General features: G+C 42.4%; 1 protein-coding gene across 1 annotated transcript; it reads right to left on the reverse strand.

Annotated features, from left to right (window-relative positions):
* Positions 1-8,749: 8,749 nt before the first annotated feature.
* Positions 8,750-159,154, reverse strand: GRIP2 (glutamate receptor interacting protein 2). The gene is made up of 26 exons (XM_054976398.1): positions 159,062-159,154; positions 158,108-158,221; positions 144,299-144,353; positions 123,226-123,306; positions 116,959-117,094; positions 115,510-115,655; positions 110,594-110,680; positions 110,223-110,298; positions 107,234-107,379; positions 91,390-91,537; positions 87,260-87,429; positions 85,487-85,612; positions 83,990-84,142; positions 81,926-82,112; positions 60,615-60,760; positions 55,998-56,078; positions 34,091-34,154; positions 32,939-33,084; positions 32,424-32,568; positions 28,251-28,390; positions 24,695-24,871; positions 23,102-23,255; positions 19,573-19,693; positions 18,131-18,370; positions 14,704-14,850; positions 8,750-11,013 (listed from the first exon to the last, which is right to left on the reverse strand). Exons 1-26 carry the CDS (start codon positions 159,152-159,154, stop codon positions 10,816-10,818), a joined length of 3,477 nt encoding a protein of 1,158 aa, XP_054832373.1. The 3' UTR covers positions 8,750-10,815.
* Positions 159,155-288,358: the final 129,204 nt, after the last annotated feature.

Below are 288,358 nucleotides of genomic sequence, written 5' to 3' on the forward strand. Positions count from 1 at the left end.
TATTAATAGTCCTGATTAAGTCAAGTGCTACATCTCCAATTTTGCTACAACTCTCATAATTAATTCTTTCCAAAGCCAATGAAGTGAGAGAAAAATACCCAATGTTATTCCCTGAACATCTATACAGACGCTAAGAGCTTCAGAAATCTTTTGTTTGAGAAGGAATTCTACAAAGGTCTAAAACAAACCTGTCACAGAAAGAGATGTGGACAGAAAACATTATCCCCCAGCTTGCCTTCTGCCCTCCTGGAACGTCTCTTCCTTACTCCCTCCTTTTCTATGTTTGCTTAGCAGAAGTAGTTGAAAAACACCTGGCAGCAGAGGAATCTTTGGCTCTCCCTTCTATTCACCTTAAGAATGCACCAATGTGCATAATTTATGGTGAACAGTACCCAGCAAAAACAAAGAAGGTGTGGCAGTCTTTTAGTTCCAGAGGGTGTGTGTGGATTTATTGAGGAAAGCAAAAAGATGTAAAAGGTTGTTTCAAAAAATTTAAAGGAAACTGAAAATCTGCAACTTCAAAAGTGAGCATTTGAAATGAAATGGGTGTGTCTGACCTGCTCCAGCACACCAGCCACTCAGAGGATAATATTCTTTCATCATGCAGTTTGTAGTGGATGCTAAAGTTCTCAAAGCAAAAATGCAAATGCAGGTCTGTTTAATTTCTTCAGACTGATAATCGCTGAAGCACAAGAAGTTGTTTTTGTATTCCCAGCTCAGTACGGATAGCATTTTTATGGATGCCAGGAAATCATCATTTGTTAGGCGGAAGCCTTGCTAATCATTTGGGAAGGCTGGTTGTTGTTAGGTCAATGAAAGCCAATTATGACAGGAGGTGTGCTCCTGATGGTCTGGGACATTTCCTCCAGCATTGGGATGCAGAGCAGTATACATTAGAGCTTTAAGGTGACATGTGGAGAAAGGGGAGCAGAGCAACTGACGCAATTTTACATTTTGAGTTCTGAGTGAAAGAGGCAGAAGAGACAGCATGGTTGAGTTTGCTGAAACACTTTAGGATGCAGCTAGACTGAAATCACTTGTGTACAGGAAGCGTGACATCCATTTATAAGAATCAAACCAGAAACCTACTTCAAGCACATTTCAAATTGTCTTTTTCCATTCATCAGAAACTAGACATTGGTGCATTTTAAACGGGCCCATTCTCACGTTATCTGTTATCTGCTTAAAGGAATAATTTGCCTCCACTGTGCTGTTTTGATACTTTTGATGCATCTTCAGTCTCTATTACTCCAATGTGGAAACCCCATGTTGAAGCTTTTTAGAAAATCCCCCTGCTCAAAATGCATTTGGTAGTCATCTTATTCTATCATGGGGAATATGGAATTCTCTCTCTCTCTCTTTCTCACACACACACAAGCAGGTGACATGCAAGGCCTTCTGGAGACCACTTTATTTCCCCCCCCCCCCACACACACACACTAATACTTCTTTCTCTCTTTCTGACAGCCCTCATAGCCTGCTTCCTTCTCTCCTTTCCACCTTTCAGCCATGCTGTCTTCAGGTTTCCCTCCTTCCCTCCCCCAGGCATCCTCCACCCTGGGAAAACTATGGCCCAGTTGTGCAGCGCCAGCAGCTGGGCTCACTTACGCAGTAGGGAACGTGCCTCTAAGGTTGCTAGCTCTGAACTGGGAGATTCCTGAAGATTTGGGAGGTGGAGCCTGGAGAGGACAGGGTTTGGGGAAGGGATGTGTCATGGGATCCCCAAGTCCTCCAGGAGCCTGGGAGGGGGTCACAGAGCAAAAGACACTTCTGGTCTCCAGCCTTCCTGGGTGTTAAGCATGAAGTCAGTGTGGCAAGGTAGGACACCTCTGACCGAGTTCTACAAAAACAGTTATTTGGTAGCTGAGGCCAATTACTGGGTTCAGATCGAAGCCCCAAAACCTAATAACACCACAGAAATGTAATTAACAAAATTTATTAAGAAATTGTGCATAAAATTACAAATATAGAAATTGAGCAAGACTGGAATGAAAATAAAGTCTACAGAGCTAACCTAAAATACTTAACAGGCTTTGGTTACCTAACCCAGATGTTACCTCTTGTAACTGAAAATTCAAAATGTCCAAGAATAATATGTCTTAGAAGTTGACACATAATCTGGTTCAGTCCAATAGCAAAGATGACTTGGAAGCTGACACCTACACCAGTTGTCAGTTCAAGAGCAAAGAACAAACTAAAGACTCTTTCTTTATGCCATGTCACCTGCAACATGAACTGATCCTGCAACATCACCAATCAGGGCGTTGCTAAGACATGTGACCACTTCTGTCTGCAGCTGAGATGTGCTCACAGTCACAGCAACTGGCCCCCACCAGTGTCCTAAGCGCTAATGAGATGGAATGCAAGGGATGAGCCTCTTCCTGGCCTTAAAGGTCTCTAATCTAAATGATCTCATCCTCACCTGGTGCTATAAGTCCCATTCCAAGCCTCTCTCTCTGGGAACAGCTAGCTCAAAGCTTGAGTTAAGTTTCCAGGAATTTCTTTTGTGGCCTAATCTAAACCAAAGTTCTGAAGCCCAAGAAATGGCTAGAAATCACCAATTTCTTGACAGGAGGGACCTCAGCAGGTTATAATGCCAGAGTCCACCCTCCAAAGCTGCCATTTTCTCTGTTATCTGAATATAGGGTTGCCAACCACCAAGTGGGGCCTGGAGATTTTCCAGAATTACAATTTTTCTCCAGGTAGGGTTGCCAGGTCCCCCTATCTATTAGTTGTCTGTGTGTGGTGTGTGTGTGTGAAAGGGTGGTGGCACTCACTCCTTTCCTGCTTGCATGTGCCCACATCACTGATTGATGACAGCACTTTCACCACTATCCACAGATTTGGCCATGTTGAACATCCGACATATTGATTATTCATTTTTACTGCCATTACAGGATTTGAAACAATGAAAGACAATTTTGTCTAGTCATACAGACCTCGATTATTTTTTGCCTTGTAAAAGATATCTTCTTCGAATTAAGAAGTAGACTCCTCCTCCAGATCACCAGGCTGTAATGGAAGCCCTCAACATCTCATTTCTTAGGATAATTCAGCTCCAGGAAGGCATCTCCCTCTTTTCTCTTTCAACCTTTGCATTTGTGGACAAAGTTTTTAAATTTAAGGTTGCCGAAGCGATAAATTGTTTATTAGCAATACTGCAAGAAGTTATTCTACACTATAAAATTTAGAAATCTGGACACACACACAAACAATTTGTGGACAAAGTTAGGCTTTTAAAGGGGTGCTCCATGCATCATTTATAGAAAATGGGAAAAACATACTTGTGTTTGCAATCATTAATTGCAAAAAAGAAGACAGAGCAAAAATTGTCTGACAATTACTTGCCAAAAGGAAAATAAAATCAGCCATAATGGCAACCCTCTCTCCCTATGTCTGAAACCAGGGTTGCCAGTCTCCAGGTAGAGCCTGAAGATCTCCCAGAATTAAAACTGATCTCCAGACTACAAAGATAATTTCCACTGGAGAAAATAGAGAATTTGAAGCTCAAATTTTATGGCATTATACCCTTCTGAGGTTCCTCCTCTCCCCAAAAGTACTTTCCTTAGGCTCCACCCTCAAATCTCCAGGAACTTCCCAACCTGTAGTTTGAAATCCTATCTGAAATATATCCTCTTGTGAGGGAAAATTACAATGTAGGCAGAATAATCTTAGTTAACAGCTATCTGTTATAGGTCACGTTGAGGCCTCTCTCGTTATTAGCAGTTCCAGACCTTTCACTGGAATCTTCTCCCTGTATCAGCTCCGAGTTCCCTTCTCATTATCCCACAGAAAAAATGGAAAGCCTACTCAAAATCTCTCAAAACAAAAATTAAAATAAAAAAATGTTCTTTCACCCTTCCCACTTCACTACAAAATATGAAGTTTCTAGTAGGAACTTCACTGATTTCTTATTGTTTATGGGCAGTTCAAGGTGACACAAGAAAAGTGATTCTGTTCTCTTGGCTACAACATTTCATTTGAATTGGCATCCTGCTTGCCTGGCAGATAAAGGCTAGTTAGAAAAACTTGATTTACAAACTTTTGCCTACCTGGAATGTTAGCGTAGATGCAAGTGGTCAGAGAGTGTAAATTCAGCACACAACATCATAATGTTTTTACATGCATCCCTGAATTTTACCATATACCCCAAAACCACGTGTTCACAAAATTTTAATCTATGGTAACAGACGGCTTTGGTTCTTGTGCATCTGAACAGATGAGCAGAATATTCAGCAGTTTAATCAGTTGCTTGCGAGGCAAGAGGTACATGGTATAAGAGCTGCTGCAGCATGGATGGCAAGTAGCTGGATGGCAAATCAGCACTCTGCTAGTTTGACTCCCACTACTGCCATGAATTTTGCAGGAGGCTTTGGGTAAACCCCTCCTCTCAGCCCCAGCTCCCCAGCTGTATTGTGGGGATAATAATAACACTGCGTGTAGAACTAATCTGTCCAGAAGAGCAGTATATAAGCATACTGTTGTTGTTATTAAATATGATCTCCTGGCTTCCCTGGATAGAAATGTATTGCACTGAGATAGTCATTGAAGGAACAAAGATTCATACAATTGAGAGTGGAAATGACAAATTAAATTAACTACACGTGTTTAATTGCATGAAAACTGCCAAAGCAAGCAATTCAAAGAATTTTATATATAAACTGAAGTCGTCTCTTCAGTTTCAAAACTGCCTTTATGCTAGAATGCATTATGGTGATTCCCAAAGGAGATCAGAAAGAGAGGAAGGAAGCTGATGTTTTTTGCTCACATTCTCACACTACCAGAGGAGTTAGCCGTGTTAGTCTGTAGTAGCAAAATCAAAAAGAGTCCAGTAGCACCTTTAAGACTAACCAATTTTATTGTAGCATAAGCTTTCGAGAATCAAGTTCTCTTCGTCAGATGCATGATCCGAACTGGTCAAATACAGAAAAGGAGGGGAGAGAGGGGAGAAAGAAGGGGACATATATCACAAGGGGACAGAATGCAATTAGCGTGGAGGCAATCAGCGTGGAATGTTTTGATTGCCTCCACGCTAATTGCATTCTGTCCCCTTGTGATATATGTCCCCTTCTTTCTCCCCTCTCTCCCCTCCTCTTCTGTATTTGACCAGTTCGGATCATGCATCTGACGAAGAGAACTTGATTCTCGAAAGCTTATGCTACAATAAAATTGGTTAGTCTTAAAGGTGCTACTGGACTCTTTTTGATTTTGATTCTCACACTACGTGGCTAATTGTACTTGTATGTATTATGATGTTTTTAAATTCTGTAATCTATCTAGAGTTTTAGTGTAAAAGGCAGAATATAAATGAGGTAAATAAACAAAATTTGTGTATCCAGGCAGCTGAAATGGATCAGTTTCATATCCAAATGGTATAACAATCAATGACATAGCCACTGGAGGATTTATGCTCAGGATGCAGGATTTAAACAACAGGAAAACTGGACACCCACAATCAAGATATGGGCCATTTCCACATCTTCTAATTTTGGGGGGGTTTCTATGTCCCAAAGCTGTGTCTTCCCGATACGGTTCGAGAACTCACCTTTTACATTCATCACCCTCATGCGTGTTTTGTGGGTGTTTGTCGCGAAAAAAAGGTCCCCAAACAGAAACGTGTTCTTTATCTGTGCCTCATCACAAATGACATTGGCGCATGCCCACCCAGTTTTCTTTCTTTCTTTTTTTTTTGAGCACATGTGGGATTGCACTATGCCATTGTCCTGTCTTTCAGCTTCGGTAGAAACTGGGCATGCATAGTACTCCATTCTCTACCGTTGATTTCCTGCTCAAAGTTTTAAATGCAAAAGTGTTTTATAAATATGCAAACAGTAGAGTAGCATAATCATGCGATTCCATATCCTACTATATGAAAGGCAAACCATGTTCCCGACCACTTATTCTTTATCCCCATGCATGTGCAAGTATGCACGGATAAGAAGCAAGTCAGGGGAAAAACAGTTTGCCTCCCCGCTGCCTCCTCCGGGCTTCCAGAGGCCTGGAAAGGCTTAGCACAGTGGCCCTCCCAAGGTATTGCAGCGGCTGGTGGGAGTGGGGCTCCCCACTGCCTCCACAGGGCCTTGGGAGGGCTGTGCACAAGCTGAGTGGTGGCTGAGGGGCTGGAGGAGGAGGCAGCCCCTGATCTCTTCCCCAATCCCCACTCAACTGATGCCATGGGGGGAGGTGCGGTGGGGGGGGAGTGCTGCTAGGGCCCATTGTATTTTCCCAAACAATTGGCCTTATGGCTAGTTTAAAATAAAATCAGAAATGGAATTCTATTCTCAATGTTGTTCCTAGACTGATAGTCTGATTGCTGAGTGATCCACTATAGCAAGTACTATAGTATGATTCCCTTTGTATACGTAGATATTGTAATAGCGCAGGGACTGTTAAAAAAGTTTAAAGGAGGGGATTATATGATGGTGCATGTGAGCCATACGCATGTGTGATATTTAAAGGAGAGGTATAGGCAAGGAGTTTGAGATTTGTGGGAGGGCTCTTCTGAAGAACAAAAAAGCCTTCACATGCATTGATACAGTAGGATAATCACATGGAAAACCTGCATCAAAAATAAATGCAGACCGAAACAGGAAAACCTGCATCAAAAATAAACATGGACCAAAACAGGTCTCACAAAAAACGCTTAAAGAACGGGATCTTCATGACCCGCTCACGCATGGGAAACGATGACGTGTGTAATAAGTGAGATAACCCGCCAGTGTTCCGTTGGCAGGCCATCCCATTAAGGACATGTGGAAGCAGCCATGGTCTCTTAATAGGATCCACTACTGTCTCACACCTGAAAATTCCAGATCATGAATCTTTTTCTAGTGGCATGAAAAACTGGAAAAAACAATTTCTATATTATCTTTCATATAGTGGTTGCCCCTGTCTGGGCACAAAGTATTCCCAGAGGGAACAAAACACCTCCTCTAGTTGATGCAAGGATTGATTATAGAAACATAATAGATAGTGCTGGGGAGGAGTCTGGGGTCATAGTGCGCATTGGCACCAATGACATTGGACAATGTAGCTGTGCAGTCCTGGAGGAAAAAAATGGTTACTAGCAGAAAGTTAAAAGCCAGGACTTAAAAGGCTGCATTCTCAGAATTGCTCATGATTCCATGTGCAAGGCCAGCTAGACAGGCATAGATTAGGGGTCTCAATAAGTGGATGAATAAATGAGGCTGGGAGGGTTTAGATTTGTTAGGCAATGGGAAACTTTTTTGGACATGCCAAAGTTGTATGACATGTTGAAGGAGGTATTGCATTGTATATCTAAAAGAGCACGGAATCAAACAAGAGAACAGAAGAGACCACAGGTTCTGGCAAAATAAGTTAACCATTAAGCATATGAAAGAGAAATTGGGAAGGAGATGGCTAAAGGCATCAAGACAAACAATAAACATTTATTTAAACATATCCAGAGCAGAGAACCAGCCAGAGAAGTAGTTGGGCCTCTGGGTGACCAAGGAATAAAAGGACTGTTAAAAGAAGATGAGGAGATAGCAGAGAAACTCAAATGAATTATTTTTACCTGTGTTCATTGTGGAAAGTATGGCACGTGTACCCGCGCAACACAGCCACTATTTTCAGGAAGGGTGTCTGAAGAACAAAATCAAATTGAGATTATGAGAGATGAAATTCTAGACCTACTGGGGAAATTAAAAACCAGAAGATATGAAGGTCCTGATGAGAGGGAAAGAGACTTTTGGGTCACAGTGGATGGCTCAATGAAAGTATCAGCCCAGTGTGCCACAACAGTTTTTAAAAAAAGGAAAATTCTGTGCAGGGGATTATTAGAAAAGGGATTGAAAATAAAACAAGCAATATTATAATGCCCCTGTATAGATCTATGATGTAGCTTCATTTGGAATATTGTGTGCAGTTGTGTTCACCTTATCTCAAAAAGGACATTGCAGAGCTGGAAAAAGTACAGAAGAGGACAACCAAAATGATCAATGGATTGGAACACCTTTCCTCTGAGGAAGGGCTGAAGAGTCTGAAACTTCTCTGTTTAGAAAAGTTACGACTAAGAGGAGACATAGTAGAGGTTTTTAAAATTATGTACGGGGTAGACAGAGTGTACAGAGAGAACCTTTTCTCCATCTTCCAGAATACTAGAACTTGAGGACATTGAATGAAGCTCATGGGCAGTAGATTAAGGACAGACAAAAGGAAATACTTCTTTACAGCAAGTGATTAAATGTGGAATTTGCTGCTAGAAGATGTAGTGATACCACAGGCATAGAAGGCAAAGTGGGTTTGTATAGCTCTGAGCCACAGTCAAAAGAATGATTAATTATTTCCATGTAATGGTGCAATCTGGTCCAAGTCGAATATTTTCAATGGAATTCCCAGTGGCAGAATTAAGAATGTACATAATGCTGGAATATGAAACACTAATGAACCCCATTACATTCAGATGGACTGGCTTCCCAGGCCCATTAAAATCAACGGTACTTAAGCATGCTTTCTTTGGCTAGATTATTAATCAGTAACCATTTTCATCCTGTGGTGTCAAAGCTAGATCCTAGTATATTTTACAGGCAGAGAAGAATTTGGCCTTAGCCAGCAGAGATCTGAAAGCAAGCAGAGGTATACCATGCAGACACATAATTTAGATTCTAGCTTTTTGCAGAACACAAGACACTTGTTTCATTTATTTTTATTTAATTAAAAAAATCAAAGGAATTGCAATACCATTTAAATACATAGATTTACAAATAGGTCCAAAACTGGACTAAAATATTCTTTGAATATTGTGCTTTCATAGATACATAAGAAAATTAGCATATAAAAATACTTTACAAGGAATACACTCTAATATATAGATAAAAATACACATTTAAGTAATGCATTTCATTTTCATATCATTCAAAATGCATAGGAAGGGATACAAGGACCAATTGTTTTTTTTTAAAGCCTTATTAAAAGTCTTCATTAAAAACCTATTTGAAGCCACATTTGAGCTTCTGCCATTTTGAGAATATTGCATATAAAACCCCCTTTTCTGCTCAACTGTTGATGCTCTGCAGTTTTCTTTTTATGGCACGTTATCTAGGTTATGGCAGCAATGGTATGGACTATTGCATACTTTGCAAAGAGAGAATGGCTACATCTAGAAACAGCCCGTTGGGACTCCATGCACATCTTAAGGGATCACAGATACTTTATAATGGCCCAGGAAGTGGAAGAGCAAAAAAAGTAGACACAGTCATAGCCTGGCTTGGGAACTACTCCTGGCCTAGCCATGATCTAACAGAGAAGGCTTCCAACTTGTATCAAAACAGGGCTCCTTAATATGCATCAGATGGTACAAAAAAAGAAGAAGAAAACATCATAGAGGATACAAAGGAACAGAGGCCAGTTCCTCAGATCAAGGACTTACTCAAATTCCCAAGCAGGGTCCATCAGAAATCACCACAATAAAGTGCTATTCCAGAAACTCTGGCACAGGCAACTGTACTGGCCAGAGAGAGATTTGCAAGACCCAGCAATTTGTTTGCCATGAAGCAAGACATACAAGGAAGAGATCATGGCCTTGGTTGCATTTCAACTGTTTTGCTGCAAGCAGGTCACCTAAACAATATGAGTATCACACCTATTTATCACTACATGGCAGGTATTTGGTTGGAGGAGGAAGATGCCGGGTACAGGGCAGAGGATCACAAATGCATCATGTTTACAAGCCATGGAGAAGGTAACTATTGAAAACTTAGGGCTGCTGCTAGGAATGGCTACAACAGAGTGTCAGACCTCATCATCATGTGATACAAACGTACACACTTGTACTTGCACTAAGACGACCCACAGAGGGTGCACTGGGAGACACAATATCAATCTAGCAGAGGATGTCTCATGCCAACGGTGACAAGGGGATACAAGGCTTACCACCACCACCAACACCCCCGGGACACACACAAACAAAATCAAGGGCAAAGAACAGTAGCTGTTCTATTCATAAAGAACAGGACAGGGATTCAGTGAGAAAAGAACTCACTGGTACCCTGTGCGTGCAACAAGAAGATTGGTGGTCTAGGACAGCTATTCACCTGCATGTTGTGTTTTATATTAAGTGCCATCTAAAAATGCAATAAATAAACTCTGTCTTAAGTCCAGTAGCGGGCAAAGTGCTTCAGCTGTGTCCCTAAGATCAAGTGTGAGTGGTTGAGGAAGAGATTTTAACTCTGACAATGGGCTCATGTTTAGAAAAACTTGCAAGTGAAATCTGCTCTTGGTTTTAAGGAAAATTCAGTGGGGTACAGTGAGAAAGTGAGAGTGAATTGGGGAAGGGATTCAAGGTTCTTGCCATTGTTTGAGAAAAGGCCATGGGGATAGTGCGGGGGGGGGGGCGTCTTTCACAGAAACAAGGGGGTTATTTTAAAACTTTACATAATTTAACAAAGCGACCAACAAAAAATAGCACCATGTGTCCAAGCCCTTCAGATTGGGGCAAAGAGATGGCCCATTTCCTATTAGCTCATGCAATGGAGAAGCTCAGGCATACCATGGGTGATGGACTGGAGAAAGATGTTCTCCCACAGATGAGATACACTGGATGCTGCTTTCTGTGGCCAGCAGAGCATTCCATCATTTGCATTAGCCCAAGGCAAAAGTTCTTCATTGGCACATCAAGGCCAAGCCTGATAGGCTTCAAGACATGGCTAACTGGAGACCCACTAGCAAGTTATGCTACAAAGAGTAACCACAAAAACCAGTGCAAAAGAAAAACAGAAAACTGGAAAAAAAGGCGAGAGATACCCAGCAGGTCCTTTGCAGAATCTCAAGGACAGCTGATAACAAGGCTACTATTCAGAGCGTCTGCATGTTGGCCTTGACTTCCACACCAACAGATGACTGGCCAGATAAATTTCCATGGTCATCTAACTGGGCATTGGCAGCAAAGGCAAGGGGGTTTCGGCTGATAACTAGGTCCAGTTTGTCTCCTGCCTCGGATATCAGGGGAACAGCTAAACAGCAATCAAAGTCTCTTGTTCGGATGCGATTGACCTGAAGGGATGGGAAAAAGAGTTCTGTAGAGAGTGTCAGCTGGAACCAACTAAACAATGGTGCCATTTTCCTTTACTGTCTTGGAAAGCAAGACAAAATATACCCTGTGTTATAGCCAGCAATACTGGATCCTATTAAATGGCACCATACAAATAAATACAATCATAGAAATATAGAAACATAGAGCTGGAAGGAATCCCAAGGGTCATCTAGTCCAAACCTCTGTACAATGTAGAGGATTAACAGCTACCTCCCCCCCTCACCCCCCACTGACCCCTGCTCTTTCTCTAGAATAAAGCAAAAAATTTCCAGGATCCTTGGCCAATCTGGCCGTGAGGAAAATTCCTTCCTGACCCTGAAGTGGCAATAAGCATTACCCTGGGCTTGTAAGAAAGGGCCTTGAGCACTGGCTCATCCCTTCCCACCCTCCCTCTCCAGATCTGCATACATTCCTATTGAGTCACAGAATCATCACTGCTGTCAGGTGCTCATCTAGCCTCTTCTTAAATACCCCCAAGGAAGGAGAGCCCCCCAGTCACCTCCCAAGGAAACCTGTTCCACTGATGAACCATTTTGTCAGGAAGTTCTTCCTAATGTTTAGCTAAAAACTCTTTTGCTTTAACTTTAACTCATTGTGTCTGCTATGACCCTCTGGGGCAACAGGAAACAACTCCGCTCCATCCTCTGTGCGACAGCCCTTCAAACACTTGAAGAGGTCATTCATATCACCTCTCAGTTGCCTCCTCTCCAGCTAAACATACCCAGCTCCTTCATCATTTCCTCACAAGATCCGGCCTCCGGACCCTCAGCATCTCTGTTGTGGTCCTTTGGACATGTTCCAGCTTGTATGGTGCCCCAAACTGAACACAGTATTGCAAGTGAGGTCTAACTAGAGCAGAGTAAAGCAACACCATCACTTCGACTAATTTGGATGCTATATTTTTGTTTGAAGAGAGTTGCAGACTAGGATAGGCATGGGATGGTACGTAAACTCCTGATTTCTTAAAATGAAATCAAGTCTTCAGAGCCAGATGAATTGCATCCTAGCGCACTAAAGGAATTTGCTGATGTAATTTCAGAGCATCTGTCAGGTCTGTTACCCACAGCGCTGCCATCTTGCTTTCTCACTACTGTTCTGCTGTAATTTTCCAGTGTTGTTTTGTGTGCAGGTTCCCAGGAACAGATGTGGTTCCCAGGACAGCCTTATCTGAAGAAGCTCGCAGAGACCTTGGAGCAATAACTTTCACATTCCCCAGCTTGTCTATACTAACTGGGCATACAAGGGGGGGGGGGGGGGATGGAAAGGAGGGTTTGATATACTGTTGCAAGAAACTAACACGTCATTCTCAACAAAGGCCTTGTGTTCAGCCAGAAGCTCATACAGCCTTTGGAATATCTATGGACACTTGTACCTTGAATATATACTCTTCCAATAAAAACTTTTGACTCAAGAGATTTGGATTTCTTGCTGCAAGGGGTGGGAGATGAAATCAAAGTAACTTGAACTCCATAGACTGACAGCATCTATCATCTGTGAGAATTCTTGGAGAACAGGTTTGGTGCCAGAAGACTGGTGGGCAAATGTTGTTCCTCGCTTGAAGAAGGGGAAAAAGGAGGATCCAGATAATTACCAACCCATCAGCGTGACATTGAGCCAAGCTACAAGTGACGCCTGACACAGGTTGGACATTTGTCAGCTTCCCTCAAGTTTTAATGGGAAATGTAGGCATCCTGGTCTTGCAGCTGTAATGGAGAGCCAAGCTGTAAAACCAGGATGCCTACATTTCCCATCAAAACTTGAGGGAAGCTGACAAGTGTCCAACCTGTGTAAGGCGTCACTTGTAGCTTGGCTCATTGATGCTTGGAAAGGTTTTAGAAAAGATGGCTTTGATTACTAACAGCCAGCACGGGTTCCTCAAGAACAAGTCATTTCAGACTAACTTTACCTCCTTTTTTGAGATTTGCTACTTTGGTTAGATCAGGGGAATGTTCTGAACAGAGTTTATCTTGATTTCAGTTAAGGCTTTTTATAAGGTTCCACATGATATTCTGGTTGACAAGTTGGAAAAATGTTGCTTGGATCCTACTACTGTTAGGTGGATTTGTAACTGGTTGACAGATCACACCCAAAGAGTGCTTGTAAATGGTTCCTCATCCTCTTGGAGAGAAGTGACAAATGGAGTGCCTCAAGGATCTGCCCTGGGCCCTTTATTGTTCAACATATTTATAAATGACTTGGATGAAGGAACAGAGCGGGTGCTCATTAAATTTGTAGATAATACTAGGAGAGGTTGCAAATACAGTAGAAGATAGAATCAAGATTCAAGATGATCTTGACAGGCTGGAAAACTGAACTAAAACTAACAAAATGAATTTCAACAGAGAGAAATGTAAAGTTCTGCATTTAGGTGGGAAAGATCAAAGACAATTATAGGATTGGGAGACTTGTTTTGGCAGTAGTATGTGCAAAAAGGATCTGGGAGTCCTGGTAGATCATACACTGAACATGAGTTATCTGTGTGATGCAGTAGCTAAAAAGGCAAATGCAATTGTGGACTGCATTAACAAATATATAGCATCCAAATTAGTTATGATATTCCCTTCCTTCATCATGTGTTCTCTTTTTGCTAGGATGAGCACAGTTCCCCTTGCAAGACAAGACTGAGGCAAAGTAGGAACTGAGCAGTCCTGCCCTTTCTTTATCACCTGTTAAAATTCCACTTTCTTCTGCTCACAATGGGCCTACCACTTCCTTGTTTTTTTTACCTGCTCCAAACATAAGCAAAGAATCCTTTTTTGTTGTGTTTAGTATCTTTTGCTAGCCTAAGCTCATACTGCGCTTTAGCTTTTCTAACACTGTTCTTACAAGTATCCCAGATACTCTTCAATCTTGGTTTCTCCTAGGATTTTGTATTTATTCAAGAGGAACATTTTGATACTTGCACAGGTTGTGACATTGCTGGCATTCAGCAGAAATGTGGCTGAGAGCCTAAATTTTTTTGTTTCGTTTCTTTTTCGCTGGTCTTTCATTTGAGGCTGAGAAAGAACAAGTGCACAGCAGGTCAGTTGGCTATAAACCATAACAAGGACAAACAAGGTTCCCAGCATTGTTGCCAGATATTCAGTTGCAGACCCTACATGTGTTAGAGTTTATTGTGACACAGCCAATAAAGTTCTGTAAATGCCAAAAGAAGCCAAGGAGGAATCAAAAGGGGATGTCAAGATTTCTAACTAATATAATGAAAATATTGCTATAGAAGAGCAGGAGGATTGGATTTTCTGCCTGTGGATTTTTAATGGCTGCCTTGAGAATGGGTGCCAAATTGTGCTTATATACCACCCTTCTGGACAGATTACTGCCACACTCAGAGCAGTGAATGAAGTCAGTGTTGTTATTATCTGCACAATACAAGTTGAACCAGCAGAGTGCTGGCTCAGAGCCCAGTGACTTAACCACTATGCTTTAGCAGCTCCTGTTGAAGTTATCAGCCATACAGAGACCAAAGTGTGTGTATGTATGTGTCAGTGTAGGGTCTTACACTTTCTCCCATACCCTTAAACCCTGTCAGTGGGATAATCAAAGAAGGCTTATCCTGAAATTGTTGATAAGTAATGCACAATACTATACCTTGTCAAAAAAGAAATCCATTTCAGTTACTGTAAACTCTTCCCATCCCTTGTACTGATTACCTGAAGGACTCTGTCATAGGGCTTGAGGCCACACTGGTCTGCTGGCCCTTCTGGACGGATCATGTTAACATAGACACCTTTTTCTAGCAAGCCATCTGAGACACTGAATCCGAAGTCTTCAGTCTCTGGATCCTTGTAGAGAGTCATCTACAAGAAAAAGGCAAGTACAGCTTGTTGAAGCCAACAGAAATAAAGGGGCAAATATGTGGAAGGTTGAAGATGAACAATGAGATTCTGCTAAGGGGCTCGTTATGAATTTCATTAACTTGGGGCAAAATAGTAATTTCATGAAAAACTTGTGTGGCATTGTGTATAAAGTGTCAGATTTGGACTGGGGGAAACCTATACAGTTCTTTTAAGAATGCCATGCTCAGCTTCCCTATGCCCTATTAACACAGTAAAAGTGATCCCAAGACTGTTTTCCTTTCCTTTTTGGGGAATCACGTGGCAGTTGTTCTGTATTAATGTGTTCTCACAGCTGTTCTTTCTGGCAAAAAGTTTGAACTTGAATAGGTCCCCTAAAGGTTAACAACAAATATCACTAACTGGGGAGACATTCATATGTACTAGGCAATGATAATGAGATAAAAATTTAAAGTTAATATGGTAACCAGACATTAAGGCATGTATTCAATAATGAACATGGATAATTCATAGCAAAGCTTATGTCCATGAGCATGGATCCCTAGTTACTTGTGCACATACCAAAAAAAAAATCCAATTCTTCAAAATTGTGAAAAATTAAGTTTACAATTGATTTTAACTTTTTTTTAAAAAAAGTTGTGAAAGTAGATCTCTAATCTTAAACAGACTATCACAGATCATTCCAGAGCAAATCCTCTGTTGCACACATAATGGAGGGGTTGTTTTGAACTAGACTCCCATAATACTAGAACTTGGGGGCACTCAATTAAGTTGATGGGCAATTGATAGAGGCCAGACAAAAGGAAATACTTCTTTAATCTATGAATCATTAAATTATGGAATTCACTGTCTATGGACGTAATGATGGCCACAAGCATAGATAGCTTTAAAAGGGGTTTAAACAGATCCATGGAAGATAAGTCCATCAATAGCTACTAGCTATGGTGAGTAAAGCAAACCACCATATATAGAGGCAACTGGTTGGCTGCTGTGTGAATGTTGGGCTAGATGGACCACTGGTCTGATCCAGCACTTCTCATGTTCTTATGAAGTTCTTTCAACCTTGAAAAGTTTTGTCGGAGAGGCTACGGCCATAGTAAACATTCCTATGTATGTGGGTTAAAGGATTACATACCTCTACTCTTAGTAGTGATTTAGGTATTCCTGAACTGTGTCACCTTTATATTTGTATTTAATCAATTTTCTGATGTAACTTAACAGATAACATACCTACATAACATACCAGGAAGGCACCTGTGCCTGTGATTCTGTGCTTTCCTTCTCAATCCACTCCAGCAAATAAACTGAAATTGGTTAACAACAAAAGGTATTGTGTGGAGTCACATATCATCTGCGGAATTCTTATTTCTAGATTATTAGATGTGCCATCCATCTTATATGGACTATGGACAGTATTGCTGAGAAAGGGGTACAAAGAGGTACAAAGTTCTTTGGGCTTGGTGTTGTTCTGGAGGTCTGAGGAGCCGGGCACTTCAACTGCCTCATTTTGTTCTCATGTGAGAGCAGGGAAGCAGGTGGAATGATGCTGTTAATCTTGGCCAATAGCTGAAACTTTGGAGCTTCAGGAAGAAGTAGAAGCCCCTGTAGGAGAATTGCTCACTGTAACCTTTTTGCTTGACTTGATTCCATAGCAAGTGCTCTTCTACCGCAAGAGAGCGCTTGCTATGTTTTTTTCTGTTTAGTGAAGGGTTAAAGCAACAAAATCTGGATTCCTAGATGGGTTTCTAGCTCCTCTGTTGCATTAGGCATTTTTGAGTTCCTTTCCTCTATTCCTCAAAATGTAAATGGGGCGTTTCTCTCATTTGCCATCCTGAAGGGAACTAATGAAGATGAACATTTCACTGAGCTCACTGGGGCTTAGCTCACTTTTATTATCTGTCACACAATCCTTTCTCTCTCTTCCTTTCCTGCTTAATGTTGTGTTTTTAATATATGTGAAAGGAAGCCCTAAGTAGAACATTATGTTCAGGAGCCAGGGATGGCTCGTGGAAACTCTATTTGTGTGCAAGCAGATCCTTGCTTGCTAGGGTGTGTGTGTGTGTGTGTGTGTGTGTGTTGTGTACTGTAAACAACTGGTGGGAAGTAGCACAGTCCCCCACTGGAGGACAGCAGCTGCTCCTGATGTATGTGGAATTCTTCATGCCCTAACATCCTGTATCTATCCCAAGTATCTCAGCAAGCAGTTGTCGATAGCCATCTGAGAATAAATTAAATTTTATATAAACACTAGGGATGTGCACCCCCCCAAAAATCCAGAATTATTCTGGTACTTAGCTCGTTTCGGTATGCTCCATAAAGATTTGGAGCAGACTGAAGTGAGGGGGAGCAAACCCCCCCACCCCCTCTGGGGCAAACCCCCCCACACACACACACACTTACCTGACAGCCAGGGAGAGGGAAGGCCAATCCACTGGGTGGTGGGGAAGCACGGAGCCGGCTCCTGTGGGGCCCATGCTTCCTCCTCCGCCGCCACCACAGCAGCCAGCTGGGTGGCGAGGAAGCACGGAGCCGGCTCCTGCGGGGCCCATGCCGCCTACTCCACCCCCTTAGCGGCCAGCTGGGTGGCAGGAAGGGCCTTCTCTGCCTCCTCTGCTGGATCCCACAGTGGCCCACAGGGTGGCCGGGAAGGCCTGATCCAGTGGCATGTGGCCCTGCAGGGCCGTGGGGAAGGTTGAAGCTGCTGCTGCCGCCCCGCCACCTCTGCAGCTGCAGCGGCAGGGCCAAGGTAAGTGGGGATGGGTGGGGGGCTGGGGGTTGGGACGTTTAAAGGGCCCTGCCTCTTGCAAGCAGCAGGAAAGGGGCTCTTTAAACTTCAGCTGTCAGGCGGGGGATCCCCCCCACCTGACAGCAAAGTTTAAAGCAACTTGCTGCTTGCAAGAGGCAGGGCCCTTTAAACGTCCCAACCCCCAGCAAGCAGCAGGAAAGGGGCTCTTTAAACTTCAGCTGTCAGGCGGGGGATCCCCCCCACCTGACAGCAAAGTTTAAAGCGACTTGCCGCTTGCAAGAGGCTGGGAAAGGGTCCTTTAAACTCGGGCCCCAAAGCTTCCCAAAGCAAACCGAATGCTTTGGGAAGCTTTGATTCAGGATTTCTGAATCGGAGCCAGTATGCTGGCTCCAATTCAGGAATCCTGAATCTTTACAGATCAGGTCTGATTCAGGTATTTTACCCAAATTGGAAATCCAAAGCGCACACCCCTAATAAACACCGCTCTCCCATGAGAAATTACTACAGCCTGTAATAGAATCATTTCTTGACCCAGACCTTGTGCAGTTCAAGAGGAGTGGGAGACATGATTTCCTGAATCTCTTCCTTCATCATCTTGAGTTCCAAATTCCTCTCATTTTTCTTGGTGGGAGTGACATTGCTGTGGCCCTGTCCTTCACCTGAGCTCTTAGAGTTCCCTTTCCTTGATGGGCTCAGTCCTGACTGGTTAACAGAGTTCATGAGCAACTTGCCCCCATCAAGACCCAGATTATGGACACTCCCAGTCATGATGGATGCCTGCAGGAGAAACAAAAGAAAGTCAGAACAACAAAATGACCCTTGTGAAGACAGCTTTAGAAGGAGGCTTCAACAGGCTTCTCCTCCCACTTAATACTCAGTGTGCTTAAAGGCTGATGAATATTGCATCCCTCCCAAGCCATTGGAAAGACCAAGAGAGAAGGTCAGAAACAACACTACTGCCAATACACCAATTGACTACAAATTGTGCCTTGCAATTGCTGACGCAAACTTGGACCCGGGTAGATAAGCAGCCTGCATGTGGCTTGACTGCATCTTTCTTTTTAAAAAATGACACATACTTTCTTGCAGCCTGTGGGATCATTTGTTCCAGGAGAAGGAGCTGAGAGGAGAGGGAGACCCTCTCCTTTTCCTCCCCTCTTGCCTTTTTACTGGAAAAAAGTCACATCCAAGCTGCTTTCACTCTTGTGCGGAAAACTTAATGGTACCTGCATCGTTTCCCCAGCGGGAATAAAAACAGCTCCTGGATGTTTGGGGGGGGGGGCAGGAATGGCACTTGAAGTGCACTTGTAAGAGCTGAGCCAACAGACAGCAAGCATATGGCACCATGCCCATCAGCGTGGCTCAAGCACCTGGCTGGCAAGAATTATCCTTTCGCCTGCAAGAGGCTCAAACTGGTTTGTGTCTAAAATCATGGGCATGCAAGGAATGCCAACTCCTGGAAGTTTAGGTTTAGTGGATAGAGGCTGACTTGAGAGCAGTGTGTCTGATTTGCCAGTGGGCTTGTTTTTGCACCCCTGGTACTGTCTGCTCAGCTTGTATGTAGGTCTTCCCTCCAAAGGAAAATGATATGTTGGCTTGGAGGTAATGGACCTCAAGCTGTTATGCGACAGGTCTTTGCCACCTTCCCCTTCCTGCTGCAGGTCCCTGTGTCCCCTGAGTATCAGAGGCCTCCTGGCAACAGCATGGGGCAAAGGCTGTGATCAAGGGGAAACTGTGGAACTGCTCTCTACCCCTGAGTAAGTCTGCTTACCCAAGAGCTAGCTGGGATCCAATAGGCAGGAAGGGCAGCCTCAACACTCATAACTGTTCAAAGGAAGGACAAAATGTGAAAGCCCTTTCACCCTGACATTGGTTCCTGTCCCATTCCCAACTTGAGAGATTCAGCTCAAAACATACTAGGAGGGAAGTAACTTACTAGAAGTGGCCAGTGCATTTGAGCTTTCAAATGTTAAATTTACCTCAATCTCCCTCAAAAGTTCAGACTGGCCACATGTTTCCAAGTCTTCCAAAGCTTCTCCAAAAACACGCCAAAAATTATCCTCATGTGCGGTCTCAAGGCCGTTTTGGCGGTTGGGGTATCTGTTGTAACGTAGGAACCAAAGATTGTCAGCACTCTTCTGCAGCAGGATGGAATCCGCAAGGCTACAGCAAGTGGCTCGCCAGTAAAAGCAGAGACTGGGCAGAGTCTTCATATATAAAAGCAAACAATATGAACTTTTTCAGGCAAGAGAGTCCAAATACAAAACCTCCATGCACTTTTACTAAGAGAGCAAAAGTCCTTCAAAAGGAAGAATTAAACTGGTGTAGTATATGTCAAGTTCAAAAGGGTAAATAAAAAAGTGCCTGTAGGAAGATTGTAGGTTTAGGAAGACGTTTTGGTGAAATAGAGAAAAGAAAAAAAAGGATGCATTATGGGTAAACCAGGAGCCTCAGAGACTGTTAGTACAAAGGCGGATGGGACAGAGTTCAGATCTGAGACACAGAACACCTGAGAAAAGAGAGAAAAACACAGAGGGTAACAGACGTGGTGAGAAAATGATAAATACATCAGGTCTCTGTGGGAGTAAATGTAAAAAGATGTATATAAAATGATTTTCCCTAGACTGAACCAGCAATTGAACACCATACATGATAATACACACAAGACTTATTTTTCCTTCAATTTATAATCTCTGGTTTTTCATGGGTTGAGAACTATGCTTTCGATACACATCTCCTTTAAACTTGTTCAATCGCCCTTTCCTCTGACATGATGTAGGAAAACATCTCTCTTGGCACAGAGAGATTTATGCTTGGCTGTCAGCCATTCACCACGTTCCCCCTTGTTGGAAACCAGCATTCTGAAAGCTAGTCCAATGTTTCATCAATCTATTGTCACCAAGCAACTGAACCTATGACGGGGCTGAAGATAGAATGAGGCTTGATTCTCACTCAGGACCGGGATCAAGTTTTGCCCCTGTCTGAGTTCTGTTCATATTTACTTAACTTCCATATAAGTGAATGGATGCACTTCATTCCTATGGGGAAAAGTCAACACTGCATTTGAGGGCTTCGTAGAAGGGAGGATAAAGCCTTCCCTTTGCCCCCAACATTGGCTGAACTGGTCCTCACAAAGAGTGAAACCAGAGCTGTCAACTATGTTTGTGGAAATATACCCACAATTGATATTTTGCATGTTCATTTTAATTTATTAGCGCTTAAAGTACACTAGGCACATAGCAGCGACACTGGCTTCCCAGGCACATGGAAAAGTCACTGCACTGGATGATTCGGCATCACTCCTTCACACATTAAAAGGAAAATGGGGATTAAGGGTGAACCAAAGTCATATGAAATGGTTTTGGAAATTCATGCCAAGGAGATGATTATTGCTTTAATGGGTCAACACTACAAAGAACTGTGACACAAACACGGGGAATGTTGAGTTGAGGGTGTGTGTGTGTGTGTGAGTCAGTGCATTTTGTTGGTCTGCCTTCCTTTTTATTCTCCCATCTTATTTTCCCTGAGCATCTTTCTCCGGTTGGTTGCAGTGCCGAGAAAGAAGCAAACTACCATATTAAGGAAGCCACATTAAGAGTGTATTAGTTCCTGGTATGCAAAATGGGGGACTGGTAAGGTCAGTCTTGGTAGTAAATCCCAGGCAAAAGATTGTTGTACAAAACCAAATGTAGTTGCTACTGCTTTGTGCTTTAGCACGTAGCTGGGCAGGAATCCATCATTTGCATACAGGCATGACAGGTGGTGTGCAGTTCTAATGCTGGCAACAAATTGCAGGTAACCATGGTTGGTCCATTAGGGTAGCAGTTAACAGAATACCTTTATTCAGTATAACTCTAGTAATAAAGAACTGAGAAAACTATTCTGAAGAGTTCTGGTGAACTCAAAAGACTTGCTTCCTTTCAGTTGGTCCTAATAGAAGAAATTGTGCTATTGTTATTTTTGGATTAAGTCTAATGCACTTCACTTTAAGTCTAATGCACTACTTTTTAGTAGTACCAGTTTTCAGACACTGCAGGTTTTAGATACTGGTTGCCTGCTCAATCCCCACTGAAAGACATTTGCTGAAAGACAAGCAAATGGCCACAGGACGTGCCCATGGATGTGGCTTTTGTATGCTTCATGCCAAACCACACAAGTTCACTACACAAACAAATGAATGTGGCTTAGTGCACATCCCAAGTAACATCCACATCTGGCCAGCAAAAACAGATTACCTTTTAATCAACACTGCTCAAAGATCAAATGTAAGCCACAAATTAAAAAGGTTATTTCCCTCCAATTAGTTGAGCTCTATTTTAAGAGGATATCCCCAAGCTAATTAAACCAGTGCCTGCAAAATCAAAAGGCCAAACACTGGATTCAAAATGTTAATAGCATTTTATTAAAAACAGAAAGCTAATTCAACTAACCACAATACATTAGAAAACAAACCACGGCCTGCTATTAAAATGCCAGTCATGGAAATCTCTTTTCTTCACTTTGCAGGTCCAATTCTTTCCTCAAAACACTTGTGATTCCGCTTGGTAAGTCTAGATAGATCTGAATGTTTTCAGGACAAATTCCTTTACCACTTGTTAAACTGGTTATCTATCCACATCATTATATGGGGATAGAAACATTCAGGCAGTGTTTTAACTTATTACAGATAGAAAGACATAATAAAACCACTTTGCCATACAGTGGCGAAGAGATTATTTGTCAAGCACTGAAGCTTGCAGTAGTGGCAGACCAGCTCCACTCATGAGGTTCATCACACATCACTCTTGGGGAGACAAATTCTTCTGTTAGGTATTCATAAGGACAAGATAATCACACACTCCCCACCACTTTCAGTCCTAACTTCTAGCCAAGAAAACTGAAGGAAGAGATACAGAAACTTCCTGAGAATCTGAAAGCATGCACTTGAAGGGAAAGAAGTCTAGTTGGGAGTTCCATGGATGCAGCAATTTGGAACGAGAATAGAGCAGTGAATGCAATATCCAGCAATTCCTATGCAATCATAAAAACCTGATCTTTCCATATTAAAAATCAGATTTTTGTTTAATAATTCAAAGAGAATTCCTAGTTTCTTCATTAATTGTCAATTTCACTTTCAATTAATTACTGTATCCCTAAAGATCGTACATAACCTTCTCCTAAACATCTGCTTTTAAATATACAGTTTTGACATTTTATATAACCTATAATAGTCATATATGCAAGATGGTATTTCATTCACACCTCACGTAAATATCATACATCAGTAAGTCTTAACAGTTATTTGTGTTAAATGAAGCTGATTTTTCCTAGTGGATGCAGCTGCTCTCTAAAAGCTACTTCAAACAAAATAGTCTTTTCCCCTCCCAGCCAAGACCCTGCAGCATACGGTACTCTTGCTGAATACAATTATGCCCACTTTCCTATCATAAAAATACTCAGAGTATCTTCTGACCAACATAAAGGCACAGTTGCTCCTGCCCTTCTCCCATGTTTAATGGCCCAACATACCTGCTGGGCTTCTCCCAGTCTTCCTCACTGAAAGTGCCATCCATAAATGGGTAACTCTTCCTAGGATCCCCAGGAGGGGTGCTGCTTTTCTGTCTGCTGGATCTCCACTCATGTGGATGAAGAGCAATACCAACAGCCTGAGGTATGTAAGTACCTACTGGGATATGATGAAGAGGAGACAGACAGACAGACAGATAGGAAGGATTTCTGTTTTTAAGAAAGTCTGGTTGATACTGTTGCAGGTAAAGACCATCTTATGATTACCTCAATTGAACTGGAAACCCAAGCTTCCTGTGTCAACATTTATTGTTGATGTTATGAAGCATTTTGACTGTCAGTCACATGGAAGTTGTCCAATGATTAAAAAGTGAGGAGGACAGAAAAGGAAGCTTAATGTCAAGATTTCTCAATCTATTAAGAACTTTTTAAAAGGAGCTATTATTTATTTGTTTGTTTGTTTAATTAATTTTTAACCCACCCTCCCCACAACCAGGCTCAGGGCAAGGTGCTACATTGATTAAAATACAACTTTAAATCAATTAAAAAACAGATAAAATACTGTGCCCCTTTTGGGGCAACCAGCGGGACTGGACTCTCCATACCCCTTGTAGAGGGAGACCAGTGGAAGGCTCAGCAATGATGGGCTAAAATTAGCCTCCACCATATGCCTGGCAGAACATCTGTCTTACAGGCCCGCCTAAATGATACAAGATCCTGGCGGGCCCAAGTGTCCTCAGACAGAGAGTTCCACCAGGTTGGGGCCAGGACTGAAAAGGCCCTGGCCCTGATAGAGGCCAGCCGAGCCTCCCTAGGGGCAGGGACCACCAGTAGATGTTTTCTGGTTGAACAAAGTGCTCTCTGGGGCACATACAGGGCACAAACATTTCTATTTCAAATTTTCATTTGGTTTGATTAATAAGACTAAGATCTTTAAACATTCACCAGCCATTGAGAGGCTCCCTGAGAGGTTGGAAAGAGCTTAGTAGGGCTCTTGCCACAAAAACGGAGCCATGGTCAACTTGCTCTTGAAGGCTAGAGCCCAGTGAATACAGCAGCATAAAAACATTTAGCCAAGTGCCAGTAAAGGCTTGGGCAAACAAAACACACTTCCACCTGGCGCCTAAACGATAGCAAAACATTTGGCCAAGGAATTGTATTTGGGGAAGGAGTCCCAGAGATAAGATACCACCACAGAAAAGCCTCAAAGAAGTTACAGAAATGAACTGAAAGTAGGAACTCTGTTTAAACCAACAGAGGCACACATAGCTAGACTTTATAGGTAGGGCTTCATTCCCCCCTGTGCTGATAATCATGCATTGATCATACAACATACTGCCATTTCCTGCAACACAACATGTCCTATTGCCTACTCGCTAGTGGCTAATAATTATGATTATCTCCCAATTTAATACTTTATTGCCTTGCTACATGGCAATGTGCTTTGCCTCCTCAGAAATAAGTTAGCCCCCAGAGATTCATCATGGAATAAGTTGGGGCTGACGTATTCTCTCCAAAAGGCTCAGTCCAGGGACAAGCTGGGGGTCTCCTCCTACAGACCCAGAAATTGGCACTGTAAAAGGAAGAGGAACTCACCCTGGCTTCCATAACCTGCATCAATGCCAGAACCATCCCAGGATTCCATTGCGCTGTCCACACTGGGGATTGTGGCAGAATAAATCTCAGAAAGTTTACTAGTTTTCTGAGAGTCAGTCAGATCATCTTCTGGGTCACTTACTTCATTCATACTCGTGGACTTTTTTGGATAAATTCCTGGAACCCAAAGAAAAGCACATCGTAAGTACAAAATGCTACATAGGCTTTCTGGCACTTTGCAAGGTATGCCCAAAGAATGCTTGGCAGATGTTTTTCAGGGTTCAGGACTAAACTTTGTGCCTCCAAAGCACATGAAGGTGTTCTCTCAGACAAGGGCCAGGTCTTCTCCTTAATTTAAGGGTAGGGAAAGCAATTCCACATGCATAAAATCATGCAATCACTATTTCTCTTACAGCACCTTATGGATAGTATTGAGATGATCCTAACTGTAGTTGGCTTGGGCTAGTAAGTTTCACTGAAACCAGGCTTATTTTCAGGTAAACGGTTTTCAGATTTCAGGCTAGAGGGGAGTTATTCTTTACTGAACACTTAAGCAAGTATTCCCTAGAAATGTACTCTTTTACCTCAATATTATCTGAGAAAAACAATTCAATAAAAAAAATCAAATTGTTCATGATGATTAACTCGAAATAGCTGTGGAATTCTAAATTTAGACCATTCAGATTTTGAATTATCAAAATATTTATAGTGCAGTCCTAAGAAGAGTTACTCCAGTCTAGAGTAAATCTTAGGATTGCACTGTTAATTATTTAAAACATTTATTAGCTGCCATTCTGCTTTGCAGGATTTCAAGGCAGCTTGCAATATAACTAAAATGCAAAAAACACAGTTAAAAACAGTTTAAATTAAGACTGCTAAATAAAGCATAGAGCCAAAGTTAATTAAAAGCAGTCCTAAATAAAAATGTCTTCAGCTGCCTCCTGAAGATTAGCAGTGAGAGAGCCAAGTGCACCTCCCTGGGGATGCTGTTCCATAACTGTGGGACTGCCACTGAAAAGGCCCTCTTCTCATGTATCCACCAACTGGGCTTCTTTAGCTGATGGGACAGTCGGGAGGGCCTCTCCCTGTGATCTTCATCCCTGGGCAGGAAAATATGGGAGAAGATCCTATGGATACCCCAGTCCCAAGCAATGTAGGGTTTTAAAGGCCAGAAACAACACCTTCAATTGTACTGAGGAGTGCATTAGTATCTGGCCTCAACCAGCAGTCTAGCCACAGCATTCTACACTAGCAGCAGCTTCTGAACACTTTTCAAAGGCAGCCCCAAGTAGAGCACATTGAAGTACTGGGCAAAAGCACTCCAAACCACTGCAGGTGACTGCTGTGTCAAGCAGCACTCCCAAACTGTGAACCTGACTTTTCAAGGGATGCATAATCCCATCCAAGATAGTAGAGATCTCGAGTTCCTGGTCTGCCTTTCTATTAACCCGAGAACCTGTCTTGTCAGGATTCAGTTTTAAATTGTTCGCCCTCATCCGACCCATTACTGGCTCAAAGTATTGGTTCAGACCATCAATAACATCCTTGGAATTAGGCGGAAAAGAAATCTAAATAGCATGAGGGATAAGATTGAACTTTGCAGAACCCCAAAGGCCAAGGGGCACAGCAGGAATCTCTCAGCACTACCTTCAGAGACTGACCTCCCAGATAGGACTCAAACCACTGTAACACAGTGCTCCTTAGTCTCAAAGCCTAGAGGCGGCTCAGCAAGATACTGTCGCCGAGTGTCACATTTTTCCTGTCTAGTTCTTGGTGGAGGTCATCAACCAAGGTGACCAAAACAATCGTCATTCCAAATCCTGGCTTGAAGCCAGACTGAAACGGGTCCAAGTCTCTTCCAGAGGTCCCTGGAGCTCAGAAACAACCACCCACTCCAGCACCTTGCCCAAGAATGGAAGATTAGTGACTGGCTGGATGTTCCTCCCATCTTAGCAGGGCTCAAAGAGGGCATTTTCAAAACAGGTCCAATCACTGCCTCCTTGAGCATGGGCAGCACAACACCCACATTCAGGGAATCATTTACCACTTCTCTTATCCACTTGGCCAGTCCCCTTTTGGCAGCTTTTATCTGCCAGGGAGGGCAAAGGTCAAGAACTCACGTGGTAGGCCTCATCTCTCCAAGGATTTTATCCACATCCTTAGGCTCCACAAGCTAGGCTTGCTACCCCCCCCCCCCGCCCCGCTTACCTGGCCAGCAGGGAGGGGAGGAAGGCATGGGAGGAGAAATACATCAGTGTGTTCCCCCCACTTCCTGCTGAACTGGATTCAGTGCTCCAATGTTTTCTCCCTTGTGCTGGAAAACAACATTTTCCAGCACAAGGGAGGAAACACAGACGCACTGAAGACAGTTTAGTAGAACGGGGGAGTGTGGGAGGGCACACATGTAAAACATGCACACAGGAGGTAAGTACTCTGCTGGCCTCTGCCTCATGCACCCTTATTTTGGCCCCTGGCAACCCTAAGAAAAGCTGAAAGGTATCCACATAAACTTGACAAGCAGATGCAAATCTACGTCATCTGAACATGCTTCTATGCCAACATCTAACTCAGTAAACTCATCAGAACTGCTTCCAAATTTTGGGCCTTGAAATACCAGATTCATGCTTTCTATATATGATCATTGTAGTGGTGGTGGCTTCTGCTTTTAGTAGCAACTGGAAACTGTCTTCATCCACTTCCTTTTCCACTAGACCAGAAATTTTTAACACTAAAAAGATGGGAGATGGGAAGAAGGTGCAATACTGCCTAAATTGTCTTCATTAAATCAAAGTCTGGAAGGAGAGAGATACATTCCTCAAATTTACACTAGAACAGAAGTCGGTACTTGAAAGGGAACCTTATTCCTTTCAAGGTATCATGATTAAGGCTGAGATCCTTGGTATGGCAAGAAAGGCTGTTGTCTTAGAATTTTAAAATGAAGGGAATTTCATAGCTTCAGATCTTGAGGCACAGTGTTTGACTGACAAGAAAGTTAGATTTTCAGCAATTTTTTTACAAATGTAACGTTGCATTCAAATTAGAAGTCCTTGAACAGTACTGAAGGAGAAAAATACTATGCGAGGAAGAGAATTTGTCTAGATTGACAGTTCTGAATATAGGGTTGAAAAAATTCCTTCTTTCTTTTTTAGCAGACAGCTCAAAAATGAAGTCAGCACTTCAAAACTGCATTTCAAATGTGTACTTGGGAATACACTTGCAGATCTATACAGAGAACCCACAATGAAACAATCACAATTTTCAATTTTCTACCTAGTGGTCCTGTATAGCATTGGTGTTAAAAAGAATAAATCTGGTACTATAGAAAGGAGACACAATCATTATTCATTAGCGTATTTTGTTCTTGACTTTAAAAGTATAAAGTCTTTTATTGATCTGACTGGATCACCTCAATAGGCATACATGTAAACATTTTCCGCCATACCCCAGCACAGAAATAATGTCTCTCCTGCTCCAATGATCTATCCTCATTTCAGCTCCAGTTTGCTAACTGCCATATGATAATGTTAGAAAGAAAAGAAAAAGACTGAGAACTTACTTTCAGTTTGTTTCTTGATCTTTAGCGTTACAGTCTCTCCAGCCATTTGGAGAAGATGAATGGCTTCGCTCAGTGGCTTCCCCTTAAGGCTTACATTATTAATAGCTAATATCCGGTCTCCTACATGTATGGCTCCAGTTCTGAAGACAAGGAAAAAAATTGCAGCTACTGGGCATGACCAGCAATTTTACTGAAAAGTGCCAATCAAAATAAGGCTGTTCCAATGATCCTGAGAACTATCCATGTTTGCTTAATTTATATACAATGCTATGATTATTGTAGTCAGTAGGAAAAATGATATTAAAACAAGTCTACTTATTCAAGGAGTACAAGTGCTTCAATTAAAATTTATAGAGGCATTGTCAGTAAAATGTAATAAATGCATACAACCTTAGGCTGCTATTCTATGGTACTCATGTATGTTTAATTCTTTTGATTTTAAATGGAGCAAATGATCAGTTGGATTCAGAATCATATTTTTTCACCCCAGTTCAGTGACTTTCTATATGAATGGTATATCAAAGAAGTTTTTTCCCAACTGAATGTTGAAATGAATGAATCCCTAGCTATAATTTCAGCCTGTTTAATCCCAAACCCACAATGATGTTACAAAAATGATATTGCCAAAACATCATATAGCATAATGGAGGCTGTGCAAGCAATGTTCCTCAGCACAGTGGCCTATTCTAGTAAATTAATTCCATTTGATCAGTCTTAGTACACTGACTCAGAATTTAGCAGGTTACTTCAACAGATTGAGGAACTGGTTCCTAGAGAGCTGTATGATGTGTTTTATTGGTTTTTATTTTACAAAATTTATATCTCACCTTTCTGCCCTTACAAGGGATACCAAGGAGGCTAACAAATTAAAACATACACAACAAAATCACATTTTAAAATAATTAAAACCCATCCAAAACCCATTGGTGAAACAATTAAAACCAGGGCTAAAGTACACAAAAAACAAAAACTACAATTGAAAGCATTGGGCAAGAAGGAGGGACCACTGAAAGACTGGCAAGCAAAACAAAGAAGTCTTCACCCAGTGGCAGAAGATGGCAACGGAATGGGACAGATGAATCTCCCTGGGGAGAGACTGCCAGAGTTTTGGTGCCACAAGAAGGCCGTCTCCCAAGTTGCTGCCTGCTAAGGCAGGGGATCTTGAAGCAGGGCCCTCGAAGACGACTGTAGTGGCTAGGTAGTTTCATAAGGAAGCAGGTGGTTGTTAAGGTCTGTTGATCCATATAGGGCACTGAAAGTTACAACAGTACCTCGGCATTACCTTGCACAGTACCTTGCAAACTGGGAGTCAGTGCACACAGGTCAAGACTGGAGTGATATGAGCACTATGACCCACTCTAGTCAACATCCTGGCTGCAGCATTCTGCACCAATTGAAGTATCTGAACACTTTTCAAGGGCAGTCCCATGAAGAGAATATTGCAATGCAGTAATCTAATCCAGATATAACTAGGGCATGCACCACAGTGGATAGATCTTTACTGCCAGGATAACCAGTTGAAGCCAGTAAAAGGCATTCCTGGCCACAGCTGCTAGTTGCTTATCCAGTAGTAGGCATGGGTCCAAGAGCATCCCAGACTACAAAACTCTTTCTTCAATGCAGCTCCACTTGCAAATGGCGGCACCTTGAATCCCATTCCCAGGTCAGACCTTCTGATCACCAGTAGCACTTCTGTCTTGTCAGGATTAATCTTCAGTTTATTAGCCCTCATCCACTCCATGACTGCCTCCAATTACCAGTTCAGGGTTTTTACAGCCTCTCTGGAATCAGTTGGAAGCATGATATAGAGTGGAGTGTCATTCACATATTCATAGCAACCCAATTCAAATCTCCAGATGAACTCTCCCAGCAGCTTCATGTAGATGTTAAGGAGAAAAGGGGGACAGGATAGAAACTTGTGGGACCCCACAGGCCAGAGATCAAGGGGCTGAGCAGCAGTCCTCCAGCACTACTTTCTAAACCTACACTCCAGGTAGGTCCAAAACCACTGCAAAACCCTGCCTCTTGACCCCAACTCCAAAAGGTGGTCCAGTACCATAACTGATGGTAGCAAAAGCCATTGAGAGGTCCAGGAGAATCAAATGAGTCTCATTCCCTCTGTCTATGTCCCAGACCATCTTCTATATCCAGAGAAGCAGATGTGTCTTTTGCAGAAAAAGCAAGCAAAAAGGAAGGAGTCTTAAAGACTACCCAAAAAAACAAAACGTTTTCTAAACTAGAGGCTATTTCTTCAAATGAATGAGGAGGAATTTGACTGTGTTGTAAATGGTCTCTGTACTTAATTATATTTGCATTTTGCATCATGTCATCACACACTGTACTGCTTGCATTCCATGGTCTTTTCCCTTATTTCCATAACATTGTCCATGTGTGCTCTCACATACCGCCCCCCCTCCAACTGGAAACCCATGCATCTGCAGAGGCAGCTGAAATTAAACCCCTCGAAGACTGAGATTCTGTACGTGGGTCGTGGGGGCGTGGATTTGGGACCCCGGCTTTCTACACTCAATGGGGCCATGCTTACACCAGCTCTGAGAGTTAGGAGCCTGGGGGTGATCCTGGATATCTCCTTAAAAATGGAGGCCCAGGTTGCAGCAGTTGCCACGTCCTCTTTTCTCCATCTCCGACGGATCAGCCAGCTCGCTCTCTATCTCCTGGCCCATGACTTAACTACAGTGGTCCAGGCAATGGTCACCTCTAGGTTAGACTACTGTAACATGCTCTATACAGGGCAACCCTTGAACCTGATCCAGCGGTTGCAACTGGTCCAAAGTGCAGAGGCGCATCATCACCAGAATGCCTTCTAATGCACACATAACACCGGTACTGCACCAGCTGCATTGGTTACCAGTGGAGTACTGAATCAGATTCAAGGTTTTGGTATTAACCTATAAAGCCCTATGAGGACTGAGACCAACGTATCTGCAGGACTGCCCCTCCCTATATGAGCCCCAGAGGACACTTTGATCCAGCGATAAACAGCTGTTCATGATCCCTGGCCCCAGGGAGGCCCGCCTAGCACCGACCAGAGCCAGGGCCTTTTCAGTCCTGGCTCCAACCTGGTGGAACACTCTGTCTAAAGAGACCAGGGCCCAGCCGGATTTGTTATCTTTCCGCTGGGCCTGCAAGACGGAGCTGTTCAGCCAGGCATACGGTTGACGCTGGCTAAGCTCTCCCCACCGGCCGAATAGAGGAAAATGTGCCCTCCCTACCAGATGTATCTACCACCCAGCCTTCTGTTAAACATCTGTGGAGATGATTGGGTGGTGGATTTTCTTGAGAAGTGCTGCTATACTGTTTTAAATATTTATGTGGTTTTATCTGTATTTTAAAGAATATATATTTTAATGTATTATATTGTATGTAATCTGCCCTGAGCCTGCTGTTGCGGGAAGGGTGGAATATAAATTGAATTAAACAACAACAACAACAACAAACTGGCATGTCTAGAGAATTTAGTCTCAGGAGGATGCAAATCTATCTAAGATTTCCTTTGGAATAAATGGCTTCTCTGCTAGCTACTTGGGGTGTAGACCCAATGGCTATGTGGTCAGACACTTCAAACATTACTATCCTCATAGGCTCCCCATTGGTAATAAACACACAAAGAATCCAATTAATGCTTGTAAATTTGTACCACCATTTTGTATATGCATCCACAATAGCAGTTAGTGTACTAGAATGTATTATAATAGAGTCTGCAGCCCAGTTGCATGCAGAAGATCCCAAGTGCAATCCCTTGCCACTCCAGTTGGGGGATATCAGATAGCAAGCACCTCTCTCTGAAGCTCTCGGGTCTAGATAGGCCAACAGTCTGAGTCGGTATGAGGCAGCTTCATATGTGACATCAGGGGAAAGCACATCCTTCCCCCCACGCCCACCAAAGAATGCAATATTGCACTTCAAGACTTAGCAAAATGTGATTTGCCTTCAACAACTAACAGTCTTCACATCTTCACAAGATTATGTGCAACAAACAAGAAACAAATATGCACGTGTACCTGTATAATAAAGCAGTTATGCAGAAAAACCATTAGGAAGCTACTTTGCAGTCTCTTACACAGCTCTGACTAACTTCATTCTGACCCAGAAAACCTGATCAACGGCTTATGCTCATATTGCTATCACCACAGGGTGCAGCTGTAATCTCACCTTTCTGCCAGTCCTCGTTTTGTCAGGCCTGAGATGACGATTGGATCGAAAGGTTCCTCTGTCCCTGAAATGGTTATTCCCAAGGGCCCACCATATCTCTTCAGTTCCACTGTGTAGATGATGGCACCAGTTGTTTCTTGTTCATCTGTTTGGGGAGGTGGGGGGAGAGGAATGACATTAAAAAGATTACAGAAATGTTCCATCCCTAAGTGCCAACTCAGAGTATTGGCCAGCAAAAAAGTTCCTGCCTTTGAACAAAAATATAAGAGCATCCTTGCTGAATCAAACCAAATGACCCATATTTTCCAGTATTCTCATAATGGTCAGACAAATTCTCTGTGAATCAGCGCCTTTGTATACATTTCTGCACACCAAAGAGTGCACATGTGCACACATACAGGTACATATATAGTAATTACATAAATAATGGTTCTTAGCTTGTCCCGCAACTTTACCATTACTATTAAGATATGTTCTTAAATGGTCTACTGACAGTTGGATTTATAGATTTATACCAGAGTTGTCCTCATCCTTTCTGATCTTCAGTTTGACCAGCTCTTCACACTGCTTTAAAATCTGTACCGCATCTTCCATTGAGCAGTTGTCAAGTCGGATATTGTCAATGGCTAACAGCTTGTCCCCAGGCTCTAAGGTGCCAGTTCTGTACCAAGGTATAAAAAGAGTACACTTCTGTTTAGCATATTCCAGAGAGAGAAAGGTTTTCTTCTTTCCCAAGATGGCTGGAGAAATGTTGGTAGTATCTCTTTTCTTACATACAAGAGAATCTTCCCAGTCTAATGCATGAAAATGCAGTGTGGGGAAATAAATGTTTTTATATAAACTCTGCACTGATTCAAATAACTAATGTTCAATGTAAGAATGTTCTTCGTTTTTGAATGGTATTCCCCAACTGGTGAAAAACTAAATACTTTTTCAGTGTTTTGGATTGAGTACCCCCAAAAGTTCAGAAAATCTTGCAATTACACACTATCTTATAGGCAAGTAAAGGTGAAGGATGACATTTTCAGTACCAGTTATCTCTGTACAAGAGCTAGGCCAAATCACAACGGGTCACCAGAGCCTACTGTTCTTAGTGGCAGGCTGCCCTACTCAGCCTTACTATATTTATAAGGGGATAGCATGCAACTATTGGCTAGCAGAGACCCAACAAATTTTTTTAAAACTTGTATGTTCTATTGCTACGTAACAGAGTATGAATGAAACAAGCACTCATAGTGGAATCAGGTGGGCTTGTTGGGGTAGGGCAAATCCCAGAAGTCAACATCCTTTTCATTATAAGAGGGAAGGGGAAAAGCCAGCCTGCTGAAGCCCCTGAGAATTTATAGAGACATGGGGACCACCCCCCAAGCAATGTGCCCGCTGCTTGTTTAACTCTATTAAATCTAACACTGCAGATAAAAAGTCACAACCAACTATGTGGACTGTATGCATGAAACCACTTCTGCTACACGTTACTACGTTCAGAAGAAAAAGATGCAAACAGCTATAAATGTCAAGAGAATTGGAAAACATTGTCTCACAGTACTGGTTTCTGAGAGTTAACCATACATCTGAATTGAGCATCCCTGCAAACCTTGTGGTAAGCAGAATTTAAACTTTTCTATTAAGGAAGATTTACTAGTGGAGAACTGGCTAACTTTACTCACCTGTGTGCCACGCTCCCCTTCTTGATGTCGGAGATAATTAAAGCCTCCCCAGGTTTTCTACTTGCTATTTCAAAAGAGAGACACGATATCAAAGCTCAGCTCAGGATGCTGAAAGTCCACAGAACAATCTTCAGCAGAGGTAATGCCCTTGCATTTAAAATGTCATGAAAGACTGACATTGAGAACTATCAGTAGTTAGTTCACCGAACTGAAGTACAAGCACTACTCTTTCAGAATGGCATCCAAGAACAAAGTTTTGCATCCTGTACACAAAAACTGATATAGAAAAAGATTTTTTTAAAGTTTACTCTTTGGACTTCCATTGTACTATACTTGATAAGAAATACAATGTCTTGAAGAAAAATGATGTCTTTCTTCATGTATCTCATTCCATGATCTAAATGAGTTTAACACACAACAAATAACTTGCTTTTTGATGTGGAGCAAATGAAAACTGGGGCTGGTGCAACAATACTGTATTTCTCCATATGATTTAGCTTTGTTTTGGGGGAAAGAAACATACTGCACAGCCTCTGATCCTCTTTCCCCTAATTGTTCACATTTTCTATAGTGCTGAGATCTGATTCCAGTTGCAGCCAACAGATGGACAAAGTGCTTCAATTGCTGCTAATGAACATGCTCCATTTACCCAAGCATGCTGAGTAACATTTCATAAGAAAATATGAAGACTATACTGCTGAGCAATCCTACAGCCAAGCTACATGTTTCAATTTTTAACTCTGGGTTCCCTGGACATGACTGTTTCCCCCACACAGCATATGTAGGAGATTGCTGTTAAAGAGATCAAAGGGGCCCAATTTGGCCTAAGATTGTAGCATGGGGGAAAGGCTACTGCTGCAGTTCAACCAGTTAGTGGGGGGAATTTGGGAGGGGGGGATGATTAGGCATTGTACCAGTACCATGATGTCGGTTCTGGCAGGAACTTGACACGATGTCATTACATTGGCAAACAGCATTAAAATGCACTCAAAATGCACTTGGGCAAATCCTAAGGCATCACACCGATGCAATGGTATCACTTCTGGATCACACTGAAAATGATGTCATTGTATCAAGCAGACCAAGTAGGTCCCTGCCCCCTGCAACTGTCTGCCAGATGCCAGTGCTCAGCTGGCAACTCTAACACATGTAGCTCAAAATGGGGCAAGTAAGTCCCATCCTCATTCATCACTAAGCTTAGAGCACAAGTAGATGAGATGCTACAGACTGGATCTTCCATCTTTTAGAGCCCCTGGGGATGGGTGGTATATAAATTGAATAAATAAATAAATTGAATAAATAAAACCTTTTTAGAGAGCAGCTGGGAAAGGGAGCAAATAGGATCAGAACCAAGGCACAAGCGAGTGGCGGTGAAGCCTTTTTCCCCTCTGCACTATTGCCTGATGTAAATTCCCCAGGGTGCTATTGACCTAACATACAACTGTTTTTATTAGTCATTTAAAAGAGGGCTATCTGAGCCCTGATTTCTAATGGCTTGTTTAATTTTGTCCTTAGAAATCTGGTATAGCTTTTTGGGAGCGCTGACAAAACATTCAACCACTGAGCAGCGCAGAGCACTAAATATGACAGATGCGGCTTTTAACTCAATTGAATGTTTAATTAAGACGCATTTCCTTTTCAAACACATGGAAATGTTGGGTATGAAAGAATGTGACTCTCACTTCCATATTTTAAAGCAGTGGTAACCACTTTGCGGCTCAGAAAGAGCCATATTTTCATTTACCATCAGCCAAAAGAACCACATGGCTACCGTGTGCCACTCTCAAACACACACAAATAATATCAGATATAAGTATTTAATATTAAATCTACAACTATAATCTTTTCAAATTACCAGATTATTTCTGAGCATGTAGGGTTGTCTCTCCCCACCACTCCTGAACATTAGTCAGCCTTTGAGCTTCTGGAATGAGGGGAAGGCTCCCAAGTCAATGAATATCACTTACAATCACAGAGAAGCACCTACTCTATTTTGACAACTTTTCTATGACTCCCCAAATACGTATTTTATTCCTGCCAAGATACTGGTGGTTAAGGTTAGACAAGCAACTCAGTAATATATTACTGGTACTTTGTTATGCAGATGCTTTATCTAACAGGTCACTAGCATATAATGAGAGCTTACATGTTTAGCTACGATTAACACAATATTTCAACTATCCCAGTGGTGCATGCCCTGGTTACATCTAGATTAGATTGCTCCTATGTGCAGTATGGATCTGCTCTTGAAAAGTGTTTGGAAACTTCAGTTTCTTCAGAATGCTGCAACCTGGATGTTGATTGGAGTGGGTTGCGGGAACCATGTCACTTCAGTCATGGCCCATCTATACTTCCTCCCCATTTGTTTCTGGGCACAATTCAAGGTGTTGGTGTTGATCTTTAAATTGCCATATGGATTGGGACCAACCTAATTGAATGACCACCTACTCCCTTACAAACCTACCCAACCATGACAGTCATCTTCAGAGGCACTGCTTTGGGTACCCCCAATTTCTGAGATTAGACAGGTGGCAAGCTGGGAGTAGGCCTTCTCATTGGTGGCACCAGAACTCTAGAACTATCTTCACAAGGTGATTTGCCTGTTCTAACGTTTTGTTTTAAATGTTTTGTTATTTCATGTCTTTGTATATTTTTATGCTCCAGTTTTAACTGTTTTCATGGTGCGTTTTGATTGATTTTAATGGGTTAATAATGTGATTTTAGTATGTATGTTCTGATTTGTTAGCTGCTGTCATGGGCCAGCCCAGCCCAGCCCAGCAGAGCAGAGGGACACAGAGGACTCTTCTGAGGAAGAGGCAGCTGGCAAACCTGACTCAGATGCATGGCACTGCAGTCTCTGGAGGCTCAGACATAGATCCACAGCCAGGTCCTAGCCCATCGGTCCCTCAATTTCCCAGCCCTGGGCTGGCAACAGAGAGTCAGGCATTGGCAAGCCCTCCCCCTTCATCACCAGAGCCTCGGGAGCATCATCAGAGGAGGGCAAGGAGAGCCCTCCAAGCCAGAAGCTGCAGTGCCAGGCTAGCAGCACCGCACTGGCCCAGCATCAACAGTGATGATGAGTGCTTGCAGGAGCAGGACTGAGACATTTGGCAGGTGCATGATGCAGCACAAGCGGCTGAGCAGCATGAGGCTTACAAACAACAGAGAAGGGAGTGGCTGTGTGGAAGCAACACGTCTGCTTACTACTGACCTTACTGCTTGTGTTTGGAACTGATTTGCTTGTATCTGACCTTGGTCTGTTATTGTGGACTTGATTCTGGAATATCCCCTTTGTACTCAAAGCTGTGACTGTTGTCTAATCTGTGACTGAATCTTGGAACCGTGATTTGTCCTGCTCTGACAACTTGGGAACTTCCCCCTGCCTGTTGGCTGTGTGAGTCTGTAACCAGGACAGCTGCCTTGGTGGCCCTTATGGGGGCAGAAAGGCAGGATATAAATTTTGTTAATCTAACAAATACATACAATATTTTGTTAAACTAACAAATACATACAATATTTTGATTACACGAATAATAGGATACATGTAACTAAATATGCAGAAGCTCCTGCAGGTTCACCAAGCCTGTCTAAATTCACTGGGTGGATGCATGCCTAGCACAACAGCATGCATGTACAATTAGTCTTCACACATGAGTGCTATGTCACACATGCACAGTTTAGTAAATGAGCATGGGAGTTGTTTCCCCGTGACTGCTTTCACACTAAGATTTTTTTTCACAATTGGAAGTTCAGTTCCTGCAATGGAAAGATCTCCACCCAAGTGTCTAGTTTATATCTTTTCTGTTAATTTTGGGCTTCCGTTCAACATATGACAGCTGACCCTCCCCATTGCTGTGCATCACTTAACAGTACAAATTTTTCTCTTTGTACAACTCCATTTTTATACTGTGAACAGCCCCCACCCTCCATGAATTGTTTCCCATTTGGGGGCTTGGTTTCTGTGGTGGAAAGTATGTATTTCTTCCCATTCTTCAGAAGAAAGATCCCTCTTTCCAATGAATGTTTACTGAATACCGAGGGCTCCATTTCTGCACTGGACCCCCCCCCCCCAAATTAATTCCTTCCAATTATGGCTCCATTTCAGGACTGGAACCTCCTCCCCCAACTGTCTTCTACTTTGAGTCTCTCTCTGTTCATGCACAGGGGGATTCCATCTCCTCCCACTGCATGGTTAATGACATTTTAAGTGTGGACAATTCTCTTCATTTATGCTAATTAAAAAAATTCAACACTGATCAAGACACTGTTCCTCCTCCCACACTATATCTCCCTTTTCCAGGAAAACAAACACTGGCTCCCTTTTCCATGACACTAGATGAACCAGGTTGTGGTATTGTGTTAGGAAGCAAACAAAACACATGCCACTCAAGGAAATACCACCCTCCTCCTAAACAATGGAAACAACACCCTGGACTAAACAGTGGTGTTAATGTCCAAATGGGCAGAGATTTGCAGTACAACTCCAGGATGGTTGTGATCACTTCATCTTCTCAGTGATACATAACTGGGAACAAGTAGCATAGAACCAGCTCACACAGCAGTGTTGCAGTGGACGCAGCTTCTGGATCAGTGTACACCCTCACCTAATTAGCATATCCATGATGCTACAGGATACCCACTAGCACTCTTCCCTAGGGTTGCCAGGTGTCTGGCTTTCCCTCTAGACAGTTTGGTTTTGTTGAACTGTCTGGGGGAAACAGAGTTAAAATACTGGACACCTGCGTGCCGGGCTGGCCAGCCTGATTTTCTATCTGCTGGGATAGCGGGCTCCTGCACACAGGAGGGAGTGGCTGGCCTGCTCGCCCAGCCTCCTGTGCTCCATGGGGAGTAGCCAGCTGGTCAGCCAGCCCACCTGGCCTCTTGTGCACCAGCAATGACATCACTTCTGGAAATGACGTCAACATGCTAGGGCTGAAAGCGCATGTGTGAAGGCATAAAAAAGGTAAGTGCCAGGGCCTCTGTCTTGTTTTGTGGGGGAAGTCATCTGGCAACCCTACTCTTCCCTCCACATCCAGAACAACGTGGTATACCACGATGATGGGTCTGCCTGTTAAATTATGCCCAGAGATCAATCAAAATAGCATGGCTAGTAGCAAAAAAGCTACTGTGGAGCTGCCAACCTATTCACAAGGACTATGAGATATTTGCCCTACCAGCCAAGTAATTCTGTGATCAGCTCAACACAAATGCTCCCCACTGAATATGGTACGTTTATCCACAGTGAAGTTCATGGCATTCCTACATGTAACATAACTGCAATATGAGGATGATCATGGGAGCTGCGATGCCAAAAAAGGAAGGGAATCAGAATATCCTGGTGCAGATTACCTCCAGAACATCCCTGCATTATTTGTAATGGAAGTGACACTTTACTCACTAGAAGCCAGAAAGATGGAGGCAGCACAAACAGTGGAGTATATCCCTTCCTTTACAAAATAAATCTTCAGACAAGTTTGCCAATTAAGAGGTCTTCTTGAGGATGACGCTATGGGAATAATACTGTAGAGAAAGCAGCGATTGCACAGTCACCTAAAATGTTACAACATCTGTTCACTACAAGTGTTTTTCTATTTCAAATCCTTATCATCCATGGGATAGATATAAGACACATCTCTCAAGACATTTTGAATCAATGGTTGTTGGGGGTTTTCCGGGCTGTATTGCCGTGGTCTTGGCATTGTAGTTCCTGACGTTTCGCCAGCAGCTGTGGCTGGCATCTTCAGAGGTGTAGCACCAAAAGACAGAGATCTCTGTCTTTTGGTGCTACACCTCTGAAGATGCCAGCCACAGCTGCTGGCGAAACGTCAGGAACTACAATGCCAAGACCACGGCAATACAGCCCGGAAAACCCCCAACAACCATCGTTCTCCGGCCGTGAAAGCCTTCGACAATACATTTTGAATCAAGTTAGAATAAAAAATCCAGATGCAAAAATGACTTCTGAGCAGTACTTTCTGCAGATGCCACTCTGCAAACAGGCCCATACGCATGCATTCTCTGTCGTGGCACCCACCTCATAGAATAGCATGCCTGAAAAGGACAGGAGGATTCCCACTCTCCCTACTACCTAATTTCTACTTTGTTTAACAGTTGTGTTTTAAATGCTTATGCTTTGTTTCAGGTTTGTTTCACATTTGATTCCTTCAATCCAAAACCTATTGCTCTGTTTACTGGATGTCCCATCCTATTGAATGTATTTGACTTACACTACATAATCCATCTTGAATCTCAGTGAGAAAGGTGGACTATAAATGATATAAATCAGGGTTCCCCCCCCCCGATGGTACCCCTTTCCACAGTACCGGCACCTCTTTCAGCCAGTAGATTTGGGATCCTAAAGCAGCAAACATCACGAGTCTAGCATCTCTTTTTTAGAAGAAACACACTGCCATAAACCAACAAACAAAATGCATTTGCCCTTCACAACTGATGGGCACTAGGGTATCATGCTCTTGGTTTTCAAAGTGTCCCACATGTTGATGGACCTGCAGGGGGCAGGAATGAGGCAGAAACTGGGTAATTTAACAGGCTGGAACAATTTCCCACAGTAAATCCTTGGGTATACTAGACAATTGCAGAATTTTTACAAAAATCACACTTTCCAAACCCCATGAGGACCTAAGTTTGCATGACTGTGCTGTCAGCAAAAGCAATGCACACAGATACAAGCCTACAAAATGGCATAAGACAGCAGTTAGGTTAAAGGAAACAAATGTAATTTGGATGCAATTCTGAAAAGTTTGTAGAGCTCCATTTTTCTCTAGTGCAAAGCACCAAGTAAGATGCCACCATCAGTATAGCCATTTAGCAAAATACACTGTGGTCAACTCAGGACCCTCTACAGTTTCATCAAAAATAAGGCCAAGAAATCATGTTACTGCCAAGATAGTTAGGGAAAAATACAGGTCGCTTCTTAGAGTTGGTGATCCATGACAGTTCACTCAAAAGTGCCAGACTCATGAGGCTAAGAAGTCTAGGGTAATTGGATCTGGAAGCAGAGAATATCACCCCATTGTGCTCCACAGTTCCCCTCACCTGTTCATCTGGAAGGCAAAAGGACACTTTTAGGGCCAAGCTACACATGACGAATGACACTTGAACAGCAAGTGTATTTCTCCCTGTTCACTTGCCCTCCACTCAATCCACTTGCCGTTCAAGTGTCATTCGTCATGTGTAGCTTGGCCCTTAGAACATGTAAGCATCAATTCAAATGCTCTTCTCCATTATACTGCCCCCCCCCCATCTCCAAATCTTGCTGTAAACCAAGTGGCATGTTGGGATTATATTTATCCTGAAAATATAGACGTGTATGTTGCATGGACCAACTCACTATACTACCCCAAGGGGTACTACCCCACAGGGAGGAAGGATCACAGAGGAAGATACCATCTTAGTAGAAACTAAGACATTTTAGAAGAGTTTATTTATTGGAACAGTTTAAATTATTCATTCTAAGTAGACTTAATGATATTTAATTTAGATATAGCTGTATACGCCCAAAAGGCTATATTGCATGCTGATAACTGAACAATTTCCAAATCAAGCTTTGACAGAACTAGCAAGAACCTAATTTGCTTGAAGCAGGCATGAATAATTAACACACTTTCCAAAACAAAGCTTATTAGTTTTAAACAAGGTATACAATTTGTAGAAAACGTTTGTTAAAATCTAATTCAATAGGGCACTCTTACAGACTGTTCTGTGACATTCCTCCTCAAATACAAATTAAATCAGAGGGAGTGAAGGACGGCTCAGTAGTCAATTAGTATTCATTTAACCCTATTAGTTCTTATTAGCCAAATTAAGTTCTCATTGGCAAGCTACTGTCCTTTCTCTTCACTCAGGGGCTTCCAGTTGGATTTTATTTGCCTCAAGTCCTGAAACAGAATGGTTTGCTTTCCTTTTAGCACCCTAAGCTATTTTAAGAACTTAAGCCCAATTATCTGGCCCTAGGAAAACAACTCTGATTTTTATTTGAGAGCTTATAGTTTAAAACAAAATGGAATCGTCTTGAGCACCACACCCATTACGAAGTAATCTGATTTTTAATTTAAAGGTTTAATTTACTTGAAGTTAATCACTTATGTTATATATGGCTGATAGATTGGAAGGAATCAATCTTTTCCATCTGTACCATCTTGCTGAGCATGTTTTCCCTTCCTTTCCACATACTTTAAAGCTTGAGAGTGACCAGAGACATGAGCCCTTGGGTATGAATAGAAGGACTCTTTGATTGTAGCTTGCAACCTGTGCCTTTGTATGAGTCAGCCACTGAATCCTGGACCAGCTTAATATTGTATTTAATAGTTATAAGCCACTATGGATCCTTTCAGGGAGAAAAGTGGGGTACAACAGTATTTAAATCAAATAAACACACAAGTCAAAATCAAGGTACCTGAAGTAGGCTTACTGCTGGACACACCTACCCATCAATTAAAAGCTTTGTAGGATACCCTACATAGGGCTAATACTGAGACACAAGACTAAGATGCATCTACCTCCTTTAGGAATCAACAGTCACATCAGCAAAAGAGAATTCAATAGTTCCAGTGGTGATGGGGGACACAGGAATCCTTGAAGGGTAGCTACTGGGCAGCAAATCACCTCAAGTAGCTGTGATATCAACAGAACTATTTCAAGCTACAGAAACTGGGTCCATCAAAATGTTAACAAGTATATGTCAACAAATATGGGGGGAAATAGCCCATAGACAGGAAACAGTCTACATTCCAATACTGAAAATGGTGATGCTATCAGACCATTGCATTCATTTCCCACTCAAGCAAAGTGATGCTCAAGATTCTACAACAAGGGCTCTCATCATTTACTGAATGAGAAATTCTAGATGTTCAAGCACTAAAGATCATATTGCAAATCTACGATTGGTTAATTGACCACACCAGAGAATTTCAGAAAATAATCAGTCTGTGTTTTATAGATTACAGCAAAGCTTTTGACTATGTGGATCATGAAAAGCTATGGATGGTGTTAAAATAAATAAGTGTGCCACAATGTCTGATTGTTTTGATGTGCAACCTGTACTAGTCTGGACAAGAAACTACTGTTAGGACAGAATATGGGGAAACAGAATGGTTTCCAATTGGCAAAGGTGTCAGACAAAGATGTATATTATCTCCCTACCTGTTCAACCTCTATGCAGAGCATATCATAAGGAAAGCTGGATTAGATCTAGAAGAAGGTGGAGTAAAATAGGTGGAAGGAACATTAAAAATCTGAGATATGCAGATGACACTAATAAAAGTTAAAGGAGAAAGTGCGAAAGCAGGATTACAGCTGAACATTAAGAAGACATAAGTAACAACTACTGAGGAATTACACAATTTTAAGGTTGACAATGAAAAAATTTAAATTGTTAAAGATTTTCTATTCTTTTTTTCAATCATCAACCAAAAGGGAGACTGCAACGAAGAAATCAGAAGAAGATTGAGACTTGGAAGAGCAGCCATGAAAGAAACAGAGAGCAGCCATGAAGGAAACAGAAAAATTCCTTAAAGTAAGGATGTATTGCTGGGGACCAAAATGAAGATAATCCATACTATGGTATTCCCTATTACCATGTATGGATGTGAATGCTGGACAATGAAAGCTGTCTGGAAAAAAGTTAATTCATGTTGCTGGAAGAGTTTTACAGATGCTACGGACAATGAAAAAGACACATAAGTGGATTTTAGATCAAATCAAGCCTGAATTCTCTCTAGAAGCTAAATTAACAAAACTGAGGCTATCATTCTTTGGTTACATCATGAGAAGACAAGACTCACTGGAAATGACAATAAAGGTAGAAGGCTGTAGGAAAAAAAGAAGACCCAAAATGAGATGGCTTGATTCAGTATAGGAAGCCACAGCTTCAAGCTTGCAAGATCTGAGCAAGGATGTTAATGATAGGATTTTAGGGAGGTCATTAATTTATAAGGTTGCCATAAACTGGAAGCAATTTGATGGCACATAACATGCACACAGGAGACCCTGCTCTGATCCCCTCCCTTAGAACTGTGATGAACTGCTAGAGAAAGAACCTTTTCAGTTGAGGTTCCTGGTGATAGTAAAATGTCTTCCCCTCACCTGTTCATCTGGAAGGCAAAAATTTATTAACTTGAACAGCAAGTGTATTTCTCCCTGTTCACTTGCCCTCCACTCAATCCACTTGCCGTTCAAGTGTCATTCGTCATGTGTAGCTTGGCCCTCAGACATTCTGAATTTGTATTTCTGTTTTTGATTGACTGAAGATATTTGTGGTGTTATGGTAAGCCTCTTGGACTAGCTATTGTAGAGACCTGGGTTCAGATCTTCACTCTGCATGTAATATTGGGCACAGTCACTACTATCTCCCAGCCTAACTTACTTTATAGGGTTTTTCAGAAGATAAAATGAGGAAAGGGGAGACAAAGCAAGCTGCCTGAACAACTTGGAAGAAGGGTATAATACAAACTATATGTTTTAAAATCCATACATTCAATAGTTGGTGTAGTGGTTAAGAATGCAGGACTCTAATCTGGAGAACTGGGTTTGAGTCCTCACGCTTCCACTTCAAGCCAGCTGGGTGACCTTGGGTCAGTCACAGCTTCTAGGAGTTCTCTCAGCCCTACCCACCTCACAGGGTGTTTTGTTGTGGGAATAATAATAGCATACTTTATAAACTGCTCAGAGTGGGCGTTAAGCTGTCCTGAAGGGTGGTATATAAATTGAATATTATTGTTATTATATTTGTATTTGATAGTATACAATGGGTTGATCCCAACAGAATGATTTCTGTGCACCGTGTGACTTTCTCACTCTCCCTCCCACTACAGTTCAAAATTCCTTACAGAATGCTGGAGCAGCATTTTGGACTACAGCAGGAGGTGAGAAAGTTGAATGCTGCAAGTGGAAATCTTTCCATTGCAAAATGCTTCGATGGATCCAAGCCAATATCTTGTGTTTAGAGAGCTTGCAATTGTTGATAAGTGCAGGATATAACATTTTCCAAGTAAATAATGATGATGATGATGATGATGATGATAATCCCAAGATATTTTTAAAAAAACTTTATAACAGCCCATGTGTGATCCTTGATCAAAGTGTAAACAAATGTGAGACTGAGAGGCTCCATATCTGCTAAAGACTTCACTGAAACCAAACATCTCTTATCTTGCCCCCAATTAAGATTTCTCTTTATTTACATATTTTTACATTCATTTTAGAAAATGTTCTGAAATTAGAACATTATTACAAATAAGTACTAAGTATCTTAGCAACAGAAATGTAAATGTCCCTTGAATCACTGTAATAAACCGTAAATTGCACTACCCCTCCCTTTGTGTTGTTATTGGTTGCCTGGGCAACTCATCTCATCTTTTCCAATAATTGCATTAATGAACCTCACAACACCTCTGTTTAGAGCAATAAATTGGCCTGCTAGCCATCTTTGTACTGATCACTGTATCAAACCACAGTTTAAGAATTTTTCTAAGCACCGGTGGTCAAACACTTCAGACAAACGATGCTCTCACAATTTTTTAAAGTGCAAACAGGAGCTGCAATGTTGCCCAATTCGAATAAGGGCCACGGTTTTGAGGAATGGGGGGGGGGGTTCACCCTTCCCCTGCACCATTTTTTGAACCTCATCCAGTCCCTGAATCTGCTATTAAAGCCATGAGGACAATTTGCAGGCTCCACACCAGTAAATGGAGCTCCAGGGAGGGAGGGTATGTGCAACGAAGGTCAAGGAAATGGCACAGTGAAAGGGTCAGCCCCTCCTCCTCTCATACCATGGCCATAATCTGACACACACACACTCTCTTCCTAGCAGCAGCAGAAATTAGTTGGATCTCCTGACATCACATCTCAAATGAGTTCCTGAGAACTAGCACAGGAGAGTTATAGGAGGAGAGACTTCAGCAATAGAGCACTGTCTAGTCCTTGCTGCCATACAATAGCAAGATGGTCAAGTGCGCTCTTATTTACTTCTTTCTCTTAACTCAACAGGCTCCCGTAAACTCTGCTACTTCTGCTTTATAGTATGATGGATGAACTGCCTCAAAACACATGTCCATTTTGTGTTTTTAATAGGATGCATAATGACTTAGATTGGGCAATTATTCCCCTCAGAGGAATTTGAGCATATAACTCACACGCACCAGTGACTTCGCCAGATATAAAAATCCTTCCTCTATTGATTGAGACAAAGTAGTATTTGGGAAATGTGTAATTAAAGAAAGTCTAATAATGCTATAAAACCAAATTTCAGAAAAGAAGTGCTTAGAGGTGAAAAGAATTGAAGAAGTTACCAAAGGGGGTGGTGGTGGGGAGAATCTTGGGATAGTTGAATAAAGGGATGGCAGACAGACATGCACAAACACACAGAGAGAGACATACAGAGGAGAAAACTCATTTAAGATCTGAATTACAAGAAAACATCAGTCAGCAAAAATACCTGTACTATTAAAATACTTCTGAAGAATCCATTAACTTTAAAGAGAGAGATCATAAATTAAATATGCTTGTAGTTGGATATGCACATCAAGCTGTATCTTTTTTAAATCTTAGACTAAGATATAAAACTTGCCAATGCCATAGCCAGTTTGCAGTCACTTTAAAAGAAGAAAGTTACCAACAGTTAAACTCCTTCTCATCATCCATCAGTTTTCATGTGTTGAACTGGTTTTGTGATGTTAAGTTCTTTATTTTATGTATATTGATTTTGATACCCCATTTTTCTCCACAACTAGAGGCTCAAAACAGCTTACATCAGTCTCCTGTCCTCCATTTTATCCATACAACCATCCTGTGAGGTAGATTGGCCCAACATCACTCAGCAAGTGAAGATTCAAACATGGGTGGCTCTGATACTAGCCTGACACTCTAAACACCATGCCACGCAGGCTCTTTAGCACAACCCAAAACACACCACTTTAACAGCATATTCCAATGCATGGAGGAATTAAAAAAACAGAATTGTCTGAAACTGCAAATATATTGGAAAATGATTAGCTAAAATATATGGGCATTAAATGCCAGTTGTCTGACAACAGGACTGATAACAGGACTGACAAGAATGTGAGCTTGTGACCCTTGAGGTTAGCTTATCCACTCTTAGTCCCATTCAAAGAAACTGGGCATGAACAGGCAAGAATCATCAGTCTGCCAGAATATGCTAGAGGAACATTAATCATTTTGCAATCACTCATAATTATGTTGTTGTGTAATTTATTTATAGAATCAGAGAGTTGAAAGGGACCTCCAGGGTCATCTAGTCCAACCCCCTGTACAATGCAGGAAATTCAAAACTACCCCCACCCACACACAGGGATGTTTTCATACCAATCAACAGAGCATCAAACGGGTCCACCCAGAAACAAGATGAATTAAGAAAGAAGAAAACCCCAAACATAACTGAGCCCAATAAGTACTGAACACATTCTGCCTATCAGAAGACACAGATGCTGGAAGAAGTAGAATACCAGTTAAAGGAATGAACAATGAAAGGGTAGTGGGAGATATTGGCAGGAAATACACCTGAAAATTGCTGTTTCATTTAATTAAAATGGCTTCTTGAATGCTGAACCAAATCCAGAAAACTCAGCTACAACAAACAGTCTTCTACTGAAAAAATGTGAGTTTCTTTGTTTTGGTTTTTACTGCACAGCAGCAGGCAGGCAGACACTGGGCCAGCAGCATTCTTGTTTCCTCAACAGCATGGCCTCCTACCAACTTATATCACCTAATTAATTCCATTGGAGGGATGGGGGAATGTGCACATGACTGCTTTTTTTTTTAGTGCTATACGGATAATGGTATGGTCTCCCGGTAATCAATCCTTGCAATGGGAGGAGCGCTGACTCCACTCTGCCTAAGGGGGAATGTGTTGGGGGAATGTGAAGAGGAAAGCTGTTGACTGAAAAAAATATAAGGAAAGGTACTGGACTGGTCTGGAATGGAAGTCTCTTGGAGGGAAGACACAGGTTGGCTGGTGCGAAGCACTTCAGCACTGTGGCACTGGTTTGTCTCCACCACCCCCATCAGCGCACTTGAACAATTGTTTATAGTCATCACTATGGGGGAAAATACCATGGGGCAGGCTGCAAGTGGTTTGTTTGATCAATTGAACTTGATAAAAGCCTGGAAGATTTCAGTCACAGCCTTTTGGGGCTCTTTCTCTGAGTCAAATAACAAATGTGTATCCCTATGAAACATCAGCTACTTCACAGATGCCACCAACATAACAAACAATCTAGTTCTCTCTTCAGGTTTCTGCATCCTACTGAAATGTGCCCCCCAATCTAACCTCTGCTGAAACATTTTTTTTTTAAATTCTCCACATCAAGCTTAAGTCAAGCCCCCTTCAAGGCACTGGCCTACTCCACCCTTTCTAAGGCAATCCTACTTGCCCCCACAGCAAAAGAAAAACTTATAGAGAAAACATAGGTCTACGGGGGGAAGGAGGAATTCCAATAATCATGTTGCCTGCCTGCACTAGGGTGACGGTGATTGGCAGAGATTAACACAAGAATACATACACCCCGTTTTGCACTGGAATGCTAAGAGTTAAAATGAAGAATATGCCTCATTGTGGAAACAAAATTGCAAAGCACAGGGTAATATGGCAGCAACAGACTACAGCAGGATGCAAAGGTAATAAATTATTGACACTATCATCATTTAGAAAAAGAAAAAAGTGAATACGACACAAGATTTTTTAACATGTCACTGTGCTGGTTGGTTGCTTGGGCACCAGCCCACTGCCACCACCCTGCTACCGCTTTGCCAGTTTCCTGCCACAGTGTATGCCTGCTGATACTCACCTTCTTCAGGGTCTGTTTTTGAGTGTGCGTAGTGTACCTCAAGAAAAACTCAGTAGATTGATGATAGAGGGAGGGAGTCTAATGGTTGATTAAGTTTTTGCAAAGCGTGAAAAAAGCTGGCCCAAAGCCTCATTTCCTCACCCCACCCCACCCCCTTGAAAAGAACACCGTGTGGATGTGCAGCCAACACTTGCCTTCCCTAACTATTCTTCAGGGTCCACAAACCCTGCTGTTGTGGGTGCTTCAAACTCAGTGGGTCGATGGTTTAGAGGGAGGACTATGGGCTGTTCGATTTTGATGCCATTAAGTATGAAAACAGCTGTCCCAAAGAGCCTCAAAGGCATTGCAAAGAACAAGTCCCAAAGCCAAATGGGTTAGAGCCATTTGGGTTAGAGCCATTAAACTGGCAACACCCCACCAACAAAAATCCAATAAAGGTTAAGTAGTTTAGCCCCAAATCCTGGATTTGAAACTAAAACAAAATGTTTCTCAGTACACATCTCTAATTAGAATAGAAAGGAATGCGCTTCTTAATAAACTGCATATACAGGCCCCAAAACTCTTAAAACTACAAAGGGGGCAGACCCTTCTTATTGTACCCAGGGTGGGGTGGGGAAGATAAGATTGGACTATGCATGTTTTTGGACACCTTTAAAAAATCTGAAATAGCGTAAAGGACAAAGATTTAATATAAGTCATAAAAAGAAGAATGAAGGCTTCTTACGATGCTCTTGTTATTGATCTTTTGATGGTTCCCACTACATTTTTAAGTTTGTCACCAGAAACATAAGAACTAGAAACATAAAAGATGGTGGGATAATCTGTAAGAAATTACAGATCATTCTCCAAAGGACCCCTGGGCTATCTGAAGCCTATGAGTACACATGTTGCTAGCCTCAGTTTGCTACATATATTTTACTACCCTTCTGCCTCAAAATAGGATCTCTTGATTGATGGGTAATTCAGACATTACTTTTTGATGTGGTGAAGTCAGCACAAGGTGACTTTTTACTTCATCAGTTTCCCACTTTTGAATGCACCTTCCAGATGGTGACAGCTGCATTTAATATGTCAGAGAGCTTTTTTACCTCTCAAGCTTTTCCACAGAGGTCATCAATAACTGTCATAGAGTAGGAGGAAGGGCATATAAGTGAGGCTCACTCCATGTGCCAGAAAAATTGAATTCTGTAATCCACATATATTTAAATAATTAATCACATTTTACATAATTTCTTTTAGTTTGCATAATTGACCCTGCAATTTATGCTCATTTGCATAATTGATTCTTGCTTTGTTCCTTCTGGGGACAGGCAAGGATCTACACAGGTCACCAAAGCCCTGCCCTTGACAACTAGAAATCAAACATACACACACACACACACTTAAAATATTTGTACTCTGCCTTACCACTCTACATAGTGGCTAATGTAAGGATGAAAATACAAACTAGGAAAACAGCAATGCACACTAAACACACATAATAATATAACCGGATCCAGATAAACAGCTAGCAAATACATAGCAGAAGCTACCTGACATAAAAAACCTCTTTGAATTTGGCACTGAAATTTGGTACATTTTTAATTTGGTACTGAAATTAATGAAGAGTGAGAGACAAGGAAACCTCTAGGGAACCTGGGCACCAGTACCAAAACAATCCTGTGCCTGGTAACTACCTGCCTGACCTCCAAAAGTGGGGACATGCAAAGGCTGGTCTCAGCAAATGCATAGACTCACACGAGAATAGCTGTTCTTTAGAACCTCTCTGGCTTTTGAGGTTTAAGTAGGAAGTGCCCACAAGTGATCAAAGATGTATTTGATGCCATAAGGGCTAGAAACTTGATTTTTTACAAACAAAAAAATCCAATACATTCGATTCTTGGGAATGTAAAATGCATTCCCAGAACCATAATCTGGATTTTTAGCTTGCTCCTATGTAATCACAGGCTACTTTCAGTCCCAATCTTATCAAGTGTTTTACCCTATGAAAATGATGTAGCAAAATCAAATGATGGCCGTTTCCACATGCCTGTTAATGCATCTGGAAAATCATGCAAAACTCGCAGCACAACAGCGTCTTCATAAAGCGATTTCCCGTTTAATGGAGTGATGACATCAGAAATCGCACCATTAAATGGGAAATCACAGTATAAAGACGCCGTCGTGCAGTGAGTTATGCACAATTTTCTGGAGGGTTTAGCCATGTAAAAATGGCCAATGGCTTGTAAATTTACCCATGTTGAAAAACAAACCTTGACAGCTCATAATGCTTGCCTTCAATCCAAAAGTGATCATCATTATGATTGCGAGTTTTTCTCTGTCCTGGATATTAAACTCCATAGATCCATTCCATGGTTACCAACACCATTTTAAAAGCAGTTGTAGTTCTTTAAAAACTGCCATGGGGACTGATCTGGATTACATGTGTTGCAAGAAACCCAAGAGTTCTTCTTCCCCCTGCCCCCGCATCTTTTCGAGTGCCAAAACAGCAATGGGGACTCTTTTGACACCTAAAAAGGCACCTGAAAAGGTGGGTGGTGGGTGGGAGGAACAAGAGCTCCTGGGGATGCAATGTATGCAATCAAGATCAGGGCCTCATAGCAATTTTTAAAGAACGACAACTATTTTTTTTTTTTTTTTATAATATTTTTATTAGTATTAAGCAAATTAACATTTAACAATAGCATTATAGCCATAACAACGAGAGAAAATGTTTCACATTACATCTGAAGATAGATTTAACAAATAGATAAACGGAATATTAAAAGAAAATATTCCTTATTATACAGATCATTGTATATTTTTCCAAAAGCAAATTTCTATAATTTCTTTTGACTGTTAACATGCTATAAACATACATAATGCCAACAATGATTTATATTTAGCCAGTCTTTTAACCTTTTTACTCTGTTAAATCTACTTTAACCATTTAACTTGTAAATATTTTATTCAGATGTTTATTGATTGAGTTATAATACTAATTATATACTTCCTAAACCACTTACCCACCTCCTCCCTAACCCTCCCCTCTCCTCCCTAACCCATCCAACCCCTTTGCATAAAAGTAAACTTTGCATCTTGGTTGATAATTGAATTATATGATCTTAATATATATTGATATCTATTAGCTTTAAGTATAGCTCTACTGAATTAGTGTGACATTACACACACCAATTCTGGGTACCCTACTTAACCCCCCCCCCCAAACAGGTAGAGCTATAAAACTAGGAGAGCTATGCTGAGAGGACTGTAACCTCCCTTCCCCCAAACCTTCGTTTGTTTTAAGGCATTCAATGGGTAATACAACGAACTGCATATATATATATATATATATAAAAGTATGCTTAAGTTCCTTCCTAAAGTTCTTGCAAACATAGAGAGAAACATCAGATAAGTCTGATAGGAATCTTGCTTCCTTTCTGTGGTGAAAGCAGGTCTACTGGTTTCTTTTTCTGATTGGATTTATTCATTTCTCTTTCCATAGGAATTTCCAGCTTAATAGAATTCAAAAGGTTCATTCCAGTGTCTATGTCTGTAGCAACATAATGTTTTCCATGATATATCACCAGAAGCTTAGTGTAATTTAGCCATCGGTAGCGAATACTGGACTTTCGTAGCGCTTCAGTTATAGGCTTTAGTTCTTTTCTTTTAATAAGAGCTTCTTTTGGGAGATCCACGTATACATAGATTGGCACGCCTTCATATGGAATTGATCCTTTTAATCTTGCTTCTTCCAATATCTTCCTTCTTATGCTTTGATTTGGAATTTCAATAATGACGTCTTTTGGAGTCATTTTATTTTTAGTTTGTGATACTCTGCCGACTTGGTAAGCGTTAGTTATGAATGGGGCTGTTTCATTTTCCAACTTAAAATATTTTACAAGCCACTTTGAAAGAAGCATTATGAGATCCTCATTATGGGTACTTGATATATTAAGTCCTTTTAGCTTGAGGCAGTTTTTCTTGGCTGCAACCTCCAGCCGAAGAATCCTGTCCTTTTGAATTTCAATTACTTTTTGCATAACAGTTACCTCCTTCTGAGACTGCAAACTAGAGTCTAAAGCTTTCTCTGCTTTTTGGTTGACAGTTTGCAAGTCAAGCTTTATTTCAGCAAGCTGTTTTGACAGCGGGTTGATTAAATTAGTCATATGCAAAATAATGTCCTGACTCAATTTTGCTAGCTGCGGGTTTAAAGTTATTCTGTCTTGATTTACCTTTTCTGTGGCGTCATTAAAAAGATCGTCCGCCATTTTGGGTGTTTCTCCCCCGCTGCTGTCTGCTAGCATCGGCTCTTTAACTGTAGAAAAGAACGTCTGTAGGTTCCTTGCCACTTTGAAGTTACTTTTCCTCTTCTTTTGTGATGGCTTATGCATAGTTTTTGTAGATTTTGTTTCGCTGTATGCTGTTAATGAAGGTTTAGGAGTCGGGAGGAACGGAGCTCTCCCAGCACGCGTCTCAACGACAACTATTTTTAAAATGGTGTCGGAGACTATGGGATGGACTCATGGCTAGAGATCGGCACGATCTGCATTACGATTGAAAAAACTCCATGATAATGGCGATCGCGCGATCGGGACCCGGCGGATCGTGCTCGGGCACGGCCAACGATCCAACGGTCGGGAGGGGGGCTGGATCGGGGCTTGATCGGGGTGATCGTGCTCGGATCAGGAAGCCAGACACTCAGGCGCCAGCAATCTATTTTCCTGGCAACGGAGCCAGGGGAATGGCTGAGCTGTGTTTGCCCTCCTTCTGTCGCCCTCGAAACCCGAATGGAAGCCCAGCTTGCCTTGATCAGCAGGGCTTCCTTCCAACCACGGAGCAGCAAAGCAGTCACCAGCTGGGAGAAGACACCCAAGGGAGGGAGGGGGAAGGGGGTGTTCTGTAGCCATGGGCATTCCAATCTCATCCCTGCAAACCCTGATAGGCAGCTCTGACGGCCAAACACAGACAGCCAAACACAAACACAGATGCCATCAGCATCAGCCACCGTTCCTGTATCACTGGGAACAGTGGGGCATCCCTCTGCTTTTGCCTCCACGATCCACGATCCACGGATTGGAAACAGGAGATGATCAGTGTGGATCATTAATTCAGGATTGTCGCTGGCGCCGATCCATGATCAGCTTAATCGGTATTTTTTTTGGATCGTGCCCACCACTACTCATGGCTGCTGTCACTTGTAATGTGGCTGTAGTTTTCCCAAGGGGCTTGACTGTATCTAGTAGCTGGAATGCAAACACGGCAGTGTTTGAGACACCAAGGAGTAGAGCAAGAGATGGGAGAGAAAGAAGCAGACAGAGTGTTGGATCCAGACTAAATTTTCCACTTGTACAAGGCACTTCTGTCAAGGAACAGAACATCCCTGCCCTCTTCCTACTGCAGGCCACTGATCTTCCTGAAATGCTGCGTCCAGGGTAGAAGGGACCCTCTGGAACAGCATAAGAGGCAAATTGGGGGTCTGTAGCAAGAAAAGGGGATTGGTGGCAATTATCTCTACCCCTTCTGCTACTGGAAAATTCAGTCTGGATCCAACTTCTGGAAGAGATTGCTTTCTCATTCACCCACCACCACAGTCACTGAGTCTTAGCAGAAGCTACTAGGAGGATATGCATTGGGGCTGGCAACTACAAGTGATTCTAGAACTCAGAAAAAGAGCCTTTTTTGTTGTCATCTTTTGCTCATAATTGCCATTCCCAATCTGAATCAGTATGGTGGCAGCTTGCCCATCACTACCTTTATCACAACAAAAGTAAATGTACAGATTGGCGAGCTGCTTTAAAATTCAAATACTTTACAAATTTACACCTTACAGAGTGACCTTGATTGTCTATTAAAAAACAAAATTATGTCTCGATATATAGCCCCTCTCAAGCAGCCCTGGGAGAAGCAATTTTAACAAATGCTTAATTAAGAAAGATCAGCACATAAATTTAACCAGCTATCATCCTCCTGAGGCTAGAAGAGACATATGCACATATAACTTATTTTAAATGTCAGTTATTGACTCCACTCAAAGTGAAACCCACCATACTATCCTGCACAAATATCTGACTCATACACTAAAGGGAAATCTTTATTTTTTTAAAAGACTAGAACTTTGAAAAAAGGCAGATCTGCACCAGACAAATTGCAATCAGTTATTTTCCTCTGTACCATGTGCTTTACAATTGTTATCTTAATCATATTCACACAAGCCCTATGAGGTCAGTCTCTGTTGGCTCCATTTTATAGGTAGTAAATGAGACAGTGATGTGGTTTCATTATGGCTGTTGAATGAAAAAGTGTTCTCCAGGATTTTTATGAATACTCCTCTAGAATCTGAAGGTTGGAGGGCAACATCCACTCAATATGACCATGAGATGCCTGATATGGTTCTAAATCTAACCAGACATTGCTTTGATTGGTTGAAGAATAGGAACACTGGCTGAAAATCCAAGCAAACAACTGGAATTTACAGAAGTTGCATCTTATGGGAGATCTGGGTCAATTTTTTTTTTTAGCAGCCACTCTATATAGAGGACTCACTCAGTGCACCTGCTCTTCAGTTGTTAGCAGGATATCAAGGATACCAACATGATAGTGACAGTCCATACCTAGATGGAAGTATGGGAAGCACCTGTTGCTGAAAAATAACTAACCTGATGAAGATTTAGAAGAGTCTTATTTTTAATTAGTACCAGATTTTAATTTTCCAGAGCACTATATTGATGGTCAGTCTGGCTAGTGTCTCTGATTACAGACCTCCTTGAAAAGGTGAAAAAATGACCTTCGGTTTTCAAAAATTTCCTTATAGGAAAGTAGATTCATTTTGAGATGCAACTGAGTTCTTATCTACAGCCAAGGCTACCAATTTGCCCCAGGAGGTAAATCCAGGGAAAAATTCCGTCTACTTAGTTCTCCCCTTGAATGGATCAAGCCTGGAAAAAATGAAACAGCAATTCTGATCTCTTCCGTTTAACCTGTGTGCATGTGCTTTATCCACTGACTATAACATGCAAAAAGCATCTGTAATCCATCCTACCCTTGTGACGAAAATTGTAAAACACATCTTCTAACTTAGTAACTATAATCTGAACAATACTTACAGCTGATGGTAATTCCCAGCTCTACTCCTCGTTTCTTGGGTAGCTTCACATGAAAGGTACCACTGCTAGGAATGACCGATTCTACAGAACAAAATAAGCCAAATGAGTAAGCACTGCCACAGGAAAGGATTCGGATGGATTTGCTGTTCTATTCTGAGGAGTTCCCTACTTGTGCAGTCATATCAATTAGGGGTACACAGAGCAAAGGGGCTGCTTTATCTAATACAACAGGAGGTCCCCGGTTCAGTCCCCAGTGAAAAGGACTGGGCAGTAGGTTATTCGAATCCAAAGAGCTGCTGCTGGTCAAAGTAGACAATGCTGACCTTGATAGACCAATGGTCTGAATTAGTATAAGACAACTTCATTTAATTTTTTTTTGGTTTATAATGTATTTTATTTGAAAAACAAAAAAATAAGAAAAACATAAAGAAACAATATTAAAAAAGAAAAGAATTTTATAACATAGTTATATACATCAAAGATAATAAATAACAGAATATACAAACACCAAATTATTTCTCCCCTCCATCGCCTTCCTTATGTATTTTGGAATACATTATATTTAATTAGGCTGCAGTTGCCACTGTGCCGTCGCCTCTGGGGCCTGCAGCAGCCCACAGCAGCCAGGTGGGAGGCGGGGAAGGCCAGAACCGCCGCCTCCGCCGCAGAGGCCAGTGGGGAGGTGGGAGAGCCCGTAGATGCCCTCTCCACCACTGGAGTGGCCCTGCTGGCTCAGGTAAGTGGGGTTGGGGGGTTGCAGGCTCGGGTGGGGGGAATTGGGCAAAGTTTAAAGGGCCCTGACGCTTGCAAGCGGCAGAGAGAGGGCTTTAAACTTCAGCTGGGAGGCAGAAGGGATCCCCACTGCCTGCCAACTGAAGCCAGCCCCAGGCCCAAAGCTTCCCGAGAAGCTTTGATTCAGGATTTCTGAATCGGGGCCAGCATGCTGGCTCCTATTCGTAAATCCCGAATCTTTTCACATCAGATCCAATTTGGGTATTTTTCCCGAAGTGTCAAATAGTGTCAACCCATGTCAACTCAAAGTGCACACCCCTACTGATCATTGTTCTTAATTTTCACCTACATAATCAAAGAAAACTTTCAATTTTTTCTGAAATTCTAGGATTGGTCTATTGTGTATATAAAATGTTAATTCTGCCACTGATGTATATTCATATAGTTTATTTGTCCATTCTGTCAAATCTGGACAGGATTCTGCCTTCCATTTTGTTCCATATATTACTCTTGCCACTGTCACCATATATTTAAAAAGTTCACTATGCATTTTTGTAATATTACTTTGTAAAATATTTGGTCCAACTCAAAGCAACTCACTTTAATATCTTTTGCATCTCTTCATATATTTTTATCTATTATTTCCTCATTGTCTTGCATGTTCACCACATATGATAGAATGTTGCATCTGCGTACTGACATTTCCAACACTTTCCACTATAATCCTTATTAGCTTTTGCAATGTCCTTAGGAGTAATATACCATCTAAAAACATTTTATATCAATTCTCCCTTAATATTTGACAATCTGTAAATTTGATTTCTTTTGTCTATAAATTTTCCCACTGATTCATAGATATATTTTCTCCAAAGTTTTGCATCCATTTTACTTGTTCTGATTCTGTATCATATTGCAGTAAGATTTTATATACTTTTCGTAATAGGTGTTTTGAGTCTCCAATGATTAATTGTTCAAACATTGTTTTTTCTCTTAACTATCCACCTTCTTTAGACACCATTTGATAATACACCAGCCATGAAATGCTTTTTCCTTGAGCTTGATTTTTTTTGCCATGTTTTTATTTTTTTTATTTTTTATCCATCATATATTCATAATTTACATAATCAGTTTTGTTTCTTATTACAATATCATAGTAGACACATATTGGTGATGTCAATAGTGAAGTTGGCGAACTTAATCTATTTCTACATTGAAACCATATTTTTAATAGTTCATCCCTCAAATTATGGGTGCCAACTTGTCTTTGAATAGCTTTTAATGATTTCTTGATCCATATATAATGATGGATTCCTTCTTTGGTGTTAATTATCTCCAGTTCTGTACTTCTCTTTGGACTAATGATCCATTCGGATATCCAAACTTGTAACTTTAAAATATTATTCTTGTCTTCCCTTTCCATGCAAAGTCATTTAAATTTTTTTGCCATTTTTAAAGTCTTCTTATATATATGGATTGGCAACATTTGGAACAAAAAATTCAATTTTGGCAATATATTCATTTTAACAGCAGATCTTCTGCCCCATCTTTGCAGATCTTCTGTAAATGCTTGTCCAAACTTTTTGATAATGATCTTTATATAAGGTATTGTTTAGTCCCGTTACATTTATTCCCAAACATTTAATTGGTTTTCTGGGGATGACACAATCTCTTATTTTTTCTATCTCTTCTTATTCCATTCTGGTTGTCGCTAATAATATTATCTTAATCTTCTTTTTGGTCAATCTATATCCTGAATACCATCAAAATCTAAGTATTTGTTCCATTATATATTTCAGAGAAATATTTGGTTTTATAACTGATATAACAATATCATCTGCATAACTTTCATTTTATATTCTTCTTTGCCTTCTTTTATTCTGACAATTCTAGTGTCTTGCCTAATTTTCACAGCCAATATTTCCAATGCCATAATAAACTATAGTGGTGATATTGGACATGCCTATTGAGTTCTTTTTGCTATTTCAATTTTCTCCATTGTGGAACCATTTACTAGAATCCTACCATGCTGATAAGTATAAATGCTTTAATTTTTTTGAAATGTTTGATTAGGGAGTTAAAATAACAGCCTCTTACTATATGCATTGGCTTGATGTGTGTAAAAGCTTCCATATTAACACTACACACTGCTGGTGGCTGCTGACACTAGCATCAAAACTCTCCACACACCTGGACCAGTGCATGTTTCCAAAAGTATTGCCAACAGTAGCAATTCTTAGCAGCCCCCATATGGAGACTGTAATGTGTGAAACTGCCTCTAGTTCTCATTTACACATGATGAAGATAGACATTCTAAATGCAATGGAAACGTTTGGCACAATTTGTGCCCTAAAACAAAACACAAAACCCCCCTCAGATTGCAGCAGATGTGAGTTTATACCATTTTCACCATTCTTCACTTAAAATATTATGTCTGTCTTCACTCTAAAACAGAGTTACACAAAAGGATATCATGGTTCACCTTCCAAGCGTAATAAATGAATTAACAAACCATCCTCATTATTACGGGACTGTAAGTATATTCTTCTAATACAGTGACTGCCAGTATTAGTGAATGTAATTCCTGTTTAAAATTATAGTTGACATCTTTCTCCATTTACTTCTGAACAGCATGTGCAACATTTATTATAGCATTAGCAACAAAAATAGCACAGCCCACTGCATGCCCAGAAAGAAACCAGCGCACATAAACAATGATTTCCCTTGCAAGTAACCCCAATTCTTAAAAAAGACAGTTTAACATTATCACTAAAGGCAGCAACTTAGCTACATGTGAATTTCCTCCCTAAGCCCAAACATATCCATGTTTACAACGATAAGAAATCAGAGATCAGAAAATAATTATTTGGTCATAAGACCATGAGGTTAGAGGCAGCCGACAACTGTAAGGAGATGGGCAAGGGAGGAGATCATGACAAGCTACGATGGCAGGCGAGGCAGATTGATAGATTACAGTTTAATAGTAAAATGGAAGCATGCCATAATTTTGTGCAGATGGGACTTTCTGATAAGCATCCACGGGCTTTGCAGCCTAAACACAATGCATTCTCAAGCCTTTACTTGCTGCAGGGCTAGGATGAGGAAAGCCCCCCCCCACACACACAATTCTCATGCCTTATTCTGCAGATGGTTTGAGTCAGAAGTATACGGCTCTAGATGGCAATCACAAGCCTTCCATAAAAAGTATACAAGTAGTTTCCTCAGACTATTGATCTACCTAGCTGAACATTGTTTACTCTTGATCAACAACAGCTCTACAAGTTCTCAGATAAGGAGTTTCTCAAAGTTGCTGTCTGAAATAACAGGAACTCTGGCATTTGATATATGCCCCCATCATCAAACTACTAACAATATACAACTGAATTACAGTCCTTCTCCTGGCAGACCTGCATTATTACTGCTGGTATTTTTGAAGCTTTCAACTAGGTTGCTCTATACGTGTGCATTACACGTTACACTAGGTAACAGAAAACCTGTTGATTCTATTTTCAGTATGTAGTTGCCAAGAATCAACTAACTACCTCATTTTACCAGCTACCTTATTCTCTTTCTAGATTACTGAAAATAACCTGTCCTCTACTTTTCTGTGCTGTCTTAACTTTATAGATGTAAGCTAACAAAGAATATAGAGGGGACCAGTGGTTCAGTAGAAGTATCTGTTTGGCATACAGAAGGGCCCTGCTTCCATTCCTGACCCTTCCAGTTAAAAGGACCAAGCAGTAGGTGATGTGAAGGACCTCTGCTTGAGACCCTGGAACATCGCTTCTGGTCTGAATACTGACCTTGATGAACCAATGGTCTGATTCTGTATAAGGCAGCCTCAATTAAAAGAAAATGTGGAACCACAGCAAAAATTTATTTCCTTACCTGCCACATCAAATTCAACCTCCAGCACAACCTTGTTAGTAAGTGCTGCATCCCGCAAGAGCTGGTTGGCTTCTTCCATTGTCCCATCTTCTGTTGCAATAGTGTTGATGGAAAGTACTCTGTCTCCAACTTGTAGGAGGCCACATCTACAGTCCAGAGTGGGGGGAAGAAAAAAGTGGAGGTCAAGAAAGGGAGATGCCTACAGAAACCACAGCATTCAAAAGAAGCCAGCCACACTGATATCAGATGAGTAACCCAGATATTCAGTGTATATTGCTAAGATACCCAACACAGAGAGATTACCCAATGTGGGAGATGTGTTGATGCTAGATCCTGACACGTTGTCCACAACTTTGAGAGGGGTTCTGAAAGTCAGTACTGATTCTTAATGATATAATCTCCTATTGTAGATAAAAGATCTTTCTACCATCTATCAAAAGTTATATTAATTGTAACAAAGATCAAAACTTCATGAAAGTAGGGAAACTGACCGTTGCCCTTGCTTTGAAACCATGCCGAGTACTACAAAAGTCACATTAAGCGAACCTAAATCTGCTGGCAGCCGGACTAATGACACTGAAAATTACAAACTCCTCTGATTAATATATGGGTAATATAGAAGCTACAACTCAATGGGTTCAGTTCAGTGTCTCAGCAAATTGGGTAATCATTTATCCCTTGTAATTTCCCTTCTTGAAGCCAAATATACATGTATGCTGCTTAACAGTGCTGAAAAGCCAATAATTCAGGACATGCTTCCAATGTAGCCTTCACCAGCATTTGTTGAAAAAGGACTTGTGTCTTGTACTGTGACAACAGATGGAAAGGAGGAAAGAAAAATAGAGAATTTAAAAGAAAGTGAGCGTGAATCAGAAAAATCCCATCAACAGAAAAAAAAGTGGGTGAGAAGACCCACTAGATTTGGGTGTGAGGGACCAAAGTAAGCTCCAATACGCAGCTAGGAAAAAAGAACTGAGAACTGAGTGAAGGCATAAGTTGGACTCCAGCAGAGGATAGGTGATTGCTGCAGTTGTAGGAACAAGGAGCATGGTGGCAGAGGAGGGATACAAAACAAGTTCAGGGACGGGAAGTTAAAACAGCCTTAGAACAAGCCAAGTTGAGTAGCCCCTTTGATGCTACAAGCCATCTGGTCATGTTTGAAGGCACTGCTTCAGGTGCCCCCACCATCTGAGGCTATATGGGTGGCAACTCTGGAAAGGGCTTTCTTGGTCATGGTGCCAAAACTCTGGAATGCCAGGAAGATTCATCTGTCTCCATCATTGTCTTCTGCCAGTGGATAAAGGCTTGTGTCCATAGCTGCTACTGCCAGCCTTGGATTTGGGGTGCTTACTACCCCCCCTGCCTAGAAGAGAGTCCTTGGTCACCTGCCTTGGCCATGGTTAGCCCACCAACCTGGGGGGATCTGCTGCTTCCCTGGGTCCACTTACCCTGCTCAGAAACATCTCAGGTGGCAGTGAGCCAGGAGAATGAGGGGCTAATAGGGGAGGAATCCTTGTGCTGAGATGTGGGGCTGGCTGACGGTTTGGGGGGAGAAAACAATGCCAGATGGCAAGGCTGGGCACAAAAGCAGCAGGGATCAGAGCGACAGCCCTATGGGAAGTAGCCGGAGAAGCCAGGGGCCCAACAGCCAGCAGAACATTGCTTCCGGCTGCACGGACCTCTGCCCAACAGCTTCAGTGACCACATCACCCTTTTTGCCTGCACTGCAGCAGCTAGAACATAGCCACACCCATCTCCACTGGGATGAACATGTCCAGAGGGTGGCTCCACAGGACTGGAGAGAGGGCAGAGCCCAGCACCTCTTGATGAGGCCCAAGTGAGTGCAGTAGTGGTAGGAGGGACCAGTGAAGCCTGAATAACAGGCATCCAGCCTATTGCTTCCCCTATCCCCCAGGTGGCAGAACAGGAGCGTGCCAGGATCCATGGAGGATTGGCGGCCCCCAGGGAGGGGAGGGAACATGGTGCGTTAGAAGGGAGACCTCCCAGTCAAGCCAGGGGGGAAGAAGCTGGGGTGACTTGGCAGGTGGTGTGTCACTGCCCAGCAGGTAGGAGGAACCATGTAGAGCAACCCCCTCCCCTCCCCAGTTCTGAGGTCTTGGGAAGTCCTCCCTGAGCACCCAGCAAGATGGCGAAGGGATAGTAAGGAGGGGTGACTGGGGCAGCAGCCCACAGCTTGTTTCATTTGGAGAACCCCCATAAACCTGGCCATCAGTGGCCATGTAGAGCAGCAGCCCATTGGGAAATTTCCTTAAGTTAAATGACCAGACTGTCCCTGGGCCAGTTACTATGCTGAGCAGGATGAATGTTCTTGGATCTCCATTTTTATATTTTGCCCAAGGCATCAAAATATCTATAGAAGCTTTGCTATGGAAGATTTTTCCAAACAATCAGTCTTATTTGTTCCACAGGAACCAGATTACATTCCCCAAGAAGAGTGTCTATTGCAAGAATGCTGCATTTTTACAAGATATTCAGATCTGCAATGTGTGTTCCTCTTTCTGCTCCATGCAAACACTGGACTCTTCATGCAGTCCTTTATATAAATATGAAGCATAACACTTCCCTTTCTATTCAGAAATGCCCTTTCATTTTATGAATCTTGCAATTATTTCATTTTCTCTCGAGAGAGAGAATGTGTTCCCTCACACTCAAATGATAAAGCGTACATTTCCTCTGATCTTTTAAAAGAGCTAAACAGAATCTTTACAGCTTCAACACACCTGCAAATTTACATCAGCTATGGGCACAAGGATGCCATTGTGAAAAATTATAGTTATATAGGAAGAGCCAGGATGGCACCTAGAGCAGATGAGATGGTGGTACAGCAGAGGGAAGTGGCTAAGAAGAATCACAACAGCTGCTGACATCTTACTTTGCTGGCTCAAGAGAGCCTGCCCCCCATCCCACCCCAGAAGCGGCTACGGTGGAACCACACACAAGTATGGCTGTTTTTACAAGCAATAGTGTGGTATACTGGTCAGACTAGGTTAGAGAGACTCAGATTCAAATTACTGCTGAACCATGAAGCTTGCTGAGTGACCTCGGGTCAGTTTCTCTCATCTTAACCCACTTCAGAAGGTTGTAATGAAGATAAAATTGAGAAGTCTAGGCGCATATACATCACATATAGAGGTGCTTTACAGGCTTGAGTAGATTGGACGGGGCAGACATTCTTTCTGTGCTCATCTGTCCCATCTATGGGTAAAATGGTGTCAATTTCTTTCTTTAACACAAAAAGTAATGGACACACTCCTCACACATCGCTACAGGCATTTCCACCCCTGCCTAGCTCTAATATTAGAAGTAACCTAGGCTAAGAAGAGAAATTCTTACAGCAATGGAGCCTGGGAGGTAAGGCAGAAGAGGGGAAGCTTCAGCTACCTTTATTCACACACTCCCTGTGTTGTAGTGCCTATGTCAGGCAAAACAAGTTTGGCCCCAACTGGCAACGAGGCTGCTGACTTTCAATCAAAATATTCCACCTTCACTCAAAAAGCTTGGCAATCACCCTAGAGTTAAAGCACAAACAAATATGGGCAGCCATTTCCCCTCCCCTCAGTTGAATGGCACTAGACATAGATTAGATATACACAGGCTTTCTCTGCGGTGGCCCCTTCCCTGTGGAATAGCCTGCCTGAGGAGGTCAGGAGTAGAGATGGGCACGAACCGCATACGAACTTCAAAAACCCATGAAATTGGCGATTGCACGATCGCGAACCAACGGTTCGTGACTGCCCAGGGCCAATGAACCAGCGTTCAGGAGAGGCCTGGTTCGGTGCGTTCGGCCGCAGTTCGGGAAGCCAGACACTCAGGTGCCTGCAAACAACAAGTCCGGGAATACACAATAAACCAACAGTTCTTTTTTCTTTTTTCTTATAAACAGTATATTAGTGCAAAAGTGCAAATGAATAAATACAATATGCAATAAATACAATAAGATCTCCTGTTTCTTCTGTCCAAGTCGTTATGAAATGATAGCAATGTCCATAGGGAATGCCGTGAAAACCCACAATGGGGACTCAGCAATATACAAATGGAGAGTCACAATATTAGAAGGGGGGGTGACCCCAGTCCAAGATATAGATCATATAGTGCATAACGAACATAAATCACAACTATAATACAACGTGATTTATGTTCGTTATGCACTGAAGTTGGGAGGAAAACTTATGAGTAGTCACATCGGAGAAATTAGTAAATTGGTGACCATCCAGGATTAATTGTGCCCAGGAAGAAGTATGATCTATACGAAACGGGAATTGTATAACATGCACGCATAATCCCGTCGGCACATTTGGATTTCTCTTCAGCTTGGAGTGGGGTCACCCCCCCTTCTAATATTGTGACTCTCCGTTTGTATATTGCTGAGTCCCCATTGTGGGTTTTCACGGCATTCCCTATGGACATTGCTATCATTTCATAACGACTTGGACAGAAGAAACAGGAGATCTTATTGTATTTATTGCATATTGTATTTATTCATTTGCACTTTGCACTTTTGCACTAATATACTGTTTATAAAAAAAGAAAAAAGAACTGTTGGTTTATTGTGTATTCCCGGACTTGATGTTTTCACTATCCGGGGTTTTTCCCTTGTTGTGCTCAGACACTCAGGTGCCAGCAATCAATTCCCCTGGCAACAGAGCCGGGGGAATGCCTGAACTCTGTCTGCGCTCCTTCTGTCACCCTGGAAACCCAAATGGAAGCCCAGCTTACCTTGATCAGCAGGTCTTCCTTCCAACCACGGAGTTGCAAAGTGGTTACAAGTTGGGAGAAGACACCCAGGGGAGGGAGGGGGAAGGGAGCGTTCTGTAGCCATGGGCACTCCAATCTCATCCCTGCAAACCCTGATAGGCAGCTCTGATGGACAAACACAGACCTCCTGCGTTGCTCAATGGGACCTGTGCTTATAAATAGCCGTGGGCTCCCAAGGCTGGGTTTCACTTTCAGCGAGCAGTGGAGTGGGACAAAGCTCTTGCTTGCCACTTGCTAGCCTTTGGGGAGAGAGACAGAGAGTATAATTCAGCTTGGATTTTTGTGGGAGTTTCCTGGGGGCCTTGGATTGGATAGGGTATAACTCCAAGATCCCTTTTGCAATCTTGTCCAAACTTGGGTGATGGCTGTAGGAGAGCTTGCAAAATACTCCCCGGGAATATGGGCTCTCTAAGTGCCACGGGGGCTGTTCCATGCCCCACGAACTGCGAACTGCAAACCAGTTCAGCAACGGAAAATGTTCGTTGTGGTTCGCGATCTAGGGATCGTCGTTGGCACTGAACCGCAAACCGCTGGTTCGTTAAATTTTTTTGGTTCGTGCCCATGTCTAGTCAGGAGAGCCCTGTCGGGGTAAGTAAACCCTCTAGCCACTGTTCTGGGCACTGCTAACAGCCACACAGAGACCCAGCAGCCTTCTTAGAGGGATGTACCCCACCTATTTCATATGAGACTCCCTGGTTTCTGGGTTCTTAGTCTGGAGGACCTTGCACACAGTCAGACACTCGAGAGACAGGCATGAAACAAAGATAGTTATTTATTGTTAAGAGAGTGCTAGGAAGATAGCAGTAGCCACTCTCAAAGCAGAAGCAATGGCAAACAAAACAAAAGAACAACTTCATTCTAATCTGGCTAAAAGCTAACTAACTAGACAAATGACTAACTTGCATACTCCGGTGGTTAGAGTGCTCATACTCACAGGCCGGCCTATCCCTGGGCTGGGCTGTGTCAGGAGGAGGCAAAAAACACACACACATGAAGAGCTAGCTTTTTTTTTTAATTTTAAACTTTATTAACTGTAAGGCATAACAACATCAACTGTAGGAATATATATCATAAAACAATACACAAAACGATTTCCATATTACAACTGGAACATAAGAAGAGGTTTCCAATACATATACCTTTGGCGAGGTATAGTGGAATCAGTCCAGATATCCAGAAAGATTAACTCAGGGCTAGGAGGAATAACGTGGGAAGTGATGATTTTGATCTCGTTGAGAACCAAGCACCAAAATCCTTGTATGGATTGGCATCCCCACCATACGTGAATAAACGTTCCCTGCTCACCGCACCCTTTCCAGCAAAGAGGGGACCTTTTGGGGTCTATTCTAGCCAACTGATGTGGGGTAAGGTACCACCTGTGGAGGATTTTATAATTTTGTAGTTTGGAGTTGATGACCGGGGTGTTTAATAATTTGGAGGACCAAACCCGCTCCCAGTCAGACTGTGAGATATCGACCTCGCAATCTTGTTGCCATTTGTCTTTTAATGTCATATTCTGTTCAGTATGGGAGTTTATCAGCATGTTGTAGATTTTAGACAAGAGTCCTTTGCGAGAGAGTCGGATTCGAGAATCCGCTCAAATTCCGTCATAGATTTTGATAAGACTCGCCTCATGTCCAGGCTTCTTACAAAGTAGGTTAACTGAAAGTAGAGGTACCACGGAACCTCTCTACCTATTTTGCGGGCTAGTTCTGTTTTATCCAAGATGCCAGTTTTAGAGGTTATATCTGTCAGCCTTTTGTTCCTAAGGCACTCCCAGGCTGCTGCGCCAGTACCAGTGAGTTGAGGTGGTACCCCGTCATGTGCGGTCATTAGTGAGAGTCGAGAGATTTTAGGTAGCAGTTTGGACCTATGTTTATCCCAGAGCTTCAAAAGGGCCTTGAGGAAGATGTTCCCATTTGGTGTAGGGGGGCGGTGGACAATATTGGTCCAGAATAATTCACCAATCGTTTGAGTTTGGTGATGTGGGCACAGCACTTCCATCCAGTCAAGGTGCGTGTTATGGTGCAGGATTTGAGCTATGTCCATCAGCCTAGCTGCTGTATAGTACATACCAATATCAGGGAAGTTAAATCCCCCCCTGGAGCGTTTGGCCCTTAAGATCTTAAAAGCTATTCTGGGACGCTTATGATCCCAAAGAAACCTAGTAAGGGATGTTTGCCACTGGGCCAGTAAGTGAGGAGGAATATCTATTGGGACCATTCGGAAAAGAAATATTAGCTGTGGAAGGATGAAGGATTTAACCAAGTTGTATCTTTCGAACCAAGATAATGTTTGCTTGTTCCATTTGAATAAAGTGTCCTTAATTCCTTTCATTATCAACAGGTGATTAAGTCGGAGCAGGTGGTCCGGGTTTTGGGGGATATTTATGCCCAGGTAATGCAAGTGGGACTGAGCCCATTGATATGGGAAGAGCCGTCTGATCTTATCGCTCAAGGGGTCAGGCAAATTAACGGGGAGAAGACTTGACTTATTTTGGTTAACCTTTAGCCCTGAGATCAGTTCAAACTGAGCTAGTTCTTCGTGAAGGTGTTTTAGAGAGTCCAGAGGGTGGGAGATAAACAGCAAAATGTCATCTGCGAAGAGACATAGTTTAAAAGTGGTATTATTAATAAGTATACCTTGGATTTGCTCGTTGGACCTTATGGCTTCAGCAAGGGGCTCAATTGCTAAAGCGAAGAGGATGGCAGACAGCGGGCAGCCTTGTCGCGTGCCCCTACAAAGGGTCAGCGTGTGTGAGGAGACACCATTGGTTTTAATAGTTGCCCGGGGACGGTCGTATATGGCCTCAATCACGTGTCGGAAGTGAGGACCAAAATCCATGTGGGACAGAAGCTCTTGCAGGTAAGTGATTTCAAGAGAGTCAAATGCCTTTTCTAAATCTAGAGAAAGGAACAGTAGGTGTTGATCGTAATGTTTGCTATAAGTCAATATATTTAAGGCTTTGTAGATATTCTCTGAGATATCTCTGTTGGGGATAAAGCCAATTTGGTCGCTACAAATATATTCCCCTATAAAGGAGTTCAGCCTTTTCGCCAGAATCGAGGTAAAGTTTTTGTAATCCGCGTTTAGAAGCGATATCGGCCGATATGAGCCAGGGTTTGAGAGGTCCTTGCCCTCCTTGGGTATTAATGTAATGTTGGCTTCCGACCACGTCCCGGGTAGGGCACCTAGCGCAAAAATGTCGTTGCAAGCTGAAAGCAAAGGTTGGTGCAATGTTGCCGCAAATTTCTGATAGAATTCTGCCGGGAAGCCATCCGGCCCCGAGGCTTTATTACGTTTCAGGCCTTTGATGGAGTCAAGAAGCTCGACAGTGGTGATAGGGCTATCCATTATTACTTTGTGGGCCTCCGCCAGTTTTTTAATATTTTTGTGTTTGGACAGATATAGTTTGATTTTCTCCTTGTTTGGCTTGGTCGAAGAGTACAACTTGGCATAAAAATCTCTAAATGCATTTACTATTTTCACAGGTCTAGTGAGCACTTGATTATTGGAGTCTTTGAGTAGTCTGATATGTCTATTAATCTTTTTGTCTTTTACCTTCCATGATAGGTATCTCAAGGATTTGGGCAAGTGGTGCCAATATTTTTGCTTTAAGTATAAAAGGTTTTTCTGGATCTGTTGAGTTTCAAGAGCCTCTAGTGCTTTGCGCTTGTGCAGCAGCTGCCTATATACTTTTTTACTGCCATTTCTTTTATGTAGACACTCCAGGTTGTTAATTTTGTCAAGCAAGAGCTGTTTCTGCTGTGTTTTAGTCTTATACAGGGATGCCGAGAGCGCTATCAACCTCCCCCGTAGCACTGCTTTAAGTGCATCCCACACCGTTTGGGCTGAAGTTTGTCCTGTTGGGTTTTCATCCAAGTATTGTTTAATGTATTGTTCTATTGTTTTGGTGGTGCTATCATTAAGTAAGAGGTTTTTATTAAAGGTCCAGTATTTTTCTTTAGGATATTCAGAAGCTAGGGATACCCTACAGTCCACCCAGGCGTGATCTGAATATTCTATGTTACCAATCTCAGAGTGGCTCACCCTTTCAGAGAGGTCTGTGGATACAAGAATGTAATCGATTCTCATGTATACGTTGTGTCGGGAGGAGTAGTAGGTGTAATCCCTAATCAGTCTATTTTTCTCCCGCCAGATGTCAGTTAGGTGAAATTGGTTGAGTATCGACAGCAGCTTTGAGTTAGAAGATGTCGAGCTGAGTTTCCTTTTGGGCTTAGTGGCATTGTGATTAAATGAGGATTTATCTAATTCACAGCTCACTATATAATTAAGATCCCCACCTACTATCACTGGTCCCTCCTGAAAATCTTGCAGTTTCTGTAGAGTTTCAGTCAAGAAATCTAGTTGGCTTGCGTTAGGGGCGTAAATTGAGGCCATTGTGACCATCTGACCATTCAGCTGACCTTTGATGAACAAGTATCTCCCTCTGGGGTCTTTTAGACTAGCTTTGTGTACAAATTGAGTATTTTTAGATAGTAATATCGCCACCCCTCGGGCCTTCGAGGATCCCTTCGCATGAAATTGCATTTTAATCCAGGGGGCCTTGAGTTCTTCATCGTGCAACGCATGCAGATGAGTCTCTTGAATTATAGCAACATCAGCCTTGAGTTTTGCCAATTTTGATAAGACCCTTTTTCTTTTTATGAGATGTTAAGCCCCCTTAAATTTTGGGTGACAATATGTAAACTTGTTTGCGAAGTCATTGCCAATTAAGTAGTTACCCAGTTGGCGAAGTGTGGAGTCGTGCTGGTCAAAGTGGTACTAGTGGAGTGTCAAAAGCAAGCAGGTCGTGCCTACTGCAGTAACGCGATACAGTGATAAGGTAGGTCAGTGTAGCAAAAGAAGAAAAAACAGTTAGAACAATGCGTTGCCAGCAACCAGTGCAGGTTACCGTTTTAACAATCAAGTTCCATTAACACGTCAAATATAAAGAGAAACTATTATACATTAAGTTCTATTGTGTAATATCATATCCCTGTAGAGAAGCACCCTTCCAATCCTTTAAAGAGAGAAGAATCACAAGATAATTGATGTCCAGCGGGGTAGAAAGTGTAATCTTCCAATATGAGACAATCCCCCTCCCCCTCCCCTAATTCAATCAGGACAAGTAAAGTTGATTCAAGATAAATAGTGGGTTAATTGATGAGACTTCAACTCCCTTTTCCTGTAGTTATATGCAAAGCTTTGTACCTCCTAATGAATAATCAATTTGATAGGTTATAAACAATTAATTGGAAGTTTGTCAGTGGTTTTTTAAGCAATTAAGTTAATACAGATATATATATATACATATATACAGTGCCTACAATGATAATCAATGAGAAGTGATCACTCAGGTATTAATTATTAGTAGTGCTTCCTATGTTCCCTAACAAGTCAAAAAGTATAAACTGTGAATCAAATTCCTTCAATCAATGGAAGGCAACCCCCCTCCCCCCTCCCTTATTTAATCAGGATAGTTTAAGTTGATTAGAAGTAAGTAAAAGAGTAATTGATGAAACCCTAAATTCCTGTCCCTATAGTTATAGGGGAAGCCGTGTAGATTCCTTGTGTGTAATCAACCAACTGGTGTAAAATTAATCAATGAGAGAAATGCTGGCTTCAACTTATAGGATCTATGCAGTATTGTAATATAAGCAAGTAGGGTCCATTATGATCATCAAGAAGAGGCAATCATACTGAAATTAATTATTAGTAAGGCTTCCTATTCCCTCCCCCCCTTCTGTTTTGATATGTAATTAACTTAGCATATATAATCAATGAATTTCGTGGTATGGCTAATCAATATTGGGCATCTGAGGTCAATCAATCAAGGGCAAGCCACCTAGCTTTGTCCTGTATAGTCTTGCCACGCAGGAGTAGTGCCAAGCACTATCTACAAAAAGGTATAATAGCAAATCAGTGTGCTACACCTTTAAATCGTTACAGCAAGTGAGATACTTAGCATACCAGAAAACCGCTGTAAGTGCCCCCTCGTCTGGTCGATCCCAATACTACCGAAGGGGCTATTTATTTGACGAGGTAGTTAAAGGAAAAGCAAACAAAACTTCACTAATGGAAGTATTAGTTATCCCGTTGCTAGGCAGTCCTCAGAAGCTCAGAGTAAAAAGGACTCTTCTGAGCTTCGGCTTCAAGCCAAAAGAAAGGACTGCCTGTAAAAAGGAGCTAAATAGAGCAAAAAGCACCTCATTCAATCCCACCCCATTACCCTTTAAATGCAAGTGAGTATTATCTGATTCAAACATTCTACTTCAGATACAAGAGAGAACGACATTCAGAGAAAACTTCCCTCTAAGCTAGGTGTCACGGACGGAGACTTTGTTGTTTTTCTGTGGCGATAGAGGCAAGCTGCGTTTCCTTCGTAGTGAGCTCGCCTCGGTTTCCATGACGCTTTCAATGCCTAGTTCCTGTAGGAAACGAAGACCATCGTCGGGTGTCGAGATGAAGTGAACCTTGCTGTTGACATTAACTCGGAGTGTGGAGTATCGGGTTCAGCTGTAATCAATTTGGGCTGATCTGAAACCTTCCGTTATAGCTTTAAATTGCCGCCTTTTTTCCAGTACTTCAGATGGGAGGTCCGTGAATACATTGATCTTTGCTCCTTTACATGTTAAAAATCATTTCATTCTGGCCGTTGCAAGGATTTTCTTTCTAATTTTCCAGTCAGCAAATACCGCTACCACATCTCTCGGCCCATTCCTCCTCTCATTGTTTATGGCGCCAATTCTGTATGCCTTAGTAATGATTATGGGTGATCCTTCATGCAGCTGAAGCTCATTCGCCAGCCATTCCAAGAGAAAATTAGTAAGGTTTATATCTGCCGTAAAAGCCTCCTCCAGCCCCCGGAATTTCAAATTGGAGCTCCGCAGCTGCAATTCAATGTCCAGGATTTTATTTTGGACTTTGCTGTTCTCAGATTGGAGGATTCTAACGTCGTCTTTTAAAGCCGCAGTTTGAGTCAGGGCTTGGTCCGTCCTCTGAGCTACAGCGTCCATTACCAATTTAAGGTCGTTAATTTGTTTAGAAATTGGCTCTATCATAAGTGATAGCCGATCTACAAAGCTAGTTTCAACTTCTTTCAGCAAGGCTTTCAGGGCAGGATCACAGGATATGGCCGGTAGCTTTCGCGCCTCAGCCGAGCTTCCCGCGGCCGCCATATTGGCCCTCACACCCTCCGTTTCTCCCTCAGCACTCTCTGCCTGAGAACTTGGGAAGTATGTTTGTAAGCTTTTAACTGCTTCGGTATTTTGTTTCTTGAATGTCTGATCTTGCTTACCCTTCATTTCAAGCACAGCAAAACGAAGTAGAACGTGGTTTACCAGGGGTCCGGGGTGGGATCGAGACGGAGCTTTAGCACAGTGCGTCCATCCCGTTCAGAGCCGACGCCACGCCCCCCGAAGAGCTAGCTTTTAAAACATAATCAACCAATCAAAACTCAGTGTGATATCAGATAGCTGGCCAGAGAACTAAGACAGAGGACGTGCAGAAAGCAAAGCTTTCTGTCTCTCAAGGCTACCTAGTCTGAGCACAAGCACCAGGTGCACTTAATCAGCTAAGCTGTTCTAGACAAGCCCCCGCTCTCCAAGCTTTCTGCAAACAATGCAAAACTGAATTATTCAAAATGGTTTTTGTATTGTCGGGAGGGGTTTCAGTTGCTCCGCTAATAAGTTAGGGACCATAGACTTCACCCATAGATTTCACCACTGTGTTGCCTTATATACCGCTATGTTGCCTTACGTATTATCTGTTGCTTTAAATATGTGCTCTTATGTCAGCCCTAGAATTGCTTAAGTAGTGATTCAGCATTTCTTTAATTCTTTATTGCTAGAAGTGCTTATGTTCTGTTTCAGCATTTCTGCAACTCTGTACTGGATTCTTGCTAATGTTATGTCTTTGTAAACTTGTGTTTATTTACCCTACGGCATTGCTTATGAAATTGTCCTTGATACTGACTGTACTCATCTCACACTGTGTAATCCACCTTGAGTCTCAGAGAGAAAGGCCGACTATAAATGACATAAATAAAATAAAATAGATAGATAGTATGGCTTTGTTCCAAGGCAACACTAGCAGAACTATGCTAAAGGAAGGCAACATCTCTGCCTCCTCCTCTCACTGCAGATGAAATTGTGATCCCGTGGGTCAGTAAATGCCCAGGAACCATATGGGAAAAGACTAACAAAAATTGTGTTCCTCTCCTCTGCACGTGTCAATGCTTGTTCCATTGGCAAAACTGCTGTTAATACCAAAAGCACCGTGCCTTAAGAACTGGCATACTCCATCTACACAAGCTACAGGCAAGCACAGTCCTTAGGGTTCCGGTGAATATTCTTAAAAGGATAATATTCCCCTATTCCCAACTCCTTCCTCTTCAGTTGTTATTATGAATGGCTGGGAATGTGCATGAGGAACTGCAGAAGCTACTTTTCCAATTGTTTTTAAAGTACCATTATGGGACCATGGCAGAGCTATTATTTTAAGCACTCATTTCATAGAAATGTAAGAAAAGGTCTTGGCAACAATTTTATGCTTTCTCCTGAAGTTTTATACTTTCATCTACTAGATAGTTTTATTACCTTGAGTCACAAGCATTTCATCTATCTCTTATTAGTACAGTGAACAAAATTAACAGAATGTTTTACCACCTAAGCTTATAAAATCTTGTGAAGTAAACTACAATTGGCTAATCCCCCTGACGACAGATGCCATGGTCAACTTCAAAAATAAGTTCAACATACTGAAGCACGGTGCAGAAGGCCAATGCAAATTTTTCTTTCTACTGTACTGGAAAACAGTACATTGGAAAACATGGGGTCAAGATAGGAACTTTTTCTCTGTACAGAAAATGTGGAACATTTTTTCACTGTAAAGAAGAATTATATGTCTATGTGACTCTTCTTCGCAAATCCCATTGGAATGAATGTGCAAGGGCATTTGCTATGTTTAGGGGCACAATCTTAAAATGTAATGCAACCCCGCCTCCCAAATATGAAATTGTCAGGAAATGGTTGGCCTATAAAAAGCGATGTTCAAACCTTTGCTTGCTTTTATTTCAATAATTTAGCTTTCATTTTTCTCATTTTCCATCTTCTAGTAAGAAAATCATAAAATCTAAGGAATTTACTTTTTTTTAGAAAGGATAGGGTATGACTCCTTTCATCACTGAAACACAGCTGCCTTGGTCTAGTGAACAACAACAACATCTAGACAGAAGATGTATGTGAAATGTGGGAACAATAGCCATGTTGCACTGTAACTGTTCATTTGTTTTTCTTTAGAGATCATTAAAAATCCTGCTGCAGTGTGGGGCTGGTAGCTGTTACTTTTTGTCTTCTTCCACAGCGCCAGGATGAGCTGCTTCCTACTTTGTTTGCTACTTATGCCCAGTGCTTGAACAAAGAACAGTAAGTTGTATATAGTTCTGTGATCTTTTGTTCAGAGTGCAGCCTTTGGGGTTACAGTGTCACAGGGGAGAGGGGCTATTTAAGTCTTTCCCCTCCCCTCACTTTCCTCCAAAAAATCACAAATCTAACCCACTTTTATCTCATCTGGGGAAAAACTGAAGGGCACCTGTAAACTCTCTGCAATGCAACTAATACTAGCTTGGGCTTCCCAATTTTCAGCAGGAAAATGGGGTTAGGGAAAAGGGTTAAATAGCCCTTCTCTCCCTGCACTACCCTTCGCTTCTAGGCTCAATGACATCTTACAGTTTATCTTGTTTGTTTTGAACAACTTATTCTCTTTTGCAAACTTACCCACTAGGGTTGCTTTATGAATTCAGTGGAAGGGTCAGAGAAACTTTAATCCTTTCTTCCCCTGCTGTTGCATCACTGGAGAAAGGTACCCTGAGCTGCTTGCACTGCTGAAAAGTTACATGTACCCATAGTTTATTTTCCCACATTGGGTGTAAAAGCAGCTTGAGGGTGGCTTTTGTCCACTGATAAAATGACAGGTGAAGAAAGTTTCCCTCTCTTCCCATTCCAGACAAATATTTGCCTAAGAATATACAACACAGAAAGCTCCATTCTTTGATTTTATATTATGTTTACATGTGCAGCAGAAGACTCTTGAGAAGAAGGATTCCCATCACTGCACAAGAAAACAGGGAAAAAACGCTTATAAAAAGGTATGCCATTTGCAGTTGGCAGAAGTTCTAATACTAGCATAGTTGGCTTTAAAAAAGTGATGCGCAGGTCATTTTCATGCACAATTTTAATTGATTACAAGATTTATAATCTATTCATGAATAAAACGAAATATTAAGCACTGAAATGTTCATGAAAAACAAAAAATATGTGATGGGCTACATTTAAAAGCAGATTTCCTAAGTGCAGCACAATCAGAGAGCTGGGAGGGAAAGAGTTAATTATTGCCTGGAACAGACAGCTTGAGTGGCAAGCTGATGCCTCCTCTCTGATTGGTCCATTTTGAAATAGTCTGAAGTAAGTCAGTTGGTTTCTAACAGGTTGTGCAGAGTGCATGAGTGAGTCTGACAGGGAAGGTCAGACATGTTCCCTTTGGTGTGAGGGAAGAGGCCTGTGTTGCCTTACCTGTATCCTGAGGAAGAATTCTATTTAAGAATTGAAAGTATAAGTGTTAGCATAAGCTGAAGCCTGCCTTACACACACACACAATAGAACTGGGAGTGTGTTTTGGCAAGAGTGATTGGGTAGTGGGTTGATAATCTCTTTCAAGCCAAAAGAAGAAGGGTTGTATCTTCTGAGGAGAAGAAGATTAATTCTGGCCCAGTTTCTAAAGGGAGTTTGGCTCTGAGGAGGACTCTGGGTCTGTTGTGAAGGGGAAACAGTTTTAAACTAACTCAGGGAACCTGAACGGTCACAGGAGACTTTGAGAAGAAAAATACAGAGGAAAAATGCATGGCTGTGTATTACATAGAGTTCGGCCCTCATTTGGAAGTTGGCATGGAGACAGATACCTTTAAGCTGCTTCCAGCTGGAACAGACTCCTCGACGTACCTTTTGCTTCAATAGGCTAGCCAGAACTGGACACCAGATGGGATACAAATTAATTTCTACAGATAGTGGAAAGAAGATATTATGTACCTTCTCTGTACTAACTGAAAGGCACACTAAATTAGCTCTCCAAACACAGCCTGATACGAAGCATTGACCTGAATCAAAATATCCTTCAGGGGATAGAAATCAAATGGCCCCTCCTCTGGTTGGACTCTCACTGGTCATACTGCAGCAGCATTAGCTCTGGTAATCTCTGGATTGCTTACCCTCACTCAATTTACACTGTGCCCCAGCATATTCAGTCTGGGGAAACAAACTGTTGTTAGAAGTAAACAGTGATGATGATGATGTGATTGGATTAGTATGGAAACCTTATCCTGAGCTGAGGTAAACTACTTTAAGGGAACACTTTGCTCTATTGCTGAACCAAGAGCAGCTCTTTAAGCTAATTTCATACATTCTAAACACAGTATGGAGAACCAAAAAAACAAGATGTCATAAAAACATTAAAAGGTAGCTCTTCAAATGATCTGAAATTCTATCAAGCTTTGAAGAGAGGTCTTAGCTCAGCGATAGAACATGTACTTTCTATTTACATCCACTGCCCATAAAGTAGATGAAGTCTTATGTGAATAGGGGTAGATGGAGCCGGGGGGTGGGGCACAAGATCACTCATCAAAGCAAGCATCCCTCCTATCGCTGGTAAGAACCAACTGTTCTCCTGCGCTTGGAATTTTCATTTGAAGCTTGATTGTGAGGGAAACCTCTACCTGCCTCTGCACCTCAAAGCCCTGAGGGCTCATTGGCATCACACTGTACTTTGGAGACACTAAGAGCTCATCACAATATAGGTGAGTTTCAGTTCCCTGTTTGACCTTTGACCTGGAGAGGACGAGAGGACAAAGGATCATGCCATAACTCAATATGAAATCAGACAAGACCTTATCCTAGCAAGGGTAAGTTGTATCTACCTATCAAAGTTAGACAAAATTTGGAGGATCCCGCAAGCAACAATAATCGGGCACATTATAAAGGTAGATTTCTACATTCCTGTCAAAATCAGGGCAGAGGAAAGGTTCCTGGCCCTGAGTGAGAGAAGGGAGAACAGGCATTCTGCTACCAAGACACATTTCAACCAATGCATACAGAGTCAGTCCCAATCATGTGATCAGAACATTCTTCAGGTTATTTGACAGAAGTCCCTTAGAACCTCGGCACAGGATTATTGCAGAACTGTTTTTCTTCTATGCTTCAAACATACTTATGTACCTTTTCATAGCAAAACAGTATTTTTGAACTGACTTTCCCTTATAGTGAAAGGGTTTACTGTGTGATCTAACAGACAGCGACTGTTTGACTGGCCCTAATAATTCACTCCATAAAAATCAGGGCGGTAACTGTCCCAGGGGAACCTGAATAGATGCATTATATTGATCATTCACCAAATGCGTTTAGACATCATGAATTCAGCTCAGGGCTGCTCTCTCACTGGATGGGGGGAAGTAGTTAATGTATGCTAAGGTAGGTTTTTTGTATGATAGTTTTATGACACAAGCGTACAAAAGGAAGAAGCACTGGCAAAGAAAAAGGTTAATTAAATTATACTGATGACCTTTGCCTGATGCTTTTGTCTATTTTAGTTCATTAAGAACAATTAAATATAACATTCATATTCTAACTAGCTGAGAAGAATTTTGAGTATCCTGAGGGAGGGGGGTGAAACACACAGACACACTTTCTTCTATTAGCCTACACGACTAATAAAGGGGACTTCTTTATTCAAAATGGCTGCCTTGAGTTTCATACATACTTCACCAGCCTCATGCTGACCACTCACCATGCATGAATAAGTGACTGCCAGAATAGCCTCTCGCACATGTGCGCAAAACTGGGTCAACAGATTTGTTTCCACAGGCACAAATGTGTGCAATGATTGTATGCCCAATGACATCAGTGCTGAACAGGAGACAACAGCTAAGTTTATAAGAGAAGAAAGGAATATAATATGGAAGGTGAAGACAGTAAATAGGCGTCCAGAATTTTGCCTCTTGGAAATGGAACACCACAGCAGCAAACCTGGTGTTAGCGGTCAGACCCACCCCCACAATATCAGAGGGTTTATGATTATGGATATGCTGTAAGTTCCTTCTTTGAATGTGCTTCAAGCACTAAAACTACTCCCCAAGCAGGCAGCAAGTATGGAAACTGCTGCCTAAGCAGGGAAAAACATGGAAGCTGCTGCTCAAGCAGGCAGACACTTGGAAGCTAGATCCCAGTCAGGAGATGGAATGTGCAAACATGGGGAATGACAGGTGAGGCCAGTTCACCTCCTCCTACACCCAAGAGGCATGTTAAGGATCCTGATACAACAGGGCCGTCCCAGAGTTCCTGAATTAATCAACGCAATACACCCTATCGATCTCCCCTTAACCACTTTCCTATTCTTAGGCAATTCAGAGAACTTATAACCTCACCTTGCGGGTCATCAATCATAACTGATAATTTTAGTTCCGCCTGGGAAGACTTAATCAAACCTTCCTAGTTCATTGCACACACCGGAGACAGTTTACCAGCTTGTTTCACTTCGGAGACAGTTCACCAGCAATTTGTCTCGCCCTGGAGACAACTTCTCAATCCTTTGTTCTACCCTGGGAACCACCACCCGAGTCTTTCTTTTGGGGGCAGAAGATGTAATCTCACCCCTAGGTAGGATCCATGGCATAAATCAAGCTGCTCCTCTGTCCTAAACTGTGTGCATGCTTTGGATCCAGCATCCACCCTTGAAGCTCCGTTTGAGTCCTTCTGCCTTGAAGTGCTGGCCGCTCAACGCTCCTCCTCTCTCCCAGACGTTGGGATGGTAAATATCACCAGACTTTTACTCACTTTTGTAGTTAGCCCTGAACGCGTATTGTGTGTGTGCGCACGTGTCTTGTGTGCTGTTGATCCTTGTTACTCTCAATAAAAATTCCCTTTTTGTGGAAATATGTCTGGTTATTGAAAAGAGTTCTCCAGCTGAGACAATCCTCCTACACACTGATGGAGATCCCTCAGTTACCCCCTCTCACTGCCTTCTCCTTGCTGCTAATTTCCCCCAACTCACAAGGAGACCTTCCCTTTGGGTAACACTGGAGGCACCAAAACGTGGTTAAATACATGTTTCCTTTCCCTGCTTATTCACCAGACAGAGAAATGAGACTGAGGTATACTATAACAAGGACAATAAAGTAGAAATGCTTTGGGAAATCCCAAAATATGGCTCTCACTGTTTGTACTTTTGAACTACAGATCTACAGTGCAAAATCATTCCTGGTGAATATTCAATATCAAAATTTGTAAAAGGAAAATATAAGAATGTTGTGGGGTAAATTCAGTGCTTGTATTGGCTTACTTTTACACCTATGTTAACCGGTGTTTATTAATGCAAGCTAGAGGCTCCATTTTGCTCTGTCATTAAAAAGTTATTTGCATGATAGAAACATTTATACCTGTAGAATGCATAAAGTCAACTAATTAAAAAGAGCAAGGAAACTCCCACCACCATCATAAAAAACCCTCTACTTTCCAAGGTTAGGAAAAAAATCTATAAAGGTTTATATGGGAAAAATATCAAGAGCGAACAGATTAAGATTATCTTGCTGAAGAGAGGTGTGCACATAAAATCTCAGTGATGGAAAGACATCTACGTAATCCCTCATTCACCCCTTTTACAAGGCAGGATCTTACACTTATGTAATCTATACACATGCCATATACTATCCCCCTGAGAAACCAAATAAATACAAATTATGAAAGGACAAAGGCAAGAGTGAGAATGAAAAAATGAAACACAAAAAGCTTCATGCAGCCCACCAGCCATGTACTTGGCAAGTCCTCTATTTTTGGAGCTACAAGCAAACAGCAAAACTAGATTTACTGAGCCTTTGGTGAGCGGCCATACACAGCCAGTGGTGGGTCACAAACAGTGCAGCTCCAACAGGAACTAGCAACATTCTATTATGCAACATACACAAAATTAATACAGTGAAGCACGGAACAGGCTGCGCAGGGTAAATGCAAGTTACTCTTTGCCGTTTTATGTCCCAAGTACAGCCTAGCCCAACAAAACAGTGCAGACTGTTCCCTCCAATCATGAGTGGAAAGAATAAATAGACAGCAAAGTGAGAGTCCTGCTGGGTAGGTATTTTAGAGGAAAAGTGACATGTATGACTCACTAGAATCAGGCAAGCCCGTGCAATGCAGCAGAAAGTTTTGCTCTTGCTTATGGCTTGGCAAAAGCATGAGAGAAATTGGGCCAGTTCCAAGCCCCCTGGGACTGCGAGCTTTGTTAATGTCCAATAGAGTTATATATAATTTTTTTTAAAAAAAAAAACTGTTGACTTCACAGTACATGTAGCTCACGTCTGCCAAATAAAGCAATACTTGGATGAACTCAACCTTAAATAAAAGAGGGAAAAAGGGCAAATCCTGAATAGGGATTATGAAGTAAGGTATAAGGAAGGACTAGATACTCTGAAAAGAAAGGCAATGGAGTGGGACAGCATCTAGGAAGAGGGAGAATATAGGATTTCCATTCAGATCAATTACATTGGCATTTGTAACTGTTTAATAGACAACAGTTATGGACTAATCAGTTTTTCTGCCTAACTTACTTCAGAGTATCTGTTGTGAGGTTAAAAACATGGGGGAGCCACAGTAGACACCTGTACACTGCCCTGAGTTCCTTAGAGGAAAGATGGAATAAAAATTAAATAAATAAGGTCCACTCCACATTCACACACAAAAACTAGCTTACTCTCCATACCAAAATGCTGCACTTTATTCCCTGCTAGTGAAACAAGAACAACCACCATCAGCACTACAATTAATGTGTGTATCACATTTTCCAAGGGACAAGATAAGAAAATCTTTAAAGCAATATCCCCTACATCACGCAATGCAATGGTGCTGTCATTCATTATTCATAATCAAAATGCACTGCTATGCCTCTTACAAAATGCTACTGCTGTTCTGCAGAAGTTGCAAGGCCTTTGTTCTCACACAGACTACGGATGTAATGTCACAAAGAACATAGTTCTTCTGGTGCAACAGCAGGGTCGTAAAAATTTGGGCCCCAAAAAAGTGTCCTTTGGGTTAATCCTGCTGCAGATCAGCCAAAAAGATTATAGCACAATTTAAAGGGATGCTGACCATTTCATGGTATGATACTTTTGAATCGTAAAGTCTGAAACAGCAAGGAATACTGCAAGCACACAGGGGAAAAAATCAAGCCCCCAAATTACACAATCCAACCTAACAAGGCAATGTAGCAAGTGGTGTTAAATGCAACACCAAGAGGTAGCTCCTCTGATGAATATTCTGCAGCAGGTACAGGTTTCCTATTAGTACTCCCTTGATGAATGTAGGAGCTCAAAGTCATAAACAATTAGAATTCAGAGAAAGGTAATAAAAAAGTGACCTTTGTGTGTGGGAGACACCTCTATTAACTACAGGAAATGCTATCATCATCATTTGAAACTCAAGGTCAAGGTCTCTAACCTTTCTGCTGGGCTGTCAGGCTCAATAAATCGGATGAGGGGGGGTGAAGAGAGGGTTTCAGTAGCAAAGATCCCCCCTTGAAGCTGCAGTCCAAAGCCATTCAAGGGGTCTCCTCTTAGAACCACCTCTGTTGTTTCCGTATGAACAATCTGCCCACCAGGGCCCACCGTGCTAGAAGCCAGTGACACTGAAACAAGAAACATGCTCAGGTTAGCAATACAGTTCCTTTGGAGCATAGGTAGCAGCACTCCCTTCTTAGCATGAGGCTATCTGCAAGTCTAAATATGATATTCTTTAAGCAAGATCTTTCTCCCTTACTGCATTAATCAGGGGGCAGACTCAGGGTCACTGATGGGACCCAGTGACAGGCACCAGAACTGCTTCTCATTGGGCAAGCCAGAATAGGCACCACTCATTGCCCACAAAACCCATTCTGCAAAACAGGATGAACAGAGTCATTCTTTTTGCCCTAGTCTGAGATGCACCTTCTTCTACAGAAAATGTCTTTATTAATGTGCTGTGCAACATGCATTCAGTGGATGGGGGCAATGAGGACAACCTGCAGGCTCAAAAGTAGATAGATACATGTTGGGAGGGGAAAAAACCTATTGTTGAGGGGGAAATCAGATCAAGCAGAAGAGAGACACTTGAAGGAAGAAGAACTAAGCCCTGGAAGGAAGGCATAGGACCTGACACATAATGGGGACCCGACACAAAATCAGTACCACTCCAGACTAATTCATAATTACTAAAAAAAAAAGTTTTCTTGTGAATAATTAAGGAGAGTAGAGCACATGAATACAGCCTGCTAGACTGGCACACCACCATCTCAAAAGTGGCATCCCTTGGTTACTATCTCAGCCCACTCCTCAACTGATCGAAAGGGGCAGAGACCTGGTTTTCTCCCAATCATAATTTTTATTTTTACTCAACTCCTCTCCCCATGCTGGAGACATGAAGTCTCTGTTCTTCCCTAGCATAGTTCAATTGCTTGTCAAACTGGAGGGAATAGTCCCTTTCTGCCTGCCCAGACAAAAGGCCCTCCACTATAATGCTATGATCTTATTTACTAGAAGGTCTCTTAGGAAGAGTACAGCCATACCTCAAAACAGGAGCTAGCATGGCTTTTGTTTTGTAGGATGGATTCAGTTCTTTCCCTTCCCCCTCTCAAATTTGCACTCTGAACAACATATCTGCTTACCTCCACATCAAACACTGATTTTGTCTTCAGATTCTGCCTCCTACCCAACTGCTTCTGGCACTGTATCCAGTTTTAAAAGCTGCTTCTGCATTTATACACTTAAAAGATCATTCAATACCTTATTTTATTATCTAAGGAAACCCATTCAGTATATTTAAAATTGAAAGATTGCTCTGTGAAGAAGGTGGGCTTATACTGAAGGCTGGCGGAACCAGTTTTCTTGCAGGTTGATTCTGAAGAATAGATTGTATGGCTGCATTTGTAACTCACTGGATATTGTGCAATCATCACTCTACAACAATTGTTTGCATCTGGACTGTCTAGTCCACACAGGAAGATCCATTTGCAGTTGACATCTGACAACAAAGTAGTTAGTGCACATTCAGAATGCACTGGTGCTTGTTTGTCATGAGGGAAATGTCAGACTGGGTGTGGGAGAAAGGCTATTTTCCCCACGTCTTAAAAACAGCGCCCCATTCATGGAACGCTGGCGGCTCTTTCGCGCAATTTCTGATGGCCACAAAAACGGAATCATAACTGCCTGCCTCTGTTTTGGAAACGGTGACATCAGAAATCGCGAAAGCGCTGCCAGCATTCCGTGAGTGAGACGCTGTCTTTAAGACATGGGGAAACGGCCAAAGAGTGCCTAGCTTACTAGTATTTCTTAGGGGTTGGATTTCCAGGCACGGAATCACAAAGAGAGCAGTGGGAAAAGATGTACAGATTTTCACTTTCTTTTTGTGAAAAAAAAAATAACAGAAACCGTGAACTGGGAAAGAAATTTAAAGACCCATAATTAAATAGTCTTAAGGAGCTGTAACTTAAGTCCAGCAGCCCTTCCCACTCTCCCCTGTGCCCCTTACGTGAACTTTTGTGCTCCTTCTTCCTTTGTCTTCTCCTCAGCATCGTGGCCCGTGGGCTCATGGTATGGTTGCTCCGAGGTAGAGTATTGGAATTCTGGCAGGCAAACCCTGATGTGTTCATTGTGGGAGATGAAAAATTGGCAGCTACAAGAGCTGGACAACACAAAAAAGCCAGAGGCAGAGTCAAAAGGTCAGAATGTACCCATCTGGCCACTACTATTACCACTAACTTTTAACTCAATTTAATATGCTCAAATGCTCCTGCCGCCTAATCAACTCTTGCATACTGCAGAGTTGTCTGAGACAATACAGAGATGAGTAACTTGCTGGAAGTTATTTCCTCCTCCCCAAAGCATGTTAAGAATTGTTATTGTAAACCTCTCCTTCATGCAGAATATTAGCATCACAGTTGATCTATGAAACAGTAAGCCTGCCATACTTCATATCACCAAAGGATGTTCCCAAATCTATCATTCCCTGGACACCTCCTATTCTTCAGATTATAAATCAGTGAAATTCTTTCAGGGAAAAATAGGAGAGATTTGAATTACAGCTACAGATATCAATGGTTCCTTTGTTATTGTATAGAATATAGTAGTGACACAGCCTGTGTCCAAAGGGAGCATAATCTACATTCTGTAAATGAAGCTAGAAAGAAAAGAGAAGAGACAAATTTCCACTGGGAATGAGTTAGGGTACTACAGAACTGCCGCAGAGGGGCAAGTACAGAAGGACTGGGACAACTAAGAAAAAAGGTTACAGGTTTTATTGGTTGATCTTGGGGCAGAACCTTTAAACTTGAGGGCTGAGTAGAAGGGGGGGCATGGCTTCTGCTGATTCCCACTCCCACAGATCCCCCCACACTGTCCCTATATTGTTTCTGAGTGTCTGCAGATCCCACCCCCAGAAGCAAAACCGGAAAGGGGAGGTCAGTGAACTGTAATGGAAGGGGGGAAATGAGGAAAGGCCAGCTCCACAATGGCCATGGATGGTTGTAAATACCCATCTAAAATTTATTAAAAGCACAGGTCTTCAGGATGGACAGAGTGAGAGGGGGAAATGGCTCATCGTGCAGACATACATTTTGTTTATTAATTTATAAACTTCTCTAAAGAAGTAACTTGAGGTAAAGTACAGTAAAATTTATAAAATCCATAAAAACTAGACAGGCACTACTGGTTTGGGATCAAGCATTATTTCTCTGACCCCAGTATAAATATGTAGGCCGCATAAATCGCATCTCTTACACAGAATCTAGTTAAGTCATGAAAGAAAAGTTTCTATTTCATTGTTGAAATGACATAAATGGATCACTTAATTATGGGAATAGGCTTGCATCCCAGGCTAGACCTCCCCCTAACCCCACTAAAGTGTAATCATTTCCCCCCTTCTCTTATACTTGGATCGGAGACGGGTTAAAAGTCTGACAGTGTGCCCTTTGCCAGCTCCAATTATGAAGTGCAGTCCAAAAAACAGATAAAAAATAAGGTGCCTTACATTTGCAATAATCTTGGCTGGAAGTCTGGTTCCAGGTGGGCGTCTTGCAATGCCCTGGATGGTGAGTGTGGCAATAGCTGACACAAGGATCCCAGCAATGGTGGTGGTCACTCTTTTGCACTTTGACTGTGTCCAGCATTATGCAGGCAATAATAATAAAAGCAGAAAACAGAGAGGATCATAAGCATGCAGGATACATAAAGCAAGTTCTCTAGTAGCCCTCTATTGAAAGGTCATTACAAAACCACTCTTGTCACTTGCACAGTTCACATCAAATCTGCTTTCCTTTCAGCTGCACAGTATTGAAAACCTGGGAGCTATGCAGCAGCCAGCACAGATTATGTAAGCGCAGGTCTTCCCATAGTGAATGTGGGGTGTCCTGGGCTGGGGAGAGGGAGGAATTAACTGTTCTCCACAACAAACTCTCCTGTTTCAAAGTTGAATCGACCGCTGTTTCCTGGTAAGCACATGAACCCATCATCTGGTCCTGTCTGCACATATAAAGGGATTTTTGGAACAAAGATTGTGGAATAATTATTTATAAACGAGAGAAGTTTATGTTATTTATAAACAAGAGTTAACAAAGTGGCTGCTGTAACCTCATGTTAATCAGTTAAACATAACAGCAGTCACAAAAAGTCATATTAACAGGCAAAGTTCAGGCTTCTGACATAGAAGGTGCTGAATTGAGTTCCCTACCCTTCCTCTATGGCCTCAAAAAGGTGTTATTGTGTGTTGGTCAACTGCTGAAGCATCTCCTGTGCCTTAATGTAAAAGATCACAAATGGTCTTTCAAGTGGTAAACTTCTACAAAGGACCACTGAAGTCTCTTCAAGACTTACTTATGGAGATGGACAGATGATTAATCTATTTTCCTTATTATGTTTTAACCACCAAGAAAAGCATACAAATGCTCTTTATACATGGAAACAATTATTATTGTGTCATTGAAATGCATTAAACCTTTGAAGCTTTTCTCCTTTTTTCTGCAGATTAGATAGCGAGTACAGCTCCAAAATGTTCCTGATAAAGCCAGAGATGAGAATCCAGAGACATAGCTGCAAACAACTGAATCATAAATTGTCCATAGAAGATTAGGGTTCACTGGGCAGCAGAAAAAGGGAATGTGTTGCTGATGTTTAAGTCATCCATGGGAATATTTTTAGGTCATGAGTGTCCAGTGCAGTCACTTGTTGTGGGGGTGCCCCCAATTGACAGAGAGCTATCCTTCCATATTACTTGGTTCTCTATGCACAGCTAGCATTTAAAATGTCTTAGAAAGTTCAATTTGTGGAGTGTATCTCATCCGTGAAGGATGACTGTTGGCCTGTGCAACGTTAAAAGAATTTAAGTTTAATTCATGGTGAAAAGAAGCTGCGTATTAAACTATCAGAAAAAAAGAAGGGCCTGGGGAAATTCAGCCTTGTCTGAGAATTGTGCTAAAGGAATTTCAGGTGTTTTTAACTAGCCATACTGAGTATCTATATATTATGGAAAGCTCACATGCAGATCAAAAATACACACAATGGGGTTACTCAGGGCTAGGTTATAAACAAATAAGAGGGCCATGTTTCAGTCATCTACCATGTGCTCTTAGGTTTCCTGAATGAACCTTACCTAATCTGTTTCAGTCTTATCACAATGAAAGTATTTCCTCAGATACTAGCAAGAACTATAGCATGGTTTTACAAAGGCCATAGTATGGTTATTATATACCAGCATTCCAGAGGAAACAGCAGCACTTTGTACTTTAGAACTAATCTTGGTCCATACCCGTGTCTGGAGGCTTGAGAGGGAGTCTGCTCTGATGAGCAGGTAGTATCTCCAATTTTACATTTTCTGATGTTGCAGCTAAAAGCTGGGTAGCCTCTAATAACGAACAGTGTTCTGTGCTGGTGCCATCAATGGAAAGGATGTGATCACCAACATGCAATGCTCCACATCTGCAGGAGAAATCCAGAAACAGGGACAATTACTATAGCAATTCAAGATCCAGTAAATTCTCTGTCACACACAAATTACCCAAGGTACTGTCAAAAAGAGTCCAGTAGCACCTTTTAAGACTAACCAATTTTATTGTAGCATAAGCTTTCGAGAATCATTCTCGAAAGCTTATGCTACAATAAAATTGGTTAGTCTTAAAGGTGCTACTGGACTCTTTTTGATTTTGCTACTACAGACTAACACGGCTAACTCCTCTGGATCTATGACCAAGGTACCGTGACACTGCATTATATCTGATGACTGCTGCGTCATGCCTTCCAATTGTACCTTCAGCCAGGCTTTTCTGAATCTTGTCCTGGGTACTTACTTTCCCAGGGGATGTCCTGGATTCTCATGTTCAGTTTATTGACCCACCCTCCTAAACTTTATCAGAATCACCAGAAACTGATGCAAGGACCATGATCTTTCCTGTAGCCTGAGCACTCTCATGCCAATGTACCGAGATCTGCAGGGCAAAGACATACCAACTGATCTGTGGTGCCTACGTGGAACAGCAGAGTGCAAGAGCATCTTGTTTATATTGCTGGACTTTACTACATACCAACTTTTCCTATGCCTTCATATCTCAGTTGCTGCTGTCTGATGGTCATGGAGCTGTTCTGCTGGGCAAAATATCTGACAGTCCAGCTCTCCTAAAATCTGAAACCAACCCACTCCTTCTTGGTTTGGGAGCATGACCTTCATGATTCTTGAGGTAAGCAACCAGGCTACTTCACTTCGTCAAAAGTAAATAAGATGATCTCCCTCCCCTTTAAATATGATTTTTAGATTTCATTCAATGAATTATATAGTTAACTAACACGTATATAATCCAAATGTGTATGAGGAAGGAAGGAAGGAAGGAAGGAAGGAAGGTCTCCCTTGTAAAGAGGTGTGTGTGTGTCAGATAATCTTAAGAACAGCCGTGTGTGTGTCAGTGTGGGTCAGATAATCTTAAAAACAGCAGTAACTTGTGGTAGATGGTTGAGAGTTCCAAAATGAGACCACAAACACTACATCTCAATAATGTGAGTTCACGATGAGAGGTTAGTTGAGGAGGGACAATTCTACACTCATGCCAAGGCTTGTGTCTGCTTTATATACCCTCTTTTTCTCCTTGATGTGTTCCATGCACAACCTTCTCTTGGGAATGTCCAAGTGATGTTACTGATCAGAGATGTCTTGAACAGTAATTTCTTTCTCAGTGAACAAGGTAGGGGTACGCGGGTGACTGGCTTCTGCATCTGGTGTACATAAGCAAGCAGAAGTTAGCCTTTTCTTGGACAACTCCCTCTTTCCCCATTTTTCAGCTGGGTTTGTTCTCTTTTCAGGTAAAGGGATTTCTTCAGTAACTGCACAGCAAGCCTAGATTTAGCAAAGGAAGCTTTTTCCAGGATAGTGGCGCAACAAAAGCAAAAGCTTTGCCTGCTTAATTTCTTATCTAGCTATCAAGGCACAGCAACCCTGTCATGAAGTTTCAACACTAATTATACTTTTTAAAAATCCATAGTAGTTTGTTTTGATTTAGCTTTAGAAAAAAAGCATACTGTCCTTTTTTAAAAAAAAAAATCATGAAGACACCCACATCGCATTCTTTGTCCCAGGTCTGGGTGAGTGGCTAAGAGGGTTATGTTTTGGTTTTTCTTTGTAGCATATCTATAGTCTGCATTGTGTGGGCCCCAGCTCAGCCTTCATGTCCTATTTTCATCTCTGAAAGGTTTGGGGGAGGTCTGCTACATTCTTTTTGGCTCTCGTTTGATGCCAAAATGAAAACAGCATGAGTTCCAGCCTTGGACAGATCTGGCTAGAAAGACATGAAAGCAGAAAGATTTTATCCAAAGGCACATAAAGATGGCTTGGCTGAAAATTTAAGATGCTTTTCTCTGTGAAATGAAGTAAAAACATTAACATGTCAGATAGCACACTATCTTTATTGCAAGAATCAAAGGTCTTTGCTGACAACTAACCACAAATTTTATTTGTATTCACTTTTATTCTTAGCCATTTGTCACTAAAAAAAAAATCAGGGCAGATGTATCTCCACCACTAGAAAGTAGAATGTTTAAGGAGAGCTAAAGAAACAGGATTATTTCTGACAAGTCAAATAACAAACAAAAAAGGTTTGTGAAACAGCATATGTTGCAAGAGAAGGGAGTATCGTTGTTAGTGTTTAACACTTCTCTTGTAAGACACTAAAGGAAGATTATAAAGTTTGGATGGTTTATATTCATGCAACCATAGTTGCCTTGGTGGCCCTGACTGGGTAGCAAGCCAGCTATAAGTTTGTAAATAAATACACAAGCACACACAAGAACAATAACTATGGCACATTTTCAAAGCTCCAAAAATATCCTACTACATCCTGTTGACATCCTACAAAATGAACAACTGTGCATTTATAACAATGAAAAGAACACACACCTGTAGTCTATAAAGGCTCCATTGTGGTAAATTATTTGAGAAGGGAGTATGACAGAAGAAAGACCAAATAGCAACTTACCCTTCACACAACAAGTTATCCTTCCGCATAAGCCAAGATCTCAAAAAAGGACATCTGTGATCTCCAAATTAAAGTCTAAATTTATGTTCATATTGCATACTCCGCTGGGGCTAATTAATCTCTGCCAAACCAAATCCAGTTATCTTGAACCACGTGGTGACTTAAATTCACTTGCAGTAGTGCTGTCAGATGTTCCTGATTGTAAAACTACTGATGCTGTGAAAATCTTAGGCCAAAACGTTACAGTTTTCTACCCTGAGAAAAAACTTTCCACATTGATCTGTCTGTAAAACAACCTGGCAATGGCAAGGGCTCCTTTGCTTTGCAGGAGATTCTGAGCCATGTGCTGGGGTACACACTCCGTTTGCGCACGTCTGTGAGGCCTTAGTATTGCTCTGTGTGCACTCAAGAGTGTTCTTTAACATGCCTCACTTGTTGCGCATTGCATGAGAGCATTGGTTATAAAGGGTTGTTATATACTTCAATAAGCATTCAAGGAACTGCAGAGCGCTCCAGAACACAGGATGAAAGCTACTACCTTATATTCTAATTTTATTTATTATTTAAAAGATTTCTATTCTGCAAACACTCCCCCCCCCCAAATCTGTCTGAGGTCACTAACAGCATAAAACAATGAATTTACATTAAAAAAAATCAAAATAATTCAAAACTCAAATTCCTCCTCAATATTTATCACCACAAAGTCAGCAACATAAAGACAGAGTATAAAAGTAACCAGTATAATTGTGGGGAGGAAACAGGAAAAGGAGAGCCTAGGTCAGAGAAAATGTTTTGGCCAGGCATCTAAAAGCAAATTTTTAGGGGAGGGTATTCCACAGGAACCCTGTGGCGCAGAGTGGTAAGCTGCAATACTGCAGCCCGAGCTCTGCTCATGATCTGAGTTCGATCCTGGTGGAAGCTCAAAATTGACTCAGCCTTCCATCCTTCCGTGGTCGGTAAAATGAGTACCCAGTTTCCTGGGGGTAAAGTGTAAATGACTGGGGAAGGCAATGGCAAACCACCCCGTAACAAGTCTGCCAAGAAAACATCGTGATGCAACGTCCCCCCACAGGTCAGTAATGACTCGGTGCTTGCACCTTTACCTTTATTCCACAGGTGCAGTAGCATAATTAAGAAGGCCTCATCTCTGGTCCCTGCCAGCCCTCTTCTGTTGGCAGAGGCACCAGGAGTAGTGCTTAATATGAAGACTTTTAAGACAGTGGACAGTGAAACGTCCTGAAGAAGGAACATCCGTAATACTCCTTGCACAATATCCCTTAAACCTGGAAAAATGTCACACAGCAGCAAGCTTCCCTGCATATTTTTTTTACAGTTTACAAGACTGAAATATATATTCTAAATATGGGAAACAAGGAACCGGTATAAAATTGGGAGAAGGCAAGGCAGTTCAGCTTCATACCTGTCCACCACACTGGCTGGCTTGATCTTGTCAATTACTATGACCTGCTTATTCCGATGGGTACTAGTTGCCAGAGAGATTCCGAGGGCAGAACCTGGAGTCTTTGCTATTTCCACCAACAAAGGGCCTGAAGCATTGGCTACCGTATCTATAAAACAAAACAAACAATGTAAGATATTTTGTTTCATCCTTCCCATCTATGACACTGAGCTAGAAACAGCTAGCAGTGACCACAAAACAGCTTCAACTTGACACACATGGCGTCGTACATCTTTGCAAAAACTCTTTCTTGCACATATATATGCTGACCTTGGAAAATTCTAAAGAAAGGAACATTCAAGGTTCAGGCCTAAGGATGTAGGCAGCACAAACCAGAAGCCACAACCTCACCCATAAAATAATAGAATTCAAGAAGCTAATTTTTGCATTTGTATTCATTCATATTACTAAGCAAGAGCAAAAACATAAAAATGGTCTATATAGTTAGCTTTGATTGTGCTATTTCTATCTCTTCATAAATTACCTAGATTATAGATTATAAAGAAGTACCCTACTCTGTAGTTTTTTTCCTCCAGAGGCCCTGATTAAGTATTTCTTAAATCCACTAAATCTGAACAGCCACAGATAGCACCGAAGCAAATGTCATTTGCCTAATCTGCTTGCAAGACCTTCGCTCTAAGCTATCCAGCTGTTAAAATTTAGCAAAGTTATCCTATGTTTGTCTGCAAATCAAGTGCAAAGCTTGCAGAATGGTTGTTTGGTGTTTGTCAAGAATGTGGAGAGGTGCTAGCAGGACCAAGTAACAATTCACCCTAGGAAAGATCGCTTTCCCTAGAAAAACTATAGTTGGCCTGGAGAATTCTCAAAATACGAGAGAGATTAGCCTTTAGACTACTCACAGCTGGGAGAGGTTGCCTTACACAGGAACAAAACATTACACCTTTTAACGGTGATTCGAGAATAGACAGACAATACTTAAAAGAACACCTTTGTATGAAGGTTTAATGCTTCTAATACCCACAATCGACACGGAGGCCAGGCTGGGCAGCTCCCTTCCTGTCCAGGACGAAGCAGAACCGACAGATCTCTCTGCTGTCTACGCATAGCTAAAGGCAAGTGTGGAGCTCTTCCTCACTACATGATAGTTCTTTACACAGGAGGTAAAATGAAACTGGCCTTGTACTTAGGAACATTCAAAGTCTTCATTTTGAAAAGAATAACATAACTGGCTGAGAAAGGTCATGAAGAGAGAAAGATAATGCTGTAGATGGATGAAGAGAACTTTTGTCATGCATCTGACAAAGAGAGCTGTGGTTCTCGAAAGTTTATGCTATAATAAAGTTGGTTAGTCTTAAAGACGCTACTGGAGTCGTTACTATTTTGTAACTACAGACTAACACGGCTAACTCCTCTGGCAGATGAATGAGTTATAGTTGGGCAGGCAACCACTTTAGCTTGGGTGCTGAATGAAACACACTGTCTACCTGTGAAGATGTTGGGGCTGCAGTTTTAACTAGCAGTGCACATGCCTCTCTGATTGCACATATGCAGAATTACCACCTGATCACTGTTAAACTACCTGGACGAGGCACCCCACTCTCTCTCACCTTGTAAGCATTTGCCATAAAGCTGTCATAATCGCCTGGCCAAAGTATAGCCCTCTTTCCTCCCAAAGACCCCTGAGGCTTGATCAGAGCCCCGACAAAGCCAGTTTTACGTTGTCCACACGTGCTATATATCCTCTCATTTCAGAAATTATACCAGTTCAGTTTCTTTGCTTAAAACTATGGTGCCTCAAGCCATTGCTCAGGTGAGAATATATCTGAGAACTGCACTTTTGGAAATGAATTTGCACACATTTGCATCAAAGTATTCTTCACTAATACAGGAGATACTTTTGACTGCTATGAAGGAGATGCAAGGAGGAAAACACTGTGGCCAGCAACCCCCCCTAAAGCAGAAGGTCATCACAATGCAGTAGGGTTGATGAAGCAGATAAAGACTGTACAGTCTGCCATTGGGATGGCTCCATACATGAAAGATACACACCAGCCATCAATTCCCATAGTAATTTAATCACTGAGGGAATCATTTCAAGGAACTCCGGCATTCCTTACTTACAAGCCTCTTAATGAGTCTGAGCAGCAATTTTCCTCCCATACCACATGACCATTTTGCTGTTTTCAAAAGCACTGCAAAAATGTCACCTAACTGCACTGTTAGATTTGAAGGTTGTAGGTTACCACACCTCAGCCTATACCACTTGAAGGGTGAGGTAAACTGACTTAGGGGCAAATGTAACTTGACTTTTGAGGTTTCTGACTCTCATTCCCTTCAGTCAGAGGGCAGCGGCTGGGAATGAATTTCCCCAGCACCATAGAGACCTGATTAGATCTGGACCATGGCATGAGGGGAGAAGGGGATTCCGTCTGTGTCATTTTCCTGATGGAGACAGCCCTGGGAACCCTGTTTGCCATACTGGGCGACTGAACATGCCCCTGTGGTGCTTAGGAAATTAGTTCTCAGCAGCTGCCATCTCACTGAGGGGAACGAGGGGCAAAAACATCATATATAGTTTGCCTCTCAGTGTACTTAGCACCCACCAGCTACACACTGGATGTGCTAGTCTTTAGTGGGCCAACTGGTAGGCTGGTGGAGTCAGCCTAAATAAAATCAGATTACTGGTTGAGGGTTTTGCAAGGAAGATCTCCACGCAACTCCTCACCTCTGTTTTTGCAGCACTGACTTCTACACTAACTCACTCATCAGAAGGAAGCCGCTTTCCAAGAAGAGCATCAGGTCCCTTCCCTGAAACTAGTGTCATTGGCAGAGGGAATCATCTGTCCCTCTCCTCATTGCCATTGCCTGCCTCTGCAACCCTGGTCTTCGGTGGAGGTCTCCCATCCAATTACTAACCAAGGCCAACCCTGCTTAGCTTCTGAGATCTGATGAGATCAGGCTTACCTGAGATATCCAGGTCAGGGCTATAAACATATTAAGCACACCATAAATGCCAAGACAGACAGGAAAAAATTTGACTCAAACTAGACTCCGCTAGGGTAGCATGCCCATATCTGTACAACACTGTCTCTATGTTAAAGATCCAAAACCCTTTTGACTAAGATGACTTTACAGGGCCTCAGGAACTGTGTTGATAGGAGAATTTGTCTGACCTCCTCTGGGAGACTGTTCAGGTGAATAGATGCCACAGTCTACAAGTTCAGCAACAAAGACCAAGGCTAGCCAGAATGTTCTTGCTGTAAAACTGCAACTATCCAGCTGCTTGGCCTGCCTTTTTTTTTTTTTTTTTTACTTTTAAGACACTTTACAGCAATATTAAATGCTAGATACTTGGTTTAATTTTTACAAAAATCCAGATTTTCTGCAGTGTTTCAGAGTCAATGTTTAGCTCTCAGATTTTTTCAGGTGCTTGTGTGTGTGTGTGTGTCTGTCTATATCTATATAAAATACATACGACCCTGAACATGGTAACTACCACTTTGAACATAATTCTTCTGTGCAGTTCTTCATTACATTTTACAATAATAGATACAAAGCCAACTGATGTGTCTACTGCTTCTGGACTGTCATTTCCATACCATTAATTCAGAGTTTATTAGAGAAATTCAAGAGCAAGTGATTATGGTGTTACTTATGACCCCCCCCCCCAAAAGCAAACATTTTTTAAATTACATGATGAAAAAGTGCTCATCAAAATATTGGAAGAGCATTATGTGCATAGATACTAGCATTTAATAGTTATAGTTCTACCTCCCTTCCAAAGGCCTTTCCATTCTACCGTTTACTGGACCAATAAACCTGCAGTAGTTACCAAGTTTTTTTCCCCCTTGGGGATCTAAGTGCCACTCCCCCCACCCCCAGTACTGCTGCTGTAGATAAAATGTGATACTTTCCCTCCAGCACACAGATGTAAAGGTGGTTGCATTCAAGAGCTACAACAAACTGAGAGTGAGAGTGTCCACAGCTTCCTGCCAGGTTCATATATGCACTTCTTGTGTGCGGTGTGATTATGGAAGCTTGTTTGGAAACAAAACCAAATTCTCTACGACACATGAGTGCAGGCTTCTGGATGAACTGGAATCTGGTTCCTCCGCAGAAAGGTTTAAATCATGGTTTAAGATCCTGGCTTGTGAGGAGAAAACAAAGTCCAATTTACCCAGTACCTGCCTTCAAGTGTCACAGGGAATTGGAGTTTGTTTCAAACCAGGAAGCCTCAACCATGCTCTGTGCAAGAAGAGGAATGAGAAGAGAGGCAAACATGAATCCGGCATCAAGCTGTGTTTGAACCTTGGCTTAACTGGAGCTTTCTGTGATGTCTGAATGCAGACTAAGTGATTCCATTGTCACCGGCGACAAGAAATACAGTTACTTCCCTCCTGCCTGCACTTCTTTTCAGTAAATGGAAGAGATTCTTTAGAAGTTGAGTGACGTACCACTAAAACACAGGAATGCAGGTGTAGCCTTTAAAAAAATAGGTAACTCTACCTTTAGCAATAGTTCATCATCTCATGACATTTCTTCTTTAGTTCTCCCTCTCTCCCTCTGATGCTGTAATGCATACCACTCCTCTTCAGTTTAGATCCCTGTTCTCTTGCAACACAACCACAGTTCCTTCTGACCTTCCATCCACAGCATAGAGATGGATCTTCCCTCACTAGCAGTGGCCCAGAGTTAGCACTAGTTTGACTCTAAGATGTTACATTTGGAGTCTTTCTGGGCATCCCGGAGCCTCTGAGCTTGCTTAAAGGATAATTTTGCTATAAAATGACAATTAAAAAAGCTCACCATTAAAAATTTAAGCTTCTTTTTGAAAGCTACAGAGAAAAAAAACTGGCTGTAGAAAGTAATAAAAAGAAAGATATACAACAAACCTAAAAGGCATCAGATGCTTTCACTTCTGCCAGCTAGGATATCCAGACTGCTTGGCAACGTTCACTTCAGCAACACTGTCGAGAGCCAAGCATCTCAGACACCACATGCTGCTGACATCAGGTAACATGAACAGGGCTCCTGCTTTGTCTGGCTCCAGCTCCTACAGGCAATGCTGAAGAGACAGCACCCATTCAAGTTTACACTCAAATGGTGTAGTGGTTAGGGGGGGCATGCAGGTGCCATCTCCTGCTCAGCCAGGATGCTTCCTGGGCATCCTCAGCCTAATCTACCTCAAAGAGTTACTGTGAGGAGAATCTGAGGAAGAGGAGAATAACATATGCTGCTCTACTCTCATTGGAGGCAGGGAAGGGTTTTTTTTTAAAGTAGAAACTAGACATTCCAACAGACATGAAGCTGCTGTCACTCCAGGCCTCCTTCTCCTGGCAAAATGTAATATAGCCGCACGTGCAGCGATGTCATCATGTTGTGTGTGCTCTGGCCTCTGTCTCATACCACTGGCAATCAAAGCCAGGGTTGGGAAAATGCACAGTGACATATCACACAACATGTTGTGTTACATGAGCTATTCCCAGGAAGAGAGGAGAAAGACTCTGATTGGAGCAGCTATGTCTCTTGTGTGACTTCTAGATCTGCCCCTAAATAAGACACAGCCCCGATTGATCTCAAATATGGATCTACTCATTCTTGGTTAACAGAAGTTAAAAGGGCTATTCAGTCAAAATCAATTGGAAAGAATAATTTAGAATGGACAAGTTGAACAGAACTCGTTTTTGGATTAGAAAAAGTCTATGAAGGTCCACTGGTACTGAAGGGATTTCTCAGCAGCAAGCAGTGCTGACTAATGGTTTTGGTAAGCTCTTGAGCACAGGACATACATGGACCCGCTTCACTGTAGCTCCATCCTCTCCTTCAGTTGTCACCTTCTTCCTGCTCCCCTGAATCAGGATTCACTTCTCCCATCTCCTCAACTGCACCTACACCTCGGGGGGGGGGGGTCACACAACTTTCTCTCTCCTGTCAATCTGTGGGTCTTGGCAGGTGTCCAGCCACGCTGACCACAGGCACCTACCCTGATGGCAACAAGGTAGCTGAAAATAAAGCCTATAAGGCTCCTATAAACTGTTTCGGGGTGGGTTCTTGGAAGGACATACAGAACAGGAAGAAAGTCAAAAGTTCTGGCAAAGCCAAGTTGTGCTAAAACCATATGGATCAGAACAGAGCTTTTCATAAGGTATTAATCCACACAGGCACTTAAGAGAAATTCAATCTCAGGAATGTAAAACATGTTCAGGTTATATTGCAGCTACCAAGGTCTTGACATGTTACTGCTGAGCTAACAGAGCAAAAAAGGACAAAGATGTACAACTACTTCCCCCAAAAAACCACATAGCAGCAGCTTTTATAATTCATGTAGCATTGATCAATAAAGGAAGCTAGTCCCTGAAAGGCTAATAATATCTTGTACAACTGTATTGACCACACCAAAAGAATTGCAAAATGCTTTACAAGCCATGCATTTGGCCTCTCAGCACTATTAGAAGGCAGAATTGCCTGCAATTCACAGAGAAGAAAACAAGCAAAGTGAATAGTTTCAATGTGCATATATCATGAGCAGAAAAGAAAGGCCTGAAAGTGAAAGAAGGCTTCATGGAAATATGTCCTTCCCCAAAAGACTATCCAACTTCAACAGGAATGGAACTGACAATTTTGAGAGTTGGGGAACTAAGTCAAATGCTGCTGATTCTAATACAGAATGAAGTTACACTTTTGAAAAACATATAAATGAAATCACACTGGATGTTTTTGACCCAAGATGAGAAATCTGCTTTGAATGTTGTGCCTCTCCAGGAAAGCCTGGTATCTCAAGCAACAGTCACGGAAGGAGCTTGCGAATAAAAAGGAAGGAAGCTCCAATTTGACCCCAGTGGGCTTGAATAAATCCACATATTCCTTAGACATAAACAGTCTGTCAGTGAACAAACTTTACAAAAAATTCCCTGAGTGTATCTATATTGTTGCTAATATTGATTATAAAATAAATAAATAAATAAATAAATAAATAAATGTAAATGTAAATGTAAATGTGCGATGTGGCTGCTATAAGAACTGATCCATTCACAAAATCTCTACTGTATATACACACAGGGTCATTAGCATTAAATAGACAGGTAAGTAGAAACTTCAACTGAAATGTTGATGGAATGTTCCCCAGGTCAAATTTATAGTGCATGGATCAGTTATGGGAATGATAAGCACTTAACACATTTTTGCAGTGATTTACCTTCTTTGCAGTGGTCTACCTTCTTGCAAAAGTTGCAACTGGCATTAAGTTATACTATCACAAACATGACATCTAAGCTGAAAAGCTGAACCCATTTCTTTGCACGTGAAGGTCTGAATATTTTTATCTAATCATCATTTACTTCCAAAACTTTGGGATAATCTCCTAGATTCCTCCAGTACCATAAGATCCTAGGTCTTTCCCAAACCAACCTTAAATCTTCCCATTTAAAGCAGACCACAGCAGCTTATCCAGACACTATTTATCTCCATACCGTTAGAACGTCCTCTGTATTTTGGTTCATACTACATATGGAGTGTCTACAGTTTGTCCATTTAACAAGAAGTGTTCCTCCACATTAAGTGTCTCAGGAAAAATATAGTGGGGAGGGGGGAAAGTGTCCTCAAGTCATTCCTGACTTATGGCAATCCCTGCTGGGGTTTTTAAGGCAAGAGACAAACAGAGTGGTTTGCCATGGCCTGTCCCTACAACCCTAGTCTTTTTTGGAGGTCTCCCGTCCAATTACTAACCAAGGCTGGCCCTGCTTAGTTTCTGAACTCTGACGAGACTGGGCTTGCCTGGACTATCCAGGTAAGGGACAAGAAAAACACCAGCAGCTTTATTTCATGATGTACCTTCTATACATCAGACACTCTATACAAACAGAACACATCTCTAAATAAAGTGTCTGCCTTGGGAATGACAGTTGCAGAGAAAAACAACAGTGGTCTTATAGTAATTAAATCTGCCTGTACTCCAAGCCAGAGGGGGGGACGGGGACGTTCTGTAAGAACAAAATTTGTTGTTTGCAATTCTTTCCGGGTTTACAATTTCTATATTTCAGTTGGTCTTTATGTGGCTTAAATTAGAAAGTTAGATGTTTTTAATACAGACAAAGTACATCTTTATCACTTCCAATGAAAACACAGTTTTTATACAGGGCATCCTGACAGGACATGATGAGAATTTGCAGCAAATATGTTTGTAGGGCAAACATATGATGTTCAAAATCCTCCCTCAATACAGGAGGCGAGTTTCAGATTGGATTGCTTCAATGTCTCCTACTAAGGTTTGCTTTCACCAAAGTCCCCTGCCGATCAGATTTGCGCCTGTGCAGTAGCCACCTGAGCACTGCACCTCATCTCTCCTTTCACTCAAGGACTGAATAGTCTCACTTACCGATTAGTTGGGTTCGTGAGCTGACAGAGAGACACTAAGTAGTAAGTCTCAACTATAAACAAAAAAACCTTCAGACTTACTTTCCCCCCTATTTTGTCAGTATGCCCTTAAAAAAAATAAAGATGACAACAGCAGTAGTTAGGTGGTAAGAGTGTGCCAGACAGAAGAACATGTAGCCACATAAGAAAACAGTGAAATCATGCCAGACACATCTGAATTCATACAGTCTCAGACAAACAGCTTGCAATAGAAAGCTTGCAACAGCTTCATGCTCACAGCACGTAGGACAACAGCTGAACTGGTGGGTGTCCAACCACACCTAATCTCAACAGAATGGCCCAACTCAGAATGTAACTCAACTCTGAGATTCTACACCACCGTCCATAGAGCAGAATATCCTACTTTTCTTAAGACAAGACACACTCCAGTCCCTTGACTACCCTAGCTGGAAGAATGGCAGGTGTGGTTTCAGTCTAAAATGTGTAAGCTGGAGTGAAAAGAGACGTGAAGAACACAGCAAACCTCTTTGCTTCTATCTATTTCCCACACAAACAAAGCCCTCAGAATATCAGAGTAATATTCTGCACTGTGATAATATTCTGCATTGTGATAACCCTTGCTTACAAAAAACTTTGTGATTTTGTGACCTTTAGAGGGGCCTCCAGAAAAAAAAGAGCTGATGCAACAATGTGCACATACCCATGGTACTGCTATCACAAGATAAAAGTTGCAGTTCGAAGACAAGAAACAGGGTTTATTTTCAAAGAGATAAGCATTCTCTTAAAGTATGCCTGACTATATATGCATCTAATGGGCTCCTGAGGGACACTCCTTCAGCTGATTATAAAAGAAAACGCGGGCCAGATAACAGAAGGCAGCCCTTGGCTGCCCCAAACAACTTAGCAGCCAAGATTAATTTCAAGCCAAGCAGTTTCTATTCATTCAGTCACCGTCTACTTTGGTTCGCTATGAATTCCTTTCCTCAGATACATTATCTAAGTAAGTCACTCAGCAGCAAATAATAATATCAATATTATTATTATTAATATTGCTGCACTGTGCACATGCATTCAAAATGTATTCCTTGCTATTCGAATCTTTCTCCAGCCTCATGGATCTGACACCAAAGTTCCCTTCTGAAGGATACCGCAGGGCTGTGCATCCTTCCTCTTTGATTGAATCGCTCCCCCAAATGGCTTCAGACAGCCAGCTGCCATGTCTCACTCACTTCTCAAGGGCCAAACTAGAAGTGATGGCTGCAGATCTGAGCATTTAAACCCAGATCTGATGCAATCAAGTACAAAGTAAAGGACTGATGCCTGACTGAATGAGCAAATCAAGGGGGACGGATGAGAGGTGATGAGACCTCCTTGCTCCTGCAGTCCCTCTCCCCAAAGGGCTTTCCTATCAACTAGGGACACTTCTGGTATGCGAGTTCTAGTGGTGGGGGAAACTGAGGGATTATTCAAGTCCCCTTATCCTTTCACTCCTTAAATCAGACCATCCCACACATGGCTTTCTATGCAATTGCAGTAGACCCAAGGGACTTAATAAAAAATCCAGATAATGCTTCTTCACTGCAAGGTGGATTATCCCACCACTGTCAAGTGGTCTTTGCAAATCTTTGATGAGCTGCAGGGGTCCTCATCTGCAAAATGTTGATATGTCCCTTTCTCACTGGAGTATATAGGAAAGATTAAACATTTATATGTTTTTAAATCAAAGCCACACTTGGCTTATCTGTTACCTTAAGTCTCAGCCTAGTCCCTAGAAAAGCTTTTTTTACTCTAACAGTTGAGAGAGAGAGAGAGAGAGAGAGAGAGAGAGAGAGAGAGAGAGAATTGAGTGCATCCAAACTGGGGAAAAAAGTTTAAAATCAGATTAAAAGAAAATTGGAAGACAGGGAGAAAAGTCTCACTTTGAATCTGAAGACCATGAACCCACTTAAGCCCTTCTCCAGAGAGAATGCCAGTATCGGTAACTATTTCTATAATACCAGGCCTACAGCATTCCCCAAGATCCCTGTTAAATTGATCAAGATGAGTTGTTTAGGAAGGGTAGAAGCTTTCCTTCAGAAAGAATAGCCTCCTAGCAGTTTTTTCCTGCCTTTTCAGAAGACCAGGAACTTTGAGCTATAGATGAAAGCTTAGGAACGAGACACATCTGGCCCCACTGTCACTTCATAGAGAAAACTTATGACAGGGGGGAAAAGTGTCATAGTACATGTGACTGATATAGAGAAGCAAACAGAAATGAAGACATCTGTGCCTACGAGGCAGAAAAGCACAAAAATATTCACTCAGATATGTTTTACTTCAATAAGCCAAGCTACATCAGCATCAACCAACTGTATGCTGCAAACATGAATCAGACCTGCATCTGAAAAAGTTTACGCCTCCATCTGTTATTTACAATCTTTCAGCTTCTTTTGATCATTTCTGTCAATTCACATCAAGTATTCTCTGCACTGCTCCTTACTTTTCCAACTTCAGGTGTCATTTGCAAATCATGCTCAAATTTCAGTTGCAAAGGTAGTATGCAGAGTCAGGACACCTCTAGCCAAAGGATAAGATACTGAACATATTCTGAACTCTGGGAACAGACAACCTGGATTCTGTAAGCAGAAACCCAAGGTTTATACAAGGCTGGGTATTAATTTTTTTAGAATATTTCTCTCTCATCTCTCCAAAGAGCTGCCTTAAGGTGGCTAACAATAAATACTACAAGTGGTTTTAGAAGAATTAAAATAACTGATAAAATCCCAGAAACAAGAACCTCAGGAAAAAATACAACGGTAATCAGTCAAGTGAGCTGCATAAAAGATCTACACAGGCAGCCTATAGAGAGAAAGCAATCCTACACACCCCTATCTGGCTGTACACCCCATCAAAGGAAATAGGACAGAAACATGCACTGGACTGTGTCAGGTCTGACATAAGTTCCTTGTGTATTCTGACCAGAGAGACTCCATTTTAATCCTGTCAGTGTTTTAAGCTCTTCTTTTTCAGGTGACAAGCAGTCCAGTAACAGTTATCTCAAAGAAGAGGAATGTTTTGACTACAGTCTTTCCAACGCTGGGAAAGTTTCACTCTCTCAGCTTCAAGCCGTTTGTTTTGAGGACTGTGGGGGGAGGATGGGATTTGCTGGGCTATGCTATTCTGTACCTTAACCTTTACCTCCATTCATAACAATACCCGTGTACCAGCCAAGATATTGCATCTTGGCCAGTGGACTATAATGGTTGTTTATATTCAGTAAAATCTTTTGAAACCAATGGACTCATGTCTAATTGCAAGAGATAGTCTGGACTGCAACTTTTAATAAGCCACAGTCTGACAGACTGTGCAGCAAGAGGCAAAGATGGTAGTACACAAACTCCAACTGAAAATGCCTGCGCTGTTCTTCCAAGCCTCAGATGCTTAAAAGCTTAGATAGAGGTGACTTCTGGCTCTTATGCTTGGTCTAGACAAACAGCTCTTCACATGATAACTGAATGTGCCATCTTCAGGCTGCTAATGGGTGATGGTTGGATTGAATACTTCCTCATATGACAAAAAACCTCCCTGCATACAGAAGACTATACCTTAAGGTTCAATCAGCTTAAGTCTTTCCCCTGAAATGCTAGTTTTCTATTTGTAGAAATTTTCTTTTGTGGGGAACCATCAAGATACACAATCCCCCACTTGCAGTCTAATATACAATATGATGATGACCTAATATTCTAAACAGGACTTACTGCCAGCCTAAACGTGTTACATTTCATTAGCTTTAAGTTTTCTATGGGATAATGTAATTATTCTATGAAACATTTGAAACTGTTGAATTCTCCTTCAGTCACATCATTTGTGGTTGGACATCTCTGATGGTAGTCTTGCATGACAACTACCAAAAAGATCCCCCAGTCCTTCTGCACATATATATTCATTTAGCAAAACACTACTTAACAACTTTCAGTTTACAAAACAGTTCGACAGACCTTCAACCTGCTCTAAAACATCCTGAAACGTAGCCCCCATTTGATTTCCTGACCTTGCAGTAAACTAGAAAGTAATTGAATAACATGGGTCCCGCCCCTTCTCCCCAGAGCTCAAATATGTTGGTCTAGTAGACAGATTTAAAGGTGGGAAGGGGTGAAGGAGATTTAAAAATAGCCAATCCGGTCTGTTGCCCTCCCAGAGGCATTAAACTCAGCAACAGTTCACTGAGCTTCTGAAGTTAAATGGCTTTGGACTCGATGGCAGCCTTAAGCTCATCTTTCATATACTCAGCTCAGTATTTGCCACTATGAACCATTCCAAATTGCTGCACAATAACATCACATCTCCCACATGAGGCCTGTGAAATGCAAGGGCTTGAATAGCTTTTGTGCCTGAAAACATTTTATGCCGTTAGCCTTTGATCTTCTACAGCAGCAGCCTAGAAACAGGTACAACCCAAATCGGGGTTTTCCTTCCCTTCCCTTCCCTTCTGAATACCACTGCCTTCCCTGCAGTCTCCCACCCCGGTGTAGCCAGTTCTAATTCCATTCTTGAGTATGTCTGTGATCTATGTTCTTCTAAGTGCCCTAGCTCTGGCTGTTAAATGCACAGTGAATGAACTAGGTGCTCTTTTTGGTTTTCAGACTTCTAGAGCACTGAGGAGCATTGAAAATTGTCCTCCCAAAGTATACAAGCAGAAGAACCAGAAAAGATTTGTTGGAAAGGGAAGGTGCAGGCTTCACTGTGTGGGAAGAGAGAAAACAAGTGTTAGAAACCTTAGTAAAAACATTCACTTCAGGCTGCCATCACCTTCCATTGTTTTCTATGGCCATGGCTGTTAAAGAGCAGAAACAAATCTTCTCCAAAGCACATGCAGCTGTAAAGGGCATCATAAAGCCCCACCTGGTCCTACCCATCCAATTTCTGCCTGTTCTCTGTCAAAATCCGCCTTGGTATTTTCTGCATGTCCTACCCATCCTATTCAAACAAAAGTATGTGTGTTCTCTGATCCATCAGCATTTTTTGTTGGACCTTGCAGGAGTGCATTCATTTTAATACTGGTCTCTGTCCCTCCCATATCAAAAGCAGTCCTTGGAAAAGCCTTTTGGTTTGAATTATACAGTAGTTCAAGTTTAGTGAACTTCCCAGCTCCTAATAAACTACTTTGCCAATAAGCTAAGCAGAAAGATATGACCAGATCCAAGAGTTCATTCACAAACATAAAGAGGCCTGCTGGATCCATCGAGTCTAGCACTGTTTCCCGCTGTGGTTAACCAGATGCCCTGGAAAGTTCATAGGCAGGGACAAAGAAGGCCCAGTCACCCACCTGTTACTACTCTTCAGGAATTTTTATTCAGAGGTATAGTACCTCTGAACATGGATGTTCTATTTAGCAATCACAGCTAACAGCTTACTCATAAACCTATTCCTTCATGAGTTCATCTAATCCCCTTTTCCAGTTACATATGCTAGTGGTCTTCTCCATACACTGCAGCAGTGAGTTTTACAAATTACTTTTGCACTGTGTGATGGAATATTTTCTGCTCAGGATATACAAAAGAATGATGTTTCAGTCTACTAAATAGATTCTAAATAATTTTACATACATTTAGGACTATGATCTGAATGAAGGCAAATATATTTACATAAATGGATGCAACAATTTTCTTTATTGCATACAAAACAAGACACCAAAGAGTGTGTGGAATTTGGCAATGGAGCCAGGTTGTGCTCTTCCCTTACCACAAACTGACTGTACTGTGGGGGAAAATGACTCCTATTTTTTTAGTACAATATTGCTTCCATTCAGGCCTCTCTTTCCGTATCAGTTACACACAATATGCCCATGTAGCTTCATAATATGTTCAATTAAGCCATTTGACACTATTGTACATGAAGGAAATTTAAGAATCTCTGCTGTTTGATCTCCATTTACCAAGGCAAGCTTTATTTTACTAGCGATGGAATCAGCTGCCTAGGGATGCAGTGGTTCCCCCTCACTGGCAGTCTTCAGGGAGCAGCTGGACAAATACTTGCCATGGATGCTTTAGGCTGTTCCTGCATTGGGCAGGCAGTTGGACTAGATGGTCTGTAAGGCCCCTTCCAAGGCTGTGATTCCAAGAAATTCAAATCTGCCATCTACAGCCAGCTCCAGGTCTACAAACTTTCCTCAAATGTTTCACAGCTTGCCTAGACAACATGGTTCATTGTCTCACTTTTCTCACAGGAACAGCTCTACCCTGAACAGCCGCAGTAGGTGATCTGCCTACTTCACCATCAGCTTTTACCAAATTATGATGCTGCACTGGTACAATCAGATGAGTTCTCCCGTCTTATGTATATATTGATACTGCAGCAAGGTTCAACTGAATTGTATCCAGCCTGAGCAGTTGTCTAAATTACAGGTATTTACTGCACACCACCAAAAGAACACATCACACACTACTACTTTCTTTATTAACCATTCTGTGGCTAATCTAAACTGGGGGTGATCTTGGATGCCTCCCTGAAAATGGAGGCACAGGTCACAGCGGTTGTCAGGTCCTCCTTTTTCCATCTGCGGCAGACCAGGCAACTTGTCCTTTACTTGTCAACCCGTGATTTAACTACAGTGATCCAAGCAATGGTCATCTTTAGGCTAGATTACCATAACTCGCTCTACGCGGGGCTGCCCTTGAGCCTGACCCGGAGATTACAGCTGGTACAAAATGCAGTGGCGCGTGTTATTATAAGAGTGCCAAATAAGGTGCATATAACACTGTTCTTACGAGAGCTGCATTGGTTGCCAGTGGAGTACCAGATCAGATTCAAGGTTCTGGTATTGACCTATAAGGCCCTGTGTGGAGTGGGACCAGTGTATCTATGGGACCGTCTCTCCCCATATATTCCCCGGAGGACACTCTGATCAGGGGACAAACAGCTGTTGGTGGTCCTGGCCCCAAGGAGGCCCACCTAGCCTCAACTAGAGCCAGGGCCTTTTCGGTCCTGGCTCCCACCTGGTGGAATACTCTGTCTGGTGAAATCAGGGCCTGGCAGGACCTACTATCCTAGGCCTGCAATACAGAGTTGTTCCGCCAGGCATATGGCTGAGGCTGGGCCTCCGCTGGCCTGAAAAAAGGAGTGTATGAAAACTTAACCCTCCCTGTGAAGGCTGTCCACCATCCTGTTTTAAATGTATATTAATATACTGTTGTTTTACTGTAGATGAATTTTTATTGTATTTTAATATGTTGTTATCTGCCCTGAGCCCACTTGCAGGGAGGGCAGAATACAAATTTTAAATAAATAAATAAATGAATGAATAAATAAATAGCCTGTTGGGAAGAGAGTTCTGGCAGATTTGGGAAATAACCTGTCCTGAATTCTGCTACATACAGGTCATGTCGTATCACAAATACATTTTTGATTTTACGTTTAAGTTAGTATGATACAGATCTACTGTTCCTTCCTGTGACCCAAGTTTCTAAGGAAAGACCATACCAAGATCTCTTACCCATTATGGTGACATCATATTCGATCTGGAAGAGGGCCTCCTGGTTGCACTGACGTAGGATGTTCAGGGCATCGGCATGACTCACACTGTGGAGGGGGATCCCATCAACGCTTAACAGCCTGTCCCCAATTTTCAGAGACCCTTCCCTGCAGGAAACAAGGCATGGATAAAACCCAAACATATTCAAACAATACACTATCCTAGCAAACTATGTTCAATATTTGCTCCTCTAACAGGCATAGCTGTTACTACCTTTGTGGTTGCTTATATGCATAACCTTAGTCTGAAAATGGCTCACATGATTCAACTCCCTAGCACATTGACAAACTGTTCAGGGAATGCTCGTCGCACCGAGAGGTATGTCACTCACATGTTATATAAGACACACTGTGAAGCCAAACCATGTGGGGTGCAGATTGATCTCTTTGCCTTTCCTGGGCATGATGACAGAGAGCAGTTGCAGAACTCCCAGGCCTTTCTGGATGACCCATCTACTCTAGACTCTTTTCTGATTTCAGGCTGGGCTATGGGATGGAGAGTGTGAGTGGCTTTAGTCAATGATCTCTGAATATAGACAAGGGCTGTGCATTTTTTTGTTCTTACTGCATTTACTAGCTGGCTTTGATACTATGGATCATACCATATTATTGAGATGATGGATAGTAGAAGTAGAGATTAAGGCATGTGCTTTGGATTGGTTTAAATTGTTCCATACAGGCATGAATCAGAGGATTGCTGTGGGAAGCCAGATGTGATCAGTGTGTGAGGAATCACAGCTCCGTGGTAGAGCATCTGCTTGGCATGCAGAAGGTCCCAGGTTCAATCTCTGGCATTTCCAGGATGCCAGGTAGTAAGTGATACAAAAGACCTCTACCTAAGACCCTGAAGAGCTGCTACCAATCTGAGTAGATAATATTGACTCTGACAGACCAATTCAGTATAAGGCAGCTTCATGTGTGGTTGTCTTGTGGGGTCCCATAGGCTCAGCCTTATGCCCCATGCTATTCAATCTCTATATAAAGCCCTTAGGATAAGTCATTCATAAAAACGTAAGAACCCCCCTGTTGGATCAGACCAGTGGTCCGTTTAGTCCAGCATCCCATCTCACACAGTGTCCAACCAGTTACTACGGAGGGCCAACAACAGGGAATAGAGGCCAAGGCCTCCCTCTGATGTTGTCTACTGGTACTGGTATTCATAGGTTTACTGCCTTCGAATGTGGCAGTTCCTTTTAGTTACCATGGCAAACAGCACTGATAGATCCACCCTCCATGAATTTGTCTAATCCCTTTTTAAAGGTATGTCTGTGGCCATCACTACATCCTCTGGCAGTGAATTCCACATCTTAATCACCAGTGTAAAGAAGTACTTTCCTTTGCCTATACTAAATCTTCTGCCCATCATTTCCATTGGATGCTTTCAAGTTCTAATATTTTGGGGACAGGGAGAAAAGTTCTCTCTGTTCACCATCTCTGCCCCATGAATAATTTTATAAAACCCTATCTTGTCTCCCCATAGTCATCTCTTTTCCAAATTGAAGAATCTCAGACTCTTCAGCTTTTCCTCTCTGGAAAGATGCTCCAACCCCCTGATCATCTTGGTTGCCACCTTCTGTACTTCTTTCAGCTCTACAATGTCCTTTTTGAGAAACAGTGACCAGAACTGCACAAACTATTCCAAAAGGAGCCACACCATAGATCTATACAGGGGTATTATGATATTGAGTTTGTATTGTTCATTGAATGTTTTATGGATCTGAATGCATTGTTTTATGCTGTTTAATCTACCTTGAGCTTCAGCAACAAAGTTGGACTGTAACATAAATAAATAAATTGTATGTACCAGGACAGGCATGGAAGCAGCCACAGATGCAACAGCAATTACACCTGTAACCATCGAAAAGAGTCCAGTAGCACCTTTAAGACTAACCAACTTTACTGTAGCATAAGCTTTTGAGAATCACAGTTCTCTTCGTCAGATGCGCATCTGACGAAGAGAACTGTGATTCTTGAAAGCTTACGCTACAGTAAAGTTGGTTAGTCTTAAATGTGCTACTGGACTCTTTTCGATTTTGCTACTACAGACTAACATGGCTAACTCCTCTGGATCTATGATCTGTAACCATATGTGTAAAGATGGAGGAAGAGCACATACCGGCATACAGCTGTGCAATATGGTATAGCTCTCCACAGCAGAACCCTTTCCACATCCAGGCAAGATTTTGATATGGGTGAATTTAAAAAAAATTACACCCCTCCAGGCATTTTCAATACTGGGGTACTACTGCGCAAAGGACTGCATCATAGAAACAGCTATATATTTGAGCTGGTTGTTAGTAGGAATATGAAGAAGGGATCTTATAATCAATTAGTGGGAGCTCAGTCAGCGGATACATTCAGCTAACTGAGTACTTCAACAGCTGATTTTTAAATTACTAATGGATTTGAAATGTCAATATTTTGACTTGGCTTGAAAACTCTATCTTTAAGGAGAACTGCATTCAAGTGATCACTTAGAAACTTTCTACAGAGACCCAAGAGATGTGTTGAGTTAAAAGATACATCCAAATGTCAGCTTTAGTAACATACTTGGAATGTAAACCTACAAAGAATTTCATAATTGTACATTGTTCCTTCAACCATCCACAGGCTAGAGACCTGCAAGGAACAGGGGAGGGAACAATCTGAAAATCCCATTCTATCCCCCACATCTCCTCCTAAAGGGTCCTACAAGGTCTCAGGGGCAAAGACAGGCTACTGACTCTTCCCTTCCCCCTCTTTAATGGATGCTGAGCTGTTGTCAACTTTCTGTGCCTCTTCTTGTTTGGTTAATATACAAAGTAATTTTGTTTTGCATATCTGGGGAGTCCCCTAACCTTTTTCTGGGTGGCCTACTTTTGATGCTTTCATTGTCATCATGGAGACCAGCCATTTTACTCTTAGATTTTTTTTAAGCTCCATTTTTAAGTGTGGTTAGAGACAAATGCTACCTGTCTGCCGGGCCACCTGGCCTAACATACGTCAATACTAATGGCCTGGATTTGTGCCAGTCTTCGTGGGCTCCTCCTGTAATAAAATGGCAAAAAATACATTAAGTGAAATGCATAAATATAAGAAACCTATTTTACTACAATGGAAGGTGTGAAGCAGTTTGGGGCAAATATTCAAAGGTTTTAGGCAAACACATATGAAACTCTACTACAGATAACGAACAAGCTATTCTTGGGGATTGCTTTTCATGAGTATTAACCTTGAGGATGATTTCCATGTAATGCCCATCATTACTTCCTTTCCTTACTTTCAAAAGCTTACCTATCAACATGGTTACCATCACCATGAGTAACCATGAAAGAACACTGACCTCGTAGCACAAATCCAAAACTGTTGCCTTCTTTGTACAGAGTCACTTCAATGGTCTTTGGAATAATGCCAGCACTGGTCTCTGGAGCTGTAGATGAGAGGGGAAAGGGGGTGAATTAACTCTCTGAACTGTCATTTTTCTTCCTTTCTAATTGTGGACTTCATATAAAAGTTGCCTTAATTATTCATGCAGATTTGCAATGTGAAAGGATTTTGAATTAGATGTACACAGTTGTCTTAAACCTATAAATTTATTAGATAACTGCTTTAAAATAGAGCAGAATTAATATTCTAGACTGTATTAAGACAGATTGAGGACACTCATACTAAGAACCACCATTTCCGCTTCACTACAAACTTCAAAGCAGACTCCAGCTTTCAGAAACAGTTGTCTAACAAATTCTCAAATCTTTGGTCTTTTCTGACCTCAGAAGGATACATTCATATCCTCACTGCTGGAACAGTTTTGCATACATTTCAATTAAGATCGTTTTTAAGTATTTTAACACAATCCTAAAGGAAATGAAAGTCATTTCATTCTTAATTTGGTACTTCAAGGAAGCAAAGTAAGATGTATGAAGATCAAGGCTACATTCAAGTGTCATGATAAAACACAGTTTAATCGAATGCCAGTTATTTATGACCTCTGAATGTAGACAGTCCAACAAACCAGAGTTTGCCAGGTGGTACTAAACAGGGGTTTTAAACTAGGGTCTATAGCTGGTTTGCTAACTACAGACAGTACTCATTGTGATACGCTGTAACAACTGAATTCATGAACAACAGTTTGTTAAAAATCACTACTCCATAGGACTTAGCCATAGATCGTAGAGGGAAAATGTCTTTTCTCCTGGTAGAGGGAAAGGAGGCAAGAAAAAAGGCATGAAGCAGACAAACCATTGTTTAGGGGAAGGGCTGAGGCTCAGGGCAGATAATTTCTTTTGCATGCAGAAGATCCCACAACCGAACTACAAGTGACAGCAGCTACAGATCCATCCTGCGGCCACTGATGCCATTTTAGAAGCATTGTAGTTCTTTTAAAATAGCAGTGAGCCCCTGATGTGTGGAGCATACATGGCAGCACCAGGAACACTTATTCTCTCTCCTACACCTTTTCAGGTGCTGAAACACCAGTGAAGGGGGGCTGTTTTGGCACCTGAAAAGGTGTGTGAAGAAAAGCTCCTGGGGTCACTCGCCACACTGTACACAGACTGTGGATCGGGGCCTTGTGGCAATTTTAAAAGAACTACCAATGCTTTTAAAATGGCACCAGCAACCACATGACAGACTGTGGCAACTTTCACTTGTAGATTGGGCTCCCAGATTCCATCTCCAGCATCTCCAGTTGAAAGGATTAGGTAGTAGACGATGTGGAAGGCCTCTGTCTGAGATCCTGAAAAGCTGCTGCTGGTCAGAGTAGACTGTATTGACCTTGGCAGATGAATGGTCTGAGCTGATGTAAGGCAGTTTCAAGTGTTCATGTACACACCCGAGTTTGTTACTTATCTGCAACTATATTACACTGTCTCAAGTTTTCATCTGCTGCCCTTCTGTAAGACTGCCTTCTTCACGTAACAGAAGAACATGAACACTTTGCATTCATTTATAGTACAGTGCGCCACACAAACACTCTATTTTCTTTAGCAGCTCTTTACAATCTTTCATCATACAAATTAAATTCACTCTTTTGGATATTTTAAGAAGTGACGAAAACATACTTCACAGCTTTGGTTAGAAAAACAAAACTCCATCTGAACGTGAGAAGTTCAGGCAGGTTGTCAGCTTCTAGCACAATACTTGAAAAGCATGAATTCATGCTTCAGCCTGTGGATTAAGAAGAGTGTTCACAATTTCCAAACAACTGAGAATCTTATCAGTCCTTCTGCTGAAATATCCATAGACAATAACATCCTTTATATCACAAGGTGCAAATAGTAACAATTTACTTGCTCCACTTGCCAGCGCTTACAGAATCTCAAGAACTGTCAAACATTTATAACAAACAAGATTCAGTAGGGGTGAAAGCAAAAGAATTTCACATAACACAAAAGCATTCATTCCCAGATCCTCAAACTACGGTAGCATCTAGAAGGCTGAGATGGCACAAAACATACATTACATTACCACACACAGAAAAGCTAGAGCAGGTGTCCCCAGCCCTTTTAAGCCTGCAGGCACCTTTGGAATTCTGACACAGCATGGTGGGATGCAGCCATACGATGGCTACCGCAGCTTACCTTCCGTTACACAGTTAAGATTCTTCTGCTCTGGTGACAGCTGCTACGGAGGCAACATTTTTAAAAAAATCTGCTTGGTCAAACAATTATCCAGTGGCCAATCAGAAGCACAGCTGGGCAAAAGTTCCACCTGGCCCCACCCACTTTCTAAAAACACTTGGTGGATACCAGGAAAGGTATCAGTGGGCACCTTGACACCGATGGACATCATGACATTGGGTGCTAATCTAGAGGTTGAATAATGGTTACTGAACCCTATTTAAGATGGTGCATAATTAAAGCAAGATGCAAAGGGACTGAAAGAGTGCATTTGAGATTATAAGCTATGTTTTCTCACAACAGGACACACTGCCAAAAAGAGGAGGGCAATTGATGAGGCACTGGATGGCCAATCAGAGATTTGCTGCTGAATTATTGTAAGGCAAGAGAGATCCAATCAACCTCTTGCAAGGCAGCACATAAGAGAAGGTACCCAGCATGTTGGGAAAAGTAGCTCCCTCAAAGAGTTATCCTGTAACAAAGTGTCATACAATCGTACATCGAATTAGGGGTGTGCACAGGAAAAGAATTTGGTTGATTCACTTTGGTAATACAAATTGGGGGGCGGATTCAGAATTCAGGGAGTACCAAATTCATTCTCCAGTTCGGTTTGGGAAAAGAGAGCAAATTCAGTAAAAGGCCATTGTTTCCTATGGGAAACTCAATTCGTGACTATCTGGTGGCCGGGGTGTGTGTGTCATTTTTGGACCAAATTTCACCAAATTTTCAGAAGACCTACTCCTAACTGTCCCCTAATTACTCCCCAAGTTTCATAAAGATTGGACCTTGGGGGTTCATTGGATGCCCCCCCAAAGAAGACGCCCCAGCCTCCTCCAATCTCCATTATTCTTTATGCGGAATACTATGGGGACTATCCAGGGCGCTGGGGTGGTATTTTGTAAACAAAAAAAAGGGGGGGTGTATAAAACCCTCCCTGTGAAGGCTTTCCACCATCTTGTTTTAAATGTGTTGTTTTTAATTAATATGAATTTTTTATTGTATTTTTAATATGTTGGTGTCCACCCTGAGCCTGCTTGCGGGGAAGGCGGAATACAAATTTGAAATAAATAAAATAAAATCCACCAAATTTGCAGCACACCTACTCCTATCAGTCCTCTAACGACCCCCAAGTTTCATTTTATGCCCCCCCCAAAAGGTGCCCCCAGACACCTCCAATCTCCATTGTTCACTATGGAGAAAACCTACAACTAGCCTATCTTAAAAAAAACTTTTTAAAAGTTCACACTTCAGGACTCTCTAGGGATACCCAAAAAAGTACACCTAAACACCACTAGGTTAGGTTAACAAACTGAATCAAGCACCCCAACAAACGCACCCCCCACCCGAAGAAGAACAACCAACAACTGAACACCTAACAAAACCAAACTTCTATGCCAACAGAAAACAGAACCCAGCAAAAAAACACCAACCAAACTTTTGTAGAGAAATCTCAATAACCGGGGAAAACATCACCCCCAGAAGAACAAGTGAATTTAATAAAATCAACAGGAATTATAAAACCCCAAACAAAAAACCAACAACAGGGTAAAACAACCCCACCAGAAGAACAAGCAGTAAAACGAAGAGTAAATATAACTAACGTCAAAAGCCAGAAATCAAAGCCCACCCCCCTACAGAAAATCCCAATCAAAGCCCCCCCCGGACAAAGTAAAAAAGCAATTTTAAAATGCAAACTAAAAAAACAAAAACTTTCCCCCTTATCCTTACCCCATCCCTCCCAGACACCAGGCCAACCCCTCCCCCCAAAGAAAGGGAAAAAAGTGAGTCTATTATGATTCTCAAACCAGGCAGCAGCCAGGAATCCATTCCACTCACTGGGCAGCAGGATCCAGTTGCAGTCCAAAGCAGGCCAGAAGAGAAAGCCAACAGCCAGCAACAGCAAGCAAGCATTGTCTCTTAATCTCCAGTCCAGAGCAAAATGGAGGCTGACCTCCATTTGAGCCTCCTAATTTTACTCCTTGCAGCAGTTTTAAAAAGGGATGCTCCTTCTTGAGAATCCCATTGGCCAGAGAAGGAGAGCTGCTGCAAGGATTGGCCGCTCACACTCCCCCCTCCCTTCACCCTTCCACCTCCGATTCACTCCCCCTCCTTTCTCTGCCCTCCCATCTGGTAAAAAAGACGGGAAGCAGTGTTTCTTTGCTACCACACTTACTGAAGTTTACCAAATAAATTTGGTAAACTTAAATTCAGTATTACCGCATTCATTCAGTAATATAGATTTAAGTTCAGCAATACCAAATTTTACTGAATCAGATAAAATTCGGTAATTTTTACTAAATACCGAACCCGAATTGCACATCCCCACACAGAATACCATGCTTTCCCTCTGGAAAAGTGAAAAAGATCAAGCAAACAGGTGAGAGATAGTGGCTACAGCTCAGCAGCAGAGTTCATGTTTAGCATGCAAATATCCCAGATTCAACTGCAGACATCTTTAATTAATAGAAAAATATGGTTGGAAAAACCTCGTGCCTGAGTCGTTGGAAAGCCACTGCCAGTTAAGACCTGAGAATAATCAATAAAAGTCAGTTTCACATATTCAGGGGAATGGGAATCCATCTACTTCTTGAAGCATTACTGAATTGTGACAAAAAGAAGTATTAAAAATGGAAGAACTAACCAGCTGGGGGCAGCTCATATTCTACCTCCAGTACCACCCTTTCTCCCACGTTCTTCAACAGGCTTATGATTTCATCATGCCGCAGTTTGGTCAGATTAATCCCATTCACTGACTTGATGTAATCGCCTACATTTAGCTGATCGCTCCTGTAACATACAAACCAAAAATCTCTGTTAATTTTTCTCCAGAGCCCATTTCATATTCGTGCGTAGATCCTTTCTGGCTAACTACATATCTGTAATAGTAAAAAAGTACCATTATTTAATGTGGCTCTACCCTGTGGATGTAGATCACATTCTACCTTCAGTATCACCTTTCATTCCACATGCTTCAGCCTACCCACTGAATAGTATGAACTTCATATGCAAGTAAAAAAGATAGGAAAGTGAGGTGGGAATAGGAAAGGAAGAAAACAGGGTTTTTAAATGTATACTTGTTAGATCACAGCATGTAAATCTGTCTTAGCTCACAAGGCTGATAGAAGTGTTCAAAAACCATCCTAGGAATAATGTTCCAAAAAATGTAGTTTCGCAGCCATTGCTTTGATCATGGGAGAACAAAATGGCTATTCCCTTGCGAAACAGCAAATAAAAGAGGAAAAAATCCACAGGGAATACAATACTAATTTACAAAATTACAAAACTGTATTCAGAGTGCAAAGGCTACAAAATTTCATCATTGTATTCAAATAAGTAAATAACAACCTCTTGATGCAATTTTCAGGCACACACATCAACAATACAATAATCTTTTACATAATCATACAGGGCAAGTTGCAGTAGACACACACAATTCCCAACAATCTTCTTGGAATAGTTATAACAATTCTTTCCAGGACTTCCCTCAGCAAGTGAACGGTGAAGCCCAGCCGCGAAGCAAAGCTCCAACCCACGCTCAATCTGAGGCCGGCTATCTGTGGCAGATATCGGAATCCTTCATCAGGAGCGTGTGGAACGCTTTACAGCAGAAAAGGAAATTTCCAATGTGTTAAAGTCTTACATGCCCAAAGCATAGCCTTGAAAATCTCTTATGCGTGCTTCAGCCTACCCACTGAATAGTATGAACTTCATATGCAAGTAAAAAAAATAGGAAAGTGAGGTGGGAATAGGAAAAGAAGAAAACAGGGTTTTTAAATGTATACTTGTTAGATCACAGCATGTAAATCTGTCTTAGCTCACAAGGCTGATAGAAGTGTTCAAAAACCATCCTAGGAATAATGTTCCAAAAAATGTAATTTCGCAGCCACTGCTTTGATCATGGCAGTTAGACCAGAATGGAATGTCAAGGCCATGCGTCTTCAGCAATTCTTTTACAACTTGGCAAGCTCTATATCAACTATCTGACACAACTTAAGGACTAAAAAAATTACGGGGAAACCCTGCCAGCCCCTGCTTATCCTTTGCTACTCCCTTTTCTGGAATATTATGCTTTCCACTGAGGTTGTCTCACCTTGCTGCCAGCCCTCCTGGTCTCAGATTGGAGACTCTCGGCTTCCCATCTTTATCTGTACCACCAGATATCGTTAATCCAAGGGTGCTTCCTTCTTTTTTGATCAGCTCCACAATTGTGACTCCTCTGAATTCCTCTGAGAAACAAAACATTGGGGAAAGGTCAGGTAACCAGGCAAAGTTAAACTCTCCAGAAGGCCTGTGAAGTCAAATCAACAGTCAGCCTGGCTGAAAAATAACAGGCATTAATGCTTATGATGAAAAGGAGGTAGCATGAAAGGAAACTACCTTTGGTAAATCCCCTCCCACCAAAGTCAGAGAGTATGATGAACGGGAAAAACAGGAAAACTAGGAAAACGAATGAATCTTAAAAACAATTCTCATAAGAACAAATTAAAACAACTCTGAATAACTATTACCTGTGATGTGATTGAGGAAAAAATGTTCTTTATCATTCAGCTGAAAATGTTTGACAATGCTCCAAGTTGAAAAGATACGGAGTTAATACATTTCAATAGCTCTTCACTATTATTGTTCCTTCATTTTTGATTGATGAATCACATACATTGTAACTAGGGTTGCCAGCTTCTGGTTGGGAAAATCCTGAAGATTTTGGGGGTGGAGCCTGTAGACGGCAGGGTTTGGGGAGGGGAGGGACTTCAGCAGGGTATAATGCAGTAGAGTCCCCCTTCCAAGTAGGGTTGCCAGGCCCCCTCAACCTCCCATCGGGGGATAGAGGCCTGGCACTTACCTTGGGGGAGAGGGGTGTGTGCATGCATGCAAAGCGTGCGTGCCCCCACAAGCACGATGACATCACTTTGGGAGGGACATCATTGTGCAGCCCCTGGGAGCATGCCCAGGTTCCGCAGCGGCTCAAAATGGGCCCGATCCGCACCAAAACGGGCCCATTTTGAGGCTCTGTGGAGCACAGGGGTGCTCCTGTGCTCCACAGCGCCCAAAAATGGGCCCGTTTTGCTGCGGATTGGGCCCATTTTGAGGCGCTGCGGAGCGCAGGAGCTCCTCAAAATCTGACTGATCCAGCACCAGACACAGCTAACTGAAGCTGGGGAAAAGCTGGGCAAAAGCACTATGAACCACCACAGCCACCTTGCTTTCTAAGGCGACTGCTGTGTACAGCAGCACTCCCAAGCTGCAAACCTGCCTTTTCAAGGGAGGTATAATCCCATCCAAGACAGGACAGATCTCAGTTCCTAGTCTGCCTTTCTACTAAACCACAGACCCTCTGTCTTGTCAGTATTCAGTGTGAGCTTGTTCGCCCTCAATCAGACCATTACTTACTGCAAGTGCCAATTCAAAGTATCAGCAGCATCCCTGGAATTAGGTGGAAGAGAAAGGCAGAGTTGGGTATCATGTACAAGTTACTATCACATTCTCCCTGTCTAGTTCTCAGTGGAAGTCATTAGCCAAGGCGACCAAAGTAATTCCAAACCCTGGCCTGAAGCCAGACTGAAATGGCTCCAGAAAATCACCAACAGTTTCCTTAGAATTAAGTGGAAAAGCAAAGTAAAGGAATGCCTAATCTGACCTGGGAAATTCCTGGAGAGTTTAGGGGCAGAGCTTGGAAAGGGCCAAGTCTGGGGAAGGATCTCAGCAGAGATGTGATGCCACAGACTCTACTCTCTACTCCAAAGTTGCCATTTTCTCCAGGGAAACTGATCTCTAGTCTGGAGATCAGTTGTCATTCAGGAGGTTAGCAATTCTAGTTCTGATGCACTCTGGCCCTCCTTCTTCTCCTTCTGGCTGTTCTCCCTGAAGCCTGGGAGCCTTAGCCCTCCTCCTTGGTGTGATATGAGGCCCTGGCTGCTGAAGTATCACCCCCCCTGGTTCCCTTGCCCATCACATAGTTGTGCTCCTATGCGGGCTGCTACATGCAAGAGGTTCCACTCTCCCCACTGCCAGACCTTTCTAGCCAGCCTGAGTTTCCTCTAGGAGGAAAGCTCTTCCTTCCGCAGTCTCAGAGCAGAACCACAAGTGACAAAAGGCACAGATTGGACACTTGTCAGCTTCCCTCAAGTTTTGATGGGAAATGTAGGCATCCTGGTCTCGCAGCTTCGCTCTCTGACTGCTGTCCAATGGACTTTTCAACTGTCACTTGTCCAACATTCCGCCAAGTTGCCTACATTTCCCATCAAAACTTGAGGGAAGCTGACAAGTGTCCAATCTGTGCCTTTTGTCACTTGTGGTTCTGCTCTATGCCCAGCCTTCAGGTTCCAGTGTCCTGGAACAGCATTCAGCTTCCAGCGTCCAGTGCTGGAACAAAGAAGAGCCGCAGGAGCCAGCAGCAGGGGAGAGGAACTGCCAACCTTGTGCTTGCTCCAGTCAGGCATACTGTGGCCCTCGGCCATCACTGTGATTTGGGGGTGTTATATCCCCTCCTTCTATCCATCACAAAACTCAAGGTAGCACTGATAGGATTCCAAGGAGATCTCTCATCCAGCCATCAACCAGACCCTAACTTGCTAAGCTTCCACAAGGATGCTGTTTATTTACTTCACACATTTTATCCAAGTTGCTCAGGGCAGCATATGTTGTTCTTCTTTCTTCCATTTTATTTTGTTAGATAGGTTAGGCTAAATGAGACAGCGACTGGCCCAAGGTCACTCAGTGAGCTTCATGACAGAGAAGGGATATGAGCCTGGGTATCCCAGATTCTAACTCAACACTCTAACCACTATACAAACTATGGCCCTTTCCACACTACTTACCTTCATCTGGAACGCTGCGGAATGTCGAGAAAAGAACGCGGAAGATAGCGTCTTCTCACATGAGTTTTGTGCGATGTCACACAAAACTTGTGCAAGACGACGCTATCTTCCACGTTTTTTTCACGACATTCCACAGCGTTCCGGATGAAGGTAAGTAGTGTGGAAATGGCCTATATCATGTGCCCTCCAGTTACACCCTGAAAACAAATTACTGTGGCCTTCCACAGGTAATTCTCACTTTCCTCATGGCTAGAACCACACACACACACACACACACACAGAAGGTTACAAGTAACTGCACTTTAACATAATTTTTAATTCTAAGTCCCATGATAATTTTCAATGCTTCTCGTTTTGCCTAAAGAAATCTGTGTTAACACCACACAGCATTAAAACCAGCAGTCAGAATGTTGGGCCTAGAATGCTTTGATTTATCAAAACATTCTAAGTCAGAATGTTCTGACTGCTGGTTTTAATGCTGTGTGGTGTTAACACAGATGCCATGATAGCAAAGGATACGTGTATTGGTTGCATTCTTTAGACTCTAATTGACAAAGCAGATCTTGTAAAACAGTCTATGCACTTGAATAGGAGTGGGGAATAACGTGTTGATCAAAAAGCTGGTTTGGAAGGCATTCATTCTTTACTTTATGCCTGTTTAACACAGCTACAACATCTTCTAGTTTCCTAATGCTCTCATTAAAATATCAAACTACTTTAATTAATGGCCCAGAACAGTAACTTATGCTTTCAGTTTATTGGTCTAGAATCTCTGTGAGCGCTAGCAATCTTCTCACCATCCCCTGCTGCTTTAAAATGGAATGCCATCTGGCATGATCTTTGAATTTTTCAAGAGGAAATCTGTAAGAAGTGACAAATCAACATTGATAGTGTCACAGTAAAAAGGTTATTCGCTTTTTCAGTGGGAGTTAACAATTGGTTTCTAAAAATTGCTTCACAAAATTACCCAAGCACAAATCCATCGTGGGAGAGGCTCAAAAAGAAAATCTGTTTAGAATCCTCTCAGAATGTTTGAATCAACATTTACATTTATTTTATTTAAATTATTTATGTGCCGTTTTTTCAAGCTAGCTTTCAGCAATTGAGTTAACCCCAAAACTTTTACAAAGAATCGCTTTAAAAACATAAACACACACACACACACACACACACACACACACACAAATCAGAGTAACACACTCAGGAACCTAAACTACGCAAATGCTTGATGGAAAACAAAGGTCTCCAACAACACAATCATTGGCCCTAACAACACCAGCTATACCATCTCAGGCTCATTCACTTGTTCATCTTCCAACATTATATATGCTATCAAGTATCAGCAATGGCCTTCAACTGTCTATATTGGACAAACAGGTCAGCCCCTTCATAAAAGAATGGACATAAAAAGTGGGAGAACATTTCAATCTGCCATTCCATCGCTGGAACACGAGTAGCAGTTCTCAAGCAAAGAGACTTCAAAGAAAAGTTATAACACGAGATTGCTGATATTGAGTTTATGTGCAAATTTGAAACAATGAACTTCAGACGTTCAATTTTTCTTGCACTACAGATGCTAATTTTCTGTACTTCGCACCCCTGTCCTATCAAGCTAACTACAACATGTATTATAGCTAGTTTCCTGAAACTCTAATTTACCTTCCACCCCTCTGCCTGGATTGTAAAGACTCCTGCCTTTTCACACTCCTTTTATCTGATGAAGGGAGCTTTGACTCTCAAAAGCTTATTCCTTGGAAATCTAGCTGGTCTTTAGGTGGTATTGGACTCAATACCATGGCACTTGTAAGAACAAAAACCATGTAGGACAGGAGCTGAAATAAGGAAGAGAACTGGACAACATTGAATGAAAAAGCTGGCTGGATCCCACCCAGTATAAGGCAAATTGTTCATGTGATCTGACCGGTACTTTTGGAGAGAGAGGCTGGATCTAGATTGAGTATATCTGTGGCCTGATCCAAATGATACTGTCCTTACAGACTCAATACAAGGGAACTGACTAGTGGTTTAGAATGCCATGATAACCAGAGATGGGCACGAACAGCAATACGAACAAAAAAAAAGCCACGAACAGCCCAATCCGCTGTCCGCAAGCAAGCTGTTCGTGAGGCTCCGTTCCTGGCGAACATGTGTTCATTCCAAGCCCTCTTTGTGGCATTCATCAGCCATTTGTAAAACCAGAGAGTCTGTTGCCTTTCAATCAATTCCCCTGGCAACATAGGCATGGACTGTCTGAACTCCTTCTGGCTTTCCTTCTGGCTTGTAACCCCTCAAAGTAGCTTCCAGCAGACAGTCCAGTTTTTTCCACTGTGAAAATAAAATGACAGGAAAGGGAGGGACCCATGGATCATGACTTTCCCATGGTCCAATCTCTCTGAAACTTGGTCTTCAGAGGACAGTGAGGACTATGTCCCCTGCAAATTTGGTGGGTATTGGACATTGAGAAGGTCAGTTTGTAACCCCTCAAAGTAGCTTCCAGCAGACAGTCCAGTTTTTGCCTCTGTGAAGAGAGAATGACATGAAAGGGGGAGACCCATGGACTCTCCTTTCCCTGGCTCAAGTTCAGCTAAGCCCAAGGGGGCCATTCTGGCTCCCACATACCTCCAACTATGAACATGTTCGTGAACATATCATGTCCATCAATGTTCGTGAATCCCTGTTCGTGGATGGCAATGAACAACAAACATGGTGTTCGTTTTTTCCCCTGTTCGTGCCCATCTCTAATGATAACCCACCAAGGATGCTTACATGCCACTTTGGTTTGTCCTGCTCCTAGATGATCAGAGGAAGTGATGACTATAGTTTCTACGCACTGTCACTTCCTGGAACCATACCTGTCACCTGGATCTGCGGTGGGCTCTAGAGTACTTCCGGAGCTCTCCTGAACCTAGCCAGTGGCACAGAAAATGAAGGTTCAGCCAGTGTCCATAGCCTCCCAGATAGGTGCCACTGCCACCTGAGTCCAAGTTGTAGTCTACTGGAGTTGCTGGACTCTCTGAAGCTTGCCTGGACTTTCCTAGCAGAGGCACAGGAAGTGGCAGCAAAATACCTTGAGAGGATCTTGGTGACAATGTGTTTCCCAAAACTGCTTCTAGCAGGGCCCACAGTCACTGCTCCCCCACCATCCCTCACCCATGTTCCCAGATGCACATGCTGCAAAGTGGCATCAGGAAGGGTGCTTGTTGCAGAGCGGCAGTGCTTCTGACAGTCACAAGAGCAGCACTCACACCTGCACACACCACTCAACATCATTGGAGAAAGGGCATGTGTACGATGCAGGCAGCTGTGAGCACTGTTGTTGGGAGGGCTTTTGAGCAGGTAGGGGAAGGGTTAGGGGGATTGGTAATTGGGGGACTGGTGGTAGGCAGAGGGGAGAGAGAAGCCCTTTGCCCAGGTTGCCCCAAATCCAGCCCTGCTGGTGTCCATAATAGTATGGTAAAAGAAGAAATTATTCAAACCGGTGATGTGCTCAGAACAACTGAAATATTAAATACATGTGAAAAAGAACGTATTCTTGCAATTACCTGGAATACTCTGCCTTCTTGAAACTAATGCTGTGTCCAGCCCTCCCGAGTCTTTGCTCCCTTTTGAATAAGGGCCATCATCTACAAGAAAAATAGATAGAGAACATTAACACAGAAATATTCGTCATTTGTCCTAACTTTTCCTGAATTCCTGCTCATACAATCTCTTATTTCTTTACATTTAGTGCACAAAATACTGCTGTCACAGAGTTGGTGGTGAAAACTAGGTCCCTGTGATGACCACATCTACAACAATGTTGACAGCAGGGCTTAACAAATGCCATTTACCAGGATGTCATGACATCCAGAAATTTAATTAGGGCTGCTACTAATTTCAGCAAAGGGTTTTATTGCAGTGCCTTTGTAGCTTATTCATCATTTCCCATCAGAATTTGTTTTGTAGTATGACATAAAAATATATGTACATGAAGTTCTTATTGCTTGTTTATATGTTAACTTTACACTGTTCAGTGGTGGTGGATGCATTCATTTCTTAGCCAGCTACTTTCTGTATAGGTTCCAATATTCAATTAAAAGAAGCTTTTTAAAGCAATTATTAACAGAGCCCTGTGGTGCAGAGTGGTAAGCTGCAGTACTGCAGTCCAAACTCTGCTCATGACCTGAGTTCGATCCTGGAGGAAGCCAGGTTCAGATAACCGGCTCAAGGTTGACTCAGCCTGCCATCCTTCCGAGGTCGGTAAAATGAGTACTCAGTTTCCTGGGGGGAAAGTGTAGATGACTGGGGAAGGCAATGGCAAACCACCCCGTCGTGATGCATTGTCCCCCAGGGGTCAGTAATAACTCGGTGCTTGCACAGGGGACTACCTTTACCTTCTACCTTTTTTTTAAAAAGCAATAATGAAATGATGAGAAACAGGGGAAGAAGTTAGGTTAGGGTTACAGCATAGTTCTTTATGAGGGTGATTGCAACCAGGATTATCCCATCTGTATCTATAAAACTGTTATAGCTTAAATAAAATTAGAAGAAACTGTACAGCTTAGAATTAGGTTTTGTGGCAGCAATAATTATAAAATATAGTCATTAAAAAACAAAAAAATGAGCCTGGCTTCTACAGCCAAAGAAGATTTGTCAGGGCCTGATTGGTGCCATCATGTAGCAAGCAAGTAGCCATAGCCGTTCTGTGTTCTGGCAGAATCAAAGCTATCTGCAATGCAACATAAGCCGCTACAGATTATAGCAGGGTGATGGCGGGAAAGTGCCATTTTCAGCAGCATTCTTCTGGAAAGGGCAATGTGTGCAGCAGCTTATGACAAGCGACTTGCAGATTTATCCCTAAATGTGAGAGAATCAGAAGCTGCAGTGAGTCCCTTCCTTGCCTCAGATGCATGCAATAGTAGAGACATGGGAAAGAGTAGGAAACCCATTATTAAGGGACTTTTTCCACCACTCTCCCTTTAGACTGGAGTTTCTGAGACTTCATCAGCCGGAGAGCTCAAACAACAATTCAAAATTATATAAAACAAGCAGCTAGAAGTGCAGCTTGTGACTGATGATGATAATGCGGCAGACAGTGGTGCTGTACTAAGCCTCATGTCTAACACTGGATATGGAAGTTTTCTGTAAGAGTAAAACCAATACCAGCTCTCCAGATCTGTCATCCCTTTCCAGGAGAAGACTACACCATTTGATTTATTTTTCAAGAGATAACCCCTTAAGGGTGAAAGAACACCAACCCCATAAGTTTTAAGCATGTCATAGTACTTGTGATGAAACTCTTGGACTCTGGAAATGGAATAATACATCAGGATACCCAATGGTGCACTAAATCATCATCCCTGAATTTAGTTTCCTATTCTTAGGTGCCTTTATTGTCAAAGTCACCTCTTCTTACTGCAGTTTCAGTTAGTGTGGAGCAAAAAAAAAGAGGAGACAGAAAAAGACTGGAGTACCAGCCTTTGAAAAAACATCAGTTTAAAAACCAAATTGACACAATTAAATTTAGGATTCATTTCTTACATGAATTCTCTCCCTCCCCCCATACCAAACACACACAAAGCAGGATAGTTATTTATAAGTAAGTACATACCCCCACATCTCTTTTTCCACGCTTGCTAGTTGCATTTAGTGTTTGGAGCCAATTTTTACTGAATCAGCCCCCATTCAACCCAACGTTTCCATGTCACTCCAGGAATGATGTCATTCCCAGCGTGATGTGGGAGTGTTCCAGAGTGTGCTGCACGTTCCAGAGTTTCCAGCCCCATTTCTGTGCCTCTCTCCATCCCACCAGTAAGGTGAGAGGTGGGGAGGGCAGAGACTGGGAGTGGGGGATCCCCCTAGGGTTGCCAGCTCTAAGTTGGGAAATTCCTGGAGATCTGGGGGGTGAAACCTGGAGAAAGTGAGGTTTGGGGAGGGAAAAGGCCTTGGCATGGCATAATTCCATAGAGTTCACCCTTCAGAGCAGCCATTTTCTCCAGGTGAATTGATCTCTGTGGCCTGGAGACCAGTTGTAATTCCAGGAGATCTCCAGCCACTACCTGGAGGCTGGTAACCCTAGATCCCCCACACCATCGAGGGGGCTGGTAACCATAGTCCAGTCTTTAACTATAGCTTTGCTCTGGAAAGTGTGGTTCAGTGTCTTAAGCCATTCTTGCTTAGGATGAACTACACAGGATGAGGGTTTAAATCCTACAGGCTGCTGTGCTAAGAGGAATCCATACATTCAGCAGTTTGGAGGGAGAATCATAATTCAATGACAAAACATAGGCTTTGTATGTGTAACATCTTAAGAAGCGCAGCTGGCAAGTATTTCTTCTAAATCGCTAGAGAGCTACTGCTAATCCAAGTTGAAAATATAGTGCTCTATGGACTAATACGTGTATAAATCACCATCATACATTCATATAGGTCCTTAAGCCTTTCCGTGCACAACCCTGTACTACTGAAGTACATTCATCTTCCAAAGATCCTTTCAAGGCCAGCTGAGATGACCAGCATAAACAGTGTTATGTTCACATGATGCTATTGTGACGGCTGCAAGTTCCTCAGGAGAAAAAGCATCACAATGAGAATGGAAGCCATTGAAACAATGGCCTTGCACTTTGCATAATTTAACATACTATCTGACCTCAGGTATAACTCAGATATACTTTGACTTTCACTAACAGAGGGAACCTTAAGAGGGGGGAGATGTATGCTTACATTTCAAATTCTATCATTATTTTTACTCAACACTGTGTTTGAGAATGCAAAGATAATGTACAAGGCACATTTTAAGTGCAAAATAATGTACAAGCCACATTTTAAGCACTAGAATTTATCAAGAAAATAAGCTGGTATTCCTAATGGCTTGTAGTCAACCCTTGCCGGGGGGTATTGGTATATTCAACATCCATGGTGGCCAAAATAGTGTAATTTTTCCAATAACAAGACCTCTGACCTTGCTACCAAGCTTGTCCTCGTCTGCAACTACTTCAGATTTGGTAATGATTTATTCCTTCAGATCAATGGCACAGCCATAGTCACCTGTATGGTACCATAAGTCAGAGAGTCACGGCTCTCTGGAGTTCTCTCAGCCCCACCCACCTCACAGTGTTTATTGTAGGGATGTAAACCACTCTGAGTGGGCATTAAGTTGTCCTGAAGGGTGGTATATAAATCGAATGTTGTTGTTATATGCCAACATTTTCATGGCTGACTTGGAGCAGCGCTTCCTCAGCTCCCTACCATTAACACCTCTCTTGTTCTTGAGGTTCTTTGATGACACTTTTATCATTTGGCCGCATACGAAAGAGGAACTTGAGAAATTTCATCAGGCCTTCAGCAACTTCCACCTCACCATGAATCAATCCACACAGAAAATACGTTTTCTAGACACCACTGTACAAATACAAGATGGAAGCATAAAAACCACCTTATACTAGAAACCTATTGATTGACAAACCTATCTACACACCTTTAGTAACCATCCAAAACACATCAAACAACCCATTGTTTTAGGGTTGCCAGGTCCCTTGAGTCCCCCAGCGGGGGAACTTGGAACCTTGCACTCACCATCCATGCCCTTCGGTGTCTCTTCTCGCGCATGCGCGTGCGTGATGACGTCACTTCCAGGAAGTGATGTCATCTCACAAGTCAAAGGGTGGCCCAGCGTATGCTTCTGCACTCGCCAAAGGGCTGGCTCGCTGCCCCCCCCCCCGCAGGCCCGATTTGGCCCGCTGGCCAGGTAAGTGGGGTCACGGAGGAGGAGGTGGGAACAGGGGATCCCCCACCCAGGGTGGGGGGTTGACAGCCCCACATTGTCTACAACCAAGTTATATGCTACAGCTGCATCTGCTTCAAATCCTCTGACAGAAATTTTCACCTGTGTGATCGACAACAGAGATTTCTGGAATTACACCTACTTGATATAGTAAGAAAACAGTTCAACAACGCTACAGGTACAAGATAGGCCCAAACAAAACAACAAACAGAATACCACTGGTAGTCATGTATACTTCCCAGCTCAAACCAATTCAATACATTATTAATGACCTGCAATCTATGCTGGATATGATACTCTTCTCTCACAACAGCATTGGGAGGCAAATCTTTTCTTGCCTCAAAGACAGCCCCCTATCCTTAAACAACTCCTCACTCTCAATAATACACTTCCCTATATGAACATGGATTCTGGTACCAGGGATTTCAATAAACCAAGATGCCAACTCTGTTCTTATGTTTACTCTAACAATATCATTACTGGACCTAACAACACTATTATACATCTCAGATTCGTTCACTTATTCATCCTCCAATGTTATATATGCCATCAGGTGTCAGCAATGCCCTGCTACTCTCTACATTGGACAAACAGGTCAGTTGCTACACAAAAGAATAAATGGGCATAGATCTGCCATCAAAAATCACAATATTTTAAAAAATCAGTGTGAGAACATTTTAATCTTCCAGGAGCTTACACTGCTGACCTAAACAAAGAACTTCAAAGGGAAATTGCCATGCAAGATTGCTGAAATTGAGTTTATTTGCAAAGTTTGGAGCAAAGGACCCCTCCCTCCCACTGCCTCCAGCCTAAATCAAGATATAGTATTTTTCTCACAGTACAGGTGCTAATTTACTGCACTTCTCACCCCTTCTCTATCAAGCCAATTACTAAATGTATTAAAGCTAGTTTCCTGACATTCTTATTTGCAATACCCCTCCCACATTCTGCCTGGAGTATAAGGACTCCTACCTATTCCCACTCCTTATATCTGACAAAGTAAGCTTTGACTCTTGAAAGTTCCTACCCTGGACATTTATTTGGTCTTTAAAGTGCTACTGGACTTGAACCTGGCTTTTCTACTGCCCACCAACATGGCTACCCACTTGAATCTAAACAAAAAGCTTGAAGAGAAAATTATAAGGAATCTTTTTGATTTACAGGCACCAAATAGCTCAGGATGCCACTTGCACATTTGCAAATCAAGATAAAGGGTCATGTTTTGTCTTTAAAAAAAGAGAAACAAATGATATAGATCTCCATTATGGATCATATAGGCACGACTTATAAGCCATTGGAGCAACAGAACTGTAATTCTTGAAGTTAAAGCACAGCTGTACTTGGGAGCCACAGAACAAGCAATCAACCATCTGCTTCTCATTAAAAGGATCTTAGCAGTCCCATACCGATCACCAAAATGTTGAAACATTTTTTTGGTAAGTCCAAGACTATTTTTAAGGGTACCCCCTCAAAATCAGCAAGTCCTTGCTCCTGATATGCTACAGAAAACAAACTCAGCAGCTAAGATAGCATCTCAAAAATCTTGCCCTGGGCAAATCAGTTTATTACCACCAAGAGCCTCCACAAACAGCTAACTGGCCTGAGTCAGCAATAAAAAAATCCATGCTTGCTGTTTGCAGTTAGCCATTCAATGAGAATTTCAGTCATCAAAATTCTCCATTGTTACACTGACAGTTCAGACGGCAAACCATTAGCACCAAGACTTCCCTTTCTCCACCTCAACTCTTCTCCCTAGCTCAGGGGACAATACTAAATTGTTTGTTTTTGCTCATTATCTAACTGAAATGTTTGAGCAGTCAAGGAAGGTGCTTGTTGAAGTGTGAATTGGCATTTGCTTGCATTCATTTCCCTGCTGTGCGCCTTTTGTTCATGGTTTGCAGGCTTCCCTCTTTGTCAATCAAATTTATTTTATTAGAGGTTTTTTTCACCACTGTGGAAATCCTTCCATCTACACAAATGCTCTGTGGGATCCAATCAGTTATCTCCAAGGGCAATGGATGCAGGAGGGGGTGGGGTGGCTATCCAGTGGTTAGACAACTGAAACTTGGTCAGGAAGCTATGGACTGAAACTGGGTGCCTTGGACAAGTTCTGAGCTTCAGTTCTTCCATAATTAAAATGAAGGATGAGTGACCTACTTCAGAAGGGCTGAATCCACACGTCCCAGCATTGTGCTAAACTTCTGGAAGTATAGCCTCTTTCTAGCGCAATTTCTGACATGTGGCACCATAAGTCAGAAATAACGCTAGAAAGACGCTATACTTCCAGAAGTTTAGTGCAAACTTCCGGAAGTTTAGCGTAACGCCGGGAACATGCCAGGATGTGTGGATTCAGCCAAGGTCAGTGCAACAGCTAAATCAGAAATACTATATAAAGCACTTTAGGAATCCAGAATTCTGTATAAATGGTCAACAGAAACAAAAGCAGCACCACATTACTTCATCCTGTTCTTATGAGAGCAAAAATAGGAAGAACCACTGGAAAAACGCGCACACACACAGCATGTAACAATTCATTTCCCTCATTGAGGAGCTACTGCCATCACCCATTTGAAAGAGAAACTGGTAGCAGGCCCCAGCAATTGGCAAACTAGATAGCATTTGATTCAGTAATGAGTCAAATTAAGCAGTTGTTGTCTTCTCTTTGTATACACTGACATCTTTCCCATTCTGCAGGAAAGAGGACAGCCTGCAGCTTTGATATCTTCTTTACAAATAATTTACTACAAATAGATCCAGCTTCCAAAGTTGCAGAACAGATTTAACTCTCTCTCCCCCTCTCTCTCATGCCAAGATTTTACTGCAAAGACAAAAGAAAACCCAACCCAGCGGAGCATTATGGGGTTGCAAAGGAGGTATTGTAGGAGCTACTAACAGGCACCTCTCATATTACAAGTGGTTAAAGGACTACAAAGTCAGACCTGGATCAGATTTACTAAATGTCAGTTGTTTAATCCTTGTCAATGCCACATTTATAATAAAAATTGACCACCACATGCTTACCGATTTTCCCTGTGTTGTGCCTCTCTTTGCTTTCTCAGCAGTATCTGTAAGGGATCTTTTTACTCTAATCAAGATACAATTTAAAGGAATTTGGGACAGTATTGGAGAACAACACAAAGTATGTTCAATATTACCAATCTTTTCAGAGGCAGTGGGAGGCAGAGGTGACTGGTTTTTGCAAAGCTTTCCCCTCCAGTCAGAAGTGTTTTAGCCTCTTCTATTTTGCTTTTTGAAGAAAAGACCATTGTTTTCAATTCAGTATCTAACAAGCTTTGAAATATACATAGTGAAATGGTCCAGCAACTAACTGATGATGGAGAAGCAGAAATACAGATTCTTGTTAAACTACTGTTATCTTGCTCCCATTGAGGCTTAAATATTTTTTGCCTAGAGCAACACTCTCAAGACTCACTACATTTTTATGAGCTTCAGCAGTTGCTGGATTTAAAATCTCCACTTTCCAGAGGTTTTTTTTCATACCGAGTTCATATCAAATGGTACCCACTTCAAATCCAAAATTCTATTAATTAATGTGGACACACACACACCATCACCCCTGGTTCTTATTCATAATTAGTGCTGTCAAAAGGAAAATGTCCTGTCCCTTTAATAGATGCTAAATGTGTTAAAAGCAGTTGAAACTTTTTTATGGCATGGAGGTAAACAGTACTGTTGGTATTTGTGGCAACTTAAATGGGTATTGAAGGGGCAGCTAGAGGACCAGTTGGCAACGTCAACCATTATAATCACTGTAGATTATAATCCCAAATTCACTGAAAAAGTAAAGATGCTAGGGGAAGAACTGTTATACTCATGAAAGATGGGGTTCAAGTGACCCTTCCCAAACAATGACTCTTGCACCTACCCCAGCTGTTCTGCTTGAGAAGCATGCTGGATCTATTGCCAGGAGCATCGCCTTTTATTTATACTAATCTCAGTTCATCTGAACTGGCCATACTGAACCACACATTTGTGCCTTTCATGTTGAACCACTTTATACATGGGCTTGCCCTTGAAGACAACTCAGAAGTTTCAACAGGGGCAAATGAACAATCTGGTATCAGGTATTAGAGGACATGTCCCTGTGGTAATTGCACTGGTTACCAATTTGCTTCCAAGTTAAATACAAGGTGTTGTAAGCACATTAATAAGCAGGAATCTACATACACAAAGGACCATCTCTCCCTGTATGAACTGGCACACCAGTTAATTTGGTCTGAAGATCCTATGGAAGTTTGTACAACTGTGGCATGATCGCATGCCTTTTCATTGACTGCTCAACGTTCTGAAATAATGTGGCTGAGGAGGAGGTTTGCAAATCATTGTTCTCTTTTCTTATGCAGCAAGATTTTGGCTAATGATCTGGTTAACTGATTAATCTAATATAATAACAATGAGGGAAAGTGGTCCCCAATACACACTAAACAAAGGAGGAAATTGCAAAACAAGTATAGCAATATTTTGATCAAAACATATGTAATAATGTAACATCCTTCTACTGATTAATCTGCCAATCCATTTTAACTTTAATTTATCCATTCATTCCTTTTAATCCAGTTCTGCGTACCTGGGAAGTTGATTAGTACATGCGTAGATAACGTCTTCCCTGATTTCAGTGTGATAAGATTGCCACAAAACATTACAGATTTATAGAAATATTTAAATTCATTTTTTTAATAGCTAGAATACCACTGGGTGGTTTAACTGCATTAAGGTAACTGATCCATATCACTCTATTTTAAAGTACTCCTGAGAGAATGTCTACTGATACCTGATGCTGTCAGCACAGTTGAAGGTAGGAGAGCATGGACCTGATCAATGCCTTGATAGATCACAGGAAGCCCATTTAAATTGCTTTCAGTTTCCCCAGAAATATAAACAAAATGTTCCAGTTCCCCATATGTAATGCAAGGGTGCTCCATCTTATTAGGACTTCCAGGCCCAGCATGCCTGATACAGGCCTGCCTTTTATTCATCAGCTGTTCACCACAGTATTAAAATAAGGGTTGGATCTGTCAAAGTAAACGTGGCAATTACCCCTATGGTGTTAGGCAGTTTCTCTGCTTGATGAATCAAGCCCCAAATCCAAAACATGGCTATCAAGGAATTGAACAAATAAATAGAAATTTATACTATTACCCTGAAAGCAGCCCACCTATCCCGGGAGGCCAGGCCACCATGGTGAGGCTTCCCTCATACAAGGAGAGAGAGAATCAACCCAACACACTCACTTTTAAGCCTTTTGAGAAAGAAAATGTTTGTCATAATTACTTATCAGACCACCAGTTATGAAGGAATAAGCTCATGGATGACACTAACATGGCATTTCCTTAGCTGACTATTAAAATACCATTTCTGAAGTTGCCACTAAAAAGCTGCATTCAGATTTTTCTGAAACCTGAATTTATTAACGACAGTCTCAAGCCAGATAAGCAGGGAAAACCCATTAATCCTGGTGAAATCAGAAAAAGAAGTAAAATGCTGCTTTAAAAAATTAGACTTGTTTACCAAAATCCCTTCTCTTCCAGAACAATTGTACATTATAGCTAGAAAATAAATAAATACTGAAGCCCTGACAAGAAAGTGTTTTAGAGCAACACATTTATTGCCATGTTTCACTTTGTGGCAAGAAACATAAACATGAATAGTTAGAACTGAACATGATTCAAGCTACCCTTAACACCTCAATTTTAAAATCTGCCACTCAGATTTATTTTTTTTAAATATTATACAAGTGGATTAATAGTAAGAAAATTCTTGTTCAACTAGCTACAGATAGTACAACACCTGGCCACCGGACTTTAATCCTATTAAAAAGGACATTTCCAACTAGGAAACAGTGTCAACCAGTACTGAAATTTGAAGGAGAATTTCTCTTAATTCTTAAAAATAGTAATGAAATAATACACTGCAGATATTAAGTTCCCTCTATTAAGTAAATAAGACCAAACGCCAGTTTGATATAGTGGTTAGGATCTGACTAGGATCTGCAAGACTGTGGTTCAAATACCCCACTCTGAAATGGAAGCTCAATGGTTGAACTTGGGCCCAGTCACACTCTCTCTCTCAGCCTAACCTACTTCACAGGGTTGTTGTAAGAAGCAGTGAACAATGGATGCTACGCTGAGGTCCTCAGATAAAAGGTGAGGTAAAAATGCAGTGGCATACATTTTTCATACTTTTAAAAAAAGGATATTTTAAATATACAAGTTTTAAAAGGTATTTACTTTTAATCAGCTCCCCCAAACAATTCTTCCAGCTAGATTATTCATTCTGTAAAGTCCTAGTAGCAAATCCCTATTTTTTACCCCAGCACAAAAGAAAAAAAAAAGATAGAATACTGATGATTTTGCAGAGCCACGAGATAGATACACCTTAATGTTGCAATAAGTATATTAATTTTACCAATATAAGCTAAGACGCTAGTTGAGATTTTATATGGGCATTTGCCGATGCAGTCACTGCAGCTGTTATCCTGTCTATTAATTTTTTGTTCATTAAATAACATGATGTTAAAAGAAATCAGGTGGGGAGGAACGGGGCGTTTTTATAAATGGCTGTATGTCTGGAGAAATGTCAAGCTTCACTGGGCTGCCACCATCTCCAAAGCAGGATGGTACACAAACATCACACATGCCGCTATATTCAGAAGGTGCCTTCGTGTTCAAAGCTCAGACAGGTGTTTATCAGTTCCTTTCTCCTACTGGAAGCTGTCCAGACCTGACTGGTGCTTTGAAAAAAAAATCACCTCATTCCCAGAAAGGCCTTTCAAAAACTGAAGTTGCTCAAGCTAAAATGTATGAAGTGATTTTCAAAATAAAAATGGAGACGTTACCATCTGGTCAGTTCAGGGAATAAGGCCCCGAAACCTGCTCTGACAAAGCTGCTACTTTTTGCTTTAGAAAACCATGTTTTAAAAAATTCAACAGAATGAAGTAGGCTTGGGAAACTGTATCTACACATTTAAAATTTGAAAGAATTGTTAGCATCTGATTACCTGGGTATCTAATGCAAAAATGTATGTTAGCTTTGGATTTAAGTATATTTTTTCAAAAACCAAGCATATGAAAAAAACAACACAGATATCATGGCTATGTGAAAATCTGACCTACCTACTTCTTACTGCTACATTCATGTAGTGTAAGTGCTGATCCCTATGTGGACTGAGAAATCCACACAACTGGGCCAGCCACAACTTAACAGTGAGGGTTCTGCAAATCTGGGGGAGCCCCCAGAAGATCTAATTTTGCAACGAAGTAGTGACATCTGTACAGATATCAAACAAACTGGCAGGAGTGCAGGTGCTAGTTCAGGTTGCCATAGCAACTAGAAAGCATGCCAAGGCACCTGCCTTGAAAATCAGTGCAGGATCTCTGAGGTGGTGACAGTGACAATGAGTTGGGGGAAGGGGAGCTCCAAGACTGGATGGAGGAAAAAGAAATTGGATTTCCACTTCTCATTATTCCTTGGGTCCCTCTCCCCTTACTATTTATTGAAGTGGGGATTGTTCCATTCAAAATTATGTGGTTCATAAAAACAGAAGAAACAACAAAACAAGCTTAACTAGCAATAAAGTGTAAAAACTCCAGATCAGCAAAATAAATAAAGCAGCTTCAACAAGAAAAAAATGTATCTGTCTTCTGAAGCTCTATTATGATTGAGCTCTTTATGAAAGGAAAACCAAATTGTTGCAGGAACTGAAGTATTCAATGACTGAAATGTTCAGGAATAAGAAGCCAAAAATAGAACCTCTTTACCCTCAGACCCTTTCACACGGAAGAAGGCATAACCCGAGGGATGAGGGACCAACTATGTCATTTCATAGTTAATAATCCTAATTGACTTGTGCCTGGAAGCTAACATATCAGAAGAATTACTGGACTTATCTGGAGTATAAGATGTAATTGATGGAAAGGCTGCCTGGCAAAAGCTGCCACCTGTTCCTCTGGGAGCAAAACAAGGCCACCGACTGAAAGTCAGTCGGGTAAAGTCTGATTCCGTTTAACACATGCAAAACTTTCTCCTCTAGAGTACACAGACCTCCAGTCACCATCACCTCTATCCTCTGGATTCTGCCTGTTTGTTTACCCTCATCCATGAAAGCACCGATTTCTAGACTAAAATTACTGTTTGGGGAACTGATTTAAATGAAGGGGGAAAATTGGGTGCTATCAATATATGACACCACCACACACAATATTTCTGGTAATGTCATATAGTTGGTAAATAAAAATTAGTGAGTGACAGGATGGAACCTTGTGGTATTCTTCAGGAAAACCCCCATAAAGGAGAATAATCTCCACCAAGCATCACTTTTTAAAGCTGCTGAATAGGATCAGAAACTATGTTATCCAATTACAAAAGCCATAGTACCAAGATGACACAAAAGAGTGTGCAAAGTTAACAGTCACCCTAAAGACATGCTGATCACACTTCTGGGGTCTTGCTTTCTAGGATACAGCCTGAAGGCTGAGAAAGCTTGCAAAACATATTTCACCAGTAACCACGGTGACTTACAAGAAACAGAAATGTGTACTCTAGGCAATAATGGCTCTACACTACTATTTTCAGGTCTGCGAAAGTTATCATCTTCTCATGTGTCTTGTTCTGCATAGACTCACAGTTTTTAAGACTGCATATAGAATTCAAAGAGCATAAGCAGCATGCACGTAAGTTTGCTCAGCCAATGATTGTTAGATCACTGAGCACAGAACCATGCAACACTCCCCTGCCCCAAGATCACATACAGTAGTTATGCAGCATCATATTCAAGTACAATGCCTAAGGCAAGCATTAGATCTGTTTATGAATGCAGCATGAGGCCTAGGACAAAACCCATTTCTCTGTGCAATCTGTCAATAATGGTCTATGGAACTATCACGCCTGTGAACATGAGGATGGAAGTTGCTGGATATGGAGCTGCCTCTCAAAATGACCAACACAAAACAAGTCCCTTCTCTTCTCTTGATAACGGAGTCAGTCATATCACCTCTTTGCTCCCACCAACAGCAGGAAATAATAAGAAGACGGTGTTTGGCTATGGAAACAAGACAAAACAGCCTGACTTTATGGGATGGGGAGCTGGCAACAGCAGCACATGCCAGCATCACTTCTCTCTCTTTGAGCACTTCATTAACAAAGAATCATTCATGTGATTGATACATTTTTATCATGGCCTCAAGGACTTCAAAGGCAGCGTACATGGTTCTCCAAAACATTTTGCCTCGCAGCAACCCTGTAAGGTAGATAGATTCAGAGGAGTTAGCTGTGTTAGTCTGTAGTTGCAAAATAGTAAAAAGTCCAGTAGCACCTTCAAGACTAACCAACTTTATTGAGGCATAAGCGTTTGAGAACCACAGATCTCTTTGTCAGATCCATGATGAAGAGAGCTGCGGTTCTCGAAAGCTTATGCCTCAATAAGGTTGGTTAGTCTTAAAGGTGCTACTGGACTTTTTACTACCCTGTGAGGTAGGTTAGACTGAAAGATGACTAGCATAAGATCACACAACGGACTATATAGCTGAATCAGGATTTGAACTCAGGGCTCTGACCAAGGTCTCACAATGGCCCTTTTTACAATCACTGTACTGTCCCTTCTCTTTCATTACATTAGTCAGTTAAGTTACCAAAAACTTTCTTCCTTGTAAATCTGAAGCTTTTACTTCAGTTCTCCTACCACACAGCACGTATTCAGGATTTTCCCCTGCCTTTGCTCTAATGCTATTATTCACTTTCCTACCAACCCTACCAAGGCATGCAGGTTTCATAACTACCTGCTGCTTTATTCATTAGAAGGGGATCCTGTAAGGCGCATGGCAGCTTATTGTTCAGCTACCAGCTCCATTCTCTGGGCACTCAAAATCACTTTTGTGAGATTTTCAAAAAGAAAATTGACTTCCAAGCACATTTAGATTCGATACAGCCCTATAAGCAGCTATCTGTAATAATGAATTATAGAAGAAGTTGGAAAATCAGAAGAACTTAGTTTCTCTTAACACGCACACATAAACAGAACATAAGCATATAAAAGACAGACACTAAAAAATTCTTACCGTAGTGTTAAAGTTCAGCAGATCAACTGCAACTGATAGTGCAGAGGAATCTGCAGACATATGTGAATGCAATGCTTCACTACCTCTCTTTAAATATAACATGTAGGATTTATTCTATGGGCATGAAAAACACCAACCATAGCCACTCATGTTGATTAAAATTTTGATCTGGGGGAGCGAGCCGTTTCAGAATTCATTCTGCTGATGAGTAATACCCAAACACTTAGATCTCACTTGCAAAGAAAGCATAACAGAATGAACCATAAGCAGGGCCAGATCTACGGTTGCCGGCACCCAGGGCAAACGAAGTCCGGCTGCGTGCGCATGCACTCCTGGCGCTGCATGATGATGTCATTCCATGACGTCATCACACAGGCGGTGTGTGCTGCCCCACGGCAAGCCGGCTGTCCTGGCGTGCCGCGGAGCTGGCGGCGGCAGCGCGAGTGGCTGGGAGGCCACCCGCGCTGCCTTCTGTCTGCCCAGCAGGACAAGGGGCATGCTGCAAGCCAGCTGCCCCTTGTCCTGTGGGGCAAGTGAATGGTGCGGGTGGCCGCCCAGCCACCCGCGCTGCCACCACCAGCTCCGCAGGACAGGGGGCGCGCGACAAGCGCACCCCGTCTTGCTGCTCACACACTCCCAGAGTGGCAGCTGTGCCCGGCGCCCCCTCTTTGGCGGCGCCGCAGGCAGACTACCCCCTCCCCCCCGGTCGATTTGGCCCTGACCATAAGAAAACGCTAAGACCACGGTGGTCTATTGTAAATCAATCACTAACTCAGGGCAGGTTTCCTTGGCAGCTCAAACAGGTGGTTATCCATCCATTACTTTAAAAACCATCCCTAGACAAAAATGACGTGGCCAATTATCGCCCAGTCTCTAATCTGGTCAGAGAGAGCAATAGCTGACCAACTCCAGACCTTCTTGGATAACTCTAGCGCTCTGGACCCTTTCCAGTCAGGATTCAGACCAGGGCATGGGACAAAGACAGCACTAGTAGCATTAGTGGATGATCTCTGTCTGAATATAGACAAAGGCCATGCCTCCTTATTGCTTCTATTGGATCTGCAGCCTTTGACACAGTAGGTCATGCCATCCTGTTGAGGTGTTTAGAAACAGAAGTGGGCATCAAAGGACGTACCCTGGACTGGTTTAAATCGTTTCTCTTGGAGTGGACTCAAAGGGTGGCCGTTGGAGATCAACTATCTCCAGAATGGGAACTATCTTGTGGGGCTCCGCAGGGCGCAATCTTATCTCCCATGTTATTCAACCTCTACGTAAAACCTTTAGGAGAACTCATTCACAGCTACGGAGTTGGATGTCATCAATATGCAGATGACACTCAACTCTATATCTTGCTATCCAGGTCCCCACAGGATGCTGTGGAAATCTTAGATCACTGCCTGACAGCCGTGATGAAATGGTTGAAAAACAACAAATTGAAATTGAACCCAGACAAGACCGAAGTGATGCTTGTTGGGAAAGCAGAGATCTTGAAAAACATTGTACTCCCCACTTTCGATGGAGTTCATCTAACCTTTGCAGTCTCAGTTAAGAGCCTAGGGTTATACTGGATCCAGCGTTATTACTAGAAAAACAAGTTAAGGCAGTGGCAAAAAATGCTTACTACAACCTCACTCTAGCCTGAAAGATGGCTTGACTATTGTAATGCTCTATACATAGGTCTCCCATCTAAGTTAACAAGGAGGCTCCAATTAATGCAAAATGCTGCAGCTCGACTTATCAGGAGCGAGCAGGAGCATGAACATCACTCCCATCCTACAGTCGCTCCATTGGCTATCCATCAGTTACCGTGCTCAGTTCAAGGTATTAGTTATTACATACAAAATTCTTCATGGCTTTGGTTCAGCATACTTACGGGACCGCCTCCCTCCCTATGTTCCTCCACGGCAGCTTCGCTCATCTGAACACAGTCTCCTGCAGGTGCCAGGCTGCACACGGGTGAAGTCAGCAGCAGCCCATACGCAGGCTTTCTCTGTGGTGGCCCCTATCTGGTGGAATGACCTGAGGAAGTCAGAAGAGCCCCCATTCTCCTGGCTTTTCATAAATGATGCAAAAGTGAACTATTCAAAAAGGTTTTTCATTCAATTGGGAGGGCTGTATTGTAGGGATGGGGTCTCAGATGCTTTGCTAATGAGTTAGGGACCATAGACTTCATCACTATATTTCCTTACATATTATCTGCTGCTTTAAATATGTACTCCTATGTACCACCAGTGCTCCATGTTGTCTAATGTTAGTCCTAGAATAGATTATGATCTACTTCAGTATTTTTTCTACTCTGTATTGGATTCTTGCTAATACCATGTCTTTTAAACTGGTATCTATTTACCCTATGGCATTGTTTATGAAATGTCCTTGATACTGTATTGAAATGTACTTGATACTGATTGTACTAATCTCATACTGTGTAATCCGCCTTGAGTCTCAGTGAGAAAGGCAGACTATAAACAAACAAACAAACAAACAAATCCCCAGTGAAAAGAACTGTGGCCACTAAAATTCTCCCTGGGCAGCACAATGTTTCTCAAAGTCTTTTCCACAATTTAATTACTCATGCAGTGAAGAAGTACTGCTTTTTGTCCATTATGAATACATCACCTAGCAATTAAGTGGGGAGATCCTTGGAGGATAGGTCCATCAATGGCTGCTAGCCAAGACGATTAAAGGGAGCATTTACATCCAGATTACCAGTGCTAGAAGGCAACATTGGGGGAGTTCTTGGCACACAGGTGCTGGTTGTTGACCTTTTGGAACAACTGGTTGGCCAGTGTTTGGAACAGGATGCTGGACCATTGGTCTAATCCAGCAGTGCATCTTTTACATTCTTTTATAGCATTTCTTGACCATCTTCATGGTGAGCCAATTATATGCTGCCTCATTGCAGTACAAGTTCACGAGTCCTTCCTGAACATGTTTGCAGAGACACAGGTTGTTAAATCCCTAGGTCTCAACTTCATTCTACTGCTTGGTCCTCAGTTTTTTTGGACTTGAAGTCTTGGCTATTGTTGGTTGAAAAAGAAGGAAACTGTGATTCCATGGGATGTGGCAGGACAGGCCTTGGGTTTCCTGGTCAGCTAATGCTTCATGAAGCAAGCAAAGTGTCCCTGGTGCTTGAGTGAGTCAAGATTGGGGTTTCAAGTGTGCCATGCTTGGAAAGCTATTATATAGAGAGGCTCAACATGTGGTGCTTATATCTACTTTTCTGCTCTGGTTAGACCTCACCTATAGTATTGTGTTCAGATTTGGGCACCACAATTTAAGAAAGATCTTAAGCTGGAACAAGCTAGACAAGCTGGAACATGTCGAGAGGAGTAAACAAAGATGGTGAGGGGTCTGGAGAAAAAGTCCTATGAGAAAAGATTGAAGGAGCTCAGTATGTTTAGCCTGGAGAGAAGACGCCTGAGGGGTGATATGATAACCATCTTCAAGTACTTGAAGGGCTGTCATAGAGGATGGCGCGGAGTTGTTTTCCACTGCCCCAGAAAGTCAGACCAGAACCAACAGGTTGAAATTAAATCAAAAGAGTTTTCGGCTAAACATCAGGAAGAACTTCCTGACAGTTACTGCGGTTCCTCAGTGGAAAAGGCTTCCTCAGGAGGTGGTGGGCTCTCCTTCTTTGGAGGTTTTTAAGCAGAGGCTAGATGGCTATCTGACAGAAATGCTGACTCTGTGAACCTAGGCAGATCATGAGAGGGAGGGCAGGAAGGGTTACCTCAGTGCTTAGTTCTTGCGGCCCCTTCTTAGACACCCAGGGTAATGCCAATCGGCATCTTGGTGTCAGGAAGCAATTTTCCTCAGGTCAGTTTGTCTAGGGATCCTGATGGAGTTTTGCCATCTTCTGGGCATGGAGCACGAGTCATTGAGTGTGTTGGGGGGGGGGATGTAGTTGTGAATTTCCTGCATTGTACAGGTGTTGGAGTAGATGACCCTGGAGGTCCCTTCCAACACTATGATTCTAAGTGGGGACTCTTTAAACAGCTAAAAAATATTAAAACAGAAAGTATATTAGTAACTGCTGAGAGTAGGTGCCAAGGAATATTGTATTCCGCAGCACTAAGGCAGAAGCTGGGCCAGTCCTGTAAATCAGGTACACTGTATGTAATATTTTTCCAAGTCCAGTAGCCTCAATTAAATTAAGTCATTTTAGTATTGACTTACTTTGGTTTCAGTTCTATCCACATGTTTTCCTGTGCTGTGCTAATTTTTTTTAAAAGAAGGACTCCTGGAGAAAATGGAGATGATATGGTAAGTATACAAGGAAGGTCACCTCAGTGAGGTATTTCTTTCTGCTTTCTACATGTTGAAAAAATAACAGTGTATATGTATGCACATGTGTACACACATGTACATGTGAATGCACACATCCTCTGAAAATTAAAAACAGGATTTTCTTTTTAACAAGTAAAGTTATTCTGCTGTCAGCCTTCCATCTTAGAACACCTAATAATACCACAGGTTATTATAACCATTCAAGAATATACTGTCTGAAGTCTATTATTGCACTGAAGTCGTGGTGGCCCTGAGCTGCTTCACTTATCTAATCAACATATCTGGTAGAATGCATAAAGCAGTTTTCACTAACAGTTATTAAGTTTTACAAAATAAAATAAAACTGGAGAGGGGGGCAGACAGGAGGGAAAATTGCCTGCTAAGAAAAGGGCTGGCAATAGATTCTATCAAGTTTAGTGAAGGAAGAGGGTATTATTGGTTTTTTTTCAAATTCCTCCCCATCTGCTTCATTCTGAACTGCAGGTTATAAAGGAAGCATGGCTACATTAGTCATTTTTTCCAAGACAGACGTAGAATTGTGAATTATGTGGGAACAAAATTCAGTCAGATGAGCAACTCAAGAAATGCCCCTTCCTAATTCCAGGCTCTTCCGTACAGTCCTACAGGTCCAGAATCAATGGCCCTAGTGGCACATTCACACCACACAACAGATGAAGGGGTACTATCTTCATTGCAGAGAAGATCAGCATACAGTTCATCTCCTCCATCTTTAAAACTGACATACTTAAGTATATACTAATGCTATTTAATTCTAATTTTAAAGGGTGAGGGGAGACCATGAGCTGGATCCAGGATGAGGACTATGCAAAGTCCAGGATGAGGACTATGCAAAGATCATCTATCTCCTCCCTTTCCCCACTGTTGCTTACTCTGGAAAAGTTTATTCCCAGGATCATAGAACCTACATAGAGGAATAGCTATGCTGAGGAGGAGGCTGCAAAGTGGAGGGGATGACACCTCTCCCTTCTTCCTCCTCTGTGAGTGTGGGGCTTCACTGATGGAAGGGGAGGAGGGAGTGATTGTGCCCCCTTCACCCTCCCTTCTGCAGCCTTCTGACCCGCATAGCTATGTGGGTCACACAATGCCAGGAATAAACGTTACCAGGACTGGAAATGGCTGCTTGGGGAGGAGAGGAACCAGGAAGAATGGCAACCAATATTATCTTCCACAGATGGATCCAATCCTGTTTGTGGAAGCTGAAACTAACTAGGCCTGGATCAGACAAGGCTTTTTCCATGTGCTTTCCCATCCTACCACCAGGCACACCTGTTCCGTCAGTTATCAACAAATGGGCATTAAATTTGCATATGACACATGTAAAACCCAAATGTGTATTCTTTTGGTAATCTATTGTGCAACTATGTCATTCCCATAATAATTTTATTTTGTATGTAAACCTTATTAAGGTATCACATCCACAGATGGATTTCCAGTAAGACAGGTATGGCAACTGGATGTAGTAGGAAGCAAATACTTGATCTAAACTGTAGCAATAAGGAAGTCTGAGATGCCCTCCACCCCAAGTCTATTTCACTTCATCATTCTCAAACTGGTTATTATTAATGTAAAGATGCCTTCATAGGCTGGATCTAAGTGCAAATTGAGAAAAAAAAATTATCTGTAGAAAGTCTTCCAAAAAAGTTATAATAAAAATCTGTCTAAAGCTACTTGACATTATCTGACACCAAATATAAAATTCAAGAGGCACCCCTGGGGTCAACCAGCCATTGAACACAGAGGATAAATCTGCACCAGCGATATACACTATATAAAACCATACAAAACCATCACATACCTTTGATATCCTATATGTAAACTTCTAAATGTGCATATGCTACTAGGTACTAGACCTTTAAAATGAAAAAAGCTAACACAATAAATAACCATACCTATATTCCAAAACAAAATGTGCTTCTATGTTGTACAATAAATATCTGATCCTATTTATAACAATTACAAATTCTATGCCAGTTAATAACAGTTTTAAAAGTTACAGAAGAACTTGCTGTGAATATACTAGCTGCAGTGGCAACATATTCAAAGTTATAATCAGTCTCTTTTAATCCTTTTTTAGATACGCAGGTATGGAAATCTCACAGCAGTTGATGTAGACAGTGGACATCCAGCAGGTAAGTTTATTGTTTGTCCAATAACAAATTTATATTGATCTACGTTTATTCTTTTCCATAGGTAGGGTCATAATAAAGGAGGGCATGTATGCCCCAGTCCGACGAGATGCCCGTGAATTAGACTTGTTTCGCAGGAGAACTTCCTCAAGGGTAACCTAGTGATCCTCTGTTCAACCTAATAAAATTCTTTTAATGTCTCGCTCCACATTTCCTAGGAATCCAATTTGCCGGCATCTCATCGGGCCGGGAGAGCATACAAGCCCTCCTTTATTATGACCGTACATGTGGAAAAGAACAAACATAGATCAATATAAATTTGTTATTGGACAAGCAATAAACTTACCTGTTGGATGCCCACCATCTACATCAACCACTGTGAGATTTCCATACCTGCGTATCTAAAAAAGGATTAAAAGAGACTGATTACTAACTTTAAATACATTGTCACTACAGCTAGTATATTCACAAGAATATACTTGTGAAAACCCTAAAACTAGGGGTTTGTAACTGTTATTAACTGGCATAGAATTTGTAATTGTTATAAATTGGACCAGATATTTATTGTATTGTTTGACATAAAAGCACTTTTTGTGTTGGAATATAGGTACGGTTATTGTTACCACTTGTCACTTTAAAGGTCTAGTACCTACCTAGTAGCATATGCACATATAAAAGTTTACATACAGGATATCAAGGCTATGCGATGGTTTTGTATGGTTTGATTTTCTGACACCAGACAAAGTTTTATTTTTTATTTGTTTTTGCTTAAATAACTGCTTTATGCCCTGCCTGGTTGGCTGTTGAGTATAGTGTTGACGTAAGCTGGGTTCTAGCCATTGTTTTATTGAGTTCTGTTTTGTTTATATTGATCTTCTTGATACTTATTTAGAATATTTCTACTTCCAGCTCCAATTCTGCTCATGATGGCTAACAGCAGAAATAAAACAAGGCAAATAAAAATTGCTATAAATAGTTAATAAAACTAATTCAAACCAGTTCAAGAACATAAAACATAATAGTCTATTAACAAGATACAAACATCACAAACATTTTAAAAAATCACAGATTTAAAAATGCAGATAAATTGTCAAAATAGCTTTCATCAAATGCCTTCTGCAGTAAAACTGTCTTGCATACCTTTCTAAGAAAAGGTGTCCTCTACACCCACTCTGCATCCATACTTACCACAGAAAAAGCCCATTACTAACCAACTGTCCCATAGGCAAGCCTAAGAGCAGGCACCACAAAGGGGAAGGCAGTTTAGGACATATGGAGACCCTAGGTCGCGAAGGCTTTTTAATGCAATAGCTGCCGTTCTGAGTTGGACCCAGAAGCAAATCGGTAAACACTGGAACTGAGAGAGCACAACTCCTTGTAGTCATCTGGTGTGAATATGCCACTGATTTATTGAGTTCACTGGGTAGGATGCACAACAGCACTTACAGTCAGCTTTCAGTCATGCATGCTGTCTCTTACACCGCAGCGTTGCTACTGCACAGACAATTATTATCTCCACAGCCAAGTTTAAATCTATTTTCCAAAATGAATTAGTTTTAAAATAGATTCCACTTTTTGTTGTTCTCATTAATGAACTCTGAGTATAGAAGGCCAGCACAGAGTTATTGCTTACAACTTAGCTATTTTGCAAAGGAACTAAAGAGCTATTAGTTACCCATAAAACCAGGAATGCATTACAAAGAACAAGGGAATAGGTTTAATATAGACCCTGTAAGTAAAATGAGCTGGGTGCTTCATCTGAGTAGACCTGCTTAAAGATGGATTGGGAGGCCAAAACACCACCAGAAAGATCCCACCCACAGTGCCATCTTTTTCAATTGGAAGAAGGGACGGAGCAGCAACTCTCCAAACCACTAGGCAATACTACCCAGTTAACCTTCTCTCAATTTTGCATTTTTCTATACATAATACTAAAACATTGCTAAGGAAAGCTGCAGACAGAAATTCTATGTGTACTTAAGTGCAATTTCCAAGAAAAACATGGGAATGAGTCTAATATAGTCTCTGCAAGTAGAATGAGGATGTAATTCTTCCTTGGAGTAAGCTCATTGAACTAGCATCTGAGTAGACCAGTTTAGGCATGGTCTAAGAAGCAAAAACAATCCTGGAAAAGCACTTGTTCCAATGCCAGAGACCATTATTCCAGTCTGGGGGGTTATCATTCCAAACCCTGGTTTACTATGCTGGTTTATTCAGCAATAAGTCCCATTTTATTAAATGGGCCTTACTTCTAGGAAAGAGGACTGCACCTTATTCTACTTTCAAGCAACATGTTTGATCCATTCCCTTGGTTTTTGTGCTCTGTTCCTTGTTCTATTTACATCTTCGTAATGGAGGAAGCAGGTCAATCATGTTCACTTGCAAGTGCTGCTGGTCAGTGGCAAGTTGGCCAGGAGATGGGGTGGTTTGCCACGAGGGTTGCCACTGGGTTGAGGAAGGGGGAATTTAAGGGAGTGAATGACTTTGGCTACACTCACGAGATGATGCAGCTGATGTTCCTTTAAAAAACATCTTCCTGCCACTGGTTAGTGTGCAAAAGAGGCTACCGGCAGAAGGCCTTGCAGCCTTACTTCCCACACTAACAACTAATCCAGAGATTGGCTCACCAGATTTGCTACTTTCAGTGATGGTAAATTCACCTTGTGAACTCATTCATGGCAAAGTTTCCAGCATCCCTAGTTCCCATTAGCTGACCCCAGACAAGAGTCTCAGGGCCAAGCTAGAAGTGACGAATTACACTTGAATGGCAAGTGAACAGACTCTCATGTATTCCTCCCTGTTCACTTGCGCTCCACACAATTGCGTGGAACGGAAGTGGAGCGCAAGTGAACAGGGAGGAATACATGTGAGTCTGTTCACTTGCCATTCAAGTGTAATTTGTCACTTCTAGCTTGGCTCTTACTTCTTCTGCCTTTTGTATCAAGTGAAGCTTCCAAGCTATCTTCAAAAGCAACCCCACTTTCAGCACATTACATTACAGTAATAAAATGTGGTTGTTATAGTAGTGTAGATCAGAGTAGCTAGGCTGGTTGAGTCAAAGTAAAGCGCCAGCTTATGAGCTGAAAGAAAGTGCTCCTATCAAAAGCACCGACCTGTTTATCCATCAACAAGGCCTGGTCCAAAAGCACCCCTCAAGCTCTTCACTGTGTCTCTTAAAGAGCTGAGCCCCATTCAAGTCTGGTTGAAAATCACTTGTCCAATAGAGTGTGATATGGGCTGGGAGAAGTGCAACTGATGTTCATAAAAACCCCAGCTGATGAAAGTTGAAACACTTTAAGGAAATGTAGAAGGAAGTGTTTTCTTTTATTCCAGTAGTACTTCTGAATGTGTATGAGTTACTGGCATAATATAATGCTCCCAAGAGAATTCACAGAAGTTTTAGTGTCTGTTGCCATTTAATTATGCACTATGGAGGTTTAACTAAGCATAGCGAACCAATCTGAAAGAAACTTGAGTCCCTTAATTCACAAAGATTAACCCTTGGATGAGGAAGGTTATTCCTGTTAGTCTTCAGTTTGCTGTATCATTTAACACAAGCCCTTTATAGATCACAATGGCTTGACAAGGATGTTTGTTAGACACATCAGTATATCTAATTCTAAACTTAACCCCATCTTTGGACGCTTAAATCAAGAGACAGAGGGCATGGACAGACAAGACATCTTTTTATAAACCAAAGAAAAGCCTCAGGTTTGCCAAAAAACCTGACATCTAATAAAAGAGCACCTGTAGCTTTCAGAACTGCAACAGTATTGCTACTGTGTCTGGGGTCTGAGGCTCAGCTCCTGGACTTACCAGGAGAAGGGGAGGGGAGGCAGTTGGGGGACAGCCACCCAGCCACTCCAACTGGCACCCAGGATCAGAGCAGACCAACAACAGAAGGGGGGGAGGAGGCATCTGCACCACAGGAGGGCAAAGAAGCGCCCAAGCCTCAGAGAGTCAGGCAAGGCAGGTGGAAGTGAGCTAGCCCCACTCTCTGCTGGGAAGGTAGGGGGCCAGGCAGGGACAGTGAAGACCCCCAGGAGGGGGGTAGACTTGAGGGAAGAGATGCAGGAAGCAAAGACAGTCAGCCAGCAGCCTTACCAGACAGGGAGAAGAGGCAGCCAAGGCAGCACAGAGCCACACCCCAGCCTGCAAGCCAGCTAGAAGACAGTAGCCTGGTCCAGCAGAAGCCAGGAGCAGAACAATCCCAGGTGAAACCACCTGAGGCAATCTGCAAGGAAACCTTGGCAGCCAGCCAAGGAGGCACAGGTGTACCTGCCCCAATCAGCCAGCAGAGCAAGCCCAGGTGCAACTGCCTGAGTCAGCCAGGGCCGTGGATAGAGTGCAGGAGGGGGGCATGGCTGACAGGTGGAGCAGGGAAGAGATGAAGGGATAAAAGGGAAGTCCACCCACAGGGCATGGTGGATTGTATAGAGCATGGTGGAGTTTGGAGAGAGTAGCTGGAAGAAGTAGGAGTGAGAGAAATGAAGAATAAGAGGAAGAGCGAGCTTAGAGGAGGTGAGGAGGGTAGGGGGTTTGAAAGGCAAGGAGAAAGGGGAGACAGCCAGGACTCTCTCAGGTTGAGCAGGCCTGTGAGGGGACTGAGAGGGAGTGAGAGTGATGTATACCCCCCTCCTTCCACAGAGCAAGAGCCTGCACTGTCCCTGACAGCTTCCCAGAATCAAGGTCAGGTGTGCCGGTGCCCAGCATAGCGGTGCTCATGGCTGAGGCTGACATACTGCTAGCATTCTAGACTTAATTTCTATCAGTAAAGGGCAGGGAGAAAAGGCAGAGGCCCTTCCATGATTGTTTGGCCTTTGTGAGAGGGTACATTGGGCAAGCCTAGTAGCAACCACCACTAGAGATCTGATTTCCCTGGTAGGGGTGGGAGATCTCCCATTCCCAGCCTCTGCCCCCCCCCCACTTACTTGACCGGCAAGGGAGGGGGGAAGGTGTGGGGAACAGGCCTGGAAGCTCTGGAGCATGCCCTGGAGCACTTCCTTGTTGTGCCAGTAAGTGACATCATTGCACAGGGCATATGCTGCCCCTGGGAGCACTCCTGTGTTCCGTAGCAGGCTGATTTTGGCCCATTTGGGGCTGACTCGGGCCCATCTGGGGCCTAATTTGGCCTGTTGTGAAGCACAGAAGTTCTCAAGGGCCTTCCCGGCAGTGCTCCTGCACTCTGCAGTGGGCCAAATTGGGCCTGTAATCAGCCCACTGCAGAGTGCAGGAGCACTGCTGGGAGGGCCCTGAAGAGCTCCTGCACTTCACAGTGGGCTGATTTGGCCCATTTGGAGACCAAACTAGTCCACTGCAGCAAGCGGGAGCATGCCATGCTGCCCGGGAACGCACCCCAGGAGGCGTGTTCCCCTGCCTTTCCCCAGCTGGCCAGGTAAGCGGGGGTGAGGGGTGGAGGGTGGGAGTGCGGATGGCAACCCTAGTTCAACAGTAGTCACCCCACGTAAGGCAGTGTGTTATAGTGGTTAAGAGTTTTAGATTAGGATCTGAGAGATCCAAGTTCAAATCCCTATTCTTCTGTGGAAGCTCACTGGGTGATTTTGGACCAGTCACACACACTCAGCCTAACCTATCTCACTGGGTTGTTATGAGGATAAAATAAAAGAAAGAATAGTGTAAGCCACTTTGGGTCCCTTTGGAGGAGAATTTTTTTTTTTTTTGAAAAATTTTTATTGGGTTAGAATCCATTATTTCCACATTTACATTCAATTTTCCCCAATTTTTTCATCTCTAACCCCCTCCCTTTCCCCCCCCTTTTTGTTGACTTCCAACAGCTTTCCAACCCTTTGTCCCCTTTCCCTTACTTTTATTAGCTTCCTCTATCTAAAACAAATATATATTCTCCATTATTCTAAGCAGTACATCCTTAACTATTTTTAACATTATATGCCCAAACTGTAAGCCTTTGTTTCCATCTTAGATAAACAATTTATCCCAATTTTTCAATTTCAGGTATTTCTATATATCATAAACCATATAGATCATACATTCGTTTATATCAAACAATTTGACTTATTCTCTATATATATTACTCATTCTATCTTTTTATAATAGTTCTATATATCTCTCCTCACGTAATCAATCAATTTGACCCATCTATATCTTCAGACATTCAGTTTGGTACAAAACTTGTCAGAAAAAAAAGAAAATATTGTTAGTTAATCGCTCCTTATATTTAGTCCTTATAATTAATTATTTTCTCTATGTTCTGTTTGTTAACCTATATATATCTATATATATGTCAATCTATTAATCTGACTGCTTATTAATTCACATTTATCTCTTCTCCCCCCGGTAAAGTCTCCCCCCTCTACTTCAATACTTCAGTAGTTCTCAAACTGCCACAGTTTTCCTCCCACCTCCCATTTCTTCTCCAGGTATTGTTTCAGCTTCTCCCAGTCTGTGTTGAACTGCCCTGAGTCCAGATCTCTCAATTTTCTTGTCATCTTGTCCATTTCAGCCATATACAGCAATTTGTAAGTCCAATCTTCAATAGTTGGCACTTCTTGTACTTTCCATTTTTGCGCATACAAAAGTCTAGCTGCTGCTGTCATATAAAATATCAACGTCCTGTGTTGGGCTGGAATTCCCTCCATTCCCAAGTTCAGTAGCAGGAGTTCTGGGTTCTTATTAATTTGAAATTGTAAAATTTCACTCATTTCTCTTATTATTTCCCCCCAGTACTGCCTGGCTACCTCACACGACCACCACATATGATAGAGGGAGCCCTCATGCTTCTTACATTTCCAGCATTTATTAGAAGTATTCAAATTCCCTAGCGCAATCTTCTTTGGTGTCATGTACCAACGATAGATCATTTTATAAATGTTCTCTTTGATATTAATACATGTCGTTGTCTTCATTGTAGTTTTCCACAAGTATTCCCATGCCTCCATTGTTATTTCTTTATTAAAGTTTATAGCCCATTTCACCATTTGTGTTTTAACTATCTCATCCTCGGTATACCACTTCAACAGTACTTGGTATACCTTGGATATTCTTTTCTTATCTTCTTTAAGAAGGGTCTGCTCTAGTTCCGAATTCTCTATTCGTATACCTCCCTTTACAGAGTCCGAATTATATAAGTCTCTGATCTGTCTATACTGGAACCAATCGTAGTTAGGTGATAGTTCCTCTTGTGTCTTTATTCTAAGTTTGGATGCTTCAGTTTTAGTTATTTCTTTATACGTTAAACATTGTTGTTCATTATCAACAGCTCTCGGGTCTATCACCTCATATGGAACCACCCACAAAGGGGTTCCTTCTTGTAGATAAATTCTGTACTTCTTCCAGATTGTGTATAGACTTCTCCGAACAAAGTGATGCAGGAACATCGAGTTGACCTTTACTTTGTCATGCCATAAATATGCGTGCCATCCAAATATTTTTTTATATCCCTCTAGGGCTAATAGTTTCTTGTTCTTTAATGTCATCCATTCTTTCAACCAAACTAGGCAGATTGCATCATGATAAAGTCTCAGATTGGGCAGTTGCATTCCGCCTCTTTCCTTTGCATCTTGTAAAACTTTCACTTTCACTCGAGGCTTCTTGCCTGCCCAAACAAAATCTGATATTTTCCTCTGCCATTTTTCAAATTGTTTGGAGTCTCTGATGATTGGTATTGTCTGTAGCAAAAACATTACTCTTGGTAACACATTCATCTTAACTGCTGCAATCCTGCCCAACCATGACAAATTCAATCTATTCCATTTAATCAAGTCTCTCTCTATCTGAGTCCATAGTTTTTCATAATTGTTTTTGAATAGATCTATGTTCTTTGCAGTTAATTCGACTCCCAAATATTTCACTTTACTTGTTACTTCACAATCCGTTGTTTCCATTAACAATTGTTGTTTCTGCTTAGTCATATTTTTGCATAATATCTTTGACTTCTTTTTGTTAATGAAAAAACCTGCCAAGTCTCCAAACTCCTTGATCTTATCTATCACTCTTGGCATGTTCTCCAATGGGTCCTCTACAATTAACATTATGTCATCCGCAAATGCTCTGACCTTATATGAATAGTCCTTTATTTTTATTCCACGAATTTCATCATCTTGACGTATTTGTATCATCAGAATCTCCAATACTAAAATAAACAACAATGGAGATAACGGGCAACCTTGTCTTGTTCCTTTACTTATCGTCAATTTCTTGGTCAATTCATCATTCACCACAATTGCTGCAGTCTGGTCTCTATAAATTTCCTTAATTGCTCTGATGAATCTTTCTCCCAATTGTAGCTTTTCCATAGTGGCAAACATAAAGTCCCAGTTTAAATTGTCAAACGCTTTTTCAGCGTCAACAAAGAAGAAACCAACCTCTTTGTCACAACGCTTGTCATAATATTCAATAGCATTGATCACTGTCCTTAAGTTGTCTCTTATTTGTCTGTCTGGCAAAAAGCCTGCTTGTTCCTCCTCTATGACTTCCGAGAGCCACCCCTTCAATCTCTCCGCCAATATCTTCGCAAAAATTTTATAGTCATTGTTGAGTAGCGATATAGGTCTATAATTTTTCACATTAGTCAGGTCTTGGCCCTCTTTTGGGATCAATGATATATTCGCTTCACTCCAAGTTTCTGGAATCCTTTGATCCCTTAAAACCCCATTCATCACCTCTTTTAGGAATGGTGCCAGTTCATTAGCCATTGTCTTATAGAATTTAGCCGTAAGTCCATCTGGCCCTGGCGCCTTTCCTAGATTTGCAGATTGTATTGCCTTACTTATTTCCTCGTCAGTTACTTCACTATTCAACTTATTTCTCCAAGCTTCCGAGATTTCTGGAAGTTTGGTTTTCTCCAAATATGACGCTATTGATTCTTTGTTTACTTCTTTTTTATTATACAGCTTAGCGTAAAATTTATAAAAGGCTCTACTAATGGTAGCCTGCTCCAAATACGTTTTGTTATCTTCGCAAATTTTATTTATTATCTTCTTTTCCCTTTTCTTCTTCAATTGCCATGCCAGGTACTTCCCAGGTTTATTAGCGCCCTCAAACGCTTTTTGATTCAGTCTTTTGAGATTCCACTCCAATTCTTTATTGCTCATTGCTGTTAGCTGTTCTTGAAGTATTTTAATTTCCTGGTATACCTTCTTTTTCCCTGGTCTCTTTTTTAGCTGTATTTCTTTGGCTTTTATTTTCTCCTCAATCTCTTGTCTTTTCTCCTCTTTCTTCTTTCTTGCTCTACCATTTAAGTCCATTAGTATGCCCCTTACAACCGCCTTGTAAGCATCCCAGACTTTATTGGTTGGTACTTCTTTATTCACGTTGTATTGTATAAAAAACTTTGTCTCTCTTCTCAGTATTTCCATATTCTCTCTTTCCTGTAACAAGTCCTCATTTATTCTCCATGCTTTCCTTTTTCTCTTTTTTCCAAATTTCCACATAATTGGGTTGTGATCTGAGCCTACCATAGGCATTATTTCTACCTCCTTAGTCCATAATGCTAAGTCTTTTGAGGCCCAGATCATATCAATTCTTGATAATGTAGAATGCCTTGCAGAATAAAAAGTAAACTGTCTGCTTTTAGGATATTCTCTCCTCCATACATCTTCAAGAGTCTCTTGTTGAATCAACTCAAAAAAAAGCTTTGGTAATAGTCCTCTTTTCTTTTGTGCCGTTGTAGTCTTTTTGTCTAGTTCCAAGTCTGTCACTCCATTGAAGTCTCCAGCAAGAATTATCTGGTCGTATGCAAGATCGTCTAAATGCTTCCTTAAATCCTCAAAGAAGCTTTCTTTTGCACCGTTAGGTGCATAAAGTCCGACTACCAACACTCTCTTTAAATTCCAAATACATTCCACTGCTACAAATCTAGCTTCCACATCTCTCATAACAAATTTTGGCTGTAGCTCCTCTTTTATGTACAACACCACTCCTCTTTTTTTCTTGTTGGAGGCCGCTACATATTCTTTGCCCAATTTTCCAGATTTTAAATATTTTACATCCTGCTTTCTGATATGGGTCTCTTGCAAACAAACAATGTCACATTTTTGTTTTAGTAGCCAGTGAAAAGTATTTTTCCTCTTATTCGGTGAGTTTAGTCCATTTACATTCCAAGATAATACTTTACACTCCATACTCATGATCTTGTTGGTAAGTCTTTTTCATTGTCCTTAATAAATCGCTCCATCTCTCGCTCAGATCTGATGCGTTTTTTGGCCCCTCCAAACTCAAAGGACACTCCTTCCGGTAACTCCCATCTGTACCTGATTTTCATGTCCTTCAAAATCTGAATTAGCACTTTATATTTTTTCCGGTCCAGTAACACTGATCTGGGCAGTTCCTTCATTATAATAATCGTCTTGCCATCAATCTCCAATGGATCTTGAAACTGTTTTGTCACAATCCTCTCTTTCATATTTCGTGTTGTAAACTGCACAATCACATCTCTTGGTAGTTTCCTCTGGGTTGCTATTCTCGAATTCACACGGTATGCCACATCCAGGATAGCCACAACTTCCTCCTCCTCCTTCCCCAGGTACTCAGCCAACACCTCAGTCATCTGTTCTTGCGCTGACTTTCCTTCCACTTCTGGCAAGCCACGAAAACGTAGCTGCTTCTCCATATGTTTAGTTTCTGCAACTGACATTCTCCCCTTCACCAATCTCATCTCTGTTTGTTGCGTGTCTGCTAAATTCTCCATCGCGTCTTCTACTGTTTTAACTCTCTGCTGCGTTCCTTGTAATTCACTTCGTATTGTTTCCATACCTTTTTTCACTTCTGACAGCTCCGATTTTACTGTCTGTGTAACCTCTTTAACCTCTTTTATCAGCTCCAATTTCGTGTCCTTAAGTTCTTTAATCATATCTAAAAGTTTTTTGTCCAGGTTTTTATCCAGGTTTTCTATTGCCGATTGCCACTCTTTTTTTGACATCGTGGGGCTTGCTTTAGCTCGCTCCCACGAATCCGCTCTCTTCCTTAACTCCGTGGCGTAAAATTTAACGTTTTTCTATTTTAAATGTCCCGGTCTTCTTATAGAAATTAAATTTTAAAGAGTCCAAAATGTCGGGCGTCTTTTCTCTATGGTTTCTCTATGATTTTGTAATCCAAGATGGCCTACTTCCTCTTCCGCTGAAGCCGCGACCCTTCCCCTTTCAAAAATGGCGATTCCCTACTTCCTGCCCTCCAGCAAGGGCCGCTTCTCTCCAGCCACTCTATTGTTATTACGCACTTCCTGTCTCCCGTCTTCCCACAGCAGATCTCGCGATGGTGTCTTTTTCTCACAGCTCCAAAGCCACAGGTATTCAAAACAATAGTCCCATTTCTTTAATAACTTCTTTAAACTTAATCTCTTTTTAAATTCGATTCCTGCCGAGTCTTCCCCTCCTTTTCACTAGTCTGTTGCAGTTTAAAAATCTACTTTTTTTCCTCTCTGTTTTTATCAATCTGTCCCGTCTCAGAAGATAATGATCTTTACCTTCTCTTCACTTTTCTCGGGTTGTAATCGCTGTTTCGATTTTAAGTTCTCCTCTCAGCTTCTTCCCCCAATCGATGCTTGGGTATGTAGGTCTTATGCCAGCCGAATTGGCCCCAAAACTGCCGCAGAGATTATAGCCGACCCGTCGCAAGGTGGGACCTCAAGGATCAGGGGGAGACTCGTTGTGTAGAGCCCCCCCTCGTCCGAGATCTAGCTCACCCTAGGGTCTTGAGCGTTCTTTGCCTGCTCCCCGCCTGAGAGCAGTCGGCCGCGGGCTATTTTCACCCCGCCGGCCGGTTAAAACGGCAGTCCGGTCAGCTCCGCAAGTGGAGCTGCGTTAGACCTCCATGGATCCCAAACAGGAAGTCATCCCCTTTGGAGGAGAATTGTCAGGTATAAATGAAGTAAATCAATAATAAATATAGCTGAGGATGGGGGGTAGATAAATGGTAGGTTGGCTGGTGGGTAGAAAGAAGGAAAGGAAACTGGGAAAGTTGAGCATATGGGGGCTGCCAGGAGGAGAGGAATAGTGTGGGGAGAGGGATACGGGAGAAAGTGAAGTTCCCCCTCAAAGTTCTTACAGGTTCCCCACCATGCAACTAGGCTCATTCTGGCCAGCATCACACAACATGGCCCAGCCCAGCAGCTGGCACCACACAACTGGGTCAGACTTTTCATGGGGAACGGCTGCCAGGGAAGGGAAGAAGGTAAAGCTGAAGACAGGGAGGAAGATAAAAGTAGGTTGACTAGTGGGTGGGAAGGAGAGAAGGAAACAAAAAAAAGGAGAGGAACTATGGGAGCTTTCAGGAAAGGGAGATAGCAAATATTGGGTCCCCAAATTGTACTTAAAAAATATTTTACACCAGAAAGGCAGAGGAGAAAAGTCATGCTGGAGATCACTTCACAGATAACACTGTTCACTGGCCATCAGATCAACTCAATATATGAAGCTACACAGTGCTTTTTTGCTCTTTTAAAAAGTGACAGTAGTCAGTAGGGATCCCATTCCCTCAGTGGGAGCGGGGGATCTCCTGCTCTCAACTTCTGCCCCCTGCCCCCTGGCTGGCGGGGAAATCGGCCTCCTGGGCACATTCCTGGAGCCGCACGACGACGCCACTCCTGGGAGCAGCATCATTGCGCAAGGGCCCAAGTCTCATCTGGGTTCAGTTTATTCTTCCTCAGTCACTTGAGTAATACATTGAGGCACTAGCTCAATACAGAAACCATAGCTCTTAATGATACACTCAAGGTGACAGAGAACTGGGTGTAATCAGCCAAAAGATCTAAATACAAGTAGCTGGGATGCATTCCCCTTATCTGCTGCATTACAAACATCACCTACTAGTGCCACTAAAGCCACCTCTGTTCCCACTAAGGCCTAAAGCGTGATTGAAAGGGATCAAGGGCACATATTAGCTTATTAATGGGAAGACATATTTTAATAAATATTCCCTATTGAAAATAAGCCACTTAGAAAAGTAACTGCTGCTTCATTTTTTTTTCAAACAATGCCAAGGAGGAAGTGGATATGGAAGATACACATTGACAAATACATACAATAATATGATATTCCTAGCTACAATATGGCCAAGTTGAACTGATCTATGCAAAGGTATGAAAGCCAAGACAAGAAATAAGAATGTCTGATATTACTCAAATCTAAAATCTGTGGCAAAATACGAAGGCTGGAGAAGGAGGTAGAACAAAAATGCACACATGGGAAGCAACTGTATAATAAATAGGTTTGCCAGGTCCCTTGAGTCCCCTGGCGGGGGACTGGGAACCTAGTACTCACCCTCCGTGGTCTCCATCATTGCTTGTTCTGCACGTGCTCCTGGCATGTGTGATGATGTCACTTCTGGGAAGTGACATCATCACGTAGGTCAAAGGGCGGCCCAGCGAGTGCTTCCACGCTCACCAAAGGGCAGAATCAGGCCTGATTTGGGGCACAGGGGGCGCGCGCCCCCACGCTGGCCAGGTAAATGGGGTCAGGGGGAGGAGGTGGGAGCAGAGGATCCCCTGCTCCAAGCGGGGGAATGGCAGCCTTAATAATAAATCATGCCATTCACTTATAGATATGAAACATAACTAATAATATTATGAATGAATGCTGTCCCAACTCCATGCACATCTTCTTGGAAGTAAAGGGCAATTGACAGAAATTCATTCCATGCAAATGTGTTTCCAATCATTACTAATGGATGGGGGAGAAGAGTGTGTCATTGAGTATTTTAAATACTTTTTAAATGTCAGGTATGTTTTGACGTTTTATTTTAGTTTTTGCTTCCTTGGGGACCCTGAATTGAGTGGAAAGGCGGCCTAGAAATGTTTAAATAAAGAAGGCAATATCCCTAATCTTGAAATATAATTTCCAATAGGCTTCAGACTTACAGCAGCACTAATAATCTCACCCACCCACAACCCAGTACAAAAATATGCAAGTCCAAATGTTGGGAAAACCATTCTTCCCATAAATAGAAAACTAGTTCACCCACAGCAGAGCATAACAACAGCGCAACTGAAAAGGCTCAGAATCCTCTTTGCCTTCTCTCTCCGGGCTCAGAGCTTGTTCAGTACCCCCATCTACCAACCTCTCATCTCCTCACCCCTGCCTTGCCCTCCCTACATCTGACAGTTGTTTCAGTGTACTTATATTCTAAAGGAACAGAGAAGATGACAACACTCCCTGACTGGATTAACCTCATGGCTTTTCACCTTCCAACCTATCTGTGATTTAGTTTTAGTTTTCATAGAGGTCACAGTGCTGGACCGAGCCCAACTTTCCTCCAGCTCTGCAAACTCTGCCTTTGCCTTGGAGCCTTTAGAAACCTTAGAAGGATACAATTTACAGGGTTAAACTACAGTTTCAATCCATTGCATAGGTGTTTAAAAAGCTTGAAATGTTTTTAAAGAGTCTGCAAAAGCTAAACTACCACCTGCCAAAGTGAACTGGCAATGAGTGGATAGACTTCTATACAATAGGTGGTACACATTAAATATTTTGAAAAATAGAATTTGTTTGAGCGCTTAAGCCAATAGGAGTTGAAGACTAAGAAGATTTTAGCATACCACACAAACTGTTTCTCTTAGGGCTTTTACAGCCTTTCGTTGTACATATAAAGCTCTGCTCAAACTCTCCTAAATCTTACGAGTATATAATATTTATACGAGTATAAATATGCTTCTCCTACCAGTATTCAGTTAAGTAGCAATATTTCAGAAAATAAATAGTGATTTGTGTGAGCAGGATTATGCATCCTGGCAAAAAAAAAAGTTATTAGGAAAATGAAAAGACAAGCCACAGATGTTAACACTTCAGAACCGATAGAAACATATGCAGATTTCAGCACAGAAACCATCCACTGCACAATGGCCAAACTGTGGATTTGGGGAGATCTTTTCATTCTAGCAGAGACAAGGATGTTGTCAACAGCTGTTGAAAAACTGAGCATATCCTTGCAGTTATAGAAAGAGGTAACACATTTGTCTGTACTTCGCAGGACCTTGAGAGGTAGAGGAAAATATGAGGGTATGGTGCAGTCAAGCAAACTGAGTAAAACAACACCACATTCCCATATAATATGTAGCTGATGAAGCAGTCAGATACTTCTAAGTCACAGATGGGATATACGACAGCAACAGGTCCCCCCCCCCCACACACACACACACCCTTTGAACAGAGCAAGCAGCACAAGTCATCCACCAGGTGACATGTGGAGCACTTGAAAAATCCACAGCCTGAATTCTAGCTCCAGCCACCATCGTGTAGGATGCAGTCTGTTGCACCCAACATGAATGAAATTTGCTTATCTCATCTGACAGGACAATAATGGTCTTAATAACACTGCTCATTTCCACAAACTATGAAATCCATCCTGTCTTTTCACTGATTGCTGTAGCCAAGATTTGTTCACCACATTCTTGGAGTAAACTCTAAAACAGGGAGAGGGGCTACTAGACTTTAAACTTTACCCCGCACTGATCCATTTTGGATCAGATTCTTAACTACCCATGAAATTCATGTTTTTACTCTGGACTAAGTTCCAGATCAGACTTGGACTGGTCTATTATCTCTAGTTAACTCACAGCTGAGCAAGGCACACTGCTATGAGTGAAGAAAGCAGGATAAAGTGGCATGATCTTGATCTATGTACAAGGAGCTTTGTGATGGTGACCAGGTTTTTAAAGATACAGGTTCATTATGAGATAATGAAAAGAAGGAAAAAAGCCTCTCTCCTTACACTTTACAAGCACATCTAACTTCACAACAATGCAACTTCATTTACTGAAACGGTCTCAAGGACAACTGAATGGATAGTCAATTTCAATTCCTTTTATTTATTTATAGTATCCTGGGGCACTTACACATGATACAATACCAGTCAGGATTTCTGCAATGTACCCTGGGAATTGTAAGGTTTTTGGGGGGAGGGTGGGGTGGCATGATAACAGTTAAGTCAAAATTGGCAGGCCCTTCACAGAAGTAGGGTTAGAGTCTAGGAGCAGTAAGAAGTACACATGTTTGAAATTAGTTTTAATCTGTAGCATAAACACGCCCTTCATATATCATTTAAGGCTTTGTGAATTGGAGTGTGTGTGTGGGGTGTGTGTGTGTCTTATTCAAGTACATATTTTGCTATTTGAATTTTGAGTCTTTATTCCCACATGACCTGAAAAGGGAAATGAAAAAGTTCTAAAAGTGTCAGAGCCTTAGCTTTACTATATAACTTATCTCTCCAAGACTCCAATATTGTGTCATTATGTATCAGGCTCTCAGCAGATGCGCTGACTATCAGGCAATAAACAACAGATAGCTCTCAGACTTCCTCAAGCCAAAAGCATCATTTCTACAGGAAATTTAAAAAGTTGTCTATGGTTTTCAGAACTTAACTTCACCCACATCTATGCCCCTATTTTTGACCACTCCAACTTTATCACCTTTTGTTTATGAGATGATCCTCACAGCCCCAGCTCCTCGGCTGTATTGTGGGGATAATAACACTGACTTTGTTCACTGCTCTGAATGGGGCACTAGTCTGTCTAGAAGAGCAGTATATAAATGCACTATGATGATGATGAGGAGGAGGAGAATGAGAATGCCTGCACCATGGAGACACCTCTGCTAATGTTTAAGAAGTCAACGTCATGCAATCTAATAATTTTCTAAGCAAAAGAGGTCATGCACTGATGTGAGCATCCGATATGCTAATTAGAATCCAGCTAGAATGCCCTGGCAAAGCTGCTTTCATGATGATGATCTGTCATCAGTGTATGAGGACATATATATGAGACAGACATGTACAGATAAATCTTCTGTGAATCCAACCAGAGCTGAAAACACCTCATAGCTCTGGTGCAGACGAATACACACACAAACACACATCACTGTGAAGCCAATGTCCAAAGGACACCAACAAAACTAGACATACCCAAAATGCAAAATAACTGTGCCAGAAGCAGCACTAGATTAAACTTCAGAGGTCCTTGAAATTTGTCACTGATGGAAGACATAAAGCTGTCCCTTTTCCTACCTGATTACTTGGTGCCTACCTACCAGTGGCCTCCTTCTGTTCAACGTACTTACTGCCTCTCCAGCCACTGGAGACTGACCCTTGCTTGATTTATTAGAAACATTTATATTCCCCTTTTTGGAACAGAAGTATCAAGAGCTAAACAAATAAATACAGACAACATACTCATAATAAGGATTTGGGCCTGTTTGGGGCCCAAATTGACCTGCTGCAAAGAGCGGGAGTGTGCCCAGGAGGGCTTTTCCTCCTGCTGGCCAGGTGAGCGGTGGCAGGGGGCAGAGAGTGGGAGCGGGGTATCCCATGCCTCCACCAGGGGACCTGGGTATCTATTTCATCATGATGCAAGCATGCCAGAGAGAAGCTGAAACTGAAACTGCATGCTCTTCTATCATTTCAGCATGTCCTCTTATCCTGAACCAACTAGGCATGAGAGAGGGCTCACATTTTAATGGATGGGCGAGATATGTAACAATAGAAACCACTTAGAGATGCTTAGGTAGCTAGCTCTCAAGTTTTAGATTGGCAGTTTTCATATGTAGCAACACATTTCTTGTTTTACTGTTTGTTGCTTGAATAAAGAATGCTTCATGCTTTTGGAGACACTCCTTAACTAATAAACTTTTTTAAAAAATTAAACTGAGTCTCAAATTCATGTCTTGTGTGTGGGTGCACCGCAGAAATGAACCCTGAGATTGCGAAGCCCTTTGAGAAAGGAAGAGCTTTCAGTCTCACAAGAGAATGCATCCTGCCTGCCTGATTACAGGAGTGGCTATGATCAGCAGCACCCAGAATTGGGAGATGAGGTGGTAGGTCCCCAATATCTGAATTTGAAAGAGTCATGATAGAATTAAGCCTCTGTCTTAATTCCTCCTTTCTTCCCTTTGTAATCTGCCCCATAAAAAGGATTCTCAGTTTGACTTCCACAAATATCAGATGTATTAAGTGGTGACTCACAAAATCTCATACTGAAATAAATGTTAGTCTTTTAAAGCATCACTAGTATTTTGCACTAGTATTTTGCACTATTTTGCTACCATAGACTAATACAGCTACTCGTTTGCGACCCTTCGAGATCAGTTCTTTGGCTTTTCAGGAACCTAGCGATACCTTAAACTAGCAAGATTTAATTCCAGAATAAATTTTGGTAAACTGGATATAATGTAGTAGGCAGGCATACATTTATGTATGAATTTATGAGAAAAAGCAAACAGCAAGGTCAAAAAGCCATGAAATGCAAGAAATACCAGGTGAGGGTGCTGTGTTACACCACTTTATGAATTGTAGATGAGCAGTCAGAAACAGCATAAGAGAAATTCTGAGTATACTAGAATCTGAGTGTTAATGAAGAGTTGCAACCAGTATGGAATGAGAAAGTATTTCTTCATGCAATATGTAATTAACATAAAGTCCCTCACTTCTAAATGTGATGGCAGATAGCTTTTTAAAAAACTGTGGATCACAAAACCAGGCCATTCACTGATAAGGTAGGAATAACTATGTATTTTAATGTATCATTTACTCTATTATACTGTTTTCAGTGCACTGCTGTCTAAATTTTGTAGTCTGCCTTGAGGTTCAACAGGAAAGGCAGGCTATAAATGAACACACACAATTTAGGCATAAGAATACAACTTTAAATTAATCCCCTGCCCCCAGTTCCTAAAAATGGCCTGATAGAGACTGAAAATGCTTCCGAAGGGACAGAATGTTGACAGCAGCTTACAGCTGAAGAAGAAATAAAAGCGGAGATCAGTTTACAGGAGCACCTTACTAGCCACTGTTCGAGAAGCAACGTTGGGACTAGGTTGTCTTTTTATTTGTTTTTATTTACTTGTGCTATTTATAGCCTGCCTTTCTCACTGAGACTCAAGGCGGATTACACAGTGTGAGTCAGTATACACTAAATATTAAAGGCATTTCAATAAAACATGTAACAGGTATATACATGCAAATCTGCCAAGATTTTAAAAACCAACAGAAATCCAATACAGAGTTGCCAGGGTTGCCAGGTCCCCTGGAGCCCTAACCGGGGGTTTGCCAGGCCTCTTTACTCAGCCTGGCGGGCTGCTCAGGGGTTTTTCTTTTCCAGAAGTGACATCATCGTGCAGGGGCAAAAGCTGGCTAGGAGCACTCCCGCAGTCACCAAGGGCCAGATCAGGCCCTATGGGGCACGATTCTCCCCAAAACAGGCCCGTTGTGGGTGCAGGAGCACGCAGTGCAGCTGGAGGCACGCAGCTCAGCTTGGGGGTGTGCGCTGCCGCTCGGGGGGGTGCACCCTCCCGCCAGCCAAGTAAGTAGGTGCGGGGGGCGGAAGGGTGGGAGCAGGGGATCCCTGCCCCCGGCGCGGGAATGGTAACCCTAAGAGCTGAAGAAATGCTGAAACAAAGAATAAGCAATTCTACAAGTGACATATTGCTTATAGCAATAGTAGTGGAGTCTATGGTCCATCAATATTTACAGCAGTAGTAATAAAGTCTGTGGTCCCTCCCTAACCTTTTACTGATAGGTCTCTGGAGACCACTTCCATACAGTACAGTCCTCCTATATGAGTAAAAATGACCTCTTGAATAATTCAGTTTTGCATCGTTAGTGGAAGGCCAGGAGAGTGGGAACTTTTCTAACCTCCTTAGATAGACCATTCCATAAAGTGGGGATCATCACAGGGAATGCACGTGTAGGGCTGGATGTTGATTTTTCCCATGTGCAAAGTGGCACCTGCAGAAGGCTTTGTTCAGATGAGCGAAACTGCTGTGGTAGAATATAAGGAGAGAGGCAATTCCATTGAAGAGATGGTTGTGCATGGGGGGGGATGATTTCCCCCTCCTGACTATACCCTTAGGCTGCTTCTAGGGGTCCCCCATCACCTCAGAAGTAGAATTTCAGGGGGAATTTCAAGCTGCAGAGGGGGGAAGAAACAGGGAAAAGGCACATCCATGAACAGAAGTTTTAGATGGAATTCAAGCTTATGGTTTTATATGCTTACAGGTACAAAATAGAGAAACTTGTTATAACTGCAAGACATTCTTTTGCTATCAGATGGCATCGTAACTAATTGGATAAGACTTTTACTCATCTGATGTAAGTTGAGTTTTCTTTTTCTAGGCTGAAGCGACTTAGTCTCATTCAGAGGCTAGGATGGTAATTATTGTGGGTTTAGGTGAGAAGAGGCAGAATACCTGTTGTGATGGGAATGACAGATTTTTTTGCCTTGCCTGCATCTTTTCATGTACTCACAAGTTAAGTAGCACATCAATTGCAAGGCATGATTAAGTGTGTTCAGCGCTTCACATCTTGACAAGGAAAATCGCTGCCATGAGTCCATTTCAGTAACCAAAATATGCAAGGCAAATTAACAGTGATTAAAAAAAATTACATTCCAGCCTTTCATGGTTCCCAGGTGTGAGGGGCCAATTTGCTACACAGCAATTTTCATTTCTTTCTTTCTAAAAGCCCGCATCTGCCAAATATGTTGGCATCCACTGAAGCTAGAAAATGAATTTCCCTGTGAAACAAGTTCTTCCAGCATGAATTGAGTGAAGGGTGGGCTCATAATTGTACACTTCTGCTTTTAAAAAAATCTGGGGAGATATTTTTATCTGCATCATCAGCTGAAAAGATACTTTTTAAAAACCTTCGTTCCCAAGCATGTAATTATCAAGTCCTTGAAAAAATATATTGTGTACACACACACACACACACACACACACACAAAATATCATACTCTTTCTCCCACACATGTATATTCTCTCTTTCTTGCATACACATGTCCCAGTAAGAAAAGAAGCTTATTTTAATAACAGCAAACAAAACGGAGGGAAAGAGTTAACAGGCAGAAAACTTAGGAAAAAACTAACACACAAAGACATGCCAGAAGTAATGTCTAGTAGACATGGGCACAAAATGAAATACAAAGCAAATTTCATCATGAAACAGGCCGTTTCGTGTGTCGCAAAACAGCTTTTTGTGGGGCTGCAGTTATCATGAAATTATCAAGAAATTCATGCCTTTTTGGCCTGTTTCATTAGCTGCATAAACAATTCGTAATTACAGACAGGCTGGAGCCGATCCACTGATTCACTAGGCAACAATGGGCCCAGACCTTTCGTTGCCATTGGAAACCCCAATCATAGCCCACTTACCCTTGATTGGCAGCTCTCCTAGCCATCTGGAAAGCTTCCATTCTGCCCTATACAGCCAGGAGCTGGGGGTCAATCCTATAGGCAACCAAAGAGGTGGGCCTTCTATAGCCATGGGCACACCAATCTCACTCCTCCACCCCTTTAGGCAGGTCTGTCAGCCAACTACAGACCTCCTGTTCTTGGGATAAATGGTGGGGTTTTGGAGAAACATCCAGCTCATCCTCCACATCCCAAACTCTTAGTACTGTCCCTGCCTGCTGTCCACTCCTCACTCCATCTTCCTTGCCCAGCTCCACACCACAGCCAGTCCTTCGTCCTCCTCTGATCCAGCAATTCCCAGTCTCCCTTTCTGTCCCTGTCCCTGCTGTCCCTGCCTGCTGTCCACTCCTCACTCCATCTTCCTTGCCCAGCTCCACACCACAGCCAGTCCTTCGTCCTCCTCTGATCCAGCAATTCCCAGTCTCCCTTTCAGTTATGCACTCTGGCAGCACTTCCCTTCCCACCCTTCCAGTTGACCTTCCTGATCAACATATTGCAAACTGGGTGGGTGGGTGGGTGGAGAAGAGCCAGCTAAAGTCTCCCTGCATGTTCGGCATCTTCAGGTATCAAAGGGGGCGTTGAAATGCCCTGGATTCTGAAGAATCGTGAAACTAACGAATTGTCAATTTTGTGAAATTTCATGATTCACGATTTGTGATGAAACACGAAACTCTCGTTTCGGGCTTTTTCCGTTTCATGCCCATGTCTAGTGTGGAGTGAACTGCAGTTTTTAGACAGTGTGCTGATAAAAAGCGTTCATTAACAGGCAAACTGTGTGTAGCCTGAGGGAGTCTGCATGTTTCTGAGAGAAAATATTTGTCCTAGCTAAGTCAGACAAACTGTGTGTGCCTGAGTCAGTCTTTGTATATTTCAGAAAAAGATTATGGATAAACTGGACAAGCTGTGTGGAAAAGCCTGAGTGGATCTATGTTTGTGTGGATGAGATGAGTGTTTATTCTGTTAGTGAAGATCTGTGGAAGTGTCATATATGCCATCCTGCATATCTGCCATGTATGTATTCTATGTTATGTGCTGATCCTCTGAGGGCATAGGAAGTTTCTTATTGATGCTAAGCCAGTGGGTTATCTTGTGAGTATTTACTTTCTCTTTCCCTGCTGCTTCGAGCAAGTGTCCTTGAATGCAGGCTGCAGCCAGCTTGAGATGTATCCTTCTTGGGAACTAAGATGATTTCATTCTTTGCTCAATCTAGCCTAAACCTATTTTCTCCCCTTCAATCCCCCTGGCTCCTTCACGCCAGAACTTTAACGGTCACTATCCTGAAGGTGGGAATCTTCCCTATAACTAATACTACCAACCCCATTTACGTCACTTCTGCCAATCCTGTTGTCTGAGCATCTTGAACTTGATGGATCTCTAATAAAGTTACTTCAACCAATACACCTGTGTGGTTGCTGTGGAGAACTTGGGGGATCTACCTGTCAGGGACTGACAATAAGTCTGCATGGCTGAGTTTGTGAATATACTTTTTAGAAGATATTTTATTTGTTTGTTTGTTTATTTGTTTGTTTGTTTATATTTTTAGTCCGCTCTCCCTGCAAGCGGGCTCAGAGTGGAGCACAACACTGTAACAAACAAACATACAGAACAAAATAAAACAATGGTAGCGATTACATTATATTAAAAACACCATTAATACAGCAAGGCAAGGGAGAATTTCTTCCACACACAAAACTAACAACTTCAAAGCAGCAGATGCAGCCATGCTTAAGAACTATTCTGAAACATATACACTTATCAAAACTCTACAGCCATCATGCGTATGTACTTATACATTCTACTTTTATTAAAGAAAAATACCTCACAACCAACCTCATGTGCTGACTGTTCTGTCACACTACCATCTATAACAAAAGATCTAAGGCAAAAGTAGGGATCCCATTTCCCCCATTAGGGGTGGGGGATTCCCTGGTCCCAGAATCTGCCCCCCCACCTCTCACCTTGTCAGTAGGGGGCAAAGGTGTGGGAACATCCAGGAAAAGTGAGCAGCAGGCGTGCTCCTGGCAGATGTGATGACATCACTTACTCAAACATCCAGTGGGGCACATGCTCCCATGCTTCACAGAGGCCAATTTTTACCCCCAACAGGCTGAACTGGCCACATGCAAAGCATGGGAGCATGCCCACCGCAAGTGCGATAACATCACTTCCCAGAAGTGACGTTATTGTGGCAATGTCAGGAGCATGCACGCACGGAATTAAGCCTCCTGGTAAGTGCCAGGTCTCCCCACTCCCGCTGGGTGGGTATAGGGACCTGGCAAGCCTAGGCAAAAGCTAGGGTAAAGAAGAGAACAACTGAAGCACTATGTGAGTGGAGATTGGGACCAGGGCACTTCTGAGGTAAAAGTTTAAGGTAATGGAAGAAGGAGCTGAACTGAAGTTCCAAAGGCAAAGTTTTAAAAACACATAAAAACAAACCACAAGTATGACCCCCCCCCCTTTCACAACTACCAAGCCCATCAAGGATGTGCTTTCATATGGCCGTTTTACAGAGAAAAGCATCAAATGCTTATCTATCAAGTCATCCACAAAACTATCGGAAAAATCAGAAATGTGTTTCTGGTACAAAATTATTCATGACTTTTTTCTGGATAAATCTTATAATAATAAATAAAATATTTATTCAGTTATTCATACACTGCTTTTCTCCCCAGTGGGATCCCTAAAATTTGCCCCCCGACCTCCACAGTCCAGATAGGTAACAAAGCATATAATCACTGAAGTTGCTTTGACAAAGAGATAGATTTTAAAGAGGCTGAAGTGTACCTTCCCACTTTAGAGATGTGTTTTCCTTACCAAAAAGCAACACCACAGAGATGGACTGAGCATAACTGATGGAACCGTCTTGTCAAGGGCTAAGGTTCCGTATTAAGTGGCACAATCCTATTTCTACATAGCGGCCAGCAAGGTTAATGACTGTGGCCTTTGCGCAGGATCTTCAGAGATGACTGACTTAGTAAATGGGACATAAAGGCATTTGAAATCAGTCTAGTGACAATGACTCTTTAGGCAATAGGGGACAGAAACACAAACGATCTGTCATGAAAAAACAGCAGGTTTCCCCTAACCCTGACCCCCCTAACCCTAACCCTGAAACCTCTCCCCCCCCCCACATTCTTTTGGAGAGCATTCATTTTGAACATGATTTGTGGAGCTTCCAGTGCTTTCCCCTTTGCTCCAACTTAAAGTGGTAACAGAAAAGTGGTTACAGGAAGAGCTACTGTAAATAAAATATTTAATGGTTATATGGAATTTTAGCAAGTCCACAACATTTCACTTTTATTAACCCCCCTCTCTCTGCAATCCAAACTGGGACCATATGTGCTTGGGAATTAAGTTCCCAGTTGGGAACTCTGGGCACACATCTGATCCAAAGTCCAAGTAAGGGTCACGTGTCTGCCATGTGGACTTTCAGTGAAATTCTAAACAGAGGTACTCCAGTTTAAGCCCATCAATTTTAATGGGCATAGACTGGAGTAATTCTGCTTAGGATGTCACTGTTACTCATTAATCAGTCCTTAATAAGTAATAAAGGTGGCATCCATATGGGAATTTTTCCCACTGCCATGTGGAACCAGCATAAGTTATTGTTTACCACAGACAGAATGCCCACAATGTCTTCTGATAGCATCCCCCACCCAAGAGCCATTGTGGGAAAACAACTGGATCCCTCAGGATCCAAGGCTGCACACCTAAGTGAGCAATTTAATGGCTAGAATGTCAGTCTAGGCTCAGGGTTCAAACTCCCATTCAGAAATCAAACAAATCTAGGTACTTTTGGTAAGTCTCTCTCTCCCTCAGCCTACCTTACAACAGAATTGTAAGAATAAGATTAGGCAGGGGAAGAGTGTTGTACTTCACCTCAAGATGACTACTTGAAGAAAAAGCATAATAAAAATGTGGTGGTAGAAATTCTGGTATTTAATTTGTCACACCACGGAGGAATGGTGTTCCCATCAGCCCAAATCTCACTAGATAATGATTCATCCATGAAAAATGGAACTACAGAAATATTTCCTCCCTCCAGATCACTATTATCATGCTCAATATAGAACACTGGTGTTCTATATTACCTGTGTGAAAATAATCGGGACTCAAAACATCATTTTTCAGAGCCCAGTATAAACTTATAAGGTGGTGTTCATACGCATTGCTCCATTCTGTGAACTTCAAGAGTCATAATTTATTTTTTGAGGGGGGGGGGGGGAATGAAAGAAATAGTTTGGCTGCTAGAAACACAGTTAACCACTGTGGCATATTAACTAGAATTCAACATTCACATTGTTAATACTCACAAGTCATTTTTAAGCCGTTCCGAACAAACAGGGCCATGTGTGTCAATCCACTTGAAATGCTCAAAGGATAGATAAATCTGATAAGGCTCCATTTAACATACTCTCAAAAACAGGTGTAATTTCACAAAAAGAGCTCAGGTTTAACAGTTCAATGAGAAGGGGAGCAAAACATTTAAATTTTGAAATCTAAACCTCTGATCTACAAATAAAGCTACCAGAAAATCAGTTTGGGTAAATTCTGCTAAAGTAGTGAATAAGAGTTTTTAAAAAGAGAAGTCAAGCCATGAGTGTGGCGGGTTTAGTGTTGGCTAAAAGGGAACACACTTCTTATGGAAGTGGCACATCCTAAGCAATAGCATTTCAGTGAAATCCTCAAATTAATATGAAACAGCCATCTAGAAAGAAAAGTTCATCAGTTGATCATCAGTTGGAGGCAACTGACACAAAGCCGGAATAGAATGGAGGTGTCGATTAGAGTCCATCATAGATCACATGACTCAGATTGTGACAAAAAAGGCTTAGTCCATACATGCACAGACCTGAGGTGGACTGTACTGTTTCAGGATTGGAAGCAGAGGATAGCAGACTCTTTGTTAAAAACCCACCAAAGCTAGAAAACCAGCACAGCAAGTCAAGGGAGGGGCTATGTCTCTGCTACACTAGTTTTCCTATTCCTGTGGTGTTTATGTGAAAGAACATTCAAAACTGGAATCTACCATTGGCAGAAATGCCAAAGTGCATTCTACCATCTCTCATTTTCTTGCATGTGTCAATCAGGCCATAGGGTCAGGGTCAGAAAAGAGCCATGGATTGTCCCACATAAATCCAAAATTTCTAAAGTTTGGGACACTGAGGCCACTTTCTGTGGCTGAAGTATAAAATACAGCTGGCATCCCATATTTCAAATCTGCCAGTTTTTCACACCCCCATCTCCTTCTGTGCCTGACAATGGTTCCAGGGCATGAACGCAGACAACCTCACAGAATTTACTAGGCAAAGTCACCTTAGACCATACTATAAACCCTCAAACTCTGACATACAGATCAGCAGTCTGGGTTAAATCTGACTCACTGGGAAGTATGAAATTTACTCTTCAATTGTCAATTCAAAGGCAAGAAGCTGGTGTGGTGCATGTGGCAATGGATTTGCTAGCTCTACCAACCAACACTCTACCTTCTTCCTCCATAAAACTAGCCCATAAGTGAAACTAGTCAGTGAGCAGGATGAGAAACAATAGTGACTTATTTTTCCAGTTGTCTTTCCAGAATGCAAAGCAATTCACTACAGATTCCAAACATCAACAAACACAGCCAGCATAAAATAAGTACAGTTTACTAGAAATGAGGAGAGGACATTTTAAACAGTTAAAAGTCTATGCAGACAATAAAACAAGAATTGGTTGCCATTTGTCATGTTAGTCCTGGTAATTAACAAAATGGACAAAGTGGTATTTTTTATTAGATTTAATGTTGGCAACAAAAATACTTGCACATTGCAGAGAAAGTCTGGCATTCAATTAATATTGTCATTAAGGTAAGTGCCAACAGTCCAAGACTGAATTTTTGATTGCTTACAAAATGAAAGATATGCTGATGAACTCTGACAGACACCTCAAAGTGACTACCAGTATTCACTGATATATAAGTTAGGAAATATGCAGTTAGGAAATATGCATTTTCAGACATTCTCAAAATAAAGATTGCCAGAGCAGAACCTTCACATTTTTCTCAAAGTAGAGTTAGCAGAGTTGTACAGCTTCCACATTTAATACCAGGCCAGTCAGTGCTTCCCCGAGTAATAAAAGACCAGGTATCTTAATAACTGTTACAAAAACCCTCCTGCCCAACATTTTCAGACATCTTTTTCAGAGGCACTTTCCTTCTTCCCCCATTAATTCATTCATATCTAGACAGTCAAACAAACTTGCAAGGGAAGCAGTTTCCTTATGATAGCGGGTAACTGACTAATCATCATTCATTGCTTTAAGCAATATGCAGGCAGGAGCAACTAAGGCAAACGTGCTCAAACTGTTCTTAAGAAAATAAAATAACTTTCAGAGGGCAGAAGAGATAGGAGCGTCTGCAACATAAATTAACAGATTCGTGGACACTTGTTCCTTTTCTTCAACTAGATCAGAGAGTCTGCTTGAAAGAAGTTACCCTTCCAAAAAACTGGGATAAGTCCCTTTCTCTTAGAGAAGAAGTTTGCAGAAGGGAATGTAAAGCAGAAAAGGACAAAACCTTCACACAGTGCATTGGAAAATGAAGATGATGGCACTTGAGGCAAAATTAAGCATAAGTGCATTTTTAAAATTATCAACCACCTTCTTCCAAGCATCTTACAATCATGTTTCTTGGGATGTCTCCTTATCCTCTAAATCCGTAACATTAAAAAAAAAAATTCACTGACCCCTATTTTTAGGATAGAAAAGGCAGAAATAAAAGCAGACTTTGAAAGTTAACTACATCAATGGGTCTCCAAGGTGCTACTGGACCTGAATCTTGTTCTGCTACAGACCAATACAGCTCCCCACCTTAAACTGTCTACGTGAGTGCCATATGTCAAGGCTGCAACAAACTTTACAGCATGTGTGTATGGACTTGGTAAAGAAGATGCATATAGCCATTTCACATGTATACACCAGATCTACACAGATGCATAACGAACATTTACAGTGAAATCCTAAGCAGAGTTACTCCAGTCTAAGCCCATTAAAACCAATAGACTTAGACTGGAGTAACTCTGCTTTGGATTTCACTGTCAGAGTGTGAAGCAGCCTGTATTGAAGAGGCAATTTTCTAGTGCGTATGAATCATTGATGTGTTACATGAGGTTAAAATGAAAAATCACCACTGTAAGCAGCATTCTACATCAAGATTCAGAGTTGGCAATCTGTCTATATTTAGCACGCTTTCTTACTATACTCACACATGTACACCATGCTCTCTCCTTTCAGTGAAAATCCAGCTTCGTGGTAACAGGAGAAATACAAATGGTACACAGCTAGATACAAAGCTCCGATAAAATATGTAAGCTATAAAAATGACTTTAAGGAGAGCTCAGCACAGTTTCCAAGGTTACAAAGTCAAATTCATTATATGCAAGAGAACACCCGGAGCTGCCTGTATCAAAGCATGGAAGTCACAGTATAAAATCGGAGCAGATTTCTATTAAGGTCTTCTATTAAGAATATTACTATCCTTCTATTAAAGTCAGGTTTAGTAGTTTCAAGAATCAAGTTACTTTTAAAAAATTATTCGATGAAATTAACAGGGGGTGGGTGGGGTGGAGGCCGTCTCACTCACCGAAATCGGACTGCAAATCCTTTTTCAGTCCACAAAGCATGTCTGCTATTATCTAGCAAAGCATTCGCTAAATTGCAAGGGGCGCTCCTTTCTCGCTTTGCCTTGCCTGGCACGGGAATCGCATTACAGCAGTCTCGCTCCCAGGCCGTCTCCCACAAGAGAGCAGGGTTACGCTGCCCAAATGATACGCTCCTCCACTTAAAGGGAACAAAGTCCTATTCAGTCCCTTGGAGCGACACCAAACAAATGCAATACTCAAGTCACATTCAAAAAAAAAAAAAGCAAGTCTCAAATCAGGATCTCAAGACTCGGTACAGTGCAAATAATAAAAAAGAATTCGGAAGAATGACAGCTTTCTATAGATCCATCACACTGCTTTGCCATGAGGCATAAAACAGAGCAAGAGTTCGAAATGCAGGCATTAATCACGAGCAGCTACTGGAGCGGCTACTCGGAGCAGCAGCGACGGAACGGAACACCGCTTCACCAGCCTACACAGCAAATGCAAAGCTGGGACTTCACTTCCAGCAAAATTCCAACTTCGACCACGTTGCGAGAGAGCAGCCATCATCCCGCATGGGAGGTGATCTCGTCCTTCCGGCAAAGCCTTTTGTTGCTCTCGCCCAGAAATTCAGAACAATCCCCAGAGGGTTCGAATTTCTTGGCTGCGCATCTAAAACCAGGGCTCTTTTCCTAGTTCAGCCCAGCTGCGCAAATTGGACAGGAGCAAAGGCATACGACAAAAACCTCCCAAGTTGCAACAACGTTTCAGAGCGCCAGAAGACAGCGACCGCAAGTGCTGCAGTACTGCTTTGACACTCTTTACTCTCCCCCACCCCCTCTGGCGATCGACTGCACAGCCTCCAGCACCTTTCAAGGCAATGTCGAGCTGCTGTCTGAGCAGCATTATGCTCCCTCCCTCAGCACAGGGCACAGGAGCATAAAGCTGCGGTTCTACAGCCTGTTTAGAGCCTGTGTCCATGACTCAACTTAGCCCTCCTTGGGAGGGCAAACCAACCACCACTGCACAAGTTTACACTTCCCTGTTTCTGCTCTATCACAGGGTTTAAGGCTTAAGCCGCAAAAGACACCCAAGTTCTGTATACATTTACACAAAGAAAAAAAGTGGTGGGTAGGTGGGATAGGAATGCTTGCATGGCTAACAAACAATAAGTATCCTGACAATTGTAGCATAAAGCCAAGAGCTCAGATTACTGGGGGGGGGGAGCACAATCATGTCCAAATTGACCAAGTCACACTCCACCCATATGCACAGCTTTCAAACAAACAGCAGGGGCTGTTACAAAGGAATGCATTCCAGCTCCCGCCTCTAATTTGAGCTGCACCTTAAGCAGAAGAGCTACTTTAATTAATGTCAGCAATGGTGCAGCAGCTTAAGGTATCAAGTGTAGGTTTACACTTGCTGTAAACCTACTGCAAAGCTGCTGTAGCACAGTAGTTGGGCAGTGAATCAGCACTCAGCCGGTTCAAATCCCACTACTGCCATGAGCTCAGTAGGTGGCCTTGGGTAAGCCACTCTTTCCAACTCCAGCTCCCCAGCTGTATTGTGGGGATAATAATAACACTAACTTGTTCACCGCTCTAGGCAAGGCACTAATCTGTCTAGAAGAGCACTATATAAGCACAGTTGTTATTATTATTAAATTTTGCTACCCAAGCCTGCTAATCACTTTCTTTAATACATACTTGCAAGCCCCTCTTTCGGGAAGTAAACTCTGCATCCATCAATTAACATCTGGCGCTCGTTTCTATCTTGGAAGTGTCATAGTCTGACAAAAGGAGACAGGAGAAGTTCCTCTGAAAAAGGATTGTCAGTCTAGTCCATATTTTCAAGGCACGGGCGTTATCTGTCCCCAGTATATGCCCTAAAGAAGCCATCTAGCAGCCACTGGTTTGCTCCCCTGCACACACTTATTTGGGCAACCTTTTGGGCAACCTCTGACTGCCAATTAATGGCACTGCAGATTGTTGCATCAACACTTCCTTGACAGGTAGCTGATCTGAAGGGAAGCCAATCTCATGATTGCTAAGCATGCAGTGACCTCTTTCAGATTGACTGCAGCTAGCCATAGAGAGGATCCAAAAGGCAGGCAATGCTAAAGAAAGGGACGCTCCAAAGTAGGGAATATTGCTAGCTTTCAAGATGACCTCATTTCCCCCACACTCTGCACACGATCTGGCCAAAGCTAAGCACCTCCGTTTCATTCATTTCATTCATTCACTAACTTAAATCTCTCCTGTTAAAATCAACTGAACTTCAACGTGCTTCGATTTGGGTATTTTACCCCGAGCAGCTAAATGTTGTCTTTTCCGAGGCATCCATTTTGCCTTCCCTTAGAACGGCTTTGGAGACATACATCAGAAAGGTGACAAGAAGCTGGGCAAAGCTACAGTCTGGATTACTTTTAAGAGCACTGGATTAGGGTGTGTTCAGATCTCTTGCCCCTCACCAACATATCTTCAAGCACTATGCATTTCCATGTACTGCCTCCTCCTGCAATGATAAGCTTGAGTTTTAAAACAGACTGTTATGAAGGCATGCACACTAATTAGCTCTGTACAGTATGCTTTAAAGGGGGTCTGGGACACTTTGAAACAGAATCATAAAAGAGCTTAGTTACAGGATTCTTTAAAAAAGTTGGCAAGCTGCTCAGGGCGCATGCTGCATAGGTACAATGTTGCAAATTCCACATTAACCACCCCCTTAAGGAAAGCATGACTGTTAAAAAGGAGATGGAAAACAGCAACCAACATTGAGAGCATGAGATTTTTGTCCTGATTAAGCATGTGAAGGTTATTCATTTAATGAAGCAGACAGAGAGAAAAAATGCTGAATAGGATCCATTATAATAAGGGCTCACGAGAAATGATATGAATTCTCCACTTTTTCATGCAATCGTTAGTATTTGGAAACATAACCAGCCAGCCTCAGTACATATTACAAGTGGTGCATATTGTTCTCTGTGCTGGCTATGAAAATGTGCTGAGTTATACATGAAAAGGCTGACCATGCAGTTCAAGCTATGCCATTAAATTCTTCTTTGCCTTCTTTCAGGAGGTGGATGGACATTATGGAATACCACACAACTTGGTGCACACAAAGAGCTTGCGACACAGCAACATCTGCCTCATAAAGCAAGCACTCCATGAAAAGATCACAATCTGTGAGCTGGCTCCAAGACATGAAGTATAAATATCCTGATAGTGGATGTTATTCAGAAGCAGTAGCATCTTTGACTTCGGACCAACTCATTTGCTTTGGGTTCAACTACCTTAAAGAGAAAGCTAAAGAGAGCAAAATCAGAAACCAAAGCACATACAGGATAATTTTACTCTAATTTGTTATTAAAGGGGGGAAGACACCACAGTTGTCTTTTGATAGACTTAATTAGCAACAGAGTTGGAGATTGCAATTAGAATCCCTTCATACTGCACAGCATTCTCCAAGAAGAATCATTGTGTGAGCTCTGGAAATTCTTCAGAAAATGGATATATTTGGAAACTACTAATTTGGGGTGGATGCATTGCTTTGATTACAAATTACAATAAAGTAGATTGTATTAACAGTGGATTCCTTTAACAAAAATCTTGTCCAGTTTACAAAGAAGTCCACTATACATATGAGGGAATGTGAATGCTCTAACCCCTAGGGTAACAGATTGGACATTTCCCCCTTTTAAACTAGATTGGAAATGTAGGTATCAAAGACATACCATATATCAAACTAATTCTTCAGTAAGTTTCCCTGAAGCAAAAAAGTTTCTTAAAACATCTGTATGAGATTGGAACATGACAACAGTATACTCCTTGTGAAATGGTTGGTAGCTCAGCATCTGCTCTTGTTACAAAACCTGATTTTCCATGGAAAGATGGAAACTTAACCAAAAGCGCCCAGGAAAGCAGAATCAAATCATGCAGGAAGTTCCAGACAGGTGGCTACGTTCATCGGCAGCAGTAAAACAAAGAGGGAGTCCACTGGAACCTCAATGGCTAAGAAAATGTATTGAAGCACAAGCTTTTGGAAGTCAGAGCTCACTCTGTCAAATGCACGGAGTGCATATCCATAGTGACTGATGAAAGCTTTTGCCGCAATAAACTTTGTTAGTGATTGACATGCTATTTTATTATACACAATGTTAAAGAACAAAAGGGCCTGTTCTGTTGATTTACTTATTTCAAATTTGTATTCCGTCCTCCCCGCAAGCGGGCTCAGGGCAGATACCAACATATTAAAAATACAATTAAAATACAATAAAAAAATTCATATTCATTAAAAACAACACATTTAAAACAAGATGGTGGACAGCCTACACAGGGAAGGTTTTATACATGAGCCTTTCCCAAAAAACTTCTTTCTCTCTGACCCACATACCCTCTACCACCTTCATTCATATGGCACAGATGACCCTTCTGCACATTGATGCACCACTAGACTTGCCAACCTCCAGGTGCTGGCTGAAGATCTTGCAGAATTACAACTGATCTCTAAGCAACAGAGATCAGTCCCCCTGGTCTCACTTCCCCACACAGTGAGTCAACGTACAGATGGGTTGTCTGCAGAAAGCTGTGACATGAACAGAGGGTTCTTCTTATGAATGCTAATTCCACAAGGCACAGCAAGCATTAAAGTCATTCTAGTATTCCATCTTTCGTCACTTCATAGAGCTGCTCTTGATCATTCCCCCCAGATCTTGTTTGATGTTCAAGGTATACTATCCAGCATATAAGGTTTATGAAGAGAAACTGCCCTTTGGGTCATAGCTAGAGATACAGGATATTTATTTATTATTTATTTATTTTATTTGACTTCTATCCCGCCCTATTCATGAATGGGCTCACTGTAAAGTGTGTGCATTGGATCTCTAGTCATGAAAGCTGTGGTAAAAGAGCTGGGAAGACCCTCTGACCCAGATCCTGAAAAGTAATGGTCTACACAGGCATTGCTGTCTGACTACAAATATCCCACCTTCTGCTGTACTGAGGGCATTTGGCCATCACCTTTGTTCAATCATAAATTTTAAGACAAGACTCTATGGCAAAATCAGATGCATTTACAATAGAGACAATGGGCTTAAAAGGTTGTAACTTTGCTTAAGAAGGTTGCCTGTATTGGCCAAGGGTGTTGAGAGCCTCTTTTCGCCCAACACAACTATCAGAAGCTTTTGAAGTAAGATTTTAATTGTGCCTGTTCCTCACCACCATGTATAGGAGTGTCATTTTTTTCACATATGCAGTTCCTCTAAGTCTTTTGGGACCTTATGTAACCAGTAGAATCCATCAATAGTGTTATTTGCTCTAGACATTATTTGCTCTAAACAGTATGCCTGATGGTTTTGCAGCCAGGTTGGTCTTACAAATGGAAAAACTCCAAAGAGGAGTAAGTATAGCCAGGACTTTCCCATTGTTGACTCTGGGATGGCTTGTAGTTTTGAGACATTTTACTTTTTCAAGTATCCCACTTCACACAGCTAGCAATGGAATTCCAGCTTAGATCACAGCCATCTTCTATTTAAGCTTGTTGTACAAAATGGCAAGCCTTTAAGCTCCATGGAATCTTCAGGAGACAGTTATGGATGTCATGATCCCCTAGCCCCTAACAATCTTATTGTCTCTCTACATGAGATGTTGGTGTTCGTGTCTCTCAAGTGTCAGGAGATGCAATGTTAGCTGGGAAGCATAGTTTTGAAAAACAGAGCCAGCGCATATTGCTCCAGAGGGGATGGATTCTCTAACAGGCCTTTGCCGTCACTGAAGTCTCTCCTTCCAGAATTTTTACCCTGCTGCCCTCACTGCTTAAAATTAACTGAGTCTCAGCAGTGCAAAAGCTCTGGAAGGGGAGACACCAGCAGTGGTGGAGGGCTATTAGAGAATCCATCCCCTGCAGAGTGATCTCCACTGGCTCTGTCATTTAAAACTACGCTGCCCAGCTAACATTGCGTCTCCTGACACGTGAAGAACACACGTCAAAAGTATTGTGTAGAGAGACTCTTAGATCCCCACATTTAACTATTACACCACATTTGCATGTATAGTACGTCTACAGAGTCCAACCTCAGGATCTTGCACTGCATCAGAACCCATTCCTGCTACCTCAGGCAGGGCGGGGGATCATGCAGCTATCCCGTGTAAAATTGTCTGAAGTGGTCATAGGATCAAAAGCAGGAAAGATTATAGATTCCTACAACCACCTTGGATTCCAGATGAAATTCCTGGATTCATTATAAAATGAACAGATTCATGAAAGAAAAAAAAATCCTTTCAAAATCAGAATCTCTAAACACAGCGCCATGAGACTCTGCTGGGTATCCTTCCATGAAGATGGGATTCCACTCCTCACTCTTAAAAGCTAATTCATCATCAATAATTGGCACTGCAAGATAAATGGACCTCTCCAACAAGCAATTATAACCCATACTTCAGAGATAGATGCTGCCAGAGCACAAAAAAGGGAAGAGTATTCTTGGGAATTCTTTTTTTAACTATACAATTCCCATTAACATCCTGCTTCCTTAGAAACAGAATCCAATAAAACTACCACACATGTTGGACTACACACCATTTTAGTAAGCAACCACATCTATCTCTGGCCAAAAGCAATATCATCCTCGGCAATACCTGCAGCTAGGGTCTATTTTTAAAGAGGCTACAAAACAAAGGATTATAATTATGGTGGGGCAAGGTGTCAAAGTGACCCTCCATCCGACACCAACCTCTTTGAAGCTCCTGGATTATACATTTCACATATATAGAAGCTCTACCCAATCAAACTGGAATGCAGGTCAAGTTAACAAGCTGATTTTTCAGCACCAAGTAGTACGTAACAGTCAGCAGAAGATCAGAGGTTTTAGAAGCATCACAAGACCTCAGAGAGTTGTCAGATGGAATCTTCGTTAAGGACTTGAGTCCTATGGGCACCACCGTAAAATGCAGAAATATCTTTTAAGGTGATCTTTTTCCTTGCTAAATTATTTAAACATTGTGAAATAAAGATGAACAGGAAGGAGATTAAGTTTTAAGATACCAAATGGCATGGTGGGGTGGAGGTGGTATGTGTGATGGGGTTTTCCAGGGACAGAATACTTATAATATGACACCATCACGCAGAACATATCAAGAGTAGGATATGAGGCTTGCTATGAGAGTTGATAAAGTATGGATTTGCTGGAACCACTTTTGAGATCTGATTTTTTTTTGTTTGATGTCTGGGAATACCCTAAATGCCTGTCCAATGTTTATTTATCAATGATGAGAGTCTAAAGTGATTCAGTAGGCTGTACAGGTTGCTTATTGTTATTGTCAGTTTTGTATTGTTATTGTCAGTTGACACCATGTTGTACCATTTTTATTAATAAATTATTTACATTCTGTTTCAGCAATTCTTCAACTCTGTATTGGATCCTTTCTAATGCTACATCTTTGTAGAATCCTATGACATTGTTTATGGAAATGTTCTTGACACTGTATGGAAATGTCCTTGATACTAATTGTAATAATCTCACAGTATGTAATCTTCTTACCTACTCTTCTTTCCATATCACAATGACTACATCCAGAACAACCTCAAGCCATCTCACTGAGGTAAGACAAAGTGGTTGGCTAAACACTGTGGACCAATGCAGCTACTTAGGATTTTTGTCTGTTTTGGAATACCTGGATTTTTGAAGCAGATAAAAAGATGTAAAGCAGTTACGTCAATCAGTTGTGAAGCACGTTTGTGATGAATGCCTTCCATTTTTTGCTCCTTCATCCCAGCATGCTTAGAATTTCCATAATGCCAGAGGTATAACCTCCTATCCGACACTAACTACATCTTGCACTACGTGAAGTCAGCAGGGTGATTACACACAGAACAAAAGAGGCTATATGATCAACATGGTCTGAAGCACACACACACCCACACCCAAGTTCAGCCTGATGAAGAGTTCTGGAAAACTACATTTCCACACTGCACTGTTATTTTGGCTGAGCTTAGTAAATATTGCACGGCTTTTGTTTATAAATATTCTGTATCCATTTATTGCAATTACCCATTGCTTCAGTCCTCCATGCCAAAATTTTAATCCAAAGTGTACTGTACCTTCCATTCCACAAATCTGAAAAACTATTATGGAATTAACACAGGATTTGAGACATGAACAGATCTGTGGTAAATTCAGCCAACATTCAATTGATCAGCCATCCAACACTGACCAGTGCCATCATAAAGATTCTGAATGCAAGCATAGTCAGTTCAACGCATGCATTCCAGAATCCACATGGCTACGTACAATCCACATTAGAACACTATTTTTTGTGTGAACTACAGGAAAGTTTCCATTTCATTTTTTTGGAATCAAGTTACCTACGCATCATTATAAAAGATTAGAAAAGATTTTTTTTCACGAGAGAAACAAACGCCTTCCAATTCTTAAAAAAATGATGACTAAAATTATGCATAAATATAGAAGTGAACAGAAATGTCCCCTTGCTGCGCCACTGGTTAGCTTTTTGCTTATAATAACAGTACTGTGTGGTCAGTACACTGAACACTGAACTTAGTCTGGGGGACCCAAGTTCAAATCTCCATTCAGTCACAAATATTCAGGGTAGCTGGCCCAACTTCTTCTCAGGGTTGCTGCCACTACCATGAGAGGGGAGGTGTGTGGCCTGTACATATGGGGCCTTCTCAATAGTGAGGAGCTTATATAAATTTTAGATGCAAGGTGATGACTTTGCATTTTACCTAGGACTTCAGGTGCCTGGATTTTTCTAGATTTAGTGATTTCTAGTTGGCTGAGTTAACGACTGAGTGGTAAACAGTTGGCTGAGTCATAAAACCCATCAAGTTTATAAGACTTAATGGATTTTACCACTCATTTTATTTGTGACTCATATGCCACCTTTCCAGGAATAAAACATGGCCATTATACTTTTTAAACTGATGTTTCAGACTGCTTTTATTGTTTCTTTATAGACGTAGGTTTGGACACTAAGTTGTCCTTTTTATTCACAGTAGGGACTGGCAGAAAGAGGGAGAAGGCAACTTTTGTCAATTCTCCCTTCACTACAGCCTCCCTTCTCCTCTCCCTCCTCATGATGTTCCTAGTGGTCCCCTGAAAAAGAGGAGCAAAGGTTTTTTTTCGGAGGGAGGGGTGTATGGAGAAAGAGATTGCAATGGGTGAAAGGAGGCAGGAAAGTCACTGTCATTTTTATTTTGTAAACTGCCTTGGGAGCAGTACACCATTGAGAAAAACTTAAAGACATTTAAATAAAAGAATTAAGATGAGGAATTCTTTTGTGGCTTACCAGAGATAAAATCATTTTTTCATCACCCCCCACTTACAGCCATTGTTGGAAGAGATTACTAGTGTGTTAGCTGAAAGGTAACTATCACAATACAGTGATTCCAGAGTTTGGAAAGAAAGCCAGTTTCAAGAATTCTGCTGGCACTACCATCTTCATTAGGATACAACAATGCCAAGCCAGAAAGGAAAAATGAAGTGAGAAGGTCATCACTCTTAATAGGTGTCACACAGTTTCTTTTGAATGACTAACAGTGTAACAATGCATTAACGAGAAATGAAACACCATGTTAACACTAATTTGCATAGCATTAAACCATGATGCTTTGCTTCCCCATTCTCCTTTGAAACTGTCCTGACCTGCATACGAATCAAGATAAAATTTAATTGCCGGGGTATTCAGCAGAAGCATCGCATTTCTGCTTAATAAGACTCCGTTTTTACGCTAACACATCACACACCTTTCCTCCAAGGTGCTATATATGAACTACTTCACATGCAAACATCTCTTCCCAGTGCTTAATTTTAATAAGCATTGCAATGGGATAGGATACACCTTAAAAGCCAATTTGCCCCTTTTGCAAAAGAGGAAATATAAATTAAACTGTGCATTATGATAAAAGCAAGCAATAACCTGGTCATAATAAGGCAGCAATATTCAAACAGAAGGAGCACTGAGAGAGCTTCTCTGACATATCTACATAGCTTTGGATGCTTAGATTAGCTTCTATGGAAGGACTGCATTTACTCAACAGAACAGAACTTGGTTAGCTTTTACATAGAAAGCCCAGGGGAAGAGAAAAGGCTAATGGAAAAGATTCATCTTTTTAAAGCTTTTCTTTGCTTGGACTGAATGGCACCCCTGTGTTGCCATTAATCAACATTAAGCAGTCATTAATAACGGGGGATATTTTATCGCATTTATAGGAATTAACTTTTTAGGGAAACAAGAATACGAGGTGGTGGCTTTATCTCAGAGGAGCAACTAAGACATCAGAACAGTGGGAACACGGGAAAATATCCCTTCAAAAATATGCATGCCATACCTCCACCCTGAATTCTTAGCTTTCATTTTTTAAAAAAAATTAAATTTGTAGACCTTTTCATTGTGGAGGTTCAAGGGAAGAGGTGGAAACTGTTTTTGTCCCAACTGCCTGGAAAAGAACGGGAGAAGAGGATGCTGCAAGTCATTTGCAGGTGAGCCAGTTAACCCCTTCCTAACCAAATACATTCTTTTCTGCTTTGTATAATCACCTTTTCTTCCTGGGCCAGGATTGCCAGGCTGAGCCTGGAACTAGTTGGGAAGGTTAGGGGCAAGAACATGAGGTTTCACCACAGAATTTCTGGTGATTCCTAGAGCTACTCTAGATCATTTCTGGGTTTTCTTCAGAAGTGATGTGGCAAATCAGCCATTTTAAAAATTATTTTTCTCCTGCTGCCTCTCCAAGCCGGTGGTGGGCAATTACACTTGCCAGTGGGAGGCCTCTTGCAATACCAGAAGGCCTGGCAGGCCCACACTGGGCCCTTTGTTTTTTACTTATTTCTGTCCTCTTTAATGTCCCTGGGACAAATGAAATGAGCACTGGGAAGAAAATTGGGAGTGAGATTTAAACAATTTGAAGGATGCTGCCTCTGTCTGCAGTGGGAAATTTGTCTCAGGATACATGGGACCTTCGAGGGCGAGCAGGAGCAGAAGAACTCAGCCTGGTTATATGGTTTTAATCTTCAGTTGTGAGTAGACATGGGCACGAACCGCATTACGAAAGCAAAAAACCCACTAACTGCCTGATCATCTGTTTGCGATCCGGCGGTTCGTGAGGGTCCATGGCCAATGAACCATTGTTTGTTGGAAGCCTGGTTTGTTGCATTCGTAACAACTTGTGAAGCCAGACAGTCAGGCACCATCAATAGTGCCTTGGAAACGGAGCTGGGGGAATGCCTGAACTCTTTCTGCACTCCTTCTGTTGCCCTGGAAACCCGAATGGAAGCCCAGCTTACCTTGATCGGCAGGTCTTCCTTCCAACCATGGAGCTGCAAATTGGTTACATTTGGTTACATGTGAGAAGACACCTGGGGGGAGGGAGGGGAAAGGGGGTGTTCTTTAGCCATGGGCACTCCAATCTCATCCCTGCAAACCCTGATAGGCAGTTCTGACGGCCAACCACAGCCCTCTTGCATTGCTCTATGGGACCTCTGCTTATAAAAAGCACTGGGCTTCCAGACTGGCTTTCACTTTCAGTGAGCAGTGGAGTGTGACAGAGCTGTTGCTTGCTACTTGCTAGCCTTTGGGGAGAGAGACAGAGTATAACTGAGCTGGGATTTTTGGGATAGGGATCTATCTCCTCTGGTTCTAGGGCTGCTGTCTGGCTCTGGGGCCAAGCTCAGTGGGCATCTCGACTGAGGGCTCACACACTATTATTATTGCCTGATCTGGTCAGGTCTGTGGGAGTGGTGGGCTAGAGCTCTAGTCCCCCCCTCCCTCTGGTTCCAGGGCTGCTGCCAGGCCCTGGGGCTAAGCTCAGTGGGCACCTCAGCTGAGGGCTCACACACTATTATTATTGCCTGATCTGGTCAGGTCTGTGGGAGTGGTGGACTAGGGCTCTTGACCAAACTTGGATGCTGGCTGGAGGAGAGCCTGCTAAACACTCCCTGTGAATATGGGCTCTCTAAGTGCAACGGGGGCCGTTCTGACACCCACGAACCAAGAACCACGAACCGGTTCGGTAACGGGAAATGTTCGTTATGGTTCATTTGTTTGGGTTTGTCGGCGGCACCGAACGACGAACTGCAGGTTTGTTATTTTTGGGGGGGGGGGTCGTGCCCATGTCTAGTCGTGAGCCATACTACTATACTTGTCTGCATGAAATAATTTTTATCTTTTTATTTATGTCATTCATAGTCCACCTTTCTCACTGAGACTCAAGGCGGATTACACAGTATGAGATTAGTACAATCAATATCAAGTACATTTCAATACAGTATCAAGGACATTTCATAAACAATACCATAGGGTAAATAGATACAAGTTTAAAAGACATGGTATTAGCAAGAATCCAATACAGAGTAGAAAAAATACTGACGCAGAACATAATCAGTTCTAGGACTAATATTAGACAACAGGGAGCACTGGTGGTACATAGGAATACATATTTAAAGCAGCAGATAATATGTAAGGCAATATAGTGATGAAGTCTATGGTCCCACTCCCTAACTCATTAGCAAAGCATCTGAGACCCCTTCTCTACAATACAGCCCTCCCATTTGAGTAAAAAGCCTTTTGAATAGTTCGGTTTTGCACCATTTATGAAAAGCCAGGAGAGTGGGGGCTCAGAATAACTCTGAGCATGTGCAGAATGCCTTTTTCTCACCAGTAAACATTAAAACTGTCCAACTCCCGTCCTCACCTTCTGCAGAATATGGTAACTGAACAAGCATTCAGTGAAATCCTAAGCAGAGATACTCCAGTCTAAGTCCACTGATTTCAATGGGCATTGACTGGGGTACCTCTGCTTGGGATTTCACTGATAATGTTCAGACAAATTTAAATGCCAGAACTTCTCACTGCAGGAAATGAAATAAATTACTACAGAAAGGCAAAAGGCTTAGGGGGAATAATTAGGCACCACTTTAAAGTCTTTGACTAAATAAATAAATCTAAGCCAACCCTCCATATGCACAGAGTGCTCTCCCCACCGCCACCACTATCCACCCACATCTACCTACCTAGCATTGGCAAATAATTTCTAGGTTGAAAGGAGTGACTAGTTGACAGGTATAGTTGAAGAATCTTTCATTTTTCTATATCCGGTATGGGGGAAAAGTAGTATGTGCAGCAACTGTTTCCCAATTTGATCTACTTAACAGAGAAGAATGTATATTACTAGTACAATGTCTAGTTTGACCACAGTCAGACAAATCCCATTCTCATCATTTTAATGTGAGATGATACATCTGTGAGATTAAAATAAATAACTGTCCAAGAGGGTAGTCTGCAGTTTATACTAGATTTTGCCTTTTGGTGTGTTTAGGGTAAGAAAAGGCAGTTGCAAAATGGCAACTGAACATGTTTAGTTAAGGTTAGCAAATGGAAGTAAGCCGACTATAAAATGGAAGCAATATATTTGAACAAGAAAATACAAAACACACACATATGGAAGTTTTACATCAGTATCGTTCCAGCTGAAATACATTAATTGAAAACAACTAATCTTCTAGTGGGTCGATGAAGGGTTTACAAGCCCACTGCTCGCTCTTTTCTTTGGTATTTATGCTGTGTTCTGGAGATGGAAGACAACAGCTTCTGCAGACTCGGTCCTTTCTGCAGACTTCCCAATAAGGAGCAACAACACAATTGGACCACTTTCTCAGACATAAAGTTGTTATAATGAACTGAAGCTTTATCTCCCCTTTCAAAAGAGATCAAAGTTCTAAAAAATAATAATTTCATTCCAAATTTAAGTGCCTGGCACTTCAAATTAACGCCCCCCCCCCCCCAACATAATAAACCTGTTCCCCAGAAGGATTTCTTAACGTCATGCTCTTTTCCCAACAACAACAAAAATGACTAAGAGAGACGCTATTTCTACAAATATGCAGTTCAGTGACATAAGTACTTACTGAAATAACAGGCGCTGACATAACTACTTTCTGAAATAACAGGGTACAATTAATAGGAAGCAGCACTAATTCTCCCACTACAGTGTAAAAAAAAACTTTTGGAGGAGGGATGGTTTGAATGCAAAACGAGCAGAAAGGGGAGTGTTAACTAGCCCCCTCCCCACTTCTCTATGGCTGTGTTTCAGAATTAAGTACAAGATCATGGGGAAGCAACATCCAACTGAATGCAATTCTTACCCCCAGCTTTTGCCTCATGGAATCTTTGAAGCATAAAGAAACTAATGTAAAAATATTGACATCAGATCTTTTCTCTTCTTGTTCTGCTTCCCCTGACATTTTTGGGAAAGAAGCAAAGCAATTGTTTCCTTCATTTACAGTTTGCCTTTCCTCATAGACACATGAGACAGATTACAAAAACAAGAAATTAAACAAAGACCTCTGGTGTCTACCAGCAGGGAATGAGAAAAACCAGCGTGGCTCCCTGAATACTCAAAGAGAAACGCAAAGTAATTCACAAAGCATTTTTGTCTACATTTGCAAAAACAATTGTTGCCAAATTGGACTTGACCTAGTTTCTAAGTCGTTGCAACAGGTTAAGGTAACAATATCCGCCAAGCAGCCTCGAGATTACAGCATCACAATATCAGGCTCGCAGGTTTTTACTGGAAAGCTTGAACTGCGTCCAAGACATAAAACTAGTGAAAGAATCCTGTCATTTCCATTAAGGAAAAGATTCTATCATGCAGTGTCTGTAATAGTGAAACAAGAGACATTCTCCTTCCTTTGCATGAAAGCGTCTTTCACCTACTCACAAAGTCCTTGGAGTAAAAGGCAAGAAGAAAAGCTATATTCAACATAAAGATTTGCTGGGATGAAAGAGACTCCATAGCTTTCAAGTCTTGTTTTGAAATACGGGAAAGCAATAGTGACTCAACGCACAAAGAACGGGTGGGGGTCTTATTTTTTCCCTAGAACTAAACACCTCACACCATCAAAACAATATCTTCCAAGATACTGCCAAGTTCCCTAAACCACCTAAATTGTCTTAGCAGTCCCTATTTATTTACCTCTCCAGTAATCTACATGAGCTGTGAGAATTATTGTGGAGCTGTGCATTCCAGACAAAGGAACTGACATTTGTGGTGTATGTGAAAAAGAAGGTATAGTTTTGTCACATTTTCAGAGCCTCTTCATACGTTTGCAAAAAGCATGGTGCAATTACTATGCACCAAAGGGTTCTTCAGTACTTTCCAACATGTCCAATGCAGTTTTTTTCCTGGGTCTTAACATCTGTCATCTTAGTAGTCAGCATGTGATGTAATGTGTTGCTAACAGACAAGCGGGCAGCATCAGCAAGAAACAGTTAAGAATTTTATGCCCTGTTCCAACAGATACCACAGTAGGTAAAGAACAATAAATTGTCACATGAATCTTATGCTCCCCACATATTTCCTTCCTTCCTTCCTCTTCTCTTCCTGACACTCAGGTAGTAGAGTAGAGCAAAATTGGGAGTGGGGACCAATGTCACAAGATACTTTGATATCATTTCTGGGTAGGGGAGTGTATCCAATGAAACAATTCAGATCCAGGTTTTAGGGATCCCCCCCAAAGTCCAGGATTCTTGAAATCTGAGATGGATTCTCTGATCCAGTTTCAACAGATTAGAGAATCCTGGATTTATCCAGCCATTACTCTCTATGGGGAAAAATATCTGAGGGCTAACCAGGGGGTTGGGGATCGTTTTCAAGAAAACACCATCACATTTTCAGGGAAATTACTTCTGACTGTCCTTTAAAGACTCTCCAAGTTTCAGGAAAATTGGACCCCTGAACAAGATGCCCCCAGCCATTCTCCATTGTTTCCTATGGTGGGAAAAAGTCAGAGCTGGCTGTCAAGCAAAAATTCACAACGGCAAAGCTTCCACCGGCTAAATGCATACACCCCAATACAAATTCAACCCAGAGAAAGCCCCCCCCCCCAGAACCAAAGTGAAGGGGCAAACATCAAGAGAGAGAATCATGTCAAAACAGAGAATTCCACCCAAACCAAATTGAAGCAAGGGATACAGTTGCAACTTAGCCCAATTGAGCCAGCATCACTCACAGAAGCCAGGCAAACAAGGAGAGCTGCACAGACTGGCCACTGATTCCCCGTTCCCTGCCTCAGAGCCAAGTTACAAGTGACGCCTTACACAGGTTGGATACTTGTCAGCTTACCTCAAGTTTTGATGGGAAATGTAGGCATCCTGGTTTTACAGCTTAGCTGTCCATTACAACTGCAAGACCAGGATGCCTACATTTCCCATCAAAACTTGAGGGAAGCTGACAAGTGTCCAACCTGTGTCAGGCATCACTTGTAGCTTGGCTCTCACTCCCCCTTCCTCCTGTCCCCTCCCTTCTTGAAAAAAAACACACAGGAAATACTAGGAGAAACAGCCAGCCAAGATGAGGAAGCTGTGATTCCTGGACTTACCCAGATTAGCCTGGATTTATCTGGGAGGGTCTTGATCCAGGATCCCAGATCAGATTTGGGATTCTCTAACTTGATCTGGAAAAGCTGGATTTAATCAGATAGGCTAAAATCTGGCATTTTTTCTCAAACCGCAGACCTGGATTGCACACCCCTGCTTCTGGGTTCTTACGTAGAAGCAGTATTGTTTCTTATGTCCCTACCCCCAAAATACTCCTGCTGATCACCAGAGCTCGGCTAGCAACTCTAAGAACTTTCTAAATAACTTTGTAAAGAACAGCACTGGGAAGAGCTGGTCTCATCCTAATAAGAGCTCTTTTCCTTCTGCAAGTTATTACGTCTGACCCATTTGGCAAATTCCACACCAACAATACAGAACTGGAACTGCTTCACTGAACTACTTATCTTTTTTGTGGGACATTCATGCCAACAAAAACACCCAGTTGCTTCTTCCCCTTTACAGCTTCCAAACCTCTGAGCCAAACCATAGCTTATCTATGACAGTGTTGTACTGCTTTATTAGTTAAGGAAGTCAAGTACATTTTGCTCAAAAGGTGTATCTTTAATGTGCACTCCCCCTCAAATAAGGCATGCACCTCACCTGACTTCAGCATGGAACCAAAAATCAGAAAATGTGAGACTCAAGCAGAAAGAGGAATCAAAGGACTTCTGCATGTTTTCGATGCAGAGAAGTTAGCCGTGTTAGTCTGTGGTAGCAAAATCAAAAAGAGTCCAGTAGCACCTTTAAGACTAACCAATTTTATTTTAGCATAAGCTTTCGAGAATCAAGTTCTCTTCGTCAGATGCCTGATACAGAGACTGGTCAAACACAGAAGAGCAAGAGAGGGAAGAGGCAATTAGGGGGGGAAGGGGAGGGAGCAATCAAAACATTCCTTTGCTAGTATATGTAAACATCTCCTTTTGGTGTGTGTATCAGTTGGCTTCAAAGGAGTTTGCCCTGTTAGTTTGTAGAAGCCAAACAGCTAGACCATCCAATTCCAATGCAGTATGGGCCTTCGATAACCACAGCTCTCCCTGCCAGATGCATCTGACAAAGAGATCTGTGGTTCCCGAAAGCCCACGCCAGGTACCACTGAGCTCCCCCAGACCCCACCTCTGTAAAGGAAATCTGTTACCTGTGGTAACCACTGAGCTCCCCCAGACCCCACCTCTGTAAAGGAAATCTGTTACCTGTGGTAATGTGATAACCATTCATAGTCCCTATTCAGTCCCAGCTTGACAGAGTCAAATTTGCATATGAATTCCAGTTCAGCAGCCTCCCGTTGGATTTTGTTTTTGAAAGGTTTCTGTTGAACTACAGTGACCTTTAAGTCTTTGATGGAATGTCCTGGTAGATTGAAGTGTTCTCCCACTGGTTTCTGGACGTTTCCATTTCTAATGTCAGATTTGTGTCCATTTATTCTTTTGCGTAGAGGTTGGCTGGTTTGTCCAATGTACAGAGCAGAAGGACATTGTTGGCACATGAGGGCATATATCAGATTGGAGGATGAGCAGCTGTAAGAGCCAGAGACAGTGTAGTTGATGCCATTGGGTCCTGTAATTGTATTCCCTGGGTAGATATAGGGGCAGAGCTGGCATCTGGGTCTGTTGCAGGGCCTGGTACCTGTGCTGGTGACTCTGCTGGCCGATTCATGGTTGTGAGTGAGAAGTCGTTTAAGGTTGGGGGGCTGTCTGTAGGCAAGGAAAGGTCTTCCACCCAGGGCTTCTGAGAGAGAGGTATCATTTTCCAGGATGGGTTGTAGCTCACTGAAAGGCCCATACTGCATTGGAATTGGATGGTCTAGCTGTTTGGCTTCTACAAACTAACAGGGCAAACTCCTTTGAAGCCAACTGATACACACACCAAAAGGAGATGTTTACATATACTAGCAAAGGAATGTTTTGATTGCTCCCTCCCCCTCCCCCCCCTAATTGCCTCTTCCCTCTCTTGCTCTTCTGTGTTTGACCAGTCTCTGTATCAGGCATCTGACGAAGAGAACTTGATTCTCGAAAGCTTATGCTAAAATAAAATTGGTTAGTCTTAAAGGTGCTACTGGACTCTTTTTGATTCTGCATGTTTTCGGGCAATGACCTCTGCCTTTACTAGCTCCTGTTCATTAGCACAGAGATTTAAGATTTGCAAGGGACAGGACCCACACCACACAGCAGGCTCTTTTCTTGACCAGCCAGTCTCCAGCTTGGGAGCATTGCCTGGAGTCACATCCCCATGCCTTCCAGTTAAGTTACCATAGCAACACAATGCAAATATAATGCAAGTGTTTACACAGCTAAGCTGATTTATGCCAACCCAGCTAAAGAACCAAGACAGCAATGCTTCCCTGTGACTTATTCTAAAGGGTGATAGCCATTCAGGGCCTCTGCTCTCCTATCACTTTGACTTTTGTGCTTTTCCAAGGTCAGGAAACTTTAAAGATCTCTGTGGTGGGTAAAGCTGAAAAACACTGTTATTGATTCATCCACTCTGGAGAGCCTTAATCAGCTTTACAGATATCACCAACACATGGTTCTTGGACTCTCAACGTTTTGGAGACATCTACGCGGCCCAGAATTTGACCCCCTAAGCATCTCCATCACATTTTTTGAAGTCACGTGGCTGCTTGTCATATACAGGTTTTAGAATATCAAGACAGAATTCCTGTATCTAAATCTACACTTTATGGGACTTCACCTGTTCATGGAAGAAACATTTTTGGAAGTCCCATAACCATCACTGAAGAAGTTGCAAGACAGGCCATTGACCTGGTGTCCTCCATGGCGGCCCTAGGACTCACCCAGTTTGTTTCGGCTCCCACACATCAAGCAGGTCACACGCTGGATTTGATTTTTGGGGCAGGGATGATGGTGGTCCTGGATGCCTATGATGCAGTGCCATGGTCGGATCACTTTGTTCTGAAGGCTCGTCTGAGCATGCTACTCCTTTCCCGGGTGGGCGGTGAGCGGATTTATGCTCACCCACGGAGACTTATGGATCCAATTGGTTTCCAGGCGGCTCTGTGAGATCCGATGCCCCCTGGCAATACGTTAGATGAGCTGGTAGATGATTGGCAAGGCTGACTTTCCGAAGCCATCGACGTTATTGCCCCCTGCCGTCCTCTCCGAGCCCGCAAACGGGTAGCTCCTTGGTTCACTGAGGAGCTTCACCAGATGAAGCGGTCTCTGAGACGACTAGAGCGAGTGTGGAGGCGGGGGCGCGATGAAGAGGCAAGAACATCTTATAGGACGTTTATGAAAGCCTATGAGGTGGCAGTGAAAGCAGCAAAGAGGGATTTCTTTGCTACTTCCATTGCGTCCGCTAGCTCACGCCAGGCTCAATTATTTCGAACAGTTTGGTCCTTGGTCTCCCTCTCTCAGGGAGACCACCAAATTCTTAATTCAACTATTGGCTGTGAGGCTTTTGCGAGCTATTTTGCGGGCAAAATCCTGTCCCTTCGCCGTGGCCTGCCGCCCACTCTTGATACAGTAAGGAAACTGGAGACCCCTTGGCCATCTTCTAGGTCCGTATTAGATCATTTCAGGCTGCTCTCCTGGGATGATGTTGACAGGATCCTGCAGGGGATGAGGCCAACCACCTGTCCTCTGGACCCCTGCCCATCCTAGCTGGTGAAGGCCAGCTCGGAGGGGCTACGGGACCATTTGGAGGCCATTGTTAACATCTCCCTGAGCTCTGGGGTTTTTCCAGGAGCGTTAAAGGAGGCGGTAGTGCGGTCCCTCCTGAAAAAAACATTTTTGGACCACACTGACCCGTCCAGTTACCGCCCAGTGTCGAACCTCCTGTTCTTGGGCAAGGAGATTGAGCGGGCGGTGGCGGTACAACTGCAGGAATTCCTGAATGATGCTGTAGTCCTAGACCCATTCCAGTCTGGCTTCTGTCCTGGCCATGAGACGGAGACGGCCTTGGTTGCTCTCACAGATGACCTTCGCAGGCATCTGGATTGAGGCGGGTCAGCGCTGCTTGTGTTACTCGATCGAATAGCAGCGTTTGACACGGTTGACTATGATTTGTTGGCCAGCTGCCTTGCCGACGTGGGGATTAGGGGGACAGCCTTACAGTGGCTGGTCTCCTTTCTCCAGGGTCGGGGACAGAGGGTGGTGCTTGGGGGAGATGTATCGCCCCGTCACCCTTTGGTGTGCAGGGTTCCCCAAGTGGCGATACTCTCCCCGATGTTATTTAACATCTACATGCGCCCCCTCACCCAGTTGGTGCAGAGGTTTGGGCTGGGCTGTCATCAATACGCGGATGACACCCAGCTTTTTCTGTTGACGGCCGGCCAGCCAGACTCGGCCCCAGACAATCTGGCCAGAGCTCTGGAGGCTGTGACGGCATGGTTGAAACAGAGCAGGCTGAAATTGAACCCAGTGAAGATGGAGGTCCTGCAGCTGGGACGGGGGCTGCCAGAAGTTGGGATCCAGCTCCCTGCCCTGGATGGGACACCACTGGCAACTTTGCCAGTGACGAAGAGTCTGGGCGCGCTCCTGGATGCCTCCCTATCGATGGAGGCCCAGGTCACGGCGGTTGCCAAGTTTGCATTTTTCCATCTTCATCAGATCAGGCAACTTGCTCCCTACCTGATGCCCCAGGACCTGGCTACAGTGGTCCATGCAACTGTCACCTCCAGGCTAGATTACTGTAACTCACTCTATGCTGGGCTACCCCTGGGCCTGATCCGGAAACAACAATTGGTCCAGAATGTGGCAGCGCGGGTCCTGACTGGTATATCTTACCAGTCACATATCACACCTGTCCTGTGCCAGCTGCTCTGACTTCCGGTTGAATTCTGAATCAGGTTCCAGGTGTTGGTTCTTACCTTTAAAGCCCTGAACGGGTTGGGACTGGCATATCTTTGGGACGCCTCTCCCTGTACGTTCCCCGGAGACCACTTCGATCAGCGGATAAAGGTTTACTGGTGGTCCCGGCCCTAAGGAAGCCCGCCTTGCTTCAACCAGGGCCAGGGCCTTTTCAGTCCTGGCCCCAGCCTGGTGGAACTCTCTGTCAACGGAGACCCAGGCCCAGCGGGACATATTATCGTTCCGCTGGGCCTGTAAAACAGAGCTGTTCCGCCAGGCGTTCGGTGGTTGAAGGGGGTGGTGCCATGTCAGCCTCCCACCTTTGGGGTGGGGGAGGGTTCTCCCCACCATTGCACTTGGTTAATATATTTCATTATTGTTTTGTATATTGATTTTAGCATTGTTGTTTTTTTGTTTTTATCGATTTTAAACTGTTCACCGCCCAGAGCCCCTGGGAGGGGCGGTATATAAATTGAAATATAAATAAATAAAATAAAAGGGTTTCCTCGTGCCACTATGCCATTTGTCCCTGGAGCAGAAGTACGTGCTCTGCACACTAGTCGAGGGACTGCTTTTGAGTGCCTTTAAAGTTCATACATTAGTAGCGTAACCAGCTTTCACACAGCTACTTAATTTGGGGAAGTTTCTAACATTCCTAAACAAGTAAAGGGGGAAATGGGGAGGCCTAAGAGGAAGGAAAACCATGTAGCGAATGCACACTTATTTGCTCCATGTGGTAAATTGCACCCCAGTCACTGCACCCAGTAGGCAGGAAGGCACAGACTGGAATCCAAAAAGCAAATGCACATCATCTCAGCTACCTTGGACTAGATGCTACACACATCTATCCTGAGGCATATTTGATATCCAGTGCTCAAGTTACTGAACGACAACATTGTGCTACTCATCTCTCCCTCTGCTCCCTCTCAAGCTATATATAATTTCAAACAGTAAGCTTGTAAAAGCCCAATTTCTGTACCCAAGTTCCTTAGCAAACAGCATTCCAACAAGTATACAGAAAACCCAGAGTAATAATACCCACCATTAAAATGAGTATTTTCTCCCCGAAGTGTCAGAAAGGAAATGCAACTGTCTTCAAGGCTTAAGAGGACAGCGGCTTCCACCTCTTTTACTGGAGGGGGAGAAGTGAAGACCATTTTGCTGGCAGCCAGCTAGCAGCAGGCTTTCATCTGGGATAGGTTTGGATTCTTCTCTTTCCAGGTACTTATATCCTTGGCAGAGCCAGAAGCATGAGCCAAAGGGCTTTGGGACTGTGGCTTGCAGCCTGGGGCCTCTGTTAGGCGGCTGTGTCCCACAGGAATGGCCCAGGATTTGTTTGTTCGTTTGATTGTACTGCTTGTTTAAATGGATGATTTGGGTATCTGCGTGAGCTGCTGTGGATTCCTTTGAGGAGAAAAGCAGTGTACAAATACTGTAAATAAAATAAATGGCTGTTGGCGACTGACATCCAACAGCCTGGCAAACCACAAGGAAATGTTCTGTGCATCCCAATTGCCTGGCAAACCCCTGGTTCTGCAAGACCTGTTCCTTTCTGTCGGCTGATGTCTATTGCATGCCTGGGGCAAGAAGATGATGAAAAAGCCATTGCCATACGTTGCTTCCATAGCTGGATGAGAACGGGGAGGAGTGGAAGTAGGCACAAGGACGTAACAGAGGGGACAGATTTGACCCCTTCAGGAGCTCACTGGACACTAGTGGGCACAGCCTTAAAAGAGCTGCACTGGAAACACGATTTCCCCTCCTCGTTGTATGGGGAAAAAATTACTCACTTGAACAAAACACCCATAAAACAACTAAGAAGGGTTCATTACTTCATTCAAAGCCATTAGATTCAAGATTAGCGTATAAGAGATAACTAATAATTACATTTACAGTAGACATGTAGTAATGTATCAGGTAACAATTAACAAGCCTCCAAGACACTTGAGTAATGGTAATAATTCCAGAAGGGTTAGCAGCATTAGTCTGAAAGAGCTCAGTAGTCTCTACCAGCTCCCTTAAACACTGAAAACATTTATTTCAGCACGAGCTTTTTAAAGCCAGAACGCAGGCTGAAAATAAGTTTTGTTAGTATTTAAGGTGTTAATGGAATTCTGTGTAATCTTGAAAAATGGTATGTCTTGTAATCACAGGGTAACTATTTATACATAAAATAAAGAATACCACTTGGTAATAAATGCCTGTGGTTTGCCTAATTCTTCAAAACTATTTCAGGCGACCTCAGTTAAGTGGCTTTCCTCCAACAGTAGTACGATGCTGTCTCTTCCCTCCCTATCTGAGGAGTGAATTTAAAAGGCAAGCAGCAGCCACTCCAAATTCAAACACAGGGCGATTAATCAGGAATAGCTGCTCAGTTCAAGCAATCTCAATGTGGTATAACCGAATCCTGCCAAGAATAAAAAAAACAGTTCTGACTTTACCAAGCTATGGAAATAAGAATCAGGAATCCTCCATTAGGTTCTGCTGAGGGCTGTTTCAGGAAGATGGCACTCCAGCAGATGTACTTAGCAAACCCATGTTAAAGAAACATAAAACAAAATGTGCCTTTGCGTTACTTAGAAATGACTTCACTGGAATAGGAACTCGGAGCTTTCATCCCGCTTAGATCTACAGGCTCTGACTTTAACACACTCTTCTGCATCTTGTTTTAGGGCCTGGATTGGGAGACGGGTTAACTCCTGCTGAAATTCATGTTCTCCTTTCCTTGAAAAAGGTATATGGTAGTGCTACTAGCAACTTCTTAGCCTCCTTCTCCACTTCCCCACTTTTCTCATCAAAGGCAAATGCTTAATTTGAGCTTAAACAGACCAGGTTCCTCCCATGTATTTCCCTTCAGCTTGAAAGAGAGACACTGAAAGCTTCAGAGGGGAAAGAAAAGTTTGACAGCTCACAGGGCTTTCCCCTCCTTGCCCCCCATTAAGTGTTTCAGCTTCACAAAGGATTCCCTCTGCAGGAGAGTTGAGAAGACTATAAAGCAAGGTTATACTTTAGAGAGCAAAAGCAAGAAGGGTTAGCAGAAAGAGTGAGCGTGGGGGGAATAGAGGAGACAGCTGATTAACAGACTTGCATTTATGACAGTTTAATAATAGAGCTGTCACAATAGGAGAGATTTACTAATTGCACAGTCGTTTCCTTTCAGGTTCCCATCACATTACCATTTAAATCCCTAGGCAACGATCTTTAAAGAGGGTGAGGGAGGAGAAAGCACCTACATTCTTTATTCAGCTAAATATGATTTTCAGTTAAGATCGCACAGAAGTGGAAAGATACAGTGAGTGTCCTTTTTCACTGTCTATTAAAAAAAAAAAGTGCAGGGGAGGACAGGAATCATAGGTCAATACCACCAGATAATGATGTAGATTCTAAATCTAGCTATGATAAATAAGTGCAGGAGGAGGGGGAGAATGCAATGGCAGGTCCTGCATGTACGAAGTCTCTGCACATCTATAAGAACACGAATACGCTGTTGGATGTGCAGTCCTGGGCTATGGGGAAAAAAGGTCCAAAATCACACAGACAGGAAATGTATGAGTTCTGGTGTATGCATTTAGGCTTTGTTCACCAGGTCCGTTTAATGCATTGAGGATGGGCAATAAAATTGATACCTTGTGTTTTCCCGAGGCATCAGGTTAGTAACTGTGCTAGGCTTGCCACATTGCCTGCCTGGCTGGGCCATATGCAGAATTTTGACATCCAGCCATCTACCTAAATGAATAGCCAGTTGAGACTCCCAGTTTTCATTAAAAAAAAGTCTCTGTTTTTATGGATCTATAGTTTGCTGTTTAATTTAGGCCTGTTCTGCCTTCCCTTTTTTCTACCAGTGAAGGAAAGGGAAAGCCACAGCCATGAATGCTAAGTATGGGAAGCTCACGGGAATGTGGTACTCCCCTATTGCCACAAGCTGCTCCTGACCTTGCCTTAGCTGATGCCCTACAGCAGCAACTGGTAGCTCAATTTGTGTTACCTGCTTCTACAATTATATAATTTTAAGGCAAAGTACTGCATGCCTTCTTGAGAAGTTCCCAGCTTTATCTGTAAAGCTGAGAAATGCAGAGAAACAAAGTGATCTTAATATTTCCAGAAATGGAAAGCAATTTTAAATGTAATAGCAAGTGCAAAGGAGTGAAACTGGGTAGCATTACCAAGGGGACAGAAAGCATGTAATTACTGCAGTCCTTCAGGTGCCTTTGGAAGCTATGGAGATTAGAGAGAATTTGACTTTGATTATCCAAATAAAATTGACTGGTTCCTACTTACTTGCTTTAAACACAGCCCCGGATTCAGCAACCCTCTAAAAACTCACAAAATTTTTGAGGTCTGGACAGCGGGACTCCAACTTCTAATGGTATATTGGCAATTATCTACTATAGTACAGTCTACAGAAATCTCATTCCTGTTCTTCCCTACACATCTTAAACATATACTTGGATTGGCCATGTCAATAAAAAGCACATTTAATTTCTAAAGAATTGGGGGGGGGGAGCAGCAGTAGACTCCCTGGAAACAAAGACTATGACAACTGTTCTTGGGGTTCAGTTAAGTGGTTGTGATTATAGATCAATACATTAATATTAAGTTTTAATGGTTTAATGTTTAAGGGTTTGAGCAAAAAACTAGATTCAGTGTTACTGCAGTTCCTGGGAGATTTCCTCTGTGGCTGCAATACTATACACCCTTTGGAAGTAAGCTCCATTTAAATGTATAGGATTTACTTCTGAGTAAATAAGGATTGAAGTCCTAGTCGTACATGGTGATCACTGAAGTCAGTAGATGTGCACAGAGCAGTGGCCCAATTCTTACTTCAGAAGACCAGAATGTTCCATTTCTACTAAGAAGCTAAACTCTACAAGCTAAGGAGTGTGTTTAGTATTTAATTGTCAAGAGTTCAAACATAGCAGAAAAACAAATAACTTTCTACATGGGAATCTGTACTTGCATGTTAACAGCCATGTATCGCTAGAACATAATGATAATGATAATAATAATAATAATAAAAAGCAAAAGGCTTTGCTCCATCTTTGTCTCTTCTAGACAAGCTTGGTTGTTTCAGATGAGTGCCTGGAAAAAATTAGGTATCGAGACGTTTTCTATAATTCTTCCTCATCTTTTTTGCTATTAACAGAAAGGGATGCAAAGCAACTGGTAGATACTGCAACAGATAATGTGACTGGTCCACATAATTAGCAAACAACTTGCATGATATGCAAGTAAGGTTACCCATTTTGGGGAGAATATGGTAACCCTTCCCTGTGGCAAACAGGATGCTGTGCTAAATGGACCATTGGTCTGATACAGCAGGCTTATACTTTATATTAAAATCTCAGAATTTGGCCAAATTTGATACAGTGGGAACAAGGGTATAACTGGGAGGCACTTTGCTGACGCTAAGCAGATGAGGTACTGGCCAGAGACTGAATGAGAGACCCCCTGAAAATCCTCTATAGGATTTCTATAAATTCCTGAGTGCTGTGACTGGTAAGCCAGGATAAAGGAGTAGCAATCAAAAAGACAAAACAATGAACTCAAGGAAGCCTCAAGGTATCCACAACTACTAGAACTACCTTCCAGCTTATCAGTTTCCAAGCAAGGCAATGCATGCCATACTTGTACAGTCCAGCCATAGATCTAAAGGATCTTTAGTCTCTTATCTGTCTCCCTGGTTACTGTCCAGGAGAGGTCTTTTCTCTCTTCTGTACCCACTACATACATTAATGGGTTATGACAAATTTAACAGCTCTATTCCATCTCTGAAATTAAGTTTTACACTCAAGAGCAATGCAGCACAATTTAGGTATTGTTCAAAAGCTGTCTGTTCAAATGAGAAGCAGGATTTAGATAAGCATTTCAATGTGCACAGGTAGAAATATGGAACATTTTCATTAACATCTGTCCATTGTCTCCACATTAACTTTTATCCTCAACTTAACAGCAAAATGGGGATATTTAGTCATCGCCAGTCATCTTACGGAAACAGATTAGCACTTTAAACAGGCATGGTTCCCCAAATGCTATTATACCCTGCTTTCCTCTTCTTCCAACTCCTGTTTTTAATAGATGAGCATCCAGCTGATCAAAAACAGAATAATTACTGCCAGGCAAGAAGGTTAATGGCAAGATAAATCCACTGTCACCTCATTAGAAGAAGAAATCTGAAATGTTCATCTGTTTATTATGCCTGATTAGCACAGATGCACTAGAGACCACTGTGGCAGACTGACAGCTAGATTAGTTTTTGCACAGTTATCTGCAAGGATTACCCTACAGTGAGCAGCCAGAGCTAAACCCTCACAATGGACCTCTAAGCATGACAATTGTCCCAGGCAGGTTATTCAGTTGAATTGCAGACAAGTCTAAGAGACCAATATCGTCTTGTAAGTGAAATCGTGAGAAACAGTTATTTGTTTCAACATCAGTTTAGCCTGGGTGTTTCTCACATTAATTTCTTCTGAGCCAGAGGATAAATTTCAGCTATCCCTCGTGTTGTCAAGGTAAACAGTTCAGCTGCTTATTGCTGTCTTGGAAAGGAGATCACAAGGACCCACAGTGTATCTGAAGCTCCAAGGGTGATATGCATACGCAAAATCCATGCTAGATGGAGATGCCACATTGTTCAAGGCCACAACCTGTCATCATGAAGTCAAGGTGAGGTTTATACTTTATGGCCAAGTGAAGAAACCTACACAAACTGGAAGAGGAATTAATGATGAATTCAAATCTGCTGTAGCACAGTGGTTAAGTGGTTTGGCTGAGAATCAGCACTCTGCTGGTTCAAATCCCACTACTGCCATGAGCTCAGCAGGTGGTCTTGAGTAAGCTGCTCCTCTCAGCCCCAGCTGCATTGTGGGGATAATATTAACACTAATTTGCTCACTGCTCTGAGTGGGGCACTAATCTGTCTAGAAGACCAGTATATAAGCTCAGGTTTATTATTATTATTATTATTATTATTATTATTATTATTATTATTATTCAAATTATATGCAACACAAGCAATAATAAAGATCACATATTATCATTGATTGGCCTTGCTGAGCTGATACAAGTTTCCACCAGAGACCTAAGTATCAGCCAGGTATCGGTGTAATATGTATGCTGTTCCAAGTAACACCATCTTTTGCAGTTCTGTAGCTCTTACGTCAGAAAGCTGCAGGTTTTCCATATAAGTCACAATTTTTTTCAAAATAATAATAAAAATAATTTATTATTATTATTATTATTATTATTATTATTAATTGCTGTCTGTTGCTGTTAATTATCATAGAGCAAGACATTGCCAGGTATGACAATTTGAGCCTATGAGTTTTTATAGCTAACAATTATTAAAGTTTAAGTGTCTTTTAGGCACTTGTAAAAGCAGAAGTTGGATTGTGCTTTTCCAATATGCAGCAGGTGGCACTAGCTTGACATTTGATTTAGCTACCTGTTGAAGGAGCTGAGAGGATTACACAATTAATAAAGCGCAGTTGGCAGCCTGAGAAATATTTTTATGTATACCCTCCCCCTATGCAATCTTGTCCAGGTGTGGACAAGAGAGAGAGAGCAAAAGAGCATGATGAGAAGACCTGGGATGACAGGAATAATAGAGATAACAACAGTGGGAGAGTCCCAGATGACCACTACCCTAGTGACTGGAAAGTGCTACTGTCAGCTCCCTGTTGGGGAAAAAGGCATGAGCAAGACGAGTGTCAGCAAAGATCCAGAACATCTGTGAATCAAGATCACCCTATCAGGTCACCAGGCCATAAGGCGAGACAACTCCTCTGAGCCACAATACCTGAACTGATGGGTGCCAAGATGACCACACATGGCAAAACTCCCCAACAGGAAGACAAAGGGGGTGAGAAGGAAGAATGGACTATAAGAACTGAGACATGCCTGAAGAAAGGCAGAGAACATTCCTTGAAGTCCTACGCTCCTGAGGAATCAGCACCAATACACAAAGATCCAGAGGAGTTAGCCGTGTTAGTCTGTAGTAGCAAAATCAAAAAGAGTCCAGTAGCACCTTTAAGACTAACCAATTTTATTGTAGCATTATGCTACAATAAAATTGGTTAGTCTTAAAGGTGCTACTGGACTCTTTTTGATTTCACCAATACACAGTCAGCCATTTGGGCAAGTGTGTGTGTGTGTGTACATGTGTGTGCTGCCAGGGTATATTTTGCCACCTGCCACCTGATCGTTTAAAGGGCCCTGCTGCTTGCAAGGCAGGAAAGGGCCCTTTAAACTGTCAAATGCTCCTTTCCCTGCTGCGGCTAAGCGGCCAGAAAGAGGCATTTAAACCCCACGAACCACGAACCAGTTTGTAACTGGGCCCAGTTCCGTGCCAGTTTGTGGTTCCTGGTTCGTGAAACCCAAGAACCTCATGGTTTGTTTTTTTTGTGGTTCGTGCCCACCTCTACTTAGAAAGCACCAATGACATCCATTCCAATATACATTCCAAATAAAAGTGGGGAAGACAGATCATACGACTGAATGAATACAAACTGTTGTATTTTATTTTTAAAGGCCAAATCCTGCTTTTTGGCTTATTGGCCCCAAAAGGACAAAGTTACATGAAAGAGTAAAAAAAAAAGTCAACATTGTTATCTTGTTTTTAAGCACAGGATAAGGGGACTGCCTCATCAGATTAGCTTCTGCCTGTCATCAAGAGCACATTTCTGATTGCTGCCATAGCTCAGTGAAGGGGGGAGAGAAGAGAGAGAAACAAAGGCTCTCTCTCCACTTAATTATTTGGTGCCCTAGAGAAAAATTCAGTTCACTATTTTCAGTAAAGAAGATTTGGGGATGAGGCTCACGGGTCTATTTTACACTGTTCAGATACATGTATATAACACATCCCTTCTATAAAGTAGTAACGCAGACAAGTGTGAGGAAAGCCTGAGTTTCTTTCCAGTAAGCTTCCTATATTTGTGCCTCAGTTCTGGCAGAAGGAAGACAGACAGCCAATTCATTCTATACTGGGATGCCAGGCAATGGCACCAGGATTACATTGCAGCCACTGCATACCATTAAGTTCCAAATAAGGATGTCACAAAAGTTAAGCCACAGATGCCCACTAACCCAGACACACAAGTTTCATTGACTTCTTTTTAAATGTATATTCTCGCTGTTGCTAGTGCAATCTGGCATCTCTGTTTTCCCAAAGCATTTTTCTTTTTAACCAGAACAGCACACACTTAAAAAACAAAGAAGAAAAACAAGAGCAGCAGATAGATAGTCTATACAGACAGTTTATTTCTCAAAGCAGCGAATTGGTAGGTCTACATTTAATTAATGCACATCGTTAGATGATAAAATTAATATTCACTACATAGTCAATGTGCAAGCCAAGATATTTTTAGATTTCTATTGTATGCAGGAGGCATTCATCCAGCAATGAAAAATGTTTGCTTTTAGATTTCCTGCTTCCTTTAAAAATACAGATTTTGCTTTCCTATTTTGCCACTCACATGGGCAAGATGCTGCTACAGAACCACTTCCCAAAGAAGTATGTCCTGGCTGGAGCCATCAGTAAAGGTTGCTTTCAATGTTCCAAAAGCACAATAAAAGGAGAAAGGTGTATGTACAGAAATTTTAACAGTCTTTAGAAGGGTTTCTAAATTTTGTTTGACAACTCTGACACCAATATCCAGATTAGGAGATTCCTGGAAACTTGGGGGGGGGGGAAGGGTGGAAAGGGGGAGGAGCTCAGCAGGGATGTGATGCCGTGGCGTGCACCCTCTGAACCTGCTGTTTTCTCCAGGGAACCAATCTCTGTAGTCTGCTGACCTGTTGTAATTCCAGAAGAATTTATGATCCCATCTGGAGGTTGGCAATGCTAGGCATCAAAGGTCACCAAATGAGACAAAACTGCTATTATGGAAACACCACTTTAGCACCCGATTCAAGTTCTGCTGTGATCATTTTTACTGAGAACACAGCAACACAATGGTTGGAAACTGGAGAAGCTGTTTGACAACTCTGCCCTCTTGTGACTAGAATGATGTAAAAAGAAAACACTAAACTTAAGTACAAGAACGTCTAAATACTAGTGAGGTTTCCTGACTCCAGGCTACAGGGTTCAGGAGACCAAGGATCAGCTACTATTAGAACAGACATTTGAAACGGCCATTTGTGCATGCAAATTTTAAGTCAAAATATATGTTAAACCTTTCTCTTCAGTGTGTGTGTTTACATGCCACCAAATCATTCCAAACTTATGGCGACCCTATGAATTATAATGACCTCCAAACATCCTACCATTGACAACCTTCCTCAGGTCTTGCAAACTGAAGGCCATGGACAGTCTCTTCAGTCTCTTCTTATCAAGTCTCTTCAGAAGATACATGAATTACAGACAGGCTTACCGGGTCTCCCACTGTGGTGGAAAACTTGCCACTATCTGCCTTGCTGCTCCGCCACCACTCAACGGAGGGGAAATGGGCAGGAAAAGCATTGCTGCATCATCACTCCCCACATTAACCTGGAAGTGATATCATCACTTTGATGTGATGCTCTAGAATTCATCCCAAACTCTATGGTGAAACCACAGAATTTGGAAAGGATCTTAGAACAGTGTGCCAACACAATGACATCACTTCCAGGTTTTAAGATTTTAAACGCTAAATGCTAAATGTATATTTCTATGTCCTTTACATTTTATGCTGGATTTAACTATTCTATTGATTGCTAAGGGTGTATTGCCATTGTAATGGTCTGCAAATAAATTCATTCATTCATTCCAGGTTTGAGCCAGAATTTACATTATGTCATTGTTGAGATGTCATTTCCCCTGTCCCTGCCACCTCCTTCTCTCATTGGTTGCCAGCTAATGGCAACCCTAATTTATAATAAATATAATCTCAAAACAGCATTCCTTCCTGTGTGCCAGCCAATGAACAATGCTTCCTCCAAGAAACTGCCCATCACCTATGGAGTTATAATAATGTTCCAGTGTTTTCAGCCTTGAGGATCCTGAACTGGGTGGAAAGGTAACATAAGAATGTTTAAGTAAATAAAATACAGTAACAAATTTTTAAAAACCAGTCAATCAGGGCTACTTTTAAGAGAGAAACTTTAAAAAAATGTTTGTGTACTAGAGGTTGCATACACAGCTGTACCATATTTTGCTCAATATTTCTGAAACAGTTTGGCGTAGTGGTTAAGAGTGGCAGGACTCTAATCTAGAGAACTGGGTTTGGTTTCCCACTCCTCCGCTTGAAGTCAGCTGGGTGAACTTGGATGAGTCAGAGCTCTCTCAGCCCCACCCACCTCACAGGGTGATTGTCACGAGGATATTAATAACACAATTTGCAAACCACTCTGAGTGGGCGTTAAGTTGTCCTGAAGGGCGGTATATAAATTGAATGTTATTTTTTTTTCAAAAGTAAGTAGTCATACTGTCAGACTGTTCAGGATACATAACAAAACAGAGGCTGCTCATGATCATGGTGAGGACTTATTAAATGACACAATCCCTTAACCAGGCACAGTTTGACTTCTCCTGTATGAACTGTTTTCAATCTGAAAATGGAATTAAAAAGTGAATTCCAACATGTTGAAAAGCTTCCTCTGCCCCCACCAGCACACAGCCATACATAAGCAAACCATTTTCAAAATACTTTAAGAACAATTTTGACTGATACGTTTTTTCACAAGTTCAAGGGTACTTTGCAATCAAAATACAATTCAAGCAGTGTTTGAATATCACTGTTTTCAACATAGCTCCTTGATTGTGTGAGATTACCACAGGTCACAGGAATCTGTCATATTGGGCCACAACTGAATATTGCCTGAATCCACAAGAAATGCACACGCTGTGTCACGGGCTGGGCCAGCCCAAGCAGGGTGGTTCAAGTCCAAACCTTAAGGCTAAAGTCAAAGGGGAGTTCCAAGAGCAAAAGCCAAGTCAAACCGGTGGTCAGAGCACGAGATAAAGCCAGGAGTGAGTCCAGAGCCCAAGAGCGAGGTCAGGCACAGTCCAAGGTCAGTCACCGATAGTGTCAGGTCCAAAAGCAGGCACGGGCAAGGTTCACAGAACGCAGAGTGGTTGCAGACAGTAGACACGTTACTTCCACGCCCAGCAGTTCCTCCAGACTGGCTCTTATAGCCAGGCGTAGTTTTCAGCCAGCTGCTGGGGCTCTATCCTGACACTACTCATCGTCACTCTCCAGCAGCTGGCATTGGCTCAAGAGGCGAGCACTGCGCCGTCTCTCCTGCAGTTCCAGTCTCTGGCACTGCCTGCGGCCGTTCCTTGGGCGTGGGTGAACCTGGGGGGGTGGAGGCTCTTGGCTGCGCTGCACCTGTAGAAGTCCCTGGCTGAGCTTCCTCTGTAGTATTGGAGCTAGAGGGTGCTGGTGCCTCAGCTGCTGGCTGTAAGCTCTGATCAGCCAGCAGCTGTTGCTCCTGATTGCTGGCTTCTGCTGAATCAGGGCTAGGGCTGGCTACACAGGGCTCCTCTTCTCCTGAGGAGTCCTGGCTGGCTACACAAGGCTCCTCTCCTCCAGAGGAGACCTCACTCTCAGACTGGGCCATGACACGCTGCTTTTAAAGGATTTGGTATTCTGAAAAGGGATTCATTCTCAGTGGTTTAGTTGTCCATTAAACTCAGAATCCTACTAGATTACCCAGCGAAGGCCAGAAGTTATATGGTTGTAGCTTCCTCTCATCCATTGGCTTAACACAATTGTAGCTGGTTGTTGTGGGTTTTCCGGGCTGTATTGCCGTGGTCTTGGCATTGTAGTTCCTGACGTTTCCCCAGCAGCTGTGGCTGGCATCTTCAGAGGTGTAGTGACACTGAGAGATCTCTGTTTTTTGGTGCTACACCTCTGAAGATGCCAGCCACAGCTGCTGGGGAAACGTCAGGAACTACAATGCCAAGACCACGGCAATACAGCCCGGAAAACCCACAACAACCATCGTTCTCCGGCCGTGAAAGCCTTCGACAATACATCACAATTGTAGCTGTTTGGAAAATCCACTCAGTCTTGAGAATGTGTCATATTTAACTCCATTCTTTTCTGAAGAATGTGATATTTCTCATGGGAGAAATTCATTTCCTAGATTAGAGGAATTAAATCAAAACAAAAAAAGAATCAGCTTATTTTATTTCAATACTATCTAAGTAAAAAGAACCAATATCTTAGAACAGCTATTGCATTACCTGCCATTGTCTTCATCCTCATCGCAAAGAATTAGAGTTGCTTTCACACTTTATTTATTCACATCCCTAGACATAAAAATATTAATCACAAAAAGCTTGCTTTCCTCTACTCATTTTTGTCTATGAAATAAATTTAATTTTCCTTCATATTTTATAGGCACTGTAGTTCTCCCTGAACCACTAGGGAGCAGTATATACCTTCAGCTGGGAGACCACTGGCCTACGGAATTTATTACAAAGGCTAATGCTATTATCCTGGAGATTAGATTTAAGCCCCCACACAGTCATGCTGTAGTATCATTTAGCTTTGTTAAAGAAAATGAAGCTATTGAGGGGAACAGAGTGAAAGAGAAAGCAAGCACACATGCAAGAGCCTTTGGGCATACACATTATACACATGATGTGAGGTGAAAGAGAGTTTGACCGAACCAGCCATCTTGTACCAGCTCAAGTAGGTCACTGGGTAAAATTTCAAATTCAAGACAGAATTTTCAAAGAAAACCAAATGAAAGGAATAGAGAGGCATCAAAAGAAAACACACAGGCTTCACATTGTTCAACAAGATCGAGTAAGAAAAGTAGAGGTGGGAATTGACATTCAAGACAGTTTCTCTAGGATGCAGGGTGGGGATAGGACAAATAAAGATGACTATAGGGATGGGAAAGCCAAGTTTGGACTTCCTAATTTATTTATCTATATAGCCACAGGCTACCAAGCTTGCTGTTCAAGAAGCTAATTTGTTCTGCCAGGAAAACCATTCTCTAACAAGTTGCATCCATGCTGTAGAGTGTTTATATTTGTGGCACCCAACAGCAGACGGTATATCATGATAACATTTTCATTGTTAAGAAGCCAGAAATTCTCATTTCCAAATTGGGAATATGGTTAAATCAAATTAAAGCGGTAGTTTAGCCTCACAATCTTATTCCAGCTTTGATGGAAAAGAAGATTTTTTTACTCATTCCACTCCCATCCTAACACCTAGTTTCCCCTCTATTATCCATGCCATTATGAAATAAAGACGCTGTTCTTGCTAGCAGAAAGGGCCCTCTTAAGACTCTATAACCTGGCATAAAGACAGGACACTCTTTGAAGGAATGGAGGGATGAACATGTGCTAGACAGCAGCCAAATTTATTGCTTAGTTCACCATGTGGTGAAGCCCATCACATATAGCACATGGGAGGCCCCCATAAAGTGCTCCTGGTATCCGGTGGATCATTTCCAAGTATGGATTTACAACATCTGGCTTAAAATGTATCAACTAGGAAGTAGAGCCAAAGTGTTGTTATTCCCCATTACCACTCAATTCCATTGTTAGAAGTGAAAGACTTTACACTGCCCCTCAGAGTCTCTCTAAATCAAACAAATTTCACGAGGATGCTCAAGTGAAGGGAGGTGCTATGTTAGCTGGGAAGCCAAGTTCTAAAAGATAGGAAGGCTTTATCAATTTCCCCTCTCTACAGAGCCTGCAAATACTGCTCCTCAGGCTCTGTCAGTTTCACTTCCCCTTCTGGGAGCAGAAGAGGAAATAACCAACCCCCACCCCACCCCATGAGCGTATTTGCAGGCTCCGTAGAGAGGGGCAATTGACAAAGCCTTCCGATCTGTCTTTTAGAACTTGGCTTCCCAGCTAACATTTCACGAGGACCCTTCACTTGAGAGTCCTCATGAAATTTGTCGCATATAGAGAGACTCTCAGAATGAAGCTACAAGTGGCTTTCTTCACGTGCAGCAGATCCTTCCACTGTCGCAGATCCTTCCACTGTTGCTGCAGCTGAAGCTTCACCGACATGGCCGCTTTCTCCAGAGCAGCTCCCCAGGAGCAGGCAGTCCGCAGGACGCTCTGGGAGAAAGTAGCAGCTGCCCGCCTCCAAATGAAGCCCTCTTGTGGCTCTTCAGGCAGCGACTCTAACAGAGAGGGGAAGGACATTCAGACTTCCCAGGTAACCTTGTGAGAGAAATCTAGTGTTCTCCATGTGAAGAAAGTCACTTGTAGCTTTGCTCAGAGTCTCAGATTACAGAGATGGACTACATAGAATCAAAGAGAGAGAAAAGTCACTCAGGACCTTTCCATCCTTTCCCCCTTTCTGGTCTGGCGCTATACCTTTGATGTACTGACTGACAATCTTAAGGACTTCCTTTTTTCATGCCTTGTGCCTTCCTCTCCATCTTGCAGCCATGAGGGTAGGACATCCATTCTGCATCTCTTGGCAACTTAGATTAGATAGAACAGAATGCTATCTCTACTCCTTTCGTATCCTCAGTGGAGTTCCATAAATAAAGGACTAATATTACTTTTCTAAAGCTTCAAGCGGGCTCCATGTGGAAGTTTGTTCCTCTGCATGCACCCTGCACTTGGACACACATGATTTCCTACAACCATTATGCTATTCTGCAATACCCATCAGTGCACAATGGAATAGCAGAACATTTTATCTGCTATACTAGCCAAGACATCAAATACTTCTAAGAGTTCTCACATCACTGCATAGTAGGCACACACTGACCACTATTCCTTGTTTGCAACCACACATATGCTGACAGAGATATTTATGCATACCAAAGACTTCCAGCTAAGAAAGTCTGCAGTGAAACCGAAGTAAAAACATGAGGAACTCAGACTAGTTAGCACTTCAAAAATGTCAGACAAATCCATGATCAAAATCTCTGGAGGCTTTCTTTTAAAGCTAACAGTTAAAGGATAAATAAATAACTGCATATATATGCCAATCTTCTAGACAGATTAGTGCCCCACGCAGAGTGATGAAGAAAGTCAGTGTTGTTATTATCCCCCCCCCCCAATACAGCTGGGGAGTTGAGGCTGAGAGGAGTGGCTTACCCAAGGCCACCTACTAAGCTCATGGCAGTAGTGGGATTCAAACCAGCAGCCTGCTGATTTGCAGCCCAACCACTTAACCACTATGGTACAGAGGAATGTTAATCCTTGTGCAATTTTTTCTTAAGTTAACTCCACCTCATAGAAGCAACTGTGTGTCTCACAGTAGAAAAACATTAGTATAATGCAGGTCAAACAGCAGCTCCAGGTTAAACGTTTGTCTTGTAATCTCTAGCTTCACCCAAAACTGCCCCCCCACACCCTCCCACTATTGTGCCAAGGAATTACGTGCTGCAGCATGGCCACACAAGGCCAGGAAGTATTTCCTTGAGGAAATTCAGTATATTCCCAGCACTGAATATCACAAACCCCAAAAGAACTTAATGCTGGCCAGATGGCATACCACCTGGAAGTAACAGTGCTTTTTTATTTTACACTTTTCTCGGCACCCTTGTTTATTAACATCTAATTTTTGTGAAAACAAAATAAACCAGTTACTTAAATCAAAGAAAATTAATTTTGCATGGCACAACTTATGTAGCCTGCATAAAAGCTACCTATTAATGTATCCCTTTTACAAGAAGCCTGTATTTTAAGACTGTGGTAATTAAAGTTGGTAAAAGTTTTTGAAAATGAAAAATAACTGCTCTTATTCATCTTTTATATTTCTAAAATGAACTTATAAATATTAAAAACAGAGACCAAGACCGCATTCAGTTACCACAACTCAGTATTATCAACATATTTACCATTTTTTTGCTAGGAAGCATTCATTCACATGGGGGAGGGAGAGTATGTTGTGCCTATCAGACAGACATTCAATGTGACATCTGGATACAGAAACACCTGGGTTTGGCAAGTAGAAGACAGGTAGTAGGTATGAGAAAAATCACCCATTAATTTCTTCGAAGCTGTACCTTGCAAAGAAGACTAGCAATAGACCTGAAAAGGTGACTTTGCAAGGGTTTCAGCAAGAACCTTGGTCCCAGACAACTTGAGATAACATGATTTACTAATATTAAACAAGAGCGTTGTTTGATTCCAGTAGCACCTTAAAGATCAACAGGATTCTAGAGTATAAGCTTTTGAGAGACAAGCTTACTTTGTCCCATATCTGATCTGCTAAAGAAAGCTTCGACTCTTAAATGCTTAAATCCTGGAAATCTTGTTGGTCTTTAATATGCTGCTGGACTCGAACTTTGCTCTTCTACTCCAAACCAACAGAGCTACCCATCTGAAACTAGCATCAGAAAACTGACTTGGCTTTCTCCTAGGGTGAACATTTAATTCTTTACCAGTTATTGCCTTTGAAAGCTACTGCACATACGTTATCTTGATATATTGTGTTCTCTTCTGCTCTACTTTGTGTGATATCCAAGTCATATTTCCTAATATTTTGATTCAATTTTTCTTTACTCTTTCAAATACCTGCCTACCGGCTGCCTTGGCCCTTTAAATATAAAATAAAATAGCTTCATAAATCACCATTGTCTCAGGCCTGTCAAACTCAGTAAGTGTTGACAAATGTAGCCTTCTATCTAATTAATTTTGCCAGGAAAGAAGAGGAAATTAAGACTGTCTAAACCACTGAAGATTTAACACCGCTCCCCCCTCCCTTTCTTCCCCTGGCCCAGGAAATCTCCCACCCCAAAGCATAATTAGATTCTGAACAGACTTTGACTACCTTTTCCTTCCAAGAATGGTCACTTGCTATAGCATTCATTAAGCAAGCTAGAAGGCAAGGGTTTTTTTCCGCTTTACATGGTTGCATTGAATTTTCATATTCCTGTATAATCTAGAATATTACTTCCTAAAATGAGAACAGGTTGCCATGATATAGGGGAAGTGAGGATTATATAGGGAACCCATTCCCCAGGTGGGGGTGGAGGATCCCCTACTCCCAGCCTTCACTACATCTCACCTGGCCCGTGGAGGGAAAGGCGAGGGAATGGGGCAAGAACACCCTGGAGAACGCTCCTTGTATGTTTTGGAGCACTTCCGTGTCACACCAGGAATGACATTCTTCCAGGTGCAATGCAGAAGTGCTTTGGAGTACACAAGCTCTGCATGTGCGCAAGGTAAGTCCTACTAAACCCCCATCCCTCACTTTCAAGTCCAAGGGACTTGGCAACCCTATGAGGACATTGTTTTAATTAAATGGGAATATCTATTGTGGGCATTATTCTGCCAAATTCTACTACAGGTGGCAAGAAATGATTCCAATGTCCTTGAAGGCATCCAAAAAATGAAGGAGAGGAGAATGATGTAAGTCACTTCGGGGCCCCATTGAATAGAAAGGCAGGATATAAATGAAGTAAAATAAAATAAAGAAATAAAAACCTGACCCATTTCTGCACTTCCATGTTATTCCTTAACTGCCCTCCTCCTGCAAACTGTGTTCATGTGGCTTCCATGTAAAAAGCTTCAATACTTAATCTAGGAGCAGGTAAAGTGGCCTCTTCTGTGTTCTTCTGTCTGTCCAAAAAGCAAGTTTGTACATTCTGGCTATGTTCCAATTCAGATTTCTCAGGGCAACCCAATGGAAATGCCAATTGGTCTGTTACTAGATAAAAGTCAAACATTCATGTTCCAGAAGGCCATTGAGTTAGAATTGCCAATTCTGGCTTTTGAAAATCCTGGAGATTGCAGGGCAGAACCTGGGGAGAGGAGGAAGTTCAACATGTTATGCCCAAAACAGCCATTTTTCCCCAGGGGAACTGATGTCTGTGGTCTGAAGATCAGTTGTAATACTATGAGATCTCCAAGCCAGAACAGTCCATTTTCTCCCTCTGATACAGTATCTACTCAAATGCAAGACTTGGTTTTCCTCAGGTATACCATCAAAAAAGGGATCATATTACACTCACATACAAGTTACAATTGTATGGAACTGTATGGAAATGTCCTTGATACTGATTAGAAATGGGCATGAACCAGAAAAAAAATGAACCATGAGGTTCGTGGTTTGTTGCATTTCATGAACCACGAACTTTCACGAACCTGCCCCAGTTCACAAACTGGTTTGTTTGGTTCATGAAAATGTCACTTCCAGGTCAACAAATAGTCACTTCTGAGTCAGCAGAAGGTCACTTCGAGGTCAGCAGAAGGTCTGCAAAAAGCCCAACTCCCATTGCCTAGGAAACTGACCGGTGCCAGTCAGTCTGCAGTGACAAACCGAAAAATGAACCAAACAAACCACCCTAAAGTTTGAGGCGGTTCATCAGAAATGGGCTCTGATGAACCGCCAGTTTGTGCCAAACTTTGGTTCATATTTCGGTTTGTACCCATCTCTAATACTGATTGTACTAATCTCACACAATGTAATCTACCTTGAGTCCCAGTGAGAAAGGCAGACACAAACAAACAAACAAACAAACAAACAAACAAACAAACAAACAAACAAACAAACAAACAAACAAACAAACAATGTGTCCAAGTAATATTTTTTGTGTATAACATTTTTAAGGGGGTTGTCTTACACTGAGTGTTGTCTTCTTGTGAGGGGAATATGGTATTTGAGGGGGTTGGTTTAGTCCCTGTTTGTTAGTTAAAATTGTTGACTGTGTGAGCTCCTATAGCCTAAAACCAGTTGCTTACATTCATGTGCCTCCTTGCTAATAAATGGATGTTGTTTTGAACACATCCATCTCTGCTGGATGAACTTATGTGCAGGAACTTGAGTGAGTACCCTATTCCTGACCTGCAAGTAAAAGAACATCACAGTGTGTCAGAAATGGTCTTATTTCTTCTTTGGGTCTTCAGCATTGTAGAAGAAGATGGCCATTATACCCTTTATGCAGTAATGGAGCATTCTTAAGCCTCCATAAAATTTATCCTTTGTGGGGAACGGGAACAGAAATTAAAACTGTACCTGGCAGTCACAAAGGCTGACAAAGAGTCTGAGGATTATTTCAGTCTTGTTTCATTGCATAAGAGAAAAAGTCCTTGAGATTTATAATAAAATGCAAGAGGTATCTGCAGACCCTGACAATAAAACTTTAGCAGAGGTTTTATTTTAACAATCTTCAAATCTTACTGTGATTTCAGGAAAAATCCAGTGTTTGAGAGATACCAGTTCTGGCAATTACAATATAATGAGACTGCTGGAAGAGATGATTTTCTCAGTGAGCAAAGGAGAAATGCCCAGTGTTGCGAGTTTGGCTCATCTCAGAGCCTTATGCTGAGGAAGACCATTGTGTTCAGTACAACTGATTACAAGTTTAAGAAAAGGCTTTCAGAAAAGCCGACATTCACCTCTGAACAGGCTGTGTAAATTTACGGAATGAAAGCTTTTACCAGTGCCCAGGCTAGAACTATGTCTACAGAGTGCAGAAACAAACTTGTATGCAAAGAAGTTCCAAAAGCAGTTCTACCCAGATCTGTTTTCCTTTGGAGGAGAGAGGAATTATGGACTTTGTCATATTTTATTTGCAAGCACACAAAAAGAGCAAAGCTTCAGCCAACTCGCAGTGCTGTCTTCCCATCTCTTCCATATTGTAAATTGTGTCTCCTTCATTTCTCAATCCTTACAACCTCACCTGGAGGAACAATGCCTTTTCACTGGGAGGGAGATACCTCCTTTACTATCAGGAGGCCATTTTTTGAAAATTCGCTTCGCTCCTGGGCATGTCACCAATAGGGGTGTGCACCGGGGAAATATTCAGTTTTCGGTAAAACCGAAGCAGGACAATGATTCCAAATAACCCAAAACCCGAAGCAGCAAGCCGCTTTGGGTTTAGGTTATTGGAATCGCTTCGGTATGCTTCATAATGATTTGGAGCATACCGAAGGGAGACCCCCACCTCCCTCCTGAGCCCCCCTTTCTCCAATCCCAATCCCACTTATCTTACCTGAAGGCTGGAGCTGGCACCTCTGCTGACTGTACCGCCCAGTAGGATGACGGAGAAGGCCAGAGCCAGCACCTCCGCTGCCTGCACCGCCGCTTCAGCCACCGCTGCAGCCAGCAGGGCAGTTGGGAAGGCTGGAGCTGGTGCCTCAGCCACCCGCGCCGCTGCTTCGGCCGCCACGGCGGCTGGCAGGGCAGCAGGGAAGGTTGCAACCATCACCTCTGCCCGCACCGCCGCCAGGATGTCAGGTAGGTGAGGTGTTGGGGGGAGGGAGCCCTTTAAAAAGGCCCTCAAAGCTTCCCAAAGCAACCCGAATCACTTCAGGAAGCTTTGATTTGGAAATACCGAATCTTTACAAATTGGGCCCGGTTCGGTGTTTTTTTCCCGAACGGGGAACCCGAAGCGCACACCTCTAGTCACCAATAGTCTCATTTCTTTGGAGTTTTCTGCATGGGTTTTTTTCACTGGTTCAGGCTCTCTACTAATTAGGTTTATCCCCTTTGTATGTACATTTTTTGGCCTTTAGTTTTTGCTTTTTTTGTTTCTCCTTCCTCCCCCCCTCCCGCCAGTTCTTTGGAGACCATTTTTTTAAAGTCAATTGCCTTTGTTCCTCATGTGTATTCTTTTTTTTGGTTTTGTTTGTCCCACCAACTCCCAGCCACCAATTCACTTTTTGATTATTAAAAGTTTATCATTGTCCAACCCCTCCTCCCCTGCCATCCTTTACCCCCCCTCCATGGTTTCTTTTTTGATCTTTTTTTAAAAAATCATCACTTTTATATCTCTATATCATTATCATTATCATTGCAATAATAGATGCAGCAGATACCTTTCATTTTTTTTTAAAGTAAGTATCTAGCCCCTTGTCTTGCAGAGACGCAAGGAAAAAGGCATATTGACACAACAGAAGGAGCTATAAACACCCTTTTTAGAGAGAAGCTGGGGATTCAGAAAACTTGATGCTCCTATTATTACAATGACATATTGATATAGCAATATGAAAGTGATTATTTTTAAAAAAACTTGCAAATGCTATGAAAGTGATGATTTTTTAAAACTTGTAAACGTTCTGATGGCCAGTTCTGGCCACTTCTGGTGCCAGAAATAGCAGCATGGTTTGAAAGGGACATAGTTGCTGCTGCTCTGTGCATCCATCCCCAGAGGTAAATTTGCCTTGCCAGTGCTAGCCTCTTCCTCGATCTGAGTTGGCCCAAACAGGATGCTCCAGTTTGGACTTAGGGATGGGTGGTGGAACTTCTCCCCTTTTAGCCTTCCCCATGCAAAGACCAGTAATGTAGTCATTTTTGATCTTTTAAAAAAATCAGTACTTTTACCAATATGAACATGATCAAATAGTAAATACGGGGAGATGTGATGTCACCAATGACGATAACACCCTCACTTGAAAATCCTGATTATTTAAGACGTGTGTGAGGAAGAAAATAAACTGACTCTACAATTGCAGAAATGCAAAGGGAGGTCAGACATGCAGAAGAAATGTAAATAAACCAATTCCAATACGTGTGGATTGACCACTAACAAAAATCAGGAATAAGAAGAGTGTGTGGAAAAGCGCTTTTGTCAAAAACCCAGACTACAGTGATAGAACCTGTTAAGAGTTTACACACATTAGTACATTCTCTGCATCACTTACTCAGTAGCCAACTCCCACCACCTGAGATAAACACTTTATGGACCCTGAATCCCTGTCCTTGTCAGCTTCTCAGAGTAAGGTTGCCATTTGGACAGGTCAAAGTGCTAATAGAGCTGAATTGGACAACTGAAGGTTTTTCATGGCATGAGGTTAAGCAATATCACCTTGCAATTGCTTACAGATCAAACTGATATTAAAGAGATGGCTAGAGAAACCAGTTTAAAAGCTGATAAAAGAGTTGCATATGCCTAAAGTAAGATTTCCTCTCCAACAAGGGAATTGTAACACAGAAGATAAGTGCTTCACATCTCTTCCCAACTTGTCTAACAGTACAATCCTAAGCAGAGTTCATTGATTTCAATGAATTGATTTCAATGGACTTAGACTGGAGTAACTCTGCTTAGGATTGCACTGCAAGTAACCTACAGTACAAACTAGCCTAGGGTCATAGGGTGAAGGAGGAATTAGCAGTAACTGCACATAGTTGTCTCATTTTATAAATTTTATTCTAAGCATATATGTAGTCTGGGGGGAAACAATAAAAAGTATGCATGTACTAGTGTTGTTAAAAAAATTATCTTCATTTCTTTTTACTCAGTTTCTCCCTTAAATCCAACAATCTGCCACCCTCCCCTTGGGGTTAGTTCCTAAGCAATTCCACTTTGATCAAAGAGAAATTTATAGACAAGAGGCAAGCAGGGATCTTCTGCAAAATTTCCGTATTTCACTCTGCAGATTCTCAGAGGCAGGCCGTGTCTTCCCAAACCTTCCTATCCCCTTGCTAGAGCACCACTCTGTGGCGTGTAACACAAAATGCTTCCAATGGCTAACAATATTATTATTATTTTTTTAAAAGTGTGTGTTGATTTCTCTACAAAGAGAAATGAAAAGGATCCCTCTTTGTGACTATTCCTATGGAAGACACCCATGCCTTTCCTTCCCTGTTTCAGGGGCTTATGTGAGACAGGGATGCTTGACAGGTCTCAGAAGCACAAAGCCAGTTTCAACACATTTACCAGGGTGGGATGGGCTTCCACTCATTGCTAGGGGGAGGAAGAAAAACTTTCCCCAACAGAGATGAGAGATGCAAATTAGTGTTACCAAAACCAAATACAAGTGGATTGGCAATTAAATTAATGCTGCGCCTACTGTCTCTAGTCGATTCATGCAGCAAGTGGGCTTCTCCCGGCACTATGTGACAGACCAAAGGGATGGCGTCCAGGTCTCCGGTGGCCACACAAAAATGGTGCGCTCAAAGCAAAAGGAAAAAAAGTGGTGGGGGTGGGGATGTTACAGACCCATTCATGGTAAACAGACTACCAAATAATAAAACTTGGTATACTGTTAGAGACAAGGTTAGGATCAAAACTTTTCTAGTATGTAGGTCACACATGAAGTGGCTCGTGCAACATTAGGCTTGTGTTTTATCCTAAATAGTTCTTTAAAGGAACTGCCGAATAAAGGCACATGCACTCGGAGATATTCAGGAAAAGTCTAAACATCTTAAACTATCCTCTTGTACAGCTCGTACCCCAAGTTAAAATTTTTATAGGAAACTTACTTGCCAGGGTTTTCTCAACATTGTCAGGAGATGCACAGTGATAACTAATCTAAATGTTGAATAAAAAATGTTGGATATAAATGTAGTAATATAAGTAAGTGTTATCATATCTCATAGAAAGTGTTTTTAAAAAAATTGATGAAGGGGATGGTGGGGAGAAATACTTTGTCATTTATATATTCTTTTATATATAACTATTTCTAATGTACACAACTGTGTTATACAATCCTTTTTTCCTTTCTGTATCCTTTTTACTATTATTTTGTTTTTCAAAATATGCAGAGTTACTCCCATGAATCCATTGATTTCAATGGGCTTTGAAAGTAGTAACTGCATGGAATCACACTGGCAGGCAAGCAAATACAAAATAAAATACCAAGCCACAAATAAAGGAATGCCTGCAATGCCACCTTATTATCTTTCAATCTGAAAGCCACAGTTTTAAGAATATTATTCTTGGGATTATCTATGGTATTAAAGCAAAAGATGGTATATTTTTTGGCTGATTCAAGAGAAATAAAATTCAACAATTGTTTTAACATAGCAAAATAGTGGTTTGGTAACAACATTTCTGTATATTGGTCTTGGTACTGTAATAAAAATGATGATGACGTTTGCATATTTTCCCACATATTTATTTTATTTATTTATATTTCAATTTATATACCGCCCATCCCCAGGGGCTCTGGGCGGTGAACAGTTAAAATCGATAAAAACAAGAACTAAAATCAATATACAAACAATAAAACAAATTAACAAAGTACAGTGGTGGGGAGAACCCTCCCCCATCCCAAAGGTGGGAGGCCAACATGGCACCGCCCCCTTCAATCACCGAATGCCTGGCGGAACAGCTCTGTCTTACAGGCTCGGCGGAACGATAATATGTCCCGCTGGGCCTGGGTTTCCATTGACAGAGTGTTCCACCAGGCTGGGGCCAGGACTGAAAAGGCCCTGGCCCTGGTTGAAGCGAGGCAGGCTTCCTTAGGGCCAGGGACCACAAGTAAATATTTATTCGCTGATCGAAGCAATCTCCGGGGAATGTACAGGGAGAGGCGGTCCCGAAGATATGCCGGTCCCAACCCGCTCAGGGCTTTAAAGGTAAGAACCAACACTTTGAACCTGATTCGGAATTCAACTGGAAGCCAGTGCAGCTGGCGCAGGACAGGTGTGATGTGTGACTGGTAAGGTATACCAGTCAGGACCCGTGCCGCCGCATTCTGGACCAGTTGTAGTTTCCGGATCAGGCCCAGGGGTAGCCCAGCGTAGAGTGAGTTACAGTAATCTAGCCTGGAGGTGACCGTTGCATGGATCACTGTAGCCAGGTCCTGGGGCGTCAGGTAGGGGGCAAGTTGCCTGATCTGACGAAGATGGAAAAATGCAGACTTGGCAACCGCCGTGACCTGGGCCTCCATCGATAGGGAGGCATCCAGGAGCACACCCAGACTCTACCACTGGCAAAGTTGCCAGTGGTGCCCCATCCAGGCCAGGGAGCTGGATCCCAACATCTGGCAGCCCCTGTCCCAGCTGCAGGACTTCCATCTTCACTGGGTTCAATTTCAGCCTGCTCTGTTTCAACCATGCCGTCACAGCCTCCAAAGCTCTGGCCAGATTGTCTGGGGCCGTGTCTGGCCGGCTGTCCATCAACAGAAAATATGGGAGAATACCCATTTCCTCCTGATCTAGGAGAAGCATGGCACCAGTCATCTTATCCCAACCACATTCCTTCTACCAGCAGTTTTACAACCCACTATCACCACAACAAGCCCCTTTACAGATGCAGGGCGTGAATGCACATTGACACAAGGAAAAGAAGCCTTGAAGCTCCATTAGCTATGCAGTAAAACATCCAGATGAGAAAATCATGGAGTGCATTAATTATGTAAGTAACCCCCTCCCCAGTACCAGGATATTCAAGGGATAAGGATAATCATTTCTAGCCTCTAGAATGAGAAGCTATCCTTCATTTTTATGGCTAAAGTTGATGGATTGATTATCGCTAAGATATCATCATGAACAGAAAATGAAAGATCCTTTTAAATAAGTCACAGACATTTTCAGTACACAGAAATTCCACCTAAGTCCTTTAGAGCCATTCCACATACCAAACATGAGAAATTTCAAACAAAGTAAGAATATTCCATAAAAACACAGACATCACCCAAGAGCTAGTGTGTCATAACAGCTGCAAGGAATGCTGCCAACTTTGTCTTTTATGGTTAAATAGCTAGGGATGCAGAAAGAAAGGAAGTCAAGCTATCCCTTATTCCTTTACTTGCACTGCAAGAAAGCCTTCAGTGGATTGACCTAGAGAAGACTTGGAGAAAGACCAGTTTCAAAGGCAAACAGTTCTAGCTACAAGGGCATCTAGCTCATTTTCTGTATGTGCTGCCTTACACATCTCGGCTTTAACTACTCTCTCCTTCAGCAGCTATGGCAAAAAATCATTGCCGTACAAAAAGATGGTGTCTGCAGATCACAATTACTCTGGACCCCAGTGAGACTGATCACACTATTCCAACTACCAATTGTTTCACCTTCAGTCTTGGGAACATTGTCACTTTCAACAGCCTCACCAGTTTTCAAATTAGTGGTTCTAGGGTGAATAGTATAGTGCTAGGATGAGAGCCTTAGGCCAATGACCAGCTAGCGCCAAAGTTGTAATATACCCATTACACTAGGAGCAACTAGAAGAGGCACCATAGAGGAACGTCAGTTGCTGCCCCATGCAACATTTTAGACCTCATGTAACTGCTGCTTAGAAGCATAGCATAAAAACAACTACCAAAATGCCAAGCCTAAACACTGAACAAACTGGGAATTACTGTCTTTATTACCCACCTAACCCTTACTTGAAACTGCAACAGTATTCTTATCATTCATGAATCATATTCCATTACATAGCAGTTGGAGAATTGAAATTTAGCTAAAATTCATCAGATTTCTAATCTAGGAAAATGGCAATTCCAGTAGATTTTTGCTTCTAAGTGGGTATATAGGTAGTTTCTTAGATTGTCTCATATTGTTAATGCAAAACATTTAGATCTCAATCCTTTTCTACCAAAACAGCTATAAGAAAACATTTTCATATACTCCGTTGCTCTTCACATTTTCCACTAGGCACTCCCAAAACATATACATCAAGAAAAAGAATGACCACCTAATTATTCATCTCCAATAAACAAAAACAGCAAATGAATATACTATACCTATCAACAGAATACGAGCAGCTGCACTTAAATAATATCTCTGCACCATCAGGAACCTATCACCATATTACATACAGCCCTCTAACAGGCACCAGTGGTGCAATTTAAAAACAATCCTCAGACAAATCCTAAGCAGCTCCTAGTTAAAGGTGACTAATTAAGCCCCCAGACAAAGGAAAGGGCCAATCAAGAGTGCAATTACCTCGGAGTGCCCTCCACCGGAGGAAGGTCTGCAAAAAGTGCATGCTCTTTTTTTTCAGTCCCAGAGAAGGAAGCAACATTCGCTTGACCTGACACGCTCTACTTCATGCCACTCGGTTACTTCAGCATCAGTCCAGCTCTGATGAAGTGCACCTGGTCTGATCAGCTAATCATTGATATGAAAACTAGAAGCTTTACACACATACCCCAACACATTCTTTAACTCCCCAAGCAAGCAATTAGCATGAATAATTACAGCTCTGATGATACTACCCAACCAAGTTTGAGCCAGAAGGGGGGAAAGCTGTAATTAACTCTTTCTTAGGGATCAGTTAAGAAGCACATGAAATATCATGTCTACTTAGCTACTTCTGCAGATGTTTCCCTAATTCTAAGACTAAGGGCCAAGCTACAAGTGACGAATGACACTTGAATGGCAAGTGTATTTCTCCCTGTTCACTTGCGCTCCACTCAATCCACTTGCCGTTCAAGTGTCAATCATTACTTGTAGCTTGGCCCTAGGTCTAGAAACAAGTGGAACACAGGTAACACCTCCTTTTGACCATCTGACATATTACCAAACACTGAGTCGGTAGGCTTGAAGAAAGGAAAACAACAGCATATGCAAAAACCAATACAATAGCGGACTCAATAGTTCAGCACCTATGAAGACAAGTCATGTAGTGCAACTTCAGAGTTTAAGGGGGAATTAACAAGGCCAATGTAACAATTTTTTTTAATAGGATTGTTTTCAGAAGTTTGAGCATACTGAACAGAACTAGTTTTGCAAATGCTTCAAAACAAGTTCATATTGCAGACCTATGGCATTCTGGAATGACTAAGTAGTATGTTACACTTTGATTAATTGGCAAAGCAAACACAATATAGTGCTGATTACTCTTTTTTGTTTGTGTTATTTATTTATTTAGTTTCATTTATGTTATTTATTATCCATCTTTCTCTCTGCGACTCAAGATGGATTACACTGTGTGAGAGTAGTACAGTCCTTATCAAGGACAATTTCATAAACAATGCTGTTAGGTAAATAATCTGCATCCTGATCCAACTTTAGAACAGGGGTGTTGTAACATTAAAGTAAATGTGATTTACCATTACCTGCTACTACAATTTGTTTAGCACCAGCAGACTTTATACACATTACGCAACATAGAAGACTTATTGACACCACTCCAAAAGATGAGGGATCAGTATGTTTAATGGACAATATCAGGTTGGAGAAGAATGGCATGAAGAACTGGAATTAAATAGTAGATGGGGTAGAGGAGACTTTGGGATACAGGAGGCACAGATAGATTACAGTCAGCCTAAGAAAAGCTTAGCTAACAACGATTAACAAAGCTGGACCCCACCTCCATTGTATACAAGGGAAATGGGTGAAAAATTATTAAAGCTATTTTAGAACTCCATCCCTTAGTTTAATAGCACATCATACTATTGTTTAAAATAGTTTTATCCTGGCTTTCCACAAAAACACAGTCAAGTAGCAACATATATACAACAGAACCAATGAGATAAGTATCCTCAGGCCAGTGTCCTCTCCCCAGACTTCAAGGTCATGAAACATATACTATATGTTTTATGACCTTGAAGTCTGGGGAGAGGACACTGGCCTGAGGATATATACTACATATACTATATGTTTTATATACTAACTATATACTAACTTGGTCAGTGGTATCCTTTCAAATAAGACAGCTACCAAGCTGTCTGACACTGATAAAAAACTGACACTTTTCAGCTTTATAGAAACAGAATGATTGAGCTACATAGCACCCAATTTCACAACCCAGATCTTCTGTTCTCCTTTTTTAAGCATGGGCCTTTCAACATCTGGATGAGCACATGGCTGGTCCTGCTTAGAACTGGACAGCATCGTTCTTGCTTCTCACAATTATGTAGATGAAAGAATTTCAGCATCTGTAACTCATCAAGCAGAGGTGAGAGAAGATGCTCCTGCCAAAATTTTCTCATCTATACACTGAGTTATTCCTCTGTCCATGTTATGGTACTATGCCAACTCCTAACAAGGCTGAAATGTAAGCCAGAAATTCTCAAACTGTGGACCCCAAAATAAGTTGTGATTCTCTCTCAGGTGAGTCAGGAAAGAGGAGGAAGAGGAGGATGAGCTGAAAGAGGATGGTAAATTTTGATGGTAAATTTTGGGTTGACTCTGCATAATGTGTAAAATTACATGCTATTATTGTCAGTAATGTGAAAATAAAATGTAATCTTGTTCAGTGTTAAAACAGATTCCTGTGTTTTATTTTGGGGAGGGGGAAAGCATGGAGTTTCTTTGCAAGTGAGTTCCAAAAAACACAGCAAGTTTAGAAGTGGATCTTGCTTTTAAAATGTTGGGAATCACAATAGTTTATGAGACTGTTTTGGAATGAATGAATAACTCAATTCTCAAGTCAAATATCAATAACCAACACTGGTGCACCATGTTTATTTATTTAACATCATCAACAACGACATACTTTTCTGCAATTATGTGACTTGAGGGGGTAAAAGAAGATTCCTTGTTCTTTTACCCAGATACTGACTTACCTGAGATCTTGTTAGGTACAGCAAGGTTCCTAGATAACGTATCCTCCAGCCATACTATGGGACCTATACATGACCAACTGTGCTATCCTGAGCAGAGTTATACCCTTCCAAGTTAGGCTTACCAGTAGCAGGAGAAAACAAGGCAGGGGGAGGTAATGTCATGGACATAGGGATCCCACTTCTACTCTAAGCCCCCTCCACCACTTACCTGGCTGGCAGGGGGGGAGATGTGGGAACAAGCCTTCTGGGCATGCTCCCGGGGCAGTGCGACAATGTTACTTTCCAGGAGTGATGTCATCGCATGGCCCCAAGAGCACGCCTGCGCTTTGTAGTGGGCCCAAATCAGCCCGCTGCAAAGCATGCATGGGCCCCCATGCCTGAGCAATTATGTTATTTCCTGAAAGTGATGTCATTGTGAAGTTGTGGGGGCATGCATGCATGAAGAGGACAATGGGCGTAGCGAAAAGGTAAGCGCCGGATTCCATCCCCCCGCTGGGAGGGTAAGAGTGGTAATCCTACACGGACATGTATTTCCCTAGAGACTGGAGAAATTCCTAGAGTGTCACATGACATGACAATGTCATTTTTGATGACATCATCACATTGCACAATGTTCCTCCACATGTCTCACTCCCAAAAGCTCCTGGACATGCCAGGCATAGGCCTGGTGACACAAGTATAAGTCCACTGATATCAATGGGCTTAGAAGAGGCTAACTTTGTTTATAAATGCATTGTAAATGTATTAGTATCCATGCTTGTTTTATTTCTGCTAATGCTGTGGAACCATGTAGCCTTTTGACAGAAGCAGAAAAAATAATTTGTACCGGAAATTACTGACCTAATATATTTGATTATCTAGAGCTGTATATCTTAATCCTGCCCTCATTAGTTTAAAAAAAAGCTACTGAAATTTTTATAACTCCCCAAGCATTAAAACATTAATTTCTATGCAACAAAGTCTTTCAGTATAAGTCTTAATTTTATTTATGAAGGCAAGGTACTTAGGGTATCCTACAACATAATAAAGCAAATTAAAATGCAATAAAATATTTAGATATTAATTTGAGCAATTTCAATTTTTTCCAAGTATGTCTTCAGGATGTTGCTACGGTGCCCAACTAAATCTCATCCTTACTTTGTTAATTTTCTTTTCTAATCTATTCAGAGCCATAAAAGCAATTGAATTGGTATTTCAGGATTAATTCCTGCAAATGATTCCCCAAAGGAATTCAGGGTGGTATACAAGGCCCCTTTCCCCCTATTTTGTCATCCCAAAAGCATTTTATCATCATGGCAGAGTGAGAATTGGAACCTATATCACTTGTCCCTAGCCAACTATACCACACAGTTTATGCACATTAAAATATTATTTTCATTTGCTAACTTTCCGGTTCCAATTATTATTTGTATTGTTTGATAATTCTCATAAGGCTGGAAATATTTCAAAATAGTCCAAGCTTCTGCACATCATAGCATGAGTAGTAAGTACTTATGGTTACCAGATACAAGGATCACCAGGTTTCTGTACTTGTATCTGATGTGTAGAAGAGGGACTTTACGTGGGAAGCTGCTCCTGCCAACAGTGTAAGAGCCCTCTCCTTCTTCATCTCTGCTTCTGTGCCTTCAGCTGCATTTTGATGTCACTTATGACATTAATAGGGTTACTAACAGGCCTAGAGAAAAAAATATCCTCTCTCTTTAATAAAGGCTTAGTGTGTGGAAATGGACAGTTGAAGGTTTTCAAGATGTGAAGGTAAATAACATCCTCTGGAGAATAACATCCCATTTAGCCTTTATTAAAGAGGCAGGACAGTTCCTCCCCCCCCCCCAGGCAGTTGGCAACCCTAGCCATTAAAACAGCATGTTCACAAGTCTGTCTTGTGGCCCTCCCGCCATGCCCTCCTTTTTCACATGGAGAATTCCAGTTACAAACTAATTCCAGTGATTTGTAACAAGTGCATGGGTTAACTGGAGTCCAATCCAGGTTTAATATCCCAGCAAGGGTGGGGAGAAACTGTAGGTAATCCATAACCTGTTTTTATACTTCATTCTAACCAGGATTTTCCCCACAAGGGGAGATGAGCATGCATAGCACAGCAACAAACCAGGTTTGTGCACACCCTAGATCAATGCCAGTTAGAAGCGACATCTGAATTCAGCCTTTGTGCTAAAATCCCATCTAGGCCTATGTCCAAATAACCCTAATCTCACTCTCACCCCTTCAGGAGACCACCAGCTCCATGTTTTACCTCAGGGTGCCTTCCAAGTGAATATTATTTTGAAAACATAGTGCACATTCACAGTCTCTCTGTAAACATTTTCATCCATTCTGAACAGCAGAGCCTGACAGAAACACACTGTGATGTAACACACACTTCCTTTTGAGAACTGTATCCCTCAAGAGTCTGTGCCTTCTTTAGGCCTCGGGAGCTGAAGTCTTCACAAATTTCCACTGAAGCACAGTCCTGGAAGTCAGGCAATGCAGCTACAATGAATTTGACAGAATGAGTTAGTTGAGAAAAAGAAACAAAGATAACTCAAGGGGGAAGTTGCTCTGAGCTCACAGGCTTTTTGACATAGTGCAAGGAGGGTGCAGGGAGGAATGGAGCAGAGGAAGAATTTCAATAGCAAAGGGGTGTGACCCTCATGGACAAAAAGTCTAACAATTCAGTGATCTGAATCAAAGATGCAAGAATGCTATTGTATTAATAGATTTTGTTCAGCAATGATCACATACAGGAAAAATCTCAGGAAAGAAAACTCTTATTTTGCTGGCAAAATTCTTTCCAGATGCAGGCAAACATGAAGTGTTTTCTGCTATTATGCACTATGCACAACAGCACTTAGCAATAGGCAAAGGTTCAACAATGGCCCAGTCATAAAAGTCAAATGTCTCAACCTCTCAAAAGTATTCTTGTCAGAATAATTTGAAATAGCTACTGCAAAGCATTTGGTACATTGGTACATATAGGTAACTAATGAGTCATAGTCTACATCCACTGGAGCAATAAAAGCATCATTGGAGCAAAGAGTTGGGAGGTCCCTTCCCTCCACCTTCCTGTTATCTAGCATTTCATCCCAGTCACCTTCTATAATAACTTACTGGGGTGAACTGGAAGGATTTATGGCCTCTGACTGAGCCTCAGGATGGTATTGCTGAGCTCTTAATTTGAATCACTTGAAGCTAGGCTTGCCATTCCCCCAGGGGGAGCAGGGGGGCTGGGGACCCCCTGCTCCCACCTCCTCCCTACCCCCCCCCCACTTACCTGCCAGTGGGGGGGGGTGCACTCCTCAGGGTGTCCCCCCTGGAGGCACGGTGCACCCCTGGGAGGCTCAGAAGTGACATCATCATGCATGCTGGGAGCACGCATGTGCACGCTAAAGCCTCCACAGGCTAAGTGCCAGGCTCCCAGGCTCCAGCTGGGGGACTCAAGGGACCTGGCAACCCTACTTGAAGTCCATGTCTAGGAGAGCTACATTAAGGCCATTATAAGTACATTGGTTCAGACTTCTAAGATCTCACAGGCCCAGTTTGGGCTTGTCACTCTGGGAGTGGAAAGTGCAGCTCAGTTAATTAATTGCACCTGTGAGCTGTTGCCCAGGCAAGGTGTCCTTGAGACACAAGGGAGTCCTGGCTCCACCTCTGCACATCCTCCTTTCCTTTTTTCAAGCCTAGTACCGCTGATAGCGAAGTGTGCCCTGATTGGCTGACATTACTAGAAAAGATGGCTCCTCACTGCATTTGGTTCCATCTTCCATCTCTCATCTCATCATCATTCTATGCTATCTTATACCATTCATCATGTGAGGGACTTTGCTCCATGGCAGGCCTGAGATGACCAGAGCCGCCTGGCATGGCTTATGGACTTTGTTGTGAGTATAAGCCCTCAAGCCCTTCAGAGAAATGCAAGCTAGCAAGGTTTATGTTTAGATAGACAGTTTGAGCAAAAAAATAGATAAGTTGTTTGTTATTTTATTGCTTTTTGCTTGTGCTTTATAGAGTGGTTCATGCAACACTGCATACACTCTCCTGAGCTAATAAACAACACTATATTTAAGCCTGTGTTTTGAGTTTCTGACCAGCTGTGTACAAATTCACCCAGAGAAAAAACCCCAGAGACTGGGAAGTCTCAAACAAACCAGGTAGTTCAACCCTCCAGGAGGGCTGCTAGCGGTCTGAGTGGCTGTGAGCAGCACTTGGAACAGTGGCCAGGGGGGTTGAACGCCTAGACAGCCCACAGACCTGAATAATCTAATTCCCCTAACACAGTGCAATTTTACATGCTCTTTTTTCTGTTACATATAAAAACACCTACACACTTAAAGTGTTGTCACACAGAGAAGTTTTCAGACCTATATACAGTGACAACCTCCTCTACATGCAGAAATAAGGAAAAACTATTAGCAGTCATACCCCTTCTCCTTATTGAAAGGGCAGCTTATGAATATGAAATATCATAAGCCCCTTCCTCATGTGCCATAAGCACAAAAATGCCTGGCCAGGCAGAACAGATGCCAACCCCAGCTGGAGTTGGAAAATTACCAGAACGTGAGTCAGATTGACTAACTGCCCCTCCACGCCCCAGAGAAGCACTTAAGTAAAACAAAGAGGTCTTCCAGGAGTTCCTGCTTTATCTCATCCACACCCTTCTGTACCTTCCTCACCCACCTTTCTAATCTGGTCTATTCAGGGACCTGATAAGTCCTTCCCATCTGACAATTATGGGATACCAAGCACCCTTCACATCTATAGTCTCTCCCAGATATGTACAATCAAGCCTTTCCTACTTTATTGTTTCACCTTCTGACAAGCCTTCAGAAGCCTTCAGAAGACATAATTCTGCCCAATGATACGTTTTGCTCTATAACTAGGCTGCCCCCAGTCATATGCTGTGTGTGTGTCCTTGGATCCTATGCATACCCTTAGATGCACATTTGAGCCTTTTTCCTGCTGCAAAATGCTGGCTGATCAAGCTGTGGTCTCTATGGATGTCCTCTCTCTCCTAGACTGATAAATATCATCCTACCCTGAATCTTTTTTTTCTCTTCCTCCTTGATTTTCTGGTTAGCCCTATGTATATTCTGTGTGTGATTTTCTGTATGTTTGCCTTTACTGCTCCTTTAATAAAAACCATTCCTGTTGAACACCTGCCTGGTCCATTCAGAGAGTTCTTTAAAAGAACAATCCTGGTATACGTTGGTGGAGATATCCTAGTTACCCCTTCTCGCTGCATCTCCTTGAATGCTAATTCCCCCAACTCACAAGGCGACCCCCCATTTAAGGTAACACAACAAAGCATCAACATACATGCACACTGAAGTAGATACAAGAACGATTACAACTATGCAAACTGAAAGCTGTTAAAAGAAAAATCTCAAGAAGCAAGGAATGAGGGGTAGAGGAGGTGATAAGCCTGACTTTTAGAATCAGGTCTCATATCTGTTGTTCTCTGGTTTGTGATATCTCAGTAGCCAAAGGTTGTGCAGCACTTAAACACTCAGTATTATTGAATGGCTAAACAAAATTACATAGGCTGACAGATAATTCTCCAGCACTCATTCCAAATGTTATGATGTGCATTATGGATCTAATGAGATACTTCTGGATGGTTGAGAGAGGGAGCCATAAATCCAGAGAATGGCATAGCTTTATTGAATAAAGCAAGAAATGGACATCGAGTTTGGAGTGTGCCACCTCTTTAAGAGCCGAATTTCAGAGGTGTCTACATTGCTTTTCATGATGGTATGAAGGGCTCAAAAGGAAAACTTAAGAACTGTGAATCTCAGCAGAAATGGGGGCTGCTATTGTACACCAGCAGCAAGGGACAAGGAGTAAATAATTAATCACAACAGCAACTGAGTGCTAACAAGCTGATCAAACTGCATGAAAGATGGAGGAAATTCTCCCTCCTCCAGTACCTCCCTTCTCTTCAATATGCTGAAAACCTAATTTAAATCATATAGCTCTCTGGAGTCTAGGAGATAAAGTGTAAAATTAAAAAAAAAGTTCTGCCTATGTATACATATATGTATTATGCCAGTTTAAGTTTTCAAAAGTTCTGCTAACTCGTATAGCAGACATTTCTCTTATTTGGGGGGGGGGCTAGTCTTAGATCTGAGTCTGCTTACATCACAGCTCAGAGGCTGGATGTATATAAACATTGGCTTAGAGGTAAGGACTAGGGGCGTGCATCCCGAAAAGATTCTGGTTTCCCACTTCAGGTTTACCCGAAGTGGGAAAAAATCGGAAATACCAGAATTCCGAAGCGGCGTATTTACTTGTAATCTTTACCCGTAAAGATTCAGAGCATACTGAAGTGAGGGGGAGCAACCCCTACCCCCACCTCCCACCCCCCTGGGGCAACCCCTCCACCTCTCACCCACTTACCTGGCCAGCAGGGAGAGGGGGAGGGTGATCAGGTGGGTAGCGGCGGCAGCACGCACGAGGCCAGGACAGGCTCAGGGCTAAACTCAGCCCTGAAGCTTTCCGAAGCATTATGAATGCTTTGGAAAGCTTTGATTCAGGATTTCAGAACCGGGACTAGCATGCTGGCCCTGATTCGGAAATCTCGAATCTTTATCAATTGGGTCCGATTCGAGTATTTTACCTGAATCGGAAACCCGAATCGCACACCCCTAGCAAGGACATCTGTGAAAGGAGACAAAAACAGGTCTCTGGACCTAGACCTGCTCCATCTAAAGTGTCTTATTAAAGGAAAGTCGTTGATTTACAAAACAATTGTTTAAAATGTTGAGTTACATTGCAGAAGATGTTACTACAAGCAGACTGTTTTGTTTTGATTACTTATGGGAATTATAGAAGTGGGGCAACTTTGAGGCTTTCTGTGTCCAAGGAACATTCTCAGTATGTGTGAAGCCAAGCACAGTGATTTAGAATAACACATAAATGTGAATTTATGTGAAGTAGTTAATTACAAAAAGATATTTCAAAAATGGTTATTGCTCATCAAAGTCACAGTGGCTCTACAATATAACCCGACAACAGTTGTAAGAGACAACTGCTCATACTGGATGTGAATAAACCCTCAAAGAGCAAGAAACCATCTAAGCAAAAGGTATAATGCACACAGCAATGCTCTTGCAATGCCAAACTTACTGTAAGTACCACAATCTCAGCAGGCCATTTCCATCAACCTTCTTAAATTTTGGCTGTGGTAAGGCCCTCCCTGCCAAGAAGATAGATCAAGTGGTAATTGGTGGATGGATTTCCTGAATCAAATTGTACACTCTTGTATATCTATCTCTGCATTCATATATGAGTACAAACTTCAAAGCTGTCTCTCTAGGGTTAACAAATCTGGCTTGGGAAATTCTTGGAGATTGTGGGATAGTGAATAGAAGAAGCTCAGCAGGGATGTAACGCCATAGAGTCTATGTAATACCACAGAGTCTATCTTCTGCAGCTGCCTTTCCATCAGAGGAACTGATCCCTGCAGTCTGAAGATCTGTTGTAATTCCAGGGAAATTCCCAGCCCCACTTTGAGGATAGTAACCGTATGCCACTTTGAGTTCCCACTCGGGAGAAAGGTTGGGTATGAAGTAAATAAATAAATATATACATGTCTCTTGATAGTATCCACATCAGTAGAAATGGATACAGGTATCTTCTAAAGAGCTACACATCCCATGCTGCATTGTGAGAGTGTCTGCTAGTAGTCAGCACATCCCAAATAATTAAGCCATCCCTCATAGAAGAGAGGCAAATGTACATGGAACCATGTTTTAAACTTCCACTTTATATACACCACTGCTATAAAAACTTGGTTTATTTCCACATTATCTATGGATCTAATATAGCAAGACTGCTGGTTTCAAAATTGGTTTGTTTGTTTACAGAGTTGTCTTACAAACCTTTATGTCTTTCCTAAGTAAAATGGAATGGAATGGAAAAAACACTACTCCAGGGTAAGTCCACAACAGCACTAATTTAATTCTATGCTCCATCCTGATCCCATTTAGTATATGGACAGATTGCTTCAGCAAGCCTACCTTGGGCCACATAGCTAAAGGGGAGCAGAAGAAGAGTAACATGGCTATTTTTAATAAAACATCTATGTAATATTTGAGAAAGTTCTTTTTTCCCACTGATATGTGGAAACAGCTGCATGAATGTGTAGCCAGGAACTACTCAAGTTCTCACCCTTGCCTCTCCATGTGCTCACTGCTGGATCCATCAACATACTTTCAGTATGGTTGACTGGAGTGGGCTGTAGGAATCATATCACTGCAGTCCTGGCCCATCTACACAGACTCCCAATTTGTCTCTGGGTACAATTCAAGCTCCTGGTGTTGATCTTTATGGCCCTATATGGATTGGGACCAATGTACCTGAAGGACTGCCTACTCCTTTACAAACCTACTTGATGTTTATGGCTATCTTCTAAAGCCCTGCTTCAGGTGCCCTGGCCTTCTGAGAACAACCCAGAAGATGGCCTTCTCAGTGGAGGCACCAGAACTCTTGAACTCTCCCCTGCTGTTGCCATCTTTTGCCAGCACGTAAAGATATTTCTATTTTGTTTGGCCTTCCCTCAATGATCCCTCCCTCCTTCCTAATATTTTAATTTTGTTTTTATGTTTTTGTATGCATTTTAGCTCTCATTTCAATTGTTTTAATTATATGGTGGTTTTTATGGGTTTGTTTTAATTGTTTTAGAATATAGTTTTATTATGTATATTTTTTTTTGTGAGCTGCCTTGGTGGCCTTTGTGAAGGCAGAAAGGCAGAGTAGAAATTCTGTCAAATGACTAAAAATTCTCTTGCTCTGCCTGTTTCTCCACCTCTGAGTCACCTATGAGACTTTATCCAGAAACTAATATGGCAACAAGCAAAGTAGAACAGATCCTCACAAAGGTTAAAACATAAAATACTTCTATGAGCACAAAGAGAACACACATGATAATCAGCCATGTTAAGGCTTATCACACTGAGATCAGTACCGCTCACCAATATCTGTGGCCCAGTATTCATAGAAGTAATGTGGGCTGCACCACATTTGATTCCACCAACTCAAGAGTGGGAATTTTCTTTTATAACTGGGTTATAGTTTTGACATGATGACCACTTAATATGATCCTTATTTGCTACTCGGTGCCCCGGCCCCGATCCTAAGTGGACTGACCTAAAGGTAAACTGTAGTGAAAACAATGGGGCTAATGTCCAATTAAAAGCATCAAAGATTGTGGAGTTAATGTACAACATCAATGCTACACAAATGTAGGGGTTTTTTTCACCACCCGTACACAACCGCCTCCCCTGAATATTGAAATGAGGTCATGTCCCTGATGGCAAGTCATTTACATTGCAAACTCCCCCGCTTCTCTGATTTACTTTCAAGTCCCCCAATCTGTTTGCATAATTGGGGCTTCTGAAAGAGGAAAAAAGTGTGTATGTGCATATTTGTGTGCATCCCTCTCAAGCCTTCATACAGCTGGCAGTCTGGAAAACTCCAGTAAGCAAGAGTTCAGCTGAAGTGGAAACAGTTTCTCTTTGAAAACAGGGAATTAAAAGTCCAAAACAGATTCAGTGCAACTAAATTAGTCCCCAAAGTGCCAGAAAGTAACTGAAAGCCTCAGCCTAAATAACAGCCAATGGAATGTATGGTAAATAGCATTTGATGTGTTGATTCTATGGGATAGAGAAGGAAAAGGCAGTTCATGCAAACTGGAAGCATACTGCTGCCCCAAAGTAATAGGAAAGGCTTGGAAAAATGTATTCCTTGCAAACACCCTGAAAGTAAAAATATCACACCACCACTATAACCTCTAGTCCTGTGAACACATGTAGGGAGGCAGTGACTCCCTTATCTGCAACAAATAATAATAATAATAAACACACTGCTATCAAGGTATAAAGCACTTCCAAAGCTAACCTTCTCTCAACACAGTTATGGATTGCCCTCACATTACAGTCCCTACTAAAATGCCACTACGAGTTTACCCTAAGGGCTTTAGGACTTTGATCACGTGCGGGGGGCGGAAGGCATGGGTCTGCATAATGCTCTCCAAGAGGTTGGCTCTGCATTTGTTTATATCTATCAAGAGAATGACAATCTCATGATAAGATTACGGGCCTGATGGTGGATAAAAGAGAGTTCAATAACACTCTGTACATTTAAGCACCAATATAACCAGCAGCTGGATTCCAAACACATCAGCAGCTACAGCTCTGCCTGCCTGTTAAATCATCTGTATTCACACAGGTATTATGAAATTGAGGTCACAGATGCCTTAGAACTGGAACCTGATTTGGAGTCATTCACTCAAAACATGGTTCACATCTAGGGATCCCAGTCCTCCCCTGGGGGCGGGGGATGCCCTGCTCCAATCCTCTACCCCCTGCCCCCACTTACCTGGCCAGCGGGGGTGGGGGAAGCACCTCCCAGAGTATGCTCCCGGGCAGCATGGTACACTCCTGGGCAACCAGCATGCTCCCATGTGCCACAGTGGCCTGATTCGGGCCCAATTCAGCCCCCTGGGGACCATGGGAGTGCTCCCAGGGGTGGCATGTGATCCGTGTGAGGATGTCACTTCCAGGAAGTGATGCTATCGCACAGGCCAGGAGTGCACATGCACATGCAACAGGAGGAATCCTTAAGGTAGGTGCTAGGCCTTCAACCTCCCACCTGGGGGGTCAGAGGACCTGGCAACCCTACTCAGATCACCTTAACCTTGACATGCTTCAGCTGTGTTGCCATACTCAGACTGAGAGAAATTGATGAAAATTAGGGAGGGGCCACATGGTTCAGTGGTAGAGCATCTGCTTGGCATGCAGAAGGTCCCAGGTTCAATCCTCAAGATCTCCAGTTCAAAAGGTCAGGTAGAAGGTGATGTAAAAGACCTTTGCCTGAGACCCTAGAAACTCATTGCCAATCTGAATAGACAATACTGACCTTGATGGACTGGTGATCTGATTCAGTATAAAGCAGCTTCACATGTTCAGATTTGCCAGCCTTTCAAGGTATTCTCATTGGTGAAAAAGTAATTGTATCTAACACACCCTACAGGTTTATTTTATGTATCTTTAGTTAGATGTTATCTCCACTGTGTTCAAGAGGACTTACTCCTAAGTAAAAATTTTTCTTAAATTCTATTAAACCAGAAAACAGTAGTTTGAACAAATTAGTATGGCGTATAAGGATTAAATATTGCATATGTGGAATTTGGGAAACAAGGCTTTACAGGCATCATGATATACTGAATAATGCATTACATTCAGATCAGGAAGATGTGGGTTCAAATATCCTCCCAGCCATGATGCTCAGTTAGTCACACAAAGCAAGTCACTGTCTCTCAGCCTGACATATCTCACAAGGTTGTTGTGACGATAAAATGCATATAAACTCATAGTGTCTCGAGCTCTTGAGAGGCAGGATGTGATAAAAATATAATAATGTACTAACCTTCATCCTAGTATCATCTTCAGTTCACACATTTAGAGAGCAATCCTAAGCAGGTCTACTTGGAATCCTACTCAGGTCTATTCAATGACACTTACTCCCAGGAAAGTGTCTTTAGGATTGCCCTGTTAGTCGTCTTTATGCAGAAAGTAATCAAGTAAAGTGCAGTAAATGTTGTTTCCATACAGATGTTTTGCAGCAGTAGTTTTGGAGAGCATCCACATGACGCTGTCCTCTATTCATTCTATTTCCATGTTTTCCCCGTATGTGAATGTCCCCTAGTGTTCTTATAGAAACCAGAAAAATTGATGTGATGATAGTCTAGATTAGAGATGGGCACAAACAGCAACACGAATTTAAAAAAGCCACAAACAGCCTAATCTGCTGTTCACGAACAAGCTGTTTGTGAGGTTCCATTCTAAACGAATAGGTGGTCGTTGCAAGCCTCGTTCGTTGCTGTTCATTGCTGTTCGTCAAGAGAGAGAGTCTGGCACCTGCAATCAATTCCCTTGGCAACTTAGGCAGGGATTGTCTGAACTCCTGCTGTTGCTCTGGAAACCCCAATCTAAGCCCAATTTAGTTTGATAGGCAGGTCTTCCTTTCAAGTGTGGCGCTCCAAATTTGTTACAAGGAAGCAAAGACCAGAGGGGAGGGGGGCTCCCAGCTCTGGCTTAGTTTGCAGACAGTGGAGAGGGAGAGACAGTTGCTGTTGGCATTTTGATAGAGAGAGTGCATTGGAGCTTGAATTCTCTTTGTGTGTGGTGGGATAGGGATCTACCCCTTCATGTTCCAGGGCTGCTGCCAGGCTCTGGGCCAAGCTATTATTTATTATTGGTACCTTTCCTGGTGCCTGCTCAGGTAAGGTTTCTGGGAGTGGTGCAGTAGGGATCTTGACCAAACTTGGATGATGGCTGGAGGGGAGCCTGCTAGCCCCTACAAGCAGCCAACCACAAACATCTTTGTGAACAGGGCCATGTTCGTGGTTATTTGTGAGTCCCTGTTCATGGATGCCAACAAACAACAAACATCATGTTCGGGTTTTTTTTTCTGTTCATGCCCATCTCTAGTCTAGATGTGATTGACTTGCCAATTCTGGATGGTGCTATTGTCTTTATAAAAGGTAAACATTTGCAGGTCTTTCTGGAAACAGACTTACTGCAGGAGGAGGAGGTAGTATTGTTGCTAGTAGTGCCTTCACTTAGCTTCCTCTGGTTCATAAATTGTTCTTTCTTCTTGATTCAGCAGACCTAGCTACACTGATCCAACCTTCTGTAACCTCTATGTCATATTATTGTAATGTACTCTACATGGGCAATCTTGAGACAGCTGCACTGTTTCAATTCTCAGTTAAAACTGCTGGTTCTTACCTATAAAGCCTGTGGCTGGGATCCTTACTTGAGGGGCTTCTCCCCTTGCATTAATCCATTCACTGGGTTGGCTGCACAATAATTGCTTTTTACTATTCTATCTGTTTCTTAGGCGTGGTTCTCTTCAGTTACATCAAGATTTTACACAATTATGGACCCCATTTTAGAGAATGGTCTTGCCAAGGAGGTCCACAGGGATCCCTCTCTTGTTGTTGTCTGCAGATTATTCGGGGCAACCCTTTTCAGGAGGGATAGTGTTGATTAATTGTGAGATTTTTATTGTTGTTTTTGTGCAACGCTGTGATAATATTTTAGGATTTATTAAGTGCTGTTTTAACTGATTTTAATTCTCTATTAATCATTAGTCTTGGGGGAAGAATTAGAAAAGATCTGAAGAATTTGGATGTATTGCTGGGGATCAAGATCAATATAATTCATACTGTGGTATTCCCCATTACTACGTATGTATATGAAACTTGGACAATTAAGAAAGCTGACAGGAAGGAAGTTAATTCATTTGAAATGTGGTGTCGGATGAGAGTTTTATGGAAACCATGGTCCACCAAAAAGACAAATAAGTGGGTTCTAGATTAAATCAAGCCTAAATTCACCCTAGAAGCTAAAATGACAAAACAGAGGCTATCATACTTTGGTCACATCATGAGAAGACAAGACTCACTGGAAAAGTCAATAATGCTAGGAAAAGTTGAAGGCAGTAGGAAAAGAGGAAGATCCAAAATGAGATGGTTTGACTCAGTAAAGGAAGCCATGGCTTTCAGTTTGCAAGATCTGATCAAAGCTTTCAATGACAGGATGTTTTGGTGGATATTCATTCATAGGGTTGCTATAAATCAGAAGTGACTTGACAGCACATAACAAATACACAAGCTCAGGGTGTGCATGTGCGTGTGTGGCCCAGTGGCAAAGCATCTGCTTTGTATGCAGAAGGTCCCATATCCAATCTCTGACTTCTCCAGTTAAAGGGATTAATTCGTAGGTGATGTGAAAAAACTTCACCTGAAAACCATTGCCAGTCAAACTATAGCCTTGCTGGTCAATACTTGCCTTGGAAGATCAATGGTTTGACTCACTATATGAGGCAGCTTCATGCGTATTATATTTTAAATGCTTTAAATTTCAAAGTTGCTTCAAATTTCTGGAGGGGTAGGGTATAATTTTTAAATAACATTAATTGGGAGAAAGCATTTTGCTTTGCAAAAGAAAACATGAATATAACATTTATTTTAAAATCTGCAATATTCTGCAATTTTTCTCATGTTTATGGATGCTTAAAATTTTCAACTTTAGATCAAAGTAATGAAAAAGGAGTTCATTTGCTCTGTTTTTTCCTTCAGGAATAAATTTGCCAACCCCTCCCCAAAACAACAGTTTAGTTCTAAGTAAAAGTTTCAGTGACTTGACTCTCACTGACCAAACTAAACTCTGGAAGAGGCATAAATTGTGGAGCTGAAAGTTCAATGAAACTGGCTCCTCCATAACCTGAAGTAACAAATGAATTCTCATCATCTGGATTATATTTCATCACTGGATTACAAAACTTTACCTTGCTTGGCTGCAAGAATTGTACTCTGCCAAGAGGATAGCAGGAGAATTTGTTAATGGGCAACTTCTCCCTGTTGTCATCCTTGAATCAGTAACCTAGAAGTAAAGAGACCTACCTCAGCACTCAGACTCTACTGAGACCCTGAGGGAAATGCCTTGAAGATGTCTCTGAGGAAAACACACTGGACCTGAGAGTGGTGATCTTCAGATGAAGACTAGGACAACTACCCCAATCCCAGGGAATAACAGCCATTCTTGTGGGGCTACAGATGGAAGATGAGTGATGTCTTTATGGGTAGACAAAAACCAGAGAAAGCATGCATGACAAGTATGGTTCTTTTTCATAAATAAAAAAGTGGTGGTGGAAAGTGCCCTTAAGTCAGAGTTGACTTATGGAGACCCCTGGTGGGGTTTTCATGGCAAGAGACTAACAGAGGTGGTTTGCCATCACCTACCTCTGCAACTCTAGTCTTCATTGGAGATCTCCCATCCAATTACTAACCAAGGCTTACTCTACTTAGCTTCTGAGATCTGACAAGATCAGGCTCTCCAGGTCAGGGCAAATGAAGAAGTACAACTAGAGAACAACCATGATGGGCTAAGAGTAGACAAAAATATGCGCCTAGAGAAAGGAAAAGTGTGCATTTATGAGCAGGGCCAGATTGAGGGGGGCAGGGGGGGTAGTCTGCCCCTGGCACCACCAAAGAGGGAGTGCCAGGTGCAGCTGCCAGCCACCGGGAGCATGCTGGGGGCAGTGCAGGTGGCTGAGCGGCCACCTGCGCCATCTACATGCCCAGCAGGACAGGAAGCATGCGGCAAGCTGGCCACCCCCTCAGCCGGGCAGGTGAATGCCACGGAGAGCTGGACGCCGCCTGCACCACTCGCCTGCCCGGCTGAGGGGGTGGGCGGCTTGCCGCGTGCTCCCTGTCCTGCGGGGCAGGTGAATGGCACGGGCAGCCTCACAGCCCTCTGTGCCATTCGCCTGCCCGGCTGAGGGGGCAGCCAGCTTGCCACACGTTCTTTGTCCTGCTGGGCAAGTAAGTGGCACGGAGGGCTGGGAGGCCGCCCCCACCATTCGCCTGCCCCACAGGACAGGGTGCGCGCGGCAAGCTGTCCGCCCCCTCAGCTGGTCAGGTGAGTGGCGGAGGTGGCCTCCCAGCCACTGGCGCTGCCACCGCTCTGCTGGCAGCACGTCCGCCCTGCATGATGATGTCACAAAGTGACATCATTACACAGCGCCGGGAGCGCTCGCGCACACGGCCAGACTTTGGTTGTCCCGGGCGCCGGGAACCCTAGATCTGACCCTGTGTATGAGTCCATTCCTGCTGAGTTAGAGTGGCATGCAGTTTGCCATGCCCTGTTCCTGGACGTATATTACACATATGTTTGTTTGGCAATCATTCTGATTTGGAATTGAGAGAGAAAAGTGTTGCAAAAAATGTACCAAGTGGTACATAGATTTGTGAAATTGTTTCTCAATATTCTCCAGTCTGTCATTAGGCCTCAAAGTGTCCTCAGCACAGGGAATGGCAGGCTCTATGGATCATATACTGGATCAGCAGACGCACACACATGTGTCTGGAAGTAACTTAAACCTTATGTGAAAACCAGACAAAAAGGAAAAGTGAGAGATTGCAGCCCTCTACATATGGATACTGCTGAGTTAAAATAACATAAATCCTGAATTAAAATATCGTAAGTCCACTGTGTGCTGTTTGAAAAGCTGCCATGACTTGTGCCCAGTCAGTCACCTTCTTCTCACTTCTCCCCAATCCTCCTCTATTTGTTCAATTGTTCTCATTGATGTGACGAATTTTCTTCTCTTTTTTCCTGCTTCCTCCACATGAGCCAAATAGCACTGCTTTTTGAAAACAGTCCAGCCCTAACAATGAAACCAAAAACCTTGGAGAATATTCATTGGGTTTTATAGGAATTGAGAACACTTTATGTACGTCACTCAAATACATGCTGATTTATATGGAATTCCAAAAGTTGCTGGCTTTTCATAATTAATCCATGAAAAAAGTAACAGTGCAAAAAAAAGTAGGTTAAAATAACCCTCGGGTTCGTTTATAAAATCAAAAACAAGAAAGTTCAGCATTTAATGCTAAAACTCTAAACTGAGATGAAATCCAATTTGTCAAGGCTCACATGTGGGATGTGGGGTTTTAAAATGGGGTCATGGATGCAGACAACACGACACACAGTGCCAGGATTTAAAAAGTGCAATCAATGAAGCATGTGGTGCGCAAAGCTGAAATACTATTCTATCTCTTCAATTCAGTACATTTTCCGGTCTCAATATAGAGGAACTAAATACGTAAAACTCTCTTAAGGGAAAATGAACATTTGGTTAGAAGACTGGCAAAAATAACCACTGGACAAGATCCAGAGGAGTTAGCCATGTTAGTCTGTAGTAGCAAAATAGAAAAGAGTCCAGTAGCACCTTCAAGACTAACCAACTTTACTGTAGCATAAGCTTTCGAGAACCACAGTTTCGAAACCACAGTTCTCGAACCACAGCCTCTAATGAAGAGAACTGTGGTTCTTAAAAGCGAATGCCACAGTAAAGTTGGTTAGTCTTAAAGGTGCTACTGGACTCTTTCTATTTCACTGGACAAGAGACCTTCTTCCAATCTAAATCTATCTGAATTTTACCAGCAATGGAGATTTCAATGGGAAAACTAGCAGGCAAGATCCAAATCTGAATTTTGATGGCTTCTGAAGTGCTCAAAAATATAGTGTTTTTTCAGTCCTCTTGTTACATTATGGAAAAACATTAAAACCATTGTTTATTTATTGTATTTTAATCTTGCCCTTCCTCCAAGAAGTTCAGGGCAACATACATGGTTCTCCCCTATAGCTGTAGTGTTAATTAGCCAAAGTCCCTAAATTTAAACAAGGAGACTTTTTTTTTTTAGTTCTGTGCACATTCCTTTAACATACAAAACCCACAAACCTTGCCAGATTTGTTCCTCTCGCATGCCTGCTCCCATGTCTTACTCATTTCTGGGCCTGTTTGGGGCTCAGATCAGCCCACTGCAAAGGACAGGATTGCTCTCAGGGTGGTGCAATGATGTCACTCCTGGGAGTGACATCATCGTGCCGCCCCCGGGAGCACTCCGAGGAGGCCCATTCCCTGCCTTACCTCCTTCCACTCAGGTAAGTGGTGGTGAGGGTGAAAGGTGGGAGTAGGGGATTCCCTGCCTCCACTGGGGGAATGGGATCCCTAGTTGTTACAAGCAGAGCCCACTAGGTCTATCATGAAGTGAGGTGATGCAGTAGCCCCAGGCAATTTATATGGGGTGGGGGTGGGAGCTACCTCTTCTATTGCTATGCCTTCCTCATCTCCTCCTCTCTCCCAAGTAAGCTGCCTTCTTTCTCATTCCCTGGGTGTCTTTAAACACAGTGTGGCAAGCCATACATACTTGACAGGGAATGCTCATGACAGTAGGGGGTTGAGGAGGAAAAGAGCCATGGCGCAGAGGGCAATCTAAACTCCCCTCTGTCTGGAGATCAGGGGGCAGGGCCACCAGCCATGTGACCATTTTCTCCGAGGGCAACCCACTGAGTTCCACTACCTCTTTTCCCAGAAAAAAATCCCTGGTAACACCTGTATGCAGGAGTGATATGGGACTAATATTAGTATGAGAAATGAACATGTCACCTATCCATCCCTATGGTTCCTCTTTACCTATGTCATTGATTGTGATTCACATATCCTATGTCAAGGGGGAAAGATGGCAACCATCCTTAAGAAGTAGTCGAAATAAGGTATATTCTAAACATTCCTCTTCGATATCTTGAATAGTTTTATAGACTAATGAGCTTTCTGATAAGCATCGTACAGTGTAGAAAATTAATTCCCATTCTTGAGGGGGCACCCTTGTTTTAAAAAAAACAAATGAATTTTTAAAGGGTTGTGACAAAATTCATGTTTAATACTGAGGGCTTTTAAAAGCACAGTGCACAAAAATTCTGAGCTCTCCTAACTAATGATTGCATCTGTGCTATGCCTAAGGCCTGCCTTTCTGTTTGCCTCAGTTCAAAAAGTCTGTTTGGGCCTTCAGCTATGTTGTTGATCTTACTGGCTTCCTCCAGATCAGCTAGACCTGAGGCTGACAGTTCAGAATTATTAGCATCACCGACCAGCTAGGATGGGAACACAAGGGAGAAAATTCTGGCAATAATTTCTGTATTCAAAATACTTACAATGGGGGAAAACATCAGAACAAAAACATTTTAATCACAGTGATTAAATTTTCAAGATTTTAAAAATATCATCTGTGGCATTTTGAAAAAGGAATTCTATATCTTTAGAAGAGTGCTCAAGTAATGAGAGCGAGGATAGACTATCAGTAGTCTGGAAGAGCAGATGAAGAATTGGTCATTTTCATTTTTCTGAGAAGGAAAATCAAGATCTGAGAAATGTGGACACTATCCCCCATTGTCATAGTTACTAGGATGTAGGGATGTGTGTTCAGATATTTCTTGTCAAAGTATACATATATCTGAAAAATACCTTACTGGTATTTTTCAGATAAATTCAGGTAAATCTTAATTTTTGGGGAATATGATAATTGGATCCTGAAAAAATTCAGAAATACTTGGGGATATTAAGGGCTGGGATTTTACGGCTCTCAGGCCTATTTTTCTTCAATTTTACAGGGTTGGTTGGACATACAACAGTGTCCCTTGCTTATGTTGGCTTGGATTGTCTGGTTTGATACTGGTTGTTTTGGGCTTGCCACAGTGGCCTTGGTTCTGCTTGGTTTCTGTAGTTTGATATTGGTTCTGTTGGGCTTGCAATAATGTCCCTTGTTTACATTCACTTGACTTGGATTCTCTGGTTTGACACTGGTTGTGCTAGGCTAGCCTGTTGTATATCTGGGATTCTCTGGTTTTACATTGTTCTGTTCAGCTTGTTGGTTCTGTTTGCACTTGGAGACTTTGGGCCAGTGATTGGCTATTGGCTTCTTTGCCCTAGAGAAAGCATGGGCTGTTTTTAACCATACAAAACAATGGAAAAAATTTGGGGTACCTTATTCAGGGGCCCACAGAATTGGAATCCTTGATCAAATTCACTTGGCACATGGGGGAGGAGATCTTTAGTGTGCAGATAGAACTAGGTTTCATGCAATTTTGGAGTCATCTGCTTGAAAAATAGCCACTACAGTCCTCCGTAGGGAGTAATGGGCTTGAAAATTTTCAGAATTCTGAGAAAAGCTCAAATCCAGATTCAGAAATGGTATTGGGGAACCAAATAATCCAGGATACTGCTATGCAAACCCTTCTTGAAATCCAAATTTGGGGAAACTCCAGTCTTTTCCAAGTGCACTTCCCTACTAGGAAGGTAAATTTGTGGGAAGTATTTGTTCTGCCTGCCTGCCTGCCTGCCTGGTCTACTTACCTATCTATCTACAAACATTTTATCCTGCCTTACTGCCCTTACAGGGCCACCAAAGTAGTTGACAAATTTAAAACATACACATTTAAACATCATCTGAAAAGTCACCAAAACCAATACATGATGGCATCATTAAAACAATTTAAAACCAGAATTTAAATAAAAAAGATAAGAACAGTTTAAACATTGGGGAGAGAGAAGGGATCACTAAGCGAAACAAAAAAGCCTTCACACACTGGTGGAAGATGACAACAGAAGGGAAAAGGCAAATCTTGGGGGGGGGGGGCGGGGAAATTACCAGTTTTGGTGCCCTGGGAAGGCCCTCTACTGGGTTGCCACCTGCCTAATCTCAGAGGGCAGGGCACTTGAAGCAGGGCTTCCGAAGTTGACCACTGTGGTAGGGTAGTTTCATAAGGGAATAGGCGGTTTTGAAGTTCTGTGCCCATAAACTGAAGGATGCAGTTACAGTGACTAGAATTTGCATTCAGTTTTAAGTTCATTTCTTCCACTTTCTGTCTTAATGATGAATGGCAATCACAAGTGACATATCACAGACTAAAAGGCACTTTATACTGTCATTTATAAACATACCCCTGTCTGAGTACCCAGGGCAGAGTAGAGGGGGGAAACTGTCTTGGAAAGGGGGAAAAAAAGAAGCTATCAGAAAGACGAAGGCAGATTTACAATAAAATAAGAGCTCCGAACACTTTCAAAGGGCTTCAAGTCAGCCTTCAAATCTGACCTGTCAGATGTACCAGCAGGAAACTGCATGCTGGAGGAGGCTCTTCACTGCCATTCCCTCCTCCTGTCCATTCCTGACTGTTAGCTGCTGATGAAAGGGTTTCCCCTGCAGGCGGAGGCAGCAGCACTGATGAACAAAAGAGCTGGCAGGGAGGGGAAAAACTGAAGAGGATCCGGGATTCATTCACTGCTGATTTATTTATTTATTTAACATCTCCAGCCCACTTTTCTCCCATAGGAATCAAAGCAGGTGATATGTTCGACAGTTCAGGTTAGTAGGCCAGATGTGAATAGTCTAAAGAACACACATTTGAGTTCTTATGGTCCAGAATTTTCTATTCTATTCTATTCTATTCTATTCTATTCTATTCTATTCTATTCTATTCCTCCAAGTCATTCTGGGGTCATGTTCAATGATGATGATCCAACCAATTTCTCTGCTGGTAAGAAAGGGAAGAGGAAGCCCCCCTCTAACCACCAAAAAGGCCATGCTGAAGATTATAGGGACTTGCATGAACCAAAGCTGCATGGGACAAGGGCTGTAATAAGGCAGAGAACTGGGAGTGACCAAGTGAAAAAGTTGGCTGGATCCATCCATTTACAAATGTTATGGCTTTTGTCACTTCAATGTGTGCCGCTATACAATTTTTCTTCCCATTTGCTCAAATTTAGCTCTTTAAAGCATAGCCTGCGTGGGTTCTTAATTTGTTTTTTTGTATGCCAAATGACAGATACCTCTTTTGGGGTTGCACATCTCTAGGGATGCAAAGGACAGTTTTTAAAGCATGTAAAGATCAGAATATGTAAGCATCAGAAAACTACTTTATTCTTCCTTGGAGATAATATCCATAGCTAGTCACACATTAATGAAACATTACATTTTGATCGAAGGAAGTCCGTAAAAGATGGTGGTAATAACCATTTTTACAAGTATTTAATTTTATTATCTGATTTCCAAATATGCAGAACTTGTATAGCAGATATACTTTCCCCTCTTCCCTCCCAACACCTCATTTGAAAACCAATTTTAGACCAATTTAATCCTCGATCAAAGTAATAAAATTTAGTGGTGGATTAGTAATTCCTATATTTAACTCAGCTCTTAAGTATCATAGATAACGTCAGGCAAACTCTGGCAAACTCTGTCTCATAACGCTGAAATTCTATTAACCCATACAGTGGATTTGCACTCCGAACAAAAATTGTGGAGGGGTTGTGGTTCAGCAATAGTAGTATGAGAAAGGTCATGGATTCAGTTCCCTGCATCTCCAGGTAGCTGGTCAACTGGAAAAACTTGAGACCCTGGAGAGCCACTGCTAGTCAGAATTGACAATACTGTCTTTGATAGACTCAGTATAAGGCAACTGCATGTGTTCTTTATGTGCATAATATATGTTCTTTATGTGCATAATGCTGCCAATACTACGGACATGTGTGTGTAAAAGTGCCATCAAGTCACAGCCGACTCGAGTTGAGTTTTCAAGGCAAAAGACAAACAGAAGTGGTTTGCCATTGCCTGCCTTTGCGTAGTGGCCCTGAACTTCCTTGGTGGTCTCCCATCTAAGTACTAACCAAGGCCAACCCTGCTTAGCTTCCGAGATCTGATGAGCTTGGGCTAGTCTGGGCCATCCAGGTCATGGCACTAAAGGTATAGATACATGTTTTTGTCCTCTCTGGAAATCAGCTTACCAGTATCAGACTATTGAAGTGCTGTTGATTCTTGCTTGTACAGCATTAATAACTATGCTACTGCAATTAAAGGGAACAAGTGAGTTTGGTAGCTTTCAGAATCAGACTCCTCAAATGTTCTCAAGTAAGCCTTTTTATTTTGGATGTTGTAGAACCAAAGCCTATTTCTGCGCCACATCAAAACTTCTCTTAGCTTAGCCCCAAATACAGCATTAATTGTCTGCAAAAGCTGGATGAGAACAGAAAAAGCTGCAAACTAGAACATCTGAAGCAATAAAATGCAGGTTAGACTTGTACTGACTGCCTTTCTCTCACCAGATAGGACAGCAAGCCTCCGTACTGGGGGAGCTGAGAAGCTGTAAGGGCCAGCTACACTTGAGCCCTGGCAAAGCTCTCACTTTAGCAAATAAGCTCATGCGCCTGGGTCTGACATCATGTATATGCGATTATCTTGGGCCTTCTTTATCCCGCTTGAAATGTTGAGCCTGTGGGTCTTTGAATGAATTCCAAGCAGATAAGCTGTATCAAAACTCGGCATCAGGCACCAAGACTTGCTCTGAATGAGGAAAGAAGCTAAGCACGTACATTTCAGGGAAGCTACGCACGTACATTTCAGGAAATCACTAGCACCCGCCTACATTAAATCCCTAATCGTTATTTTCTATAAGAGTATGTGTGTGTGTTTAAAGCTTCCCAAGGTTTTAAGTGATGCAGCTAGAGTTTAACAGTATGCCATTCAAATGCCTGGCTTTTGGGAAAGACTCTGCACAGCTAAAGATGTCCAATTTGTACCTTTAAGTATATCATTATATTAGAACCTATTTAAAAGGGCTGTTTTTCATTTTTAAAAGCACCCAACCCTAGTGATTTGACAACCCATATCAAAAAGGAACAAAACTAGCAAGACTGTCGCCGCAGTAAAAAGTTATGAGAACAGTCCCTTTACGCTTGAACTTAATGGGTTTGCAACTGGCGCTGTCAAGCTCTTGGCCAATGAAAGCAATTTGATTCATTTTAGAACATGATGCTGTCGTTGATAGGAAGGGAACTGCCTTTATTTTTGTAAGAAATTCTTTCCTTTTATTAATGTTTTTATCCCATGTCATAGATATTTCCTATAATTACTGGGAACACCTCTATATGCACACACGCACGCACACATGTACACACACACACACACACAGAGTCTTTTCAGCCCAACCTTCTAAGGAAACAACTATTAAACAACTGCCAAGTACCGAGTAATGCTGTGAAAGTAATGACATCCAAAATTGTATCTGTCCACTCAAAGTACAAATATCCCCTATGGGACATTTAAAGTGGAGACGTCTGAAAACCCCATTTTATTTCTAATGCATCCCTATATCAGGGATATAACCCTATATCAGGCAAGGACAAAACTTTCAAATCCCTTCCTCTAACTAAAATAATATTATAAGATCGCTGGGGAAATCAGCCTTCTCTTCTCCCGAAACACATACTGTACCAAGAAATCAGAAGGCATGCAACAACCTAGTTGCTGATGGTATGATTACAGAAAAGTAACAAGAAGAAAAAAAAAAACCCTTCTCCCCATTCTTCTTTTGTCTCACCCACCCTTTGGGAACCCTCTCTCATGAAATGCTACTCTAACCTCCATTCCCACAGTACCTTTGTTCCGGCGTTTCACCACCCCTAGCCGGCACTTCAGGGACACAGCAAACATCTTCCCTGGATTGCAGTCTTTCAAATGCCTAGCTCACATGGCTCCGTACAGCTTCTCCCTCAACACCTCTGCTCGACTCTGTGAGGGGCTGCTGGCTTTAAATTAATTTATGATTACTGTGAAATGGAGCTGTGCTTCAGGTTCTTGCAAAAGGGGAGAGAGAGAGAGAGAGAGAGAGAGAGAGAGAGAGAGAGAGAGAGAGAGAGAGAGAGAGGAAAGAAAGAAGGAGCAGAAAAAAGAAGAAAAGAAAACCCAGATGGGTCACGGTCCCATCAGAAAAATTCCTGGGTCATATTTTGTTACTTGTACCCTCCAGTCCAGATGAAAATGGAATCGCTAATATTATAACACATTCTCTCTTTCTTAACACACATACTGTCTCTAGCATTCTGAAATTCCTATACATTAACATACTAATTAGCAACTGTAGAGTTATTTTTATCTGTGTCTCCCTATAAAAATAAAGCTTAAAGGGGGTCATTAGCAAAGAGGAACTCTCATTTTCACAGCAAACAAGGAAACAGAATGTTTATGAGGCTCACAGTCAACTCAGAGTCTTTGCTAGTAGAGGCTGATGAGGCCGGAAATAGTGAGATTACATACCCCTTGGGGTTCAGTGCCAAGCAGGGACGGAAGGGGGCAAACCCATTCATTTGGCTATAGCTCTTAAGCACTTGATTAAATAGAATGGTATTAGCATCCCTAAATGTGATCAGGATAACACTGCAGGGGAAATCAGCTTCATATATGGAACACTGTTCCTGAGACTGTCTCTCTGTGTGCTCTTGACAGTTGAACTCTAAGCTGCACCGGTATATTTAACAGGGCGTTCTTGGCTGATTTTAGGGATCATGCTGAGAAGCACAGAAGGAAGCAGTCTCTAAGACATGCAAGGTTTAAGATGTCTATAGGACAGAGTGTTAGAATTATTTATCGATTTACAAAAATGTCTCACCTCTATCGCTGCTCAAAGTAGCTAACAATAAAAATCATAAAAAGACAACACAGTTGATAACCAGTAACAGCAGGTGAATAGAATCAGAGAATCAGAGCCTTGCTACAAGTGACATTTTACACATGAAGGATAAAGGATCATTTTCGCAAGTCTTTCTGGGAACTGAAGTTCCTCTCCCCCACCCCTTTTTCTTTTGTTCCTTCCCCTCGCTGCCTGAAGAGACAGAGAAAGCCTGCGGCAACAGCAACTTTTCCAAATCATTCCTCCAGTCATAAGCCTGCTCTCAATGATCTTTGGGGGCAGGCAGCTGCAACTTTCTCAGCTTTCTCCAGAGCATTCCAGCCCCCGCCCCGCCCCACCCAGCAAGACGATTTGCAAAAGTTGATGTTGCCGTAGGCTCTCTCTGTCTCTTCAGGCAGCGAGGGGAAGGAACAAAAGAAAAAGGGGTGGGGGAGAGGAACTTCAGTTCCCAGAAAGACTTGCGAAAATGATCCTTTATCCTTCACGTGTAAAATGTCACTTGTAGCAAGGCTCTCATTAGCCGATACAGTACAAAAATGGCCAACAGAGGCATTCATTCCTTTGAAATATAATTCTGTTAAGAGACAGCAGCTGCTTACAAACCAAAATAAGGCAAAAGTCTCAAAGTTTCAGCAAAATCCTTGCTAAAACAATATGGTCCTTCACAGTCAGAGGAATCTGATGAGGGTAGATGCTGTAACTACGCATTTCCTCTGGAAAACTGTTCCACTAAGGAAAACACTGAGGTGTTCCCCTATAAGGGGTTTTCTTAGAAGAAGGGCCTTTGAAAGAAAGTGCTGAATCAACTTAAGCATGCAAGTCTTTGTTCAAGGAGAGCTGGTCCTTCATATATGTGAGCCCCAAGTTCTGAAAGGTGTCAGGCTATGGATGACAGGCTATGGCAGATAGACCCCTGTACCATTACAGTTAGAATCCAGGCTCTTGGTTAAAAGGTTTTATTCAGGAATCAGATCATTTCCACAGATATGTCCACAGGGTTACTCAGAAGCAAGGTAAGCATCTAAGCAGTAAAAACAGGTTGATAGGAATGACAACATGTGGGGAAACCATTCTTCTTAACGAACACATTTACTCCTCCCTCCTCCCATCAGACAGGACTTCTGGCACGAACCCGTCCTGAGAACGTTTCACATATTTCTACTATCAAGTCTCTAGACACTGAGAAAGGAGATCAAAGTTGAAACATAGTAATTCATGGCAGCGAGCAGTGTACAAAGTCAGAAGCACTGAGAGCTTCTAAAGTAGTTAGATAAAACACCTGCAGCTTCAATAAGCCTGTGAAAGCAAGCAGTTATGGCAATATGACATCAAGTTATAGCATGAAACACTGGTTCAGAACAATAGGTCAGCATCAAATAATGGCATGGATGGGGCACAGACATGGCAAAAGGCTTTGAACTGAGCCTAGAAACATATATGAAGTCAATGTAATTACTGCATGACCGGCAGTCTACACAGACACTACCTGATACCACTTAAAATGCTGTGCATTTTGCACAAGTTGGAGTTTCCTAGTTACCTTCAGAGACAGCCCTGCAATGTGTTAACAGTGAGTAGTCCCGTCTGAAGGTTACAGAAGCATGAATCAGTGTTGCTAGAGATGCAGTTCAAAGAAGATAAACGTTTCTGAATTACACGTAGAGGATAAAATGTAATCCTACGAGCTATTTCAACTGGCTTACCAAAAACCAGAGATGGGCCCAGGAACAAGTCTAAAATTTGATCTGATACGGTCCATTTGACCCCATCCAGATTCAATGAGACAGACCTCTCATCTGCCTTCTTAACTAGCACCCAAGCATAAAACATCCTAGACTGAGAGTTAATTCCTACTGCTAGTTGAGGTGGTAGTAAATTAAATCAACTGCCACATATCTACAGTAAGCAAATTTGATCATGAATCATGGCTTCTCTGTAGGGGCAGTTCACACTTTATATGCTATCATGTAGTAGCTGCAGTTATCACTTGCTTGCTTAAATGTACAAAATTCCTATCAAAATAATTGTTTCTTCACTCCTTGAGTAACTGGCTAAAGTATAAGGAGCAAGAAGGTGGGTAACGGATCTATATAATGTTGCTCTTTCTTTGATGGCAGGGAAAGGAACATGCCTATGGCAGCTAGGCAATGGATGGCCCTTTTAGTTACGGATGAAGCAGGAGTCCTGTATAGAGAGGGAACAGATTCTTGGTTCCGCTTTACTTGGCCAGATGGCCAGATGGTAGCAGTGCTGATCTCATTCCCAGGGGCTTGTTTCAGCTTGACACAGCATTCAAATCTGCAAAGCCAGTTTGATCAGAGACCACAATGGGATACAAATAATGAGCATGTGTACCATAGGCTTTCTCTGTGGTGGCCCCCACCCTGTGGAATGGCCTGTCTGAGGACGTCAGGAGAGCCCCCACTCTCCTGGCTTTCCACAAACAATGCAAAAATGAATTATTCAAAAAGACTTTTTACTCAGATAGGAGGGCTATATTGTAGGGAGGGAATCTCAGATGATCCGCTAATGAGTTAGGAACCAGAGACCTCACCACTATGTTGTATTGGATTCCTACTAATGCTATGTCTTTGTGAACTTGTATCCATTTACCCTGTGGCACTGTTTGTGGAAATGTTCCCGATATTAACTGTACTAATATCACACTGCGTAATCTGCCTTGAGTCTCAGTGAGAAAGGCGGACTATAAATGACGTAAATAAATAAAATAGGCAATGACCACTCTCCAAAAAACTGTTATCTGTACAAAGTCTCTGTGCTGGGGCAACGGAAGATAGATGGATTGCATTGGTCTGCAGCCCCAGTGGCTTCAGTGATTGATTCATTCCACGAAGTCAATTGGTCCTTCAGCATTTTCCTCAACTGTATTCTGCCTTACATTTTTTTACAATGGGATAACAACACTGACTGGCAGAATATGGATTAAAGTCTTGCTATGCAGATGGCAGAAGCGAAATTGCCAGATGGCTGTGGCTAAAATGTTTGCAGTCATGAGTATGAATCTGTGAGAGTTAAGTTGCCAAATATATGCAGACTTAGCCAGATAAAGAAATCTAATCATAGTACCACACTTGTAAGATAATTCTGTATATCAGTTATCGAGCTTTCTCCCACAGCTATTAAAATAATATGTAGATCACATTTTTTAAAATCCTCAGAACATATTCTGAAAGCAACGTAGTACTGTCACCCCTATTTAAAGACTACAGAACTAAAAACAGCAAAATATTTAAAAACATTAAATCACCTAAAAATCACATAAGAGACCACAATAGAGGCACTGTTGAATCTTTTTAATGGTGCAAGTTACTGCAAGATAGAACTGGCTTAAAATGTACAGCCTGCCCTCCTCTCCTCCCAAACCACTGCCCCAAAGTGCTTCTCCCAAGTGCCATTCTATACAGCAATGTAACACTGGAAAGCCCCTTACCTCACATGTCAGTTTAAGGGTAACACTGGAAAAATTTAACACCGAAAAGCCCCTTATCACATACACTAACTACTGCCAGGGATATGAAGAAAATGACATGAAGATGCTACATGTGTTTGGCATGGCACACATGATGAGAATTTCCAAAAGCTGTATCTGTTGTGTGGATTACTGTTTTGCAGAACACTTATCTGCTGACACCATGTGGGTGTGTTGCCAGTCTGAAGTCGCACAATAGCCTTGCGCAAGTAACACTATCCAGGGACAATAACTACAGGGGCGGGGCAGCACTGGGATCATGCATACTGTTCCCACCTGTCCACAGAACCTACATGCATACAGCCCCCTCCAGTCTCCATGAATGCATTGTCTGCACAGAGATAAAGGCTAATTTCAAAAGGTATATTTGTTAACATGCTAATGGAGCAGGAAATCCAAACAAAGGAACCATGAATACTCTGTCTGATTTATTAGCAAGAGAGGAAAATGATTCCCACGTCAAAAGGTGAGAAGCGGTTGTCCCTGTTTTTCAAAATGATGGGCTAGCCTGCTATAGAGTTAAACCAAGTAGCAGGGATCATGACTTCTGGGTCCTCTCAAGATGTCCACTCTGTTGCTACAGAGGACCAATCCTCTGCTTGCAGTATGATGTACAGATGGATGCTGTTGTGCAGTAGGGGACATGATTGCTTCCCGTGCCAATATTACAGTGCCAGGATTTGGTGACCCTTTGACCCTCATCTAGCGTGTCTTGTCTTACAGAAAGGGCTTCGTCGGATGCACATCATGAGTCCCATGTGACACATACATCCCACTTCACTCCTATTTTTAGATTTGAAATATGATACGAACATAGCAGAGATCTGGTGCTAGCCTCTTTGCAAGGGATAGAATTCCACTGGCTACATTGAGCTGTTCAATAAAGGCATAGTTATTACTTCTGACAGGCTGGCAATGTGATAGCTCTGTGAGCTCTAAAAGTCCCAGGTTATGAAAGGCAGATCTCAGATATTTCAGTCATTAGATTATTAGGACAGACCCAGATATGGGGCTTCATTAAGCCTCCACAAAGTGATACATGTTTGTAGAAATAGGATGGGATGAAACCAAATTTAGAATTTTCTTGGAAATGAGCAGGAAATGAAATTAGCAGAAGGGCAGGGAATACTTCAGTGATAGTTGTCTTAATGGATTATGTTTACAATAGTCCAACTTCCTTGCTTAATCATTTTCTTCCAGAATTGCCTTTTCTATTCTGGTGATTATGAAGACTTGAGTACACTGGACATCCTAAGAATGTCTTTATGAAACGGTCTCATTAATTTCCCCCTTTATTAGAAAAATTCTAATAGTGCAATCCTATACAGAGTTACTCCAGTTTAAGTCCTCTGAAATCAAGCTTAGACTGGAGTAACTTTCCTTAGGATTGCACTGTAAATTATATGAGCTTTTCAGACCCTAGGAACCGGCTTTAACTGAAACATGGAATCTTAAACTATCCCCATATTTTAACATTCCCCCCCCCCTCTTTTTTTCACTCACTCGTTCTCTTAAAAAAATAACAAAATGGTGGCTATGCTACTAGAGTGTCCTGCTTTACACAGTTGTGGACCATGAGTACTGAACAAGTGTCATTAATTACAGATGATACAGATATTTTTCAGGTAGATAGTTGTGTTGGGCTACAGTAGAATAGCAAGATTCGAGTCCAGAAGCACCTTAAAGACCAACAAATTTTTCAGAGTATAAGTTTTTGAGACTCAAGCTTCCATTATCAGATACAAATTGAGATCCCTGTGCCTTTATATCTCACTCAAGAGATGGGAAGGGCATTGCAAAGAAAGGAGTCAGGATGCAAAGGTACAACTCAAAATGTAATCACCTGATTTGAGCAGGGAAGGGAAATGCAGAAAATTAGCATCAGTAGTGAGATAAGAATCCTATGTCCTCATTCAGCCCTGGGCAGGGCAGGAGGTGTCCATTGTTCTGAACTTGTGAATGAACTTAAATCCAGCAATCTCACGTTCTAATCTCCCCTTGAAGCTAGAAAAAGATTCAGTTCCAGTAGCATCTTGAGGACTACCTGTCTTAGGTAAGAAATGGAATGTCCTTGAAGATTAGAATGTTTGCCCGCTGGTTTTTGAGTGTTGTGATAAAGGTATATTATGACAATACAGGTATATTACATCTCAAAACAACATAGGAAGCTGCCATATGCGGAATCCATGTAGCCCACCACACTCTACTCAAACTGGATCCAGGCAGGGAATCTTTCCGAATCCTTGCTACCTGATATCTTTTCTTAACTAACAATCTCAGGGATGAAACTAGTTTTAGGTAGGCAGGCATGTTGGTCTGAGGGATGAAACTGAGATCCTTCACCATGCAAAAGATGCACTCCTCTACTGAGCTGTGAACCTCTCCTTTACATTTTGATTGTGCCATCGATTATATCTGTCTCGCTTTTCTAAAATATCTGTGAACATTGCCCCTAAATATTTCTCCATGAATTATGGGCCCTAAATGGCTAATGCATGGTCTTTTGGACCAAGGCTACAATCCCCAACACAATTATCCATGAGTAAAAATTTATTAAAATCAATAGCAGTTTTTGCCTAAGTAAGCATACTTAAGTTTATCTTATCACCTTCCTGTTACTGCAATGTTATCTTTTAATTGCATTTTAAAAGACTACACTGAATGAAATAGTTATGTTTCATAAATTCCCACTGCTTAAGTGTCGTGGGCTCTGAGTCCTCAGAGGATGAAGACCTCAGGGAGGATGACAAGGGAGAGAGTACGCCAAGCCCCTCCAGAGTCAGCCGCTTGGAAGACCAGCAGGAACCCTTGCCGGAGCAGGCTGAGGAATCCAGGGCAGACTCAGAGGCAGAGGCTGTTCCCCTACCTGCACCAGCAGTTGAGACCAGGGCAACTTCCCCACCAAGCTCCCCTGAGCCTGAAAGGCAGCGTAGGGTGCGGCAGCGTCTTGCTGCACAGGAAAGGAGACGAAGTGCAAGGCTTCAGGCACTCAAACAGCGGCGTAGTGACCTTGAGGCTTAACAGGATGCAGCACTGCCCTGGAGGTGATTGCTCTTAAGCTGGGACACCCTTCCCCTCATTGCAGACGCACCTGCGCACAGACCTGCCTGGTTCTACTGCGACCCAGCTCTGCTCTGACTGCTCTCTTGGCTCTGACCTTTGAATTCTGCTCCCTGGACTACGCTCCCTGCTTGCTCCCCGGTCGGCTTGGTATACTCCGGACTCTTAGAGAAGCTTGAGGCAGACTCCCCGCCTGCATTCCAGCACAATAAGTTTCCAGTTACTAAGAGGTACCTTACCAAAAATGTTGCTTCCATATGCTTTAGAGAAGAAATAAACACAGTTTTCATGGTCTGCAAGGCCAGACTCTAGCAAAGTCATCTATTAGAGCCAATTTATGTTACAATGTCCCTCACATGTCCTATTGATAGATTTCATTCCCAGGCACGTGCAGGCATGATTTGGGTCAGGACCATGGAATTAGGGCTGCCAGGTCTCCATACTTTTCCCTGCTGCTCCTTTGCATGGAAGGAGAAAAATTAAAAGATCACTGTTATCATGTGCCACATTTCCTTGTTTCCAGGGAAATCCCAGAAGCAACATCATGTTGCTCTAGGAATCACTGGAAAGTCTATGGGTTAACCACAGAGTTGCAGGTGATTCCTAGAGAGATGTGAGGTCACTTCCAGATTCCTGTGGAAATAACATCACTTTTGTGCATGATAATGAACCCCGTCCCATTCCTGTCCCCCATCTTTCACTGGGATTGGCTGACAACTCTACATGGCATGCAGGGAGAGGGGGCTTGCACTGTTTTTGCAACCTGAAATGGCCCCCAGGAGCTGCTGTTTGCCTGACTGGGGAAACATACATTACCTTATTAGTACATTTTGGTTTCCCCAATGGGACAAATAGAAGCCATCTCAGGCCAAGAAAACAAGATGTAAGGAGCCTTAATCCCCTGCACACTGCCATCCTCCTGATCTAAATCAGATCCTCAGGCTCTCAGAATTAAGATGCAAGCACAAAATTACTAGCACGTGCCTGTCAACAGGACCCATGGTGGAGACAAGGACTTTGTAATGCTTCAGTTGGCTCTACACGTGATGTGCCCAAAGATGTGCTCAGAGTGCGTGCAACTCTTACTGAAGTAAACGGAATCAGAACTGCGCATGCTCCTTGCTGTGAATCCAGACAGTGCTCCCCCTGTGCTTCAAAATATTATTTTCTAGAAGTTGTACAGTATAATATACTATCCCCAAACAAAATAATCTTTTGAAGAAGAAATTGTCATAAAGAAAATCACACAGCAACATAACCCTTGGTTACTATCTTTTCACATTTTTGATATATACTATTTTGACCTAGCAGTTGCCATGTCTTTTTCCTGTTCAGGATCACCAGAATGTGTGTTCTAAATTGCTATTTACTTTCCTGCTTCAAGAAGACTTCATCATTCTGAATAATTTCTCACGTTTGCTTTTCTTCTGGCAGTTACTGTATCCATAAAAGGAGGCCTCTTCCCCAGACACCAAATCCATGCACTCCTGAGTTCTCACTGCTTACAAATCCTTGAAGAAAAAGCTGCCTGTGTATGCGTAATGCAATAGAGCAGCAATCAAATGAAGAAAATTTTTGAAAACCTATTTAGCAAGATCCATTTCTATTTCTCAAGTCTGATATTTGAAATGTTTCCAGCGAGGTGGAGGAAATTAAATAACGATGAAAAGATGAATGTGCACATTCATTGCAGTTAAAAGAGAAATTCAATGGGTTCATAATCAATATCAAGCAACGTATATTGAACATTGTTATTTGGACACTTATCTTCATTTGATCCATTAATGAAACTGAACTGATTACAATAAGAACCCTTTGGAGGTGTCTCTAAAGTAGGTGGTGTTTTTGAAGCCTTTTTTTAACAGTTTGTTGCCAGCTGCAACTGCTACATAAGATTGTCTGCTCCCATATGTTCCTGACCAGGAATTAAGATCACAAGAAGGGGCCCTCCTGACTGTCCTATCAGCTAAAGAAGCTCATCTGGTGGGTAAGCAAGAGAGGGCCTTTATGGGGGCAGTCCCACAATTATGGAATAGCATCCCCAGGGAAGAGCGCCTGGCTCCTTCCCTGAGCAAGATCCAGGTCCAATATATTGCACAAAGACCAACTAGATTTCCAAGGTATGCGCTTTCGAGATCAAAGCCCCCTTCATCAGATACCTTCACTATCAATCTTCAGGAGGCAGATGAAGACTTTTAAAATTTAGAACTGCTTTTAATTAACTTTGTTTTTATGTTACTGGCAGTCTTAAACTGTGCTGTTTTAAAACATTTTTATCTGTGATTGCTTTTGTTTATATTGTAAGCCACCTTGAGTTCCTGCATAGTAGAAAGGCAGCTAACAAATGTTTTACATACATACATACATTCCTTTAAATTTTTCATCTATACTTACAATGTTTTGTGCCACCTAAGACATATCTCTATCAATGCCATAACTCTGGTACCTTTCACACTTCTGTTTTAACCTGATTGTTATCTGTTGCTGGCTTGACTTCATGTAAAGCAATGTGAGCACAGTCGTTTCAAACTTCATTTACATCCATTCAACGCCTCCCCACCCCCCACTCAATCCTGCATTGCAAACAGAACACAAGCAGCTTTGTTTGGAAAGGTTTAAAAAATCTGTTAGCAACTGGCAGCCAAATCAGTTGTGTCTGAAATGGCACAAAAAATCTACACCTGGCAGCCAAAACAGTTTACAAAGGCTGGGTGAAACAAGCCACTTCCATTTCTTTCCCTTACATTAGACCTTTCAAGAACAAGCTATCTGGGCATTTTGAAACAGAGTGGTGGGGAGGGGGGAGTGATATGAATGTGTACTTCCAGACTGGATGCTATGTCATATGCGTTAATAATGAATTCCTGGTCACCTCTTTCATGAAGCATTGTGGTGGACATTCAAAAATAGGGAAGCAACAATCCTCACTTATGCAGTTGTTTTACGGTGCAATCCTAAGCAGTGCTAGGCTTTTCGATGTCCACTGAAGTGTGACATCTAGCACCAGTACCAGCAGTACATTATGGGTATTTGAAATTCTGGGAACATGGAGCAACCTAGAAATAGCAAATTCAATATACTGGAGAACTGAAATAAATTCAGGACAATCTGATATATCTGCAACATTCTGTTATCACAAATATAATGTCTATGCAAATGATAAAACTTCTACAGTATTTCATACTACTTTTGAAAAAAAAACAGCTATGTTGTCATCCTATGAATATATGAAGCTGCCTGATGAGTCAGAACACGGGTCTAGCTAGCTCAGTATTGCCTATGCTGGCTGGCAATTCCTCTCTAAAGTCTTAGTCAGGAGCCTTTCCTAGATTCTTTAAAGGAAGATCAGCCCTAAAAAGAGCCCTCTACACAACTTCTCTGTGAACTGACTGAACGTGCAGGGCGGTGACTGAGCACGAGTGTGCTGGCCCTACCCTCTGCCTCCAGGTGATTGTCAGTTTCAAATAATCCAGCAGAACCAGAGAGCATCAATAAGGCATAAGGACCAAGATGATTCACAACGAGGGCAGTAACATGGCTATTATGTGTATTGCAATTTGAAGAAAGAGAGATTATGAGGCAGAAAGCAAGCGTGTGAACTCGGCTTGAAAAATGTATATTATTAAAGCTGAGAAAGTGGCAAATGCCAGTGCTGCTTTTCTTTAATAATTAAATGGTACAGTATGTTTGCTCAATCCACAAATCCATGTACAAGGCTGAACAGCTCTTTCCAAGGAAACAGCTGAGCCTCCTGAAGCAAGAAATTGAATGAGCCTTATCTTCATGTGCATTATTGCCGCTTGTGTTTCCTGCCAATTTATTTTGGAAAGGTTAGGAAACAGGTCTTCTTTTACACTACTGGAAACAAATGACTTCCGAGTCTGTGGTCATGCTACTTCCATGTATTACTCTTAGCCTCCTGTTTGTATTTTCACCTTCAGATGATATTAACAGAGCCCCATTTTAGCAAAAGTGTGCCAGTGGAAGACAGTAAGCCTAAAGCTAAAAGATGTTTACCTCATAAGCAGGTGCTCATTACCTCACACTCATACATGTACGCACGCATACATGAACAATGTGCCCAGGAGTGACAACTGAAATGTTATTACAGATAATTTTGTTATTTACAGAACATTATTGAAACAGAATATAATAATGTAAAAATAAGACCACCATGCTAAACCTTAGCTCTTCAATCCATTATTACAACAGAAGAAAGACTCCCCCCACCCTCAAAAAAATCAAAGGCAACCTGAACATCAATTGAGTTCTTTCCCCAGAAATTAAGTTGTTGAGGCTGCTATGGGAGACTCTTTTTTGTCATCTTCGATAGGAATTAAGCATCCAAGTAGAAGATTAAAATACTTTTACATAAATATGATAAATGACATCTCCCCTCCACCATGGAGAGCCAGTTTGGTGTAGTGGTTGAGAGCACAGGATTCTAATCTGGAGAACCGGGTTTGATTCCTCACTCCTCCACTTGAAGCCAGCTGGGTGACCTTGGGTCAGTCACAGCTTCTAGCTCTCTCAGCCCCACCCACCCCACAGGGTGTTTTGTTGTGGGGATAATGCATACTTTGTAAACCGCTCTGAGTGGGTGTTAAGTCATCCTGAAGGGCGGTATATAAATCAAATGTTATTGTTGTTGTTGTTCTCTTACCCAGTCTCCAAAGCATTAAAGGAGGACCATGGGCAGTCCTAAAGTAGATTTTAGAAAATTGCTGGAGAATGAAAGAGAAATTATTATATGTGCCTTGCCTTGCTTGTATACTCTGACTTGGATCCTGAGGAACGTTTCCACAGATGGATCAGCAGATCTCCCTTATCTAATGCAGCAAAAAATTACTCCTGGGGGATCCCCAACAGGACAGCATGAGGTGTGAGAAGAGATCTGCGGGGGAGGGGGGAGTTAATGAAAATCTCCTCTTTTTGTTAGAAGAAATCCTCTGCAGGATCCAACCCCGTGTATCAAATAGTTTTGCTATGTTGGATGAATGAAAAAACATGTCCTCCCCACCATTAGATACACCTATAGTATTCTTCAATTACACTATATGTAAGGATAGCTTTTTAAACAGCATCAATACGAGTAATTAATTGCCATACACAGCATTGACTAGAATGATAAATTATACCATCTAGCTCTAATACCAAACAAAAAGAGAACAACTTTGCACTAATAAATCTCACACACAAAGAGTGTACTTTGTGCACTGAGGCACGCAATAGCCAGAGGAGATATTTATTACCATGGTTAAACCCAAAGAACTGTGAGTAGAGTTCCAATCACTGAACATCTTTCATGGCTTTCCCCATCTTCTGCATCCTGCTGTGTCGCCCACAAAGCTGCTCCTGAGGGTTGGTGGAATACTGGAAACAGCACGGGATGCAGAGGGAGGATGGCTGTCACAAGGGGGAAATCTGGCTACTGAAATTACAATTCGCTCCAAGGACGAGTCTGGATCCACCCTATTACTTCAAGTAGTAAAAGTGATGGTGCTGGTTGCAGTAGTAGCAGCAGCATTTGCTGGCATTACTTGTTTGTTGTTTGTCAATATACTTTTAGACTGTCTTTTTCCATAAAAAGTGAACTCACGATAATTTACAGTATGCTTTAAACAACCTATGCCATAAACTATCTCAATAAAATTATCTCACTATACATATATCCAGACAGATAATTAATAAAAGCTTAGAAAAAGGTACATGTTAAGAAGTTAGCAGTCTAAGACTAAGATCATATATGCCAAAGGCACCAAAAGACAAATATCTTTGGCTGAGGCTGATAGGAGTTTCTAAGAGCCAAGCTACAAGTGACGAATTACACTTGATCAAGTGGAGTCCAAGTGAATGGCAAGTGAACAGGGAGGAATACACGTGAGTCTCTTCACTTGCCACGCAAGTGTCATTCGTCACTTGTAGCTTGGCTCTAAAAGGGCTGAATCATGGTTCACTTCCCATAATGTACACATGCAACAGGTTATAGATTGCAGAAATGTGAAAATAATAGTGAATACTTTTGAAGGGGGTTATCTGCCCCCACCAATGTATTTTAGGTGATTTTCAGATTTTCTGCAACCCTGGGAGTTCCCCAAGTTTGTAGAAGCACCTGGTTTGTAGCTAAGTGGCCCGATCCATGGATTTAAGAATCTGCAAAAGGCTATTAGATGTACGATTTATTGTCTCTCTCTGTTCATTTATTGCCTCAGCTCCCGGGGCTGATTCCCCAATTGCATTTACAGAAATTACAAATTCATACAAGTATCAGTGATAATCTTACAGGCAACTAGAAGGAGGGGAACCTTTGCAAGCTCAGCAACATATTTATCAGCAACTACAACCATGAAAATTGTATCCAGCCCTATTGCCTGGTTCAGGTTCGGCAATGTACTTTGGAATGGTCTGGACTGGCTCATATACTGTACAAACCAGCACCGTGTGTGTAGTGATGGTTTCAAAAGCAGACTCCTGAGGATAGTTTCTCTTTCCAATGTGTTTGATGGGCTGGGGTTGGTAGTGATAAAGTTCACAAGCTTGCAGGCATTGGACACCATCATTCAATGACCCCATTGAGAAAATTCTGTGCCATAATACAAATCTGGACAATTGAAAGCTAACCCTCTTCTGCTTGATGATATAAATGGGTGAGGAGGATAAAGAGAAAAAAAAAGCCTTAAGTATCCTAGCATGTCGCTTCTAAGAATGCATTTAAACTGCTTGAGATATTATTGAAGCTCTTGTTCTCTGCTCCCTGCAGTGAACTAACACAAGCAATTTCTTCTCTGTCTTAAAAGCATTTTAAAAAATCTCCCCTGGAAGCCACTGTTCTGCTACTGAGGTTGCATGTTATTAATTTAGGTTTATAAAATTGGCTCAGGGTTAGATTTCTGGTTTTGTGGTATGTACGCATGTTTTACGATGTGTCTATTAGAAATCTGAACATTACACAGGCATGTAGAAGACACTGTGGGATGTGGTTTGATCAGGCTAAGAATTAAAGTGGGCTTTGCATGGAAGGAAGAAGAGGAAGAACAGCACTGGATCTGTTGGACTGGGAATATGCACTAGTGGGTGGATATGAAGAGAAGCGGCATGACATTTATTCAAGTTGGATGACCACTTGGAACCCTTCCCATGGGGTACAATAGTGCAAGACTGTGAAACTCCATGGCTAGAGAAAATGCTTTCTGCTCAGCTAGCCCTAAATCTCAGAAGAATAATGCCATTGCTCTGACTTTTATAAGTTAAGGTTTACAAAATCCTGAACCTCAGTGCTGAAGTATGGATATATTTTTACTTCTTCCTCTTTTTACTGTTTGGGAGAATTTGGGGGAGGTAGCTAGGGTTAAGCTACCAATCAATACATAGAAATATATTGGTCAGAAAAAAATATAAAGAAACTTTGCCACCTTCCCTGATATCAACATCTGATCTTGCTCATGGACTAAATACAAGGAACTGTGGCTACATAATGTGATAGCTATATATTTTGATCATACTGTTTGTGAGGCTATATTTATTGAACATTTGGATGGTGCTGGAGAAGAATATTGGAAAAGACCTCTTCCAAAAATTTGAAAGGACAACAAGGCAAGGGAAAAGGGGAGGAAAGGATAAACTATTGTCTGCAATTTACAGATGGAATATTGAGTCCCAGAAACATTAAGGAGCTGAATTTCCTGCTGAGTCTAATCAACAGGCCTCCACTGCCTTTGGCCTGGTTGCACCCATTATATACAGCAGAAGGATCTTTGCCTGAAGTGATTGGTTCAAGTTCACACAGTGAGTTTATAGCATAACAGAAAGTACTTCCTTTCCAGCTAGTCATTTCTATATACCATTTATTTCCATATATAAAAGATTAATTCTGAGTATGCAAAGGTATGGCTGCAAATTCCAGCGCTCTATTCAGTATTCTACAGTTTAGCAGAGTAAAATTAGATAGCTAGCAACCTAAAGAATTATTGTACATACTTTCTGCAGATTACTAAGTCAGTACATTATACTCATAGGCTACCTCAAGAAGACAGCTAGAACATTACAAACATGGAGAATGACTCATTTAGGGTTGTGCTTTTAAAGAATACTCAGTAGACTTTTACATCCGGAGTGGAGATTTTTAAGCCTGTAGCTATTGCCAGCCTTTGTCATCCTTTGCTTGCAAAACTGCTGTCAGTGTAGCCCACATCTTCCTTTTCCTTAGGTGGGGAAAAGCACAAAAGCAGTCCAGTGTATTTATTTATTATTGTTTAATTTTACAATATGTAAATGCTATTTTTCACAAAATTCAAAAGTGGCAGCAAAATGGAGGAAATAAAATAGTAAAAACAATAATAAAGAGCTAAAACAAAGAATGCTGTCTATATCATTGATGTTAAAATAAACAGTAGTAACAAAATAACAGGACCAAAAGGCCAGGGGACTTTGTTGGAAGATGACATCCTGTAGGATAACCAAGTCCTTCTGCTACATAGGATACAAGTAACAATGTTTTCATTACTAAAAATATCAAGAGGGAGAGTATTTTCACAGCAACATCTGCTGCTTAGACTGGTCTGCATTTGCTCATAAACTTAATGCAATACTAAGCAGAGTTACTCCAGTCTAAGCCCATTGAAATCGATGGGCTTAGACTGGAGTAACTCTGCTTAAGATTGCACTGTTTGTATAGCTATCTCTTTCCTGTTTAGATGCTACCAATATCACAGAGAGTAATTAACTTTCAAAATCCCTCACCTTTCCAGTATGTGCTAGCTCATTTTTCTAGGAAACAACTGCAACTATAGACATGAAGAGTAGTCCCAGAAGGAACAGTAAATAACCGAATGTTGCAACACCTCAAGAGAGAAATGTAAGATATCTGGCCTTTTGAAAGAGAGGCAGGATTAAAGGAAATGTTGCCTCCTTCTACTGGCCACCACAGGGGAAATCATTTTGAATGGATGAAAAAGCCAACTTTTCTGGTTCAGCAGGTTCTGTGACACAAACACAAATTCAAAACACCTCTCACTAAGGCATTCTAAAGAAAACTATTACTGCATAAATGTATTTCAACACAGTGGAAGTTCTGGTCTTTCCCCCCATCTTGTACTTCCCCTCTTTCCCTAACCAGCTGTTTTACTGACTAGACTGTCTTGATCTCTCCCACTTGCCAGATCTTCCTGGTACATCTAGGCCCAAAGCACTTTCATCTAAAGAGAAGCAGCAGCATCAAAAAGCACCAATCTCTTCAATGATGCCTCAACTGTGGCTTCAAAAGTTCATTTTTCAGGAATCACTACCCATACTCTGATTGGTTAGATAGCACCGTGGCTTCATAACATATGCCACTCAGGCTCTGAATAAGCCAGTACTGACCATGTGATTAATCCGGGAAGCATCCCTGTGGAGACTCTTGGAGACATCAAAAAGTAGCATCATGACGCTGTCACTACATGACCCTTGATTGCCTGGGTACACCCATGTGATCTACCCAGGAAAATCATAATACTGAAGTAGCAGCATTTAAATAAGATAATATTAAGTGGTCCTGACTAGAGATGGGCACGATCAGCATTACAATACAAAAATACCCACGATAATGGCGTTCACGCGATCGGGACCCAGTGGATCAGTGCTGTCCACGGCGACCAATCCAGCGTTCAGGGGGGGGGCTTCATCGGGGCTTGATTCGGGCCATCGGGATCTGATCGGGGATGCAGACAATCAGGCGCCAGTAATCTATTCCCGGGGCAACGGAGCCAGGGGAATGCCTGAGCTGTGTTTGCCCTCCTTCTGTTGCCCTGGAAACCCGAATGGAAGCCCAGCTTTCCTTGATCAGCAGAGCTTCCTTCCAACCACGGAGCAGCAACACACTCACCACCAGTTGGGAGAAGAGACCTAGGGGAAGGAGAGGGAAGGGGGTGTTCCAAACGTTTTTTGCTTTTTAAAAAAACGGGGCTTTGTAGGAGGAATGGCTGTTTTTCTGTCTGTCATTCTCTGTTTTTAACCTGCTTTTAAAACACTGTATTTTGTGGGAAAACCTCATTCACGGCTCTGTGTGTATGTTTAAAATATTCTTTTGGAAGACTGGCTGCTTGCTTTTAAAATTGGGTGGGGAGGAATGGAGGATTCTGTCCCTGCTTTTTTTAAAAAGCTGGCTGAAACATGTTGACGGGGTGTCTCTCTCTCTCTATTTGGAGAGGCAGGGACGGGTTAAAAACTCCCCCCCCTCTGCTGTGTGTGTGTGTGTGTGAACGTCCCCTCCCTGAGGGGAGGCGGCTCGTCGCCGGGTTAAAAACTTCCCCCCCTGCTCTAAGTGTGTGTGTGTGTGCGCGTGTGAACATCCCCTCCCTAAGGGGAGGTGGCTAGTCGCTGCCTCCCTGTGCCCGCCGGGCCCGGCAGTTGCCGCCACCACCCACCTTCCCACTCCCCGATCTGATCCACAGATCGGAAATGGGAGATGATCGGTGTGGATTGGTGATTTGGGGTCGTCGCCGGTGCGGATCCACGATCAGCTTGATCGGTAATTTTTTTTGGATCGTGCCCACCTCTAGTCCTGACTAGAGATGGGCATGAACAGAAAAAAACCCATCCACGAACAGGGACTCACGAACAACCACGAACATGGCCCTGTTCACGAACATGTTCATGGTTGGCTGTTCGTGGGGGCCAGCAGGCTCTTCTCCAGCCATCATCCAAGTCAAGATCTCTACTGCACCACTCCCAGAAACCTGACCTGAGCAGGCACCAGGAAAGGTACCAATAATAAATAATAGCTTGGCCCAGAGCCTGGCAGCAGCCCTGGAACATGAAGGGGTAGATCCCTACCACATCACTCCCAGAAACCTTACCTGAGCAGGCACCAGGAAAGGTACCAATAATAAATAATAGCTTGGCCTAGAGACTTATCTTGAGTGATTCCACAGGGCACAATTTTATCCCCCTTGCTATTCAACCTCTATGAAAAGCTTTTAGGAGAAATCTTTGTAGTTATAGAACTGGATGCCATCCGTATGTGGATGACACCCAGCTTTATATCTCGCCATCCAAATACCCTGGTGTTGCAGCAAAGGTCCTTTGTCATTGCTTGACAGCTGTGGTCAAATAGCTAAAAGCAAACAAATTGAAATTGAACCCAATCAAGACGGAAGCAGGGCTGGTTAGGAAAGTGAAGAACTTAAAGGACATTGTGCTTCCCACTTTCAATGGGGTTCAGTTGACCCTTGCAGATTCAGTTAAGAGCCTAGGGGATTACACTGGGGCCAGCATTGCTGCTAAAGAAGCAAGATGATGTAGTTGCAAAAATGCTTTCTTCAAATTCAGTCTACCTTAACACAGCTAATCTGCCCACCTGGATCCATGCCACAGTAAGACTGAGACTAGACTACTGTTGTGCAGTCTACATAGGTCTCCAGTCAAAGTCAATTCAGAGACTACAGTTGGTACAGAATGCCACAGCTCGATTATTATCAAGAGCTAGGCTGAGCAGGCATTACTCCTGAAGTCACTCCATTGATTGCCCAGTTAACAGGCTCAAGTCAAGATATTGGCTATCATATACAAGGCCCCTCATGGTAGGGTTGCCTGCGGGAAGGGGAAGGTATCTTGGCACTTACATTGGGGTTCGTGCATGCACTCCCCCAGCAGGGAATGATGATGTCACTTCTGAAAGTGACATCGTGCCCAGTGGTGTGCATGCTCCCACACTCCACAGGAGCCTACCTGGGCCCCTGTGAAGTGCAAGAGGATGCCTACCACTGGCCAATGATGTCACTTCTGGAAGTGATGTCATTGCACCTGGCAGGAGAGTTCCCACTGTGTGATAGCTCATGAGGTTTTTGTCTTCCAGCCCGTTCCCTGTGCCTCCCTCCCCCACTGGCCAGGCAAGTGGTGACATGGAACAGAGGCTGGGAATGGGAGATCCTCCACCCTCACCAGGGGACATGGCACCCTAACTCATGGCTTTGTTCCTTCATATATGCAAGATAGTCTCTCTGTGTGTGTGCTCCTCCTTTACATCAATTTTGCTCATCTGAACAGGACCTTCTGCAGATGCCACCCTACAAATAGGCAAAATCAAATGCAAAATAAACACAAACTTAGCCAGCCTACCTCTCAACACTTCATTTTGGATCATGTGGATTTACCTTACACATACCTCAAATCTGTTCTTCCAGTGTGAGTAGTGCTACCACAACTGCTATAACCTGTGAGTATTATATTTTCCCTATCCAGCCAAAGTGGCACAAAACAAGAATTGCTGGAGATAGCACAAAGACACAGTTGGAAAGACCCATGACAAGGAGGAATGCTAAAGACAGTTCTGATTGCTAGAGAGATGGCTAAGCTGGTCACATGAGATAGAATGACCTCAGAGTGTACAGATGCAGACAAAACTACATAATGATTTATCCAATAACCAGTTTCCCCTTAATTTAGAAGTGTACTGCACAGATATATTGCAAGATTTTGGAGTCAGTCCTAGTTTACAGCTCAACCATCAAATACTCCTGGCTTGATCCCATCTTACAAACCAAATATAGCTATGGACATTGAGATATGGTTATTAGAGGCATGTAGTTAGTCATTCCCTGAGCCAAGATTTGATCTTGACATTATAAAAAAGGACTGGAGAAATAATAAATTCCTTATAGTGGTGTAACAAGAAGGAAAGGAACATGATCATCCCAAGATACTTTCCTCAAATCATTGTATGCTGTTATCTCAAATACATGCCCTGTCTCTGTATGAGTTATTTGAGGGAAGGGAGACTTCTCAAAGACATCTGTGGTTGGGAACCACATATTTTTATGGCTTTCTAAGAGATTTCCTCTTCCTGGAAGAAACTGAGAACAGAGACTTTCTTCTCCGCTCCTTGTGGTTGCAAGGCAGAAAAGTAAACACATACTGAAGCATCATAACATTTCCAGTTCCTCCCAAATCCACATATCCTTTGCAAGCAATAACATTCTAGGTTTGGGAACATGCATATGCCCTTACGTGATCTAAGAAAATTAGAAATATTGGGAGACTGACTACATATGAAACAACCTTCGGTTGAGCCAGACACTGGTCTGCCAAGGTCAGTATTGTCTATTCTGACTGACAGCTGTCCTCCAGGGTCTTAGGCAGAGGTCTTTCACATCACCTATTGTCTGGCCCTTTCAACAGGAAATGTTCGAGATTAACCTGGGATCTTCTGTATGCAAAGCAGATCTGTTCCATCACAGCCACTCACCCTGGCTTGTTGACAGAATGGATAGAGCAGTAGACAAACAGAAAAGGCAGCTGTGAATCCATAGGGGAGGGAACACTTCCACACCAATTTGGAGAAATTGCCACCATTTTGCAAACCATTCTAGAGACTTATGATGGAAAAGACAGTCAATTAAGATTAATGTTATTATGTAAAGGTCACAGTTTTCTACTTATGGATGATTGTTTACAGAATGATTTACATGATTTTAACTGGGCAAGGCACAGGAAAAAGAAATCTATCTTTTTCTGAAGTTATGATTTATAGCTTGAAGCAAGGCCATCAGAGCAAAGCTATCAACTTTCCAGTGATCAGCCACAACAGAAAAAGACAAATGTGATATAAACAGAGGAAAGAACCAAGGCAGGGCACTAAATCACCTGTCAAAATTTAAAGCGCAGCAAGAAAAAAGAAGGGAAACTAAGTAGATACAAATTCCATTGGAATATGAGATTATGAGGCATCGTTCAAAAATTGCTCATTTGCCATACTACCTTTGTCTGCAGGAGTAGTGCTAGAATATTGTCTGGATATAGGGAGAGAGAGCAATAGAACTGGTATAATTCCGTGGCTATTTTCCCACAGTTATTTTACTCTTCACTTATACCTTCATGAACCTTCCTGCTTGTTTATCAGGAGCCATAATATCTCTGTAGAGCTCTGTCACCTTTTACGCCGCCTCATATGCCAATCCTATGATAAAAATAGTCAATTCAGAAGAGAAGCCCTAAATTTAAAGGAAGGCCAACACCACAGATTTACTTATTTAAAAGACATTTATAAGTGCAGTAATGCAGTGGTTAAGTGGTTGGGCTGCAAATCAGCACTACTGCCATGAATTCAGCAGGTGGCCTTGGGTAAGCCTCTCAGCCTCAGCTGTATCGTGGGGATACTAATAACACTGACATTGTTCACTGCTCTGAGTGGGGTCAATCTGTCTAGAAGAGTGGTATAAAGTGCACTATGATGATGATGATGTCCTGCCTCTCAATGAGATGTCTTATACAATAAAAATTCTAAAATGGCAAAACAATAAAATCAAAAGATAAAAGCAGCAGGAAGAAAAGGAAAAAGGCAACAGCCTTCAAAGCAGTCATTTTTTCCCCAGGGGAACTGATCTCTGCAGTCTAGAGATCACCTGTCATTCTGGGACACCCCCATGCCCCACCTCCACACCCCAATGTGCAGGTTGGCAACACTACACAAATCCCAAACTGTGAAGTGATTTAGGGCCAAACTAGACAATATGCTGGGAAGTACACCTATATCATTTTGCTAAACTACCATCCCTCCCTCTGCCCTGTTAGTCCTGCATGAGAAAAAGACAGGCAATTTCTCTTTGCCCTAATTATTTCCCTTCTGACATGTCAGACTATTTCCCTTTTTAAAAGATCTTGAGCTTCAGGAGTAACATGATATGGATTTGGTTTTTACTGTTTGTACTAATGTTAAAAAACACCTGTATCACATTAAAAACGCACACACATTCTAATACATCAATGAAGCAGTATTGTTGGTGACTAACAACTCGGCTTTGCATGGGGTATACTTATTTGTGAGAATCCTGTGGTGAAAATCATGCACTGGAATGGGATAGCAGCCTGTTTATCCATATAACGGGCTTTTAAAATGAATGGCTATGTAGACCCTGAAGTAGCACGGTCCTAAGGGTTTGACGTACACTTCCAACTAGGGATGTTAATCTCCAAGTGGGGCCCAGAGTTCTGAAATTACAACTGATTTCTACACTATAGAGATCAGTTCCCTTGGAAGGAATAGCAACTTCAGAAGGTGGATTTTATGGTATAACATCCTGTCTGAGTGCCCTCTCCAGACTCTGCCCTCCTCAGATACTACCCCAAAATCTCCAGCAACTTTCCAATATTGAAATGGCAACCCTACTTCTGGGGGGAAATGTCAGGCCTGTTACAAGGCTCAATTATAAAATGTGAGAGATTATCCAAATGTTCTTGTTGTGTTTTATTATTGTTCCCTCACCTTTTGTCAATCTTGTCAAACTTCATCATAGCTACAGAACTAAGTTGAGAACACAAGGAAGCTACAAAGAAGCTGAATGAAATCTTTGCATCAGATACTGCAATGGACCAGGAGACTAGATAGCATCACCATACTCCCTAACTGTGCTGTGCCCTGCTATGACTTTTTACAAGAGAACTGTAAGTGCATCAAATATCAGTTGGTCCTTATTCCAGGCTCTTCACTGCCACTATCCACAAAGTATTAACATCCGGATGTCAAGATACCTTAAACACAAAAATAAGGTTATCTGAAACTGGTATAGGAAGATAATGTGACTTCATTTAACCTTGTCAAACTTTCCAGTTTTCTCCAATTCACACTTCAAGAACAAATATAGCTTCCAAATTAAATCAGTGGTGGTTATGTTTATGCAAAATATAAGTTAAAATATCTTGACTTACCCCCCCCCCCCCAAATTCAGGAGTAATTAGCCAAATTGAATTTATTATTTATTTTATTCAACTTATACTCCGCCCTTCCCACAAGCAGGCTCCAACAAATATACTGTTAAAATACAATAAAAAACTTATTAACGCTTTAACACATTAAAATTCAGGTGCCACCACATAGATCGGCTACTACAAAATCATCATAAGCCCCGGCATCACCATGATATAACTCAAGAGCGGCTACAAAAGGAGGGTGTGGTGGTCGGGAGAGGGACAAAAAAGCTGGCCCCTAGTCAAAGGCCCAGTGGAACATCTCTGTCTTGCAGGCTGTCACTTCTAGGATTGGTAGTCCATGACAGTTAGATCCCCATACCCCTCACAGCAAGTACTCCAGGGTCTTGGTTGAAAAGGTTTTATTATAGAGATCCATTAAGTTCACAGGTCCTTCAAAAATGCATAGGAATTGGCAGGAATGAGAATACAAGCTAAAGGCACTTTGATATATGGATTAGGATTCCCCCTCCCCTGGGGGAGTTAGCAAAAAGCGAGACCGTTCTCATGAGAAATACAATGGCTTTGTCTGGCCAAAGAAAGCCAGAAGATTACAAGGAATTCGACTCCCCCTGTCTCTTGCGGAAGAGTTACACTTTAGTACAAGGTCAGGGAGCAAGCTTCAGAGATAACAGTTTCAACATTAGTACTTTTGTTTTCAGGCAAGCTTAAGATGGCATGAATCTAATGGTCATAGTACATGAGCATAATACAAGAGCATATGGAGAATAAGAGAGCATATGGACACACGGTATGATCAAATCAATACAGGGAACAGAGAATATATGAATGGAGTGGATAAATGGTATGCAGACATGACACAGGCCCTGTGGAACTGTAAAAGGTCCTGCAGGGCCCAGATCTCTATTGGGAGAGTGTTCCACCAGGCCGGGGCCAGGGCAGAAAAAGCCCTGGCCCTAGCTGAAGCCAGCTGAATGTCCCTTGGACCAAGGACCACCAGAAGCTGCTTATCCACAGAGCGTAAAACCCTGCAGGGGACATAATGGGAGAGGCAGTCCCATAGGTATGCAGGTCCCAGTCCATGGATGGCTTTAAATACTAAGACCAGTACCTTGAACTGAATCTGGAACTCAACCGGGAGCCAGTACAGCTGGCACAACACAGGGCGGATATGTGCCCTAAACGGCGTCCCCATAAGGGCACATGCCACTGCATTCTGGACCAGCTGAAATGATTGAGGAAAGACATAATTAGCTACATAAGAAAGTAACCAAAATAATAAAGCATACTGGCAACTGGGGCCAGTAACTTAAATGTGATGTACTTGCTCAAGAAGATTTGGGGGTCACAGCTGAAATGGTTAACACACAATAGCTTGGATTCCCTGACCACCACCATCCCCCCAGAGTGGCATTTTGAAGGCTATTGAACAATGACCTGACTTGGTACAGGGCAGCCTTATTTGTTCACTGAAAAAATGAAATGGAGTGAAAGTAGAGTCAGGATACATACAAGAAAGTTCCTCACACAGTATTGCTTTCAGGAGTTCATTGTTACAAAATACACTGATGGCCACTAGATTAGATTGAGATAACGAGTGGATGGCTCTCAGCATAATGCCTTGATTGTTACCTTCAGAATCATCCAGTATAGAATGATGGAAGAGCTGTCCACAGTACCTGATCAGTCCCACGGGAACTTAGCAGTCATAGGATAAGAGCTTCTGGAACTCAACCAGGGACACGCACCTGCACAGTACTGGAGGAGGTGGGCTGATCTGGCAAAGAAATTTTATGTACTCGGCAAATAACACCCTCTGCCTTAAACTGATTTTTACCTTTTTGTGAACTATTTCCTCTAACAGAATTCATTTTGGATTCCTATGCATTGCTCCTGAAGAAATAATATGAAGGCAGAGAACCTCGAAGAACCAACATTTATATAGATGCTATGCTAATCTTCTGAAAATATAATCCTGCCTTATATGCTTTTTTTAAAAGTACTGTTTAAATGTATGCAAGCTATCTGCCAGGCAGATGCAGAAGAGGTACCTCCATTATACAAACAATGGGGAAATGCTGTGTTATCTTTTCACACCACCAGGCCTTTAGGCAGCAAAATCTGGTTTTGCATTGATTTACATATTATTTTCCAGATTCAGTTGGCTACAATCACTGTTCCATGAATGTGAAGGTATGGATGCTCCAGTTTTCCTTCCATTTTCCTCAGCAGCTGTCTTCATACCATTTCATCTTTATCATTTTCATAATCTGGGAGGCAGCACAGAGTATGAAGGTATTCTTTAGCTAACTTTTCTCAGCATGACCTCACCAGAGCTCTTTTCCTCTGTAAGAAGTGGTATATGAAAAGCCACACACAGAATTGTCCCACTGCACCTCCTTAAAGTACTTTTGCCAAACGTGCCAAGGTTATATTAGATACTGAAATCTGAACAATTTGTAATATATCCCAGACCTTGGCTTCAGTATTTGACAAAAGACTAGAGTTTCTCATGAAAGCCAGTTTGGTGTAGTGGTTAAGAGTGTGGAACTCTAATCTGGAGAGCCGGGTTTGATTCCCCACTCCTCCACTTGAAGCCAGCTGGGTGACCTTGGGCTAGTCATGGCTCTCTGGAGCTCTCTCAGCCCCACCCACCTCACAGGGTGTTTTGTTGTGGGGATAATAATGATATATTTTGTAAACCGCTCTGAGTGGGCATTAAGTTGTCCTGAAGGGCGGTATATAAATCAAATGTTGTTGTTGTTGTTGTTATTGTTATTGTCAGGGCTTGTCACTGCTGCCGCTGGGCAGGGCACTGGCTGGGCCAGCCCTGACATCAGAGGGGCACCAGGGATGCTGCAGGACCCTGCTCTGTGGAAGGAGGGGCGGTATACATCACCCTGACTCCCTCTCAGTCCACTCGCTGGCCTGCTCAACCTGGCCTGCTTACCCCCTGTATCCTCCATCATCTCCTCCTCCCAGAACTCTCCTCCAAGCCTCCACTCTCACACTGCTCTGCTCTCACTCCACACCATCACTCCTTACTCACACCCACCACCTCAGAGCTTTTCCCAGCCACCCTTTATAGGGTTTCCTTTCTCCACCCCGCCCTCCTTCCAGGCGTGTTCCCTCTCCTGACTTGGCCCAGCTGTGCCTTCCCTCAGGTGTTTCCCTCCTATCACTAATCCCTTCTAGGCTTCCTTCCCTTGCTGGCAGGGTGGGGTTGAGTGTGAGCCATCCCCAGCTGAGGTCTCCTCGGCCTTGCTCGCGAGGAGCTGCCCCAGCCAGCTTCTGTGCTACTGAGCTTGCCTGGCCTTGCTCGCGAGGAGCTGCCCCAGCCAGCTTCTGTGCTGCTGAGCATGCCTGGCCTAGCTCAAGAGGAGCTGCCCCAGCCAGCTTCTGTGCTGCTGAGCTTCCCTGGCCTTGCTTATGAGGAGCTGCCCCAGCCGGCTTCTGTGCTGCTGAGCATGCTTGGCCTTGCTTGCGAGGAGCTGCCCCAGCCAGCTTCTGTGCTGCTGAGCATGCTTGGCCTTGCTTGCGAGGAGCTGCCCCAGCCGGCTTCTGTGCTGCTGAGCATGCCTGGCCTTGCTCATGAGAAGCTGCCCCAGCCGGCTTCTGTGCTGCTGAGCATGCCTGGCCTTGCTCGCGAGGAGCTGCCCCAGCAGGCTTCTGTGCTGCTGAGCACGCTTGGCCTTGCTTGCAAGGAGCTGCCCTGGCCAGCTTCTGGGCTGCCTGCTCATTGATGCTGGGCGGGGCTACCCATCTCCTCCCCCAGAATGCCTGTGGCAGCTCCACCTGGAGGGGCTTGGCTCCTAGCAACTCCTGAGCCAGGCTACTGTCCTCTCGCCGGGGCGTGGCTCTGGGCTGTAGTGGCTGCTTCTCCTCCTTGGCTGGTAAGGGCTCTGTTTGGGCTGCTGCTGGATCCCTATTCCCCTTGCCTTGGCCCTTTTTCTCTGGCCTGCTTAGCTTCCTCTCTTCCCCTTGGAAGGTGGGACTGGCTGGTCTCTCCTTGCTCCCTCCAGCTCTCTGAGGCTTTGGCCTTTCGCCCCTTCCCCCTGGAGTGGGCAGGTTCTGGACCTGGTTGCTGGCTGGGGTGGTAGGGCTGCTGCCTCCCGGTTGCCTCCCACTGCTCCCTCCTGGCAAGTCTGGGGGCTGGGACTCAGACCCCGGACAGTTATTATTATTATTTCTAGGGACTATTAATACTTCAAGAGCCAAGCAGACACTCTACCAGATGTCCTCATTTTTGTTCCCCTGGGTTATTTCTTATAAAGAATGGAATTCCAATGGAGGCCAGGACAAATGTACCAGCACCTTCAGGAGAAGGGATCCCATGAGTTCCCAGCTGCAAACCTCTGGAACTGACTGAAAGAGGAGGGCCAACCAGTCATTCTCTTTTTCTCTTTTGAAACTCTGTTAGCTAAGCCTGCCCCACACTGATTGAAGGCCAGGACAAAAGGGTCAGCGCCTTGCCTAGAATCTACAAAACAGGTAAGAGTTGGGGAGGTGGATTGAGTTTAGAAAAATGGAACAGAGGAGAAAGGTTATCTCCACTCATTGCACTGTCCCATTTCAAAACAAAGGCCCCTGTTACTGCTACTATTACTTCTTTTAAAAACTGCTAAGATTAGTTCAAGATCTCCTGCAGTCAAATATAGTTTGATCTTCAGTGATAAATTGTTATGACTGAAGGGAGGTAGCAGATAAAGGGACTTTATATCACCTAGTGACACTGCATTGGCTCTCTACTATCACCTGATTTCCCACGTCAGGAGGATTATGGGTAGTATGAATGTCTCAGCTAGAACTGCCTCTAATTGCCTTTTCTTACCAGCAGCCCTGGTAGTGCAGGTATCAGAGACCACTGGGGGCAGGATTTGTGCCACAGAGTGTCTGACAATATCCAAACATTCAGCAAACTTATAGGTAAATTCTCCTTTGCATCCTATCATCTCTGTGCTTCTGTTACTTTAAGCCAACCGTAGCGCCCAGTCTCAAAACTGATATTGTAAAATAAAGTGTTTTAATGTGTGTATGTTCTAAAACATGATAAGTTGCCAAGGCCATAAATAAAGCCAAAGGGCGCGCTAAGGAATTCACTGCCGCCGGTTGCTATTAGCACGGGGAAAATATGCAGGCTACAAATACTGTTTGAGTGAACAGATGCAAGAACTACACAGTCACGAACGTGGAGGACAAGACAACACAACGCACACGCTCCTGACGAGGCGAGGGACGAAATCTGTGCTTCAGCCGGCCTCAGATTGGGCGTGTCTAGATGTTCAACGACGCTAGGGTGGCCTAGCCCCCCTCCTCTCTCCAACGCGTTATTATTGTCACTCAATGGACTGTCACGTAGTTTATATGGATTACAATTGTATATAGTTAGCCTGTATTACATACTGCATAATAGGGTTGCCTGTTTGTTATAACGGTGCTAAACCATTTAGCCTGTATGCTGTGAGGCGTCGCCTATTGGTACTTGTGTTTGTATTCCCCTATGAAGAATATGCTGTAAGGCATTGCCTATTGTAAGTTTATGCTTATTTAAAAATTTTTTGGAGCATTGAAAAGTAAGGCGTTGCCTATTGTAAGTTTATTTTGCTTACTTTAAAAATTTTTGGAGCTTTGAAAGTTGTAGACTTTATTGATATTGGTTCTAGAGCTTGAGGTTCATTCCATGTGAGTTAATTTCATAAGCTTTGTTGTCTTGGAGCATTGCTCGTTTCAACCCCTCGCGGGATTCCCCCCCCCCTTTTATTGTATTGGCTTTTGGCGAGGGTAGCCCTTTCTTTTCTAATATCCAAACATTCAGCAAACTTATAGGTAAATTCTCTTTTGCATCCTATCATCTCTGTGCTTCTGTTACTTTAAGCCAACCGTAGCGCCCAGTCTCAAAACTGATATTGTAAAATAAAGTGTTTTAATGTGTGTATGTTCTAAAACATGATAAGTTGCCAAGGCCATAAATAAAGCCAAAGTTAATTATGTAGATAAAGACAGTATGAGGAGGATCTGTAAGGAGAAATTCCCTGAATTATACCAAAATAAGCACTGTATACAATATTACACAAAAACATGTCATTAAGTCACAATGCTGAAAAGAGCCATGACCTACATATCAGGAACACTTGCAATTTCCTCTGTATTGTGTCTGTGGTTAAAATTGGTCTGAGCCTCTAATTCTAATATCCTTGCTGCACAGAATAAAGAAAAGCTTTAGAGAGTCATATTTATCAGCATTCCCAGTTCTTCAGGTGGGAACAAAGGTGTAGTGACATGGAGAATTAGGACAATGGGGGTGGGGAAGGACGATTATTTAAACGAAGGCCTAGACCTCAACTTCTCAAAAAATTTAAGGCTGTTCAGAATTACAATCTCATTAAAAACAACATAATAAAAACAGCATTTTAAAAGCACCACATCACAATTTTACAGCTATCCCACAACTCTGAGATCTACCCTGACAAACTGAACTTTACATAGCTTTCTAAAAGCAAGGCTGCAAAAGCAACAGTCACTTCTGCACACCCATGTGCATATGCACAGGATGGATCTTTACAGAGTTAGAGGATTCTGGGTCACAGAAAGGCGAGGAGACACAAATCAGCATGTGCTGTGTAACACTGGAACCTGAGGTAGCCTATCTCCCTCCAAACATCCAATCTAACCTCTAGCTTCCTGGTTTTCCTTGTTATGGTATAAGAGACAGAGGGCCCACAGATATTTTACTAAATTAATAAATAAGAAACTGTTTATAAGAAGATACCATTTTTCCAAAGGTTCTACTTTTCTCACTTACATGTGTACCCATCCCCCTAAGATCTGTGAACCTGCACAGGAGCACTGCTTACACCACAGCCAAATTTTAGCCCTTTAAAGGGCTAACACAACCACCTGGACTTACACAAGGCAAGTGTATATTCATGAAGCTGCTTCTCACATTTCTTTCTGGATCATGGTTCTCAAACTGTGGGTTGGGACTAGACATGGGCACGAACACCAATATGAACGGGAAAAAAAACATGAACAGCCCGTTAGTCTGTTCGTGAACAAGCCGTTCATGAGGTGCCATTGTAAACAAACAAGTGGTCGTCACAAGCCTAGTTCGTTGCGTTCATCCGCTGTTCATGAAGCGAGACAGTCAGGCACCTTCAATCTATTTCCGTGGCAAAGCAGGCAGGGACTGCCTGAACTCTGTCTGCTTTCCTTCTGTCGCCCTGGAAACCCCAATCTAAGCCCAACTTAGCTTGATGGGCAGGTCTTCCTTCCAAGTGCAGAGCTCCAAATTGGTTGCATGGGACCAGAGACCAGGGGGGAGGGAAGGGTAGGGCTGGTGTTCTGTAGCCATGGGCACTCCAATCTCATCCCTACAAACCCTGTTAGGCAGTTCTGACTGCCAACCACAGACCTCCTGCTTTTCTCTATGAGACCTCCGGTTATAAAAGGGCACTGTGCTCCCAGTTCTGGCATTCAGTTTTAGCAGGCAGTGGAGTGGGACAGAGCTGTTGCTAACCTTTTGGGAGAGAGTCAGGGAGAGTGCATTGGAGCTGTGATTTTTTCTGTGTGGTGGATGGGATAGGGATCTATCCCCTCTGGTTCCAGGGCTGCAGCCAGGCTCAGTGGGCACCAGCTCAGTGGGCACCTCGGCTCAGTGGGCACCTCGGCTGAGGGCTCATACTAACTATTATTATTATTATCAGTGCCTGATCTGGTCAGGTTTCTGGGAGTGCTGGGCTAGGGCTCTACCCCCTCCCTCTGGTTCCAGGGCTGCTGCCAGGCCCTGAGGCCAAGCTCAGTGGGCACCTCAGCTGAGGGCTCACAGTGTTCTCTCCTTTTCTTTCCTCCTTAATTCTTGATTGCTGGTACAATGAGGCTTTGGGTGGGGGGCAAGGGTGGTTGAGGGGGGAAGTGCAAAGATTGTCCCGGCTGCCCAGCGGGAAGCAGTACTGGGCAGGGCTCTGGGGCAGCAGAGACTGCCACTCCCCAAAAGTTACCTGTGGGGGCTGTGGAGGAGGCCAAAGAGCTATTGCCGCCGGGGGAAGAGGAACTCTTTAAATTGTTTGAGGAGGAGGAGGGTGAGGGATCCATGGAGGAATGATTGGGGTTTGATGAAACATCCATCCCATCCCCATCCCAAACTCCCGTTGTTGTCCCTGCCTGCAGGTTCTCCTCACTCCATCTTCTGTTACCAGCTCCACGGCACAGCCAGTAACCCTACATCCTCCCTTCTCCGGAACACTTAGTGGGCCACGGTTCAAATTCTCTGTATGGAGACACTTTCAGGCCCTTCCGAATGACCCCCGTATGGTGTGGTGCCATGTCTGCGATGGCCTGGTGCGCAGGGGCAATGACCCAAAGCACCTATCATCAACGGTCCTGATCAGGCACCTGAAGACCCGCCACCTGAGCCTGTGGTCTCTGTCCTCAGCCAGTGAAACATCTGGCGGTGGGAGATAGAGGGCTACCAGCTCCTCTGAGCTGGGATCAGTGGGATGATCACCGGAATCCACCCCAAGCAAGAAGCCTTGCCCCGAGGGTGCTGCCGGTGGGAGAGGAATGGTCTGGCAGGCTGCCCTTGGGGAGGTTGTTCCATTGGGGTCGAGGATACTGCCGTTGAAAAGGGTGAGGTCAAGAGCTCAAGAGGCAGGCGTTCATGTCGTGGCAGAGACGATTGCCCTACAAGGATTCCCCCTATCTGTTGTAGAGGGCGTGGGCTTCATCAGGCTGCTTCAGCACTTTGCCCCATGGTTCTCCATGCCATCATGGCACACCGTTGGGCGTCAAGTTCTGCTTGCCCTCTACCAGTCTGTGTGAGACATGGTGCTCAGGGAGCTGTCGGCCGCCAAAGGCCGTACAGGACACTTTACAGTGGACCTCTGGAGTGGTTGCCATAATGGGTTCCTTGCCATCACCCCCCACTGGTGGCAACCAGAGGACCTCCGCCACCCCAGGCCAAGAACTGGCACCTGGAAAAAGGTGCCATGCTTGACACCGGGCTACAGGGCAGTTCTTCTCCAGGCCCAGGAGATGGACGAGTTCCATACGGGGAAGAACATCACCACCACTGTGAAGGCGGCACTGAGGGAGTGGACAGCTGGGGGGGGAAGGGTTTATCTGTGGCTTCATGGTGACGGACACGGGAAGCAACATGTTGGCAGCCCTGAAAGAGGCATCCCTCCTCGGCCTGGTGTGCATGGCACACAAGCTGCATCTGGTGACGAGGGACATGCTCGGGCTGGGGAGCAAGGCAAAAGACAGCTGGGACAAGGGAACCTTGTGGATGCGCAATCTCCTGAAGAGCTGCCACTGCATTGCTTCCCACTTATCCCGCAGCATCAACACTTCCAGCGAGCTGTTCCAGAGGCACGGGGAGGGGGGGACCCCAAGCACCAACTCTTTCAGGACCTGCCCACCCGCTGGAACTCCACCTACGACATGATATGTCATCTGGTGGAGCAGAAGGGCCTGTTGCAGGACATCCTTTCATCTACAGACGTTCTGAGGAGGGGAGGGGAGCTGAACCTCAGCTCCATGGAATGGAGAGTCCTTGACCAGATGTCCTGGATGCTGAAACCCTTTAAGGAGGCCACCGAGCTCTTATGCTCCTACGAGGCCAGCCTGGGTCAGGTCATCCCCCTGATCCATGGGCTCAACCACTTCCTTGCCAAGGAGCTCGAGCACGAGAAAGAGCTGCTCCCAAGTGTCTGGGACTTTGTGAGGAGGATGCAGGCATGCGTGGCCGAGCACTTGCATCCTCTGCACCAAGAGGTTCCGTTCCAAATGGGTGGGTCAGATGCAGCACTGGAAAAAGGAGCGCTGCACAGCGGTGCTCCATTTCCAAAAATAGAAGGCAGATGGAGGGAACTGGGTAGGGGCGAGGGACAGGCTGCGGAGAAGGAGCGGGAGGAGGAGGAGGTGGGAAGAGAGCCATGTCAGGAGAGACCCGCCCAAATGGCCCCACTTGATCTCTGAGCCTCGTCGGTGGGCTGTGTGGTTGGCCGTAGCACAGTGGGCACGTCTCTCACAGTGGAGGACTCAGCGGGGGCCATGGTTCGCAATTACCTTGCGGAGCCTACCAACCCCCCCCCATTTCAACCCACTGGAGAATTGGGCAAGTAAATCTGCCATATGGCCAGACCTGACCATCATGACAACCAACATCCTGTCCTGCCCTCCCACCAGCATGCAGAGCGAGCGGGTGTTCTCCCACCTGGGAGACCTTCTCCGTCCACGCCGTGCAAGTCTGCACCCGGACCTGGTGGACATGCTGACCTTCATCAAGGTCAACTTCAACCTACTAGGGTATCCCTCCAGGGCCCTGGACCTACCTGGGCTCTGAGCCACCCCAGTCTACTGTGGTCATAGGCCAATCTCCTCTGCAGCGGGCTCCAGCCCCCCTCAGTTCTCGGGACTTCTTCCACGGCTGGTAACCCTTTGTCCTCCTCTCCCTGACAAGTAACTTGACGGTCCCTCTTTCAAGCTCGCCTTCTCTGGATGGAACCACAATGACCCTTCCCCACAACTTGTCCTGCCCATCCCATCCTTTCTGTGAAGGCAGGAAGGCGGGTGATGCTAGCTGCAGCAGCTTGCAGGCGCGAGGAACACCTCAAAAGCTTCTGCCGATACGGTTGTGCCGCATGGTGCCCCCTATCCATGGGTATCTGCTGTCCTCTCTGAGCAGAGGGGAATGGGTCCCTCCCACCCACCCTTTTCTGTGAAGGCAGAAAGGCGACTGCTGTCTGCTGCTGCTGCTTTTGGGCATCTGCAACAGCTCAGGAGCTGTTGCACAGCACAGAGCCCCCTATCCAAGGCTCCTGCGGTCCCCTCTGTGCATGGGGGGAATGGGTCCCGTGACTCTCGTCCTTTCTGTGAAGGCAGGAAGGTGGGTGATGTCTGCTGCTGCTGCTGTCCATCACATCCTTTCCATGAAGACAGGGACCCTCCTCTCCCTGACAAGTACCCGGTCCCTCTTTCAACCTCTCCCTCTCTGGAACTGTTCCGACCCCTCCCAATGACCTCTCCTATCCTGTCCTTTCCGTGAAGGCAGGAAGGTGAGTGATGCTGGTGACAGCCTCCACTGTGACACAGGAGGGGCAGACAAGCCTCTGCCGGAGCAGTCTGTGCAATCCGACACAGTGGATGTTGGGGTCCTCTTTGTCCTCCTCTCCCTGTCAAGCTCCCCATCCCTCTTTGAACCTCGCCCTCTCTGGAACCACTCTAACCCTTCCCAATGACCTCTCCTGCCCTGTCCATCCTGTCCTTTCCATGAAGGCAGGAGGGTGGGTGATGGCTGTTTCCGCCGCTGACAAGATCATTGGGTTTCAAAGATGATGGCTCACAAATGTTTGGGTGTTTCCCGGTCCTGCTCCGCAAGGCGGCCAGGAAGTGGTAACCCTCTGTCCTTCTCTCCCTGACAAGTTCACATTCCCTCTGTGATCTTTCCCAGGGATTTATGTGAGTGAGGGTACAAATGGCTTTTAGCCAGGAACATGTCAATTGTGAATGTAAGGCGGAATGTGAAAGGGAACCACATGTAAACTGAATGGCCACTGGGGTTAAGAGTGCAGAATTTTCATTGTGCTAGCCTGAATAAGTTTGCTTCAAAGAGGTTGAATATGTTTGCTAAAACATACTAAGATTTTTTCCATATTCCCTTTCATTTGGATGGTTTTGCCTGGCTTTCCACTGACATCACATGGTACGTGTTTTACAGGAATTTATAAAAACACTGATTTCCTAATTTTCAGACGCCTTTTTATAGGAATCACATGGGTTAATGCACTCAATAAGATAAAAAATAGTGTGACGTTGCACAGTGACTCATAACGCTGTTATCTCAATGAGTGTTAGTATAGAAATCTGTTTCAGATAGGTAGTCATGCTGGTCTGCACTAGAACAGCTGCATTTGAGTCCAGTGGCACCATAGAGACCAACATGATTTTCAGGATATAAGCTTACGAGAGTCAAAGGGAGAAGGGAACTTTGACTCTTGAAAGCTTATACCCTGAAAATCTTGTTGGTCTCTAAGGTGCCACTGGACTCAAGTTCTGCTATAGTAATCTGATGGGTCCAAGCCAGCAAATGGCACCTGGCAATTATACCGGCATATCCTAGCATCATTACATAATTTCATAAGATAACAACAGCGAGAGCTGCTTCAGTAAAGCATTACGAATTGTGCCATTCAAATGCCCCAGACAGACCATTTTCAACAACAATGAAAAAGAAATGAAATATGGCTAAGTAGTTTACACCTAGCCCTAGTTCCAGCCAATGTAAATTTCATATTTAAATTACAGGTGCCACAAATTAAGCAAACATACATACACACTCCTCAATTTAAGCATCACTTGTAAATGGCCAGAGAAATCTGAATGAAAATTCCTGTCTCCATCTTTGCCTGCATGGAACTCTTGGCAATTAGCAATCTCATTCATACTTTTCCTTACCCCCGCCACAGAGATGCAGGTTGCACAAACCCATTTGGTCAAAGGATCCCTGGCTTTCCAGTTCCTCCTCCACCCCGAGTTCCTCTTTCCATCTCCTCCTCCTTGAGGACTTTTTAACGATCTGGAAGACCTTGGTAACTTTCTTCATTTGTCCACACCACAGAGAGAAAGAGAAAGAAAAAGCACAAAATCTACGAATCTTCTGGATGCCTACATTTTAGCAATCTCAGTTCCTTTCCAAATGAATGGCATGAACTCTATTTTTTTTAAAAAGCCTAGTCATTTCAGTGACACCCACAAGCGTAGGTGTGGCTGTAAAAAAACTAGAATAAAATCTTTTCCCACTCAATGGAAGCATGTGGTGAGAAAGAAAAAGAACAAGGCACGAAACAGCAGCCTGCTGTGGTGCTCTTACAAGTGTAAGCACATAGAGCTCTTCACTGGGAACTTGTGCGAGCAAATAACTCAGAAGGGCAGCTGCTCATTTTACAAGGTTTCTTTCCAGTGTCTGCTTTCAACACTGTATACTTTGTGGCAGATTTCAAATGCTCTGCGGGCATAAAGAGTCAGCACGAGTGCAGAAAAAGCAGGGACTCTACCAAACACAAGAAGATTCACTTAAAGGATTTGAAACTGGCAGCACAGGGTGACAACGTATCAGTGATATATATATATATATATATATATATATATATATATATATATATATATATATAAAAGAAAAGTACCCCACAGAGTTTCCTGTTTCCCACCACCTTCCTTTTCTGTTACCTTAATTAACTTTGGTTATCTTATTGTGGTCTGTAGCTTAATTAGCCCTTTGGAAGTGAATTGCTGACTGAGAAATGTCACCCCAGGTTGGCAATGATTTGTGAAACTACAAAACAAATTCATTGGAACAGTTGGAAATGTATTGGTGAACAACAGTTTGTTCATACAAGAGACTAGAAAAAGAAATGATAACAATATTGCAAAACCAACTCTTCTAGATGCATGGGGGTGTTGCAGTAATACAGATTAAAGCACATTACACAAAGCAATACACCTGCATTTAAGTGAACTTCTGCACTTTGAAAATTGTCTTGTATTTTTTTTAGAGTGTTGTATAACCAATACAGGTCTGCTTTCATCTTTGACAGTTAATTAACAGTAGTGGACTATCTAGATTAATGTTCTCCAATCACAGAAAGGACCAATGATGCTCTACTCACTTAACTCTTCCTTCATTTTTCACAGATTTATAGTCTTGTTTAGCAAGCTGGACATAACATCTGGCTAATTAGAATGTTATACAATAGAAAATATGAATATTTAACTAAGCATTAAACCAATCGTAGTTTATCTATGCTATCACATGAAAAAGATATTAGATTTTTGCATAAGATAACCTTAAAAATGACAACTCAGATAGTATGTCAGAGTTTTGATTGGAAGAAATCTCATGAGGACCCAGGTGAGAATCTTACCTTTGTGTTGTATGCTATGGGAATCTTAATGCATTTCATAGAAACTTCATTTTAAACTTGGAGTTAATTAGGAAATGTTAGCAAATCTAATTCTTATTGCTTCTCTGTGTTCCATCTTTGTAGGATTTATATTAATAATCATACATGTTTTGATATCTTTCTTCTTTGAAAAACTAGGCTGAATTTCAATAGAAATAAATAAAATAAACTCTATAAGGATTTTGTCTGTCTTGATGGGGGAAAGTACTGATAAGGAAACTTGTTCAAAGAGCAAGTTCTGTTTTGCAGCTCTTAACTAATTGCTGAAAGCTGTCCAAGAGTAAAGATAAATCTTTAGTCTGAGATAGTGGGAGACTTAGTAAAGACAGGGATAAGAATCTGTTTTGGGGATGGGGGGGGGAGTGCACTCTACAAACAGAGTCACTCCAGAGTTCCACAACCCCTTTTAATCTGTCCCTGAGCTAAGACAGTAGTTTGGAGCGGGATAACACTGAAACAATAATGTGAAGAGACTTGTTATCCCCTCACACTCACACAACACTGCAGCAGGATGGTGGCACAGCAGAGACACCTCACTGGCATGCACAGGGGTAGGGACAAAAGTGACAACCATGTTCTTGCATTGCCAAGTTTACAGCACACATCAGCAGCAATCATACTCAGCCCTACCTGCCATATTGGGATACTTTTGTTGATGTTACTGTTGTTGTTGTTGTGTTTATGGGAGAAGCAGGGCCAGTACCATCCAGTAAGCAGGTTAAGCAGAGATCAATGGTTTTTTTATAAATCAAACAGGAACAATTGTGTTACTTTAGTATTTCTGTCTCCATGTGTGTTCTCACATGCAGCATCCAGATCCTGCCCCATATCCAAAGCCATATCTGACTGGTGATTGCCAAGTCCGTAGGTGTCGATACACACCCCACTGGGCTTGAGGATTTTCTGTTCTAGAGTCCCAAGGTAGCAGAAAGCTTCCTGGTGCACCACCAACTTAAGTGGGGTCACCCAATGTCCAAATGACATGGTGCTTCCTTTAGTCTGCAATGCTGTGTAGAGAGACACTGTGGTACTCTGCTAGGAAGCCTTTGTTGTTGTTCTATATGACATCATATGAATTTACAGGAACAATAGAAGATGGTGGAATATGCAATGGCCCAAGTCAAAATCTGGGCAGAGAGGTTTTCTTGGGAAATTGACTCTGCCTTGCCTTCCTAGTATAGGACTATATTATTGGATCAGCGGTGCAGGCTGGACCTTGAAATGAAGCAGCTTAAGACAAAATCCACAGGATCAGGTGCACGACAATATCATTCGGCCCCAAAGCACTGAAAATCATCCCCTTTTTGGACACCTTTAGCTGTACACCCCTCTCAATATGGCAACAGCCAGAGGCAAAAGAGGAAAGGTCCCTGCACCTTTCAGAATTGCACAGGAGAGAGAATTTCAGCAAGTGCCATGTCTCCCTTTTTCCTGTATGAAAAGCTTTCCCTACCCAAATTCCCCATTCTGCACAGTGATTTAGAGCCACCTTTCTATTTGTACTGATGTATTGATTTTTTTTTCTTTTGGCCAGTGGCGATAATCCTTCATAAATTTCCCATCAATAAGATTTATGAGTACAATTCCATTTTATTTTGATGGTTAATTCTAACGCTAGTGCTGCAGTTGTGTCTACATAATTAGTAATGAGGCTAATAATGCCAAGGCAATGTAATAGTCATTTTATCAGCTTCCGGCTTCATTAGTTAGAGCTGACACAATCAATTCATGTTACCACGGACAGGGCCTAATCAGCAATAGCACTTTTCTCATACCATAAAAGCTGGTTCAGGGAGCTGTGGGCTAACAGGTATTTCCTTGCCAATGAGCAACACAAAGGAATGCCTGAAGGAGCATTTCTTTTCCTAATAACATTATTTTAATGCTAGAATGATCACAGTCCAATTCAAAAGAAATTCTACATACCTCCAGAGAGTGAGCATCCTAAAAGTACTTTGGATCCACCTAACTACATCTTCAAGATTGGCAGGATGTTTGTCTTTTCCCTTTCTCAGGCACTGTCTTTTTGCTCCCTGTGCTGTCCTGTAAGAAGAGCCAGTCTGATACTCAAGCAAAATAAGATGCCAAATTGGCAAAGGTGGCCAAGGGAGAAAGCATGCTCCCCGCACCCTCTGCTTCCTGGCTCAAGTGTAAGGTAGGCTGCTTCTGCAGTCTGCCTTGCACCCAGAGGGTTGGCAAATTGAAAGGCATTCCCCTTCCCCCATACCATGCCTCTGCTGTTGGGCTCAGGGATAAGTTGGCTGATTTTTGCAACATACCATGTACACTGTGGAGCAGCACAAGGCGATGGCACCTGGGGTGGGAAATGGCTTGAACTGCACCAGCGTGTAAGTAACACACACCTCAGGTTTTGTGAGTTCCCAGACAAGACATCTGTCAGCCTCTGAACCCCAAGGTGGGGAACTAGGTTTATGTCTATATGTACCAATCAGTGACCTCTACCATAGCTCCTTGCCATCTGTGGGCCATGGGCCTAGGGTTGCTGGTCCCCCGGTGGGGGATCCCTCACTCCCAACTGGCCAGAGAGGAAAAGGCGAAGGAAAAGGCCTCCCGGGGCATGCTCCTGGCATGGAATGGTAACTCAGGGCCAAGCTACACATGACGAATGACACTTGAACGGCAAGTGGATTGAGTGGAGGGCAAGTGAACAGGGAGAAATACACTTGCTGTTCAAGTGTCATTCGTCATGTGTAGCTTGGCCCTCACTCCCAGGAGTGAAGTCATCACACAGATCCCTGGAGTGCTCCTGCGCTTCATGCTGGGCCATTTTGGGCCCCAAACGGTCCAATTCTTTGAGTGTGAAGCACAGGAGCACTCCTGGGATCTGTGTGATGATGTCACTCCCAGAAGTGACATCATCATGTTACTGTTAAGAACACCCACATGTGGCAATAAAAAGATTTATTATCTCCCAGGGCAGTGTGAGGGGGGAGTGAATACCTATGATAGGTAGAGGTATGTACTTACATTTTGTAAACACCCCAAAACAAGCAATGGTGATCTGATCTGGGATCTGATTGCTTTTCTCCATGCATGATCAGGGTTTGTTTGTTTTTTAAATTTTGGACATGGCTAGGTTGAGGTACATGGAAAGTGGAGTAAAAATCCATATCTGGATCCTAGTCTGTCAATTGTTCCTCCCTTAAGATAAAGTACATATGGTATGTGTGCATATACATGCAAGAGAACAGAGAAGCGCTCCAGACCTGACTACTGAAGGCTGAAGGATCACTTTACTTTGTGAGCTGTCACTGGTTAAAATATTAGGGCAAGTGCTTCAGCATATACTGTGATGATATCACCTATTGACAAGAGCAAGCATACTGCATTCC

The sequence above is a fragment of the Eublepharis macularius genome, chromosome 4 (genome assembly GCF_028583425.1).
Source record: "Eublepharis macularius isolate TG4126 chromosome 4, MPM_Emac_v1.0, whole genome shotgun sequence".
In the NCBI taxonomy this organism is placed as follows: Eukaryota; Metazoa; Chordata; class Lepidosauria; order Squamata; family Eublepharidae; genus Eublepharis; species Eublepharis macularius.

Excerpts from the sequence above, each read along its gene's own strand:
- GRIP2 (XM_054976398.1), bottom strand. The coding sequence starts at position 159,154 with ATGGTGGCTGGAGCTAGAATTCAGGCTGTGGATTTTTCAAGTGCTCCA. Across the intron at positions 110,299-110,593 it reads TTTTGGATTTGTGCTACGAG|GAGGAGCCCACGAAGACTGG; the intron begins GTCAGTGTTCTT and ends ATTTTATTACAG. Across the intron at positions 82,113-83,989 it reads GAAGGAGCACAAAAGTTCAC|TGTCACTGGCTTCTAGCACG; the intron begins GTAAGGGGCACA and ends TTCTTGTTTCAG.